The following is a 255,451-nucleotide window of genomic DNA, read 5'->3' on the forward strand; positions in this document are numbered from 1 at the left end:
CAGGAATTTAAGATGGTGGGTTATATGGGAGGCAGGGTTTGAGGGTCGGCACAACATTGTGGGCCGAAGGGCCTGTAATGTGCTGTACTATTCTATGTTCTAAGCTGGAATTCATTGCCACAGATGGCTGTGGAAGCCTAGTCTTTGGATATATTTAAAATAGAGGTTGATAGGTTCTTGATTAGTCAAAGGTGATGGGGTAATGTATTGTGTAATTTTATTCCCTATCCCCTTTTCTCTCTCTCACCTTATCTCCTTACCTGCCCATCACCTCCCTCTGATACTTCCTTCCCTCCCCCCTTTTCTTTCTTCCGTGGCCTTCTGTCCTCTCCTATCAGACTCCCCCTTCTCCAGCCCTGTATCTCTTTCACCAATCAACTTCCCAGCTCTTTATTTCATCTCTCCCTCTCCCAGTTTCACCTATCACCTTGTGTTTCTCCCTCCCCTCGCTCCACCTTTTAACTCTACTCATCTTTACTTTTCCAGTCCTGCCGAAGGGTTTCGGGCCAAAACGTCCACTATACTCTTTTCCATAGACACTGGCTGGCCTGCTGAGTTCCTCCAGCATTTTGTGTGTGTTACTTCACAACACAATTCAGTTCTAACCCACACCATCTACCTTTTGCAACGTTTACACCAACAACAAAGCGCCAGGCTAGCGGCTGAGTCGCGTCGCGGAAAAATTCCTTTAGAATGAAAATTACCCTCCAATTTCTATGGGACTTTGTTCGCTCCCTTAAGTCAGTCAGCGGTCTGTGGGAGGAGTTGGAGGGATAATTCAGGTAGGAGACGCTGCCGTCAAAGCCCAAGTTGGGCAGATCCATTCAATGCTCGGAAAATGCACTTCGCGCTCCTCATCAGCCTACTGTCCTCCCCTCCATGAGATATAGTGCTCACCAGTTATCAGACTACCCTCTCTCCGTGCAGTATAGTGCTCACCAGTTATCAGACTATCGTCCTCCCCTTTGTGCAATACAGCGCTAACCATCACCCTACCCTCTTCCCCTCCGTGCAATATAGCGCCCACCAATTATCAGCCTACTGACCTCCCCTCCCCGAGAGACGGCGCTCACCAATTACCAGCCTACCGTCCTCGCCGTGCAATACAGCGCTCACCATCAGTCTACCGTACTCCCCTGTCTCACGTTAAAAGCTGAGAATGGGCTCAAGCAAATAAACACGGTCCTACTGTGCACGGCCATACTGACCTCTAACAAGATTGCTCACGGGGCAGCTCAGTCGCTGCTGCCACTACGAGAGCTAGCATCGCGTGTCGGTCGGGCCAAGTTCAAAAAACGATGTGTGTTTTTTAAAGTCATGACCCCAGTTGAGAACTAGATTATTGGCTTAAATCCTTAAAGTCAGGTTTTCATTCCACATCCTTTTGCCGCGGAGGTGAGAATGCTGCTGGGTTATCACTTACACCTATTACTACATCTGGCTTTAGTAGTAAAATATTCTCAAATTGTACTCTGAGGAGACTAGATTTACCATATAGTGAAACAGACTATATCTTCCTCCTCTGTTGAAGATAGGCTGTGTTGTGTTAGGCTATACAATGTCATACTAAATCTCCCGTCCCATTTCAGATTCAGACCGTGGATCTCATGAGCAATTTGGTAGGAAGACCCATTACGAACAATTCTTCATTTACGTATTTAAGTTGATTTCTGAAACCTGACTCTAGGTAAAGGTACTTATATTGACGATCTGCTCAAGCACGATTAGGATCTGGCCTGATCTGAACGCAAGATGCTGGAAATCGGAAGCAACACGGGGGAGTTCAGCAGGTCAAGCAGCACCTCTGGTGAGAAGTAAACAGGCAACGTGTCAGGCTGAGAACCTTTCTCAGGACTGCAGAGGAAGGGGGAAGAAGCCAGAATAAGGTGGGAGAGAGGGGAAGGAGTAGAGCTGGCAGGTGATGGGTGAGACCAGATGAGAGGGAAGAGGGGGTGGAGTAAGAAGCTGGGAGGTGAGAGGTGGATGAAATAAAGGGCTGAAGAAGAAGGGATCTGATAGGAAAGGAGAGTGGGCTGTGAGAGAAAGGGAAGGAGGAAGGGCACCAGAGGGAGGTGATGAGGAATGGAAAAAAGAAGGTGGATGGGCCAGAGGAGAAATTACCAGAAATGGGAAAAACTGATGTTCATGCCATCAGAATATGAGCTGTTGCTCCTCTTTGTGTGGTAGTAGAGGAGGCCATAGACCAACGTGTTTGACTGAATTTGAAAATTTGAATTGGGCAATCGGGCAATCCCTCATTTGTGTCAGATGGATCAAAGGCCCTCAAAGGGCTTTTTGAGCAAAGGATCTGATCTGTTTCCATTTAGATCATTACTCAAATCTAGCCATTTAGTTTAGATTAGATTATGAGGACACGCAGTCCTTTTTTATTGTCATTTAGTAATGCATGCATTAAGAAATGATACAATATTCCTCCAGTATGATATCACAGAAACACAAGACAGACCAGGACTAAAAAACTGACATAAACCACATAATTATAACATATAGTTACGACAGTGCAAAGCAATACCGTATTTGATAAAGAGCAGACCATGGGCATGGTTATAAAAAGTCTCAAAGTCTCGACAGTCCCATCATCTCACGCAGACGGTAGAAGGAAGAAAACTCTGTCTGCCATGAACCTCCAGTGCCGCAAACTTGACAATGCAGCACCCTGGAAGCACCCAACCACAGCTGACTCCTGAGTCTGTCCGAAAACTTCGAGCCTCCGACCAGTCCTCTGACACTGAGCACCGAGCACCATCTCTGCCAAGCGCTTTGACCCCGGCCCCGGCCGCTAAGCAACAGGCAAAGCTGAGGATTCGGGGCCTTCCCCTCCGGAGATTTTCGATTTTAGGATGTATTTTAAATTTTTGTAGAGTTTGAAGAAATTTTCCAGGGAAGAGGAACTTGTGTGGGAAAACTAGGGAAGCAGGAATTGTTCAAAAGTGAAAAGGGTGAATGGTGAAAGTAAATTTAGTAGAAATCTTCAGAATCATGAATGGTTTGTGTAGAGAAGAAACTGCCTTCACTGGCAGGAAGGTGAACACCTTAAACACACTGACTTAAGGAGCTGGAGAGGAGATAAAAAAAACAACTTTTCTTCATGCACAGCAGATCCACAGGACTGGAATGTGCTGCCTGAAGTGATGGTGGAAGCAAATAGAGAAAAACCGGTAAGGGCTGAAAGTTATAGGTGAGAGGGAGCAGGTGTTCTGTTGAACCAAGATCACTAGTAAATGGGTGATATTTCCCCTTCTCTTTATTCAATATGGTCAAAGCCAGTCTATCCCAGGCCTTAAACCCCCTCCCTCCACTTCTGTGACAGACTCGAGATGATCTCAATTCTCAGATCACAGGCATGAGGATCTGAACTGCCCCCATCAGTGCTGTAATATTCTGTCATCTAAGGTTTTTCAGAAAACATAGAGATCCTACAGACACTGTCTGCTGTGTACACACAAAATGCTGGAGGAGCTCAGCAGGTCATAGAACAGTGCAGCACAGGAACACACCCTTGGGCCCACAATGTTGTATCAAACCAATTATATTAGTAATTTATTGGCCAACTAAACTAATCCCTCCTGCCTGCACAGAATCTATATCCTTCCATTTCCCTCACATTCATGTACCTATCTAAAGGTCTCTTAAAAGTCTCTAATGTATCTGCCTCTACCACTCCCCAGTTAGTGTGTTCCAGGCCTCCAAAACACTCTCTGTGTAAAAACTTGTTCCTCACATCTCCTTGAAATTACCCCCTCTCATCTTAAATGCATGCCCTCTAATATGAGTCATTTTAATGTGCCCTCTAATCCAGGAAGCATCCTGGTAAATCTTTTCTGCACTCCTTCCAAAGACGCAACATCCTTTCTCTAATAGATGCAATACTCCAGATGTAGTCTAACTTGAGTTTTATAAAGTTTCATAAAGTTACGAATTTACATCTTGAGTTTCTTTCTGGTTTTTTTATAATCTCAAGGGTTCTTTTTGATTCTAGCTCCCAAGAGGTCTATAATAATCCTTATCTATAGTTATCTTAAAACTTAAGGAGTTGTGGTCACTGTTCCATAACTGTTCACCCACTGAAAAGTCAGTCAACTGGCCAAACTCATTACCCTCCTCTTGTTGGACTATTTACATATTGATTTTAAAAACCCACCCAGATGCACCTAACAAATTCTGCCTTAGCTAAGTCTCTTGTACTAAGAAGGTCCCAGTTTATATTTGGGAAGTTGAAGTCCCCCATGACAACAAGCATATTGTTTTCACACCTTTCCCTAATCTGCCTGGATATCTGCTCCTCAATGCCCCGGTGGGAATTGGGGCATCCCATCAGAGTAAATGTGCCCTTCCTATTTTGGTGTTCTACCCATATAGACTCTGTGGACCAGCCCTCCAATATATCCCCTCTGAATGCAGTTGTGATATTGTCCCTGATTAGTAGTGCAACTCCCCCCTCACCTCTTCTAACTCCCTCCCCCTCTATCTTTTCTAAAACTTCCGAACCCTGGGGCATTAATCACCCACTCCTGTCCCTCTCTCAATCAAGTCTCTGCAATGGCCACGACATCATAGTTCCATGTACTGATTCATGCTCTAAGTTCATCACATTTACCCATGATACCCCTAGTATTAACATATACACTCTTCAAACTATCTGTCCCATCGTGTCTATTAGATTTAGATTTAGATTCAACTTTTATTGTCATAGTGCCAAGTACAGATACAAAGCCAATGAAATGCAGTTAGCATCTGACCAGAAATGCAAAGAATAGTGTTATTTATAAAATAACTGTGAATAAAAAGTAAATGCTACAGCACACAAATATAAAAGTACTGAGACAGTACAATATGGGTGCAATACTGCTTAGTGCTGTGATGTGAGGTTCAGCAGGGTCACAGTCTCAGGGAAGAAGCTCTTCCTGTGCCTGCTAGTGCGAGAGCGGAGGTTCCTGTAGCGCCTACCGGTTGGGAGGAAAGTAAAAAGTCCCACGGTCAGGGTGAGATGCATCCTTGATAATGCTTTTCGCCCTGCCCAGGCAGCGTTTAGATTAGATTAGATTATGAGGACACGCAGTCCTCTTTTATTGTCATTTAGTAATGCATGCATTAAGAAATGATACAATGTTCCTCCAGAAAGATTTCACAGAAACACAAGACAAACCAAGACTTAAAAAAACTGACAAAAACCACATAATTATAACATATAGTTACAACAGTGTAAAGCAATACCGTAATTTGATGAAGAACAGACCATGGGCACGGTAAAAAAAAGTCTCGAAGTCTCTCGAAAGTCCCATCATCTCACGTAGACAGTAGAAGGGAGAAACTCTCCCTGCCATGAGCTTCCAGCGCCGCAAACTTGCTGATGCAGCACCCTGGAAGCACCCAACCACAGTCTGACTCTTGAATCTGTCCGAAAACTTTGAGCCTCCGACCAGCACTCTGACACCGAGCACCAAGTTTATAGTAGATGTTCTCAATGGTGGGCAATTGGGTGCTGATAATCCGCTGGGAAGTTTTCACCACACGCTGGAGTGCTTTGCGGTCCGATATAGGACAATTGCCATACCACACTGAGATGCAGTTGGTGAATATGCTCTCAATGATACAGCGGTAAAAGTCCGTCAGTATTCTGGGACAGAGGTGAGGTTCTTGATGCTCCGCAGGAAATAAAGGCACTGTTGCGCCTTTTTGATCAGGATGGAGGAGTTGAGGGACCAGGTGAGATCCTCGGAAATGTGGACACCAAGGAATTTGAAGCTTGATACACGCTCCACTACAGCTCCGTTGATGTAGATGGGGATGTGAGTGTGGCTCCTAGCATGCCTGAAGTCCACAATGATCTCCTTGGTCTTCTGGGTGTTAAGGGCCAGGTTGTTGTCGGCACACCACACGGCTAGGTGCTGGACCTCGTCCCTGTAGGCCGTCTCGTCATCCCCCCTGATTAGGCCAACCACCGTGGTGTCGTCTGCGAACTTGATTATGGAGTTAGAACCATGTACAGGTCATCGGTGAAAAGGGAGTACAGAAGAGGGCTCAGCACACAGCCTTGAGACACGACGGTGTACAGGGTGAGAGTGGAGGAGGAGAAGTTGTCTAACTTAACTGATTGGGGTCTGTTAGTCAAGAAAGTCCAAGGTCCAATTGCAGAGGGATGAGCTGATACCAAGCAGGCGAAGTTTGGCGATCAGCTTGGAGGGGATCACAGTATTGAATGCCGAACTAAAGTCAATGAACAGCATTCTGACGTAAGAGTAGGGGCTGTCCAGGTGGGTCAGGGCAGAGTGAAGTGCTGTGGAGATAGCATCCTCTGTTGACCTGTTGGTGCGATAGGCAAATTGATGGGGGTCCAGGGTAGTGGGCAGACAGGATTTCAGATGTGATAGAACCAGTCTCTCAAAGCACTTTGCAATGATGGGGGTGAGTGCAACTGGACGGAAGTCATTCAGGCCCATGGCAGTGGGCCTTTGCTCCTACCTGTTTTTACTGGCCCTGGCATCTACCTTCCTCTCCAACCCTCTATTTTATGACCTGATGCTCTAGGTTCCAGCCCTCTGCAGAATCAGTTTAAACTCTCCCAAGTAGCACTAGCAAAATTCCTGGCCAGGAAATTGGTTCCCGTCTAGTGCAGGTGAAACCTGCCCCTCTTGTATGGGTCACCATAGCCTAGAAGAAGTTCCAATGTTCCAAAAACCTGAAACCATGCCCCTGTGCCAGTTCCTCAACCATTCATTCATTTGTACTATCATCCTATTCCTGCCGTGACTAGCACGTGGAACCAGGAGATCACGCTCTTTAGCCCCTTTCCTAACTCCCTATAATCACTGTGTGGGACTGCTCTGGCAGGCAGCATCTATGGAAGGGATATACAATTGATGTTTTGGGCAGAGACCCTCTGCCAGAACTGGAAAGGAAGGGGCCAGAAGCCAGAATAAGAAAATAGGGGGAGGTGGAGGAGTACAGGCTGGCAGGTGATAGGCGAGGGGAAGGTAGGCTGGTGGGGAGTACAAGTTGGCAGGTGATAGGTGAGGGGGACGGTAGGTGATAGGGGAGGAGGATGGTAGGTTGATGGAGAGTACAAGTTGGCAGGTGATGGGGAGGGGAAGGTAGGTTGGTGGAGAGCACAAGTTGGCAGGTGAAGAAAAAGGGATCTGATAGAGGAAGCAGACTCTGGAATAAACGGGAGCCAGAAGGAGGCAGGTGAAGGGTATGTGCAGGGGAGGGGAAGAGAAATGGTGAGAGTGCCACCAGAAAGTGAAAACAAAGGTGGGTAGGTAGGGGAGGGAAAAGAAACAGAGGGTAGTAGTTATTGGAAGTTGGAGAAATTAATGTTCATGCTATCAGGTTGGAGGCTACTTGGACAGAAAATGAGCTGTTGCTCCTTCAACCTGCGTTTGAGCTCATCTTGACAGTAGAGGAGGTTGTAGATGGACATGGGAAGTGGATTTGATTACACTGTTGTGTAACTGGGCTGGACATGACCCAAAACACTTCCACTTAAATGGAAGTTAGTACAGTCTCAACACCCCAGAGCCTTTGCAACTATTGACACATCCTGCAGCGTGTAACCAGTGTGGAAGGAAGGGGGAAGAAGCCAGGGAGAAGTTGGGGAGAGGGGTAGAGTGTAGTCTGACAGGTGATAGGTGAGACCAAGTGAGGGGAAGGTGGTGGCTGGGCGAGGGGGAGGGGGAGATGAAGTGATAGGTGGAAAAGATAATGGGCTAAAGAAGGATTATGATAGGAGAGGAGAGTGGACCATGGGAGAACGGGTCATTCTGGCTTCTTCACTTTTCATTTCCGGTACTAATGAGTCTCAAACCAAAACATCAACTGTTTATTCCTCTCCATAGATTTTGCCTGACTTGCTGAGTTCCTCTGGCATTTTGTGTGCGTTGCTCTGAATTTCCAGCATTTGCAGAACCTTTTGTGTTTATGATTGATTAGTCTGCATGTGTTTCTGAGTGAAGAGAAACAAGGTAACAACAGCTGATTGCTGTCTGCAGTACAACGTCCCAGACTATATTGCTAGTCTTCATTGCTAGAGGGATTGAATTCAAGAGCAGGGAGGTCATGCTGCAACTATACAGGGTACTGGTGAGGCTGCACCTGGAGTACTGTGTGCAGTTCTGGATACTTAAGGAAGGATATACTGGCTTTGGAGATGGTGCAGAAGAAGTTCACCAGGTTGATTCCAGAGATGAAGGGGTTAACCTATGAGGAGAGATTGAGTTGCCTGGGACCGTACTCTCTGGAATTCAGAAGAATGAGAGGGGATCTTATAGAAACATACAAAATTTTTGAAAGAGATAGATAAGATAGAAGTAGGAAAGTTGTTTCCATTGGTAGTTGAGACTAGAACTAGGGGACATTGCCTCAAGATTCAGGGGAGAAAATTTAGGATGGAGATAAGGAGAAACTGTTTTTCCCAGAGAGTGGTGAATCTGAGGAATTCTCTGTCCAGGGAAGCAGTTGAGGCTTCCTCACTAAATATATTTAAGATACAGTTAGATAGATTTTTATATATTAGGGGAATTAAGGGTTATGAGGAAAAGGCAGGTAGATGGAGCTGAATTTACGGACAAATCAGTCATGATCTTATTGAATGGTGGGGCAGGCTTGATGGGCTGGATGGCCTACTCCTGCTCTTATTTCTTATGTTCTTATAACATCGCTTCCGAGATAATTTTAAATATAGAGCAGAACAGTACAGGCCCTTTGGCCCTCAATGTGCAGATCTTTTAATCTACTCCAAGATCAATCTAACCCTTCCCTACCACATAGCCCTTCATTTTTATTTCATCCATCTATCTAAGAACTTCTTAAAGGTCCCTAATGTATCTGCATTTACCACCACCCCTGGCAGTATGTTTCACATACTTAGTATTCATTGCCACAGAACAGACAGCAACGGAGGCCAAGACCTTGAGATTTTTAAAGCAGGGGCTGATAAGTTCTTGATGAGTAAGGTTACTGGGAGAAGGCTGGAGAATGGGGTTGAGAGGGATAATAAATCAGCTATGATGGAATGGCAGAGCATATACGCGATGGGCCAAATGGCCTAATTCTTACTGTCTCATAATGTAATTTGAAGGGGTTGGAAAAGCAGCAAACAACTTTCTTTTTTGTGAACTTACCACTCAGCCAGTGGAGGTGATCATCTACTCAAGGATCTTTATTCCGGGGATCAGATCCCATTTTTCCATGAAAGCAAACTCACCAAAAACTTGCAAACAAACATAAAGAAGATACAGATTTTGTTTTGAGAATTGCTTTTATTTAATCATTATTAAGATCCACAATAATACACTATACACACCTCATCATTGTTTTGCTCGCATTTTTCATAAAGATCCCCCTCTGGCAATGGTATAAAAATTATGGAGAAAAAATAAATTACAAAATTAAAACACAGTTCACAGGTTAGTTTCTCATGAGCTTGAGGTTTCAGGATTAAAAGTCTACAGTGCATCACTGCGAACAACAGCCCAAATCTCTGCTTTTGACTTGATAGGCAATGTTATTCCATCTGTTTGCGCATGACTCAGATATCAGAGTCTGATGAGACTAGACATACAAGAAGCTGCCATATGCACTTTGAGGCCACTTTATTATGTACCTAATAAAGTGGCCACTGATTGTATGTTTGTGGAATTCTGCTACTGTCGCCCAACTACTTTGAGGTCTGACATGTTGTGCATTCAGAGATGCTCTTCTGCACACCATTGTTGTAACATGTGGATATTTGAGTTACTTCGCCTTCCCATCATGAACCAGTCTGGCCATTCTCCTCTGATGTCTCTCTTTAACCAGGCATTTTAGCCCACAGAACTGCCACTCACTGCATGTTTTTTTTTGTTTTTTTGCACCATTCCCTGTAAAATTCCCAGGGTATCAGCAGTTTCTGAGATACTCAAACCACCCTGTCTGGCACCAACAATCATTCCATGGTCAAAGTCATTTAGATAACATTTCTTCCCCATTCTGAGGTTTGGACTGAACAAGTGAACCTCTTGACCATGCCTGCATTCTTTTGTGCATTGAGTTACTGCCACAAGATTAACTGACTAGATATTTGCATTAATGAGCAGGTGTACCTAATAAAGTGGCCATTGACCAAAATGTGGTCTTTCTTTAAACAACAATCACTTGTAGCATGCGTACTGAGTTGCAATATGTACAAGTTAATAAGAAAAGTATGTAAGGGATGGAAACTAATTGGTCACAGGTCACAGAAACAAGGCAGGTAGATGAAGTCACGATCTAACAGGACAGCACCATGGCCCTGACCTGCTCCTTAAGGCACGGAGAAAGAAATTTGTGATTTGGAGATGTTTTTAGTCATTTTTGACTATACTGAACATATGAGGTAAAAATACTAGACATTATCTTATTGAATGGAGGGGTAAGTGTAAGGGGTTAAATAGTCTATCATGCTTCCCTGTTTCGCTTAGCAAATCACCTCACTCAAGGCACAATAAATATTGGTCTTGATGTAAATACCCACATTTCACAGTCAAAATGGAAATATAATTAGGATTTTTATCTATTTAGTTACAGCGTATTGATGTCACTGTCAATGCCAGTATTTATTTTCCATCCAGTAGCATTTTCCACACACTAATATCACCCTAACCTGACATAATTGTTTATCTCACTGGGTCTGAAGCCAGTGCTTCCAAATGCCTTCGGCAGAGGAGTGGCAATGGTTCAAGAAAAGATAAAGATTAGTGTATGCACATCAAAATATACAGTGAAATGCATTGTTTGTGTCAATGGTCCAAGGCTGTGCAAGGGTCACCACAATTTCAGCCTGCCCACAACTCACTAACCCTAACTAAGAAGGAAGTTCACCAACATCTTCTCAGAGACAATCAGAGATGGACAACGAATATCAACAACACTCAACAGTTAAACTCATTATGAAGAATGGTTGAGATAGTACAGCTGGAAACCACGAGAACTTGGTAGAACAGTGAAAGAATTTTCAACTGATTTGTAAACCATTTGATTTATTGATTATACGATCAATATGCTCATCAATAAATGTTTTAGTAACTGAATATTTACATAGTATTTGAAAAAATTAATTTTGGGCTGAAATGTGTAAATGGAGTTTGGTCTCCACTTCAATTTATAGTTTCCTTATAAATTCCTAGCTCCACCTATATAAAGCATAAAGGAGTTTTTTGACTACACTAAAGTTTGTATTTAAATTCAAGTCCTTGCTGAAGCAATACAGAGAGGTATTTAGAATGAAGGTAGTGTGGGAGTGCAGTGAACATATTTCTATAGCAGCACCCAGAACCATGGACAACTGAGCCAAAGAAATTAATGCTACTGGATATCTGGGGAGTTAACATTTGATTTGTGTACATTTTGAAGTTACGAATGAAAATCTAGAATGCAAAAAAAAGTTATATAAAAACCCCTCTGATGTTCTTCAGGGAAGGATATCTGGCACCCTCATCTACACTGCTCTAGATATACCTGTAAACCCCGTCCCCCTTCCAACTCTTTAGCTCAGGGCTAGTTGTGGATGGAATTAAATGCTGGCTTTGGCAGTGACATCAATGCACTGTGAATTGATAAAAATCCAAATTGTATTTCCTTTTTGATGGTGAAATGTGGGTATATTGAACATTAAGATCTAGGAGCAGGAGTTGGTTACCTGGCCCATAAGATTATGTTGAGTATTTTACCTCAGTGATGCTTTAGCCCCCTAGCCCAATTGCTCTTGAATCTTTTAATATTCAAAAATCTCCAGCCTGTGTCTTACATATACGCAATAAACCTCCATAGAGATCTTGGGCAGAGAATTCCAAAGACTCATTATCCTCCGAGTGAGGAACTATATTCACGTTTATGTACTCAGCAGGTGACCTTTTATTTTGAAGCTATAACCCCCGGTGCCAGACTTCTCTTGAATTTTGCAATCAAACTCACATCCACCAACTTTGCTATTTATTTACTAACGTGACACAGGCCATTCAGTCCCTACTGGCTTGCAGCAGGACAATCCCACCGGCCAATTTTCCCTCCTGTTCCCTTTCTTGCATGCCTGCCAAATCCCCTTTGGTTCTTTTGCCATTTACATACACTAAGAGATAATACTCCACCTATGTGGATGATCTCTCATCTTTCCAAAATTAGTTCTGTTTTCCTCATCCTTGCCCATTCACTTAGTCTCTCCCCATATCCCATTGAAGCATCTCTGCAAATGCTCATATCAAATCAATGTTTTAGTGGCACTCCCTAGCGAAGGACAAAGTTTCTTTAGTGGCACTCCCTAGCCAGTGGCGTAGTGGCATCAGCGCTGGACTTCGGGGCGAGAGGTCCCGAGTTCGAATCCGGCCGGTTCCCTTGCACACTCTCCATCTGTGCCAGGGTTCAGTATTGAGCTAACAACTCGACCTTGTAAAAAAAAAACCTGGAGAGGGATGTTCTCCGCCAGGTTTCAGATGCCCAAGACACGCCGTACGATGAGCATAAAAGCTTGTCATGACGGCGCCCCAACGACTCCACCAGGAGTTAAGGGCGCGCACGCACACACACACTCCCTAGCTAAGGGCAAGATTTGAACAGCACTAGTGAATCAGATAGGTATTTATTGCAGTCTGTTATATATTTGATGCCACATTTATTTAACTGCTTGAACCTGCAGCTACCGTCGAACTTATTTTTCAAGGTAAATAATCCAGGCACTAGAGAATGGTCCAAAACTTCAAGCGTTACACTACTGCACACACATTTTAAGAGAACCATCCCACTTTAATTAGAGAAATCTATGTAAATAGTTTATGTGGTGTTGAATTCTCCCATAAAACGCTGGACAAACTCAGCAGGTCAGGCAGCATCAAGGCTATGAATAAACAGTTGACATTACAGGGTGAAGCCCTTCATCAGGACAGGAGTTTCAGCACTAAATGTTGCCTGTTTATTCCTCTCCATAGATGCTGCCTGACTCTCTGAGCTCCTCCAGCATTTTGTGTGTGCTGCTCTGGATTTCCAGCATTTGTGTTGAATTCTCCCACCAAGACCCTAGGAATTTATAGCAGCAATCTGAAGTACATCTAGACAAGGAATATAGTAAAGAGAGTGTGAAAGTTTATAACTATCTTATAAACGTCTTTGTGCTCATTGAATATTACTGTTGAGGAGGACGACTACAACATCCGTATATCTTACATTCAATACCAAAACAGCCACCCAGTCAACACAGATTTAAACCCACAGCATCACCAATTTCCTCCCATTTGTGGCCCAGCTGGTGAGATGGTAACCATTTATATTGCTCAGATATTTGGAGTTATTTATCACATGTACACACAGTGAAATGCATCATTTGTGATAACAACCAACACAGCCCAGGGGCGTGCTGGGGGAAGCCTGCAAGTGTTGCCACATATTCTGGCGCTAAGATAGTATGCCCTCAATGCTCAGTAGAACAACAGAGATAACACTTACATAGAAGATATTTAAAGGTAAGACTGGCCAATTCCCTGTAGCTGCCCTTTGTGCCAGCTCAAGTCTGGAGCACGAATATAACTGGAAAACATTTCTGGACAGGGATGTGCCACTGATCACCGTTCTAAATGGGTAAATACCAAGCACTCATACACAGATTGATGGCATTCAGAGGCCAGTTGTAAAATATATACTCAGTGGCCATTTCATTAGCTACCTCCTGTACCTGATGAGTGCATGTTCATGGACTTCTGCTGCCCAAGCCCATCCATTTCAAAGTTCGACATGTTGCGCGTTCAGAAATGTTCTTCTGCACACCACTTTGTAATGCGCAGTTATTTAAGTTACTGTCACTTTCCTATCAGCTTGAAGCACTCCAGCCATTCTCCTGACTCTCTCATCAACAAGGCATTTTCGCCCACAGAACTGTCACTCATTGGACCTGTTTTGCTTTCCGCACCATTCTCTGTAAACACTGGAGACTGTTGTGTGTGAAAATCCCAGGAGATCAGCAGTTTCTGAGATACTCAAACCACCCTGTCTGGCACCAACAATCATTCCATGGTCAAAGCCACTTAGATCACATTTCTTCCCCATTGGTCTGAACAACTGAACTGACCATTGAGTTGCTGCCATATGATTGGCTGATTAGATATTCGCATTACTGAGCAGGTGTGCAGATGTACCTAATAAAGTGGCCACTGAATGCGTAAATCAAATAATTTAACAAGGCAAGGTGAATAAATAAACACGTGAGTCAAGCCACAATTACTTGTGCTTTCAGAGACTGGCTGTGGTAAGATGGGATAGTACTGTGAGTCAAACACTGAAACTGCAACCACATGAATGCAAGCAGTTAAAATTAACCATGTGAGGTTCCAACGATGCTCCTGGAGAGAGGCAAACAGAAAGTGCTTCATAGGTTAAATAAATGAACAGGGAATGATTTTATAATCAACCACTATTGAGCAAAGTTCCAAACTCCATGGGCAGTATGGTTCAATGTGTGTTGTTACATTGCCAGTGCAAAGTTTACATCCACCTGCAAGTTCAGGATGCAAAATTCCATTTTTTCCTTAAATGTATAGAAGTTTATCTCCCAGCCTACTTCCTCAAACCTGTCGTCCATCCCCTCATTTGACATTCCCAACCCAGCAGGTCTCTGGAGTCTCAAGGAAATGAAGATTAATCTTTGGTCACCACTGCAAGCTAAATCCGGAGAGGAATGATTACAATATGTAAAAAATTCTTCTTCCATTATTCCCGAACATGTTTGTTTAAGTAGTACCTTTCTCATGTCTTCCTTCGTCATTGTCATAGACCATACCACACAGAAACAGGCCCTTCGGCTCAACTAGTCCATGCTGACCAAAATGCCTCATCCAAGCTAGTCCCATTTGGCCCTTTCCAATTCATGAACCTGTACAAATGTCTCTTACAAGTTCTTATTGTACCTGCCTCAATCACTTCCTCTGGCAGCTGATTCCATGGAATCACCCTGTGTGTCAAAAAAAGGTTGCCCCTTAAGTTCCTATTAAATCTCTCCTGCCTTTCAAAATGTCCCAAAGTCAGTGAAATGGTTTTGAAGTGTAGTCACTGTTGTCATGAAGGAAATGGGAGCAGCCAATTGTGCACAGGAAACTCCCACAAACTGGAATGGACAAAGACTCTATATGAAGCTTTAGAGAGGGTGCAGAGAGATTTACCAGGATGCTGCCTGGATTGGAGAGCATGTGTTGAGGATAGGTTGGGTGAGTTAGGGTTTTTCACTTTGGAGCGATGGAGGATGCGTGGTGATTTGATGTAGGTAAGATGATAAGAGGCATTGATAGGGTGGACTGCCAGCACCATTTTACCAGGGTGAAAATGGCTAATATCTAAGGGCATAACTTTAATGTGATTAGAGGAAGATAAAAGGGGATGGTAGAGGTAGTTTTTCACACAGAGAGTGGCAGGTGCATGCAATGTGCTGCCAGGACTGGTGGTTGAGGCAGATATATTAGGGACATTTATGAGATGGCCACATGGGTGAAAGAAAGATAGAGGGCTATGTGGAAGGGAAGGGTTAGATTGATCTGAGAGTTTGTTAAAAGATGGCACAACATTGTGGGCCAAAGTGCCTGTACTGTGCTGTGTGGTATATGTTCTATCTATACCACCATATGAAGGTGTTAATCTGAAACGCTGACTGTCCATTTCCCTCCACAGGTGCAGCCTGACCCACTGAGTTCCCCCACCATCTAGTGTGTTGCTCTTTGTCTGATGGGGTGACAGTGAATCACAAACCTTCTCTGATAATGTTACAACTTCAAAGCAGAAGTTTTCTTTAATTGTATTCCCCAGCCCTGAGTTTTACTTGCAAGATTAAATCTTAGCTCCTGGGGACTCCTGGACAACCCAACAGTTGTGGACAGTGGTTCAGATGGAGAAACCTCCGACCAAACTTCCCCCCTGACCCCCACCCCCCATAAGACTCCTCCTTCCTGCACACTGCCCTCCTTTCAGTAAGCAATGACCTATGTTCAAAGAGATCGACCCCCAGAGACTCAGGCCCGGCTGCAGGAGGTGTTGATCATGATGTTGGGAAGCGCGTTGCGCCTCTTGCGCCAGGAGCCCAGATCCTGCGAGTAGCCTTTAACCAGCCGGAACCAGTGCTGGGTCCTTGGCCGATCTGCGGCGCGGAAGACAAACACCTCCTTGGGTATCTCCAGCAGCTCGAAGGTGTCGTCGCAGTCAGGGTCTGAAGACACCACGCAGTTGCCCAGGTGGAGGGGCCGCCGGAAGAGGGAGAACTTGCCACCGCTCTTGTCCCGGATCAGCACCAGCGCGACGTCCCGTGGTGCCTCCTGCCTGCCCCCGCTGGGCGACGAGCCTCTCTGGCCAGCTACGGGCTCAGGGTCTGCCCTGTTGACCAGCAGCAGAGCATGGAGGCTCTGGAACTTGAGGGACCTGCTCCCTTTCTTGGGCCACTGGCAGTCACCAGGCTGTGAGGACTGAAGTGTTCCCTCCATAGCAAAGCGTGTCTCCTCTCGCAGCCACCCTACTGCACGCACCGCCACCTCCCTCAGCTCCAGGTCGGCGGCTTCTCGGTGCCGCCGGCTCCCGCGCCGGAGCGAGCGGAAGTTCCAGAGCGGTGCGCCCTCCTGCCGGCTTTTCATGTTGATGTGCTCCAGGTGCGATTCCACCCGACTCTTGGCCTCCCGCAGGCCCCGGTGGTCCGGGTGCAACTCCGGAGTCGAGCTGCCGATCCGGCTCAGCAGCAGCGGGTACTTGGTGACTCGCTGCAGCGGTGCCATCAGGAAGGAGCGCAGGTTCATGCGACGCAGGGCGGTATTGTCATTCTGCGACACGTCCAAGAAGATCCTGAGAGCAATCAACAGAACGTTGGGTTAGTGCACGACAAACAGCACCGACTAGTCACTTCATTTTATCTATTTAAAGAGACAGCATGACAGCAAACCCTTCTGGCCAACCACACCTACAAAAAAAATAACCTATTTACCCGTATGTCTTTGGAAAGTGCGAGGAAACCAGATTATCCAATTCAACCTGAATTACTCAGTAATACCAACAGAGGGCGCCACGGTAGTGTAACTCTATTACAGCATCAGTGACTGGGGTTCAAATCCTGCCATTGCCTGTAAGGAGTTTTTATGTTCTCCCTGTGACCGTGTGGGTTTCCTCCAGTGGCTCCAGTTGTAATATGGGCTTCCCACATTCCGGACTCATACGGGTTGGTAGGTTAATTGGGTGTAACTGGGTGGCGCAGGCTTGCTGGGCCAGAAGAGACTGTAAGAGAGCTGTATGTCTAAGTAAAAATAAAACTTTGACTACTAGCATTATGTAACAAGTACTGAGGTACGGTGATAAACTTGGCTTTGCATATCATTTCCATGCAGATCATTTTGTTGCAACGTTGCATTGAGATAGTACAAGCAAAAACAATAACAAAATGCAGAATAAAGTGTTACAGTTACAGAGGAAGTGAAGTGCGGCTGTGAGATCATAAGGAGCTACGTTCTGAGATCAAAAACACATCCTTATTCTACTAGGGGACAATTCATTGAACATAAATCATTCTTGCACAGTACAGATCCTTCAGCCATGACATTTCAATCTCCTCCAAGATCAATCTAACGCTTTCCTCCCGCATAGCCCTCCGACTCCTTTCATCCATGTGCCAATTCAATAGTCATAACAGCAGGGTAATAGCTGCCTTGAGACTGATGGTATGTGCTTACAGGCTTTTGTATCTTCTGCCCAAGGGAAGAGAGTGGAGAGAGTAACACCTACAAAATAACTATCAGTTTTGTGTCAGATGTTAGATTAGATTAGATTAGATTATGAGGACACGCAGTCCTTGTTTATTGTCATTTAGAAATGCATGCATTAAAAAATGATACAATGTTCCTCCAGAAAGGTATCACAGAAACACAGGACAAACCAAGACTAAAAACTGACAAAACCACATAATTCTAACTTATAGTTACAACAGTGCAAAGCAATATCATAATTTGATAAAGAGCAGACCATGGGCACGGTAAAATAAAGTCTCAAGTCCTGATAGCCCCATCATTCCATGCAGACGGAAGCACCGCAAACTTGCCGATGCATCGGAAGCACCCGACCGCAGCCGACTGAGTCCGTCTGAAAACTTCGAGCCTCTGACCAGCCCTCCAGCACCGAGCACCATCTCTGCCAAGCACTTCGACCCCACCCCGGCCGCCGAGCAACAAGCAAAGCCGAGGACTCGGGGCCTTCCCCTCCGGAGATTCTGGATCACGCAGTAGCAGCGGCAACGAAGCAGGCATTTCAGAAGTTTCACCAGATGTTCCTCCGTGCTCTCAAGTCTGTCTCCATCAAATCAGGATTGTGCACAGCACCTCACTTGACAGGTAATAGACATCATCACCGGAGTGGCCGTGCAAGCTGCGTCACACTGCCCTCTTCTCTTCCCTCCTGTTAAAGATTGGTGTAGAAGATTGTCAAAGGATACACCAGGATATACACTAGTGGCCACTTCACTTGGTACCTCCTAACTGTATAATCTTGGTCTTCTGCTGTTCTAGCCCATCCACTCCCGCACACCACTGTTGTAACATGTAGGTATTTGAATTACTGTTGCCTTTCTGTCAGCTTGAAGCAGTCTGGCCATTTTTCTCTAAGCTCTCTCATTCATAAGGCATTTTTTCCTACAGAACTGTTGTACACTGGATGTTTTGTTTCTTGCACTGTTCTCTGTAAACACTAGTCTGTTGTGTGTGAAAATCCCAGGAGAACAGCAGTTTCTGAGATACTCAAATCACTATGTCTGGCACCAACAATCGTTTCACGGTCAAAGTCACATTTCTTCCCCATTCTGATGTTTGGTCTGAACAACAACTGAACTTCTTGACCATGTCTATATGCATTTATGCATTGAGTTGCTGCCACATGATTGGCTGATTAATTATTTGCAGTAATGAGGTGGACAGGTGTACCTGATAAAGTGGCCGGTCAGTGTAGAATCTCATTGCTCCCTAAACTGTATCTAGAATTCTTCACTGTTCCCTAAGGAATCCTTAACCACAACAGTTTTTACTAATCCTACCTTAGTAATATGACCAATCTATAATGGTCCACTCCCAGGGACGTTCCTGAAGGAACAACCCTAGAGACAGTCACAAGCTCTTCCTCCACAGTACTCTTCTCAATTTGATTATTCCAATCATTATGCAGATTATAATTACTTATAATGATTGCATTTCCCTTTTTCCATGGCAGATTCTACTGCCACGATGGTCTGGGTAGCCTCCAACCTGACAGGCATGACATTGATTTCTCTAACTGCTGACAATTTCTCCCATATTCCCTTCACTCTTTTTGCATTCCTCTTTCTGGCTTCCCTCTTTCTCTTATCTTCACCTGCCAATCATCTCCCTCTGGTGCTCCTCCTCCTTCCCTTTCTCCCATGGACCACTGTCCTGTCCATTCAGATTCCTTCTTCTTCCAGCCTTCATCTCTTCCACCTAGCCACTCCCAGCTTCTCCCTTCATCTCCCCTCCCCTACCCACCCACCTTCCCCCCTCCCCACCTGCTTTCACCTATCACTTCACAGCTTGTGCTTCTTCCCCACCCCAATATTCTTATTTTGACTTCTTTCCCCTTTCTTTTCAGCCCTGTGAAAGTTCTCAGTCTGAAATTCCTCTCCATAGATGCTGCCTAACCTTCCAAGTTCTTCTGGCTCTTCCCTTACCCCATAATCTTGGTAGATCGCCATTTCTGCTTTGTCTGATTGAGAAGCAACACATTGTGGGTCTATGGATTCCTGCCTATGCTTCTCATATACTGTTGAAAGTGGATGGTTTAAAGTTGTATTAGATAGATTTCTCTTCTGCTTGTCTAGCTCTCCCTTGCTACTGAGTTCAAGAGCCGCAAGATAATGTTGCAGCTCTATACGCCAGCATATAGGCGGGAGGTTGAAAATCTGGCTGAGAAGTGCCACAACACAACCTCTCACTCTGTGTTAGCAAGACCAAGGAGCTGATTATTGAGTTCAGGAGTAGTGAAACTGGAGGTCCATGAGCCAGTCCTCATCGGGGGATCAGGGTGGAGAGGGTCAGCAACTTTAAATTCCTGGGTGTTATCATTTCAGAGGACTTGTCCTGAGCCCAACATGTAACTGCAATTATGAAGGAAGCACAGCACTGCCTCTACTTCCTTAAGAGTTTATAAAAATTCAGCATAACATCTAATAGTTTGAAAAACTTCTATAAATGTGTGGTGAGAGTATATTGACTGGTTGCATCACAGCCCTGTATGGAAACACCGATGCCCTTGAATGAGAAATGTTATAAAAAGTTGTGGCCCAATGCATCATGGTTAAGCCCTCCCCACCATTGAACACATCTACATGGAGCGCTGTTGCAAGAAAACTGCATCCATCATCAGGGAACCCCATCACCCAGGACATGCTCTCTTCTCACTGCTGTCATCAAGAAGGAGGTACTGGAGCCTCAGGGCTCACACCACCATGTTTAGGAACAGTTATAACCCCTCAACTATCAGGCTCTTGAACCAGTAGGAATAACCTCATTCAAAAAGGATCCAGTGCTTTCCTGGCGTATATGATGAATAAATTCTTCTTGGATTTCCAGCCAGGTAGAAGTATCAATTAAACAAAGCCAAAGGTCGCACTCTAAGTAAGAACTGGAACTTGATTGTAAACAAGGTAGGAGAGCAGAAACCTGATTGGGTAAGGACTAACCAATCAGGAAGGGCACTCTACAGGGGTATAAATACCACTGGACTAGACACACCCGTGCATTATCCCTGATGAAGATGGCAGATTTTGTCATCGAAACTTTGGTTATAATTGACAATTTACCCAACTGAAAGCCCAAGAAAAACTTAAACTTCATTCAACTTCATTTGCCCCATCACTGAACTTTTCTCACAATCTAAGGACTCTCTTTCAAGGACTCAGGTTGTTTGTCTGTCCTGTTGGTGCGGTGTTTCATTGGGCTCTTGGATTTACTGAATATGCCCACAAAAAAACGAATCTCAGGATTGTATATGGTAACATATGTGTTCGGTTCTGGTTTCCTCATTGTATCTCAGTGCATATGACAATAATCAGTTTCAGAGTAGTACAGGAATTAAGAAATATGGGGATTGTGCAGAAGAGTGGAGTTTGAGTTAGAAAATAAGGCAGAGTAACATTGAATGGGACAGCAGGACAGAGGGACCAAATAACTTACCCCAATGTTATTTCTTAAGTTCTAATGCTGGCCTTGTGACCATTTACAATCTTCACGGCTCCTCCATTGGCAGCCATGCCTTTATTCTTTGTAAAAGTAGAAGTATCTTAGGATGGTGCAATAACAAAGCTTCTTCCTCTCCCTTTCCTCTCGCTCTCCCGGGATCTCTCTCCATTGAAACTGTTGGATTGGGGTCTACAACTTACCCCTCATAATTTTGTATAACTATCAAATCTCCCCTCATTCTCCTACACTCCAGGGAATAAAATCCTAACCTGTTCAACCTTTCCCTGTAACTCCGGTCCTCAAACCCTGCTAACATCCAGGTAAATTCTCTCTGTGCTCTTTCAAGCTTATTGCTATCTTTACTGTAAGAAGGTGACCATAACTCTACACAATACTCCAAATTCGCCCTCGTCAACATCTTATAAAACTTCAGCATAACATCCCAATTCCTGTAGTCAATGCTCTCCAAGACCTCCAGCACCCAGGGCATGCCCTTTTCTCACTGTTACCATCAGGTACGAGGTACAGAAGCCCGAAGGCACACACTCAGCGATTCAGGAACAGCTTCTTCCCCTCTGCCATCCGATTCCTAAATGGTTATTGAAGCTATGGACACTACCTTTTTTTTAATATTTCTGTTTTTGCACAATTTTAAAAAATCTATTCAACATACGTAATTGATTTACTTGTTTATTTATTATTGTTTTATTTTATTTATTATTTTTATTATTATTTTTCTCTCTGCTAGATTATGTATTGCATTGAACTGCTGCTGCTAAGTGAACAAATTTTACGTCACATGCCAGTGATAATAAGCCTGATTCTGAGAACTCCCATCAACTCTTGCCAGATTCTCCCACTCACCCACAAACTTGGGGCAATTTGCAGTGGCCCAGAGACCCACCGACTGCACAATCTTGGAATGTGGGAGGAAACCAGAGCACCCTAGGGAAACCCACACAGTCACAGGGTGAAACCTGTAAACTCCACATAGGTCAAGATCGAAAGTCCTCATCGTTCCACTAGCTGCCCCACTCTGCTACAATTATTATGCTCACTTGGATTTTAAGTAAGTTCCCTTTCCTTGGATAGTGACACAATGGATAGTATTTTCTGCATGGTTAGGAAGTCTGAATTCAAATGTGAATTTCCAGAATAATAATACAAATTCAAATTCTGCCCTTCATACCACCAGCGATCACAGGTAGGTATTTAGCTCTTGCTGCTGTCTGTGAGGTCTGTACAGTTTCCTCATGACTGTGTGGGTGGGTTTTCTGCTACATTCCAAATATGTACGGTTAGTTTAGGGTTAGATAGTTGTGAGCATGCTATGCTGGCACTGGAAACATGGTGACACTTGTGGGCTGCCCCCAGCACATCCTTAGACTAGGCATTGACACAAACGAGACATTTCACTCAAACAACAGGAATTCTGCAGATGCTGGAAATTCAAGCAACACACATCAAAGTTGCTGGTGAACGCAGCAGGCCAGGCAGCATCTCTAGGAAGAGGTACAGTCGACGTTTCAGGCCGAGACCCTTCGTCAGGACTAACTGAAGGAAGAGTGAGTAAGGGATTTGAAAGTTGGAGGGAGAGGGGGAGATCCAAAATGATAGGAGAAGACAGGAGGGGGAGGGGTGGAGCCAAGAGCTGGACAGGTGATAGGCAAAAGGGGATACGAGAGGATCATGGGACAGGAGGTCCGGGAAGAAAGACAAGGGGGGGGGACTCAGAGGATGGGCGAGAGGTATATTCAGAGGGACAGAGGGAGAAAAAGGAGAGTGAAAGAAAGAATGTGTGCATAAAAATAAGTAACAGATGGGGTACGAGGGGGAGGTGGGGCCTAGCAGAAGTTAGAGAAGTCGATGTTCATGCCATCGGGCTGGAGGCTACCCAGACGGAATATAAGGTGTTGATCCTCCAACCTGAGTGTGGCTTCATCTTTACAGTAGAGGAGGCCGTGGATAGACATGTCAGAATGGGAATGGGATGTGGAATTAAAATGTATGGCCACTGGGAGATCCTGCTTTTCTCTGGCAGATGCGGCGGAGACGGAGGAATTGCGAGAAGGGGATGGCGTTTTTGCAAGAGACAGGGTGAGAAGAGGAATAGTCCAGATAGCTGTGAGGATAGTGGAGGAAGGGAAGCCCCTTGGACTATTCCTCTTCTCACCCTGTCTCTTGCAAAAACGCCATCCCCTTCTCGCAATTCCTCCGTCTCCGCCGCATCTGCTCTCAGGATGAGGCTTTTCATTCTAGGACGAGGGAGATGTCTTCATTTTTTAAAGAAAGGGGCTTCCCTTCCTCCACTATCAACTCTGCTCTTAAATGCATCTCCCCTATTTCACGTACATCTGCTCTCACTCCATCCTCCCGCCACCCCACTAGGAATAGGGTTCCCCTGGTCCTCACCTACCACCCCACCAGCCCCCGGGTCCAACATATTATTCTCCATAACTTCCGCCACCTCCAACGGGATCCCACCACTAAGCACATCTTTCCCTTCCCCCCTCTCTGCATTCCGCAGGGATCGCTCCCTACACAACTCCCTTGTCCATTCGTCCCCCCCATCCCTCCCCACTGATCTCCCGCCTGGCACTTATCCGTGTAAGTGGAACAAGTGCTACACATGCCCTTACACTTCCTCCCTTACCACCATTCAGGGCCCCAAACAGTCCTTCCAGGTGAGGCAACACTTCACCTGTGAGTCGACTGGGGTGATATACTGCGTCCAGTGCTCCCGACGTGGCCCTTTATATATTGGCGAGACCCGACGCAGACTGGGAGACCGCTTTGCTGAACATCTACGCTCTGTCTGCCAGAGAAAGCAGGATCTCCCAGTGGCCACACATTTTAATTCCACATCCCATTCCCATTCTGACATGTCTATCCACGGCCTCCTCTACTGTAAAGATGAAGCCACACTCAGGTTGGAGGACCAACACCTTATATTCCGTCTGGGTAGCCTCCAGCCTGATGGCATGAACATCGACTTCTATAACTTCCGCTAATGCCCCACCTCCCCCTCGTACCCCATCTGTTATTTATTTTTATACACACATTCTTTCTCTCACTCTCCTTTTTCTCCCTCTGTCCCTCTGAATATACCCCTTGCCCATCCTCTGGGTTCCCCCCGCCCCCCCCGTCTTTTTTCCCGGACCTCCTGTCCCATGATCCTCTCGTATCCCTTTTGCCAATCACCTGTCCAGCTCTTGGCTCCATCCCTCCCCCTCCTGTCTTCTCCTATCTTTTGGATCTTCCCCTCCCCCTCCAACTTTCAAATCCCTTACTCACTCTTCCTTCAGTTAGTCCTGACGAAGGGTCTCGGCCTGAAACGTCGACTGCACCTCTTCCTAGAGATGCTGCCTGGCCTGCTGCGTTCACCAGCAACTTTGATGTGTGTTGCTTGAGACATTTCACTGTATGTTTCGATATATGTGTAACAAATAAAGCTAATCTTTATTGATTATTCTGTCTGCACTGGCTTGGTGGTGGTCTGCTAAGGTGGACCAGTGGTTGCTGTGGAGCAGTTGGTGCTGGAGATGTCCCACAAGACACAGCTGTTCAGCAATGGCAATTGACTCCATGGTCTGTTTACCAAGAAGCCATCTCAAAATTTGAAGGTGTTGTCACTGTTACATACCTCGTGGGTATCTTGTGACTGTCTTATGACCATGATGTAGTTGAGTATCTTGTGAGCATGATGTAACTGTCTTGTGATGGGGGGGGTGATGTAATCTTCCCGCCAGTGTGAGGTCACATGATGGCATGTTCCAACAATTATATAAGGGGAAACCCCTGTTGTCACGCAGTTTTCGTTAGATGGTTAGTTAGTTTTGCTGCGTATTCGTCTCATAACACAGTTTCGTTTTAAAGTGGAGTTTTTTACTTTCTATTGTAAGGTGCCAAAAGCACTGTGCCGGCAGTTCGCCAATCGCTGCCAGTTCTTGTTTGTTGCACCTTTGTTTTACCTTTACAGTCTAGTATTGGAGAGTGAAGACCTTACCAAAGTACGGGAACCTGAAGGATTGAGTAAAGTTGGTGTTGTTCGGCGGTTTTATAAAGGATCGATCTCATTGAATCTTCATTCAGGAATAGTGGCCTGCATCTGAGATAACTCCTGCAAGATCAGGAAGATTTGTGCAGTGTTCACCCCCCAGGAAAAGGTCAGTTCCTTTAAGCCGTTTTATTTCCTTCGTCGTGAATCCTTTGGACAAGGCATCTTTCAGCTGGGATCAGCAGTATGGTCACGTCTTCGAAAAAATCAGTTTTCAGGGAAGTCTCCTTACCGACCAGTACCGGGCCACATAGCATGTGCTACCGGGCTGCGAGGAAACGATAGGATTTGGCGATACGAGTCAGCTGCACCTTTCCTCATTCCCTGTCATGCCCACTGTTGAGCTTGAACGCATGTGAGGTCATTATGCACACGTTATCCATGTCAGCGCGGGAAGAAGATCAACTCCTGGAGCTTGCAAGTGACGGCGGGCTGAAAAGTATGTTTGACATAACATCACTGCTGGCATTCTGGATCAAAGTCAAGGGTGAATATCCTGAGATAGCCACGAAAGCACTGAAAACTTTGCTTCCATTTCCAATATATCTCTGTGAAGCGGGGTTTTCTGCAATGAATGCAACAAAAACTAAATTGTGGAATAGACTGGACATAAGGAACCCCCTTCGAGTATCGCTGTCTCCCATCACCCCTCAATAGGACCGTCTTGTTGCAGGGAAACAAGCCCAGGGCTCCCACCGATTCAGCGATATTGGTGTGTTGCAATGATTTTATATGTTCATACAGGGAAAATATGTGCTGTGTGTTTAATATCCAAACGTTACTTAAAATGTTATGATGCTATTGACTTATAAGTGACTTATAATTGCCTTATCACTATATTCGCGCAAGGAAAATATGCGCTATGTGTTTGATATTAAATTCGTTCGATAAACCCTTTTAGAAACAAGATTGAGTGTATTAGCCACTTATAAGTGACTTATAGTTGACTTATCACCTATATTCCGGTAGTGATACACCCCCCCCCCCCAGGGTTGCCAACTGTCCTGTATTTGCCGGGACATCCCATATATTGGGCTAAATTGGTTTGTCCCATATGGGACCGCCCTTGTCCCGCATTTTCCCCGCTAGGGTAGAGCGTTCCTATGAAACCTTCCGTGCCGAAATGGCGTGAAGTGAAGAAGCGATTACCATTCATTTATATGGGAAAAATTTTTGAGCGTTCCCAGACCCGAAAAATAACCTACCAAATCATACCAAATAACACATAAAACCTAAGATAACACTAACATATAGTAAAAGCAGGAATGATGTGATAAATACACAGCCTATATAAAGTACAAATAATGTATGTACAGTGTAGTTTCACTGAACAGAATCACCAAAAACGATTTGTAGAAAAAAACCGGCACGTACACATCACGCATGCGCACACAGGTGCCCGCGCAAGGCTTCATGGTCATGGTAGTCTTTCTCGGGGTAAACACAACGTATCTGACTGCTACTCTCGTCGGTTGGCAACCCTACCCGCCCCCACCCCCTGTCGGCCGGTCCGCAAGAATATTGTCAATATTCAACCGGGCCACGGTGCAAAAAAGGTTGGGGACCCCTGGTATAAATCACTTGGACCTTCGAGTTTACCACTTTAAGACTGTATTCAAATTTACCGCTTTAAGAACTATTCCAGAGTTTGGCTGTTGGTTAAATTGCCGTATAGCGGTTAACTTCCGGTTCAGTTAGTCGTTTGTTTACTTTTCACTATGTTTGAACAGAGTTTAATAAATGTTTCTGTTTGTTTATAAAACCTGACTCAATTCTATATTCATTGTTGCCGACCATGTAACATCACAATCCACCATGTTCACTGTAACCCTTCAAATTGTTAGTCTTCCAGAACTAGTTTCACTGAAATTAAAATGAGAGATATTCTTACAGAAATATCTGCATGATGCTAAACTAGGGCACATCATCAGTGATGTTACCTGGGGTTGTCAGGTGTTTCAGGTCTTTCAACACCCTTGCCCAGGCAACCCGAACGGGGTTGATCAGACCCCAGCCTGTGCCCTAGCAGCAACCCATGGATCTGTCCTCTTTATCCAGAGCCATCTTGGCACTTTCACTGCTGCATCTGTGGTGATAGAAATGACTGTTCTTCTTCTTCGCTCCTCCGTGACTCCAAGTGCAGTTTATACTTTGCAGAGCGACTAGCCTGCATAGCCACGACACCCAACCTCCACGGGCCAACACTTTGCTAAATATTTATTTAAACAGAAAGTTCTAGAAATATTCAGCAGGTCAGGCGGGCTTCAGTGGGGAACGAAGCAGTAACTGTTTCCAGTCTAGGATCAGGACCAAGGGATTTTTAACATTAAGTGTTTCCCTCCCACAGATGCTGCCTGACCTGATGAGTGTTTCCAGCATTTTCTGTTTTTATTTCAGATTTCCAGCAACTGCTCATTTTGTTTTGTTCGGAGAGGTGTTGAGGAATAAATGGACAAAGATTGGTCCAGATCAACACGCAGAAATTCAGCAGGTCAGGCAGCATATATGGAGGGAAGTAAATGGTCAACATCAATTTCTCTAACTTCCAGTAGCCACTCCCTCTGCTTCCTGCCCCCCCAACCCCATTTCCCTTATCCCTCAGGCCCCATTACCCTTATCCATTAGACCCCATTTCCCTTATCCATTAGACCCCATTTCCCTTATCCCTCAGGCCCCATTTCCCTTATCCCTCAGGCCCCATTTCCCTTATCCCTCAGGACCCATTTGACCCGCCCAGCTCCTTTATCCTCTTCCTTTCCTTTATTCCATGGTCAATTATCCTTTCCTATCATATTCCTTTGCCTTCTGCACCTATCACCTGTCAGCTTCTTATATTCCTCTTTTTCCTGTTTTCCATTTTCCTACCTTTTCCCTCACCTGATTTCACCTATCACCTGTCAGCTTGAACTCCTTCCCCTCCCCCCACTTTCTTCTGCCCCCTTCCTTTCCCATCCTGATGAGGGGTCTTGGTCCGAAAGTCTGCCACAGATGCTGTTTGTCAGTGATGGAAGACATCCAGCTTTCTTCAGTGTTCCATTCCATCATAACCAGGTTCTACAAGTGAGGGCACTGGTACCTGAGCAGTTCCTTCTCCTTCTCCAGAGTGTTGAGCAGGTTGATAGAGGCAGACTGGTGGATGCAGTACGTCTGAAAAGCCGGCAACATATTAACGAATTCCAGGAACATCTCACCAATGCACACAGTCAAAAAGTCCTCATCGTTCTGACAACATATCAGAAAGAAGAAGATTAGAAGGCAATATCAAAACCTTTATTTGTTTAGTACCTGTTGTGAAATATGAAGTGAGACAGAATTTGAGTCTTACAGGTGAAGGAGGCAGTCGGCAATGTTGACATTCATTTTGAGAGGGCTAGAGTTTAAAAGCAAGGCTGTAAATCCTGGGCCCCTTATCTTAGAAAGGATGTGCTGCCATTGGAGAGGGTCCAGAGGATGTTCACGAGGATGATCCCGAGAAAGACAGGGTTAACACAGGAGGAGCATTTGATGGCTCTGGGGCTGTACTTGCTGATGTTTAGAAGATTGAAATCTACCAAATACTGAAAGGCCTAGTCAGAGTGGACTTTCCCTATATTGGAGAAGTCTTGGACCCGAGGGCACTGCCTCAGAATACAAGGAATCTGTGGAATTCACTAACATCTGTGCCACAGATGTTGTGGAGGCAAGACATTGGATAAATTTAAAGTGGAGGTTGATTAGTATGGGATTAAAGGCTCTGGGATGAAGGCAGGAGAATGGGAAAGTAAATCAGCCATGCTCGAATGGCAAAACAGACTCAATGGGCAAATGGCCGAATTCTGCTCCTATGCCTTATGCAGACATCCCTCCCTGCAAAAACTCACTTCAGGGAGGTAGCACCATCAATTTGTGGGAGAGTCCTGGAACTTCTGGGAGAAGTGGGATGTCTGCAATAGAGTAGCTCCTTAGCATTTAGCCAGCTAATTTAAATAACGTTAGCTATGCTAATGAACGAATGACACCTGTTAAACTCACCTTTTACATTTTAACCCACCATGGGCAATAGAAAAGTCACTGTTGCAAACAGTGCAGCGAGCAACACTGTCATTATTTCTGACCTCTATTAGGCAGGGGTACACTTTAGTGGGGTGACGTACGTTTTATATTTTCTTTTTTTGGAACACTCTACCATGGCGCTGTCTCTCACTCTCGTGGTTGCTCTTGTGCTTGCTCACGCTCTCTCGCTCGCTCTCTCGCTCTCTCTTGCTTTCTCTCTCTCGCATTTGCTCGCTCTCAAAAAATTGATTTCCGAGATATTATATGTAATTTGCGGGCATCAGGGAGCCACTATTAATATGCCAGAGACTCCCGGAACTTCCGGGAGAGGTGGGATGTCTGCCTTATGGGTCATCGAGTACTACAGCACAGAAACAGGCTCTTCAGCCCATCTAGTATATGCTGGCCTGATCTTCTGCCAAGTCCCATCTACCTACAACTCGGACCTTATCTCCCCAAATCTCTCCCATCCAGCTACCTATGCAAACTTCTCTTAAATGTTATAATCAAATCTGCATCCAGACCACTTCCACAGGCACCTCATTCCGCATTTACATCACCTTTTGAGTGAAGAAGTTCCCCCTCAGGTTCCCCTTAAATTTTTCACCTTTTATCTTAAATCTATGACCTTTATAGTCTCACTCAAACATAGAGGAAAAAGGCTGCATGCATTCAGCCTATCTAGTAGAGTGTTGGCAGCCATGGGCAAAGTGCCCATGAAACAGATAGAATATGGAATTGTAGCAGAGGAGGTAGCTGATGCCATTGAATTGACACAATAAAGGTGAAGCTCACAAAATGCTGAAGGAACTCAGCAGGCCAGGCAGCATCAATGGAAAAGAGTACAGTCGACGTTTCGGGCCGAGACCCTTCAGCAGGACTGGAAAAATAAAGATGAGGAGTCAGAGTTAGAAGTGGGGGGGAGACAAGGGAGAAACACAAGGTGATAGGTGAAACCGGAAAGGAGGGGTGAAGTAAAGAGCTCGGAAGTTGATTAGTGAAAAAGATACAGGGCTGGAGAAGGGGAAAGCTAATAGGAGAGGACAGAAAGCCATGGAAGAAAGAAAAGGGGGAGGAGCACCAGAAGGAGGTGATGGGTAGGCAAGAAGACAACTTGAGAGAGGGAAAAGGGGTTGGGAAATAGAGAAGTGGGGGGGGCATAACTGGAAGGTTGAGAAATGAAAGGGACCCCAGGGACCTCCTCATGGCAGATTTTCTCATTTGTGATGACAAACTAAAGGTGAAGATGGATTTAATATGCATATGCGTGGGGGGAAGACTACTGGGGTTCTCTAAGAGAATGGGATGGAGAAAATTGGGAATAAACAGGGAGCTTAACTTCTAGCTATAATATTAGGGGTCAGTTAAAAAAATATATCAGATCTGGAAGCAATCTTGGAGGCTCAGTTAAGTCTGTCTTAGGGGGCAACACGGTAGCGTAGTGTTAGTGTAACACTATTAGAGTGCTAGTGACCTGGGTTCAATCCTGCCACTCTGTAAGGAATGTGTACGTTCTCCCCGTGATCGCGTAGGTTTCCCACATTCCAAAGGCATGTGGGCAGTGCGGATAAATTGGCCAGATGGGTGTGATTGGGTGGCATGGGCTTGCTGGGCTGGAAGGGCCAGTCACTGTGCTGTCTCTCTAAATGAATAAAGACACCCCTGCCCCTTAAGTAGACAAGATCTTTCTGAGCAAGGGAGGGAGTGAAAGGTTACTGGGGATAGAAAGGGATGCAGAGCTGAGGTTACTTGTGATTTTGTTGAATGACCAAGCACATCTCAGCATTGTAATCTGTATCCTTGCAGGAGATAGTGTATAGATAGTGGAGTGTGGGGTGGTGGGGGAGTGGAACTTGGTTCTGAACAGGCAGCAGAGCTTTAGACGAACTCAGACACTACGGTGTCTAAGTGACAGACAGACTGGAGCAACTCCGTGAGCCAGGCAGCATCTGTGGAGGGAAAGGAAGTTGACATTTTGGGTGGAGACCCTTCATCAGGCATCTAGGTTCAGTACCTGCAGACTCTTCAGCTTCCACAATAGGAGCAGCTTTTCCAATTCCTCCTCTTGTGTGGAATTGTGATCCAATCCAGGAATTCCTTGAAAGTGATTGACTTTGGGTGGGTTCCCAGGAGAGGAATAGATGGATATGTGCCAAATGGCACTAGCTTAGATGGGAATCTTGGTTGGCATGAATAAGGTGGATGCTCAGGACCTTTTCCCCAGCATTGGAGAGTTCAAAACTAGAGGCCACAGATACAAGGTAAGAGGGGAGAGATTTAAAAAGAGACCCGAAAGATAATTTCTTTACAGAGAAGGTAGTGAGTACCTGGAATGAGCTGCCAGAGGAAGTGGTTGAGGCAGGTTCAGCTGCAACATTTCGGAGACATTTGGATAGGTATATGGAGGACAGAGGCTTGAAAGGTGTAGACAGAGTGGATGTGGAGTGGATGTTTCCTATAGCAGGATAGTCTAGGACCAGAGGACACAGCCTCCGAATAGAAAAATGTCCCTTTAGAACAGAGGTGAGCAGCAATTTCTTAAACCAGAGACTGGTGAATCTATGGGATTTATTGCCGCAGAAGACCATGGGTAGATTTAAAGGTTCATAGGTTCTTGGTTAGTAATGGTGTCAAAGGTTATGGGGAGAAGGCAGGAGAACGGGGCTGAGAGAGAAAATAAATCAGCCATGTTGCAATGGTGGAGCAGACTTGATGGGCTGAATAGCCTAGTTCTGCTCCTATGGTATTGGCTTGGAGGGTTATGGGCTGAATGCAGGCAACTGGGACCAGCAGGGAGGATGCCATGGATGGGCCGAAGGGCCTGTTTCTATGCTGTATGACTCTATAAGAATTTACAAGATGGACAGACACTGCCTCTGCATACCTGATCGAAGGCTTGCTCTGTGGAATCCTGAAGCCTCTCCAGGAACTTCTCATTGACCTCGATGAGCTCCTGGATGTTACTGAAGACCACGGCCAGCTGCTCTGGGGTGAGAAGGCCGGCGGCCTGCATAGGCAGGTGGAACTCCTCGCGGATGATACGCAGGTCCTCGCCGTAGCTGGACTCGGTATTGACAAACTCTAGGATGGCCTCCTTACGCTCCCGTCTGCACTTGGCGCATTTGCTGCACAGGTGGTCCCGCCGTCGCCCGGCAGGTGTTGGGTCGGGCTCAGAGACGTCCCTCTCACCACAGTCCACACAAGGCTGGTGCGTCACCCAGGCCTGCACAGAGCGTGCCGTCTCCTCTACCCGGATCCTCCACTTCTTGGCTGTGGCAGGCCCGATCCCACTGTCTGTCCGCTCCACTTCCCCCGGCCGGCTCTTCCTCCCCCTGTCCTCCTCCTCCTCATCCTCCTCTTCCTCCTCCTCCTCCCTCTCCTCGCCCCTGTCGTTCAGTCCCACAACACCGCTGTCGGTGCTGAGGTTGCTCCAGCGGTGTTTCGGCCTGCGGGATGACCCAGGGTGAAGGTGGTGATCTTGGGCCCCAGAGTTGGGAGATGTGTCATCCATCTTGGCGGCCATGTTTGACGGGGAACCTGAGCATCAGAGATAGCAGAATTACAAACAGCATTAGATTCCATATAGGCGACAGAGACAGGAACGTAAAATCTGCAGACTGTAAACGAACGATGGTACATAGAAACATAGAAAACCTACAGCATAATACAGGCCCTTTGGCCCACAAAGCTGTGCCAAACATGTACTTACCTTAGAAATTACCTAGGTTTACCCATAGCCCTCTGTTTTTCTAAGCTCCATGTACCTATCTAGGAGTCTCTTAAAAGACTCTATCGTATCTGCCTCCACCAGCATCGCCGGCAGCCCATTCCACGCACTCACCACTCTCTGCATAAAAAACTTAACCCCTGGCATCTCCTCTGTACCTACTTTCAAGCACCTTAAACCTGTGCCCTTTTGTGCTAGCCATTCCAGCCCTGGGAAAAAGCCTCTGACTGTCCACATGATCAATGCCTCTCATTATATTGTACACCTCTATCAGGTGACCTCTCATCCTCTATTGCTCCAAGGAGAAAAGGCCGGGTTCACTCAATCTATTCTCATAAAGCATACTCCCCAGTGCAGGCAGTGTCCTTGTAAATCTCCTCTGCACCCTTTCTATGGTTTCCATATCCTTCCTATAGTGAGGTGACCAGAAATGAGCACAGTACTCCAAGTGGGGTCTGACCAGGGCTCTATATACCTGCAACATTACCTCTCAGCTCCTAAATTCAATCCCACAATTGATGAAGGCCAATGCATCTTATGCTTTCTTAACCACAGAGTCAACCTGCGCAGCAGCTTTGAGTGTCCTATGGACTTGGACCCCAAGATCCCTCTGATCCTCCACACTGCCAAGAGTCTTACCATTAATACTATGTTCTTCCATCATATTTGACCTACCAAAATGAATCACCTCACTCACACTTATCTGGGTTGAACTCCATCTGCCACTTCTCAGCCCAGTGTTGCATCCTATTGATGTCTAGCTGCAATCTCTTGACAGCCCTCCACACTACCCACAACACCTTCAACCTTTGTGTCCTCAACACATTGGATTAAACTTCTCAGTTAATGGCACACGGGCCCTCATAAATCAAAGTACTGAGTACAGGAGTTGTGATGTTATGTTGAAGTTGTATAAGATATTTGTGACATCTCATTTGGAGTATTGTCTGTAAGTCTGGTCACCTACTGTACTGACAGGAAAGATATCAATAAGATTGAAAGAGTGCATAGAAAATTGACAAGGATGTTGCCAGGACTTGAGGACCTGAGTTATAGGAACAGGCTGAATAGGCGAGGACTTCATTCCCTGGAGCACAGCAGAATGAGGGAATAGAGGTATACAAAGTCATTCCCTGGAGCGTAAGAGAATGAGGGAATAGAGGTACTGTATACAAAGTTATTCCCTGGAGCACAGGAGAATGAGGGAATAGAGGTATACAAAATTATTCCCTGGAGCACAGGAGAATGAGGGAATAGAGGTATACAAAGTTATGAGGGGTGTAGGTAGTGTGAGTGCGAGCAGGCTTTTTTCTATCAGGTTAGTGAGACTAGAACCAGAGGTCATTGGTTTAGGGTGAAAGATGAAATATTTAAGGGAAATGTGAGGAGGGAACTTCTTCACTCAGAAGGTAATGTGAGTGTGGAATGAGCAAGCGATAGATGCATGTTCAGTTGTAATATTTAACTCTTTTCTCTGCCTGAGATATTGGGTGTCACCATCTCAGAGCATCTATACTGGACCCAACACCTTGATGGAATCGTGAAGGCGGCAAACTAGCAGCTGTACTTCATCAGGAGTTTGAGGAGATTTGGTATGTCACCAAAGACACTTGCAAGTTTCTACAGATGTATCATGGAGAGCTTATTGTCCTGTTGCATCATCGTTTGGTATGGAGGCTCCAAAGTACAGGATCACAAGAGGCTACAGAGGGTTGCTATCTCAGCCAGCTCTATCATGGGAACAACCTTCCCTGCCATCCAGGACATCTTCAAGAGGTGGTGTCTCAGGAAGGTGGCAACGCATCATTAAGCAACCTCACCATTCGGTATATGTCTTCTTCTCATTACTACCATGGGGGGGGAGGGGGTACAAGAGCCCATAGACCCACAGTCAATGTCTTCAGAACAACTTTCTTCCTCTCCGCCATCAGATTTCTGAACAGTTCATCAACTCATGAATGCTACCTAATAGTTCGTCTTTAACATTAGTTAGTTTTGTAGCTTAACGTAATCTTTATGTCTTGCAGTACTGCTGCGGGAAAAGAATAAATTTCATGACCCTTCATCAGGACACCTCAGCCCAAAGTGTCAACACTTTATTCCTTTCCACAGACACTACTTGACAGGCTGGGACAGAAGCTGTCCTTGATCCTCTGGAATCTGGAGCAATGCAAGAGATGCTGGGAGAACTCAGCAGGTCAGTCAGCATCTATAGAGGAAAATGACCTTGCATCAGGACTCTGCACTGACACAGGGTCTTGACCTGAAACCTCAACTGTCCGTTTCCCTCCACAGATGCAACCTGAGCTGCTGAGTTCCTTCAGCATCTTCAATTGACTGCTTTTCTCTCCATCTATGCTGTTTGACCTGCTGAGATTTTCCAGAATTTTTTCTTTTTGTTTCAGATCTTCCTGCGTCTGCAGTATGTTGATACTCATTTAAGTTTATCTGATTAAACATTGTTGCTTAAAAGAACTGTTCCCACAGAAGAATCATACTGACGTTCAGCTGTAACTGTTTCATACTTGCCTTCCTTACTTCAATGTTATTAGACTCTTGACTGGACGTCTTGTACACTAACTTCTTATGCTAGGCTAACCTTCCCTCACGACCTCCCAATTTACTGTACCTCATTGTGATCCTTATACCTTGTAATCTGCCTACACTTTCTCTGTAAGTTTGATACTATATTCTGCATTCAGTTGTTGATTTCCTTTTAGAAAACAGAACACCACAGCACAGTACAGGCCCTTTGGCCCATGACGTTGTAGCAACCACTTAACGTACTCTAAATTCAAACAAACTCTTCCCTTCTATATCCCTCTATTTTTCTATCATCCATGTGCCTATCAAAGAGTTTAGTAAATACCCTAATATATCTGCCTCTACCACCACCCCTGGCAGAGCGTTCCACATACCCACCACTCTGATAAAGAACTTCCCTATACTTTGCTGCAATCACCTTAAAATACTGGCTATCCCCACCTTGGGAAGGGGTCTGTGACTGTCCACTCGATCTGTGCCTCATCTTGTACACCTCTATCAAGTGATTTCTCTTGAGTACAACCTCAATGTAATTATGTGTGGTATGGCAGTTAAAACTGTATTTCATTACATGTGACAATAATAAACCAGTTACCAGCTATGGAATGTGTAGACTCCAAGGAAAATAAGGATGGGCAATAATTACAGGACTTACCACATATCATGAGAAAGATGCTGGTGGGAAGTATCACTACTCAGTAACCTGGAGCCTTATAATTTGTGTCTGAAGCAGAGACTCTCTGGCAGTGCTGAAGCGGAGGCTCTCTGAGAGTGCTGAAGCATACTGTCCCAGGATACGAAAGCTCACCAAGACACAAGCATCTTGAAATAATATCCTGCACCAACGTGAAGTACCAGTGAGGGGCTTCACCGAATAAAGATTAATCTTTATCTTAAAGATTAGTTTTTTTTGTCACCACATACAGTGCAATGCATCAAATGAAATCAGCGAGGATTGTGCAGGAGGTAGCTCAAAAGTGCTTGTGTCCAGCACCTATGTAGCATGCTCACAGCTTACTAACGCTAGCCCTAACCGTACCTCTTTGGGAGGTGGGAGGAAGCAGAGCACACAGAGGAAACCCACGCGGTCACAGGGATCGCTGGCATTGTAAAGCGATCGTGTAAACCGTGCTGATAGGTAGCAACTGGGAATCCTTTAGATAAGAATGCAGGTTATGTTACAATCAAATACCCAGGAGATATATCCAGCTGTAATCACTCACTAAGCAAAGTAATTAGTCATGAAAATTACTCCCTGGGCTTTCTCCAACCCTCTATTTTACATATTTCTATTGAGGTTCCCATTCACTAATCAGATAATTTCTTCCCCCTATCTGCTGGGAGCATAGAGTTGTACAGCATGGACACGGGTCCTTTGGCCCAACTTGTCCATCCCGATCAAAGTGCCTATCTGAGCTAGTCTCAGGTACCTGTATTTGGCTCATATCCCTCTAAACCGTTGCTATCCATGTACCTGTCTAAATGGCTTTTAAACCTTGTAATTGTATCAGCCACCACTATGTGCTCTGGCAGCTCATCCCCTTTACATTTTCCCTCTCTCACTTCGGGCCAGATGGTGTCAGGGTAGGGTAGTGGCAAGTGTAATGCATTACAGCACCAGCAATCTGTGTTCAATTCCCACTGATGCCTGTAAGGAGTTTGTACATTCTCCTCGTGACCACGTGGGGCTTCTCCGGGTGCTCTAGTTTCCTCCCACATTCCAAAGACATACGGTTACTAAGTTGTGTGCACACTATACTGGCACTGCAAGCATAGCAACGCTTGTGGGCTGCCCCCAGTACACACTCAGACTGTGTTGGTTATTAACACAAAACAATGCAAAATGTGACAAATAATGTTAATCTTTATATGATCTGTTTTACCTCCCTATGCTAGCAGAATGACTGAGGTTTTATCTATGCTCCTCATAATTTTATAAACCTCAGTCCCTCCTCTACCAACCTCAAGAACACAGCAACACATATGGGAATCAACCATTCACACCGGAGACACTTCACATAATCACAGTTTATTCTCCACAGATTTTCCTGCCCATTTTTCACTTGATTCTCCTTGTGTCAAAATTGTACTGAAAGAATTGAAATCCACAGCACTCTAGGGCAAAGAACTCCAAAGATTCACCATGCACTGAGTGAAGAAATCTCAGTTAAGTAGCCACTTACATTTATCCATCAGTTATCGACTTTTTAAGTGGATTCCTCCAGAGACTAGAACTAAAGATCACAGGTTAAAGGTGAAAAGTGAAATATTTAAGGGGAACCTGAGGGGGTATTTCTTCACTCAGAGGGTAAAATGAGTTGCCAGTGGATACAGGTTTGATTGCAGCATTTAGGAGAAGTTTGGATAAGTACACTGATAGGACGCATATTGAGGTCGTGGTCCAGGTGTGGGGCAATGGGACAATTTGGCACTGACTAGATGACTGAAGGGCCTATTTCTACACTATAGTGCTCTATGACTCTGACTCTTGGAATTTACCCTGCCAATCCCTTTGATGATAACGGTGTAGTGTGTACTGGATGAATTACTGACGAATGGACAAGTGTATACTGGATGAATTACTGACAATAGACAATAGTTGCAGGAGTAGGCCATTCGGCCCTTCGAGCCGGCACCGCCATTCACTGTGATCATGGCTGATCATCCACAATCAGTATCCAGTTCCTGCCTTATCCCCATAACTTTTGATTCTGCTATCTTTAAGAGCTTTATCCATCTCTTTCTTGAAAGCATCCAGAGACTTGGCCTCCACAGCCTTCTGGGGCAGAGCATTCCACATATCCACCACACTCTGGGTGAAAAAGTTTTTCCTCAACTCTGTTCTAAATGGCCTACCCTTTATTCTTAAACTGTGGCCTCTGGTTCTGGACTCACCCATCAGCGGGAACATGCTTCCTGCCTCTAGCGTGTCCAATCCCTTAATAATCTTATATGTTTCAATCGGATCCCCTCTCATCCTCTCAAATTCCAGTGTATACAAGCCCAGTCGCTCCAGTCGTTCAATATATTACAGTCCCGCCATCTCGGGAATTAACCTTGTGAACCTATGCTGCACTCCCTCAATAGCAAGAATGTCCTTCCTCAAATTTGGAGACCAAAACTGCATACAATACTCCAGGTGTGGTCTCACCAGAGCCCTGTACAGCTGCAGAAGGACCTCTTTGCTCCTATATTCAACTCCCCTTGTTATGAAGGCCAGTATGCCATTAACTTTCTTCACTGCCTGCTTGCTTTCAGTGACTGATGTACAAGAACACCTAGATCTCGTTGTACTTCCCCTTTTCCTAACTTTCCATTTAGATAATAATCTACCTTCCTGTTCTTCCACCCAAGTGGATAACCTCACATTTATCCACATTAAACTGCATCTGCCATGCATCTGCCCACTCACCCAGCCTGTCCAAGTCACTCTGCATTCTCATAACATCCTCCTCACATTTCACACTGTCACTCAGCTTTGTGTCATCTGCAAATTTGCTAATGTTACTTTTAATCCCTTCATCTAAATCATTAATATATATTGTAAACAGCTGCGATCCCAGCACTGAACCCTGCGGTACCGCACCGGTCACCACCTGCCATTCTGAAAGAGACCCGTTAATCCCTACTCTTTGTTTCCTATCAGCCAGCCAATTTTCAATCCATGTCAGTACTCTGCCCCCAATACCATGTGCCCTAATTTTGCCCACTAATCTCCTATGTAGGACTTTATCAAAGGCTTTCTGGAAGTCCAGGTACACTACATCCACTGGCTCTCCCTTGTCCATTTTCATAGTTACATCCTCAAAAATTCCAGAAGATTAGTCAAGTACGATTTCCCCTTCATAAATCCATGCTGACTCGGACCTATCCTGTTACTGCTATCCAAATGTGTCATAATTTCATCTTTTATAATTGACTCCAGCATCTTTCCCACCACTTGACGTCAGGCTAACCAGTCTATAGTTCCCTGTTTTCTCTCTCCCTCCTTTCTTGAAAAGTGGGACAACATTAGCCACCCTCCAATCCACAGGAACTGATCCTGAATCTATAGAACACTGGAAAATGATTACCAATGCGTCCATGATTTCTAAAGCCACCTCCTTAAGTACCCTGGGATGCAGACCATCAGGTCCCGGGGACTTATCAGCCTTCAGACCCAACAGTCTATCCAACACAATTTCCTGCCTAATATAAATTTCCTTCAATTCATCCATTACCCTAGGTCCTCTGGCCACTATTATATCTGGCAGATTGTTTGTGTCTTCCCTAGTGAAGACAGATCCAAAGTACCTGTTCAACTCGTCTGCCATTTCCTTGTTCCCCATAATAAATTCACCCGTTTCTGTCTTCAAGGACCTGATTTTGGTCTTAACTATTTTTTTTCCTTTTCACATACCTAAAGAAGCTTTTACTATCCTCCTTCATATTCTGGCTAGTTTACCTTCGTACCTCATTTTTTCTCCGCGTATTGCCTTTTTAGTTATCTTCTGTTGCTTTCTAAAAGTTTCCCACTCATCTTTGCTATGTTATACTTCTTCTCTTTTAATTTATACTGTCCTTTACTTCCCTTGTCAGCCACAGCCTCCCCTTGGGATCTTTCTTCCTCTTTGGAATGAACTGATCCTGCAACTTCTGCATTTTTCCCAGAAATACCTGCCATTGTTATTCCACTGTCGTCCCTGCTAGGGTATTGTTCCATTGAACTTTGGCCAGCTCCTCCCTCATAGCTCCATAGTTCCCTTTGTTCAACTGTAATACTGACACTTCCGATTTTCCCTTCTCCCTCTCAATTTGTAGATTAAAATTTATCATATTATGGTCACTACCTCCTAATAGGTCCTTTACCTCGAGGTCCCTGATCAAATCCGGTTCATTGCACAACACTAAATCTAGAATTGCCTTCTCTCTGGTAGGCTCCAGTACAAGCTGTTCTAAGAATCCATCTCGGAGGGACTCCACAAACTCCCTTTCTTGGGGTCCAGTACCAACCTGATTCTTCCAGTCTAACTGCATGTTGAAATCCCCCATAACAACTGTATGGATGAATGGACAAGTGTGAACTGGATGAATTACTGACAAATGGACAAGTATGAACTGGATGAATTACTGACACGAATGGACAAGTGTGTACTGGATGAATTACTGACAAATGGACAAGTGTAAACTGGATGAATTACTGACTTGAATGGACAACTGTGTACTGGATGAATTACTGACACGAATGAACAAGTGTGCACTGGATGAATTACTGACACAAATGGACAAGTGTGAACTGGATGAATTACTGACACGAATGAACAAGTGTGCACTGGATGAATTACTGACACGAATGGACAAATGTGAACTGAATGAATTACTGACACAAATGGACAAGTGTGAACTGGATGAATTACTGACACGAATGGACAAATGTGAACTGGATGAATTACTGACACAAATGGACAAGTGTGAACTGGATGAATTACTGACATGAATGGACGTGTGAACTGGATGAATTACTGACAAATGGACAAGTGTGAACTGGATGAATTACTGATACAAATGGACAAGTGTGTACTGGATGAATTACTGACAAATGGACAAGTGTGTACTGGATGAATTACTAACGAATGGACAAGTGTGAACTGGATGAATTACTGACAAATGGACAAGTATGAACTGGATGAATTACTGACATAAATGGGTAAATTTGTACTGGATGAATTACTGACGAATGGACAAGTGTGAACTGGATGAATTACTGACACGAATGGACAAGTGTGAACTGGATGAATTACTGACACGAATGGGCAACTGTGTACTGGATGAATTACTGACGAATGGACAAGTGTGAACTGGATGAATTACTAACGAATGGACGTGTGAACTGGATGAATTACTGACACGAATGGACAAGTGTGAACTGGATGAAAGACTGACGCAAATGGATAAGTGTGTACTGGATGAATTACTGACACGAATGGACAAGCGTAAACTGGATGAATTACTGATGAATGGACAAGTGTGAACTGGATGAATTACTGACAGAAATGGACAAGTGTAAACTGGATGAATTACTGACTTGAATGGACAACTGTGTACTGGATGAATTACTGACACGAATGAACAAGTGTGCACTGGATGAATTACTGACACAAATGGACAAGTGTGAACTGGATGAATTACTGACACGAATGAACAAGTGTGCACTGGATGAATTACTGACACGAATGGACAAATGTGAACTGGATGAATTACTGACACAAATGGACAAGTGTGAACTGGATGAATTACTGACATGAATGAACGTGTGAACTGGATGAATTACTGACAAATGGACAAGTGTGAACTGGATGAATTACTGACGCAAATGGATAAGTGTGTACTGGATGAATTACTGACACGAATGGACAAGCGTAAACTGGATGAATTACTGATGAATGGACAAGTGTGAACTGGATGAATTACTGACAGAAATGGACAAGTGTAAACTGGATGAATTACCGACGAATGGACAAGTGTGAACTGGATGAAATACTGACGCAAATGGATAAGTGTGAACTGGATGAATTACTGACACGAATGAACAAGTGTGAACTGGATGAATTACTGACAGAAATGGACAAGTGTAAACTGGATGAATTACCGACGAATGGACAAGTGTGAACTGGATGAATCACTGACATGAATGGACAAGTGTGTACTGGATGAATTACTGACGATTGGACAAATTTGTACTGGATGAATCACTGATGAATGGACACGTGTGAAGTGGATGAATTACTGACACAAATGGGTAAATTTGTACTGGATGAATTACTGACGAATGGACAAGTGTGAACTGGATGAATTACTGACACAATGGACAAGTGTGAACTGGATGAATTACTGACAAATGGACAAGTGTGAACTGGATGAATTACTAACGAATGGACGTGTGAACTGGATGAATTACTGACACGAATGGACAAGTGTGAACTGGATGAATTACTGACGAAGGGACAAGTGTGAACTGGATGAATTACTGACGATTGGACAAGTGTGAACTGGATAAATTACTGACACGAATAGACAAGTGTGAACTGGATGAATTACTGACGAATGGACAAGTGTGAACTGGATGAATTACTGACGAATGGACAAGTGTGAACTGGATGAATCACTGACACGAATGGACAAGTGTGAATTGGATGAATTACTGACGATTGGACAAGTGTGAACTGGATGAATTACTGACGAATGGACAAGTGTGAACTGGATGAATCACTGACACGAATGGACAAGTGTGAATTGGATGAATTACTAACGATTGGACAAGTGTGAACTGGATGAATTACTGACACGAATGGACAAGTGTGTACTGGATGAATCACTGATGAATGGACACGTGTGAAGTGGATGAATTACTGACACAAATGGACAAGCGTAAACTGGATGAATTACTGACGAATGGACAAGTGTGTACTGGATGAATTACTGACAGAAATGGACAAGTGTGAACTGGATGAATTACCGACGAATGGACAAGTGTGAACTGGATGAATCACTGACATGAATGGACAAGTGTGTACTGGATGAATTACTGACGATTGGACAAATTTGTACTGGATGAATCACTGATGAATGGACACGTGTGAAGTGGATGAATTACTGACACAAATGGGTAAATTTGTACTGGATGAATTACTGACGAATGGACAAGTGTGAACTGGATGAATTACTAACGAATGGACGTGTGAACTGGATGAATTACTGACACGAATGGACAAGTGTGAACTGGATGAATTACTGACGAATGGACAAGTGTGAACTGGATGAATCACTGACACGAATGGACAAGTGTGAATTGGATGAATTACTGACGATTGGACAAGTGTGAACTGGATGAATTACTGACGAATGGACAAGTGTGAACTGGATGAATCACTGACACGATTGGACAAGTGTGAACTGGATGAATTACTGACGAATGGACAAGTGTGAACTGGATGAATCACTGACACGAATGGACAAGTGTGAATTGGATGAATTACTGACGATTGGACAAGTGTGAACTGGATGAATTACTGACGAATGGACAAGTGTGAACTGGATGAATCACTGACACGAATGGACAAGTGTGAATTGGATGAATTACTGACGATTGGACAAGTGTGAACTGGATGAATTACTGACACGAATGGACAAGTGTGTACTGGATGAATCACTGACATGAATGGACAGTGTGAACTGGATGAATTACTGACACGAATGGACAAGTGTGAACTGGATGAATTACTGACGAATGGACAAGTGTGAACTGGATGAATTACTGACGATTGGACAAGTTTGTACTGGATGAATCACTGATGAATGGACACGTGTGAAGTGGATGAATTACTGACACGAATGAACAAGTATGAACTGGATGAATTACTGTCATGAATGGACAACTGTGTACTGGATGAATTACTGACACGAATGGACAAGTGTGTACTGGATGAATTACTGACATGAATGGACAAGTGTGCACTGGATGAATTACTGACACAAATGGACAAGTGTGTACTGGATGAATTACTGACACGAATGGACAAGTGTGAACTGGATGAATTACTGACACAAATGGACAAGTGTGTACTGGATGAATTACTGACACGAATGGACAAGTGTGTACTGGATGAATCACTGACATGAATGGACAGTGTGAACTGGATGAATTACTGACACGAATGGACAAGTGTGAACTGGATGAATTACTGACGAATGGACAAGTGTGAACTGGATGAATTACTGACGATTGGACAAGTTTGTACTGGATGAATCACTGATGAATGGACACGTGTGAAGTGGATGAATTACTGACACGAATGAACAAGTATGAACTGGATGAATTACTGTCATGAATGGACAACTGTGTACTGGATGAATTACTGACACGAATGGACAAGTGTGTACTGGATGAATTACTGACATGAATGGACAAGTGTGCACTGGATGAATTACTGACACAAATGGACAAGTGTGTACTGGATGAATTACTGACACGAATGGACAAGTGTGAACTGGATGAATTACTGACACAAATGGACAAGTGTGTACTGGATGAATTACTGACACGAATGGACAAGTGTGTACTGGATGAATCACTGACATGAATGGACAGTGTGAACTGGATGAATTACTGACACGAATGGACAAGTGTGAACTGGATGAATTACTGACGAATGGACAAGTGTGAACTGGATGAATTACTGACGATTGGACAAGTTTGTACTGGATGAATCACTGATGAATGGACACGTGTGAAGTGGATGAATTACTGACACGAATGAACAAGTATGAACTGGATGAATTACTGTCATGAATGGACAACTGTGTACTGGATGAATTACTGACACGAATGGACAAGTGTGTACTGGATGAATTACTGACATGAATGGACAAGTGTGCACTGGATGAATTACTGACACAAATGGACAAGTGTGAACTGGATGAATTACTGACACAAATGGACAAGTGTGTACTGGATGAATTACTGACATGAATGGACAAGTGTGAACTGGATGAATTACTGACAAATGGACAAGTGTGAACTGGATGAATTACTGACACAAATGGACAAGTGTGTACTGGATGAATTACTGACGAATGGACAAATGTGTACTGGGTGAATTACTGACATGAATGGACAAGTGTGAACTGCGTGAATTATTGACACTAATGGACAAGTGTGCACTGGATGAATTACTGACATGAATGGACAAGTGTGAACTGGATGAATTACTGACACGAATGGACAAGTGTGAACTGGGATGAATTACTGACAATTGGACAAGTGTGAACTGGATGAATTACTGATGAATGGACACGTGTGAACTGGATGAATTACTGACATGAATGGATGTGTGAACTGGATGAATTACTGACACAAATGGACAAGTGTGAACTGGATGAATTACTGACACGAATGAACAAGTGTGAACTGCATGAATTATTGACACGAATGGACAAGTGTGAACTGGATGAGTTACCGATGAATGGGCAAGTGTGAACTGGATGAATTACTAACGAATGGCCAAGTGTGAACTGGATGAATTACTGACAAATGGACAAGTGTGAACTGGATGAATTACTGACGATTGGATAAATTTGTACTGGATGAATCACTGACACAAATGGACAAGTGTGAACTGGATGAATTACTGACATGAATGGACAAGGCATGTTAACTAATTTTGCAAATGATATTAAAATAGTTGTTATAGAACTGTTGTGAAGAAGATTATGAAAAACCACAGGGGAATCTTGGTCAGCTAGGTGTATGAGAGTAGAATTAGCAAATGGTTTTCAATCCAGGTAAATGTGAGGTTTTGCATTTTGGGAGATCAAAACAGGGTAGGATTTATACAAAGAATGGTAGGGCCCTGATGAGTGTTACAAAATAGAAGGGCCGAAGAGTGCAAGTGCATAGTTCGCTGAAAGTGGCATCATGTGGATAAGGTATTGAAGAAGGTGTTTAGCACCTTGGTCTTCATCTGTCAGGGCACTGAGTATAGGGATTGGACAGTTCTGTTGCAGTTATGAGATATTGACAAGGCTGCACTTAGGTATTGGTTACCCTGTTATTGGAAAGATATTGTTAAACTAGAATGGTTGGGGGGGTGGGAATCAAATTGAAGAGACTAGGAGAGAGGAGGTTAGTCCACAAATAGAGAAAGCTAGTAGACAGTGTGTGAGGGAGGATAGGCTGGAGACAGAGATTTGGAGCACTCAGACCGAAGATGTAGGGGAGAAGGAAGAAAAAAATAACAAAGTTGTTTGCTCCATTAAGGACAAACAGAGAATAAGAGGTGGAGAGTTTCTTAAATGCATCTATTTTAATGCTAGGAGCATTGTAAGAAAGGTGGATGAGCTTAGAGCATGGATTGATACCTGGAAATATGATATTGTAGCTATTAGTGAAACATGGTTGCAGGAGGGGTGTGAGTGGCAACTAAATATTCCTGGATTTCGTTGCTTCAGGTGTGATAGAATAGGAGGGGCAAGAGGGGGAGGTGTTGCATTACTTGTCAGAGAAAATATAACAGCGGTGCTCTGGCAGGATAGATTAGTGGACTTGTCTAGGGAGGCTATTTGGGTGGAATTGAGGAATGGGAAAGGTGTAGTGACGCTTATAGGGATGTATTACAGACCACCTAATGGGGAGCAAGAATTGGAAGAGCAAATTTGTAAGGAGATAGCAGATATTTGTAGTAAGCACAAGGTTGTGATTGTGGGAGATTTTAATTTTCCACACATTGACTGGGAAGCCCATTCTGTAAAAGGGCTGGATGGTTTGGAGTTTGTCAAATGTGTGCAAGATAGTTTTTTGCAGCAATACATAGAGGTACCAACTAGAGAAGGGGCAGTGTTGGATCTCCTGTTAGTGAATGAGATAGGGTAGGTGACGGAGGTATGTGTTGGAGAGCACTTCGGGTCCAGTGATCACAATACCATTAGCTTCAAAATAATTATGGAGAAGGATAGGATTGAACCCAGGGTTGAGATTTTTGATTAGACAAAGGCTAACTTTGAGGAGATGAGAAGAAGTTCAGAAGGAGTGGATTCAGACAATTTATTTTATTTTGAAGGTACAGGATCTTTATGTTCCTGTTAGGTTGAAAGGAAAGGTTAAAAGTTTGAGAGAGCCACGGTTTTCAAGGGATTCTGGAAACTTGGTTCGGAAAAAGAGAGGGATCTACAATAAATATAAGCAGCTTGGAGTAAACGAGGTGCTCGTGAATATAAAGAATGTAAAAAGAATCTTTAAGGAAGAGATTAGAAAAGCTAAAAGAAGATACGAGGCTGCTTTGGCAAGTAGGGTGAAAATAAATCCAAAGGGTTTCTACAGTTATATTAATAGCAAAAGGATAGTGAGGGATAAAATTGATCCCTTAGAGAATCAGAGTGGATGGATATGTGCGGAGCCAAAAGAGATGGGGGAGATTTTGAACAATTCCTTTTCTTCAGTATTCACTAAGGAGGATATTGAATTGTGTAAGGTAAAGGAAACAAGAAGGGTAGTTAAGGAAAGTATGACGATTAAAGAAGAGGAAGTACTGGCGCTTTTAAGGAATATAAAAGTGGATAAGCCTCTGGGTCTGGACAAGATATTCCCTAGGATCTTGAGGGAAGTTAGTGTGGAAATAGCAGGGGTTCTGACAGAAATATTTCAAATGTTATTAGAAACGGGGATGGTGCCAGAGGATTGGTGTATTGCTCATGTTGTTCCATTGTTTAAAAAGGGTTCTAAGAGTAAACCTAGCAATTATCGGCCTGTGAGTTTGACGTCAGTGGTGGGTAAATTGATGGAAAGTATTCTTAGGGATGGTATATATAATTATCTGGATAGACAGGGTCTGATTAGGAACAGTCAACATGGATTTGTGCGTGGAAGGTCATGTTTGACGAATCTTATTGAATTTTTTGATGAGGTTACTAGGAAAGTTGACGAGGGTAAAGTAGTGGATGTTGTCTATATGGACTTTAGTAAGGTCTTTGACAAGGATCCACACGGAAGGTTAGTTAGGAAGGTTCAATCGTTAGGCATTAATATCGAAGTAGTAAAATGGATTCAGCAGTGGCTGGATGGGAGACGCCAAAGAGTAGTGGTGGATAACTGTGTGTTAGATTGGAGGACGGTGTCTAACAGTGTGCCTCACGGATGTGTACTGGGTCCAATGTTGTTTGTCATATATATTAATGATCTGGATGATGGGGTAGTAAATTGGATTAGTAAGTATGCAGAAGATAGGTGGCATTGTGGATAATGAAGTAGGTTTTCAAAGCTTGCAGAGAGATTTAGGCCAGTTAGAAGAGTGGGCTGAAAGATGGCAGATGGAGTTTAATGCTGATAAATATGAGGTGCTACATTTTGGTAGGACTAATCAAAATAGGACATACATGGTAAATGGAAGGGCATTGAAGAATTCAGTAGAACAGAGGGATCTAGGAATAACGGTGCATAGTTCCCTGAAGGTGGAATCTCATCTGGATAGGGTGGTGAAGAAAGCTTTTGGTATGCCGGCCTTTCAGAGAATTGAGTTTAGGAGTTGGGATGTAATGTTGAAATTGTATAAGGCATTGGTGAGGCCAAATTTGGAGTATTGTGTACAATTCTGGTCACCGAATTATAGGAAAGATGTCAATAAAATTGAGAGAGTACAGAGATTTACTAAAATGTTGCCTGGGTTTCATCTAAGTTACAGAGAAAGGTTGAACAAGCTAGGTCTTTATTTTTTCGAACGTAGAAGGTTGAGGGGGGACTTGATAGAGGTACTTAAAATTATGAGGGGGATAGATAGAATTGACGTGGATAGGCTTTTTCCATTGAGAGTGGGGAAGATTCAAACAAGAGGACATGAGTTGAGAGTTAAAGGGCAAAAGTTTAGGGGTAACATGAGAGGGAACTTCTTTACTCAGAGAGTGGTAGCTGTGTGGAACGAGCTTCCAGTAGAAGTGGTTGAGGCAGGTTCGATGTTGTCGTTTAAAGTTAAACTGGATAGAGATATGGACAGGAAAGCAATGGAGGGTTATGGGCTGAGTGCAGGTCAGTGGGACTAGGTGAGAGTAAGAGTTCGGCATGGACTAGAAGGGCCGAGATGGCCTGTTTCTGTGCTGTGATTGTTATATGGTTATAAACCAGAAAGAATGTAGAAAAGATTTACCAGGATGTTGACTGAACTTGGGAGCCTGAGTTACAATGAATGTTGTGTAGTCTAGGTCTTCATCCCCAGGAGAATGATGAATGACCTGATAGAGGTACTATGTAAGATCACGAGGGCATAGAGCGAATGAAACAGTCCTTTTCACGGGGAGGGGCCTCTAAAGAAAAAAAAGAGGGCAGAAGTGTACAAGATGTTAGGAGGCAAAGATCAAATGGATAGCCAAAGACTTTTAACCAGGGCAGAAATGGCTAACACAAGGGGGCTTCATTTTAAAGTATGGGGGGTGGGGTTTCAGAGGTAAGTGTTTTTACATGGAGTGTGGTAGGTGTGTGGAATGCTTTTGTCAGTTTCTTAATTAAGAAATTCCTAGTTAGGCACATGGATGATAGAAAGATAGAGGGTTATGTGGGAGGGAAGGTTTAGATTTATCTTAGAGTGGGTTAAACGGCCAGCGCAACGTTGTGGACCAAAAGGCCTGTACTGTGCTGTAAGAAGCAAGAAATTTAAAAGGGACATCAGGGACAGCTTCTTCACAAAAAAAGCTGGTGTGTATTTGGGATGAGCTACTGGAAATAGTGGTTGAGGGGGGCACATTAGTAATATTTAAAAGCCATCTAGATATATTAATGAAAAAGAGAGATTGAGAGGGCTTGGCTTGCTGGGCAACACAGTCAGCATGGACCAGTTGGATTGTTTCATGCTGAATACCTCTGTGATGCTCAGTTGTTGCAAATTACCAATTCCCCTCATCTGTACTGTGAGGAGACTTTCACACATAAATTTTATTGGTTGAACCACGTAACTCAAGGACAATTAGGCACTAGCTCTAATTCTGAGCCAAAAAAAGAGGCTCACATTGAGTGAGTCTGTGCCAACCACCAACCATCCATTTTAATCCTACACTTAATTCCATTTTCTCTTCCCCATCGATAGTAGTACGATCACTCAGGTCCAGTAACATATTCTTCTTCTTCAACCCATTGCCCCTACTGGGGCATAGGCCACTGACAGTAGCTCAGAGTCCTCTTTCCTGGGCCAGTCTTTCAGTTGTCCCCAGGTGTATCTTGTCTTCTAGGCGAAGATCCTTCCTCTCCCAGGGATGAGGTTTTTTGGGGCTTCTGTTGACTTTTCTGTAGCTTTGGGTTTTTAGAGGATGGGGCTGCCAGCCCCCCATGCTGAATCCTCCCCCTTTCACACTCAGGCTTGGGACTGTCCGTGGCGGGGTTGTGATGTTCTCCCAAAGGATTATTCCCTTAATGGAGAATGCCTGTGTGTGACTTTGTTTAATCTGGAGAGGCAGATGCACAGGCAGCCACCACAGTCATTGACAGTTTGGGATCAGGGTCCGGTGGCACGGAGTGCAAGACAACTGGGGACTCTTCACCGCTGTAGCCTTCCTCACCTTCACTGCCATTGTGATGTGTCTTCATCTTCTGCCAGCTCCACCACTGAGGTTTTGGTTGGATCGCTCTTTGGAGCCTCCCACCTGACCTTACCTCCATGGGTGACCTTACCAGGAGCCAAGCTCCAAACGGAATCAATCTCAGGAACTCAAGAGTCTCTCCACCATGACAAGGTGACAACCATCAACTGCCTCAAGATTCTACCCCTCACCTACACACTATGGGAAATTTACAGTGGCCAGCTAAACTACTAGAGTCCATCGGTCAAGCCATTGGTCTTAACACTGCAGCATGAGTTTAGAATTATAGGGTCAGAGAGTTAGACAGCATGGAAACAGGTATGAGTGGGGCAAAATGCTCCAGCTGTACACGATATTGGTACGGCCACATCGTGGAGTACACGATATTGGTACGGCCACATCGTGGAGTACACGATATTGGTAAGGCCACATTTGGAGTACTGGGTCTAGTTCTGGTTGCCCTTCTGTAGGAAGAACATTACTAAAATGGAAAAGGTGCAAAGAAACATTCATGAGGATATTACTGTCACGGAAAAGTAAGGAAAGATCGGATAGGCTAGGACTTTTCTCCGTAGAGCATAGGAGGCTGAAGTATAAGCTTATAAAGGCAGGGAGAATGGACAGAGTATTTTCCCCAGGGTAGGGGAGACTAAAACTACAGGTTTAATGTGAGAGGGTAAGGATTTAAAAAGGTCCTGAAAGGCAACTTCTTCCATGCAGAAGGTAGTGGGCACATGGAATGAGCTGCTAGAGGAAGTGGCGGAGGTGGGTATAATTACAATGTCCAGAGACATTTGGACAGTTACAAGGATAGGAAAGGTTTGAAGGGATATGGGCCAAACAGCAAAAAACGGGATGACCTCAGGTAGACCTTATTGTCTACCCGCACTGCACTTTCTTTTTAACCGTAACATTACACTCAGAGGCCACTTTATTAGGTACACCTGTTCGTTAATGTAAATATCAAATCAGCCAATCATATGGCAGCAACAATGCGTAACGGCATGGTCGAGAACTTCAGTTGTTATTCAGACCAAACATCAGAATGGGTAAGAAATGCCTTTGAGTGTGGAATGATTGTTGATGCCAGAGTATCAGAAGCTGCTATCTCCTAGGATTTTTACACACAGCAGTCTCTAGAATTTACAAAGAATGACACAAAAAACAATAAATATCCAGTGAGTGGCAGTTCTGTGGGTGAAAACGCCTTATTAATGAGAGAGGTCAGTGGAGAATGGCAGACTGGTTCAAGCTGACAGTGACTCAAATAACCACGGTGGTGTGCAGAGGGGCATCTCTGAACGCACACTTTTAAGATTCGATGTGGGTGGGCTACAGCAGCAGAAGGCCATGAACATACACTCTGTCACCACTTTAGTAGGTACTGGAAGTAACTAATAAAGTGGCCACTGAGTCAACATTCTGCATTGTTTCCCTTTGAAATGCCTCAAGGTATTTATGTATGGAATGATTTGCCTGGATGGCACATAACCATGTCTTGGTACATATTTTGGAATTGGTCTATCATGCGCCAAGATACAGGCAAAAGCATGTCTTGAAAACTGATCATACCAATCAGATCATTACACAGTGTATTTAGTGGAACACGTAAAATTATGTCATGGGGCTGCACATTAGTGTAGCGATTAACATAATGCTATTATAGCGCCCGCAACTCGGGTTCAATTCCTATCCAGTCTGTAAGGAGTTTGTACATTCTCCCTGTGACTGCGTGGGAGTTAACGTAACTATTACAGCACCAGCGACTCAGGTTCAATTCCTGCCACTGTCTGTAAGGAGTTTGTACATTCTCCCTGTGATCAAGTGGGTTTCCTCCCACATTCCAATGTTGTACGGGTTAGTAGGTTAATTGGTCACATGGGTGTAAATGGGCAGCACAGGCTCGTTGGGCCGAAGGGCCTGTTACCCTGCTTTATCTCCAAACTAAAGTAACAACACAGCATAAAGTGGAAAAGCTACAGGGAAAGTGCTGAGCACCATGCAAAAACATAACGAGGTGGATTGTGAGGTCAGAAGTCCATCTATCGTACAAGAGGTCCATTCTACTGGTGGTACGTGCTTTCAGGTTTTTGTGTCTTCTGCCTGCTGGGAGGGGGAGAAGAGTGAATGTGCAGGGTGGGTGGGGTCTTTGATATGCTAGCAATAATCCAATATTGACTATAGTGACAATAGTAATTACTAATACCAACACCAGCTAGGTGTGCATGGATGGGTTGCAATGAAGAATGCTGTATGACTGGGGTGGATTTCCTTATCCAAAGGACGTACGGCTCCCCCTTGTATTGCACCAGAGGGCCAGAGGGTTGTCCTGGATTCCTGAGTTCCTCCTTCCCCCCTGTGTGAGGGCTGGCCGCGATCTGGAGTACCCAATATGACACTCACACCCACCACCTTCCTTGTCCTGCCCTCGTTTCTGCCCCAGGCCCCAGGCCGCCGCCGCAATCCTCATCTCCAGTTGCTTCCGCTTCGCCGCGTCGGCAGGCATCGGGTCACTGAAGTGGGGGCGCAGCCGGCACTCCCGCTGGGCTTTAGCTGTCTCTGTGGTCCCATAGGCCGCGTCTGAACTGGATCTCCGACAGCTAGGCAGGGAACGCTGGGGGGGGCGGGCAGGGGAGGGAAAAATAAATCCGGGGCAAAAATAAAAATTAGCTACATTTTTAAAGATTAGCTTTATTTGTTACCAGTACATCAAAACATGCAGTGAAACATGTTGTTTGTGTCAATGATCAAAACCAGTCTGAAAATGTGCTGGGGGCATCCCCTTGCTTCCTGCACCAACATCGCATGCCCACACATTGGAATGTGGGAGGAAACCAGAGCACCCGGTGGAAACCCTCTTATGCCAGTTTAGTCATTCAGTCTCTCTCTGCCTCCAACTCATTCCAGACCTGGCTGCTCACTTTATTCTGTCGGATTCACTGCTAAGAATCTGCCACCTGATAATTCAGATTCTGGGAAGTCATTCATCCTGAAAGGTGGAATGCAGGGCAGTGCAGTACAAGGACAGGCCTTTCAGCCCATTGCACTCGTGAGATACAAGACAAAGATGCAAAAATAAGCCATTTGGCCCATCTAAACTGTGTGCATTCCATCATGGCTGATTTATTATCCCTCTCAACTCCATTCTCCCCGAAACCTTTGACGTCCTCACTGCTCAAGAACTTGGCCCCCGTCTGTGGCAATGAATTCCACAGACTCACCACACCCTGGCTAAAGGAATTCCTTGTTAGTTCTGTTCTCAGGAGGCATCCTTTACTCTGAGGCTGTGCCCTCTGGTTGTAGATCCTCTCCATACCCACTCTATCTAGGCCTTTCAATATTTGAAAGGTTTCAAGGAGACCCCTCCTCATTTTCTGAACTCCAGTGAGTACAGGCCAAGAAACATCAAATGCTCATCATACATTAACCCTTTCATTCCTAAGATCATTCTCATGAGCCTTCTCTGGACTCTGCCCAATGCCACATATCCCTTCTGAGATAAGGGACCCAAAACTGCTCACAATACTCCAAACGTGGTCTGACCAATGCCTTATAAAGCCTCAGCATTACACCCTTGATTTATATTCTAGAGCTCTCAATATGAATGTCTGTGCCAACGATGATGCTAATTTAAACCAATCCCATCTGCCTACACATGATCCATATCTCTCATGTCTCTGTCTAAATGCCGCTTAATCATATCATATCTGCTTCCATCAGCAGCACTGGCAGGGTGGGCCAGAAACCCACCACTCTGTGTAAAATAAACCTTGTCTCACAAAGCAACATGCACAGCATGTCAGGCACCAGCAATGGAAGGGAATAAACAGTCAACGATTCAGACTGAGACCCTTCATCAGGCCCTCCTATAGATGCCAAAACCTTTCTTAATGACCTGTGACACCACTTTCAATAAATTATGGATCTGTATTCCCAGATCCCTTTGTTTGACAGCACTCCTCAGTGCCCTGCAGTTCACTGTGTCAGACCTACCCTGGTTGGTCCACCAAAGAGCAACACCTTAATCTTGCCTGCATGAAATCCCATATGCCAATTTTTCCAGCTGGTCCAGATCCCGCTGCAAGCTTTGATGATCTTCCTCACTGTCCACTACACCCCCAATCCTGGTGTCATTCACTTATTTGCTGAATGAGATCACATACATTGACATCATCTAGATCGTTGATATACATGACAAACAACAACAGACCCAGCACCACTGCACTAGTCCCAGGCCTCCAGTCAGAGAGGCAACCATCTACTCCCACTCTCTGGCTTCTCCATCAAAGCCAATGTCTAATCAAATTTACTACCTCACCTTCAATGCCAAGTGATTGAATCTTCTTCATCAGCCTCCCATGCGGGACTTTGTTAGCTGCCTTGCTTAAGTCCATGTAGGCAACATCCATTGCCTTGCCTTCATCACCGTTCCTGGTAATTTCCTCAAAAAAACTCTCTTAGACCTACTACACATGAAGCCATGCTAACTATCCCTGAGCAATCCCTGTCTATCCAAATACTCACATATCTGGTCCCTCAAACAACTTCCAATAACTTGTCCTCTACAGATCTCAGGTTCACCAGAATATAATTTCCTGGTTTATTCTTAGAGCCTTCCTTCAAAAGAGAAACAACATTAGCTATTCTCCAATCCTCTGCTACCTCACCTGTCACTAAGGATGATTTAATTATCTCTGTTTAGGCCATGACAATTTCTGGACTTGCCTCCCGCTGGGTCCAAGAGAACAACTTCTCAGGCTCTGGGGATTTGCCTCAGGGCAGTAAACACCTCCTCCTCTGTAATCTGTAGAGGGTCTATGACCTCCCTGCTGCTTTGCCTCACTTCTATAGACTCTGCGTCCATCTCCCGAGTAAATACAGATGCAAAAAAAATCACTTTAAGATCTTCCCATGTCTTTTGATGCCACACATGGATTAACATTCTGATCTTCCAGAGGGCCAATTGGGATTCTCCTTCATCTTGTCTGTTAGGGAAACCTCATGTCTTCTTTTAGCCCTCCTGATTTCTTTTTTACGTGTTCTCTACAAATTGTTTCCTCTAAATCCACTGGACAGTTGGGTAGTCTGTAATATAGCCCTATTAATGTGGTCATACCTTTCTTATACCTCAGTTCCACCCATAAAGCCTCACTAGACAAGTTTTCCAGTCTGCTCTGACTGAGCACTGCCACGACATTTTTCCTGACGAGTAAGGCCACCGCTCCCCTTTTAATCCCTCCTGCTCTATCGCGTCTTAAACAATGCAGCCCTGGATACTGAGCTGCCAGTCCTGCTTCTCCTGCAACCAAGTCTCACTAACGGCTACGATATCATAATTCCATGTGTTGATCCATATCCTGAGCTCATCTGCCTTTCCTATGATACTTCTTGCATTGAAATATATGAAACTCAGAACATTAGTCACACCATTCTCGACCTTTTGATTCCTGACTTTCTCTGAGGCCTTACCAACATCTGCCTCCACACTTTGCTCCGGCACTCTGGTCCTGCCAACCCCCAACCAACACCCCCACCCCCCCACGCCCCTGTGCAGTACTAGCAAACCATCCCACCAGGATATTTGTCCAGCTCCAGTTTAGGTGCCAGCCATCTCTTCTGGATCAGTCCCACCTTCTCTGAAAGAGAACCTAATGGTTCAAAAATCTGAAGCTCTCCCTCCTACACCAACTCCTAGCGAAGTTAAACTGTATGATCTTCCTTTTTCTGCCCTCACTGACACCTGGCACGGTTCAGGACATGAAGGGATCTGGGGAGACAGCAGGAGATGGGGGCTGAGAGGAAAATTGGATCAGCCGTGATGAAATGGTGGTGCCATAGCGGCCCAGTTCTGCTCCTATACCTTTTGGTCTTACGGGCAGCAATCCCGAGATCACAACCCTGGAGGTCCTGTCCTTTAACTTAGCACCGAACTCTCTGACTCACTTTGCCGAACCTCAACCCTCTTCTGACCTGTGACCATATGGACCACAACATCTGGCTGATCACCCTCCCACTTTAGATTGCTGAGAATTTGATCCAAGAAGCCCCAGAACCTGGCACCCGGGAGGCAACATATACCATCTGGGTATCTCCTTGTCCACAGAACCTCCTTTCTGTTCCCTTATCAGCACAGCTCATTTCTTCTTCCCCTTTCCTTTCTGAGCCACAGAGGCAGACTCAGTGCCAGAGACCTGACCGCTGTGACACGTTCCTCCAGCATTTTGTGTGTGCTGCTCGGATTTCCAGCATCTGCAGATTTTCTCTTGTTTGTGTGTATAAGTTCCTCTGCTAGGTCATCCCTCCCAACAGTACCCAAAGTAATACGTATACGTACTGTTGAGGGGGATGGCCACAGAGGTTCTCTGCACTGGCTTTCACACTCCTGACTGACACCCAGTTTCTTGTGTCCTGCATCTTTATTGAAATACTTTTACTATCGCACCCTGAGAAAATATCGGTAACCTCAGCATTGGCCAGAGTGGTAGAGACATTTATACTCACTCCTACAGAATTCACCACCTAAAAATCAGAGGCTTGGAATAAAATTCACTGTCATGGGATTTAAATAGAAAATAAACACGTTTTTTTTTAGTGTAACTACCTCCCTGTACGTCCTGTCTATCACCGCCTCAGCCTCCCAAATGATCCAGAGCTCATCCAGTCCCAGCTCCAACTCCTTCACACGGTCTGTTAGAAGCTGGATGTACTAATTGTATTTGAAGTCATCGGCTCTGTCTCTCATGATTTTATATACTCCTATCAGGTCCAGTAACGTCAGTTCTCTCTCCAACACATGTTGCCCAACCAGCTGAGAGTTTCCAACATTCCTGTTTTTTTAAAATTTTAAATGTTATTTTGTTTTTATTCTTCAAACAGATCACCAGAGCCTCCCAGACTCTGCTACTGTATACATAGAACATAGAACACCTACAGCACAATACAGGCCCTTCGGCCCACAGTGCTCTGCCAAACACGTCCTTACTTAGAAATTACCAAGGGTTACCCATAGCCCTCTATTTTTTTGAGTTCCATGTACCTATCCAGCAGTCTCTTAAATAGACTCTATCGTTTCCGCCTCCATCACCATTGCTGGCAGCCCATTCCACACACTCACCACTCTCTGTGTAAAAAACTTACCCCTGACATCTCCTCTGTACCTTCTTCCAAGCACCTTAAAACTGTGCCCTCTCATGCTAGCCATTTCAGCCCTGGGAAAAAGCCTCTGATTATCCACATGATCAATGCGTCTCATCATCTTGTACACCTCTATCAGGTCACCTCTCATCCCCCGCCGCTGCAAGGAGAAAAGGCCGAGTTCACTCAACTTATTCTCATAAGGCATGCTCCCCAATCCAGGCAACATCCTTGTAAATCTCCTCTGCACCATTTCTATGGTTTTCACGTCCTTCCTGTAGTGAGGCAACCAGAACTGAGCACAGTACTCCAAGTGGGGTCTGACAAGGGTCCTATATAGCTGCAACATTACCTCTCGGCTCTTAAACTCAATCCCACAGTTGATGAAGACCAATGCACTGTATGCCTTCATAACCACAGAGTCAACCTGCGTAGCAGCTTTGAGTGTCCTATGGACTCGGACCCCAAGATCCCTCTGATCCTCCACATTGCCAAGAGCCTTACCATTAATACTATATTCTGCCATCATATTTGACCTACCAAAATGAACCACTTCACACTTATCTGGCACTTCTCAGCCCAGTTTTGCATCCTATCAATGTCCCGCTGTAACCTCTGACAGCCCTCCACACTATCCACAGCACCCCCAACCTTTGTGTCACCAGCAAACTTACTAACCCATCACTCCGCTTCGTCATCCAGGCCATTTATAAAAATAACAAAGAGAAGGGGTTCCAGAACAGATCCCTGAGGCACACCACTGGTGATCGACCTCTATGCAAAATATGACCCGTCTACAACCACTCTTTGCCTTCTGTGGGCAAGCCAATTCTGGATCCACAAAGCAATGTCCCCTTGGATCCCATGCCTCCTTACTTTCTCAATAGTCCTTGCATGGGGTACCTTATCAAATGCCTTGCTCAAATCCATATATACTACATCAACTGATCTGTTTCATCAATGTGTTTAGTCACATCCTCAAAAAATTCAATCAGGCTCGTAAGGCACGACCTGCCTTTGACAAAGCAATGCTGACTATTCCTAATCATATTATGCCTCTCCAAATGTTCATAAATCCTGCCTCTCAGGATCTTCTCCATCAACTTACCAACCACTGAAGTAAGACTCACTAGTCTATAACTTCCTGAGCTATCTCTACTCCCTTTCTTGAATAAAGGAACAACATCTGCAACCCTCCGATCCTCTAGAACCTCTCCCGTTCCCATTGATGATGCAAAGATCATCGCCAGAGGCTCAGCAATCTCCTCCCTCACCTCCTGCAGTAGCCTGGGGTCCAGTCCCGGCGACTTATCCAACTTGATGCTTTCCAAAAGCTCCAGCACATCCTCTTTCTTAATATCTATATGCTCAAGCTTTTCAGTCTGCTACAAGTCATTTCTACAATCACCAAGATCCTTTTCAGTAGTGAATACTGAAGCAAAGTATTCATTAAGTACCTCTGCTATCTTCTCCGGTTCCATACACACTTTTCCATTGCCACACTTGATTGGTCCTATTCTCTCAAGTCTTATCCTCTTGCTCTTCACTTACTTGTAGATTATCTTGGGGTTTTCCTTCATCCTTCCGCCAAAGCCTTCTCATGGCCCCTTCTGGCTCTCCTAATTTCAATCTTAAACTCCTTCCTGTTAGCCTTATAATCTTCTAGATCTCTATCATTACCTAGCTTTTTGAACCTTTCGTAAGCTCTTCTTTTCTTCTTGACTAGATTTTCAACAGCCTTTGTACACCATGGTTCTGTACCCTATCATCCTTTCCTTGTCTCATTGGAACATACCTATGCAGAACTCCACACAAATATCCCCTGAACATTTACCACATTTCTTCTGTACATTTCCTGGAGAACATCTATTCCCAATTTATGCTTCCAATTTCCTGCCTGATAGCCTCACACAGCAGGTTGTGATGAAATTCCTTGCCTAGAGTAAAACCATTCCCCTCCTCTGTCTGTCTATCACACTCCTCAGCTGGATCCACCTGACTTGCCAGCTTTTGTTCCACACCTTCGGCTCACCCTTTATACTCTCCTCTTTCAGTCCAGGTGAACCCAAGATGATCACTGTGCATTCCCCTTCTCCAATGCTGCCTGGCCTGTTGAGTTCCTCCAGGAGTTTGGAGGCATTAAATAACTGCAGATGCCGCAATCTGGAGTAACAAAAAACCTGCTGGAGGAATAATTCAGCGTGTCACCTCACAGATGCTGCTGAGTTTGCTCCAGACCACTCAATTATGCCAACTGCTCTCTTCCATTAGATTGCAGCCCGCAATTCAGTCCCAGAATCCTTCACTTCATACATAAAACACTCAAACCTCGATTAGATTGCAGCTTCTAAATCCTGCTCACCCATTATAATTTAAGCTCTCAACACTGTTTCCCTTGCCTCCTGCCTGGTTCGTTGGTTGACTTACTGATAGCAGTTTGATCATTCACGTTGCTCTCTGAAACAGCTATCAGGTGGTGGAAGGAACTGCACGAAAACCTTGGTCCTTTTCACCTGCCACATTGCTAAGCTCCTTGAACCACAGAGCGCTAACAGCACAGAAACAGACCCTTCAGCCCATCTAATCAATGCCCGACTGTTATTCGGCCTAGTCCTATTAACCCGCCTTCCACACCCCTCCCATCCACGTACCTATTCAAACTTCTCTTAACTGTTGCAATCGAACCCACATCCACCGCTTCCACTGGCAGCTCCTACCACACTCTCACCACTCTCTGAGTGAGGAAGTTCCTCTCATGTTCCCCTTAAATATTCACCTTTCACCCTTAACCCATGACCTCTAATTCTAGTCTCGCCCAACCTCAGCGGAAACAAACTGGTTTTCACTAATCCCATATAAAACCCTTAAATCAGTGTACCCATTAAATTTCCCCTCGTTCTCCGATGCCCCAGGGAACAATATCCTAACCTATTCAACCTTTCCATATACAGTAAGTCATATGGCTGTCTCTCTCGAATGGTCATCAATAAGCCCCAGCTTCCACACAGCTAACAACCAGGAGAATGATTTCGCTTCAGTCTGCAACGATGCAAGAATGAGGCACAAACAGCCCTGTCCTATCCCCTGCCCGTGAGCTAATTCAGATCACAGCAAAGAGCGATAAAGAATTGGCTTATTTACACGGTCGGCCTGGCGAGGTCGAGCAGAAGCCGCCGCCTTCAGAGCGCTTCGGTCGCGGGTTGCCGTGGAAACCGGGCCTGGTTGGCGGCGCTTGTCATTGACGGTGATGTCATCCAGCGGCCGGCGGATGGCTGCGGGCTCTGCAGTGCAGCTGTGAGAGGAAGCGGATCAAGTCAAAATCTGGTCGCCAGGTTCAACGGCAGCCTTTGTGGTCGGAGCCCCAGTCACAGTTGTGACTCCCACACTCACGCGCGCAGATTTAAGCTTCTGTTAAATGACGGAATTAAATATCTTTGCCCTATAAGGTGGATGGCGAGGCCCCTCTCTCACACACGACATGATTCAATATAACGTGGAACTGAGGGACTTACAGTGTGTTGCATACATTTTGTGATTTTCCTTGCGCCCAGAGAAGTCGAGAACAGATGCACCTTTCTGGCTACCTCCAGGATTTTCATCCCTGTGCCATCTGCAGGTCTGCTCTGGTCACACTTAAAAGGGACTTGTCTAAGCAGGTCACCAGCTGTGAAGTCTGGTGCTGGGAAGCTACTTCTCATCCACCAGAGCTCCTCAACAGGTACCCACCGAGGACCATAGTGAATCCACAACTTAGGGCAAAAACAAACAAGCTGCTGGAGGGAAATGGCTTCAACATTATGGTTGGAGATCTGGATTGAAAGAACAAGAGGGGAGGTAGCTGGTGAGAGGGAGGGGTTGGATTGGGGTGATTGTCAAATGGATTCAGTTGGAAGGGGTGGTTGGAAAAGTCCATCTCTCTGCACAGATGCTGCCTGACACCCCCCCCCCCCTTCCTCCAGCATGTTTCATACTCCAGATTCCAGCATCTCATGTCTCCATTATGCAAACTCGGATTGTGCATCTTTAGAATTTTTTTTACCAAGTTATGTGGTGATATGACTGAAGTTTTCAACATATTCTGGTGAACTACTAGGATATGCAGAGAGAAACTACATCTACAAACGAGATTTTGCAAATTCTGGAAATCTTGAGCAACACACATGAAGTTCAAAATGAATTTATAATCAAAGTACATATATTCACCATATACAGCTCTGGGATTCATTTTCTTGTCGGCATTCACTGTAGGATAAAGAAATACACTAGAATGAATGAAAAACTGCACACAAAGACCGACAATGACCAATGTGCAAAGAAAGAAAAACCGTGAAAATACAAATATAAATAAATAACAGTGAGAATGTGAGTTGTAGAGTCCTAGAAGGTGAGCTGGAGCAACACACAAAAGACTGCGACTCCTCCAGCATCTAGTGCGAGAAACTACTTCTGCTAGTTGGCAAAGCGAGAACTGTGGATCAAGAACTCATACATAAAATCTGATAACCTTTTATATACAAGCATTTAAGACATATCTTGACCTGTACATGAATGAGCAGGGCATAGAGTATATTCAGTTAAAGCAGGCAAGTGGAATCGATAAAGATAGGCATGATGGTTAGCACAGAACAATGGGCCAAAGGGCTTGTTTCTATGCTGAAGGTCTCACTGGGGCCCATTTCCCATATTCCCTCTTCTTTGTAAATTGGCTTGCACCCTGTTTCCCACACATCTTGTAAACTCAGTGTAGGGACCTATTTTCCATGATCCTGTTAAACTCACTGGTGCTTGGCTCCCTTTAATCTAACCAGAGTACTGCTTGCCATGCTGTATGAAATGTGAGCTGGAATTTTAAATTATATTGGAATTGAAAACAATAGAAAAACCTACAGAATTTGGTGGATACAACCCAGTCCATCACAGGAAAAGCCCTCCCCACCATTGAACACATCTACAAGGAACATTGCCGTAAGAAAGCAGCATCCATCATTAAGGGTCCCCACCATCCAAGCCGTGCCCCCTCTTCCTGTTGCTGCCATCGGGAAAGAGATGCAGGGGCCTTAGGTCCCACATCACTAGGTTCAGAAACAGCTATTATCTTACAACCATCAGTAACTTCACTCACCACAACTGATGCCATAACCTACAGACTCGTTTTCAAGGACTCTACAAATCATGTTCTCAGAATTACTCATTTTCTATTTGCACAATTTGTCTTCTTTTGCACATTGGCCACTTTTCAATTTTTGTCTGTGTGTAGTTTTTAATTGTTTCTATTGTATTTCTTTGTTCTACTGTGAATGCCTGCAAGAAAATGAGTCTTAGGATAGTATACGTTGACATACATTTACTTCGATAAAAAATTTACAAATTTTGAAATTTCAGCAGCCATAGTCCATTCGATAACCTGGAAAATTTGCCAGACCAGCTTTATCAAACTCTTGAAAGTTTCTGGATTGTTGGAATTTAAGTGATATCTACAGGAATGATATCAATAAGACTGAAAAAGTACGGAGAAAATCTATAAGGATTTTGCCAAGACTTCAGAACATGAGTTACAGGGAATGGACATGAACCAGCCAGGACTTCTTTTCCTGGAGCATGGGAGAATGAGAGGAGAATTGATAGAAATGGACAAAATTATGAGGGGTATAGATAGGGTAAATGCAAGTAGGCATTGAGTTTGGGAGAGACTAGAACAGGAGGTCATTGGTGGTGGTGGTGGTGGTGGTGTGTGTGTGTGTGTGTGTGTGTGTGTGTGTGTGTATGTATGTGTGTGTTTGTGAACATGTGTATATACACATGCCTATTTAAAGTTAGTTGCTCAATTAGTACTGCTACCACCTCGGGCACCAATAGTTGTCAATTTGATACACAAGAGCCAGACCTCAAGCATGTAATCTAAGCCGACATCTTAATGTGGCATTTGAAAGCATAGCGATATCTCTGTATCCCTGGGGCACAGGTTGCAGTCACTTCAGCTGCTGACGTCCAGGTCTCTGTGTTAATGGGGAAGCAGGAACAGTGCAAGGGTGGGGGGGGGGGGCTTGGAAATATGGTCAGGGAATGGCCCTGCGATTGACTATAATGACTAGGCGTCAGGAACTATCAGTGCCTCAACCTCCAATGAGTTAGTCAGGGGACCGAGTTCAAGAGCCACGAGGAAATGTTGCAGGATGCAATGCGATATGTAGGAGAGAAGCGGTAGACTGCTTTTATAGTAGGTTAAAAGTTGGCACAACATCACGGTCCGAAGGGCCTGTACTGTGCTGTAATGTTTTAAGTTCTCTATAAAATTCTGGTCAGATCACATTTGGAGTATTGTGTTTGGGTCTGGTCGCCAGAGGAACATAAGACCATAAGCCATAGGAGCAGAATTAGGCCATTCAGCCCATCGATTCTGCTCCACCATTCCATCATGGTTGACCACAAAACCCACTCAACCCCATACACCTGCCTTCTCGCCATATCCTTTGATGCCCCGACTGATCAGGAAACTATCAACTTCTGCCTTAAATATACCCACGGACTTGGCCTTCACAGCAGTCTGTGGCAGAGAATGTCACAGATTCACTACACTTTGGCTAAACAAATTCCTCTTTACCTCTGTTCTAAAAGATAGTTCCTCAATTTTGAGGCTGTGCCCTCTGGTTCTGGATACCCCACCATAAGAAACATCCTCTCCACATCTGCCTTATCTAGTCCTTTCAACATTTGGTAGGTTTCGACGAGATCCCCATGTATTCTTCTAAATTCCAGTGAGTACAGGCCCAAAGCTATCAAACGTTCCTCATATGTTAACCCCTTCATTCCTGGAATTATCCTTGTGAACCTCCTCTGGACTCTCTCCAATGACAACACATCCTTTCTGAGATATGGGTCCCAAAACTATTGACAAAACTCCAAGTGCATCCTGACTAGTGTCTTATAAAGCCTCAACATTATCTCCTTGCTTTTATATTCTATTCGGCTTGAAATAAATGCTTTCTTTACCACAGACTCAACCTGTAAATTAACCTTCTGGGAGTCTTTCACAAGGACTCCTAAATTCCTCTGCATTTCTGATGTTTGAACCTTCTCCCCATTTAGATAATAGTCTGCACTATTGTTCCTTTTACCAAAATGCATTATCATACATTTCCCAACACTGTATTCCATTTCCCACTTTTTTGCCCATTTTTTCGCCCATTTTTTCAATTTGTCTAAGTCCTACTGCAATCACATTGCTTCCTCAGCACTACCTACCCCTCCACCTATCATACACAAACTTTGCCACAAAGCCATCAATTCCACTATCTAAATCATTAACAGACAATGTGAAAAGCACAGTCTCAATACTGACCCCTGAGGAACACCAGCAGCCAACCAGAAAAGGCCCCTTTTATTCCCATTCACTGCCTCCTGCCTGTCAGCCATTCCTCTATCCATGCCAGTATCTTTCCTGTAATGCCATAGGATTGTATCTTGTTAAGCAGCCTCATGTGTGGCACCTTATCAAATGCTTTCTGAAAATCCAAGTAAATGACATCCACTGCCTCTCCTTTGTCCACCCTGCTTGTTACTTCTTCAAAGAACTCTAACAGGTTTGTCAAGAAAGTTTTCCCTTCACAGAAACCATGCTGACTTTGGCTTATTTTATCATTAGTCTCCAAGTAACCCCAAAATCTTGTCCTTGATAAGCATTTTCCCAAGCACTGAAGATAGACTAACTGGCCTATAATTTCTTTTGTTTTGCCTTCCTCACTTCTTAAAGATTGGGGTGACATTTGCAATCTTCCAGTCCCCCCACCGGACCATGCCAGAATCAAGTGATTCTTGAAAGATCATGACCAATGCATCCGTTATCTCTTCAGCAACTTCTTTCATGACTCTGGGATGTAGTCTATTTGGTCCAGGTGTCTTATCCACCCTAAAGGCCTTTCAATTTGCCTAGCACTTTTTCTTTTGTAATAGCAATGGCACTCATTCCTGCTCCCTGACACTCACGGACCTCTTTCACAGTGATGACAGATGCAAAGTACCCATTAACTTCATCTGCCATTTCTTTGCCCTCATTCCTACCTCACCAGCATCATTTTCCAGTGGTCCAATATCAACTCTTGCCTCCCTTTTACTCTTTATATAACTGAAAAAAATCTCTTAGTAACCTGCTTTATATTATTGGCTAGTTTGCCCTCATATTTCTTCTTTTCCCTTCGTATAGCTTTTTTAGTCGCCTTTTGCTGGATTTTAAAAGATCCCCAATCATCCAATTTCCCACTCACTTTTGCTACCTTATATGTCCTTTCCTTGGCTTTTATGCAGTCCTTAACTTCCCTTGTGAGCCACAGTTGCCTACCCCTGCCATTTGAGAACTTCTTCCTCTGTGGGACTTATCTATCCTGTGCCTTGTGAGCTTTTCCCACAAACTTCAGCCACGTCTGCTCTGTTGTCATTCCTGCCAGTATTCTCCTCCAATCCACCTGGGCAAGCTCCTGTCTCATGCCTCTGTAATTCCCTTATTGTCGGAAGGATGTGGAAAATTTTAGAGGGGGTGCAGAGGAGATTTACCAGGATGCTGCCTGGATGAGAGAGCATGTCTTATATGCTGAGTGAACTAGGGCTTTTCTCTTTGTAGCCAAGACGGATGAGACATGACTTGATAGAGGCCAATAAGATGATAAGCAGCATTGATAGAGTGAACAGCCAGCACCTTTTTCCCAGAATGGAATTGACTAATATGAGGGCATAATTTTAAGGTGATTTGTGGGAAGTATAGGGGGAGGTCAGAGGTACATTTTTCAAGCAGGGAGTTGGCGGGGGGGGGGTGGGGGGCTTGAAATGTGCTGCCATGGGTGGTGGTAGAGGCAGATGCATTAGGAACACAATAGACTTTCAGATAGGCACATGGATGAAAGGAAAAGGGAGCCCTTTTTCCCTGGATGAAAGGAAAGGGGAGCCCTTTTTCCCTGGATTTTCCCTGGAGAGACTGATAGATTTATAATGTCATAGAATAGTGTGAGAAATGGGTCATTTGGCCCAACACATCCAGCAGAAATTTGTGCTGAATTTAACTGATATTATCTGCGTGCAACTGGAGCCTGCATTCACTGGAACTTTGAAGAATGAGGGAAGATCTGACTGAAACCTATTGAATTTGAATTTCCAAGCTAATATCTTTTCTGTAATACCATGGGCTCTTACCTTGTTAAGCAGTCTCATGTGTGGCACCTTGTCACAGGCCTTCTGAAAATCCAAGATTCTCCCTTGTCATCCTACTTGTAATTTCCTCAAAGAATTCTAACAGATTTGTCAGGTAGGATTTTCCGATCCACTGATTCTCCTTTGTCTATCCTACTTGTAATTTCCTTAAAGAATTCTAACAGATTTGTCAGGTAAGATTTTCCGATCCACTGATTCTCCTTTGTCTATCCTACTTGTAATTTCCTTAAAGAATTCTAACTGATTTGTCAGGCAAGATTTTCTCTTCAGGAAACCATGCTGACTTTGGCCTATTTTGCCATGTGTCTCCAAACACCCAAAAGAACATCCTTAATGATCAACTCCAAGATCTTCCCAACTACTGAGGTCAGGCTAACTGGCTTATCATTTTCTTTATTCTGCCTTTCTCACTTCTTGAAGAGTGGAGTGACATTTGCAAATTTCCAGTTCTCCAGAACTGGAAAATCAAGTGATTCTTGAAAGATCATTACTGATGCCTCCACAATCTCTTCAGCTACCTCCTTCAGAACCCTTGGGTGTAGTCTATCTAGTCCAGGTGACGTGTCTACCTTCAGATCTTTCTGTTTCCCAAGCATCTTCCCCCTATTAATAGCAACTACATTCCCTCTGTTCCCTGACTCTCTTGAACAGCCAGCATTCTACTTGTGTGTTCCACAGTGAAGACTGATGCAAAATACTCATTTTGTTTGACCGCCGTTTTTTTGTCCTCATTACTACCTCTCCTGTGTCATTTTCCAGTGGTCCAATATCTATTCTTACCTCTCTTTTACTCTTTATATATCTGAAAAAAACTTTTGGTATCTTTTTTTTAATTATTGACTAGCTTACCTTTATATTTCATCTTTTCCCCCCTTATGGCTTTTTAGTTGCCTTCTGTTGGATTTTAAAATTTTCCCACTAATTTTTGCTCTATTATATGCCCTTTCTTTTGTTTTTATGTTAGCCTTGACTTCCCTTGTCAGCCACGCTTGCATCATCCTGCCTTTAAAATACTTTGTCTTCTTTGGGATGTATCTATTCTGTGCCTTCCAAATTGCTCCCAGAAGCTCCAGCCACTGCTACTCTGCTGTCAGCCCTGCTGGTGTTCAATGCAAGTCAACTTCTGCCTCTGTAATTCCCTGTTTTCCACTGTTATACTGATACATCTGACTTGAGCTCCTCCCTCTCAAATTGCAGGGTGAATTCTATCACATTATGATCACAGGCTCCTAAGGGTTCATTAAGATCCCTAATCCAATCTGGTTCGTTACACAACACTCAATCAAGAATAGCTGAACCCCTGGTCGGCTCAACTGTAAACTGCTCTAAAAAGCCAATTTATATTCTACAAATTCTCTCTCTTGGAATTCAGCACCAACCTGATTTTCCTAATCTACCTGCATAATGAAATCCCCCATGACTATTGTAACATTGTGCTTTTGACAAGGTTTTTCTATCTCCCATTGTCATTTGTAGCCCACATCCTGGCTACTGTTCGGATGTTTGGAGGCCTGTATAAAACTTCCATCAGGGTCTTGGCAGTTCCCCTTGCAGTTTCTTAACTCTACTCACAAGAAATTTTTAGAGGTGAAAATGATGGGGAATTTTTTCACTCAAGAGGCTGGTGAGTGTGTGGGAAGTGATGCCAGCAGAGGTGGTGGATGCAGGCTCTATTTCAACATTTGAGAGCTCACATGCAGCTCGTTCTATGCTCTTATGACACTGAGTGAAGGTTTCCCCTCATATTCTCCTTAAACTTTTCAACTTTCACCCTTAACCCATGACCTCTAGTTGTAGACCCACCCAACCTCAGTGGAAAAAGCCTCCTTGCATTTACCCTATCTATACCCCCTCATAATTTTGTATACCTCTATCAAAAATCCCCCTCAATCTTCTACATTCTGAGAAATAAAGTCATAATCTAGACAATCTTTCCTTATAACACCAGTCCTCCAGTCCCAGCAACACCATTGTAAATTTCCTCTGGATTCTTTCAACCTTAATTACATCTTTCCTATAGGTCAGTGACCAAAACTGCACACAATACTCCAAATTAGGCCTTACCAACATCTTATACAACTTCAACATAACTTCTCATCTCCTGAACTCAGAACTTTGATTTATGAAAGCCAATGTGCCAAAAGCTTTCTTTATAACCTTATAAGTCTAAGTCTACCTGTAAGTCTATAAGTTTATAAGTCTACCTGTGCGGCGACTTTCAGTGAACTATGGACCTGTATTCCCAGATCCCTTGGTTCTGCCACACTCCTCAGTGCCCTAACCATTCACTATGTAAATCCGACCCTGGTTGGTCCTACCGAAGTGCAAAATCGGCATTAAATTCATCTGCCATTTCTCAGACCATTTTTCCAGCTGCTCCAGATCCCGATGCAAGCCATGATAGTCTTCCTTGCTGTCCACTACAACCCCAGTTTTGGTGTCATTCACAAATTTGCTGATTCAATTAACCACATTATCATCTATATCACATTGTGTCATTCACAAATTTGCTGATCCACATTATCATCTATATCACATTTGTGTCATTCACAAATTTGCTGATCCAGTTAACCACATTATCATCTATATCACATTGATATAGATGACAAACAATAAGAGAACCAGAACCGATCCCTGAGGCACTCCAGTAGTCATAGGCCTCCAGTCAGTGAGGCAACCATTTATTACCACACTCTGGCTTCTCCCACAAAGCCAATGTCTGATCCAATTTACTACCTCATCTTGAATGCCAAATGACTGAACCTTCTTGGCCAACCTCCCATGTGGGATCTCATCAAATACCCTACTAATGCTGATGTGGACAACATTTGCTGCCTTGCCTTCATCCACTTTCTTTGTAGCTTCCTCGAAAAACTCTATAAGATTGGTTAGAAATTACCTACCATGCACAAATCCATGCTGACTATCTCTAATCAGTCCCTATCTATCCGAATACTCATATATCTGGTCTCTTTGAATTTTTTCCAAAAACTTTCTCACTTCTGATGTCAGGCTCACCGGCCTATAATTTCCTGGTTTATTCTTAGAACCTTTCTTGAACAACAGAACAATATTACCTATACTCCAATCCTCTAGTACTTCATCTGTTGCTAAGGATGACTTAAATATCTCTGCTAGGGACCCTGCAGTTTCTGCACTTGTCTCCCACAGGGTCCACAGGAATACCTTGTCAGGCCCTGACAAATTCCTTAATTTTCCTCGAGATAGCCAACACCTCCTCCTCTGTTATCTGTAAAGGGTCCATGCCTCGCTGCTGCTTTGCCTCACTTCTATAGATTCTCTGTCTGTCTTCAAGTATGTACAGATGCACAAGATTCATTTAAGATCTCTCCCGTCTCTTTTGGCTCAATGCATAGATTACCACTCTAGTCTTCCAGAGGACCAGTTGCCCCTTGTAATCATTTTGTTTTTAACGTATCTGTAGAATCCCTTAAGACTATCCTTCACCTTGTCTGCTAGGGCAACCTCATGCCTTCTTTTAGTCTTGCTGATTTCTTTCTGAAAAAAGGAGGGAGAGAGAAACCAGGGAATTATAGACCGGTTAGCCTAACATCAGTGGTGGGGAAACTGCTAGAGTCAGTTATCAAAGATGTGATAACAGCACATTTGGAAAGCGGTGAAATCATCGGACAAAGTCAGCATGGATTTGTGAAAGGAAAATCATGTCTGACGAATCTCATAGAATTTTTTGAGGATGTAACTAGTAGAGTGGATAGGGGAGAACCAGTGGATGTGGTATATTTGGATTTTCTAAAGGGTTTTGACAAGGTCCCACACAGGAGATTAGTGTGCAAACTTAAAGCACACGGTATTGGGGGTAAGGTATTGATGTGGATAGAGAATTGGTTGGCAGACAGGAAGCAAAGAGTGGGAGTAAATGGGACCTTTTCAGAATGGCAGGCAGTGACTAGTGGGATACCGCAAGGCTCAGTGCTGGGACCCCAGTTGTTTACAATATATATTAATGACTTGGATGAGGGAATTAAATGCAGCATCTCCAAGTTTGCGGATGACACGAAGCTGGGCGGCAGTGTTAGCGTGAGGAGGATGCTAAGAGGATGCAGGGTGACTTGGATAGGTTAGGTGAGTGGGCAAATTCATGGCAGATGCAATTTAATGTGGATAAATGTGAAGTTATCCACTTTGGTGGCAAAAACAGGAAAACAGATTATTATCTGAATGGTGGCCGATTAGGAAAAGGGGAGGTGCAACGAGACCTGGGTGTCATTATACACCAGTCATTGAAAGTGGGCATGCAGGTACAGCAGGCGGTGAAAAAGGCGAATGGTATGCTGGCATTTATAGCAAGAGGATTCGAGTACAGGAGCAGGGAGGTTCTACTGCAGTTGTACAAGGCCTTGGTGAGACCACACCTGGAGTATTGTGTGCAGTTTTGGTCCCCTAATCTGAGGAAAGACATCCTTGCCATAGAGGGTGTACAAAGAAGGTTCACCAGATTGATTCCTGGGATGGCAGGACTTTCATATGATGAAAGACTGGATGAACTAGGCTTATACTTGTTGGAATTTAGAAGATTGAGGGGGGATCTGATTGAAACGTATAAAATCCTAAAGGGATTGGACAGGCTAGATGCAGGAAGATTGTTCCCGATGTTGGGGAAGTCCAGAACGAGGGGTCACAGTTTGAGGATAAAGGGGAAGCCTTTTAGGACCGAGATTAGGAAAAACTTCTTCACACAGAGAGTGGTGAATCTGTGGAATTCTCTGCCACAGGAAACAGTTGAGGCCAGTTCATTGGCTATATTTAAGAGGGAGTTAGATATGGCCCTTGTGGCTAAAGGGATCGGGGGGTATGGAGGGAAGGCTGGTACAGGGTTCTGAGTTAGACGATCAGCCATGATCATACTGAATGGTGGTGCAGGCTCGAAGGGCCAAACGGCCTACTCCTGCACCTATTTTCTATTTCTATGTTTCTAAAGTGTTCTCTCACATTTTTTACACTCCTCAAGTACCTCAATTGATCCCACCTGCCTATTCCTGCTATGAACCTCCTTTTTTTTCTTAGTCAGGACCTCAATATCTTTTGAAAACCAAGGTTCCCTAAACCTGTTATCTTTACCTTTTATTTTGACAGGCACGTACAAGCTTTGTACACTCAAAATTTCACTTTTGAAGGCCTCCCATTTACCAAGTACACCTTTGCCAGAAAACAGCCTGTCCCAATCCACACTTGCCTAACCCTTTCTGATGCCATTAAAATTGTCTTATCTCCAATTTAGAATCTCAACCCCAGGACCAGACCTATCTTTTTCCATATTTACTTTGAAACTAATGGCATTGTGATCACTAAATGCAGAGTGTTCCCCAACACAAACCTTTATCACCTGCCCTGTCTTATTCCCCAGTAACAGATCAAGTATTGCGCTTTTACGTACCAATTAAGGAAACTTTCCCGAACACATGTGTCAAACTCTATCCCATCTAGTTCTTTTACAGTATGGGAGCCCCAGTCAATATGTGGAAAGTTAAAATCACCTACTATAACAACCTTATGTTTCTTGCAACAGTCTGCGATCTGTCTACAAAGCGTTCCTCTACATCCGGCAGACAGTTGGGTGGTCCATAGTATAATCCCATTAACGTGGTCGTACCTTTCTTATTTCTCAATTGCACCCATTATGCCTCACTAGACGAGTTCTCCAGTTTGTTCTAACTGGACACTACCATGACATATCTAGAAGTTTCTTAAATGCCCTTAATACATATGCCTCCACCATCACCCATGCACCCACTGTACCCTGTGTAAAGAATTTATATCTGACATCTCCTCTATACTTTCCTCCAATCATCTTATAATTACGCCCCCTCGTATTAGCCATTTTCACTTGGGAAAAAGGTTTCTGGCAATCTATGCCTCCTTTAAATGATCCCCCTCTTCCTTAAACCTATGCCTTCCAGTCTTCAGCACTTAAAAGTCAATGAGCCAAATAGAAGGTTAAAAGATTATGAGCAGCATAGATAGACAACATTTTTCTCTGAGGGTTGAAAGTCTAATACCAGAGGGCATGCATCTAAGGTAAGAGGGGGTCATTTCAAAGGAGATGAGTGAGGCAAGTTTTCTCACATATAGAGTGCTTGGTACCTGGAATGCGCTGTCAGGGGTTATGGAGGTTAGTACAATCGAGGCACATAACAGGTTCTTAAATAGGCACTTGGATATGCCGAGAATGGAGGAATATAAACAATGTATAGGGCAGAAGGGATTAGTTTAGTTAGTTATTTAATTACCAGTTTAATTAGTACGGCACAACACCATGGGATGAAGGGCCACTGTTCTGTTCAACTATATCCTGTCAGTAGATAGTCTTGTATCAGTGGACTCAGCCAGCTTCATCGTGGGCACACGTGTCACCACCATCAAAGACTCTTCTCAAGGTGGTACCTCAAGAAGATGGCATCCATCGTTAAGGGGTGGCAAGACTTTTCGAGCGCATGTGCCAAAATTGACAATAATCTTCTAAAAAAAAGGTCTTCTCACATGCAATGGTAATTTTGAGTAGAGATTATAATTAATGAATTAGTAACAATGATTATGGACTTTTATAGGAAAAAAGATGAGTCACGTTGCTTATTTACATGTCTGCATTGCTTACATTTTTAATAACAAATGACAAACAGAGACAGATTGAAATAAATGAACCATTTTAGAAAACCTGTACAATAATTATTAATATTAATCTTTTAAAAAGACAAATGTGAACATGAAATTATAAGCTTTAAACACAAGAGCTTCTGCAGGTGCTGGAAATCCAGAACAACACACACAAAAAGCTGAGGGAACTCAAAGGGTTAGGCAGCATATGCGGCAAGGAATAAACAGTTGACCTTTTGGGCTGAGACTCTTTGTCAGGACTGGAAATGAAGGGAGAAGAAGCCAAAATACGAAGATGTGGGAAAGGGAAGGAGTACAAGCTGGCAAGTGATAGGTGAGACCAGGTGAGGGGGAAGATGGGTGGGTGGTGGAGGGGGTTGAAGTGAGAGGCTGGAAGGTGATAGTTGGAAGACGTAAAGGACTGAAGAAGGAGGAATTTGATAGGAGAGGACTGTGGACCATGGGAGAAAGGGAGGGAGGAGGGGAACCAGAGAGAGGTGATGGGCAGATGAGGAGAACAGGGATAAGAAGGAAGCCAGAATGGTGAATGGAAAAAGCAAAAGCAAGGGGAGGATGAGAAAAAGTCAGAAAAATCGATGATCATGCCATCAGGTTGGAGGCTACCCAGATGGAATATGAGGTGTTGCTCCACCAACCTGAGTGTCACTTCATCATGACTATAGAGGAGGCCATGGACCAACATGACAGAATGGGAATGGGAACTCTAATTAAAGAGGGTAGCCAACAAATTATAAGTTTTAGTGCATATTTGTGAAAGGTCACGAAAAGGACAATAAACACTCTTCACACTCTGGTCTTCACCCTCTCCGCACTAATCCTAACCTCACCATCAAACCCAAAGATGCGGGGTGGGGGCTCTAGTAGTCCAGCAGACTGACTTCTACTTTGCTGAGGCCCAGCATCAACTCTCAGACACCTCCTCTTACCCCTCAAACAGGACCCCAGTAAGGAGCACCAGGCCATTGTCTTCCACACAATCACTGATCCTATTGACTCTGGGGATCTCCCATCCACTGCCTCCAACCTCATAGTTGCCACACCTCCCGTTTCAACCTCCTACCCAAGATCCACAAACCTGCTTGTCCAGGTAGACCCACTGTTTCTGCTTGTTCCTGCCCCAGAGAACTTGTATCTGTATACCTCGACTCAGCTTTACACCCCCTAGTTCAGTCCCTTCCTAAGTACGTCCATGACACATCACACGCTCTTGAACTTCTCAATGATTTCAAGGTCCTAGATCCCGATCATCTTATTTTCACCAGTCCCTATACACTTCCATCTCCCATCAGGATGGCCTCAAAGCTCTCCATTTCTTTCTGGACACCAGACCAAACCAGTTACCCTCCACCATCACTCTCCTCCATCTGGCAGACTGGCCTTCACTCTCAATAATCTCTCCTTCGGCTCCTCCACTTCCTTCAAACAAAAGGTGTCGCCGTGGGCACTTGCATGGGTCCCAGCTATGCCTGCCTTTCTGTTGGCTATGTGGAACAGTCTATGTTCCAAGCCTACACTGGTGACTGTTCCACACTTTTCCTACGCTATATCGACGACTGCGTTGGTGCTGCTTCCTGCACCCATGCAGAGCTTGTCGACGTCATCAACTTTGCCTCCAACTTCCACCCTGCTCTCAAATTTACTTGTCCATTTCTAACACCTCCCTCCCCTTTCTTGATCTCTCTGTCTCTCTTCTGGAGACAGCTTATCTACTGATGTGTATTGAAAATCCATGGACTCTCAGAGCTACCTGAACCATAGCTCCTCTCACCCTGTTACCTGCAAAACACCATCCCCTTCTCTCAATTCCTCAGTCCCTGCTGCATTTGCTGTCAGGATGAGGCTTTTCATTTTAGCACAAAGGAAATGTCCTCCTTCTTCAAAGAAAGGGGCTTCCCTTCCTCCACCATCAATGCTGCCCTCACCCCCATCTCTCATTTTACGCATGTCTGTCCTCACCCCGTCCTCCTGCCAACCCATATGGGATAGAGTTCTTCTTGTCCCCACCTATCACCATACCAGCCTCCTTCCAGCACATAATTCTCCATAATTTCCACCAACTCCAATGGGATCCCACCACAAAGCACATCATTCCCTTCCCCTGCCCCGCCCTCTCACCTTCTGCTTTCCGCAGGGACTCCGTTGTCCATTCCTCCCTCCCCACTGATCTCCCTCCTGGCACTTATCCTTGCAAGTGGAACAAGTGCTAAACCTGCCCCTAAACCAACTCCCTCACTACCATTCAGAGCCCCAAACAGTCCTTCCAGGTGAGGTGACACTTCACCTGTGAGTCTGTTGGGGTCATTTATTGTGTCCGGTGCTCCTGGTGTGGCCTACTGTGTATCAGTGAGACCCGATGTAGATTGGGAGACCATTTCGATAAGTACCTATGCTCTGTCCACCAGAAAAATTAGCTTCTCCTAGTGGCCACCATTTTAATTCCACTTCCCATTTCCATTCCGACATATCAGTCCATGACCTCCTCTACTGTTGCAATAAGGCCACACTCACGTTGGAGAATCAACACCTTATGTTCCAGCTGGGTAGCCTCCAAGCTGATGGCATGAACATTGATTTCTCGAACTTTCAGTAATGCCCCCCTTCGCCATTCTCTATCCCCTTTTCCCTCTCTCACCTATCTCCTTGCCTGCCCCTCACCTCCCTCTGGTGCTCCTTTCCCTTCTCTTTCTTCCATGGCCTTCTGTCCTCTCCTATCAGATTCCCCCTTCTCCAGCCCTGTATCTCTTTCACTAATCAATTTCCCAGCTCTACTTCACCCCTTCCCCTCCCAGTTTCACCCATCACCTTGTGTTTCTCCCTCCCCTCCCCACACCTTCTTACTCTGACTCCTCATCTTTTTTTCTAGTCCTGCTGAAGGGTCTCGGCCCAAAACATCAGTTATACTCTTTTCCATAGATGCTGCCTGGCCTGCTGAGTTCCTCCAGCATTTTGTATGTTGCTTGAATTTCCAGCATCTGCAGATTTTCCCTTGTTTGTTCTTTATTATTATTCACTTTATTATGGACAGGGTTTATGGAATCGAGGGTCACACATGCCATAGGTTCACCATCTCTGCTCTGGAACTTGCCCAATTCTCATTACTATCTCCAGGGGTCTGAAGACACACACTAAACGTTTTAGGAAGAGCATTCTCCCCTCTACATTCGATTTGTGAATGGTCTGTGAAGCCATGAACACTATTTCCCTTTTGCATTATTTACTTATACTGTAACTTATAGTAATTTTTATGTATTGCACTGTTCAGCTGCCATAAAACAACAAATTTCAGGTCACCCGTCGGTGATAATAAACCTGATTGTGATCTACCTTGTCATCATTCCTTTGCGCTGATTAAGTTTTCCAATCAGAACACCCAGACCACCCCCAGTAACCGAGTTACCTTTTCTTGATGAGGTCAATAGCTGATCCGATCAGACCGTCCTTCATTTGCTGAAGGGTCACACCGTAGGCAGACAGGTCGGCGGCTGCTTCAAGCAGGAGGGTGGGGCAGCAGGTCGACTGGGTTTCGGTGGCTGAGCTCCTCCCTGGGAGACTGGCATCCCCTTTGCTGACTTCCTCATGCTTGCTGCTGGCCTCTGAGCCGCCAAGGGGGACGGCCACTGTGTGCAGGGGAGAGCTGGGAGCTGGACCTGTGCAGACGGGTAGGGCGTGGCAGTCTGTACTGGGGCTCGCAGGAGGAGGAAGAGAGGAGTGGTGGTGAGGGGGGTCCCCACTGTGTGATGGCCCAACTGGGGGATTCCCCCCCTTGGTGAGACAGGGGCCTGAGAGAGACCTGGGGGTCCCGTTGGAGCCCCTCAGTATCCCCTGACTCTTCCCTCTCATCCTTTTGAACTCCTCGAAGGAGGGGATGTGGGTGCGGGTGGGCCGACGGCTCCCGCTGGGAGCTTGCAGAGTTGGCGGCCCCCTTCCCATCCCCTGAGAACCGGATGCTTCAATCCTGGCCCCCTCTTCTTCAGGGAAGAGAGCCCGTGCCAGGTCAGGGCTACTGTTCTGCCGCCGTAGCCGCAGCCTTCTCGAGGCCTCCTCCATTACCTGAATGGGGCTGGTCGGCTCCAAAACCGTGTCTGGTGAGGGTGCTCCCCCTAGAGGCTTTGCTGGTGGGGGCCGGGGACAGAGAGGCCTACTGGCCTCTTCGGCAGGCCTGCTGTTCTGTAGCCGGAGCCTCTCCCTCAGGACACGGATGGTCTCACCACCCCCAGTCCCCTCCGCCACTGCGAGGAGGGGCTGCAGCGAGGCGCTGGGGAGACGGGGCATCTCCCTTCCCTCTGCAGGCACTCCTTTGACACCCACCCCCTGCCAGAAGCCTGGGCCCAGGGGATCTGCCTTGTGGTGGGAGGCTGAAGCCTGGTGGAGCTCCTCCAGACTCCTGGAGGACCTGACATCTGGCAAAGATGGCTGTCCGGCTCCCAGACTGCGCTGGGACCCCTCGACTGGGCCGTTCAGAGAGGATCCTTGGCTCTCACCCTCACCAGTTCTAGCGATCCCCTCTGATTTGGCTGGGCCTGGCTCCAGGAGGTCAGAGTGGCCGGGTTGGTCGTCCCTGCGGCAGCTGATGTCCATGCCGCTGGCCGCAGCAGAGGCTCCCAGCAGGTTACATAATTCGGCATTCAGGTCCGGCATGGGGAGCTGATGTGTCTCATCTCAGCTGTGGAGTGGTGGCCAAGTGTACTGTCAGAGAGAGAGAGAGAGATTGGGGGAGAGGGAGATTGGGAGGGGGGAGAGAGTGGGGGGAGAGGGAGGGAGGGAGAGAGAGAGAGAGAGCGAGAGGAGAGAGATCAGGGAGAGAGTGTGGGGAGAGATTGGGAGAGAGAGAGTGGGGAAGAGAGAGAGAGGGGAGAGAGTGGGGGAGAGAGTGGGGGGAGAGAGATGGGGAGAGAGAGAGGGTGGGACAGACAGAGAGTGGGAGAAAGAGAGAGCGGGAGAGAGAGGAAGAAAGAGCGAGAGAGAGAGTGAGGTATCAGGAGAAAGAGTGCAGCAGAGAGTTAGTGAGTGAGACAGAGAGAGAATGACAACGTGAGGCAGAGAGAGACAGAGAGTGAGTAACAGAGCAGGAGAGAGCAGGCAATGCAGAACCAGAGAACAAGGCACAGAGAGAGGGAGAGAGAGAGAGAGAGAGAGAGAGGCAAACAGGCAAACAGAGAGGGGGAGAGAGAGAGAGAGGGAAAGAGAGGGAGGGAGACAGGGGGAGAGAGAGGGAGAGTGGGAAGAGAAGAAAAGGGAGAGAGAGTCAGGGAGAAAGTGAGAGAGAGAGAGAGAGAGAGAGAGAGAGAGAGAGACCTGTTACTCCTGTCATCATTCAGTGGTACCACAGAAAGAGTATAAACCGTAATGACATTATAGCAATATACACAAAATCTTGGAGAACTCAGCAGTTCCCTCGTTCCCTATGGAGGGAAATAAACAGTCAGCTTTTTGGGCTGAGACTCTTCATCAGGACTGGAAAGTAAGGGGCATAAGATTGTGATTCTGACCCACCCACCTACCTGCTCACCTGGTCTCACCCATCACGTACTGCCCTGCTCCCCCCCCCCCCCCCACCATCTTCTTATTCTGGCTTTTTCCCCTTTCTTTTCCAGTCTAATGAAGGGTTTCAGCCCGTAATGTCCACTATTTATTCCCTGACCTGCTGAGTTTTGTGTGTGTTGCTCTGAGTTCCCAGTATCTGTTGAACCTCTTGTGACTTGCTACTCCAGAGGTATGCCTACCCTGACGGAATTTGAATCTTCTCCTCATCAGGAGCTTGGTGAGGGGTCCTCTCTCACTGCTCCCTCTCTCTGATCTTGCCCTCCTTCCCCTCCTCTCAACTCATTCTGACACTTCACCCTTCCTTTCCCATCCCGATTAAGAGACTCGCCTGAAACGTTGACTGTTTATCTCTCATTGTTGCTGCCTGACCTGCTGAGCTCCTTCAGAATTTTGTGCAGGCTGTCTGTATTTCCACAATCTTGAGGATCTGCAATATCCTATCTACAATAAGTTTAGGTTGGCAGTTGGTTTATAATTGTCACATGTACAGTGAGAGAACATAATCGTGCATGCCAGCCACATAGATCATTTGCAAACATCAGTACATCCAGTGAAACCCAGAACAATGGAGCCAGACTGCAGTGTGGGCAGACCAGGTAGATTGAGAGATCAAAGGTCCATCTTTAATGTACATGAGATCCGTTCTAGAGTCTGATTGAAGCTGTCTTTGAGCCTGTTGGTGCATGTTTTCAAGCTAGAGGGAAGAGGGGAGAAGAAGGAATGGCCAGGTATGAAGGATCTTCGATGATGGCACACGAACTGTCTGGCAGAAGGCTGCAAGCAAGCAGTTCTGCTGTCTGGATCATTGAATTCTTATGTGGTTTAAATCACTTGAATCTGCTGGCTAGATTTCTGCCTATAACCCACTCCTGTTTACTCTAAAACATTGGAGGAAATTAAATTGCAAATGAAGTGAAGTACGGGAAACCAAAGATGTCTTACAAAGACGCAAATCGACAGCAGAGGAATGAGTCAGACCTGTCGGAAGCCCAAGACACAATGCATGTGTGGAGGTGGTTGATAATGATTACGTTGCGTTTGCTACACAAAGGAAGAGGATGATACACATATTGCAGTTAAGTATGAGGTACATGATGTACTGGAAGGATAAACACACTGAGAGTCAGAATAATAAGGGGTTTGCGATCACTGTAAGGAGATAAACTGCCAGGACTGTTAGCTTATCTCTTTCGATTAAGTGAATTTATGAAGGAAGTAATTGAAGCTCTAAAAAAATCATTAGACCATAAAAGATACTGTAGGTGCCGGCTGGTGGTGTAGTGGTATCAGCACCGGACTTCGAGACAGGTGGTCCCGGGTTCAAATCCGGGCGGCTCCTTGCACGCTTTCCATCCATTCTGGGTTTAGCAACTCAGCCTTATAATGGCAAAATGCTAAAGGAACAGCAAGGTTGCAGCCCGATGCGCCACAGGGCACGGAGAGGTATAACGACAACATACCGTAGGAGCAGAATTAAGCCACAGCTGTCTGTGGCAAGGAGTTTCATAGATTCACCACCCTTTGGCTAAAGAAATTCTTCTTCATCTCTTTTCTAAACAGACACCCCTCTTTTGTGAAGCTCTGCTCTCTGGACCTCAACTCCCCCACTATCAGAAACATCCTCTCCATATCCACTCTAGCTAGGCCTTTCAATATTTGATAGGTTCTAATGAGATCCCCCCCTGCCCCATTCTTCTAAACTCCAGTGATTAAAAACCCACAGCCATCAAATCTTCCTCATACATTAACCCCGTCATTCCCGGAATCATTCTCGTGAGCCTTCTCTGAACCCTCTCCAATGTTAGCGCATCCTTTTTTAGATAAGGGGCACAAAACAGCTGATAATAGTCCAAATGCGGTCTGACCCATTATCCTATCAAAACCTCAGCATTACATCCTTGCTTTTATATTCTAGTCCCCACACTGGCTGTAGATGCTAAATGCTGGAAGATCACTGGTACATAATGAAGGTCGATTGGATAGACAGATGATGTAACTATAGATGAACCAACCTGACATAGGTGAAGGGCAAATTCACAGGATCATTGCACAGAAATAGGCCATTCGTCTCACTGAGTCTGTGTTGACCCTCAGCTTACCGGAAATTAGAGTCACAGAGCACAGGGCACAAATCAAGCTCTTCAGCCCATCTAGCCTCTGTCAAACTGTTGTTCTACCTAGTCCTGTCATCCCACACCTGGGCCATAGCCCTCCATACCCTTCCTTTCTTTTCCAATCTTTTTATTCATATCAAAATGTTAAACATAACATAATATTAATACAAAGCTATTGGGATTACATTATTAATAATTAGCATATAAAAATATAAACTCGTTAACACACGGATAGTAACCTCCCAAAGTCTTGCAAATACGAATACAAATATAAGTTTAAAAAATATAAAAATAGCATAGAAAAAGAAAAGAAAAAAAGAACTAAACTAAACAATAGTAAACAACCAAACCAATAAAAGAAAAAGACATGGGCTGCTATGTTATGTCAGATAGGACCATAAGTGTCATTAACTCCACTTCTCTCTCTCCGTATGTTTGAAATTAATAGAATAGATTTGGAAAAGGTCAAATTACATCATATGGAAGTGTTGAATAAATGGCCTCTAAGTCTTTTTGAATTTAATAGAAGGATCATAAATGACACTTCTAATTTTTTCTAAATTTAAGCACAACATAGTTTGAAAGAACCAATGAAATATAGTGGGAGGATTACTCCCATAATAATCCTGTATGTGAAAGATGTCACTCTGAGGTAGCTTCTTTAACTCATATGTTTTGTCATGTCCTTTTGAAAAAAAAAATTGGAAAGATATCTTTGATATTATTTCGCAAACAACAGGAATTCTGCAGATGCTGGAAATTCAAGCAACACACATAAGAGTTGCTGGTGAACGCAGCAGGCCAGGCAGCATCTGTAGGATTAGCAATGAACAAACAATACGATCCTGAACTAATGAAACTAAAACTGGTGATATTAAATGAACTTCAGCAGACTTAAAGCAAAGTAGAGCAGAGTTAAGTGAATTCTAATGTAACTAAGTGAAGTAAAGGGTCAACAAAAGATATCACACCCGGCAGTCTGCAGCTTTAAAACTAATCAGAATAAAGCAAGAATACGTAACTTATTCCCTTCACTTTTACCACGCACCCACAAACATGACTGATGACCATAGTAAACATTATAAATGCGGAACAGAGAATACAATGCAGACTGAAAACAGATGCATAACTCCTACATCCCAGTCACCAGATATTAAACTATACTAATTACAACTACATACTACCAAAACACGGGAGGCATGAAATGTTAAGGTTCACACGTCTCATTTTTTCTTCTTCTGCCAGACAAGTCATTTAACACTCATGTCGGCCAGACGTTACCGGCTCAACTACATCACAGTACAGAAGGTTTGCTCCACCCTTTTAAACCGATGTGATATCAGCAGTCTTTAAACCATTTTGTACCACTCCTGCAGCCATGAAAACTGCAATATGACGGTCAGAGCCATCACAATGTTCTCCTCTGCTTTCATTAGCAGCCCAGGATGTTCTTTATCCAAGACTTATCATTTATATGTATTGAATACCTTCTCTCACCCTTTAAGCATGCACTCTGACATCAGATATTTCATCCCAGCAAAAAAAATGACATCAGCTCTCTACCCTGTCCATGCCTCTCATAAACTTATAAACGCTTGCCTGCTTCCCCTCAGCACCTGGTGCACCGGGAAAGCCATCCCCAGTCTGGACATCCCCAGTCTGATTATTCCCAGACTGACCATCCCCAGTGTGACCATCCACAGTCTGAGAATCACGGTCTGACCATCAACAGTCTGACCATCCCCAGTCTGACCATCCCCAGTCCGACCATCCCCAGTCTGACCAACAACAGTCTGACCATCAACAGTTTGACCATCCCCAGTCTGACCATCAACAGTCTGACCGTTCCAGTCTAACCGTCACCAGTCTGATCATCTCCAGTTTGACTGTCCCCAGTCAGATCATCCACAGTCTGACCATCCCAAGTCTGACCATCAACAGTCTGACCATCCCCAGTCTAATCATCCCCATCTGTTCATCCCCAGTCTGACCATCCCCAGTCTGACCGTCCCCAGTCTGATCCTTCGCAGTCTGAATATCCCCAACTGACCATCCCTAGTCTGACCATCCCCTGTCTGATCATCTCCAGTCTGATCATCCCGTCTGATCATCCCCAATCTGACCGTCCCGAGTCTGTTCATCCCCAGACTGAACGTCCCCAGTCTGACCATCCGCAGTCTGATCATCCCCAGTCTGATCATCCCATGTCTGATCATCCCCAGTCTGACAATGCCCAGTCTGACCATACACAGTCTGATCGTCCCCAGTCAGACCATCAACAGTCTGACCATCCCCAGTCTGATCATCCCCTGACTGATCATCCCCTGTCTGACGATCCCCAGTCTGACCATCCCCAGTCTGACTGTCCCTAATCTGACCATCCCCAGTCTGATCATCCACAGTCTGGCAATCCCCAGTCTGACCATCCCCAGTCCGACCATCCCCAGTCTGACCAACAACAGTCAACAGTCTGACCGTTCCAGTCTGACCGTCACCAGTCTGATCATCTCCAGTTTGACTGTCCCCAGTCTGATCTTCCCCTCTCTGACGATCCCCAGTCTGACCATCCCCAGTCTGATTATCCCCAGTCTGACTGTCCCCAGTCTGACCGTCCCCAGTCTGACCATCCTCAGTCAGAACATCCACAGTCAGACCATCAACAGTCTGACCAGCCCAAGTCTGACCGTCCCCAGTCTGACCATCCCCAGTCAGACCATCAACAGTCTGACAATCCCCAGTCTGATCGACCCCAGTCTGATCATCCCCTGTCTGATCATCCCCAGTCTGACCATCCCCAGTCTGATAATCCACAGTCTGATTGTAACCTGTCTGTCCGTCCCCAGTCTGACCGTCCCCAGTCAGACCATCAACTGTCTGACAATCCCCAGTCTGATCATCCCCTGTCTGATCATCCCCAGTCTGACCTTCCCCAGTCTGACCATCCCCAGTGTGACCATCCGCAGTCTGAGCTTCCCCAGTCTGACCATCCCCAGTATGTCCTTTGGCAGTCTGACCGTCCCCAGTCTGATCGTCCCCAGTCTGACCATCTCCAGTCTGACCATCCCCAGTTTGATCATCCCCCGCCTGATCATCCCCTGTCTGATCAGCCACAGTTTGATCAACCCCAATCTGAACATTACCAGTCTGACCATCCCCAGTCTGACCATCCCCAGTCTGACCGTCCCCAGTCTGTCCGTCCCCAGCCTGACCATCCTCAGTCTGATCATCCCCAGTCTGATCATCCCCTGTCTGACAATCCCCAGTCTGATCATCCCCAGTCTGACCATCCCTGGACTGATCGTCCCCAGTCTGATCATCCCCTTTCTGATCATCCCCTGTCTGACAATCCCCAGTCTGACCATCCCCAGTCTGATTGTCCCCAGTCAGACCGTCCCCAGTCTGACTGTTCCCAGTCTGATATTCCCCAGTCTGACCATCCCCAGTCAGAACATCCCCAGTAAGACCATCAACATTATGACCAGCCCCAGTCTGAACGTCCCCAGTCTGACCATCCCCAATCTGACCGTCCCCAGTCAGACCATCAACAGTCTGACAATCCCCAGTCTGATCATCCCCTGTCTGATCATCCCCAGTCTGACCTTCCCCAGTGTGACCATCCGCAGTCTGACTACCCCCATTCTGACTATCCCCAGTCTGACCATCCCCAGTATGTCCTTCGGCAGTCTGACCGTCCCCAGTCTGACAATCCCCAGTCTTGACAACCCCCAGCCTGACCATCTGCAGTCTGACTGTCCCCAGTCTGACAATCCCCAGTCTGATCATCCCCTGACTGATCATCCCCTGTCTGACGATCCCCAGTCTGACCATCCCCAGTCTGACCATCCCCAGTCTGACCAACAACAGTCTGACCATCCCCAGTCTGACCATCCCCAGTCTGATTATCCCCAGTCTGACCATCCCCAGTCTGACCAACAGTCTGACCATCAACAGTTTGACCATCCCCAGTCTGACCATCAACAGTCTGACCGTTCCAGTCTGACCGTCACCAGTCTGATCATCTCCAGTTTGACTGTCCCCAGTCTGATCATCCCCTGCCCGATCATCCCGTCTCATCAGCCACAGTTTGATCAACCCCAATCTGAACATTACCAGTCTGACCATCCCCAGTCTGACCATTCCTAGTCTGACCGTCCCCAGTCTGTCCGTCTCCAGCCTGACCATCCTCAGTCTGATCATCCCCAGTCTGATCACGCCTAGTCTGATCATCCCCAGTCTGATCATCCCCTGTCTGACAATCCCCAGTCTGATCATCCCCAGTCTGATCGTCCCCAGTCAGACCATCAACGGTCTGACCATCCCCAGTCTGACCATCCCAAGTCTGACCATCCTCAGTCAGACCATCAACAGTCTGACCATCCCCAGACTGATCATCCCCAGTCTGATCATCCCCTGACTGATCATCCCCTGTCTGACGATCCCCAGTCTGATTATCCCCAGTCTGACCATCCCCAGTCTGACCAACAACAGTCTGACCATCAACAGTTTGACCATCCCCAGTCTGACCATCAACAGTCTGACTGTTCCAGTCTGACCGTCACCAGTCTGATCATCTCCAGTTTGACTGTCCCCAGTCTGATCATCCCCTGCCCGATCATCCCCTGTCTCATCAGCCACAGTTTGATCAACCCCAATCTGAACATTACCAGTCTGACCATCCCCAGTCTGACCATTCCTAGTCTGACCGTCCCCAGTCTGTCCGTCTCCAGCCTGACCATCCTCAGTCTGATCATCCCCAGTCTGATCACGCCTAGTCTGATCATCCCCAGTCTGATCATCCCCCGTCTGACAATCCCCAGTCTGATCATCCCCAGTCTGATCGTCCCCAGTCAGACCATCAACGGTCTGACCATCCCCAGTCTGACCATCCCAAGTCTGACCATCCTCAGTCAGACCATCAACAGTCTGACCATCCCCAGACTGATCATCCCCAGTCTGACCATCCCAAGTCTGACCATCCTCAGTCAGACCATCAACAGTCTGACCATCCCCAGACTGATCATCCCCAGTCTGATCATCCCCTGCCTGATCATCCCCTGTCTGATCAGCAACAGTTTGATCAACCTCAATCTGAATATTACCAGTCTGACAATCCCCAGTCTGACCGTCCCCAGTCTGTCCGTCCCCAGCCTGACCATCCTCAGTCTGATCATCCCCAGTCTGATCACGCCTAGTCTGATCATCCCCAGTCTGATCAACCCGTGTCTGACAATCCCCAGTCTGATCATCCCCAGTCTGATTGTCCCCAGTCTGACCATCAACAGTTTGACCATCCCCAGTCTGACCATCAACAGTCTGACCGTTCCAGTCTGACCGTCACCAGTCTGATCATCTCCAGTTTGACTGTCCCCAGTCTGATCATCTCCAGTTTGACTGTCCCCAGTCTGATCATCCCCAGTCTGACCATCCCCAGTCTGACCATTCCCTGTCTTATCATCTCCAGTCTGATCATCCCCTGTCTGATCATCCCCTGTCTGACAATGCTCAGTCTGACCATACACAGTCTGATCATCCCCAGTCAGACCATCAACAGTCTGACCATCGCTAGACTGATCATCCCCAGTCTGATCCTCCCCTGACTGATCATCCCTTGTCTGACGATCCCCAGTCTCACCATCCCCAGTCCGATTATCCCCAGTTTGATTATCACCTGTCTGTCCGTCCCCAGACTGAACATCCCCAGTCTGACCTTCCCCAGTCTGACCATCCCCAGTGTGACCATCCGCAGTCTGAGCTTCCCCAGTCTGACTATCCCCAGTCTGACCATCCCCAGTCTGACCGTCCCTAGTCTGTCCGTCCCCAGCCTGACCATCCTCAGTCTGATCATCCCCAGTCTGAGCACGCCTAGTCTGATCATCCCCAGTCTGATCAACCCGTCTGACAATCCCCAGTCTGATCAACCCCTGTCTGACAATCCCCAGTCTGATCATCCCCAGTGTGATCGTCCCCTGTCAGACCATCAACCGTCTGATCATCCCCAGTCTGACCATCTCCAGTCTGTTCGTCCCCAGTCTGACCATCCTCACTCTGATCATCCCCAGTCTGACAATCCCCAGCCTGACCGTCTCCAGTATGTCCTTTGGCAGTCTGACTGTCCCCAGTCTGATCATTCCCAGTCTGACCATCTCCAGTCTGACCATCCCCAGTTTGATCATCCCCCGCCTGATCATCCCCTGTCTGATCAGCCACAGTTTGATCAACCCCAATCTGAACATTACCAGTCTGACTATCCCCAGTCTGACCATCCCCAGTCTGACCGTCCCCAGTCTGTCCGTCCCCAGCCTGACTATCCTCAGTCTGATCATCCCCAGTCTGATCATCCCCTTTCTGATCATCCCCTGTCTGACAATCCCCAGTCTGACCATCCCCAGTCTGATTGTCCCCAGTCAGACCATCAACAGTCGACCATCCCCAGTCAGACCGTCCCCAGTCTGACCGTCCCCAGTCTGACTGTTCCCAGTCTGATATTCCCCAGTCTGACCATCCTTTGTCTGACCATCCCCAGTCTGAACATCCCCAGTCTGACCGTTCCCAGTCTGATCATCCCCAGTCTGACCATTCCCAGTCTGACCATCCGCAGTCTGACCGTCCCCAGTTTGACCATCCCCAGTCTGACCATCCCCAGTCTGATCATCCCCAGTCTGACCATCCCCAGTCAGACAGTCCACAGTCTGACTGTCCCCAGTTTTGATCTTCTCCAGTCTGACCATCCTTTGTCTGATCATCCCCTGTCTGATAATCCCCAGTCTGACCATTCCCAGTCTATCTATACCCAGTTTCACCATCCCCAGTCTGACCGTCCCCAGTCTGACTGTGTCCAGTCTGATATTCTTCAGTCTGACCATCCTTTGTCTGACCATCCCCAGTCTGATCATCCCCAGTCTGAACATCCCCAGTCTGACCGTGCCCAGTCTGATCATCCCCAGTCTGACCATTCCCAGTCTGACCGTCCGCAGTCTGACCGTCCCCAGTTTGACCAGCCCCAGTCTGACCATACTTTGTCTGACCATCTCATGTCTGATCATCCCCAGTCTGATTATCCCCAGACTGACCATCCACAGTCTGAGAATCACGGTCTGACCATCCCAGGTCTGTCCATCCCAGGTCTGACCATCCCCAGTCTGATCATCCCCAGTCTGAACATCCCCAGTCTGAACATCCCCAGTCTGACCGTGCCCAGTCTGATCATCCCCAGTCTGACCATTCCCAGTCTGACCATCCACAGTCTGACCGTCCCCAGTTTGACCAGCTCTAGTCTGACCATCCTTTGTCTGACCATCTCCTGTCTGATCATCTCCAGTCTGATTATCCCCAGACTGACCATCCCCAGTCTGACCATCCACAGTCTGAGAATCACGGTCTGACCATCCCAGGTCTGACCATCAACAGTCTGACCTTCCCATTCTGACCATCAACAGTCAGACCATCCCCAGTCTGACCATCCCCTGTCTGATCATCCCCAGTCTGATTGTCCTCAGTCTGACCGTCCCCAGTCTGACCATCCCCAGGCTGATCGTCCCAGTCTGACTGTCCCAAGACTGATCGTCCCCAGTCTGACCATCCCCAGTTTGACCATCCCCAGTCTGACCATCCCCAGTCTGATCATCCCCAGTCTGACCATCCCCAGTCAGACAGTCCCCAGTCTGACTGTCCCCAGTTTTGATCTTCTCCAGTCTGACCATCCTTTGTCTGATCATCCCCTGTCTGATAATCCCCAGTCTGACCATTCCCAGTCTATCTATACCCAGTTTCACCATCCCCAGTCTGACCATCCACAGTCTGATTATCCCCAGTCTGACTATTCCCAGTCTGATCGTCCCCAGTCTGATCATCAACAGTTGACTATCCCCAGTCAGACCATCCCCAGTCAGACCGTTCCCAGTCTGATCTTCCCCAGTCTGACCATCCTTTGTCTGACCATCCCCAGTCTGACCATCCCCAGTCTGACCATCCACAGTCTGAGAATCACTGTCTGAACATCCCCAGTCTGACCATCCCCATTCTGACCATCCCAGGTCTGTCCATCAACAGTCTGACCTTCCCAGGTCTGACCATCAACAGTCTGACCATCCCATTCTGACCATCAACAGTCAGACCATCCCCAGTCTGAACATCCCCAGTCTGACCATCCCCAGTCTGATTTTCCCCAGTCTGACCATCCCCAGTCAGACAATCCCCAGTCAGACCATCAACAGTCTGACCAGCCCCAGTCTGACCATCCCCAGTCTGACCATCTCCAGTCTGACTGTCCCCACCAGACCATCAACAGTCTGATAAACCCCAGTCTGATCGACCCCAGTCAGATCATCCCCTGTCTGATCATCCCCTGTCTGATCATCCCCAGTCTGACCATCCCGTCTGACTATCGCCCGTCTGACCAACAACAGTCTGACCATCAACAGTTTGACCATCCCCAGTCTGACCATCAACAGTCTGACCGTTCCAGTCTGACCGTCACCAGTCTGACCGTCACCAGTCTGATCATCTCCAGTTTGACTGTCCCCAGTCTGATCATCTCCAGTTTGACTGTCCCCAGTCTGATCATCCCCAGTCTGACCATCCCAAGTCTGACCATCAACAGTCTGACTGTCCCCAGTCTGAATATCCCCAGTCTGATCATCCCCCATCTGATCATCCCCAGTCTGACCATCCCCAGACTGACTAGCCCATTCTGATCATCCCCACTCTGACCAACCCCAGTCTGACTGTCCCCAGCCTGATCTTCCACAGTCAGAATATCCTCAACTGACCATCCCCAGTCTGACCATCCCCAGTCTGACCATTCCCTGTCTTATCATCTCCAGTCTGATCATCCCCTGTCTGATCATCCCCTGTCTGACAATGCCCAGTCTGACCATACACAGTCTGATCATCCCCAGTCAGACCATCAGCAGTCTGACCATCCCTAGACTGATCATCCCCAGTCTGATCATCCCCTGACTGATCATCCCTTGTCTGACGATCCCCAGTCTCACCATCCCCAGTCCGATTATCCCCAGTCTGACCATCCCCAGAGTGACCATCCGCAGTCTGAGCTTCCCCAGTCTGACTATCCCCAGTCTGACTATCCCCAGTATGTCCTTTGGCAGTCTGAGCTTCCCCAGTCTGACTATCCCCAGTCTGACCATCCCCAGTATGTCCTTTGGCAGTCTGACCGTCCCTAGTCTGTCCGTCCCCAGCCTGACCATCCTCAGTCTGATCATCCCCAGTCTGATCACGCCTAGTCTGATCATCCCCAGTCTGATCAACCCGTCTGACAATCCCCAGTCTGATCAACCCCTGTCTGACAATCCCCAGTCTGATCATCCCCAGTGTGATCGTCCCCTGTCAGACCATCAACCGTCTGATCATCCCCAGTCTGACCATCCCCAGTCTGTTCGTCCCTAGTCTGACCATCCTCACTCTGATCATCCCCAGTCTGACAATCCCCAGCCTGACCGTCCCCAGTATGTCCTTTGGCAGTCTGACTGTCCCCAGTCTGATCGTCCCCAGTCTGACCATCTCCAGTCTGACCATCCCCAGTTTGATCATCTCCCGCCTGATCATCCCGTCTGATCAGCCAGTTTGATCAACCCCAATCTGAACATTGCCAGTCTGACCATCCCCAGTCTGACCATCCCCAGTCTGACCATCCCCAGTCTGTCCGTCCCCAGACTGACCATCCTCAGTCTGATCATCCCCAGTCTGATCACGCCTAGTCTGATCATCCCCAGTCTGATCATCCCCTGTCTGACAATACCCAGTCTGATCATCCCCAGTCTGATCGTCCCCAGTCAGACCATCAACAGTCTGACCATCCCCAGTCAGACCGTCCCCAGTCTGACCGTCCCCAGTCTGACCATGCGCAGTCAGACCGTCCCCAGTTTGACCATCCCCAGTCTGACCATCCGCAGTCTGATCATCCCCAGTCTGACCATCCCCAGTCAGACAGTCCCCAGTCTGACTGTCCCCAGTTTTGATCTTCCCCAGTCTGACCATTCCCAGTCTATCTATACCCAGTTTCACCATCCCCAGTCTGATCATCCCCAGTCTGACCATCCCCAGTCTGACCGTGCCCAGTCTGATCATCCCCAGTCTGACCATTCCCAGTCTGACCATCCACAGTCTGACCGTCCCCAGTTTGACCAGCTCTAGTCTGACCATCCTTTGTCTGACCATCTCCTGTCTGATCATCTCCAGTCTGATTATCCCTAGACTGACCATCCCCAGTCTGACCATCCACAGTCTGAGAATCACGGTCTGACCATCCCAGGTCTGACCATCAACAGTCTGACCTTCCCATTCTGACCATCAACAGTCAGACCATCCCCAGTCTGACCATCCCCTGTCTGATCATCCCCAGTCTGATTGTCCTCAGTCTGACCGTCCCCAGTCTGACCATCCCCAGTTTGACCATCCCCAGTCTGACCATCCCCAGTCTGATCATCCCCAGTCTGACCATCCCCAGTCAGACAGTCTCCAGTCTGACTGTCCCCAGTTTTGATCTTCTCCAGTCTGACCATCCTTTGTCTGATCATCCCCTGTCTGATAATCCCCAGTCTGACCATTCCCAGTCTATCTATACCCAGTTTCACCATCCCCAGTCTGACCATCCATAGTCTGATTATCCCCAGTCTGACTATTCCCAGTCTGATCGTCCCCAGTCTGATCATCAACAGTTGACTATCCCCAGTCAGACCATCCCCAGTCAGACCGTTCCCAGTCTGATCTTCCCCAGTCTGACCATCCTTTGTCTGACCATCTCCTGTCTGACCATCCCCAGTCTGACCATCCACAGTCTGAGAATCACTGTCTGAACATCCCCAGTCTGACCATCCCCATTCTGACCATCCCAGGTCTGTCCATCAACAGTCTGACCTTCCCAGGTCTGACCATCAACAGTCTGACCATCCCATTCTGACCATCAACAGTCAGACCATCCCCAGTCTGAACATCCCCAGTCTGACCATCCCCAGTCTGATTTTCCCCAGTCTGACCATCCCCAGTCAGACAATCCCCAGTCAGACCATCAACAGTCTGACCAGCCCCAGTCTGACCATCCCCAGTCTGACCATCTCCAGTCTGACTGTCCCCACCAGACCATCAACAGTCTGATAAACCCCAGTCTGATCGACCCCAGTCAGATCATCCCCTGTCTGATCATCCCCTGTCTGATCATCCCCAGTCTGACCATCCCGTCTGACTATCGCCCGTCTGACCAACAACAGTCTGACCATCAACAGTTTGACCATCCCCAGTCTGACCATCAACAGTCTGACCGTTCCAGTCTGACCGTCACCAGTCTGACCGTCACCAGTCTGATCATCTCCAGTTTGACTGTCCCCAGTCTGATCATCTCCAGTTTGACTGTCCCCAGTCTGATCATCCCCAGTCTGACCATCCCAAGTCTGACCATCAACAGTCTGACTGTCCCCAGTCTGAATATCCCCAGTCTGATCATCCCCCGTCTGATCATCCCCAGTCTGACCATCCCCAGACTGACTAGCCCATTCTGATCATCCCCACTCTGACCAACCCCAGTCTGACTGTCCCCAGCCTGATCTTCCACAGTCAGAATATCCTCAACTGACCATCCCCAGTCTGACCATCCCCAGTCTGACCATTCCCTGTCTTATCATCTCCAGTCTGATCATCCCCTGTCTGATCATCCCCTGTCTGACAATGCCCAGTCTGACCATACACAGTCTGATCATCCCCAGTCAGACCATCAGCAGTCTGACCATCCCTGGACTGATCATCCCCAGTCTGATCATCCCCTGACTGATCATCCCTTGTCTGACGATCCCCAGTCTCACCATCCCCAGTCCGATTATCCCCAGTCTGACCATCCCCAGAGTGACCATCCGCAGTCTGAGCTTCCCCAGTCTGACTATCCCCAGTCTGACTATCCCCAGTATGTCCTTTGGCAGTCTGAGCTTCCCCAGTCTGACTATCCCCAGTCTGACCATCCCCAGTATGTCCTTTGGCAGTCTGACCGTCCCTAGTCTGTCCGTCCCCAGCCTGACCATCCTCAGTCTGATCATCCCCAGTCTGATCACGCCTAGTCTGATCATCCCCAGTCTGATCAACCCGTCTGACAATCCCCAGTCTGATCAACCCCTGTCTGACAATCCCCAGTCTGATCATCCCCAGTGTGATCGTCCCCTGTCAGACCATCAACCGTCTGATCATCCCCAGTCTGACCATCCCCAGTCTGTTCGTCCCCAGTCTGACCATCCTCACTCTGATCATCCCCAGTCTGACAATCCCCAGCCTGAACGTCCCCAGTATGTCCTTTGGCAGTCTGACTGTCCCCAGTCTGATCGTCCCCAGTCTGACCATCTCCAGTCTGACCATCCCCAGTTTGATCATCTCCCGCCTGATCATCCCGTCTGATCAGCCACAGTTTGATCAACCCCAATCTGAACATTGCCAGTCTGACCATCCCCAGTCTGACCATCCCCAGTCTGACCATCCCCAGTCTGTCCGTCCCCAGACTGACCATCCTCAGTCTGATCATTCCCAGTCTGATCACGCCTAGTCTGATCATCCCCAGTCTGATCATCCCCTGTCTGACAATACCCAGTCTGATCATCCCCAGTCTGATCGTCCCCAGTCAGACCATCAACAGTCTGACCATCCCCAGTCAGACCGTCCCCAGTCAGACCGTCCCCAGTCTGACCGTCCCCAGTCTGACCATGCGCAGTCAGACCGTCCCCAGTTTGACCATCCCCAGTCTGACCATCCGCAGTCTGATCATCCCCAGTCTGACCATCCCCAGTCAGACAGTCCCCAGTCTGACTGTCCCCAGTTTTGATCTTCCCCAGTCTGACCATTCCCAGTCTATCTATACCCAGTTTCACCATCCCCAGTCTGATCATCCCCAGTCTGACCATCCCCAGTCAGACCGTCCCCAGTCTGACTGTGTCCAGTCTGATATTCTTCAGTCTGACCATCCTTTGTCTGATCATCCCCAGTCTGATCATCCCCGGTCTGAACATCCCCAGTCTGACCGTGCCCAGTCTGATCATCCCCAGTCTGACCATTCCCAGTCTGACCATCCGCAGTCTGACCGTCCCCAGTTTGACCAGCCCCAGTCCGACCATCCTTTGTCTGACCATCTCCTGTCTGATCATCCCCAGTCTGATTATCCCCAGACTGACCATCCCCAGTCTGACCATCCACAGTCTGAGAATCACGGTCTGACCATCCCAGGTCTGACCATCAACAGTCTGACCTTCCCATTCTGACCATCAACAGTCAGACCATCCCCAGTCTGAACATCCCCAGTCTGAACGTGCCCAGTCTGACCATCCCCAATCAGATCATCCCCAGTCAGACCATCCTTTGTCTGACCATCTCCTGTCTGATCATCCCCAGTCTGATTGTCCGCAGTCTGACCGTCCCCAGTCTGACCATCCCCAGGCTGATTGTCCCAGCCTGACTGTCCCAAGACTGATCGTCCGCAGTCTGACCATCCCCAATCTGACCATCCCCAGTCTGACCGTCCCTAATCTGACCATCCCCAGTCTGATCGACCCAGTCTGATGATCCCCAATCTGATCATCCCCAGTCTTATGATCCCCTGTCTGCTCATCCCCAGTCTGACCATCCCCAGTCTGACCATCCTCACTCTGATCATCCCCAGTCTGACAATCCCCAGCCTGACCGTCCCCAGTATGTCCTTTGGCAGTCTGACTGTCCCCAGTCTGATCATCCCCAGTCTGACCATCTCCAGTCTGACCATCCCCAGTTTGATCATCCCCCGCCTGATCATCCCCTGTCTGATCAGCCACAGTTTGATCAACCCCAATCTGAACATTACCAGTCTGACTATCCCCAGTCTGACCATCCCCAGTCTGACCGTCCCCAGTCTGTCCGTCCCCAGCCTGACTATCCTCAGTCTGATCATCCCCAGTCTGATCATCCCCTTTCTGATCATCCCCTGTCTGACAATCCCCAGTCTGACCATCCCCAGTCTGATTGTCCCCAGTCAGACCATCAACAGTCGACCATCCCCAGTCAGACCGTCCCCAGTCTGACCGTCCCCAGTCTGACTGTTCCCAGTCTGATATTCCCCAGTCTGACCATCCTTTGTCTGACCATCCCCAGTCTGAACATCCCCAGTCTGACCGTTCCCAGTCTGATCATCCCCAGTCTGACCATTCCCAGTCTGACCATCCGCAGTCTGACCGTCCCCAGTTTGACCATCCCCAGTCTGACCATCCCCAGTCTGATCATCCCCAGTCTGACCATCCCCAGTCAGACAGTCCCCAGTCTGACTGTCCCCAGTTTTGATCTTCTCCAGTCTGACCATCCTTTGTCTGATCATCCCCTGTCTGATAATCCCCAGTCTGACCATTCCCAGTCTATCTATACCCAGTTTCACCATCCCCAGTCTGACCGTCCCCAGTCTGACTGTGTCCAGTCTGATATTCTTCAGTCTGACCATCCTTTGTCTGACCATCCCCAGTCTGATCATCCCCAGTCTGAACATCCCCAGTCTGACCGTGCCCAGTCTGATCATCCCCAGTCTGACCATTCCCAGTCTGACCGTCCCCAGTTTGACCAGCCCCAGTCTGACCATACTTTGTCTGACCATCTCATGTCTGATCATCCCCAGTCTGATTATCCCCAGACTGACCATCCCCAGTCTGACCATCCACAGTCTGAGAATCACGGTCTGACCATCCCAGGTCTGACCATCCCCAGTCTGATCATCCCCAGTCTGAACATCCCCAGTCTGAACATCCCCAGTCTGACCGTGCCCAGTCTGATCATCCCCAGTCTGACCATTCCCAGTCTGACCATCCACAGTCTGACCGTCCCCAGTTTGACCAGCTCTAGTCTGACCATCTCCAGTCTGATTATCCCCAGACTGACCATCCCCAGTCTGACCATCCACAGTCTGAGAATCACGGTCTGACCATCCCAGGTCTGTCCATCCCAGGTCTGACCATCAACAGTCTGACCTTCCCATTCTGACCATCAGCAGTCAGACCATCCCCAGTCTGACCATCCCCTGTCTGATCATCCCCAGTCTGATTGTCCTCAGTCTGACCGTCCCCAGTCTGACCATCCCCAGGCTGATCGTCCCAGTCTGACTGTCCCAAGACTGATCGTCCCCAGTCTGACCATCCCCAGTCTGACCATCCCCAGTCTGACCGTCCCTAATCTGACCATCCCCAGTCTGATCGACCCAGTCTGATGATCCCCAATTTGATCATCCCCAGTCTTATGATCCCCTGTCGGCTCATCCCCAGTCTGACCATCCCCAGCCTCATCAACACCTGTTTGATCATCCCCAGTCTGTTCGTCCCCAGTCTGATCATCAACAGTCTGACAATCCCCAGCCTGACCATCCCCAGTCTGACCAACAACAGTCTGACCATCAACAGTTTGACCATCCCCAGTCTGACCATCTCCAGTCTGATCATCCCCTGTCTGACCATTCCCAGTCTGACCATCCTTTATCTGTTCATCTGCTGTCTGATCATACCCAGTGTGAACGTTCCAGTCTGACCTTCACCAGTCTGACCTTCACCAGTCTGATCATCCCCAGTCTGACCATCCCCGGTCTGACCGTCTCCAGTTTGATCATCCCCTGTCTGACCATTCCCAGTCTGACCATCCTTTGTCTGTTCATCTGCTGTCTGATCATCCCCAGTCTGACCATTCCCAGTCTGACTATACCCAGTTTGACCATCCCCAGTCTGACCATCCCCAGTCTGATCATCCCCAGTCTGACCATCCCCAGTCAGACCATCTCCAGTGAGACCGTCTCCAGTCTGACTGTCCCCAGTCTGATCTTCCCGAGTCTGATCTTCCCCAGTCTGTCCATCCTTTGTCTGATCATTCCTTGTCTGATCATCCCCAGTCTTACCATTCCCTGTTTGACTATCCCCAGTTTGACCATCCCCAGTCTGACCATCCACAGTCTGATTATCCCCAGTCTGACTATTCCCAGTCTGATCGTCCCCAGTCTGATCATCAACAGTTGACTATCACCAGTCAGACCATCCCCAGTCAGACCGTCCCCAGTCTGATCTTCCCCAGTCTGACCATCCTTTGTCTGACCATCCCCAGTCTGAGCTTCCCTAGTCTGACTATCCCCAGTCTGACCATCCCCAGTCTGACCGTCCCTAGTCTGTCCGTCCCCAGCCTGACCATCCTCAGTCTGATCATCCCCAGTCTGATCACGCCTAGTCTGATCATCCCCAGTCTGATCAACCCGTCTGACAATCCCCAGTCTGATCAACCCCTGTCTGACAATCCCCAGTCTGATCATCCCCAGTGTGATCGTCCCCTGTCAGACCATCAACCGTCTGATCATCCCCAGTCTGACCATCTCCAGTCTGTTCGTCCCCAGTCTGACCATCCTCACTCTGATCATCCCCGGTCTGACAATCCCCAGCCTGACCGTCCCCAGTATGTCCTTTGGCAGTCTGACTGTCCCCAGTCTGACCATCCCCAGTCTGACCATCCCCAGTTTGATCATCCCCCGCCTGATCATCCCCTGTCTGATCAGCCACAGTTTGATCAACCCCAATCTGGACATTACCAGTCTGACTATCCCCAGTCTGACCATCCCCAGTCTGTCCGTCCCCAGCCTGACTATCCTCAGTCTGATCATCCCCAGTCTGATCATCCCCTTTCTGATCATCCCCTGTCTGACAATCCCCAGTCTGACCATCCCCAGTCTGATTGTCCCCAGTCAGACCATCAACAGTCGACCATCCCCAGTCAGACCGTCCCCAGTCTGACCGTCCCCAGTCTGACTGTTCCCCGTCTGATATTCCCCAGTCTGACCATCCTTTGTCTGACCATCCCCAGTCTGAACATCCCCAGTCTGACCGTTCCCAGTCTGATCATCCCCAGTCTGACCATTCCCAGTCTGACCATCCGCAGTCTGACCGTCCCCAGTTTGACCATCCCCAGTCTGACCATCCCCAGTCTGATCATCCCCAGTCTGACCATCCCCAGTCAGACAGTCCCCAGTCTGACTGTCCCCAGTTTTGATCTTCTCCAGTCTGACCATCCTTTGTCTGATCATCCCCTGTCTCATAATCCCCAGTCTGACCATTCCCAGTCTATCTATACCCAGTTTCACCATCCCCAGTCTGACCATCCCCAGTCAGACCGTCCCCAGTCTGACTGTGTCCAGTCTGATATTCTTCAGTCTGACCATCCTTTGTCTGACCATCCCCAGTCTGATCATCCCCAGTCTGAACACCCCCAGTCTGACCGTGCCCAGTCTGATCATCCCCAGTCTGACCATTCCCAGTCTGACCGTCCGCAGTCTGACCGTCCCCAGTTTGACCAGCCCCAGTCTGACCATCCTTTGTCTGACCATCCCCAGTCTGAACATCCCCAGTCTGACCGTTCCCAGTCTGATCAACCCCAGTCTGACCATTCCCAGTCTGACCATCCGCAGTCTGACCGTCCCCAGTTTGACCATCCCCAGTCTGACCATCCCCAGTCTGATCATCCCCAGTCTGACCATCCCCAGTCAGACAGTCCCCAGTCTGACTGTCCCCAGTTTTGATCTTCTCCAGTCTGACCATCCTTTGTCTGATCATCCCCTGTCTCATAATCCCCAGTCTGACCATTCCCAGTCTATCTATACCCAGTTTCACCATCCCCAGTCTGACCATCCCCAGTCAGACCGTCCCCAGTCTGACTGTGTCCAGTCTGATATTCTTCAGTCTGACCATCCTTTGTCTGACCATCCCCAGTCTGATCATCCCCAGTCTGAACACCCCCAGTCTGACCGTGCCCAGTCTGATCATCCCCAGTCTGACCATTCCCAGTCTGACCGTCCGCAGTCTGACCGTCCCCAGTTTGACCAGCCCCAGTCTGACCATCCTTTGTCTGACCATCCCCAGTCTGACCGTCCCCAGTCTGATCAACCCCAGTCTGACCATTCCCAGTCTGACCATCCGCAGTCTGACCGTCCCCAGTTTGACCATCCCCAGTCTGACCATCCCCAGTCTGATCATCCCCAGTCTGACCATCCCCAGTCAGACAGTCCCCAGTCTGACTGTCCCCAGTTTTGATCTTCTCCAGTCTGACCATCCTTTGTCTGATCATCCCCTGTCTCATAATCCCCAGTCTGACCATTCCCAGTCTATCTATACCCAGTTTCACCATCTCCAGTCTGACCATCCCCAGTCAGACCGTCCCCAGTCTGACTGTGTCCAGTCTGATATTCTTCAGTCTGACCATCCTTTGTCTGACCATCCCCAGTCTGAACATCCCCAGTCTGACCGTGCCCAGTCTGATCATCCCCAGTCTGACCATTCCCAGTCTGACCATCCACAGTCTGACCGTCCCCAGTTTGACCAGCTCTAGTCTGACCATCCTTTGTCTGACCATCTCCTGTCTGATCATCTCCAGTCTGATTATCCCCAGACTGATCATCAACAGTTGACTATCACCAGTCAGACCATCCCCAGTCAGACCGTCCCCAGTCTGATCTTCCCCAGTCTGACCATCCTTTGTCTGACCATCCCCAGTCTGAACATCCCCAGTCTGACCGTTCCCAGTCTGATCATCCCCAGTCTGACCATTCCCAGTCTGACCATCCGCAGTCTGACCGTCCCCAGTTTGACCATCCCCAGTCTGACCATCCCCAGTCTGATCATCCCCAGTCTGACCATCCCCAGTCAGACAGTCCCCAGTCTGACTGTCCCCAGTTTTGATCTTCTCCATCCTGACCATCCTTTGTCTGATCATCCCCTGTCTGATAATCCCCAGTCTGACCATTCCCAGTCTATCTATACCCAGTTTCACCATCCCCAGTCTGACCATCCCCAGTCAGACCATCCCCAGTCTGACTGTGTCCAGTCTGATATTCTTCAGTCTGACCATCCTTTGTCTGACCATCCCCAGTCTGATCATCCCCAGTCTGAACATCCCCAGTCTGACCGTGCCCAGTCTGATCATCCCCAGTCTGACCATTCCCAGTCTGACCGTCCGCAGTCTGACCGTCCCCAGTTTGACCAGCCCCAGTCTGACCATACTTTGTCTGACCATCTCATGTCTGATCATCCCCAGTCTGATTATCCCCAGACTGACCATCCCCAGTCTGACCATCCACAGTCTGAGAATCACGGTCTGACCATCCCAGGTCTGTCCATCCCAGGTCTGACCATCCCCAGTCTGATCATCCCCAGTCTGAACATCCCCAGTCTGAACATCCCCAGTCTGACCGTGCCCAGTCTGATCATCCCCAGTCTGACCATTCCCAGTCTGACCATCCACAGTCTGACCGTCCCCAGTTTGACCAGCTCTAGTCTGACCATCCTTTGTCTGACCATCTCCTGTCTCACCATCCCCAGTCCGATTATCCCCAGTTTGATTATCACCTGTCTGTCCGTCCCCAGACTGAACATCCCCAGTCTGACCTTCCCCAGTCTGACCATCCCCAGTGTGACCATCCGCAGTCTGAGCTTCCCTAGTCTGACTATCCCCAGTCTGACCATCCCCAGTCTGACCGTCCCTAGTCTGTCCGTCCCCAGCCTGACCATCCTCAGTCTGATCATCCCCAGTCTGATCACGCCTAGTCTGATCATCCCCAGTCTGATCAACCTGTCTGACAATCCCCAGTCTGATCAACCCCTGTCTGACAATCCCCAGTCTGATCATCCCCAGTGTGATCGTCCCCTGTCAGACCATCAACCGTCTGATCATCCCCAGTCTGACCATCTCCAGTCTGTTCGTCCCCAGTCTGACCATCCTCACTCTGATCATCCCCGGTCTGACAATCCCCAGCCTGACCGTCCCCAGTATGTCCTTTGGCAGTCTGACTGTCCCCAGTCTGATCATCCCCAGTCTGACCATCCCCAGTTTGATCATCCCCCGCCTGATCATCCCCTGTCTGATCAGCCACAGTTTGATCAACCCCAATCTGGACATTACCAGTCTGACTATCCCCAGTCTGACCATCCCCAGTCTGACCATCCCCAGTCTGTCCGTCCCCAGCCTGACTATCCTCAGTCTGATCATCCCCAGTCTGATCATCCCCTTTCTGATCATCCCCTGTCTGACAATCCCCAGTCTGACCATCCCCAGTCTGATTGTCCCCAGTCAGACCATCAACAGTCGACCATCCCCAGTCAGACCGTCCCCAGTCTGACCGTCCCCAGTCTGACTGTTCCCCGTCTGATATTCCCCAGTCTGACCATCCTTTGTCTGACCATCCCCAGTCTGAACATCCCCAGTCTGACCGTTCCCAGTCTGATCATCCCCAGTCTGACCATTCCCAGTCTGACCATCCGCAGTCTGACCGTCCCCAGTTTGACCATCCCCAGTCTGACCATCCCCAGTCTGATCATCCCCAGTCTGACCATCCCCAGTCAGACAGTCCCCAGTCTGACTGTCCCCAGTTTTGATCTTCTCCAGTCTGACCATCCTTTGTCTGATCATCCCCTGTCTCATAATCCCCAGTCTGACCATTCCCAGTCTATCTATACCCAGTTTCACCATCCCCAGTCTGACCATCCCCAGTCAGACCGTCCCCAGTCTGACTGTGTCCAGTCTGATATTCTTCAGTCTGACCATCCTTTGTCTGACCATCCCCAGTCTGATCATCCCCAGTCTGAACACCCCCAGTCTGACCGTGCCCAGTCTGATCATCCCCAGTCTGACCATTCCCAGTCTGACCGTCCGCAGTCTGACCGTCCCCAGTTTGACCAGCCCCAGTCTGACCATCCTTTGTCTGACCATCCCCAGTCTGAACATCCCCAGTCTGACCGTTCCCAGTCTGATCAACCCCAGTCTGACCATTCCCAGTCTGACCATCCGCAGTCTGACCGTCCCCAGTTTGACCATCCCCAGTCTGACCATCCCCAGTCTGATCATCCCCAGTCTGACCATCCCCAGTCAGACAGTCCCCAGTCTGACTGTCCCCAGTTTTGATCTTCTCCAGTCTGACCATCCTTTGTCTGATCATCCCCTGTCTCATAATCCCCAGTCTGACCATTCCCAGTCTATCTATACCCAGTTTCACCATCCCCAGTCTGACCATCCCCAGTCAGACCGTCCCCAGTCTGACTGTGTCCAGTCTGATATTCTTCAGTCTGACCATCCTTTGTCTGACCATCCCCAGTCTGATCATCCCCAGTCTGAACACCCCCAGTCTGACCGTGCCCAGTCTGATCATCCCCAGTCTGACCATTCCCAGTCTGACCGTCCGCAGTCTGACCGTCCCCAGTTTGACCAGCCCCAGTCTGACCATCCTTTGTCTGACCATCCCCAGTCTGACCGTCCCCAGTCTGATCAACCCCAGTCTGACCATTCCCAGTCTGACCATCCGCAGTCTGACCGTCCCCAGTTTGACCATCCCCAGTCTGACCATCCCCAGTCTGATCATCCCCAGTCTGACCATCCCCAGTCAGACAGTCCCCAGTCTGACTGTCCCCAGTTTTGATCTTCTCCAGTCTGACCATCCTTTGTCTGATCATCCCCTGTCTCATAATCCCCAGTCTGACCATTCCCAGTCTATCTATACCCAGTTTCACCATCTCCAGTCTGACCATCCCCAGTCAGACCGTCCCCAGTCTGACTGTGTCCAGTCTGATATTCTTCAGTCTGACCATCCTTTGTCTGACCATCCCCAGTCTGATCATCCCCAGTCTGAACACCCCCAGTCTGACCGTGCCCAGTCTGATCATCCCCAGTCTGACCATTCCCAGTCTGACCGTCCCCAGTTTGACCAGCCCCAGTCTGACCATACTTTGTCTGACCATCTCATGTCTGATCATCCCCAGTCTGATTATCCCCAGACTGACCATCCCCAGTCTGACCATCCACAGTCTGAGAATCACGGTCTGACCATCCCAGGTCTGTCCATCCCAGGTCTGACCATCCCCAGTCTGATCATCCCCAGTCTGAACATCCCCAGTCTGAACATCCCCAGTCTGACCGTGCCCAGTCTGATCATCCCCAGTCTGACCATTCCCAGTCTGACCATCCACAGTCTGACCGTCCCCAGTTTGACCAGCTCTAGTCTGACCATCCTTTGTCTGACCATCTCCTGTCTGATCATCTCCAGTCTGATTATCCCCAGACTGACCAGCCCCAGTCTGACCATCCTTTGTCTGACCATCCCCAGTCTGAACATCCCCAGTCTGACCGTTCCCAGTCTGATCAACCCCAGTCTGACCATTCCCAGTCTGACCATCCGCAGTCTGACCGTCCCCAGTTTGACCATCCCCAGTCTGACCATCCCCAGTCTGATCATCCCCAGTCTGACCATCCCCAGTCAGACAGTCCCCAGTCTGACTGTCCCCAGTTTTGATCTTCTCCAGTCTGACCATCCTTTGTCTGATCATCCCCTGTCTCATAATCCCCAGTCTGACCATTCCCAGTCTATCTATACCCAGTTTCACCATCCCCAGTCTGACCATCCCCAGTCAGACCGTCCCCAGTCTGACTGTGTCCAGTCTGATATTCTTCAGTCTGACCATCCTTTGTCTGACCATCCCCAGTCTGATCATCCCCAGTCTGAACACCCCCAGTCTGACCGTGCCCAGTCTGATCATCCCCAGTCTGACCATTCCCAGTCTGACCGTCCGCAGTCTGACCGTCCCCAGTTTGACCAGCCCCAGTCTGACCATCCTTTGTCTGACCATCCCCAGTCTGACCGTCCCCAGTCTGATCAACCCCAGTCTGACCATTCCCAGTCTGACCATCCGCAGTCTGACCGTCCCCAGTTTGACCATCCCCAGTCTGACCATCCCCAGTCTGATCATCCCCAGTCTGACCATCCCCAGTCAGACAGTCCCCAGTCTGACTGTCCCCAGTTTTGATCTTCTCCAGTCTGACCATCCTTTGTCTGATCATCCCCTGTCTCATAATCCCCAGTCTGACCATTCCCAGTCTATCTATACCCAGTTTCACCATCTCCAGTCTGACCATCCCCAGTCAGACCGTCCCCAGTCTGACTGTGTCCAGTCTGATATTCTTCAGTCTGACCATCCTTTGTCTGACCATCCCCAGTGTGATCATCCCCAGTCTGATCACGCCTAGTCTGATCATCCCCAGTCTGATCAACCTGTCTGACAATCCCCAGTCTGATCAACCCCTGTCTGACAATCCCCAGTCTGATCATCACCAGTGTGATCGTCCCCTGTCAGACCATCAACCGTCTGATCATCCCCAGTCTGACCATCTCCAGTCTGTTCGTCCCCAGTCTGACCATCCTCACTCTGATCATCCCCGGTCTGACAATCCCCAGCCTGACCGTCCCCAGTATGTCCTTTGGCAGTCTGACTGTCCCCAGTCTGATCATCCCCAGTCTGACCATCCCCAGTTTGATCATCCCCCGCCTGATCATCCCCTGTCTGATCAGCCACAGTTTGATCAACCCCAATCTGGACATTACCAGTCTGACTATCCCCAGTCTGACCATCCCCAGTCTGACCATCCCCAGTCTGTCCGTCCCCAGCCTGACTATCCTCAGTCTGATCATCCCCAGTCTGATCATCCCCTTTCTGATCATCCCCTGTCTGACAATCCCCAGTCTGACCATCCCCAGTCTGATTGTCCCCAGTCAGACCATCAACAGTCGACCATCCCCAGTCAGACCGTCCCCAGTCTGACCGTCCCCAGTCTGACTGTTCCCCGTCTGATATTCCCCAGTCTGACCATCCTTTGTCTGACCATCCCCAGTCTGAACATCCCCAGTCTGACCGTTCCCAGTCTGATCATCCCCAGTCTGACCATTCCCAGTCTGACCATCCGCAGTCTGACCGTCCCCAGTTTGACCATCCCCAGTCTGACCATCCCCAGTCTGATCATCCCCAGTCTGACCATCCCCAGTCAGACAGTCCCCAGTCTGACTGTCCCCAGTTTTGATCTTCTCCAGTCTGACCATCCTTTGTCTGATCATCCCCTGTCTCATAATCCCCAGTCTGACCATTCCCAGTCTATCTATACCCAGTTTCACCATCCCCAGTCTGACCATCCCCAGTCAGACCGTCCCCAGTCTGACTGTGTCCAGTCTGATATTCTTCAGTCTGACCATCCTTTGTCTGACCATCCCCAGTCTGATCATCCCCAGTCTGAACACCCCCAGTCTGACCGTGCCCAGTCTGATCATCCCCAGTCTGACCATTCCCAGTCTGACCGTCCGCAGTCTGACCGTCCCCAGTTTGACCAGCCCCAGTCTGACCATCCTTTGTCTGACCATCCCCAGTCTGAACATCCCCAGTCTGACCGTTCCCAGTCTGATCAACCCCAGTCTGACCATTCCCAGTCTGACCATCCGCAGTCTGACCGTCCCCAGTTTGACCATCCCCAGTCTGACCATCCCCAGTCTGATCATCCCCAGTCTGACCATCCCCAGTCAGACAGTCCCCAGTCTGACTGTCCCCAGTTTTGATCTTCTCCAGTCTGACCATCCTTTGTCTGATCATCCCCTGTCTCATAATCCCCAGTCTGACCATTCCCAGTCTATCTATACCCAGTTTCACCATCCCCAGTCTGACCATCCCCAGTCAGACCGTCCCCAGTCTGACTGTGTCCAGTCTGATATTCTTCAGTCTGACCATCCTTTGTCTGACCATCCCCAGTCTGATCATCCCCAGTCTGAACACCCCCAGTCTGACCGTGCCCAGTCTGATCATCCCCAGTCTGACCATTCCCAGTCTGACCGTCCGCAGTCTGACCGTCCCCAGTTTGACCAGCCCCAGTCTGACCATCCTTTGTCTGACCATCCCCAGTCTGACCGTCCCCAGTCTGATCAACCCCAGTCTGACCATTCCCAGTCTGACCATCCGCAGTCTGACCGTCCCCAGTTTGACCATCCCCAGTCTGACCATCCCCAGTCTGATCATCCCCAGTCTGACCATCCCCAGTCAGACAGTCCCCAGTCTGACTGTCCCCAGTTTTGATCTTCTCCAGTCTGACCATCCTTTGTCTGATCATCCCCTGTCTCATAATCCCCAGTCTGACCATTCCCAGTCTATCTATACCCAGTTTCACCATCTCCAGTCTGACCATCCCCAGTCAGACCGTCCCCAGTCTGACTGTGTCCAGTCTGATATTCTTCAGTCTGACCATCCTTTGTCTGACCATCCCCAGTCTGATCATCCCCAGTCTGAACACCCCCAGTCTGACCGTGCCCAGTCTGATCATCCCCAGTCTGACCATTCCCAGTCTGACCGTCCCCAGTTTGACCAGCCCCAGTCTGACCATACTTTGTCTGACCATCTCATGTCTGATCATCCCCAGTCTGATTATCCCCAGACTGACCATCCCCAGTCTGACCATCCACAGTCTGAGAATCACGGTCTGACCATCCCAGGTCTGTCCATCCCAGGTCTGACCATCCCCAGTCTGATCATCCCCAGTCTGAACATCCCCAGTCTGAACATCCCCAGTCTGACCGTGCCCAGTCTGATCATCCCCAGTCTGACCATTCCCAGTCTGACCATCCACAGTCTGACCGTCCCCAGTTTGACCAGCTCTAGTCTGACCATCCTTTGTCTGACCATCTCCTGTCTGATCATCTCCAGTCTGATTATCCCCAGACTGACCATCCCCAGTCTGACCATCCACAGTCTGAGAATCACGGTCTGACCATCCCAGGTCTGTCCATCCCAGGTCTGACCATCAACAGTCTGACCTTCCCATTCTGACCATCAACAGTCAGACCATCCCCAGTATGACCGTCCCCAGTCTGACCATCCCCAGGCTGATCGTCCCAGTCTGACTGTCCCAAGACTGATCGTCCCCAGTCTGACCATCCCCAGTCTGACCGTCCCTAATCTGACCATCCCCAGTCTGATCGACCCAGTCTGATGATCCCCAATTTGATCATCCCCAGTCTTATGATCCCCTGTCGGCTCATCCCCAGTCTGACCATCCCCAGCCTCTTCAACACCTGTTTGATCATCCCCAGTCTGTTCGTCCCCAGTCTGATCATCAACAGTCTGACAATCCCCAGCCTGACCATCCCCAGTCTGACCAACAACAGTCTGACCATCAACAGTTTGACCATCCCCAGTCTGACCATCTCCAGTCTGATCATCCCCTGTCTGACCATCCTTTATCTGTTCATCTGCTGTCTGATCATCCCCAGTGTGAACGTTCCAGTCTGACCTTCACCAGTCTGATCATCCCCAGTCTGACCATCCCCGGTCTGACCGTCTCCAGTTTGATCATCCCCTGTCTGACCATTCCCAGTCTGACCATCCTTTGTCTGTTCATCTGCTGTCTGATCATCCCCAGTCTGACCATTCCCAGTCTGACTATACCCAGTTTGACCATCCCCAGTCTGACCATCCACAGTCTGAGAATCACCAGTCTGACCATCCCCAGTCAGACCATCTCCAGTGAGACCGTCTCCAGTCTGACTGTCCCCAGTCTGATCTTCCCGAGTCTGATCTTCCCCAGTCTGTCCATCCTTTGTCTGATCATTCCTTGTCTGATCATCCCCAGTCTTACCATTCCCTGTTTGACTATCCCCAGTTTGACCATCCCCAGTCTGACCATCCACAGTCTGATTATCCCCAGTCTGACTATTCCCAGTCTGATCGTCCCCAGTCTGATCATCAACAGTTGACTATCACCAGTCAGACCATCCCCAGTCAGACCGTCCCCAGTCTGATCTTCCCCAGTCTGACCATCCTTTGTCTGACCATCCCCAGTCTGAACATCCCCAGTCTGACCGTTCCCAGTCTGATCATCCCCAGTCTGACCATTCCCAGTCTGACCATCCGCAGTCTGACCGTCCCCAGTTTGACCATCCCCAGTCTGACCATCCCCAGTCTGATCATCCCCAGTCTGACCATCCCCAGTCAGACAGTCCCCAGTCTGACTGTCCCCAGTTTTGATCTTCTCCAGTCTGACCATCCTTTGTCTGATCATCCCCTGTCTGATAATCCCCAGTCTGACCATTCCCAGTCTATCTATACCCAGTTTCACCATCCCCAGTCTGACCATCCCCAGTCAGACCATCCCCAGTCTGACTGTGTCCAGTCTGATATTCTTCAGTCTGACCATCCTTTGTCTGACCATCCCCAGTCTGATCATCCCCAGTCTGAACATCCCCAGTCTGACCGTGCCCAGTCTGATCATCCCCAGTCTGACCATTCCCAGTCTGACCGTCCGCAGTCTGACCGTCCCCAGTTTGACCAGCCCCAGTCTGACCATACTTTGTCTGACCATCTCATGTCTGATCATCCCCAGTCTGATTATCCCCAGACTGACCATCCCCAGTCTGACCATCCACAGTCTGAGAATCACGGTCTGACCATCCCAGGTCTGTCCATCCCAGGTCTGACCATCCCCAGTCTGATCATCCCCAGTCTGAACATCCCCAGTCTGAACATCCCCAGTCTGACCGTGCCCAGTCTGATCATCCCCAGTCTGACCATTCCCAGTCTGACCATCCACAGTCTGACCGTCCCCAGTTTGACCAGCTCTAGTCTGACCATCCTTTGTCTGACCATCTCCTGTCTCACCATCCCCAGTCCGATTATCCCCAGTTTGATTATCACCTGTCTGTCCGTCCCCAGACTGAACATCCCCAGTCTGACCTTCCCCAGTCTGACCATCCCCAGTGTGACCATCCGCAGTCTGAGCTTCCCTAGTCTGACTATCCCCAGTCTGACCATCCCCAGTCTGACCGTCCCTAGTCTGTCCGTCCCCAGCCTGACCATCCTCAGTCTGATCATCCCCAGTCTGATCACGCCTACTCTGATCATCCCCAGTCTGATCAACCCGTCTGACAATCCCCAGTCTGATCAACCCCTGTCTGACAATCCCCAGTCTGATCATCCCCAGTGTGATCGTCCCCTGTCAGACCATCAACCGTCTGATCATCCCCAGTCTGACCATCTCCAGTCTGTTCGTCCCCAGTCTGACCATCCTCACTCTGATCATCCCCGGTCTGACAATCCCCAGCCTGACCGTCCCCAGTATGTCCTTTGGCAGTCTGACTGTCCCCAGTCTGATCATCCCCAGTCTGACCATCTCCAGTCTGACCATCCCCAGTTTGATCATCCCCCGCCTGATCATCCCCTGTCTGATCAGCCACAGTTTGATCAACCCCAATCTGGACATTACCAGTCTGACTATCCCCAGTCTGACCATCCCCAGTCTGACCATCCCCAGTCTGTCCGTCCCCAGCCTGACTATCCTCAGTCTGATCATCCCCAGTCTGATCATCCCCTTTCTGATCATCCCCTGTCTGACAATCCCCAGTCTGACCATCCCCAGTCTGATTGTCCCCAGTCAGACCATCAGCAGTCGACCATCCCCAGTCAGACCGTCCCCAGTCTGACCGTCCCCAGTCTGACTGTTCCCCGTCTGATATTCCCCAGTCTGACCATCCTTTGTCTGACCATCCCCAGTCTGAACATCCCCAGTCTGACCGTTCCCAGTCTGATCAACCCCAGTCTGACCATTCCCAGTCTGACCATCCGCAGTCTGACCGTCCCCAGTTTGACCATCCCCAGTCTGACCATCCCCAGTCTGATCATCCCCAGTCTGACCATCCCCAGTCAGACAGTCCCCAGTCTGACTGTCCCCAGTTTTGATCTTCTCCAGTCTGACCATCCTTTGTCTGATCATCCCCTGTCTCATAATCCCCAGTCTGACCATTCCCAGTCTATCTATACCCAGTTTCACCATCCCCAGTCTGACCATCCCCAGTCAGACCGTCCCCAGTCTGACTGTGTCCAGTCTGATATTCTTCAGTCTGACCATCCTTTGTCTGACCATCCCCAGTCTGATCATCCCCAGTCTGAACACCCCCAGTCTGACCGTGCCCAGTCTGATCATCCCCAGTCTGACCATTCCCAGTCTGACCGTCCGCAGTCTGACCGTCCCCAGTTTGACCAGCCCCAGTCTGACCATCCTTTGTCTGACCATCCCCAGTCTGACCGTTCCCAGTCTGATCAACCCCAGTCTGACCATTCCCAGTCTGACCATCCGCAGTCTGACCGTCCCCAGTTTGACCATCCCCAGTCTGACCATCCCCAGTCTGATCATCCCCAGTCTGACCATCCCCAGTCAGACAGTCCCCAGTCTGACTGTCCCCAGTTTTGATCTTCTCCAGTCTGACCATCCTTTGTCTGATCATCCCCTGTCTCATAATCCCCAGTCTGACCATTCCCAGTCTATCTATACCCAGTTTCACCATCCCCAGTCTGACCATCCCCAGTCAGACCGTCCCCAGTCTGACTGTGTCCAGTCTGATATTCTTCAGTCTGACCATCCTTTGTCTGACCATCCCCAGTCTGATCATCCCCAGTCTGAACACCCCCAGTCTGACCGTGCCCAGTCTGATCATCCCCAGTCTGACCATTCCCAGTCTGACCGTCCGCAGTCTGACCGTCCCCAGTTTGACCAGCCCCAGTCTGACCATCCTTTGTCTGACCATCCCCAGTCTGAACATCCCCAGTCTGACCGTTCCCAGTCTGATCAACCCCAGTCTGACCATTCCCAGTCTGACCATCCGCAGTCTGACCGTCCCCAGTTTGACCATCCCCAGTCTGACCATCCCCAGTCTGATCATCCCCAGTCTGACCATCCCCAGTCAGACAGTCCCCAGTCTGACTGTCCCCAGTTTTGATCTTCTCCAGTCTGACCATCCTTTGTCTGATCATCCCCTGTCTGATAATCCCCAGTCTGACCATTCCCAGTCTATCTATACCCAGTTTCACCATCTCCAGTCTGACCATCCCCAGTCAGACCGTCCCCAGTCTGACTGTGTCCAGTCTGATATTCTTCAGTCTGACCATCCTTTGTCTGACCATCCCCAGTCTGATCATCCCCAGTCTGAACACCCCCAGTCTGACCGTGCCCAGTCTGATCATCCCCAGTCTGACCATTCCCAGTCTGACCGTCCCCAGTTTGACCAGCCCCAGTCTGACCATACTTTGTCTGACCATCTCATGTCTGATCATCCCCAGTCTGATTATCCCCAGACTGACCATCCCCAGTCTGACCATCCACAGTCTGAGAATCACGGTCTGACCATCCCAGGTCTGTCCATCCCAGGTCTGACCATCCCCAGTCTGATCATCCCCAGTCTGAACATCCCCAGTCTGAACATCCCCAGTCTGAACATCCCCAGTCTGACCGTGCCCAGTCTGATCATCCCCAGTCTGACCATTCCCAGTCTGACCATCCACAGTCTGACCGTCCCCAGTTTGACCAGCTCTAGTCTGACCATCCTTTGTCTGACCATCTCCTGTCTGATCATCTCCAGTCTGATTATCCCCAGACTGACCATCCCCAGTCTGACCATCCACAGTCTGAGAATCACGGTCTGACCATCCCAGGTCTGTCCATCCCAGGTCTGACCATCAACAGTCTGACCTTCCCATTCTGACCATCAACAGTCAGACCATCCCCAGTCTGACCGTCCCCAGTCTGACCATCCCCAGGCTGATCGTCCCAGTCTGACTGTCCCAAGACTGATCGTCCCCAGTCTGACCATCCCCAGTCTGACCGTCCCTAATCTGACCATCCCCAGTCTGATCGACCCAGTCTGATGATCCCCAATTTGATCATCCCCAGTCTTATGATCCCCTGTCGGCTCATCCCCAGTCTGACCATCCCCAGCCTCTTCAACACCTGTTTGATCATCCCCAGTCTGTTCGTCCCCAGTCTGATCATCAACAGTCTGACAATCCCCAGCCTGACCATCCCCAGTCTGACCATCCCCAGTCTGACCAACAACAGTTTGACCATCCCCAGTCTGACCATCTCCAGTCTGATCATCCCCTGTCTGACCATCCTTTATCTGTTCATCTGCTGTCTGATCATCCCCAGTGTGAACGTTCCAGTCTGACCTTCACCAGTCTGATCATCCCCAGTCTGACCATCCACGGTCTGACCGTTTCCAGTTTGATCATCCCCTGTCTGACCATTCCCAGTCTGACCATCCTTTGTCTGTTCATCTGCTGTCTGATCATCCCCAGTCTGACCATTCCCAGTCTGACTATACCCAGTTTGACCATCCCCAGTCTGACCATCCCCAGTCTGATCATCCCCAGTCTGACCATCCCCAGTCAGACCATCTCCAGTGAGACCGTCTCCAGTCTGACTGTCCCCAGTCTGATCTTCCCGAGTCTGATCTTCCGCAGTCTGTCCATCCTTTGTCTGATCATCCCTTGTCTGATCATCCCCAGTCTTACCATTCCCTGTCTGACTATCCCCAGTTTGACCATCCCCAGTCTGACCATCCACAGTCTGATTATCCCCAGTCTGACTATTCCCAGTCTGATCGTCCCCAGCCTGATCATCAACAGTTGACTATCCCCAGTCAGACCATCCCCAGTCAGACCGTCCCCAGTCTGATCTTCCCCAGTCTGACCATCCTTTGTCTGACCATCTCCTGTCTGACCATCCCCAGTCTGACCATCCACAGTCTGAGAATCACTGTCTGAACATCCCCAGTCTGACCATCAACAGTCTGATCAACCCCAGTCTGACCATCCCCATTCTGACCATTCCAGGTCTGTCCATCAACAGTCTGACCTTCCCAGGTCTGACCATCAACAGTCTGACCATCCCATTCTGACCATCAACAGTCAGACCATCCCCAGTCTGAACATCCCCAGTCTGACCATCCCCAGTCTGATTTTCCCCAGTCTGACCATCCCCAGTCAGACAATCCCCAGTCAGACCATCAACAGTCTGACCAGCCCCAGTCTGACCATCCCCAGTCTGACCATCTCCATTCTGACTGTCCCCACCAGACCATCAACAGTCTGATAAACCCCAGTCTGATCGACCCCAGTCAGATCATCCCCTGTCTGATCATCCCCTGTCTGATCATCCCCAGTCTGACCATCCCGTCTGACTATCGCCCGTCTGACCAACAACAGTCTGACCATCAACAGTTTGACCATCCCCAGTCTGACCATCAACAGTCTGACCGTTCCAGTCTGACCGTCACCAGTCTGACCATCACCAGTCTGATCATCTCCAGTTTGACTGTCCCCAGTCTGATCATCTCCAGTTTGACTGTCCCCAGTCTGATCATCCCCAGTCTGACCATCCCAAGTCTGACCATCCCAAGTCTGACCATCCCAAGTCTGACCATCAACAGTCTGACTGTCCCCAATCTGAATATCCCCAGTCTGATCATCCCCCGTCTGATCATCCCCAGTCTGACCATCCCCAGACTGACTAGCCCATTCTGATCATCCCCACTCTGACCAACCCCAGTCTGACTGTCCCCAGCCTGATCTTCCACAGTCAGAATATCCTCAACTGACCATCCCCAGTCTGACCATCCCCAGTCTGACCATTCCCTGTCTTATCATCTCCAGTCTGATCATCCCCTGTCTGATCATCCCCTGTCTGACAATGCCCAGTCTGACCATACACAGTCTGATCATCCCCAGTCAGACCATCAGCAGTCTGACCATCCCTAGACTGATCATCCCCAGTCTGATCATCCCCTGACTGATCATCCCTTGTCTGACGATCCCCAGTCTCACCATCCCCAGTCCGATTATCCCCAGTCTGACCATCCCCAGAGTGACCATCCGCAGTCTGAGCTTCCCCAGTCTGACTATCCCCAGTCTGACCATCCCCAGTATGTCCTTTGGCAGTCTGAGCTTCCCCAGTCTGACTATCCCCAGTCTGACCATCCCCAGTATGTCCTTTGGCAGTCTGACCGTCCCTAGTCTGTCCGTCCCCAGCCTGACCATCCTCAGTCTGATCATCCCCAGTCTGATCACGCCTAGTCTGATCATCCCCAGTCTGATCAACCCGTCTGACAATCCCCAGTCTGATCAACCCCTGTCTGACAATCCCCAGTCTGATCATCCCCAGTGTGATCGTCCCCTGTCAGACCATCAACCGTCTGATCATCCCCAGTCTGACCATCCCCAGTCTGTTCGTCCCCAGTCTGACCATCCTCACTCTGATCATCCCCAGTCTGACAATCCCCAGCCTGACCGTCCCCAGTATGTCCTTTGGCAGTCTGACTGTCCCCAGTCTGATCGTCCCCAGTCTGACCATCTCCAGTCTGACCATCCCCAGTTTGATCATCTCCCGCCTGATCATCCCGTCTGATCAGCCACAGTTTGATCAACCCCAATCTGAACATTGCCAGTCTGACCATCCCCAGTCTGACCATCCCCAGTCTGACCATCCCCAGTCTGTCCGTTCCCAGCCTGACCATCCTCAGTCTGATCATCCCCAGTCTGATCACGCCTAGTCTGATCATCCCCAATCTGATCATCCCCTGTCTGACAATACCCAGTCTGATCATCCCCAGTCTGATCGTCCCCAGTCAGAACATCAACAGTCTGACCATCCCCAGTCAGACCGTCGCCAGTCTGACCGTCCCCAGTCTGACTGTTCCCAGTCTGATATTCCCCAGTCTGACCATCCTTTGTCTGACCATCCCCAGTCTGAACATCCCCAGTCTGACCGTCCCCAGTCTGATCATCCCCAGCCTGACCATTCCCAGTCTGACCATGCGCAGTGTGATCATCCCCAGTCTGACCATCCTCTGCATGAGCGTCCCCAGACTGATCAATCCCAGGCTGACCATCCCCACTCTGACCATCCCCAGTCTGATCATACCCCGGCTGACTGTCCTCAGTCTGACCGTCCACAATCTGAACGTCCCCAGTCTGATTATCACCTGTCAGATCATCTCCAGTCTGATTATCTCCAGTCTGACCATCCCCTGTCTGACCATCCTCAGTCTGGTTATCACCTGCCTGAACGTCCCGAGTCTGACCATCCCCAGGTTGACCTTCCCCAGTCTGACTATTCCCAGTCTGACCATCCTCTGTCTGACCGTCCCCAGTCTGTCTATCCCTAGTCTGATCATCCCCAGTCTGATAGTCCCCCGGTTGAACGTCCCCAGTCTGATCAACCCCAGTCTGACCATCCCCAGTCTGAACATACGCAGGCTGACCGTCCCCACTCTGACCATCCCTAGTCTGACCATCACTTGTCTGATCACCGCTTCTCTGATCATCCCCAGTCTGACCATCCTCAGTGTGATCGTCGCCAGTCTGATCATCCCCAGACTGACCATCCCCAGTCAGGTCATCCCCAGTCTGATCATCCACAGATTGACCAGCCCCAGTCTAACCATCCCCAGTCTGACCATCCCCAGTTTGATCGTCCCCAGTCCGACCGTCCCCAGTCTGTCCATCCCCAGTCTGATCATCCCCAGTCTGATCATCCTCTGTCTGATCTTCCGCAGTCTGTCGATCCCCTGTCTCACCATCCCCAGTCTGATCGTCCCCAGGTTGAACGTCCCTAGTCTGATCAGTCCCAGTCTGACCATCCCCACTCTGATCATACCGAGACTGACCGTCCCCAGGCTGACTGTCCCCATTCTGACCGTCCACAATCAGAACGTCCCCAGTCTGATTGTCGCCTGTCAGACATCTCCAGTCTGATTATCTCCAGTCTGACCATCCCAAGTCTGACCATCCTCAGTCTGATCATCCTCTGTCTGACCGTACCCAGTCTGTCCATCCCCAGTCTGATCATCCTCAATCTGATCGTCCCCCGGTTGAACGTCCCCAGTCAGATCAACTCCAGTTTGACCATCTGCAGTCTGACCATCCCCAGTCTGACCATACCCAGGCTGACCGTCCCACGTCTGACCGTCTCTAGTCTGACCATCACCTGTCTGATCATCCCCTGTCTGATCACCGCTTCTCTGATCATCCCCAGTCTGACCATCCTCAGTCTGATCATCCCCAGTCCGATCATCCCCAGACTGACCATCCCCAGTCTGGTCATCCCCAGTCCGATCATCCCCAGACTGACCATCCCCTGTCTGGCTATCCACAGTTTGATCGTCCCCGTCCGAATGTCCCCAATCTTTCCGTCCCGAGTCTCATCATCCCTGTCTGATCCTACCCAGTCTGAATATATCCCCAGCCCGACTATTCCCAGTCTGACCATCCTCTATCTGACCCTCCCCAGTCTGTCCATCCTCTATCTGACCCTCCTCAGTCTGTCCATCAACTGGGCAGTCTGATCGCCCCCAGTTTGAACGTCCCCAGTCTGATCAATCCCAGTCTGAGCATCCCCAGACTGACCATCCCCAGTCTGATAACACCCAGGCTGACCGTCCACAGTCTGACCCTCCCTCGTCTGACCATCATCTGTCTGATCATCCCCTGTCTGATCACGGCTTCTCTGATCATCCCGACTGATTACCCCAGTCTGACCATCCTCAGTCTGATCATCCCCAGTCTGATCATCCCCAGACTGACCATTCCCAGTCTGATCATCCTCAGACTGACCATCCTCAATCTGACCGTCCCCAGTCTGATCATCCCCAGTCTGATCCTACCCAGTCTGATCATCCCTAGTCTGACCTTCCCCAGTCAGATCATCCCCAGTCTGACCATCCCCAGTCTGATCATCCCCTCCCTGATCGTCCCCAGTCTGACCATCCCCAGGCTGACCTTCCCCAGTCTGACCATCCCCAGTCTGACCATCCTCTGTCTGACTGTCCCCAGCCTGTCCATCCCCAGTCTGATCATCCCCAGTCTGACCATCCTCAGACTGATCATCCCCAATCTGATCATCCCCAGACTGACAATCCCCTGTCTGGTCATTCCCAGTCTGATCATCCCCAGACAGACCATCCCTGTTTGACCATCCCCAGTTTGATCGTCCCTGTCTGACCGTCCCCAATCTGTCCGTCGCTAGTCTCATCATCCTCTGTCTGATCCTACCCAGTCTGAATATCCCCAGTCTGAATATCCACAGTCTGACTATCCCCAGTCTGACCGTCCCCAGTCTGTCCATCCCCAGTCTGTCCATCCTCAGTGTGACGATCCCCAGTCTGATCGTCCCCAGTTTGAACGTCCCCAGTCTGATCAATCCCAGTCTGAGCATCCCCTGTCTGACCATCCCCAATCTGATCACACCCAGGCTGACCGTCCCCAGTCTGACCGTCCCTAGTCTGACCATCATCTGCCTGATCATCCCCTGTGTGATCACAGCTTCTCTGATCATCCCGTCTGATAACCCCAGTCTGACCATCCCCAGTCTGATCATCCCCAGACTGACCATCCCCAGTCTGATCATCCTCAGACTGACCATCCCCAGACTAACCATCACCAGTCTGATTGTCCCCAGTCCGACCATCCCCAATCTGACTATCCCCAGTCTGACCATCCTCTATCTGACCCTCCCCAGTCTGTCCATCCTCTATCTGACCCTCCCCAGTCTGTCCATCAACTGGGCAGTCTGATCGCCCCCAGTTTGAACGTCCCCAGTCTGATCAATCCCAGTCTGAGCATCCCCAGACTGACCATCCCCAGTCTGATAACACCCAGGCTGACCGTCCACAGTCTGACCGTCCCTCGTCTGACCATCATCTGTCTGATCATCCCCTGTCTGATCATCCCCTGTCTGATCACGGCTTCTCTGATCATCCCGACTGATTACCCCAGTCTGACCATCCTCAGTCTGATCATCCCCAGTCTGATCATCCCCAGACTGACCATTCCCAGTCTGATCATCCTCAGACTGACCATCCTCAATCTGACCGTCCCCAGTCTGATCATCCCCAGTCTGATCCTACCCAGTCTGATCATCCCTAGTCTGACCTTCCCCAGTCAGATCATCCCCAGTCTGACCATCCCCAGTCTGATCATCCCCTCCCTGATCGTCCCCAGTCTGACCATCCCCAGGCTGACCTTCCCCAGTCTGACCATCCCCAGTCTGACCATCCTCTGTCTGACTGTCCCCAGTCTGTCCATCCCCAGTCTGTCCATCCCCAGTCTGATCATCCCCAGTCTGACCATCCTCAGACTGATCATCCCCAATCTGATCATCCCCAGACTGACAATCCCCTGTCTGGTCATTCCCAGTCTGATCATCCCCAGACAGACCATCCCTGTTTGACCATCCCCAGTTTGATCGTCCCTGTCTGACCGTCCCCAATTTGTCCGTCGCTAGTCTCATCATCCCCTGTCTGATCCTACCCAGTCTGAATATCCCCAGTCTGAATATCCACAGTCTGACTATCCCCAGTCTGTCCATCCTCAGTGTGACGATCCCCAGTCTGATCGTCCCCAGTTTGAACGTCCCAGTCTGATCAATCCCAGTCTGAGCATCCCCTGTCTGACCATCCCCAATCTGATCACACCCAGGCTGACCGTCCCCAGTCTGTTTATCTCCTGTCTGACCATCCACAGTATGACCATCCCCAGTCTGACCGTCCTCTGTCTGACCGTCCCCAGTCTGATCATCCCCAGTCTGATCATACCCAGTCTGAGCATCCTCAGTCTGACCATCCACCGTCTGATCATCCCCTGTCTGATCATCCCCAGTCTGTTCAACCCCAGTCTGACCATCCCCTGTCTGATCATCCCCAGTCTGCTCATCTGCTGTCTGACCATCCCCAGTCTGTCCATCCCCAGTCTGATCATCCCCAGTCTGATCGTCCCCAGGTTGAACGTCCCCAGTCTGATCAACCCCAGTCTGACCATCCCCAGTCTGACCATCCCCAGTCTGATCATACCCAGGCTGACCGTCCCAAGTCTGACCATCACCTGTCTGATCATCCCTGTATGATCACCGCTTCTCTGATCATCCCCAGTCTGACCATCCTCAGTCTGATCATCCCCAGTCTGATCATCCCCAGACTGACAATCCCCTGTCTGGTCATCCCCAGTCTGATAATCCCCAGACTGACCATCCCCTGTCTGACCATCCCCAGTCTGACCATCCCAAGTTTGATCGTCCCCGTCCGACCGTCCCCAATCTGTCTGTCGCTAGTCTGATCATCCCCTGTCTGATCCTACCCAGTCTGAATATCCCAAGTCTGAATATTCCCAGTCTGACTATCCCCAGTCTGACTGTCCCCAGTCTGTCCATCCCCAGTCTGTCCATCCTCAGTCTGACGATCCCCAGTCTGATCGTCCCCAGTTGGACCCTGATGGAATTAACAACGAGGTCCGTTCATTCTATCGGTCCTTATTCTCGCCTGATCCGTCAAATGCGGAGGCGTGTAATGAGGTCTGGGAGGATTTGCCGAAGGTCAGCCCAGAGGACGCAGTGCGTCTGGATGCCCCCCTGACTCGGGAGGAGCTGTCCACTGCCCTTCGGCAACTCCGGAGGGGCAAGTCCCCTGGTTTGGATGGACTGAGTGTTGAGTTTTATCAGGCTTTTTGGGATGTCCTGGGGGATGATTACAGCCTTGTCCAAGGGGAGAGCCTAGCCACCAGAGAAATGCCCCTCTCATGGCGGAGAGCTGTTGTGGTCCTACTGCCCAAGAAGGGAGACCTCCGCCTGCTAAAGAACTGGCGGCCGGTCTCCCTCTTGTGCGTGGACTACAAGATCTTCGCCCGGGCAATGGCCAACCGTCTGGGTTCGGTAATTGGACAGGTGGTCCATCCTGACCAATCTTATACAGTCCCGGGCCGCTCCATCCAGGACAATGTCCACCTAGTACGGGACCTGATCCACCTACTCCAGGAGACTGGGACCCCGGCAGCGTTTCTTTCTCTTGACCAGGAGAAGGCTTTTGACCGGGTGGACCACAGTTTCCTGGTGGGCACCCTGCAGGCTTTTGGGCTCGGACCACACTTTGTGGCCCGAGTTCGGCTCCTGTACTCTGCCGCAGAGTGCCTAGTTAAAATTAATGGATCATTGACAGGACCTATCCACTTCCGAAGAGGAGTGCGTCAAGGGTGCCCCATGTCCGGTCAACTGTATGCGATCTGTGTCGAGCCATTCCTCGGCCTTCTTCGGCGAAGGCTGACAGGTCTGGTTCTGCACGAACCGGACATGGGGGTCGTCCTCTCGGCCTACGCCGATGACGTACTCCTCATGATGACAGACCCCTGTGACCTGCGGAGGATGCGCGAGTGCCAAGATGTTTTCTCGGCGGCATCCTCCGCCAGGATCAACTGGGCGAAATGTTCCGGACTCTTAGTAGGCCAGTGGCAGGTGGACTCCCTGCCGGAGGAGATGAGAGCTTTTGAGTGGAGCACCAGACGTCTTCTCTATCTGGGAGTCTACCTGAGTCCTTCTGGGGAGACCTGGCTGGCGAACTGGCAGGACCTGGAGACAAAGGTCATGGCCCGGCTAGGGCGCTGGTCAGGCCTTCTCAGGGTGCTTTCCTATCGAGGCAGGGTGGTGGTCATAAACCAGCTGGTGGCCTCCATGTTGTGGTACCGGATGGTCACCTTGGCCCCCCCTGCCCCTTTTGTCGCAAGAATGCAGAGGAAGCTAGTGGACTTCTTCTGGGGAAACAGGAAGCACTGGGTCTCTGCAGCGGTTCTGAGTCTCCCAGAAGGAGAGGGCGGACAGTCGCTGGTGTGTGTACGCACACGACTGGCGGCTCTCCGCCTCAGGACGCTGCAGAGATTCCTGTACGCCGAGCACCCTCCCAGGTGGCACGTGTTGGCGACTTTCTTCCTCCGGAGGGGCTGCTGTCTTGCCGAAGATATGCAGCTACCACCGGCGGGCGTCAGCCGTGCTGCTTTGCAGAGGCTGCCCGGCTTCTATCAGGACCTACTGAGAGTCTGGAACATGGTTGCCTCAGGCCGGGAATCCCCTCCTCTGGCAGAGGGCGGGGTCCTGGCCGACCCTTGCCCTGTCTCAACGGATGTCAGTGCGGCTCAGGTGTGTGGAACGACTCGGGCTGAGCTGCTCGTCGGGCCCAGGCCCCGCAGCCTTACCCGAGAGACGAATCCACACAACTTGAGCCGTCTTTCATCAACACCCACAATCCCATTTAGGGATGCAGGCAGGAGGTACCTTTATGGGCTGCTGCTCCACACCCTCCACTTCCTAGCATTTGTCCACCGTCCCGACACGCCATGGCGGTCGGTCTTTCCACCTGGAGGTGAGGGGGGTCCCCAGTGGAAGTCCCTCTACAAGGGAGTCCTTCCCATGCACCTTGGGGATCTCGGCTGGAGGGTGCTGCATAAAGCGGTGCCCTGCAATAAGTTCTTTAGTTTGTACACGGATCTCCCAGCCGCGTGTCACTTCTGCGGGCTGGAGGAGACCGTGTACCATATGTACGTGGAGTGTGTGAGGCTGCAGCCCCTTTTCGCGTATTTGCGTGGGCTGCTTCTCGCCTTCTGGTTGCATTTCAGTCCCACCCTATTCATATATGGTCATCCAGTAAGGAGGGGGGCACAGAGGGATGAGGATGTCCTTGTCAACTTGCTCCTGGGGCTGGCGAAAATTGCCATCCGTGGCTCCTGGAAAAGGGTGGCAGGAGGTTCTCCCCGGGCGGACTGCCTGGCTATGTTTAGGGGGTATGTTCGAGCCCGGGTGAACATTGAAAAGGAATACGCACAGTCCACGGCGACCGTCGAGATGTTCCGGGACCGTTGGGCTCCGCGGGGTGTAAATGCCATCATTGACGAGGATGGCAATATATTGGTTTAACATGTATTGTCTGTTTGTAGTGTAGTAAATGTGTTATTCACTGGGTTTGTAAATATTGTATGGCACCGACATTTGTAATAAAGAATTTTGTTTAAATTAAAAAAAAAAAAAAAAGTCTCACAATCAACAGTCTGACTGTCCCCAGTCTGATCATCTCCAGTCCGATTATCCCCAGTCTGATCATCCCATGTCTTATAATCCCCAGTCTGATCAACCCCTGTCTGATCATCCCCAGTCTGAACAACCCTGTCTGACCTTCCCCAGTCTGACCATCCCCAGTCTGACCATCCCCAGTCTGACCATCCCGTCTGAGCATCCCCTGTCTGATCATCCCCAGTCTGATCATCCCCAGCCTGACCTTCCCCAGTCCGACCTTCCCCAGTCTTACCATTCCCAGTCTGACCGTCCCCAGTCTGATCATCTAAAGTCTGACCATCCCCAGTCTGACCATCCCCTGTCTGATCATTCCCAGTCTGATCATCCCCTCTCTGACCATCCCCAGTCTGATCATCCCCAGTCTGTCCATCCCCTGTCTGATCAACCCCTGTCTGATCATCGCCAGTCTGATCATCCCCAGTCTGATCATCCCCAGTCTGATCATCCCCTGTCTGATTGTCCCCAGTCTGATCATCCCCTCTCTGACCATCCCCAGTCTGACCATCCCCAGTCTGTCTATCCCCAGTCTGATCAACCCCTGTCTGATCATCCTTTGCACACAAAAATGCTAGAGGAAATCAGCACGTCAAACAGCATCTATACAAAAGAGTGCAGTCGATATTTCGTGCTGAGTCCTTTCAGCAGGACTTGGGGAAAAAAGATGAAAAGTCAGAATGAGAAACTTGGTGGAGGGGAGGCAGGAATACAAGGTAGTATTTGATCGGTGAAACCCGGGGTGTAGGGCGAAGTTCAGTAATGAGCTGAGTAGTTGATGGGTGAAAGAGATGCAGGGCTGGAGAAGTGAGTATCTGATAGGGGAGGACAGAAGGCCATGGACGAAAAGGAAGGGAAAACAGCATCAGAGGGAGGTGATGGCCAGGCAAGGAGATAAGGTGAGAGAGGGAAAAGGGGATTGAGAATGGTGAAGGGGGGTTATTACTGGAAGATTTTGAAACCGATGTTCATGCTGTCAGGTTGGATGCTACCCATACAGCATATAAGGTGTTTCTCCTCCAATCTGAGTGTGGCCTTGTCGCAACAGTAGACGAGGCCATGGATTGACATCTTGGAATGGTAATGGGAAGTGGAATTGAAATGGGTGACCAGTGAGAGATCACAGTTTTTCTGACGGATGAAGTGTAGGTGCTTGGCGAAGTGGTCTCCCAATCTACGTCAGGTCTCTCCAATATACAGGAGGTCACACTGAGAGCACCAGATACAGTAGCTGACTCCAACGGACTCACAGGTGAAGTGTTGCTTCACCCAGATGGACTGTTTAGGGCCCTAGATGATAGTGAGGGAGGAGGTGTAGGGACAAGTGTAGCACTTGTTCCGCTTGCAAGGATAAGTGTTAGGAGGGAGATCAGGGGGAGGAACAAACGGACAAGGGAGTCGCAAAGGGAGTGATCCCTGTGGAGAGCAGAAAGCGGGGAATGGGGGGATCCTGTTGGAGATGGCGGAAGTTACAGAGAATTATGTGCTGGACGTGGAGGGTGATGGGGTGGTAGGTGAGGATGAGGAACCCTATCCCTGGTGGGGTGGCAGGAGGATGGGGTGAGGGCAGACATGCTTGAAATGGAAGAGATATGGTTGAGGGCAGCAATGATGGTGGAGGAAGGGAAGCCCCTTTCTTTGAAGAAAGAGGACACCTTCTTCATTCTGGAGTGAAAAGCCCCATCCTGAGAGCAGATGCAGTGGAGACGGAGGAATTGAGAGAAGGGGATGGCATTTTTACAAGTGACAGGGTGGGAAGAGGTATAGTCCAGGAAGCTGTGAGAGTCCATGGGTTTATAATAGACATCAGTAGATAAGCTGTCTCCAAAGACAGCCTATCTACTGGGCTATGTGCTAGGGAAATTCTAGGCAGTCTCTAGAGTAGGTTACAGGGTCGGCACAACATTGTGGGCCGAGGGGCCTGTAATGTGCTGTAAACTTCAACGTCCTATGTTCAGGGATAGAGACAGTGAGGGGGAGGGTGGTACCAGAAATGAACCAGGTAGATTTAGGGGCAGGGTGGAAGTGGAGGCAATGTTGTTGAAGTTGAGCTCTGCATGGGTGCAGGAAGCAGCACCAACGCAGTCGTCGATATAGCGTAGGAAAAGTGTGGAACAGTCACCAGTGTAGGCTTGGAACATAGACTGTTCCACATAGCCAACAGAAAGGCAGGCATAGCTGGGACCCATGCAAGTGCCCACGGCGACACCTTTTGTTTGAAGGAAGTGGAGGAGCCGAAGGAGAGATTATTGAGAGTGAAGACCAGTCTGCCAGATGGAGGAGAGCGATGGTGGAGGGAAACTGGTTTGGTCTGGTGTCCAGAAAGAAACGGAGAGCTTTGAGGCCTTCCTGATGGGGGATGGAGGTGTATAGGGACTGGACATCCATAGTCAAAATAAGATGATCGGAACCAGGGAACTTGAAATTATTGAGAAGATAAAGAGCGTGTGAAGTGTCAAGGATGTAGGAGGGAAGGGGCTAATTCCACTTCCCATTCTCATTCCAACATGTCAGTCCTTTACTGCAGCGATGAGTCCATTCTCTTTACTTCACCCCTCCACCCCCTCCCAGTTTCACCTGTCACCTTGTGCTTCTTCATCCCCTCCATCACCTTCTTACTCTGACTCTTCATCTTTTTTTCTCCAGTCCTGATGAAGCATCTCAGCCTAAAACATCGACTGTTTACTTTTTTCCATAGATGCTGCTCAGCCTGCTGAGTTCCTCCAGTAGTTTGTGTGTGTTGCTTGGATGTCCAGCATCTGCAGATTTTGTCACATGCCCTCTAATCCAGGCAACATCCTAGTGAATCTCTTTTGCTCTTTCTCCAAAGTCTCCTTCCTTTCTGTGATGAAGGGTCTCAACTCAAAATGTCAACAGTTTCATTCTCCTCCATAGATGCTGCCTGACTTGCTGAGTTCCTCCAGCATTTTGTGTGTATTGCTCACTACACTTTAGCAGCACTATGACCACTTGTATCACTCACACTAAAATGGACATTTTTTGTTCCAATTGTATTATTTCTTGTATAAGTTGTATTAATTTATTTTCAATTTACACTCACTTTATTAGGTACACCTGTACACCTGCTCATTAATACAAATATCTGATCAGCCAATCACGTGGCAGCAATTCAGTGCATAAAAGCATGCAGACATAGTCAAGAGGTTCAGCTATTGTTCAGACTAAATGGGGAAGAAATGTGATCTAAATGACCTTGATTGTTGGTACCAGACGGGATGGTTGGTGCATCTCAGAAACTGCTGATCTCCTGGGAGTTTACACAGAATGGTGCGAAAAACAAAACAAAAATCCAATGAGTGGCAGTTCTGTAGGCAAAAATGCCTTCTTAATTAGAGATCAAGGGAGAATGGCCAGGCTGGTTCAAGCTAATAGGAAGGCGACAGTAACTCAGTTAAACACACATTACAACAGCGGCGTGCAGAGGAACATCCCTGAATACACAATATGTTGAACCTTGAAATGGCTGGTCTACAGCAGTGGAAGACCATGAACAGACACTCCGTGGCAACTTCACTAGGTGCAGTAATGCTGCTGCAAGTACATTTTTCATTGAATCAGTGCCTGCACGTACTTGGAATATGACAATAAACTTGACTTTATGAAGTAATTTCAATATCTAGTAAAATTGCCTTTCTCCTTGTCCTTTTCTATAAATATGCTAAGTATAATTGAAGAGATTCTTATATGGGCACATGGATGAAAGACAAATGTAGGGTTATGTAGAAGGGAAGGGTGATAATGATCTTAGAATAGGTTCACATACTGGCAAACATCATGGGCTGTGCTGTCACAGACACCTTCTATATTTCCTACCAAATTCAAACCATGAATGGTCAAATACATCAAGATGCAGAAAAGCAAAGCAGTTAGCAAAAATGGATATTTGTAAAACTGATTTTGCCATCTCAAGTCAGTTATGCTCCTTTTGTTTCTCATCTTAAACTAGAAGGCAACATGAAATTCAACACCATTTGTTGCAGCTACACATGTCGGAATATTTCTCCCCCCTTCCTTCACTCCATGCGATTATTAGGCACACTCAGTGCCTGCAAACAAAGACCCTGGTGGGGTAAGTCCACACTAGAGGCTATGACTGTTGCCGTGGAGATATTGACAAGCTGCCGAAGTTAATGTCACTTTGGGAGGCAAGGGAGAAAGGGGGAGTTGACAAGAAATTGCTGTGAAAGCCAAAGGCTGATTGCCAAGCGTCACAGCCCAGCTGGGGATAGCACCCTGGACTTTGATGGAGGTACTTCAGCTATAATTGTTCAGTACCTTCTTTTTGCTGCTTCTGGTAAAAGGCTGCTGTGAATGGTGATTAAATGTTAACTATAATAAGCTTTGTGAGCTGAGATGAGCTTATGTTATGTTAAGCAGGCCTTTACACTGGGCGAGAGCATTAGCTGAGAGGGAAGCGTTTGCCCAGCACGGACAGTTTAGACGACTTCAATTAACATGGTAACAAGCCTTGAAATAAACTGCAATAACCGAAAGGTAATAATCCCGGGAATTCTCAAACAATGGTTGGGGCAAAGAATGGATTTCCAGTGAGAATCCTAAAAGCAATTAGCTTCCATGATGGTTTATTTTTTCTGGAGCGATGGACTGATAGAGAGATGGTTTCACATCCATCACTTTCCTGAGGCTTTGAGGCCACGTGATTACAGGAAAGAGGGTGATTTGGGATTTATGTGATCTCGTAGTTTGAGGGAAAGGAAAGTTTCATTAAGTTTCTTTTCTCCCAGAGTAGCTGCAGTTTTGAAGGTTCTAAAAGGTGGTTAATGAAGATAAGGAGGCAAATCACAAACACAGAAGATTCTGCAGATGCTGGAATTCCAGAGTAACACACACTAAATGTTGGAGGATCTCAGCAGGTTCTATGGTGACACTTACTATTGGTCAGTTACTTCACTAATTCTGAAGTATTATTGGCGTTTATAGATTCTATTGGCCATTAATACCAGTATTACTGTAGTGTGATTGGTGACTGATCATCCATTAAGGAAGGTGACCAATTGGGCAGTACCTGTATCCAACTAGTCAGTTCTGTGTAAAACTTAAGAATAGTGTAGTGACAAGGCCTGTGCAGTTCTCCTGCAAAATATGTTGGATACAGTCCAGTCCATCATTGGCAAAGCCCTCCCCACATCTACAAGGAGCATTGTCACAAGAGAGCAGTATCCATCATCACCATCCAGGCCACGGTCTCATCTCACTGTGCTTTTGGGCAGGAGATACAGGAGCCTTAAATCCCCAGCACCAGGTTCAGGAGCAGTTATTACCCTTCAACCATCAAACTCTTCCTCCACCGTGGATAACTTCACTCACCGCAACACTGAACTGATTCACGCAAACATGAGGAAATCTGCAGATGCTGGAAATTCAAGCAACACACACAAAAAATGCTGGTGAACGCAGCAGGCCAGGCAGCTACTCTAGGAAGAGGTACAGTCAACGTTTTGGGCCAAGACACTTTGTCAGGACTAACTGAAAGAAGAGCTAGTAAGAGATTTGAAAGTGGGAGGGGGAGGGGGAGATCCAAAATGATAGGAGAAGACAGGAGGGGGAGGGATGGAGCCAAGAGCTGGACAGGTGATTGGCAAAAGGGATATGAGAGGATCATGGGACAGGAGGCCCAGGGAGAAAGACAAGGGGGAGGGGAGCCCAGAGAATAGAGAGCAGGCGAGGAGTTATAGTGAGAGGGACAGAGGGAGAAAAAAGAGAGAGAGAGAAAAAAGGGGGGGGGGGGAAGAGGATAAATAAATAAATAAATAAATAAGGGATGGGGTATGAAGAGGAGGAGGGGCATTAACAGAACCCTTTTGCCAATCACCTGTCCAGCTCTTGGCTCCATCCCTCCCCCTCCTGTCTTCTCCTATCATTTTGGATCTCTCCCTCCCCCTCCCACTTTCAAATCTCTTACTCACTCTTCCTTCAGTTAGTCCTGACGAAGGGTCTCGGCCCGAAACGTCGACTGTACCTCTTCCTAGAGATGCTGCCTGGCCTGCTGCATTCACTGAACTGATTCCATGAGTTTCAAGTAAATATTATTTATTTACTTATTAATATATTTGTATTTGCAGCTTGTCTTCTTTTTCACACTGGTTGTTTGTCAGTCTTTGTGTGTAGCTTGTCATTGATTCCATTGTTTTCCTGTAAATGCCTGCAGGAAAATGAATCTCTGTGTAGTATACAGTTACGTAAGTGTATTTTGATATATAAATTTACTTTGAACTTTCCTTGTGCATAAGTAAATAAAATGTGATTGAGGAGCGAGTGTGAGGTTTCAGAGCCCGGTTCATCGTTGGCAACACGAGGAATTAGTGGACATGTTGACGCTGTGGTTAAGAAGGCGTACAGTGTATTGGCCTTCATCAATCGTGGAATTGAATTTAGGAGTCGAGAGGCAATGACCCTGGTCAGACCCCACTTGGAGTACTATGCTCAGGTCTGGTCGCCTCACTACAGGAAGGATGTGGAAGCCATAGAAAGGGTGCAGAGGAGATTTACAAGGATGTTGCCTGGATTGGGGAGCATGCCTTATGAAAACAGGTTGAGTGAACTTGGCCTTTTCTCCTTGCAGCGACGGAGGATGAGAGGTGACCTGATAGAGGTGTATAAGATGATAAGAAGCATTGATCGTGTGGATAGTCAGAGGCTTTTTCCCAGGGCTGAAATGGTTGCCACAAGAGGACACAGGTTTAAGGTGCTGGGGAGTAGATACAGACGAAATGTCAGGGGTAAATTTTTTACTCAGGGAGTGATGAGTGCATGGAATGGGCTACCGGCAATGTTGGTGGAGGCAGATACGATAGGGTCTTTTAAGAGACTTTTAGATAGGTGCATGGAGCTTAGAAAAATAGAGGGCTATGGGGAAGTCTAGTAATTTCTAAGGTAGGGACATGTTCGGCACAACTTTGTGGGCCGAAGGGCCTGTATTGTGCTGTAGGTTTTCTATCTTTCTATGTTTCTATGTTCCAGTGCCTTGAGGTGCCTGGCCTGCAGTAAGGAATCAAGGATCATATGGAAAGGCAGGAATATCCGGTGCCAGGTCCTGGTGTTCTGGGGGTAAACCCATGCCCTCAAGGAAAATGTGTACACTCACACAGACAGCACCTAGGGCCAGGATTGAATTCCGAGTCACAGGCTCTGCGATTTTTAAAGTTTTTTTTATTTCGAGGTACAACACGGTAACAGGTCCTTCCAGCCCAACAAGACTGCACCGCACAGGTAAGCCCATGTCATCCATTAGCCTAATAACCCGTACGTCTGGAATGTGGGAGGATTTCCTCTTTGGAGCGAAGGAGGATGAGAGGTGTACAAAATGGTACAAGGCATAGATAGAGTAAGCAGCCAGAGACCTTTCCCAGGGTGGAAAAGGCTAATATAAGGTGGCTTAACTTTAAGGTGATTCGAGGGAAGTATGGAGGGGATGGCAGAGGTAAGTTTTTTACACTGGGAGTGTGGGAGCATGGTGGCTGAAGCAGACATATTTGGGACATTTGAGGGAATCTTGAATAGGCAAATGGAGGGCTGTGTAGGAGGGAAACATTAGATTGTTCTTAGAGTAGGCACAACATTGTAGGCCGAATGGCCTGCACTGGACTGTAATGTTGTATGTTTTATGTAAGCTGGAGCACCAGGAGGTCATGGGGAGAATGTACAAACTCTTCAGAGAGCAGCAGAGCTGATCCCATGTCACTAGTGCTGTAATAGCGTTACACTAACCACTATACTCTGTGACCCCAAGTTGTGATGACATTGCCAAAATGAGAGAGTTACAACAATGAGGGAAGATTGCTAAAAGAGCTATTCAACAGTTTGGTCAGTACCTGTGAAGAGAAAAGTCAAAGTCAAAGTAAATTTATTATCTTGAACCTGTATGTCACCATCTACTGCCTTGTCACCATATATGTCACCATATACTACCTTGTCACTACATATATCACTATCTGCACCCTGTCACCATATACTACTTTGTCACCATATGTATCACCATCTGCTAACTTGTCACCATATACTACCTGGTCACTATATTTGTCACCATATACAGTGGCATGCAAAAGTTTGGGCACCCCGGTCAAAATTTCTGTTACTGTGAACAGTTAAGTGAGTAGAAGATGAACTGATCTCCAAAAGTCATAAAGTTAAAGACGAAACATTCTTTTTAACATTTAAAGCAAGATTAGTGTATTTTTTTTTTGTACAATTTTAGAGTGGGGAAAAAAAGGAAAGGAGCACCATGCAAAAGTTTGGGCACCCCAAGAGATTTGAGCTCTCAGAAAACTTTTACCAAGGTCTCAGACCTTAATTAGCTTGTTCGGGCTATTGCTTGTTCACAATCATCGTTAGGAAAGGCCAGGTGATGCAAATTTCAAAGCTTTATAAATACCCTGGCTCCTCAAACCTTGTCCCAACTATCAGCAGCCATGGGCTCCTCTAAGCAGCTGCCTAGCACTCTGAAAATTAAAATAAATGATACCCACAAAGCAGGAGAAGGCTATAAGAAGATAGCAAAGCGTTTTCAGGTAGCCATTTCCTCAGTTCGTAATGTAAATAAGAAATGGCAGTTAACAGGAATGGTGGAGGTCAAGTTGAGGTCTGGAAGACCAAGAAAACTTTCTGAGAGAACTGCTCGTAGGATTGCTAGAAAGGCAAATCAAAACCCCCATTTGACTGCAAAAGACCTTCAGGAAGATTTAGCAGACTCTGGAGTGGTGGTGCACTGTTCTACTGTGCAGGGACACCTGCACAAATATGACCTTCATGGAAGAGTCATCAGAAGAAAACTTTTCCTGTGTCCTCAACACAAAATTCAGAAGTGTGCAAAGGAACATCTAAACAAGCCTGATGCATTTTGGAAACAAGTCCTGTGGACTGATGAAGTTAAAATAGAACTTTTTGGCTGCAATGTGCAAAGCTTTGTTTGGAGAAAAAAAGGGTGCAGACTTTCATGAAAAGAACACCTCTCCAACTGTTAAGCATGGGGATGGATCGATCATGCTTTGGGCTTGTGTTGCAGTCAGTGGCATCGGGAACATTTCACTGGTAGAGGGAAGAGTGAATTCAATTAAATACCAGCAAATTCTGGAAGCAAACATCACACCGTCTGTAAAAAAGCTGAAGATGAAAAGAGGATGGCTTCTACAACAGGATAATGATCATAAACACACCTCAAAATCCACAATGGACTACCTCAAGATGAGCAAGCTGAAGGTTTTGCCATGGCCCTCACAGTCCCCCAACCTAAACATCATCGAAAATCTGTGGATAGACCTCAAAAGAGCAGTGCATGCAAGACGGCCCAAGAATCTCACAGAACTAGAAGCCTTTTGCAAGGAACAATGGGTGAAAATCCCCCAAACAAGAACTGAAAGACTCTTAGCTGGCTACAGAAAGTGTTTACAAGCTGTGATACTTACCAAAGGGAGTGTTACTAAGTACTGACCATGCAGGGTGCCCAAACTTTTGCTTTGGGCCCTTTTCCTTTTTTATTATTTTGTAACTGTAAAAGATGGAAATAAAAAAGTAATCTTGCTTAAAATATTAAAGAAATGTGTCATCTTTAACATTATGCCTTTTGGAAATCAGGTCATCTTTTACTCGCTTAGCTATTCACAGTAACAGAAATTTTGACCTGGGTGCCCAAACTTTTGCATGCTACTGTATATCACCATCTGCTACTTTGTCATCGCATGCATCACCATTTGCTACCTTGTCACCATATATGTCACTGTATACTACCTTGTCACTATATGTATCACCATTTGTTACCTTGTCACCATATATATCACTGTCTGCACCTTGCCACCATATATATCACCATCTGCTACTTTGTCACCATATGTATCACCATGTGCTACCTTGTCACCATATATTTCACTATCTGCACCTTGTCACCATATATATCACCATCTGCTACTTTGCCACCATATTCCACCTTGAGGTTCATTTTCTTGTAGGCATTTAGATGAAAATAAACCAATACAATATAATTTATGAAAACTCTACATAAACAAACACTGATAAACAGCCAATATACAAAAGAAGACAAATGAAAATACTGACAACATAAAGTGTAGAGTCCTTGGAAGTGGTGAAAGGGGGTCAGGGATGGACACTGAGGCCCGTTTAAAGAGACAAGTCCCTGACAGGAGCTATCTCCCTGGCCCTATATTCATTGCTGAAGCTTCTGGGCAACAAAGTCACCCATGTTATACTCAGCTTTCAATACTCCAATTCCATGCAAACTTTTTTCTAAAGGGAAGTAAGCACCTCCCATTGCAACTGGATTCTTGACTTGGTGACCAACAGACTGCAATCAAGTAAGGATTGTCCTCAGCACTGGTGCCCCACAAGGCTGTGTTCTCAGCCTCCTACTTTAAATGTAAAGTTCAACCTTCAATAAATTTATTATCAAAGTATGCATGTACATAAAAAAAACAACGCAGGAACAGACCCTTTGGATAGGTCCACAATGTTGGACCTATCCAATTAAGTGAGTAATCAAGTGACCAACCTAACTAATCCCCTCTGCTTACACAATGTCCATATCCTTCCATTCTTCTCACCTTCATGTGCCTATCTAAAAGTCTCTAATGTATCTGCCTCTAGCACTCACCACTCTCTGTGTAAAAAATGTGCCCCTCACATTTGCTTTGAAATTACCCCCTTTCACCTTAAATGCATGCCACCATATATACGTATCTCGAAATACTGTTTACTAGCTTGAGACTTAAGATTCATTTTCCGGATTTGTGACTAGATGCTTGACTTCCTGACCAACAGACCACAATCAGTGAGGGTGGGCAGCAATACCCCTACCAAAACTATCCTCCCTACAGGGCTGTGTCCTCGGCCCTCTACTCCCTGTACTCTCACAGCTGTGTGACCAGATTCTGCTTTATCATCATCTACAAGTTTGAAGATGACACCATCACAGTGGGCTGTATCTCATATAATGATGGGTGAGAGTACAGGAAGAAACTGGAGAACCTAGTGACATCGTGTCATGACAATAAACTGTCCTCAACGTCACCAAAACGAAAGAGATAGTCACTTACTTCATGAGGAAGTTGGTGCACATGTTCCTATTAACCTCAATGGTGCTGAGGTCAAGGGGTTGGAATCTTCAAGTTCCTAGAGGCAAAAATCACCAATAACTTGTTCTGGACCAACCATATAGACAACACAACAAAGGAAGCTGACCAATGCCTCTGTCTACTAAGAACCAGACAGAAATTTGGCATGTCATTTGTAAGCCTCATGAATTTTTAGACACACAATTGAAAGCGTTCTATACAGGTACGTCACAGCCTGGTACGGCAACTGTTCTGCCCAGAATCATAAGAAACTACGGAGAGTTGTGGACACTGCTCAGTACATGACGGAAACTACACTTCTTATGCCCTAGTTAAGTAGCCAGCATAATCAAAGACCTCACAACCCCAAACATTATCGCTTTGCCCCCTTGCAGGAGACACGAAAGCTTGAAAACACGCAATACCATGCCCAAGGACAGCTTCTATCCCACTGTGTGTGTGTGTTTCCTCCAGGTGCCCTGCTTTCCTCCCACACTCCAAACATGTACGGATTTGTAAAGGTTGGTAAGTTCTGTGTGCCTGACATCGGGCGACATTTGTGGGTTGTCCCAGCACAGATTCAGACAGTGTTGGGCATTGATGCAAATGATGCACTTCACTGTATGGTTCCATGTACATGTGACAAATCTACACTAATAATAATAATAATAATGATAACACGCAGATAAAACTTCTAAGGATATATTTTCATGAATGAAAACAGGATTCAGCACTCTACATGAGCATATGCTATCCTGATAAGAAGTACACACCACTAAACTTAAATGAAAGCACAACCCAGAAAAATGAAGTAATTATCGCTATAGGTAACCAATGGAAGAGAATGACTTTCCATGGAAGATGTCCCCACTAGCTGATCAGACTAGACCTTGACAAGGAAGCGCCGTACACCTGGCTCAGAGTTGGAGACCTCTTCCCAGAAACAGAAGGGTTCCTTGTGCTAACACAGGACCAGGTGGTTAACACAAAAGATATAAAAGATACATAATAAAAGACCAACAAATTCAAGATGATAAAGACAGAGAATGTCAAAGAGAAACCAGAAACAATCCAACACATTAAAGGATCCTGTAGTAGTTTAACTCAATTTGATTACTTACACAGGCACAATAAAAAAGCAAAACTCATTCATCAAAATCTTACTTTAAAGTTCAAACTCATAAAAGAAACTATATCTTACTATAAATACAAGCCTAGTTCAGTTTTAGAGTCAGAGTCCGACGAATTATATCATTTCCAATCCATTATTACGGATAGGACAATCTATAATAACTGTCAGGATATAATAATACAAGATAAGTGAGCAAGAACAACCTTTCCAAACACACATAACATACAGAAATCAATAAGTGAAAAACGCCAAAATATGTGAAGTAATAGAGGAAATTGAAAGACTATAACGTGAACTGGGTATACACTGTCCCAATAGTAATATCTACAACTGGTATCATCCCAAAATCACTACACAATAGCATTAAACAATGAGGGCTACACATCAATATCCATGTAAATCTTCAGAAAGTCACAACACCACTAGAGTAGTCCTAAAGTTCCTAGAAATTGAGGAATGATTCTGCTTCGGCATGCCTGTACCTCAGGCTTTACCAACTTGAGCTGAGAAAAAAATAAAAATATGATAGCAGTAATAATAACTTTGTTTTTAAAGCACTTTTCTGACAGATGAAAATACTAATGCTCTTGTATGAACCACTTGTACGTTGAAGATGAGCTCTTGACCTTGCAGTCTATCTTGCCTTGACCCTTGACCTTAGTCTATCTTACCTTGACCCTTGACCTTAGTCTATCTTACCTTGACTCTTGCACCTTTCTGTCCCCTACACTGCATCTTCTCTGTAAGTTTACCACTGTATTCTCCATTCTGCTAATACTTGTACTACCTTGATGTACTTACATTTTAGAACATGGAACTCTACAGCACAGTACAGCAGCCCACTAAGATCAATCTACTTCTTTTATCCTTCATAGCCCTTCTATCGTCCATGTACCTACCTAAGAGTTTCTTAAATGTACTTAACATATCTGCCTCCAGTACCATTCCTGGCAAGGCGTTCCAAACACCCAAGGTGTGAAAAACCTTCTTCTGACATCTCCCCTATACTCTCCTCCCACCTCCTTAAAATTATGTTCTCTCATATCGGTCTTTTCCACCTTTGGAAAAAGCCTCTGGCTATCCACACTATCTATGCCTTTTATCATCTTATACACTTCTATCAAGTCACTTCTCAGAGAAAAGTCCTAGCTCACTCAAACTGTCCTCATAAGACATGTTCTCCAGTCCAGGCAGCATCCCGGTAAGTCTCTTCTGCACCCTCTCTAAAACTTCCACTCACTTTCCACAATGAGGCAACCAGAACTGAACATGCTAGTCCAACTCCGGTCATACTGGGGTTTCACAGGGCTGCAATGTTACCTCTGGCTCCTGAACTGAATACCCCTACTAATGAAGTCCAACTCATTTTGAAATGATCTGTATGGATGGCTTGTAAAACTAAGTTTCTCAGTATACACCTGACAATAATAAACCATTTCCAATAACAACACCAATCCATTTGGTGCCAATGACAACTTTCCTTTTGAAAGAGATGCCCGGTGTTTGAAATGTAGAACATAGAACATAGAATAATACAGCACAGTACAGGCCCTTCGGCCCACAATGTTGTGCTGACCCTCAAACCCTTCCTCCCATGTAAGCCCCTCACCTTAAATTCCTCCATATACCTGTCTAGTATATCTGCACTCGTAAACTTCACTAGTGTATCTGCCTCCACTATTGACTCAGGCAGTGCATTCCATGCACCAACCACTCTCTGAGTAAAAAACCTTCCTCTAATATCCCCCTTGAACTTCCCACCCCTTACCTTAAAGCCATGTCCTCTTGTATTGAGCAGTGGTGCCCTGGGGAAGATGTGCTGGCTGTCCACTCTATCTATTATCTTGTATACCTCTATCATGTCTCCTCTCATCCTCCTTCTCTCCAAAGAGTAAAGCCCTAGCTCCCTTAATCTCTGATCATAATGCATACTCTCTAAACCAGGCAGCACCCTGGTAAATCTCCTCTGTACCCTTTCCAATGCTTCCACATCATTCCTCTAGTGAGGCGACCAGAACTGGACACAGTGCTCCAAGTGTGGCCTAACCAGTTTTATAGAGCTGCATCATTACATCGCGACTCTTAAACTCTACCCCTCGACTTATGAAAGCTAACACCCCATAAGCTTTCTTAACTATCCTATCCACCTGTGAGGCAACTTTCAGGGATCTGTGGACATGTACCCTGAGATCCCTCTGCTCCTCCACACTACCAAGTATCCTGCCATTTACTTTGTACTCTGCCTTGGAGTTTGTCCTTCCAAAGTGTAAGTAAATAGATTTCCCATAAACTTTTCTCAACCCTGGATGAAAAGATTGAGTCCTGGCTGGATCGGAGCTGAAACACCCAGGAAATGTTATTTCACCACCCACAAAGTACAAGTCAGCATTGTGGCCACCACTTGCCCGGATGCCATAGTAACAGTTCAGATGGCAGTTTTGAAAGAAAAAGCCCGCAGAGATTCTATGACAGATTTTTAGGGCTGTTTCTTACAATTTTTCCAAAATGTTCCAACAGCTCAACACCACTCAGGACAAAGCAGCCCATGTGACAGACATCACACACACTATCTTTAATACTTACTCCCTCCAGACATCACACGCACTACCATTAACACTTACTCCCTCCAGCACCAGTGTGCATCTACAGTGATTACAGTGTGTATCATATACAGTGGCTCCAGCGTGTATCATATACAGTGTGTATCATCTACAGTGATTACAGTGTGTATCATATACAGTGGCTCCAGTGTGTATCATATACAGTGTGTATCATCTACAGCGATTACAGTGTGTATCATCCACAGTGGCTCCAGTGTGTATCATCTACAGTTGTTCCAGTGTGTATCATATACAGTGGCTCCAGGGTGTATCATCTACACTTGTTCTAGTGTGTATAAGCTGCAGTGAATTACAGTGTGTATCATCTACAGTGGCTACAGTGTGTATAAGCAGCAGTGATTACAGTGTGTATCATCTACAGTGATTACAGTGTGTATAAACTGCAGTGATTACAGTGTGTATCATCTACAGTGATTACAGTGTGTATAAGCTGCAGTGATTACAGTGTGTATCATCTACAGTGATTACAGTGTGTATAAGTTGCAGTGATTACAGTGTGTATCATCTACAGTGATTACAGTGTGTATAAGCTGCAGTGATTACAGTGTGTATCATCTACAGTGATTACAGTGTGTATAAGCTGCAGTGATTACAGTGTGTATCATCTACAGTGGCTACAGTGTGTATCATCTACAGTGATTACAGTGTGTATAAGCTGCAGTGATTACAGTGTGTATCATCTACAGTGGCTACAGTGTGTATCATCTACGAAATATACAGCAGACAGCCTCCAAACAGTAACTCTCAAAACCACATCCTTCACCTCAAAGAAGGACAAAGTAAGAGGTGATAAACAGAACAGATTCTGCAAACACTGGAAATGTTAAAAACACACACCCAAAATGCCCAATAAACCCAGTTGGTAAATGGAGGGAAGTATGTTTCAGACCTCGACCCTTCATCCGGACTGGAAAGGAAGAAGGCAGAAGCCAGAATCAGAAAGTGTGGAGTGGGGGACAGTACAAGCTGGCAGGTGATAGGTGAGACCAGGAGAGGGGAATTTGGGTGGGTGGGGGAGAGGGGATGAAGTGAGAAGCTGGCAGGTGATAGGCGAGACCAGCTGAGGGGGATTTGGGTGGGTGGGGGAGAGGGGATGAAGTGAGAAGCTGGCAGGTGATAGGTGAGACCAGGAGAGGGGGGAGTTTGAGTGGGTGGGGAAAGGGGATGAAGTGAGAAGCTGACAGGTGATAGGTGAGACCAGGAGAGGGGGAGTTTGAGTGGGTGGGGGAGAGGGGATGAAGTGAGAAGCTGGCAGGTGATAGGTGAGACCAGGAGAGGGGGGAGTTTGAGTGGGTGGGGGAGAGGGGATGAAGTGAGAAGCTGACAGGTGATAGGTGAGACCAGGAGAGGGGGGAGTTTGAGTGGGTGGGGGAGAGGGGATGAAGTGAGAAGCTGACAGGTGATAGGTGAGACCAGGAGAGGGGGGAGTTTGAGTGAGTGGGGGAGAGGGGATGAGGTGAGAAGCTGGCAGGTGATAGGTGAGACCAGGAGAGGGGGGAGTTTGAGTGGGTGGGGGAGAGGGGATGAAGTGAGAAGCTGGCAGGTGATAGGTGAGACCAGGAGAGAGGCTAGAGAAGTATTTTGCTAGGAAAGGAGAGTGGAACATGGGAGCAAGGGAAGGAAGAGGGACACCAGAGGGAAGTGATGGGCAGATGAGGAGAGGGGTAAGAGGGGAACTGGTATAGTGAATGAAAAAAGAGTGGAAGGGGAGGAGGGGGAGAAATGGCTGGAAGTTGGAGAAATTGATTTCCATGCTGTTAGGTTGGAAGCCACCCAGACAGAATAGGAGATGTTGTTCCTCTTCCGGAGTGTGGCAGTAGAAGAGGACATGGACCAACATGTCGGAATGGGATTAGGGAGTTGAACTGATTGATGACCACCAGGAAATCCTGCCTTTTGCTTGATGAAGTGGTCCCCCAATCCACAGAGGGAGATGCATGGAATCAGCAAGTTCCCCTCCAGGTCACACTAGGAAACCTGTAGCTGTTCCTTTGTCATCACTGGGTCTAAGCCAGGGAACTGTCTCCTGACAAGCAACTGGGAGATCTTCAACAGAAGTGCACAGCAGTAGTTCAAGAAGGCAACTCACCACCACCATCACTTGGCCAGTACAGAACGGGCTTGTAATAATGACTGGACCTCAGTACAGAATGGCAATACAGAATAGGCTTGTATTAGTGATCAGACCTCAGTACAGAATGGGCTTGCAATAATGACCAGACCTCAAGCCACCAATTAAAAAGAACACATTGGATATTTTCAGTCACTCATGCACGATTCTCTAAAGGTCAGCTTGCCGGTTGAGTCTGTGGTAAGGAAGGTAAATGCAATGTCAGTCACCATTTTGAGAAGATTAGAATGTACAATGAAGGGTGTAATGTTGAGGCTTTATAAGGCATTGGTCAGACAACACTTGGAATATTGTGAGCAGTTTTGGTCCTTATTTAAGAAAAGATGCAGAGAGGGCCACAATAATGATACTGGGACTGAAAGTGTTACTGGAGGAGGCGTGTTTGATAGCTCCAGGCCTGTACTTGCTAGAGTTTAGAAAAATGAGGGGGGGATCTCATTGAAATAGCATGAATGATACTTCTCTCTCCCTTATTAGGGAGAGAGAATGTTGAGATTAGTGTCGAGGTGTCGAAGTGTTAGGAGGGACACTGGTTTGTGTTGGACTCTAGATCGTGGTCTCTTTGGAGCTTTGCTGTGCTTGCTCGGTGGGAGCTGGAGCTGACGCTGAGATAAGTGGGGGGAGCGTTGATGCTTTTACTGCTGCGTGGGGGGAGGGGAGGGGGCTTTGGTTCTTACGTTGTTTCTGTCATTTGTTCTTTGGGGTTTTTCTTCTGTTTCGAGGATGTCTGCAGAGAGTAAAAATTTGAGGTAGTATATTGGATACATTCTCTGTTATTAAATGGAACCATTGAACTATTGAATCCTATCAAATATTGAAGGCTCAGGTAGAGTGGACATGGAGAAGATGTTTCCTATTGTGGGAGAGTCCAGGACCAGAGGGCACAGCCTCAGAATAGAGGGACGTCCACTTAGAACTGAGATCAGGAGGAATTTCTTTAGCCAGAGGGTAGTGCATCTGTGGAATTCATTGTCTCAGACTGCTGTGAAGTTCAAGCCGTTGGGTACATTTGAAGTGAAAGTTGATGGATTCTTGAGCATTCAGGGCCTCAAAGATTAGAGGAAGAAGGGAGGAGAGTGGTGGTGATACGGATAATGGTGTAGTAGACTCGATGGGCCAAATGGCCGAATTCTGCTCCTACGTCTTATGGTCACTGTGTATTGTCAACTCACTGCTGACTACAAATGCTAATTCAGACTCATTGCAGAATCACACTCACCTTGGGAGGAATCCTGCCCATTGAAACACTCCACTGAAAACCGCCAAAAATCCTCTGCTGGCTAAACCTCTCCAAACTACCCTCTGAACTGCTCCTATAGCAGGAGGGCAGAGATTGGAGGGAGGGGTAGAAAGAGGTTGGAGGAAGTAGGAGGAATGGAGGGATAGGAAGAATGTAATAGACATAAGAAAGAGGGTGAGGAGGAAGTTGAAGAGAGAGGGATGAGTGGGAGGGAAGAAGGTACAGAAGGGGTGTGGTAGGAGCGAGGAGGTGTGGAGGAATGAAGGAGGAGGTAGGAAGTACAGTGTGGTAGGAGAGAGGAGTGGAAGGGAGGGAGGGGTAGGAGGGAAAGAGTAGGTACATGGGAGGAAAGGTAGTTGGGAGGGATGGATAGTAGGTAGAAGGAGGAAGGGAGATTTAGGAAAGATGGAGGAGTAGGTGTCGAAGGAAGGGAGGAAGAAAAGGGAGGGGTAGGAGAGGGAGGAAGAAAAGGGAGCAGTAGGAGTAGGGAAGAGAGAGGTAGAAATGGGAGGGGTAGGAGTAGGGGAGAGGGAGGTAGAAAAAGGAGGGGTAGGAGTAGGGGAGTGGGAGGTAGAAAAGGCAGTGGTAGATGAAAGGGAGAGGGAGGAAGAAAAGAGGGGAGTAGGAGAGGTAGGACCAGGGGAGAGGGAAAGATATAAGAGAGAGATGGGTTTTAAGGAAGGGAGGCATGGGAGAGATGGAGGGGTAGGAGGGAGGGAGTGTGCAAGGGAGGAGGAGGAGGGATGGTGGGACTGGAGGGAGGGAGGGTGGGAGTAGAAGAATGGGAGGGGTAGGAGGGAGAGAGGGATTGAAGAAAGGGAAGTGCAAGAGGGAGGAAGTTGGTGGCAGGGAAGAATGAGTAGAAGAGCTAGGAGTAGGAGGGGTGGAGGGATGAGGGAGGAAGGGGAGAAGTGAGGGAAAAGATAGCAGTTGAGAGGGGTAGGTATAGAAGGGAAGGGAGGTAGGAAGGATCAACTACGTAGGTGATAAGGAGGGGAGGTAGTGGGGGCAGGAGAGGTAGAAATAGGGAAATGGGAGGGACAGGAGGGAATAGCTGGAGGAAGGGAGGGGTAGGATCAGAGGTTAAAGAAGCAGGGATGTTGACATATGACAAACCATGTCTGATGTTTGGAATGTGCTGAGTGAAACCTCCTGTACAGTGTCAGCCCTGCACCTCCCTCTGCCAAATTACGCAGACAGCATCACAAAGGCTCCCTTTACGTGGCCATCGGCGATACTTATAGATCAACTTGTCCTACCTGAAATCAAAGAAGCTGCTCCAACAGGTGATGGGTATTGTGTTCCACATTCTCACTACAGCATTGCATCGAAACGCTGCGGATGCTGTCGAGCTGACCTGAAGGGGATCAGAAACCAAAGACTGTTGCTATTCCGCTTCGTGTCTGTGAATGGCTTATAACTTGAGCTGGGGCACTGAAAGCAGAGGACAGAGTGGAAGGCAAAGCTGAGGGTGCTGTTTCTGGTTCTGAGATGCAGGGAAGGTGACAGCTTCGACATTGGACAAGAGAAGGTAATAGTTTCAGGAGTGGACAAGTCCCACACCTCGCAGAGAGGTACAGCATGAAAACAAGGTAATAGTTTCAGGAGCTATGATGTTGTGGTCATCACAGAGACTCAGATGGCTCATGAGCAGGAATGGTGACTTAGAGTACCAGGCTATAGATATTTCACAAAGGGTAAGGAGGGAGGCAAAAGTGGTGGGGCGTGGCACTGTTGATCAGAGATAGTGTCATGGCTGCAGAAAAGGAGGAAGTTATGGAGGGATTGTCTACGGAGTCTCTGTGGGTGGAAGTTAGGAACAGGAAGGGGTCAATAACTCTACTGCGTGCTTTTTATAGACCACCCAATAGTAACAGGGACATTGAGGAGCGGATAGGGAGACAGATTCTGGAAAAGTTTAATAATAACAGAGTTGTCATGGTGGGAGATTATAATTTCCCAAATATTGATTGGCATCTCCCTAGAGTGAGGGGTTTAGATTGGGTGAAGTTTATTAGGTGTGTTCAGGAAGGTTTCTTGACACAATATGTAAATAAGCCTACAAGAGGAGAGGCTGTACTTGATCTGGTATTGGGAAATGAACCTGGTCAGCTGTCAAATCTCTCAGTGGAAGATCATTTTGGAGATAGTGATCACAATTCTATCTCCTTTACCATAGCATTGGAGAGGGATAGGAACAGACAAGTTAAGAAAGCATTTAATTAGAGTAAGGGGAAATATGCGGCTATCAGACAGGAACTTCGAAGCATAAATTGGGAACAGATATTCTCAGGGAAATATGGCAGAAGTTCAGGGGATACTTGTGTGGAGTTCTGCATAGGTAAGTTCCTATGAGACAGGGAAAAGATGGTAGAGTACAGAACCGTGGTGTACAAAGGCTGTTGTAAACCTAGTCAAGAAGAAAAGAAAAGCTTACGAAACTTTCAAAAAAACTAGGTAATGATAGAGATCTAGAAGATTCTATGGCTAGCATGAAGGAGCTTAAGGATGAAATTAGGAGAGCCAGAAGGGGCCATGAGAACGACTTGGCGGGCAGGATTAAGGAAAACCCCAAGGCATGCTATAAGTATGTGAAGAGCAAGAGGGTAAGAAGTGAGAGAATAGGACCAATCAAGTGTGATAGTGGAAAAGTATGTATGGAACCAGAGGAGACAGCAAAGGTACTTAATGAGTACTTTGCTTCAGTATTCACTACAAAAAAGGATCTTGGTGATTGTAGGGATGACTTTCAGCGGACTGAAAAGCTTGAGCATATAGATATAAAGAAAGAGGAGTGCTGGAGCTTTTGGAAAGCATCAAGTTGGATAAGTCACCAGGAACGGATGAGATGTACCCCAGGCTACTGTGGGAGGCAAGGGAGGAGATTGCTGAGCCTCTGGTGATGATCTTTGCATCATCAATGGGGACAGGAGAGGTACTGGAGGATCGGAGGGTTGCGGATGTTTAATTATTCAAGAAAGGGAGTAGAGATAGCCCAGGAAATTATAGACAAGTGAGCCTTACTTCAGTGGTTGGTAAGCTGACGGAAAAGATCCTGAGAGGCAGGACTTACGAACATTTGGAGAGGCATAATATGATTAGGAATAGTCAGCATGGCTTTGTCAAAGGCAGGTCATGCCTTACGAGCCTGATTGAATTCTTTGAGGATGTGACTAAACATATTGATGGAGGTAAAGCAGTAGATGTAGTGTATATGGATTTCAGCAAGACATTTGAAAAGGTACCCCACGCAAGGCTTATTGAGAAAGTAAGGAGGCATGGGATCCAAGGGGACATTGCTTTGTGGATCCAGAACTGGCTTGCCCACAGAAGGCAAGGAGTGGTTGTAGTGGTTGTATTCTGTATGGAGGTCAGTGACCAGTGGTGTGCCTCAGGGATCTGTTTTGGGACCCCTACTCTTCATGTTTTTTTTTATAAATGACCTGGATGAGGAAGTGGAGGGATGGGTTAGTAAATATGCTGATGACACAGAGGTTGGGGGTCTTGTGGATAGTGTGGAGGGCTGTCAGAGGTTAACGCGGGACTTTGATAGAATGCAAACTGGGCTGAGAAATGGCAGATGGAGTTCAACCCGGGTAAGTGTGAGATGGTTCATTTTGGTTGGTCAAATATGATGGCAGAATATAGTACTAATGGTAAGACTCTTGGCAGTGTGGAGGATCAGAGGGATCTTGGGGTCTGAGTCCATAGGACACTCAAAGCAGCTGTGCAGGTTGACTCTGTGGTTCAGAAAGCATATGGTGCATTGGCCTTCATCAATTGTGGGATTGAGTTTAGGAGCCGGGAGGTAATTTTGCAGCTATATAGGACCCTGGTCAGACCCCACTTGGAGTACAGTGCTCAGTTCTGGTCGCCTCACTGCAGGAAGGATGTGGAAACCATAGAAAGGGTGCAGAGGAAATTTACAAGGATGTTGCTGGATTGGGGAGCATGCCTTATGAGAATAGGTTGAGTGAACTCAGCCTTTTCTCCTTGCAGCGGCGGAGGATGAGAGGTGACCTGATAGAGGTGTACAAGATGATGAGAGGCATTGATCGTGTGGATAGTCAGAGGCTTTTTCCCAGGGCTGAAATGGCTAGCACGAGAGGGCACAGTTTTAAGGTGCTTGGAAGCAGGTACAGAGGAGATGTCAGGGGTAAGTTTTTTACGCAGAGAGTGGTGAGTGTGTGGAATGGGCTGCTGGCGACTGTGGTGGAGGTGGATATGATAGAGTCTTTTAAGAGACTCCTGGACAGGTACATGGAGCTTAGAAAAATAGGGGGCTATGGGTAACTGTAGGTAATTTCTAAGGCAAGGACATGTTCGGTACAGTTTTATGGGCTGAAGGGCCTGTATTGTGCTGTAGGTTTTCTATGTTTCTATGTTTCTATGAGTGGAACAAATCCCACCCCTTGTAGAGCGGTACAGCATGAAAACAGGCGCCGGCCCACTGAGTCCGTGCCAACACTTACCCTCTTTGTTACTTACCCCACATTACCCTCCCCCTACCACTTTGTTATCTACCCCACATTACCCTCCCCCTACCACTTTGTTATCTACCCCACATTACCCTCCCCCTACCACTTTGTTATCTACCCCACATTACCCTCCCCCTACCACTTTGTTACTTACCCCACATTACCCTCCCCCTACCACTTTGTTATCTACCCCACATTACCCTCCCCCTACCTCTTTGTTATTTACCCCACATTGCCCTCCCCCTAGATTCTACCACTCATTTGCACACCAGGGGCAATTTACAGTGGCCAGTTAGCCAATGAACCTGCATGTCTTTGAGAGGTGGAGGGAACCGTGGCACCCAGAGGTTCTTGCTCTTGCAGAGAACATGTAGAAGGTATCTAAGGTCAGGACTGAGGCAGTGGCTCCGCTTGGTACACCAGTGTTCCGGCCGTTATTTTTCATCTCCTTCTTTCAGGATGGGGGCAACGTTGGAAAAGTCCAACATAAGATGCCTCACGTGAATTGTATCCTGGGACATTGTAAAGGAAGGGCAGTTAAGAGTCACAATAGGACAGAATGTGTAAGAGCAGACGACCTCAGGAAACAGAGAGTTTCAGCAAATAGAGCCAACTCCTCACAGTTCCAATGACCCTGTTCAATCCTGACCTGCAGTGTTGTCTGTGTGGAGTTTGCACACTCTCCCTGTGACCACAGGACAGGCTGCAGATGCTGGAAATCCAGAGCAACACACACAAGTCTGGCCACACTTCTCCACCCTGAGTACAGGCAGAGACTGAAAACAGCAGGACCTAAGAAGGTATGGCCAAGGGAAGCACAGGAGCACCTACAGGACTGCTCTGAATTGGTGGACTGGACTGTATTCGGGGATTCGTCTTCGAATCTGGATCAGTACGCTGCAGTTGTCACTGTCTTCATTAACACCTGTGTGGACGAGTGTGTGCCTATGAAAACTTGCTGTACACTCCCAAACCAAAAGCCATGGATGAACCAAGAGGTACATTGTCTGCTGAGGGCTAGATCTGTGGCATTCAAGTCTGGTGACCCAGGTCTGCAGAAAAAAACAGATACGATTTGCAACACACACGAAATGCTGGAGGAACTCAGCAGGCCAGGCTATGGAAAAGAATAAACAGTTGCAGGTGTGTGTTTCTTGGATTTCCAGCATCTGCAGATTTTCTCTTGTCAGGTATGACTTGTGGAGGGATATTTCAAGAACTAAGAAACAATTCCAAAAGAGACTGGATGCACGACAACTCTGGTAGGGTTTGCAGGACATTACTTCCTACAAAGTGAAACCCAGTAGCATGAATGGCAGCGATGCTTCACTACCAGATGAGCTCAACGCCTCTTATGCTGGCTTTGAAAAGGAGAATAAAACTACAGCTGTGAGGATCCCTGCAGCATCTGAAGACCTTGTGACCTCTGTCTTGGAAATGGATGACAAGCTGCCTTCCAGCAGGGTGAACCCTTGCAAGGTGGCAGGCCCCAGTGGAGTCCCTGGTAAGGCTCTGAAAGTTTGTGCCAACCAACAGGTGGGAGTGTTCAAAGACATTTTCAACCTCTCACTGCTACAGTCGGAAGTTCCCACCTGCTTCAAAAAGGCAGCAATTACACCAGTGCCTTAGAAGAGCAGCGTGATCTGCCTTAATGACTATCACCCAGTAGCACTCACATCTATGGTGAAGAAATGCTTTGAGAGAATTGGTCATGGCTAGAATCAACGTCTGCCTCACTGCAATTTGCCTTTTGCAACAATAGGTCAGCGGCAGATGCAATCTCAACGGCTCTTCACACGGCCTTAGAACATCTGGACAACGCAAACACCTACGTCAGGATGCTGTTCATTGACCATAGCTCAGCATTTAATACCATCATTCCCACAGTCCTGATTGAGAAGTTACAGAACCTGGACCTCCGTACCACCCTCTGCAATTGGATCCTCGACTTCCCAACTGGAAGACCACAATCTATGCGGATTGGTGATAACATCTTCACCTCATTGACAATCAACACTGGTGCACCTCAAGGGTGTGTGCTTAGGACACTGCTCTACTCTCTCTCTATACCCATGACTGAGTGGCAAGGCACAGCTCAAATGCCATCTACAAATTTGCTGATGATACAACTGTTGTTGGCAGAATCTCAGAAGGAGAAGAGAGGGCATACAGGAGCGAGGTATACCAGCTAATTGAGTGGTGTCTCAGCAACAACCTTGCACACTACATCAGTAAGAGCAAAGAGCTGACTGTGAACTTCAGAAAGGGGAATACAAGGGAATGCAAACCAATCCTCAGAGGGATCAGAAGTGGAGAGAGTGAGCAATTTCAAGTTCCTAGGTGTCAAGATCTCTGAGGACCTAATCTGGTCCCAACATATTGATGCATCTATAAAGAAAGCAAGACAGTGGCTATATTTCATCAGGAGTTTGGGGAGTTTTGGAATTTCACTTAAAATATTTGAAAATTTCTACAGATGTACTGTGAAGAATATTCTGACCGGCTGCATCACCATTGGGTACGGGGGAGGGGGAGGATGCTACTGCACAGGATCGTAGTTGTAAAATTAGTCAGCTCCATCATGGGTACTAGCTTCCGCAGTACCCAAAAAGGCAGCGTCCATTATTAAGGACCCCCATCACCCAGGACATGCCCTCTTCCAATTTTTACCGTCAGGAAGGAGGTCCAGAAGCCTGAAGGCACACACTCAGTGGTTCAGGAACAGCTTCATTTCCTCTGCCATCTGATTTCTGAACGGACATTGAGCCTATGAACACCTCATTTCCTATTTTTCGCACTATTTATTTAACTATTTTGTATACCTATATGTACTTAGTGTAATTCATGTTTTTTTATATTACCATGTATTGCTTTGTAGAGCTGCTGCAAGGTTCACAAATTTCACAAGATAAGCCAATGATATTAAACCTGATTGTGTTCCTGAAAGTTCTGGAGTCGAGCAGCATCTCTGGAGAGGAATCAAGAGTCTCGACCCAAACCTTTGACTGTCCGTTTCCCTGTGTTGAAGCTGCTTGATCTGTTGAGTTCCTGCAGCATTTTACGTGGCTCTATCACCATGTGGGCCCCCACACTCCAAACAGGGTTCGGTTGGCAGGTTATTGAACTGAGTGCTAAAACCTAGGGGAGGACTCGGTAGTTGTATGGGGAGGTTATAGAAAGTGATTAGTGCATGATTGGTGCTTAATGATCTCATTGCCCATGTCTGTACTGTGTGATTCTATGAATCAATGTCTTCCTTTAATTTGTAATTCCTGTAGAGGCAGATAAGCATTCTCCGACACCTCCAACTCCACAGTAACATGATAATGCAAATTAGGACCAGGCCACTTGAGTCTGCTCTGCCATTTAATAGAAACATAGAAACATAGAAAATAGGTGCAGGAGTAGGCCATTCTGCCCTTCGAGCCTGCACCGCCATTTATTATGATCATGGCTGATCATCCAACTCAGAACCGTGTACCAGCCTTCCCTCCATACCCCCTGATCCCTTTAGCCACAAGGGCCATATCTAACTCCCTCTTAAATATAGCCAATGAACTGGCCTCAACTGTTTCCTGTGGCAGAGAATTCCACAGATTCACCACTCTCTGTGTGAAGAAGTTTTTCCTAATCTCGGTCCTAAAAGGCTTCCCCTTTATCCTCAAACCGTGACCCCTCGTTCTGGACTTCCCCAACATCGGGAACAATCTTCCTGCATCTAGCCTGTCCAATCCCTTTAGGATTTTATATGTTTCAATCAGATCCCTCCTCAATCTTCTAAATTCCAACGAGTACAAGCCTAGTTCATCCAGTCTTCCTTCATATGAAAGTCCTGCCATCCCAGGAATCAATCTGGTGAACCTTCTTTGTACTCCCTCTATGGCAAGGATGTCTTTCCTCAGATTAGGGGACCAAAACTGCACACAATACTCCAGGTGTGGTCTCACCAAGGCCTTGTACAACTGCAGTAGTACCTCCCTGCTCCTGTACTCGAATCCTCTTGCTATAAATGCCAGCATACCATTCGCCTTTTTCACCGCCTGCTGTACCTGCATGCCCACTTTCAATGACTGGTGTATAATGACACCCAGGTCTCGTTGCACCTCCCCTTTTCCTAATCGGCCACCATTCACTCCCTACGCAACTTCCTTGTCCGTTCGTCCCCCCCATCCCTCCCCACTGATCTCCCTCCTGGCACTTATCCTTGTAAGCAGAACAAGTGCTACACATGCCCTTACACTTCCTCCCCTACCACCATTCAGGGTTCCAGACAGTCCTTCCAGGTGAGGCAACACTTCACCTGTGAGTCGGCTGGGGTGATATACTGCGTCCGGTGCTCCCGATATGGCCTTCTATATATTGGCGAGACCCGACGCAGACTGGGAGATCGTTTTGCTGAACACCTATGCTCTGTCCACCAGAGAAAGCAGGATCTCCCAGTGGCCACACATTTTAATTCCACATCCCATTCCCATTCTGACATGTCTATCCACGGCCTCCTCTACTGTAAAGATGAAGCCACACTCAGGTAGGAGGAACAACACCTTATATTCCGTCTGGGTAGCCTCCAACCTGATGGCATGAACATCGACTTCTCTAACTTCCGCTAATGCCCCACCTCCCCCTTGTACCGCATCTGTAATTTATTTTTATACACATATTCTTTCTCTCTCTCTCTTTTTTCTCCCTCTGTCCCTCTGGCTATACCCCTTGCCCATCCTCTGGTTCCCCCCACCTTGTCTTTCTCCCCGGGCCTCCTGTCCCATGATCCTCTCATATCCCTTTTGCCAATCACCTGTCCAGCTCTTGGCTCCATCCCTCCCCCTCCTCTCTTCTCCTATCATTTTGGATCTCCCCCTCTCCCTCCAACTTTCAAATCCCTTACTCACTCTTCCTTCAGTTAGTCCTGACGAAGGGTCTCGGCCTGAAACGTCGACTGTACCTCTTCCTAGAGATGCTGCCTGGCCTGCTGCGTTCACCAGCAACTTTGATGTGTGTTGCTTGAATTTCCAGCATCTGCAGAATTTCTGTTGTTCCCAACTTGTTCAACCTTTCTCTGTAACTTAGCTGATGAAACCCAGGCAACATTTTAGTAAATCTTCTCTGTACTCACTCAATTTTGTTGACATCTTTCCTATAATTCGGTGACCAGAACTGTACACAATACTCCAAACTTGGCCTCACCAAAGCCTTGTACAATTTCAACATTACATCCCAACTCCTATACTCAATGCTCTGATTAATAAAGGCCAGCATACCAAAAGCTTTCTTCACCACCCTATCCACATGAGATTCCACCCTCAGGGAACTATGCACTTTGGTCCGACTGCGCATTGAGTTCAGATGCAGAAGGAGGAGGTTCTGAGCCCCTCCAGACTCTGATGTGGAAGAGTAGAGTTAAATTGTCCTTAAATATGCAGGATGAGACACTGAGACTCAGAAACGCTTCATCCTTAAATACTGAAGTCAAGGCCTATTGGAGAGGGTGCAAGGATGCGTCAGCACAGAACCAAGCATAATAGTTAAAAGATGGAAGTTCAAAGTAAGTTTATTATCAAAGTATGTATCTGTCACCATAGTCTACCCTGAGATTCATTTTCCTGCAGGATTTACAGTACAACAAAGAAATACAACAGCATTAATGAAAAGCTATTTACAAAGACTGACAGGCAACCAGTGTGCAAAAGAAGACAAACTGTGCAAATACAAAAAAAAGTCATAATATTAAATACAGCTAACATGAGTTATAGAATCCTTGAAAGTGAGTCCATAGGTTGTGGAATCAGTTCAGTGGTGAAGTGAGTGAAGTTATCCACTCTCGTCCAGGAGCCTGATGACAGAATGGTAATAACTGTTCCTGAACCTGGTGGTGTGGGACCTGAGGATTGTATCTCCTTCCTGATGGCAACAACGGTCTGGATGGTCTATCTATCTATCTGTCTATGTACTTACCTTTACAGGCACAGCAGGGTAACAGGCTCTTCTGCCCTAATGTGCCCGTGCTGCCCAATTACACCCATGTCACCAATTAACCTACCAAACCATACTTGTTTGGACCGTGGGAGGAAACCAGAGCTCCCAGAGGAAACCCACGCAGTCGTGGGGAGAACGTAGAAACTCCTCTCAGAGAGCAGTAGAATTCAGCTGGGGTTGCTGGCATATTAACCAGTACACCACCAGGATGTTTTGATTTTCCCATCTTTTATGTGTTCGGTATTTTGTTGCTGACAGATGTTTGTGTGCTTTCTGCTGCATATTTACTGCAGTAAATCAACCACCTTCATCTTGCTCAGTGTCTCTGCACTGACAGCTGATTTGCATCAGCACTGAGAGTCCCACGGCTGATCAGTCACCTCTACAACCTTGGTCTTTTTACCACGAGCAGTGCGAACAGGAATAGAACCGGGTAGTCACAGTCACAGTCATAGAGCACCAGAGTGTAAAACCAGGACCATCAGCCTAGTCTGTGCCAGCCTGTTCTTCTGCCGAGATAAGAGTGAGATGTGATTCCTCCTTGGTAATGCTAAAATGTGCAACACTAAATGGAAGTTTGTAAGACAAAATGGTGTGTTGAGTATTTAATATTCCAGTAATACTGTAAATATATTGTTTGATTAAATATTCTTCATTTGTTTAAATGATTCATTATGGTTTATATGTAAAAATGTGTGAATTGCATATGTCTTGACGCTACTATATGATATGAACGCGCCTCGCTTAAAATAAAGAATGAAGTTAGATTCTCATTTCAAACTCCCTTGTTTTTCTTTGATTAGTTTTACTTTTTGGAGTTACAAACCATAATGTGGTGTTTGTCTGGGAGATGAGAGTGTAGAAAGGAACCGGTCCTCAGCCATGTTTTGAGAACTTAGTGTGAGTACCAGTCAGAGTAGATAACAGTGAAAACATGGCTGTCTGGGAAAGTACTAGGGTAAAGGGTCATGACAGGTATAACAATATCTTTGTGCAAGTGAAAATCTTCTCTTAGGCTGGGCCGAGATTAGTGCTAAGAGTTGGAGGTAGAGATAGAGAGATAGAGATACAGACACACACACACACACACACACACACATACATACAGTCTGGTAGTATATTGTATGATGTGGTTAGTGATTGGTTGATAAGTATTATTTTGTCACTTTTTATATTTTATTAATCATTTTTTTCTAGTTTTTATTCTTTGTGTAACTCTAATAAAGTAATACTTTTTAACCACTAACCTCCTTTGTTTGTGGATACCTCTTGCTGCTGAATCAGAAAAGGAAAAGGAATGAATTTTAAAATATTTTTGTTACACTAATCCCATTGACCTGCACTAGAACTATAGACCTCCATACCTCTCCCATCCATGTACCTATCCAAACTTCTCTTAAATGTTACAATCATATCAGCATCTAACACTTCTGCTGGCTGCTCATTCCACACTCACACCATCCTCTGAGTGATGAAGATCACCCTCAGGTTACCCTTAAATATTTTACATTTCACTATAAAGCTACAGCTCCAGTCTTGTACAACCCAAGGGGAAAAGCCACTTGCATTCATCCTGTCCTTCAGGACTTTAAAGTAAAGGGAGCTTTGCAAAACAAGGGAACTAAGGGATACAAGTACAGTCCATGGTTTTTTGAAAAAGGCATCGCTGGCACTCAGGTTGGTGAAGAAGACATTTGGCACTGAGTGTAGGCATTAAGACATTATGTTGCAGTCGTACAAGGCTGCGCTTGGAGTGCTGTGTACAGTTTTAGTTATCCTGTTGTAGGAAAGACACCATCAAAGCGGAAAGAGCATGGAGAAGATTTACCAGGATGCAGCCCGGTTTTCAGGGCCCAAGTTATGGAGAAAGGTTTGGCAGGCACTGGAATTTGGGAGATTGAGGGGTGATGAAATAGAGCTGTATAAAATCATTTGGAGTATAGAAGGGGAAAGGGAACTAAAAATTAGAGAGCACAGATTTAAAGTGAGAGGTGAAAGATTTAAAAGGGTCCCAAGCGGCAACTTCTTTACACAGATGGAGGTATGTACACTCAGTGTATATTTGTGGTGTTTGTTGTATATTTACTATTTCAGTAATATTGTAAATATATCCTCATATTGTTTGATCAAGCATTCTTTGTTTATTTACAGAATTCATTATGGGTTATATGTAAAAGTATGTGAATGGCATACGTCATTATGCCACCATGTCACACGCACACACCTCAGTTAAAGTAGGAAAACAAAACTCGCATGCACATTCCTGCTCTGTGTCTTTCTTTTAATTAGTTCTATGTTTTGGGAGTTACAAAATATAACTGTCTTCTGCTGTTGTAGCCTATCCACTCCAAAATGTTACGTGTTGTGAGAACAGAGATACTCTTCTGCACACCACTGTTGTAATGTCTGGCCTCTCTGCCGGCTTGAACCAGTTTGGCCGTTCTCCCCTGACCTTATTAACAAAGCGTTTTGCCCACAGAACTGACACTCTCTGGATGTATTTTGTTCTTTGTGCCATTCTCTGTAAGCTGGAGACTGTGGTAGAACAAAGGACCCTATGGAAAATCCTGGAAATTCTGGACAATGTTTCTTACCCTCTGCACCTTGGCTGAACAGAGGAGCACTTTCAGTAATAGAGTAAGACAACTGTGCTGCTCCAAAGAATGCTATATGAGGTCATTCTTACCCTTAGTCATTAGGCTCTATAATGAATCAACCTGTACTTGGGGAAGTGGTGACCCCCTCCTGTTAGATGGTTTGAGGTAACTTTTTAAATTCTTTCTTACTTCTATTCTAATATTTGTGTATCTGTGCACTTGTAATGCTACTGTGACACTGTAATTTCCTTTGGGATCAATAAAGTATCTATCTATCTATCTATGTAATAACGTGGTCACTCAGTGTAGATGGAACAAGCTGTCAGAGGAAATGGTTGATGCAGATACAATAACAACATTAACAAACTTTTAGCTAAGTACATGGATAGGAGGGGTTTAGAGGGATATGGGCCAAACACAGGCAGATGGAACCAGCTTGGTGGGCACCTCAGTCAGCATGAATGAGTTGGGCCACACTGTGTTACTTCTAGATTTTATGCCTTCAGACCGATCAGTCCCTCAAGCCTGCTTGCCCGTTCAGAATCACTGACATACATCATGAAATTTGTTGTTTTGTGTCAGCAGCACAGTGCAAGACAAACAAACTGCTAGAAGTTACAAATAAATAAATAGTACAAAGAGGAATAGTGAGATAGTGTTCATGGAACATTCAGAAATCTGATGGTGGAGAGGAAAAAGCTATTCCAATCTGGAACCTGGAGCAACAAGCAAGTCGCTGAGGAAGCTCAACAAATCAGGCGCATCAATGGAGGGAAGTAGACTGTCAAACTCAAAACCACTGTCCTGCTCTTATGCATAATCATTGATTATGACCGATTTGAGATATACTTTGGCCTTAAATATACACATAGTCTCTGCCCTCACAAAGACCCACAGCCCTCTGAGAGAAGAGCTTATTTCACTCCTCAGTCTTAAATACATAGCCCCTTGTTCTGAGACCATGGAGCAGGTGAGCAATGTTTTCTACAGACCCAGGTGCTGCTCTAAAAACACAGCAGAACTTCCACATTCCAACCACAGAAGACAATGGTCCAGGAGGTAACATTTATGTTGATGAGGGGAAAAACACAGGTATGTTCTGAGCTCTGAAGAGGCATAAATCTCTAAAACAGCAGAAAATAGGCATATCAGGGACCCAGGGTGTAGAAAAAAGAAGCGCTAAGATAAATGATCAGCCTCTGAATGGTGGTAAGAAGGGCCAAATGGCCTACCTTTTGTACTGACTCCACAATTTGCTCTGTTGTCCAAGAAAGAGCATGTGAACACAAGAGGCAGGAGTAGGAGGAGACTGCCATGCCCTTCAAGCCTGTCCCACCATGGCTGGTCCATGCTGGCCCCTACACATTTTCTGTATGACTTCTCTCTACCCCTCTATTCCAAGGAAAATTTCTTCCCATCTCCACTTTAAATACTTCTAATGATCCAACTTCCACCGCCACTGGGACAAAGAATTCCAGAGATCCAACACTCTCTGTGAGCAGAAATTCCTGTCCCACAGTATTAGCTCCTTAACTTGTAGTTATGTCCCCTTGTTTGAGAGTCTCCCACTAGTGTCATCCTAACATCTGCCCCCTTAGGATCTTATATGCTTGCAAAAGGTCAGCCTTTCCTCCTTGTCAACTCTAAGGGAGATAGGTCCAAACTTTTTATTTGGTAGGGCAACCCTCTTGTCTCAGGAATTGGACTGGTGAATCATCTTTATAGTGTCTTCATTTTTACTACAATGCTTTTATATGTAAGGGACCACTACCAAGAGCATTATTACGGGTGAAGCTTCGAGCACTTTGTGTTTTGCTCTATATCCTGCAGCCTTTGGTGTCCCAGCCATTATTTATTGTTAATAATTCACCAGTCTCATTCTCCATGTTTACTCATGTTTATCTCAGCCATTTGCTTTCTCAATATATATAAAAAATTAACTTTATGCATAGGAGAATGAGGGGGAATTTGACAGAGATATACGAAATTATGAGGGGTATAGACAGGGTAAATTCAAGCAGGCATTTTCCATTGAAGTTGGATGAGTCTAGAACTGAGGTCATAGGTGTGTATTTAATATTTCAATAATATTTGAGTAATCCTGCATATATATTGTTTGATTAAGTATTCTCTGTTTAAATAATTAACTGTGGTTTATATATAAACACACATTAATTGCATACGTCATCATGCTACCACATGATACTTGCACATCTCACAAAGTAATCTTAAAGTTAACCTTGTATTTTTGGACTCCCATTTTCATTTGAATTAACTTAATATTTTGAAGTTACAAAATATAACATTAGTGATGAGGCATTTTTAAAACGAACCCAAAATGGCTACCAACCTGTTAAAACAAAGCAAGATTTTCGTACTAAACAAAAACACTTTGAGAAATGGCAAAACAGAGCAGCACATGTTCTTCAGAAAAGAAGACATGATAGAGTTTTTTTAAAGAAAAAAGGCTGGAAGTGGAAGAATTTAGGGTGAGTGAATATAAAGAGTGAGCACTGGATGAGAATAATCATTTTAAAAAACCAGAAATAGCTGGATACATTGGAAAGATGATCGAGTTTAATGACAAAACGGGCAATTGGCTCATGCATACTGAGCTATTGGAACCATACTTTGAAGCAAATCAAATAGCCAAAGAGAAACGAGTTCCAAGTTTGCTAAGTTAATTGACTTTAAAGGCATTCAGCTTGCTTTGATGTTTGATTGCTCCAACCAAACCAGCAGAAATGAGCTTTGCTACTATTGTAAAGGTGATGCAGGAACACTTGGAACCAAAGGCACTGTTGATTGCAGAACACTTTAGTTTTCATAAGGAAAATCAAAAAGAAATTTCAGTATTGGTGCTGATTTGAAGAGTTTGTCTGAGTATTGTCAGTTGGTATTGGGCTTAATGATACCATAAGAGATCACTTAGTTTGTGATCTAAGAAGGCATTCAAAAATAGCTCCTAACTGAAGCACAACTTACATTTAAAAGAGCAGTGGAAGTTGCTATTTCAATGGAAACTGCAGACAGAGATGCAATCAAGTTGCAGTCAGAAATGAAAGTGAGTGTGAACAAAGTTGCAATGTCTAAACAGAAACCAGCCTGGCCAAACAAATTATGTTACTGATGTGGCAGGGGCTTATGTACACCAAACAAATGCAGATTTAAAGGTGAAAATTACTGAAAAAGCAACAAAGTAGGACACAAACAAAGAGCAGACAAAAATAAATGGACTGCACAGGGAAGAGAAAACACTAAATAGTCAAGTTGCAATTTCAAAAAGAGCACTAATCTGCATATTATTGATGAAAAATCTGAAAACGATGAGAGTGACTCAGGATTATGTAGCTTAAGATTCACAGGGTGAAAATTTGCAATAGGCAAAAAATATGGTTTATGCCAGAAGTGAACAACAAATTAACTAAGATGGAATTGGACACTGGATCAGCTGTTTCAGTCATTCCATAAAATGAATTTGAACGGCATTTCAAAGATATCAAGCTGAAGCCTGCAGATATTCAACTAAAAATTTATACTAGGGAAAAAATAACTCCTGTGGGAGTGACATTATAACTGTGAAATTAAGCAGTATAATATTTGAGTAATCTTGTGTGTGTATATATACCAGTCAGAACCAATCAGAAGACCAGCCTGACATGGACTAGATGGGCTGAAGGGCCTGTGTCTGTGCTATCATGCTCTATGACTCTATGACTTGATCGGCTAGGCATAGAACGATATATTCCTAATGCTGCCAAATGGGATTAGCTGAAAGGTTGGCATGTACAGTATGTGCCAAAGACTTCTGCACATTACTGTACGTTGTGGGCTGAAGGGCCTGTTTCTGTGCTGTATGACTCCATCACTATGACACGTAGGTGGATGTAGCAGACAATCTGGAGGAGTTCTTCATTTGATCTGGGTCAGTGGAAGGAAAGCATGGGGAGAGGTGGTAAGATGGAAATCCAACTCACTGTTGTGAAATTGCACAAAGAGAAGCCTAACACAGCAAGTCTCACAAACTGAGTGATCACATGATCTGATTTAGGGCATGTTATTTGATGGGTAATTTCTAGCAGGGATGCGCAAAAGTTCAAAAGTTCAAAGTTCAAAGTGAATTTTAATCCAGTATGTACATGATACTGTATACAACCCAGGCATTCACAGCAGAATGCAGACATACAATAGAATCAATGAAAAAACACACACAAAGACTGACAAGCAACCAATGTGTAAAGATAAACAAACTTTGTAAATACAAAGATAAAATGAAATAATAACAACAATGATAAATAAATAAATAATATTGTGTTGCAGAGTTCTTGAAAGTGAGTCTGTAGGTTGTGGGAACAGTTCAGATTTGAGGTGAGTTTAGTTGCCCACACCGGTTCAGGAGCTTGATGGTTGAGTGGTAAGAACTGTTCCTGAACCTGGTGGTGTGGGACCTAGGGCTCCTGTACCTCCCTCACAATGGTAGCAGTGGCCTGCATGGTGTGGATCCTTGATGGTGGATGCTGCTTTCTTGTGCAAAGGCTCCTTGTAGATGTGCTCAGTGGCTGGGAGAGTTTTGCCTGTGATGAATTGGGCATATTCTCCACTTTATATTCCCTAACTCTTACATCCACTTTAAAAGGCAAACAGGTATTTTGTTTACTGCAAAATACAGCATCTCAAAAAATGCCACACTCCCTCAGCACTCTTTTGGAAGTTTACTCTAAATCATATGCATTAAAAATGATCCCTGTAAATATATTAAGAGCTCTCAATGTGATTAATAGTTTTCACAATTTGTAACGTGTGCCTCCACCAAGGAGTACACAAGAGTTGTTTCTTCCACACAGACTCTCTGAACATTGGTTTGCGATAGAATTAATGGTCTTCCCTGGCAGACCACTTCATTGGTCTGACCTTCCCTGCATTAGAATAACATCAGAACCCGCTAATCACAATTTAATGTGCTCTGTTGACTCAAACAGGCATAAATCTTTGCTACCCACAGCTGAGGTTGGTCTACGGGGAAGGTGCACAGTGAACGGAATGAGAGGACATACAGTACTTCCCCAGCCAGGGAAGGGGTAAGGCCCCTCAGTCTGTGTCAATTTCGTCATTGGCAGTACTGCAGGAAATAGAATTAGCATCAGAATTAGGTTTATTATCACTGACCTACGTATGAAATTTGTTGTTTTGTGGCAGCAGCACAGTGCAGGACAGAAAAACATTACCAACTACAATTTCAAAAAATAGTACGAAAGAGGAATAGTGAGGTGGTATTTCTGGGTTCATGGACCGTTCAGAAGTCTGATGGCAAAGTGGAAGAAGCTGCTCCTGAAATGTTGAACGTACGTCTTGAGGCCATATAAATGCTGAGGCTTTGATAATATTGAGTGACTCCAGGCCACAGTAATACATATGTTCTCACCACCACCTCCTCAAGGGCAGTTATGAATAGGCAGTAAACATGGCCTTTGCTAGTGGCAACCACTTATTGTGAATGAAAATAGTCAGAGGAACTGACATCTCCAGCCAGTGAGGTAAGTACTACAAAGCAGCAAACAATGAGCTTACTACAAAGCTCAAAGAAAAAGAAATCAATTCACAGTGTCTAAAGTAGACAAGAAACAAAGACTGGTGAGTAAACCATTCTGTTTATGGAATAGTAGGGTGAGACTCTACAGCAACTTCCATTGACAAAAACAGGATAATTTCTCCACAAGAGATGCTGGTAATCTCAAGCAACACACACAACGTGCTACAGGGAACTCAGCAAGTCAGACAGCATCTATGGAGGGGAATATACAGTCAATGTTTCCGTCTGAAACCTAATTTTCTTGATGAAGGGTGTCAGCCCGAACAGACACAGGCCCTTCAGCCCATCTATTCCATACCAAACTATTAATCTGCTTAGTCCCATCGACCCACACCCAGACCAGGGCTCTCCATACACCTCCCACCCATATACCTATCCAAATTCCTCCCAAGTGCTGAAATTTAACTTATGCTGGCAGCCCGATCCACACTCTCTCCACCTTCTGAGTGAAGATACTCCCCGCCAACATTCCCCTTCAACATTTCACCATTCATCCTTAACCCATGACCTCTAGATCTGGTCTCACCCAACCACACTGGCAAAAGCCTGTTTGCATTTACCCTCTCTATACCCCACATGATTTTGTATACCTCTATCAAATCTCTCATTCTCCTACACTCCAGCGAAAATGTTGATTGTTTATTAGTCCTGATGAAAGGTCTTGCTAAAACGCCAACTGCTTATTTCCTTTCCAGCCTGACCTGCTGAGTTCTTTCAGTATTTTATATATTTGTCTAGCAACTGCAATGTGTGAAGTATAGTCATTCATGGAATCAGTCCTAGCCACTAGTTACACTGTAGTCACAAAGTCTAATTTACAGCGCAATTTTCCAAACACTTTGATTCTGGCTGGGTGTAACATTGTCACTATTGAAGGTTCGAGGCATATCAAAGATCCGCAGTCCTAATATTGCTTTGAATAATTGTTGTTCGTCCATAATATCAATGACTTGGATGATAATGTGGTTAACCGGATCAGCAAATTTGCCATCACACCAAGACTGGGGGCACAGTTGGCAGTGAGGAAGACTATCAAAGCTTGCAGTGAGATCTGGACCATCTGGAAAAATGTGCTGAAAACTGACTGAATGGACTTAATGCAGACAAGTGTGAGGTGTTGGTGTTGCACTTTGTGAGGACATCCGGGGTAGATCTTACACGGTGAACGGTGGGGCATTGAGGAGTGCCGTACAACAAAGGGATCTGGGAATACAGATCCATAATTCCTTGAAAGTAGTGTCATGGATGGACAGGGTTGTAGGAATTATGAAGCATATTGGCCTTCATAATTCAGAGTATTGAGTGCAGGAGTTGGGATGTTATGTTGAAATTGTATAATTTGTTGGTAAGGACAAAGTCAGAGTATTGTATGCAGTTTTGGCCACCCACCTACAGGAAAGATATCAATAAGATTGAAAGAATGCAGAGAAAATTTACCAGGATGTTGCTGGGACCTGAGTTATGGGGAAGGGTTGAGCAGGTTCGGACCTTCATTCCCTGGAGTGCAGCAGAATGGGGGGAGATTTGACAGAGGTATACAAAATTATGTGGGGTAAATGCAAGCAGGCGTTTTGCACTTAAGTTGGATGAGTCTAGAACTAGAGTTCATATGTTAAGGTTGAAAGTTGAAGTATTTAAGGGAAACTTTATGGGAACTTCTTCATTCAGAAGGTGGGAGAGTGTAGGTCGAGTTGCCAGGAGAAGTGGTGGATGTGGGTCTGAGAATTTTGGATAAGTACATACATGGGAAGGTATGGAGAGCTATGGTCCAGGTGAGGGCCAATGAGACTAGGCAGAATAACAGTTTAGCATGGGCTAGATGGGCTGAAGGGCCTGTTTTGGTGTTGTAGTTTCTATGAGTGATTGGGCTGAATGGGGATGTTTGCTACATAGTTCCTGTTACACCCATAGTGACTTATTCAGCTGGTATGGTTGGACAGAACACTCCAATTACATTAGTGACTGTAGGTGAAGATCAAATATCAGGGCTCATTAAATATTTACATTACTTCTTGTCTGTAGTGGGTTTGGGGAGACTTGCACACAGTTCCGCGTTATGTGGCGTTGTCTCGTGGGAACCCTGCTTGACAGAACGTAATGTGCCTCATATTAACACAGCATGACAGCCTGTTAGCACAAATGGCGCTGGTGGGAAGGGGCACCACAGTTTGACATATGTCATGAATTATTCACGCCTTCATTTTTAATAGTTCGACAATTAGGTCCAGTGTATCAGCAGCTGTGTTTCTCAAAGTCCGGATTAATTCCAAATCCATTTGATGGAGAGAGCAAGAGGGAGAGAGAAAACACATGCATCAACACAATACACACAGACAAACTCGCACAGACATACACATGCACAAAAATCACACGCACAGAGACGCACATACATGCACACATACACAAATGCAAACACACACCCTCACACGCACACACGTCTGCACATATGGCCACACACAGGTGTATATCCCCCCCAAACAAACATGCATAAATTTGCACAGATGCACACATACACACACACGTACACAGATACACACACACACACACGCAAACTTGTGCATACATGCACACATCAGATATGCACATATGTACATACCTATGGTCACAACACATGCAGCAAAAACACATGCTTACACACATGCGGAACACTCTCATATATGATGCATGTACTCACTAAGCAGACACACTCAGTTCAAAGAAAGGGAAAGGTAGTGACAGACAGATGCAAACTGTAATCTAACCAGAGTAGAAACTGGGGGGAAAGAGAGAGAATCATGAGATTGCTCTTCAAAGTATTCATGAAATGATGAAGCTGATTTTTAATGCAGGGCTCAGAAGTTTTCATGGACAGCAGAAGGAGAGAAAGAGAATTCCACTGGGGGGGAAGGCAGATGCTGGAAATCTGAAAGAAGATCTGAGTGTGTCGAAAACTGCCTCCCTCAGCAATGATGGCAAAGAGAGCAGATATGGTCAGGCTATCCACAGATGATGACTTCCCGAGTGCACCTTCTACCATTAACCTGTGTGATCTTAGTCCAGCGAGGCACAGAAGGTGAACACCTTCACTACTTAGAAACTCAGCAGACAAACTTTCAGGTTAATCCCTGATGAAGGCCAAAAATGTCTACTGCTTATTCCCCTCACGGTAGTGTAGTGGTTAGCACGATGCTTTACAGTTCCAGCGACCCGGGTTCAATTCCTGCCACTGCCTGTAAGGAGTTTGTACCTTCTCCCCGTGAACGCGTGTGTTTCCTCTGGGTGCTCCGGTTTCCTCCCACAGTCCAAAGACGTACTTGTTGGTGTGTTAATTGGTCATTGTATATTGTCCCGTGATTAGGCAAGGATTAAATCAGGGGATTGCTAGGCAGTGCGGCTTGAAGGGCCGATTCCGCTGTATCTCAATAAATAAATGACTAGATAAAAGGCTGCCAGCCTGCTGAGTTCCTCCAGCATCTTGCGTACATTGCTTCAGATTAATCCCTTATTCCAATTGTTGCTGAGACCTTTCTTCCCCTAAAACCTCTATTATTATTCTCTTATTTGGAATGTTCTTAATGCCCCAATATCTGCTCCGAGGCCCGATATCAAACTCAGTTTGATCATCTGTCCTGTGAAGCATCTTGAGAAGTGTTACATGTTGGAGAACTGTATCTTCGGGATGGCATGGTAGCACAGCATTTAACGGAGCGCTACTACAGCACCAGAGACTCGATCCAATCCCTGCTGATGTCTGTATGTTCTCCTGGTGACTGCATAGGTTTGCTCCGGGTGCTCCCGTTTCCTCCCACAGTCCACAGTCCACGTGACCAATTAACGTACTAACCTGCACAGGTCACTAGGTTATTGGTCACATGGGTGGAACTGGGCGGCATTGGCTCAAAAAGCCAAAAGGGCCTGTTACTGTTCTGTATCTCTAAATTAAAAAAAAATTCAACAACTCATATCCATTGCTGTTGAAGAGTTAATTCACTTGATGAAAAACCAGTCAACCATGCCAAGGTGGACCCAGCGTGGGTTACTGATTTGCAGTACACAGATGACACTCGGATACATGTAAAGGCTATAATATGAAGGAGCAGAATTCGGCCATTCTGCCCTTCGAGCTATTCAACCATTTGTTTTCCTCAACCCTATTCTCCTGCCTCATCCCTGTAACCCAGGGGTTCCCAGTCCGGGGTCCAGAAACCCCTTGCTTAATGGCGTTGGTCCACAGCATAAAAAACCCTTAACCCCTTAATCAATCAAGGTCCTCTCAGTCTCTGCCTTAAATATACTCCATGACTTGGCCTTCACAGTCGACTATATCAATGAATTCTTCAGATTTACCACCCTCTGGCAGTAGAGGTTTCTCCCCACGTCTGTTCTAAATGGACGCCTGGGTGCAGGCAGATGGGAGTAGGCAGAAGTCCAGGCCAGAACAGACTAAATGGGCCGAAGGGCCTGTTTCTGTGCATTAGTGTACTCTGTACTAACAGTGGGCAGGAAGTCGGGTGCTTACTTTTTATTTAGAGGTACAGCACAGCAACTAGCCCTTCCGACCCAGTGAGACCTCATGGCTCAGTTACACCCATGTGAACAATTAAACTACTAACCGTACGTCTTTGGAATGTGGGAGGAAACTGGAGCACCCGAAGGAAACTTACGTGGTCACTGGGAGAACATGCAAACTCCTTACAGACAGTAACGGAATTGAACGTGGGGGGTGCAGCTTAGGATGATGGCGCCCAACAGCAATTCCTTTGCTTGCATCTTCGGAAACAGCTCTATTTCTATCTTTAATATCTCTATTTTTCCCTTTCAGGGTTCTTTTGGAGACCCTGACCTGGAGTTACAAGCTGACTTTGGTTCTTTGTGGAAATGGGACCTGCTCTCAGGGCCTCATGATTGGCTGCTTTTCGATACGCCAAGGACGTGGACTGGAAGACTAGCGCGCCTTCCGGGTGCCGGATTTTCATGGTTCTGTCACTGACTGGTGTGTCATGGGAGTACACAGAAGATCGAAAGCAGCAAGCTGGCTGCTGGCTGTGTGCCCGGAGACCCGAGTTCTTTGGGCACAGAGCTCGGAAAAAGCCATGCAACAGACTTCTAACACTGTAAGTCAATGAGTTGTTTGTTGTGTCTCCCCTCTCGCTGTGAAACAGGGACGCCTCCTTTTCCCTTATTAGGGAGAGAGAGAGCCATGTCTCTCCATGAGAGAGAGAGAGAGTATGTCGAATTACTGGGTGAACGAGTAGTCTTTGGGGTACTGCAAGTCTGTGTCTTTATTGATGCCTTTCTCACGCTTGAGTGCTTGGTGGGGGGCGCTGATGCTTTTTTGCTGGTGGTGGGGCCATTTCTTTGCTGCTGCAAAGGGGGAGCTGTAGGGGTTCTAGGGTTCTAACATTTAACTGTCATTCATTCTTTGGGGCACTTCTCTGTTTTTTTGGATGTTTGTGAAGAAAAAGAATTTCTCTGACCTTAAATGTACCTATTGAAAGCTATTGGTGCTGTAATAGTGTTTCCCTACTTACTGGAGAACAATCAAAATGAAGTTGGGAAGGGTGGTATTGAAAGGTTGATTAGCAAACCCACTTTTGTGTGTGTTTTAGGACTGGTTGTATCTATTCCTCAATCCCAACTTTCCAGAGAAATCGAAGTCAATACAGACATGGGGTTAGAAATTGGAATGTCCTTGGACTGAAATTTCTCAGTGCACAGGAAGTCATGGAGAAAGCCAATGGACTACCTCTTGTTTCTCTGGAACACCTGGAGAACTAATTGGTAATTGGTATTTTTGTGACATGCACTGAGATACAGTGAAAAGCTTTCTTCTGCATGTCATACAGATATATCATTCTGAACAAAGGGCATTGAGATCGTACAGGAAACAAAAACAGACTGCAGATTAAAGCTTCAGTTACAGAGAGTGCAGTGCAGGCAGGCAATACAGTGCAGGGGCCATCTACAGGTAGATTGTGACATCGAGTCCATCTTATCATAATGTAACACTTAACACCTCTGCCCCCAGGCTGTGAGACTTGTGAATACTCTGCTGCCACATTATTGATGACTGCACTAGTAGCAGTGCATGATTGTATATTTAACTATATGTTGTATGTGCACTTTATGTCAATTGTACATCTACATAATACATTTTTTATCTGTTAATATTATTGCTTCATATGCTGTATGTGATATATGTACTGTGTTTTGGACCTTGGTCCCAGACAAATGTTGTTTTGTTTAGCTGTATATATCTGTACGGTCAAATGACAATGAACTTGGAGTGGAAAGGATGAGCAGTTTCAACTTGCTGGGCACCATCACTGAAGATCTATCCTGGCCAATTGGTGCAATTACAAGGAAGCCGTGTCAATGGTTTCATTTCATTAGGAGTCTGAGATTCACCAAAAACTGGAGCGAAATGATCCAGATGTAGTGTGGAGAGCATCCTAACTGGCTGCATCACAGTCTGGTACAGAGGGGCCACGGCACAACATCAGAGAAAGCAGTGGGCTCAGCTGGCTCTGCCACCAGCATCAAGATCATCTTTAAAAGGTGATGCCTCGAAAAGGCGGTGTCCATCGTCAGGAAGCCCCATCTCCCAGGACGTGCCCATTCTCATTGTTACCATCAGGGACGAGGCACAGGAACATTAGGAACTAGCTTCTTCTCCTCTGCCTTCAGATTTCTGAATGTACCCATCCCACGAACACTACCTCGCTATTTTTGCACAACATATTTAATGTGATTTTTAATATATTTAATTTAATTATATATAAAATGTAATAATGTAAATGTAATATATCTATATTTATTATAATTTATAGTTTTTTAATGTATTGCACTGTATACCTGCTGCAAAACAACACATTTTATCACATATGCTGCAGTGGTGTAGTGATTAGTGCGACACCATCACCGTTTGGGGCGTCAGAGTTCGAAGTTCAATTCTGGCGTTCTCTGTAAGAAAGTTAGTACATGTGCCCGTGGATTTCCCCGGGACCTCTGAGTTCCTCCCACAGTCTGGTTAGGGTTAACTGGGTTTGTTGGGGGTTAGTGGGGCAACATGACTACAAGGGCTGGAATGGCCTCGTCTGCCCTGTGTGGCTAAATAAAAATTTAAAAAAGGAATCGGTGGGTTGCTGGGGGGCATGGCTATGTGGACTGGAAGGGTCTGCTCTGCCCTGAAACTCTCAATAAATATTAAACCTGATTTTGATTCTGGTTCTGAATTGAGGGTGATGGGGAACTGGCACATTAGAAATTGAGATCACATTGAATGGTGGGCCAGATTAGAGGGGCCGAGTGGCCTCTCCTGCTCCTATTAAACTGTGTTGTGTCCTTGTGTCTTTCAACGGAATGATAAAAAATAAACTATGCAAACATTCTCATTTACAGAAGCCTCAAGTCTCCTGGCAGTCACTGAGCAAGTAATTGAACTATTAATTATTAATGTGTTAATTAGTCTGGTCGCTGGAAGGATATTCCTCACTTATCAATTGTTCACATTTCTCATTACTCCTCTGATAGCTAATGTTTAGATTTGGAGAAAACATTGAAAAACCCACCACCACGTAAGGTCAGACAAAGTCAAAAAGGCAAGCATAAAGAGGTTCTACAAATGCTGGAAATCTTGAAGAACACACACAAAGCGCTGGAAGCACTCAGCCAGTCAGGCAGCCTCTCATCTATTGGGAGATCACCAGATGAAGTTTCCGGACAAGACTGGAAAGGTAGGGGGAATAAGCCAGGGTAAGATAGTGGAGGGAAGGAGGAGGAGCTGGTAATTATTCCAAGCCATGGTATCCAGTTGATTTATAGAGGCCTTTACAGCACAGAAACAGGCCTTTCGACCCATTGAGTTCACTCCTGCCATCTACACTAATCCTATAATGGTCATATTTTATTCTCCTCATAATCTCTCCAGAATCCACCATTCACCCACACACTGGGAGCAATTTACAATGATCAATCTACCAACACATACATCTCTGGGATGTGGGAGCACCTGGACGAAACCCATGTGTTCACAGGGTGAACGTGCAAACTGCACATTGACAGTACCCAGGGTTAGGATCGAACCTGAATCTTTGTAGCTGTGAGGCAGTGGCTCTGTTACCTGTGGCACTATGCCACTCATTTTATCACACTGCAGAACAGTGCAATTCAGTACATAGCCACCTTCCCCACCCTACACTTCAGACATACTTCATCTGAAGTGGTAAATGGCTTTGTGATAGAACACAGAACACAGAACAGGACAGGCCATTCATCCTACAGTGTTGTGCAAAACCAGCTAAAAAGCAAATCAAAAGCACTGATACACTAATCCCTCTGACCTACACCATGTCCATATCCCTCCATCTTCCTCATATCCATGTGCCTATCCAAACATCTCTTTAAAAGTCTCGAACGTACTTGCCTCTGTCACCATACGAGGCAGCGCATTCCAGGCATCCAAGACTCTGAGTAAAGAATGTACCCCTCACATCCCCCCCTGAACCTCCCCCCCTCTACCTTCAATGCATGCCCTCTGGTATTAGACATTTCAATCCTAGGAAACAGATACTCTCTGTCCACTCTATTTGTACCTTTGTCAGATCTCCCCTCAGCCTCTGACGCTCCGGAGAAAATAACCCAAGTTTATCCAATCTCTCGTGATAGCACATGTCCTCGAAACCAGGCAGCATCCTGGTAAACCTCTTCTGCACCCTCTCCAAAGCCTCAACATCCTTCCTGTAGTGGGATCACCAGAACTGTATGCAATACTTCAGATGTGGCCCAACCAGGTTTTTATTAAGTTGCAGCATAACCTCTTGACTTTTCAATTCAATGCCTCAATGTATAAAAGCTAGTATTCCATAAGCCTTCTTAACCACTTTATTGACCTGTGTAGCCACTTTCAAGGATTTATGAATCCCAAGATCTCTCTGCTCAGCAACACCGTTAAGGATCTTGCCCCTAAGGATTTTCTCCAGCAATTTCCCTACAGCTGGTGTGAGATTCACCGGTCTATAGTTTCCAGGAGTTTCCATTGTTCCCTTCTTAAATAGAGGTATAACATTAGCCATTTGCCAGTCCTCTGGGACCTCTGCTGTGGCTAGAGGAGACATGAAGATACTGGTCAAGGGCCCAACAATCTCAACTCTTGCCTCCTTCCATAACCTGGGGCAAATCCTATCAGGGTCTGGGGAAGTATCCACATTAATACTCATTAGGAGGCCCAACACTTCCTCCTCCTTGACCTCTAAACGTCCTAATGTATTAATACACTCAGCACTGACCTCCTGGTCTTCCCTGTCCTTTTTTTTTTGGTAAATACTGAAGCAAAGTACTCACTTAGTGCCTCACTCACATCCTCCGCATCCAAGTAAATGTTCCCCCATTTACCCTTGAGTGGTCCCACCTCTCCCTAGTTATCATCTTGCTCTTGATGGATGTATAGAATGCCTTGGGATTCACCCTAATCTTACTTCCAAAGGACTTTTCATGGCCCCTCCTGGCTTTCGTGTAGTACAATCCCATCAGTGTAATTGTACCCTTCCTGTTCCTGAGTTCCACCCAAATAGACTCAGTGTCTGACCCCACCATTATGTCTCCTGAGTGCAGCTGTGATATTGTTCCTGATTAGTAGTGCAACTCCACTCTCTCTTTTACCTCCTCCTCTACCTTTTCTAAAACCTGGTACACTAATCACCCATTCCTGCCCCTCTCTCAACCAAGTTTCAGTAATGGCTACAACATCACAGTTCCATGTACTGATCCGTGCTCTAAGTTCATCACCCTTACCCATAATACTCCTAGCATTAAAATCTACACACTTCAAACTATCCAACCCATCATACCTGTTTTTTGGATTTTGCCTTTCAATAGTTTCCCTGACATCTACCTTCCGGTTCGCTCCTTCCCGAACTGAGCTGGGGCTCCAGTTCCCAGTCCCCTGCAAAACCAGTTTAAACTCTCCTGAGTAGCAACAGCAAACTTCCCAGCCAGGATATTGGTTCCCCTCCAGTTCAGGTGCAATCCGTCCCACTTCTACAAGTCACCCCTTCCCCAGGAAAAGTTCCAATGATCCGTGAACTCGAAACCCTGTCGCCTGCACCATCTCCTCAGCCACTCATTCATCCGTGCTATCACCCCATTCCTACCTGCACAGGGAGTAATCAGGAGATTACCACCTTGGAAGTCCTTCTCTTCAGCCTCTTTCCTAATTCTCTGCACTCACAGCGTATGACCGCTTCCCGTTTCTGCTGATGTCATAGTGCCAATGTGCACCATGACCTCTGGCTGTTCCCCTCCCCTTGAGAACACCTAGCAGCTGTTCCGATACATCCTAGACCCTGGCAGCCAGGAGGCAACTCACCATCCTGGTATCTCCTTTGTGGCCACAGAATCTCCTTTCTGTCCCCCTAACTATCGTGTCCCTATAGCTACTGCATTGCCTGAATTTACCCTTCCCTATCAAGGCTCAAAGCTGACCACAGTGCCACCAGTCTGGCTGCTGCTGCTGTGCTCTGATGGGTCATTCCCGACAGTATCTGAAGGGCTGTTCTTGTTGCTGAGGGGAATGGGCACAAGGAAACCCTGCACTAACTGATTACCTCTCCTGGTGGTCACCCATCTACTGTCCGAAGCCTGTAGTCTGGGTGTGACCACCTCGTCAAAAGTCTTGTCTCCTGAAAGACCGTGAGTACATCCAACACCAGTTCCAACTTCCTGCCCTGGTCAGTCAGGCGCTGAAGTTGGGTTAGTCATCAGGGAAATCGTCAGGTATCCCAAATTCCCATATCTGGCAGGAGGAGCATTCCATCCTGACCAATCTATACCAAACAAAAAAGGCTTGCCTCTTTTTAACTGTGCCTTCACCTGTTCACACCAAAGTCTTCCCACTCTAGCCCTGGCACACTCTGACAATGGCCTGAGCCTACCCTTCATTTATTTGCAGCTGAGGTTAGGTCTTTGATGCTGACACTTCCGTCGCCCGTGCAGTCCAAAAAGACTGGCCTTGCCCAAATCTGCTCCTTTTATCCTCTCTCTCTCTCTCTTTCTCCTGACTTGCATAGGGCCCTGACCTGATACACACTTCTCTTGCCTGAGCCGCTGAAGAAAGACCAAGTTTACTTGAGTCTGCTCTTTTTGTACTCACACTCCTAGCTTCAGTAGGCCTCTGGCTGTCACAATGGGGGGGGCATAGGGAGCAAGGGTGGACCCAAATGCAAGACACATCTTGTGAGGTTAATTAAATTTAGTTTATTGCTCAAAACCAGGAGAGCAAGGCATGAGCAAGAATAGCCAATTGGACAAGGACTCAGGACTACTACTAGGCTGGGACAAGGGTCTGGGCTAGGACTTGGAATCGGATCCCAGAACTAGAGGTGACATGAAGAGGCTACGGTATGGACTCCGAGCCAGGGACTGGGCAAGGACCCAGTACCTGGGTCTTGCCTCGGGCTTGGACCCCAGAACCAGGCATGGACATGACATGGGATAGGGAGAGGAGGAACATGGAAAAACAGAGCCTCAGTCTCGGGAGAGCAGGTACATGGAACCATGGACACTTACACAGAACACAGAGTCGGGACCCCTCCTTGGGTCCAGGACATAGGGCTGGGACTCACACACAGAAAAGAGAGCCAGGACCCCTCCTTGGGAACAGGACATTGGGCCAGGACTCATGACTCATGATCCCCCCCAGGACAACGACAAGACGGCCTGACTTACCCCATGGAGACGAGGACAAGACACGACAAGACATGACCCCCCGTGGGGAAACAGCAAGACGGCCTAACTTACCCCATGGAGGCGAGAACAAGACAAGACCAACACGAAAGAACACCAGACAGTACCTACCTAGCTCCGGCGATAGAACTAGACTGAGGTGCAGGTGAGGGCTGCAGACGAGGGCTAGAGGTGAGAGGGGCACAGAAGGGATTCAGACAAGGGGGTAGGACAGGAATCACAGACAGCCAGGGCCAGGACTTGACTCGGTACTTGGAAGCCGCCAGGGCCGGGACTTGACTCAGCACTTGGAAGCCGCCAGGGCCGGGACTTGACTCGGTACTTGGAAGCCGCCAGGGACGGGACTTGACTCGGAACTTGGGTGCTGCCGGGTAGTGGCGAGCTCTCAACTCGGCCCGGGAACAGTAGACAGCGGTTCTTGATTCCCTTGGGCGGGTTAACTGACGGACCCACCTTGGTGAGGAAACTTTGCAGGCTCGCTTTGGCGAGGTAACTTGACAGGGTTGCTCCGGAGAGGAAAGGCAAATTACCGGCACTCGCTTTGGTCGGAGACTAGGCTGGCTCCGGCCAGATGACATTGGCACGCAGTACCTTGGTGACTTTGCAAATGCTCTCATGCTGAACAACTGAAAGCCGGAGACTACAAACTACCGGTTCAGCTGAGAGTAAATTGCCTCTAATCACCAAGGCCAAGGGACACGGGAAAACAGGGAACCAAAGGGAAACAGGGAGTCAATGTTCCAGATCGTAACATAAACAAAATAAATTTAAAGAGACCCCAATCCAGACCATGGCACTGGCACTGACACTTTCTGTGCCTGTGCATTCCAAAAAGACCGGCCTTGCCCGAATCTGCTCTTAAATTCATCATGCTTACATTTTTGTGCCAACAGTTTGAAGGGTTTATGAGTCCCACCTGTCAAAGGCTTAAAAGTAAGTTGTGGGCATGCTATGTTAGTGCTGAAAGCTTGTGAACTGCCCCCAGCACATCCTGGGCTACACTGGTTGTTAATGCATTTCACCCTGCACTTACTGGCCACTTTATTAGGTACCCCTGTCCACCTGCTTGTTAATGTAAATATCTGACCAGCCAATCACGTAGCAGCAACTTGAGGCACAAAAGCATGCCAACATGATCAAGAGATTCAGTTGTTGTTCAGACCAAACATCAGAATGGGGAAGAAATGTGACTTTGACCGTGAATAATTATTGGTACTAGATAGGATGGTTTGAGTATCTCAGAAACAGTTGATCTCCCGGGATTTTTATGCATAACGGTCTCTAGAGTTTACAGTGAATAGCACGAGAAACAAAACAAAATCCAGTTCTCTAGATGAAAGTGCCTTGTTAATGAGAGAGATCGGAGGAGAATGGTACAAATGTTCTTCCAGAAAGGTGACAGTACCTCAAATAACCACACGTTACAACAGTGGTGTGCAGAAGAGCATCTCTGAACGCACAACACGTCAAAACGTGAAGGGAATGGGTTACAGCAGGAAAAGAGCATAAAGTTACATTCAGGACCTCCTGTACCTAACAAAATAGCCACTGAGTGAATGTTTCAATATACATGAGACAAATAATGCGAACCTTTAAGTTTTGGAACAAGAGGACTAGGTTTAAGAATCAGTGCCCTGCTGTGTTAATAGTTTCTCACCGGTAATTAGGTGCTGCATTTATTTTTGCCATGAGAACACTGCATTTATTCCCCTCTCCCAAATGTTAAAAGGTGATAGATAATGTAAACTGCAGAAATTGTGTTAAGACTCTGAACATTGTAGGAATGAGATATATAAGTGAAAGACTGTGGTGTAAATACAGTTCCTGAAAAAGAGAGAGGCTATACAGCATGGAGACAGGCCTTCTTCCCAATTCATCCTTCTTCACCAAGATGTCCCATTTGCCCACATTTGCCCCATATCTGTCTAAATGACTTTTAAACATTGAAGTTGTTTATCTGGTTTACAGGCTCCAATGTACAGGATGAGAAAAAGTTGCAGAGACTTGTGGACCCAGGCATCTCCATCTCTATCACAGGTATAAGCCTCCCCACCAACGAGGACATCTTCGATAGGCGGTGCCTCACGAAGGTGGCATTCATCATCAAAAATACTTACCATCCAGGACATGGCCTCTCCTTGCTACTACCATTGGGCAGGAGGTACACGAGCCTTAGGTCCCACACCACCAAGTTCAGAAACAGTTATTACCCTTCAACCACCAGTCTCCTAAACCAGTGTGGATAGCTCCATTCACCTCAACACTGAAACTATCCTACCATCGACAGACTCACTTTCAAGGACTCTTTACAACTCGTTCTCAAGTGTTATTTTAGTTGAACAACATTGGTTTTGTCGGTCTTTGTTTGTGCAGAGTTGTTCATAAATTCTATTGTATTTTTTCATTTGCTTGCAAGAAAATGAATCTCAAGGTAATGTTGTAGTAACAAATGCACACTTTGACAGTAAATTTACTTTGAACTTTGAACTCAAGTCCTCCAACCCCAATACCACCCTTTCAATGAACCTTTCCTACTATGGGCAACCCGGAACTGAACACAATACATCATGTGGAGTCTCACTAACATCTTGTACAGGTGTGGCATCAAGGCCAGCTTGCTATATGCCTTCAAGCAACACACATAAAAATTGCTGGTGAACACAGCAGGCCAGGCAGCATCTATAGGAAGAAGCACAGTTGACGTTTCAGGCCGAGACCCTTCATCAGGACTAACTGAAAGAAGAGCTAGTAAGAGATTTGAAAGTGAGAGGGGAGGGGGAGATCCGAAATGATAGGAGAAGACAGGAGGGGGAGGGATGGAGCTAAGAACTGGAAAGTTGATTGGCAAAAGGGATATGAGAGGATCATGGGATGGACGGGAGGCCTAGGGAGAAAGAAAGGCGGAGGGGAGCCCAGAGGATGGGTAAGGCATTATAGTGAGAGGGACAGAGGGAGAGAAAAAAAAAAAGAGAGAAATAAATAAATAAATAAGGGATGGGGTACGAAGGGGAGGTGGGGCAGGAAAGGTGAAGAAAGAATAGGGGATCTCCCTGCCTCCCTTCCCCCACCCTTTTATCTTTCCCCTTACTGGTTCTTCACCTGGAACCTACCAGCCTTCTCCTTCCCACCCTCCCCCCACCTTCTTTATAGGGCCTCTGCCCCTTCCCCCTACAGTCCTGACGAAGGGTTCCGGCCCGAAACGTCGACCGATCTTTTCCGCGGATGCTGCCTGACCTGCTGAGTTCCTCTGGTGTGTTGTGAGTGTTGCTTTGACCCCAGCATCTGCAGATTATTTTGTGGAATTAAAATGTGTGGCCACTGGGAGATCCTGCTTTCTCTGGCGGACAGAGCGTAGGTGTTCAGTGAAATGGTCTCCCAGCCTGTGTCGGGTCTCGCCAATATATAGGAGGCCACATCGGGAGCACCGGACGCAGTATATCACCCCAGTCGACTCACAGGTGAAGTGTCGCCTCACCTGGAAGGACTGTCTGGGGCCCTGAATCGTAGCAAGGGAGGAAGTGTAAGGGCATGTGTAGCACTTGTTCTGTTTACAAGGATAAGTGCCAGGAGGGAGATCGGTGGGGAGGGATGGGGGGACGAATGGACAAGGGAGTCGCGTAGGGAGCGACTATATGCCTTCTTCACCACCATCTAGGCTAAACTCAGATTGGAGGAGCAACACCTCATATTCTGTCTGGGCAGTCTCCAACCTGATGGCATGAACATCGATTTCTCCAACTTCCAGCAACTTCTCCTCACTCTTTTTCAGTTCCCCATCCTGATGACCATCCCACTTCTTCTCTTCTCCTCACCTCCCTTTCTGGGAGCCCTCGTCCTTCCATTTCTCCCACGGCCCACATCATCTCCTCCCTCTTCGGCCCCTTTCCACTAGTTCTGCTCCTATGTCTTATAGTCCAAGTATTTTCCTTTCCACTCTGTACTTGTGACCTCTAATTCTCACCTCACACTTTGAGGCCCTCCATTGGTTGCGGCCAACCATGGATATTGTGTGCTGGTTGTCTATGGGCTATGTAAGCCAGGGCAGTGTGATATGGAGAGCAAGTTGCTGCCCATGTTGCAGGCTGCCCCTTTTCTTGCAGCTGATGAATCCAAAGGAACGGTAGAGACCAAAATAGTTTTGCACCAGCAGCGTTGTGGGAGTTGAACTCAATGTAAGACTGCCAGAAGAACTCCAGCTCTGGATCTCTTCCTCAGAATTTACTCCGAAGCCTTCCCTGCATATCCTCACGGAAGCGGAGGCTTGAGATAACAGTTTCCCTTCTCCTGGATGAGCTGCCAAGCACAGCAGATGAGCTCCATCTGCCTGCCTTTGTTTCTCCTCCTGACAGTAGAAATGGTTCTGCCGGGCTTAGTAGCAAAGGCACAGGCGAAGGCCATTTGAGACGCACAGCACTGGGAGCATTTGATAGGTAGTGGGAGCTTATCCCCGCTACCCACCCCAGCGATGACCATCTTAAAGAACCAGTGTCACCCAACCTCAGTAGAAAAAGTCTGCTCGCATTAACCCTATCTGTACCCTTCATAATTCTGTATGCCTCTATCAAATCTCCCCTCATTCTCCTACACTCCAGGAATTAAAGTCCCAACCTATTCAACCTTTCCTTATAACTTAGGTCCTCAAGACCTGGCATTGTGCTTGTAAATTTGACATTGAGTATTATTGAACCTAAAAATATCGCAATGAGTCTGACGAACGGTAGTGATGATTATGTTTCCTCTTGACAGCCTCAAAGGAAATAACTGATTGAAGTGTTAACAGGTCTCCAGTTCTGAAGCGTCATGTCTGAGGCACTAAGCCATCCTACAGTATACAATGTTGTTTGGGTCACCCTGCCTTTCATTTCCCATGCTCTCACAATGTGCCAGTGACAGATTAATGTACAAAATAAATGAGGAAGTACAGGGAATATCGAGATTAAGCAGGTATAGAAAGTAGATTAGCAGTTGATTTGAAAAGCGATTTAAATAAGCAAATGAAGGGAAAAAGGGTGAGGCAACTCCAGACTGGAGAATTGTTAATTGTAAATGAATTAGATTCAAATTCAGATTTTTTTTATCACATGAACCATAAGACATAGGAGCAGAATTAGGAATTTGTCTCATCAAATCTACTCCTGAGTCCCTCTCAATGCCATTCTCCTGCCTTCTCCCCGTAACCTTTGACGACCTTACTAATCAAGATTCTATCAACTTCCACTTTAAATATACCCAATGAGTTGGCCTCCACAGCCGTCTGTGGCAATGAATTCACCACCCTCTGGCTATAGAGGTTCCTTCTCATCTCTGTTCTAAAGGGATGTCTTTATCTTCTGAGGTTGTGCCCCCTGGTCCAAGACTACTCCTGTATGGAAGTCCTCTCTACATCCACTCTATCCGCCCTACAATATTCAGTCAGTTTCAGTGAGACCCACTCCCCATGTACTGAACATGGAAACACACAGTGAAATGCATCAGTTGCATTTACACCCATCACAACCCAAGGATCTGCTGAGGGCAGCCCACAAGCGGCACCACGCACTTCAGTGGCAGCGTAGCACTTACTAAATCATGGACTAGATCTTCAGCTGGGGTCCAGTCCGATTGCCCAGGAGATGTTCCCGAGCAGTTCCTGGGACATCGAATCCAGGCAGGAAATGTGAGTGTCCACAGATTTCCTGGGTCTCGGGGTGAGTGAAGCACTGGCTGAAGTTGCCTGGGGCAACAGAGCACTTGATGCAAGCCCAGTGAAATGACAAACTGCATTAACTGGTGCAGAGCCAACAACCTGTCTCTGAATGTGAACAAAACAAAAGAGATGGTTGTTGACTTCAGGAGGACACGGAGCGACCACTCTCCGCTGAACATTGATGACTCCTCCATAGAGATTGTTAAGAGCACCAAATTTCTTGGTGTTCACCTGGTGGAGAATCTCACCTGGTCCCTCAACACCAGCTCCATAGCAAAGAAAGCCCAGCAGCGTCTCTACTTTCTGTGAAGGCTGAGAGAAGTCCATCTCCCACCCCCCCATCCTCACCACATTCTACAGAGGTTGTATGGAGAGCATCCTGAGCAGCTGCATCACTGCCTGGTTCGGGAATTGCACCATCTCGGATCACAAGACCCTGCTGCGGATAGTGAGGTCAGTTGAGAAGATCATCAGGGTCTCTCTTCCCACCATTACAGACATTTACAGCACACGCTGCATCCATAAGCAATCAGCATTATGAAGGACCCCACACACCCCTCATACAAACTCTTCTCCCTCTTGCCATCTGGCAAAAGGCACCGAAGCATTCGGGCTCTCACAACCAGACTATGTAACAGTTTCTTCCCCCAAGCCATCAGACTCCTTAATACCCAGAGCCTGGACTGACACCAACCTACTGCCCTCTATTGTGCCTATTGTCTTGTTTATTATTTATTATTATTTATTGTAGTGTCTGCACTGTTTTGTGCACTTTATGCAGTCCTGGATAGGTCTGTAGTCTAGTGTAGTTCTTGTGTTTTTTTCTTACGTAGTTCAGTGTTGTTTTTGTATTGTTTCATGTAGCACCATGATCCTGGAAAATGCTGTCTCATTTTTACTATGTTCTGTACCAGCAGTAATGGTTGAAATGACAATTAAAAAGTGACTTGACTTGACTTGACTTGACTTGACTAGCTGACAGGGGAAAGTTAAGGCTGATTTATACTTGTGCGTAGCCGCGTACCCTATGCTATACTCTACACCAACCCTACACCGTAGCCTAACGCGCATCTCTCCCAAAATGTAACTATGTCACGCCGCGACACAGACCGCAACAACTGTGATTGGTCCGCTTGGTCGCATCGCATTTCCTCCTACGCCGCAATAACTTGCCATTGGGCGACTGAAGGGCAGGGAAGGAACTCTGGCTGCGATGCTTTCCATAAAGCTTTACAGACCTCCGAAATTATGGAGGACCCTGTGCTTGACGCCAGTTTGTAGCTAGCTGCTACAGCCTGTTGACTTCCACCTGAAGCTAAAACTCGAATGGTGATTGCCAGTCTCTGAGTATACTGTGCGTACACTGATGCGAAATAAATGGTCGGAGATGATGAACCAAATCGTCAAATCTACCTGCCCACATCTGAAAATATTTGAAATGTATTTCCTTTTCCATGTCTCTCAATGGCCGGACAAGCACAGAAAATTCACCCTCCTTCAGTTTCAGTCGCCATTGTTTGAAGTTTGAGTTTCTTCCTGTTGAGTTTCAACACGAAGAAACTCAACACAGTGGCATAGAAACCCCACCGCCAACTAGCGTTTTGGCGGTGAATTGCAGAGCGACGCAAACACACCAACGCACAAGTATAAATGCTCACAACGCTGTAGCCCACTTACGCAGGCTAGCCTTTAAATAGAGCTCTCTACTTCATTTAGTCAAATTGGTTTCAATATTTTCAACATAAAAGGCACTGGAAATCTGGAGCAACACACGCAAAATGCTTGGAGGAGCTCAGCAGATCAGGTAGCATCATCTCATATGGAGAGGAATAAACAGTCGACGTTTTAGGGCCAGATCCTTCATCTGGACTGGAAAGTAAGGGGGGAGAACCTGGAACCTGGGGTGGGGGTGAAGGAGAAGGAGTAATGACAGGTGATTTATGAAACCAGGTGAGGGGGGTGGGGGTGAAGGAGAAGGAGTACTGACAGATGATAGGTGAAACCAGGTGAGGGGAGTGGGGTTGAAGGAGAAGGGGTACTGACAGGTGATAGGTGAAACCAGGTGAGTGGGTGGGGGTGGGTGAAGGAGAAGGAGTACTGACAGGTGATAGGTGAAACCAGGTGAGGGATGGGGGTCGGTGAAGGAGTACTGACAGGTGATAGGTGAAACCAGGTGAGGGGATGAGGGTGAAGGAGTACTGACAGGTGATGGGTGAAACCAGGTGAGGGGGTGAGGGTGGGTTAAGGAGAAGGGGTACCGACAGGTGATAGGTGAAACCAGGTGAGGGGATGGGGGTTAAGGAGAAGGAGTACTGACAGGTGATAGGTGAAACTAGGTGAGTGGGTGGGGGTGGGTGAAGGAAAAGGAGTACTGACAGGTGATAGGTGAAACCAGGTGAGGGATGGGGGTGAAGAAGAAGGGGAACTGACAGGTGATGGGTGAAACCAGGTGAGGGATGGGGGTGGGTGAAGGAGTACTGACAGGTGATAGGTGAAACCAGGTGAGGGGAAGAGGGTGAAGGAGTACTGATAAGTGATAGGTGAAACCAGGTGAGGGGATGAGGATGAAAGAGTACTGACAGGTGATAAGTGAAACCAGGTGAGGGGATGAGGGTGAACGAGTACTGACAGGTGATAGGTGAAACCAGGTGAGGGGGTGGTGGGTGAAGGAGTACTGACAGGAGATAGGTGACACCAGGTGAGGGATGGGGGTGGGTGAAGGAGTACTGGCAGGTGATAGGTGAAACCAGGTGAGGGGGTGGGGGTGAAGGAGAAGGAGTACTGACAGGTGATGGGTGAAACCAGGTGAGGGAGGTGAGGGTGAAGGAGTACTGACAGGTGATAGGTGAAACAAAGGTGGGGATGGGGGTGAAGGAGAAGGAGTACTAACAGGTGATGGGGTGAGGGTGGGTTAAGGAGAAGGGGTACTGACAGGTGATAGGTGAAACCAGGTGAGGGGGGTGAGGGTGAAGGAGTACTGACAGGTGATAGGTGCAACCAGGTGAGGAGGGTGAAGGAGAAGGAGTACTGAGAGATGATTGGTGAAACAAGGTGAGGGGGTGGTGGGTGAAGGAGAAGGAGTACTGACAGGTGATAGGTGAAACCAGGTGAGGGGATGAGGGTGAAGGAGTACTGACAGGTGATGGGTGAAACCAGGTGAGGGGGTGAGGGTGGGTTAAGGAGAAGGGGTACCGACAGGTGATAGGTGAAACCAGGTGAGGGGATGGGGGTTAAGGAGAAGGAGTACTGACAGGTGATAGGTGAAACTAGGTGAGTGGGTGGGGGTGGGTGAAGGAAAAGGAGTACTGACAGGTGATAGGTGAAACCAGGTGAGGGATGGGGGTGAAGAAGAAGGGGAACTGACAGGTGATGGGTGAAACCAGGTGAGGGATGGGGTTGGGTGAAGGAGTACTGACAGGTGATAGGTGAAACCAGGTGAGGGGAAGAGGGTGAAGGAGTACTGATAGGTGATAGGTGAAACCAGGTGAGGGGATGAGGATGAAAGAGTACTGACAGGTGATAAGTGAAACCAGGTGAGGGGATGAGGGTGAAGGAGTACTGACAGGTGATAGGTGAAACCAGGTGAGGGATGGTGGGTGAAGGAGAAGGAGTACTGACAGGTGATAGGTGACACCAGGTGAGGGATGGGGGTGGGTGAAGGAGTACTGGCAGGTGATAGGTGAAACCAGGTGAGGGGGTGGGGATGAAGGAGAAGGAGTACTGACAGGTGATGGGTGAAACCAGGTGAGGGGGGTGAGGGTGAAGGAGCACTGACAGGTGGTAGGTGAAACAAAGGTGGGGATGGGGGTGAAGGAGAAGGAGTACTAACAGGTGATGGGGTGAGGGTGGGTTAAGGAGAAGGGGTACTGACAGGTGATAGGTGAAACCAGGTGAGGGGGTGGTGGGTGAAGGAGAAGGAGTTCTGACAGGTGATAGGTGAAACCAGGTGAGGGATGGTGGGTGAAGGAGTACTGACAGGTGATAGGTGAAACCCGGTGGGGATGGGGATGAAGGAGAAGGAGTACTGACAGGTGATAGGTGAAACCAGGTGAGGGGGTGGTGAGTGAAGGAGAAGGACTACTGACAGGTGATAGGTGAAACCAGGTGAGGGGGTGAGGGTGGGTTAAGGAGAAGGGGTACCGACAGGTGATAGGTGAAACCAGGTGAGGGATGGGGGTGGGTGAAGGAGTATTGACAGTTGATAGGTGAAACCAGGTGAGGGGATGGGTGTTAAGGAGAAGGAGTACTGACAGGTGATAGGTGAAACTAGGTGAGTGGGTGGGGGTGGGTGAAGGAGTACTGACAGGTGATAGGTGAAACCAGGTGAGGGGATGAGGGTGAAGGAGTACTGATGGGTGATAGGTGAAACCAGGTGAGGGGATAAGGGTGAAAGAGTACTGACAGGTGATAAGTGAAACCAGGTGAGGGGATGATGGTGAAGGAGTACTGACAGGTGATAGGTGAAACCAGGGGAGGGATGGGGGTGGGTGAAGGAGTATTGACAGTTGATAGGTGAAACCAGGTGAGGGGATGGGTGTTAAGGAGAAGGAGTACTGACAGGTGATAGGTGAAACTAGGTGAGTGGGTGGGGGTGGGTGAAGGAGTACTGACAGGTGATAGGTGAAACCAGGTGAGGGGATGAGGGTGAAGGAGTACTGATGGGTGATAGGTGAAACCAGGTGAGGGGATAAGGGTGAAAGAGTACTGACAGGTGATAAGTGAAACCAGGTGAGGGGATGATGGTGAAGGAGTACTGACAGGTGATAGGTGAAACCAGGTGAGGGGGTGGTGGGTGAAGGAGTACTGACAGGTGATAGGTGAAACCAGGTCGGGATGGGGGTGAAGGAGAAGGAGTAGTAACAGGTGATGGGGTGAGGGTGGGTTAAAGAGAAAGGGTACTGACAGGTGATAGGTGCAACCACGTGAGGAGGGTGAAGGAGAAGGAGTACTGAGAGGTGATTGGTGAAACCAGGTGAGAGGGTGGTGGGTGAAGGAGAAGGAGTACTGACAAGTGATAGGTGAAACCAGGTGAAGGATGGGGGTGGGTGAAGGAGAAGGAGTACTGAGAGGTGATAGGTGAACCCAGGTGAGGGGGTGGTGGGTGAAGGAGAAGGAGTACTGACAAGTGATAGGTGAAACCAGGTGAAGGATGGGGGTGGGTGAAGGGGAAGGAGTACTGACAGGTGATAGGTGAAACCAGTTGAGGGGGTGGTGGTGGGTGAAGGAGAAGGAGTACTGACAGGTGATGGGGTGAGGGTGGGTTAAGGAGAAGGGGTACTGACAGGTGATAGGTGAAACCAGGTGAGGAGGGTGAAGGAGAAGGAGTACTGAGAGGTGATTGGTGAAACCAGGTGAGGGGGTGGTGGGTGAAGGAGAAGGAGTACTGACAAGTGAAAGGTGAAACCAGGTGAAGGATGGGGGTGGGTGAAGGAGAAGGAGTACTGAGAGGTGATAGGTGAAACCAGGTGAGGGGGTGGTGGGTGAAGGAGAAGGAGTACTGACAAGTGATAGGTGAAACCAGGTGAAGGATGGGGGTGGGTGAAGGGGAAGGAGTACTGACAGGTGATAGGTGAAACCAGTTGAGGGGGTGGTGGTGGGTGAAGGAGAAGGAGTACTGACAGGTGATAGGTGACACTAGGTGAGTGGGTGGGGGTGGGTGAAGGAAAAGGAGTACTGACAGGTGATAGGTGAAACCAGGTGAGGGATGGGGGTGAAGAAGAAGGGGAACTGACAGGTGATGGGTGAAACCAGGTGAGGGATGGGGGTGGGTGAAGGAGTACTGACAGGTGATAGGTGAAACCAGGTGAGGGGAAGAGGGTGAAGGAGTACTGATAAGTGATAGGTGAAACCAGGTGAGGGGATGAGGATGAAAGAGTACTGACAGGTGATAGGTGAAACCAGGTGAGGGGGTGGTGGGTGAAGGAGTACTGACAGGTGATAGGTGACACCAGGTGAGGGATGGGGGTGGGTGAAGGAGTACTGGCAGGTGATAGGTGAAACAAGGTGAGGGGGTGGGGGTGAAGGAGAAGGAGTACTGACAGGTGATGGGTGAAACCAGGTGAGGGAGGTGAGGGTGAAGGAGTACTGACAGGTGATAGGTGAAACAAAGGTGGGGATGGGGGTGAAGGAGAAGGAGTACTAACAGGTGATGGGGTGAGGGTGGGTTAAGGAGAAGGGGTACTGACAGGTGATAGGTGAAACCAGGTGAGGGGGGTGAGGGTGAAGGAGTACTGACAGGTGATAGGTGCAACCAGGTGAGGAGGGTGAAGGAGAAGGAGTACTGAGAGATGATTGGTGAAACAAGGTGAGGGGGTGGTGGGTGAAGGAGAAGGAGTACTGACAGGTGATAGGTGAAACCAGGTGAGGGGATGAGGGTGAAGGAGTACTGACAGGTGATGGGTGAAACCAGGTGAGGGGGTGAGGGTGGGTTAAGGAGAAGGGGTACCGACAGGTGATAGGTGAAACCAGGTGAGGGGATGGGGGTTAAGGAGAAGGAGTACTGACAGGTGATAGGTGAAAATAGGTGAGTGGGTGGGGGTGGGTGAAGGAAAAGGAGTACTGACAGGTGATAGGTGAAACCAGGTGAGGGATGGGGGTGAAGAAGAAGGGGAACTGACAGGTGATGGGTGAAACCAGGTGAGGGATGGGGTTGGGTGAAGGAGTACTGACAGGTGATAGGTGAAACCAGGTGAGGGGAAGAGGGTGAAGGAGTACTGATAGGTGATAGGTGAAACCAGGTGAGGGGATGAGGATGAAAGAGTACTGACAGGTGATAAGTGAAACCAGGTGAGGGGATGAGGGTGAAGGAGTACTGACAGGTGATAGGTGAAACCAGGTGAGGGGGTGGTGGGTGAAGGAGTACTGACAGGTGATAGGTGACACCAGGTGAGGGATGGGGGTGGGTGAAGGAGTACTGGCAGGTGATAGGTGAAACCAGGTGAGGGGGTGGGGGTGAAGGAGAAGGAGTACTGACAGGTGATGGGTGAAACCAGGTGAGGAGGGTGAGGGTGAAGGAGTACTGACAGGTGATAGGTGAAACAAAGGTGGGGATGGGGGTGAAGGAGAAGGAGTACTAACAGGTGATGGGGTGAGGGTGGGTTAAGGAGAAGGGGTACTGACAGGTGATAGGTGAAACCAGGTGAGGGGGGTGAGGGTGAAGGAGTACTGACAGGTGATAGGTGCAACCAGGTGAGGAGGGTGAAGGAGAAGGAGTACTGACAGGTGATAGGTGAAACCAGGTGAGGAGGTGGGTGTGGGTGAAGGAGAAAGGGTACTGACAGGTGATAGGTGAAACCAGGTGAGGGGGTGGGGGTGAAGGAGTACTGACAGGTGATAGGTGAAACCAGGTGAGGGATGGTGGGTGAAGGAGAAGGAGTACTGACAGGTGATAGGTGACACCAGGTGAGGGATGGGGGTGGGTGAAGGAGTACTGGCAGGTGATAGGTGAAACCAGGTGAGGGGGTGGGGATGAAGGAGAAGGAGTACTGACAGGTGATGGGTGAAACCAGGTGAGGGGGATGAGGGTGAAGGAGTACTGACAGGTGGTAGGTGAAACAAAGGTGGGGATGGGGGTGAAGGAGAAGGAGTACTAACAGGTGATGGGGTGAGGGTGGGTTAAGGAGAAGGGGTACTGACAGGTGATAGGTGAAACCAGGTGAGGGGGTGGTGGGTGAAGGAGAAGGAGTTCTGACAGGTGATAGGTGAAACCAGGTGAGGGATGGTGGGTGAAGGAGTACTGACAGGTGATAGGTGAAACCCGGTGGGGATGGGGATGAAGGAGAAGGAGTACTAACAGGTGATGGGGTGAGGGTGGGTTAAGGAGAAGGGGTACTAACAGGTGATAGGTGAAACCAGGTGAGGGGGTGGTGGTGGGTGAAGGAGAAGGAGTACTGACAGGTGATAGGTGAAACCAGGTGAGGGGGTGGTGAGTGAAGGAGAAGGACTACTGACAGGTGATAGGTGAAACCAGGTGAGGGGGTGAGGGTGGGTTAAGGAGAAGGGGTACCGACAGGTGATAGGTGAAACCAGGTGAGGGATGGGGGTGGGTGAAGGAGTATTGACAGTTGATAGGTGAAACCAGGTGAGGGGATGGGTGTTAAGGAGAAGGAGTACTGACAGGTGATAGGTGAAACTAGGTGAGTGGGTGGGGGTGGGTGAAGGAGTACTGACAGGTGATAGGTGAAACCAGGTGAGGGGATGAGGGTGAAGGAGTACTGATGGGTGATAGGTGAAACCAGGTGAAGGGATAAGGGTGAAAGAGTACTGACAGGTGATAAGTGAAACCAGGTGAGGGGATGATGGTGAAGGAGTACTGACAGGTGATAGGTGAAACCAGGTGAGGGGGTGGTGGGTGAAGGAGTACTGACAGGTGATAGGTGAAACCAGGTCGGGATGGGGGTGAAGGAGAAGGAGTAGTAACAGGTGATGGGGTGAGGGTGGGTTAAAGAGAAAGGGTACTGACAGGTGATAGGTGCAACCACGTGAGGAGGGTGAAGGAGAAGGAGTACTGAGAGGTGATTGGTGAAACCAGGTGAGGGGGTGGTGGGTGAAGGAGAAGGAGTACTGACAGGTGATAGGTGAAATCAGCTGAGGGATGGGGGTGGGTGAAGGAGAAGGAGTACTGACAGGTGATAGGTGAAACCAGGTGAGGGGGTGGTGGTGGGTGAAGGAGAAGGAGTACTGACAGGTGATAGGTGAAACCAGGTGAGGGATGGTGGGTGAAGGAGAAGGACTACTGACAGGTGATAGGTGAAACCAGGTGGGAATGTGGGTGAAGGAGAAGGAGTACTAACAGGTGATGGGGTGAGGGTGGGTTAAGGAGAAGGGGTACTGACAGGTGATAGGTGAAACCAGGTGAGGAGGGTGAAGGAGAAGGAGTACTGAGAGGTGATTGGTGAAACCAGGTGAGGGGGTGGTGGGTGAAGGAGAAGGAGTACTGACAAGTGATAGGTGAAACCAGGTGAAGGATGGGGGTGGGTGAAGGAGAAGGAGTACTGAGAGGTGATAGGTGAAACCAGGTGAGGGGGTGGTGGGTGAAGGAGAAGGAGTACTGACAAGTGATAGGTGAAACCAGGTGAAGGATGGGGGTGGGTGAAGGGGAAGGAGTACTGACAGGTGATAGGTGAAACCAGTTGAGGGGGTGGTGGTGGGTGAAGGAGAAGGAGTACTGACAGGTGATGGGGTGAGGGTGGGTTAAGGAGAAGGGGTACTGACAGGTGATAGGTGAAACCAGGTGAGGAGGGTGAAGGAGAAGGAGTACTGAGAGGTGATTGGTGAAACCAGGTGAGGGGGTGGTGGGTGAAGGAGAAGGAGTACTGACAAGTGATAGGTGAAACCAGGTGAAGGATGGGGGTGGGTGAAGGAGAAGGAGTACTGAGAGGTGATAGGTGAAACCAGGTGAGGGGGTGGTGGGTGAAGGAGAAGGAGTACTGACAAGTGATAGGTGAAACCAGGTGAAGGATGGGGGTGGGTGAAGGGGAAGGAGTACTGACAGGTGTTAGGTGAAACCAGTTGAGGGGGTGGTGGTGGGTGAAGGAGAAGGAGTACTGACAGGTGATAGGTGAAACCAGGTGAGGTGGGTGAAGGAGAAGGACTACTGAGAGGTGATAGGTGAAACCAGGTGAGGGGGTGGTGGGTGAAGGAGAAGGAGTACTGACAGTTGATATGTGAACCAGGTGAGGGGTGGTGGTGGGTGAAGGAGAAGGAGTACTGACAGATGATAGGTGAAACCAGGTGAGGGATGGGGGTGAAGGAATACTGACAGGTGATAGGTGAAGCCAGGTGACAGGTGGTGGGTGAAGGAGAAGGACTACTGACAGGTGATAGGTGAAACCAGGTGAGGGGGTAGGGGTGAAGGAGAAGTAGTACTGACAGTTGATATGTGAACCAGGTGAGGGGTGGTGGTGGGTGAAGGAGAAGGAGTACTGACAGATGATAGGTGAAACCAGGTGAGGAGGGTGAAGGAGAAGGAGTACTGAGAGGTGATTGGTGAAACCAGGTGAGAGGGTGGTGGGTGAAGGAGAAGGAGTACTGACAGGTGATAGGTGAAACCAGGTGAGGGATGGGGGGTGAAGGAATACTGACAGGTGTTAGGTGAAGCCAGGTGACAGGTGGTGGGTGAAGGAGAAGGACTACTGACAGGTGATAGGTGAAACCAGGTGAGGGGGTAGGGGTGAAGGAGAAGTAGTACTGACAGTTGATATGTGAACCAGGTGAGGGGTGGTGGTGGGTGAAGGAGAAGGAGTACTGACAGATGATAGGTGAAACCAGGTGAGGAGGGTGAAGGAGAAGGAGTACTGAGAGGTGATAGGTGAAACCAGGTGAGGGGGTGGTGGTGGGTGAAGGAGAAGGAGTACTGACAGGTGATAGGTGAAACCAGGTGACGGGGTGGTGGGTGAAGGAGAAGGAGTACTGACAAGTGATAGGTGAAACCAGGTGAGGGATGGTGGGTGAAGGAGTACTGACAGGTGATAGGTGAAATCAGGTGAGGGGGTGGGGGTGAAGGAGAAGGAGTACTGACAGTTGATATGTGAACCAGGTGAGGGGTGGGGGGTGAAGGAATACTGACAAGTGATAGGTGAAGCCAGGTGACAGGTGGTGGGTGAAGGAGAAGGACAGGTGATAGGTGAAACCAGTTGAGGGATGGTGGGTGAAGGAGTGCTGACAGGTGATAGGTGAAACCAGGTGGGGATGGGGGTGAAGGAGAAGGAGTACTAACAGGTGATGGGGTGAGGGTGGGTTAAGGAGAAGGGGTACTGACAGGTGATAGGTGAAACCAGGTGAGGTGGGTGAAGGAGAAGGAGTACTGAGAGATGATTGGTGAAACCAGGTGAGGGGGTGGTGGGTGAAGGAGAAGGAGTACTGACAAGTGATAGGTGAAACCAGGTGAAGGATGGGGGCAGGTGAAGGGAAAGGGGTACTGACAGGTGATAGGTGAAACCAGTTGAGGGGGTGGTGGTGGGTGAAGGAGAAGGAGTACTGACAGGTGATAGATGAAACCAGGTGAGGGATGGTGGGTGAAGGAGTACTGACAGGTAATAGGTGAAGCCACGTGACGGGTGGTGGGTGAAGGAGAAGGACTACTGACAGTTGATATCTGAACCAGGTGAGGGGTGGTGGTGGGTGAAGGAGAAGGAGTACTGACAGGTGATAGGTGAAACCAGGTGAGGGATGGGGGGTGAAGGAGTACTGACAGGTGATAGGTGAAGCCAGGTGACAGGTGGTGGGTGAAGGAGAAGGACTACTGACAGGTGATAGGTGAAACCAGGTGAGGGGGTGGGGGTGAAGGAGAAGGAGTACTGACAGTTGATATGTGAACCAGGTGAGGGGTGGTGGTGGGTGAAGGAGAAGGAGTACTGACAGATGATAGGTGAAACCAGGTGAGGGATGGGGGGGTGAAGGAGTACTGACAGGTGATAGGTGAAGCCAGGTGACAGGTGGTGGGTGAAGGAGAAGGAGTACTGACAGTTGATATGTGAACCAGGTGAGGGGTGGTGGTGGGTGAAGGAGAAGGAGTACTGACAGATGATACGTGAAACCAGGTGAGGGATGGGGGGGTGAAGGAGTACTGACAGATGATAGGTGAAACCAGGTGAGGGATGGGGGGGGTGAAGGAGTACTGACAGGTGATAGGTGAAACCAGGTGAGGGATGGGGGGGGTGAAGGAGTACTGACAGGTGATAGGTGAAACCAGGTGGGGATGGGGGTGAAGGAGGAGTACTAACAGGTGATGGGGTGAGGGTGACTTAAGGAGAAGGGGTACTGACAGGTGATAGGTGAAACCAGGTGAGGGGGGTGAGGGTGAAGGAGTACTGACAGGTGATAGGTGCAACCAGGTGAGGAGGGTGAAGGAGAAGGAGTACTGAGAGATGATTGGTGAAACCAGGTGAAAGATGGGGGTGGGTGAAGGAGAAGGAGTACTGACAGGTGTTAGGTGAAGCCAGGTGACAGGTGGTGGGTGAAGGAGAAGGACTACTGACAGGTGATAGGTGAAACCAGGTGAGGGGGTAGGGGTGAAGGAGAAGTAGTACTGACAGTTGATATGTGAACCAGGTGAGGGGTGGTGGTGGGTGAAGGAGAAGGAGTACTGACAGATGATAGGTGAAACCAGGTGAGGAGGGTGAAGGAGAAGGAGTACTGAGAGGTGATAGGTGAAACCAGGTGAGGGGGTGGTGGTGGGTGAAGGAGAAGGAGTACTGACAGGTGATAGGTGAAACCAGGTGACGGGGTGGTGGGTGAAGGAGAAGGAGTACTGACAAGTGATAGGTGAAACCAGGTGAGGGATGGTGGGTGAAGGAGTACTGACAGGTGATAGGTGAAATCAGGTGAGGGGGTGGGGGTGAAGGAGAAGGAGTACTGACAGTTGATATGTGAACCAGGTGAGGGGTGGGGGGTGAAGGAATACTGACAAGTGATAGGTGAAGCCAGGTGACAGGTGGTGGGTGAAGGAGAAGGACAGGTGATAGGTGAAACCAGTTGAGGGATGGTGGGTGAAGGAGTGCTGACAGGTGATAGGTGAAACCAGGTGGGGATGGGGGTGAAGGAGAAGGAGTACTAACAGGTGATGGGGTGAGGGTGGGTTAAGGAGAAGGGGTACTGACAGGTGATAGGTGAAACCAGGTGAGGTGGGTGAAGGAGAAGGAGTACTGAGAGATGATTGGTGAAACCAGGTGAGGGGGTGGTGGGTGAAGGAGAAGGAGTACTGACAAGTGATAGGTGAAACCAGGTGAAGGATGGGGGCAGGTGAAGGGAAAGGGGTACTGACAGGTGATAGGTGAAACCAGTTGAGGGGGTGGTGGTGGGTGAAGGAGAAGGAGTACTGACAGGTGATAGATGAAACCAGGTGAGGGATGGTGGGTGAAGGAGTACTGACAGGTAATAGGTGAAGCCACGTGACGGGTGGTGGGTGAAGGAGAAGGACTACTGACAGTTGATATGTGAACCAGGTGAGGGGTGGTGGTGGGTGAAGGAGAAGGAGTACTGACAGGTGATAGGTGAAACCAGGTGAGGGATGGGGGGTGAAGGAGTACTGACAGGTGATAGGTGAAGCCAGGTGACAGGTGGTGGGTGAAGGAGAAGGACTACTGACAGGTGATAGGTGAAACCAGGTGAGGGGGTGGGGGTGAAGGAGAAGGAGTACTGACAGTTGATATGTGAACCAGGTGAGGGGTGGTGGTGGGTGAAGGAGAAGGAGTACTGACAGATGATAGGTGAAACCAGGTGAGGGATGGGGGGGTGAAGGAGTACTGACAGGTGATAGGTGAAGCCAGGTGACAGGTGGTGGGTGAAGGAGAAGGAGTACTGACAGTTGATATGTGAACCAGGTGAGGGGTGGTGGTGGGTGAAGGAGAAGGAGTACTGACAGATGATACGTGAAACCAGGTGAGGGATGGGGGGGTGAAGGAGTACTGACAGATGATAGGTGAAACCAGGTGAGGGATGGGGGGGGTGAAGGAGTACTGACAGGTGATAGGTGAAACCAGGTGAGGGATGGGGGGGGTGAAGGAGTACTGACAGGTGATAGGTGAAACCAGGTGGGGATGGGGGTGAAGGAGGAGTACTAACAGGTGATGGGGTGAGGGTGACTTAAGGAGAAGGGGTACTGACAGGTGATAGGTGAAACCAGGTGAGGGGGGTGAGGGTGAAGGAGTACTGACAGGTGATAGGTGCAACCAGGTGAGGAGGGTGAAGGAGAAGGAGTACTGAGAGATGATTGGTGAAACCAGGTGAAAGATGGGGGTGGGTGAAGGAGAAGGAGTACTGACAGGTGATAGGTGAAACCAGGTGAGGGGGTGGTGGTGGGTGAAGGAGAAGGAGTACTGACAGGTGATAGGTGAAACCAGGTGATGGGGTGGTGGGTGAAGGAGAAGGAGTACTGACAGGTGATAGGTGAAACCAGGTGAGGGATGGTGGGTGAAGGAGTACTGACAGGTGATAGGTGAAGCCAGGTGACGGGTGGTGGGTGAAGGAGAAGGACTACTGACAGGTGATAGGTGAAACCAGGTGAGGGGGTGGGGGTGAAGGAGAAGGAGTACTGACAGTTGATATGTGAACCAGGTGAGGGGTGGTGGTGGGTGAAGGAGAAGGAGTACTGACAGATGATAGGTGAAACCAGGTGAGGGATGGGGGGGTGAAGGAGTACTGACAGGTGATAGGTGAAGCCAGGTGACAGGTGGTGGGTGAAGGAGAAGGAGTACTGACAGTTGATATGTGAACCAGGTGAGGGGTGGTGGTGGGTGAAGGAGAAGGAGTACTGACAGATGATAGGTGAAACCAGGTGAGGGATGGGGGGGTGAAGGAGTACTGACAGATGATAGGTGAAACCAGGTGAGGGATGGGGGCGGTGAAGGAGTACTGACAGGTGATAGGTGAAACCAGGTGGGGATGGGGGTGAAGGAGGAGTACTAACAGGTGATGGGGTGAGGGTGGCTTAAGGAGAAGGGGTACTGACAGGTGATAGGTGAAACCAGGTGAGGGGGATGAGGGTGAAGGAGTACTGACAGGTGATAGGTGCAACCAGGTGAGGAGGGTGAAGGAGAAGGAGTACTGAGAGATGATTGGTGAAACCAGGTGAAAGATGGGGGTGGGTGAAGGAGAAGGAGTACTGACAGGTGATAGGTGAAACCAGGTGAGGGGGTGGTGGTGGGTGAAGGAGAAGGAGTACTGACAGGTGATAGGTGAAACCAGGTGATGGGGTGGTGGGTGAAGGAGAAGGAGTGCTGACAGGTGATAGGTGAAGCCAGGTGAGGGATGGTGGGTGAAGGAGAAGGACTACTGACAGGTGATAGGTGAAATCAGGTGAGGGGGTGGGGGTGAAGGAGAAGGAGTACTGACAGTTGATATGTGAACCAGGTGAGGGGTGGTGGTGGGTGAAGGAGAAGGAGTACTGACAGATGATAGGTGAAACCAGGTGAGGGATGGGGGGGTGAAGGAGTACTGACAGGTGATAGGTGAAGCCAGGTGACAGGTGGTGGGTGAAGGAGAAGGACTACTGACAGGTGATAGGTGAAACCAGGTGAGGGGGTGGGGGTGAAGGAGAAGGAGTACTGACAGTTGATATGTGAACCAGGTGAGGGGTGGTGGTGGGTGAAGGAGAAGGAGTACTGACAGATGATAGGTGAAACCAAGTGAGGGATGGGGGGGGTGAAGGAGTACTGACAGGATATAGGTGAAAGCAGGTGGGGATGGGGGTGAAGGAGGAGTACTAACAGGTGATGGGGTGAGGGTGGCTTAAGGAGAAGGGGTACTGACAGGTGATAGGTGAAACCAGGTGAGGGGGGTGAGGGTGAAGGAGTACTGACAGGTGATAGGTGCAACCAGGTGAGGAGGGTGAAGGAGAAGGAGTACTGAGAGATGATTGGTGAAACCAGGTGAGGGGGTGGTGGGTGAAGGAGAAGGAGTACTGACAGGTGATAGGTGAAACCAGGTGAAGGATGGGGGTGGGTGAAGGAGAAGGAGTACTGACAGGTGATAGGTGAAACCAGGTGATGGGGTGGTGGTGGGTGAAGGAGAAGGAGTACTGACAGGTGATAGGTGAAACCAGGTGAGGGATGGTGGGTGAAGGAGTACTGACAGGTGATAGGTGAAGCCAGGTGACGGGTGGTGGGTGAAGGAGAAGGACTACTGACAGGTGATAGGTGAAATCAGGTGAGGGGGTGGGGGTGAAGGAGAAGGAGTACTGACAGTTGATATGTGAACCAGGTGAGGGGTGGTGGTGGGTGAAGGAGAAGGAGTACTGACAGATGATAGGTGAAACCAGGTGAGGGATGGGGGGGGTGAAGGAATACTGACAGGTGATAGGTGAAGCCAGGTGACGGGTGGTGGGTGAAGGAGAAGGACTACTGACAGGTGATAGGTGAAACCAGGTGAAGGATGGGGGTGGGTGAAGGAGAAGGAGTACTGAGAGGTGATAGGTGAAACCAGGTGAGGGGGTGGTGGGTGAAGGAGAAGGAGTACTGACAAGTGATAGGTGAAACCAGGTGAAGGATGGGGGTGGGTGAAGGGGAAGGAGTACTGACAGGTGATAGGTGAAACCAGTTGAGGGGGTGGTGGTGGGTGAAGGAGAAGGAGTACTGACAGGTGATGGGGTGAGGGTGGGTTAAGGAGAAGGGGTACTGACAGGTGATAGGTGAAACCAGGTGAGGAGGGTGAAGGAGAAGGAGTACTGAGAGGTGATTGGTGAAACCAGGTGAGGGGGTGGTGGGTGAAGGAGAAGGAGTACTGACAAGTGATAGGTGAAACCAGGTGAAGGATGGGGGTGGGTGAAGGAGAAGGAGTACTGAGAGGTGATAGGTGAAACCAGGTGAGGGGGTGGTGGGTGAAGGAGAAGGAGTACTGACAAGTGATAGGTGAAACCAGGTGAAGGATGGGGGTGGGTGAAGGGGAAGGAGTACTGACAGGTGATAGGTGAAACCAGTTGAGGGGGTGGTGGTGGGTGAAGGAGAAGGAGTACTGACAGGTGATAGGTGAAACCAGGTGAGGTGGGTGAAGGAGAAGGACTACTGAGAGGTGATAGGTGAAACCAGGTGAGGGGGTGGTGGGTGAAGGAGAAGGAGTACTGACAGTTGATATGTGAACCAGGTGAGGGGTGGTGGTGGGTGAAGGAGAAGGAGTACTGACAGATGATAGGTGAAACCAGGTGAGGGATGGGGGTGAAGGAATACTGACAGGTGATAGGTGAAGCCAGGTGACAGGTGGTGGGTGAAGGAGAAGGACTACTGACAGGTGATAGGTGAAACCAGGTGAGGGGGTAGGGGTGAAGGAGAAGTAGTACTGACAGTTGATATGTGAACCAGGTGAGGGGTGGTGGTGGGTGAAGGAGAAGGAGTACTGACAGATGATAGGTGAAACCAGGTGAGGAGGGTGAAGGAGAAGGAGTACTGAGAGGTGATTGGTGAAACCAGGTGAGAGGGTGGTGGGTGAAGGAGAAGGAGTACTGACAGGTGATAGGTGAAACCAGGTGAGGGATGGGGGGTGAAGGAATACTGACAGGTGTTAGGTGAAGCCAGGTGACAGGTGGTGGGTGAAGGAGAAGGACTACTGACAGGTGATAGGTGAAACCAGGTGAGGGGGTAGGGGTGAAGGAGAAGTAGTACTGACAGTTGATATGTGAACCAGGTGAGGGGTGGTGGTGGGTGAAGGAGAAGGAGTACTGACAGATGATAGGTGAAACCAGGTGAGGAGGGTGAAGGAGAAGGAGTACTGAGAGGTGATAGGTGAAACCAGGTGAGGGGGTGGTGGTGGGTGAAGGAGAAGGAGTACTGACAGGTGATAGGTGAAACCAGGTGACGGGGTGGTGGGTGAAGGAGAAGGAGTACTGACAAGTGATAGGTGAAACCAGGTGAGGGATGGTGGGTGAAGGAGTACTGACAGGTGATAGGTGAAATCAGGTGAGGGGGTGGGGGTGAAGGAGAAGGAGTACTGACAGTTGATATGTGAACCAGGTGAGGGGTGGGGGGTGAAGGAATACTGACAAGTGATAGGTGAAGCCAGGTGACAGGTGGTGGGTGAAGGAGAAGGACAGGTGATAGGTGAAACCAGTTGAGGGATGGTGGGTGAAGGAGTGCTGACAGGTGATAGGTGAAACCAGGTGGGGATGGGGGTGAAGGAGAAGGAGTACTAACAGGTGATGGGGTGAGGGTGGGTTAAGGAGAAGGGGTACTGACAGGTGATAGGTGAAACCAGGTGAGGTGGGTGAAGGAGAAGGAGTACTGAGAGATGATTGGTGAAACCAGGTGAGGGGGTGGTGGGTGAAGGAGAAGGACTACTGACAGTTGATATGTGAACCAGGTGAGGGGTGGTGGTGGGTGAAGGAGAAGGAGTACTGACAAGTGATAGGTGAAACCAGGTGAAGGATGGGGGCAGGTGAAGGGAAAGGGGTACTGACAGGTGATAGGTGAAACCAGTTGAGGGGGTGGTGGTGGGTGAAGGAGAAGGAGTACTGACAGGTGATAGATGAAACCAGGTGAGGGATGGTGGGTGAAGGAGTACTGACAGGTAATAGGTGAAGCCACGTGACGGGTGGTGGGTGAAGGAGAAGGACTACTGACAGTTGATATGTGAACCAGGTGAGGGGTGGTGGTGGGTGAAGGAGAAGGAGTACTGACAGGTGATAGGTGAAACCAGGTGAGGGATGGGGGGTGAAGGAGTACTGACAGGTGATAGGTGAAGCCAGGTGACAGGTGGTGGGTGAAGGAGAAGGACTACTGACAGGTGATAGGTGAAACCAGGTGAGGGGGTGGGGGTGAAGGAGAAGGAGTACTGACAGTTGATATGTGAACCAGGTGAGGGGTGGTGGTGGGTGAAGGAGAAGGAGTACTGACAGATGATAGGTGAAACCAGGTGAGGGATGGGGGGGTGAAGGAGTACTGACAGGTGATAGGTGAAGCCAGGTGACAGGTGGTGGGTGAAGGAGAAGGAGTACTGACAGTTGATATGTGAACCAGGTGAGGGGTGGTGGTGGGTGAAGGAGAAGGAGTACTGACAGATGATAGGTGAAACCAGGTGAGGGATGGGGGGGTGAAGGAGTACTGACAGATGATAGGTGAAACCAGGTGAGGGATGGGGGGGGTGAAGGAGTACTGACAGGTGATAGGTGAAACCAGGTGAGGGATGGGGGGTTGAAGGAGTACTGACAGGTGATAGGTGAAACCAGGTGGGGATGGGGGTGAAGGAGGAGTACTAACAGGTGATGGGGTGAGGGTGGCTTAAGGAGAAGGGGTACTGACAGGTGATAGGTGAAACCAGGTGAGGGGGGTGAGGGTGAAGGAGTACTGACAGGTGATAGGTGCAACCAGGTGAGGAGGGTGAAGGAGAAGGAGTACTGAGAGATGATTGGTGAAACCAGGTGAAAGATGGGGGTGGGTGAAGGAGAAGGAGTACTGACAGGTGATAGGTGAAACCAGGTGAGGGGGATGGTGGTGGGTGAAGGAGAAGGAGTACTGACAGGTGATAGGTGAAACCAGGTGATGGGGTGGTGGGTGAAGGAGAAGGAGTACTGACAGGTGATAGGTGAAGCCAGGTGAGGGATGGTGGGTGAAGGAGTACTGACAGGTGATAGGTGAAGCCAGGTGACGGGTGGTGGGTGAAGGAGAAGGACTACTGACAGGTGATAGGTGAAATCAGGTGAGGGGGTGGGGGTGAAGGAGAAGGAGTACTGACAGTTGATATGTGAACCAGGTGAGGGGTGGTGGTGGGTGAAGGAGAAGGAGTACTGACAGATGATAGGTGAAACCAGGTGAGGGATGGGGGGGTGAAGGAGTACTGACAGGTGATAGGTGAAGCCAGGTGACAGGTGGTGGGTGAAGGAGAAGGACTACTGACAGGTGATAGGTGAAACCAGGTGAGGGGGTGGGGGTGAAGGAGAAGGAGTACTGACAGTTGATATGTGAACCAGGTGAGGGGTGGTGGTGGGTGAAGGAGAAGGAGTACTGACAGATGATAGGTGAAACCAGGTGAGGGATGGGGGGAGTGAAGGAGTACTGACAGGTGATAGGTGAAACCAGGTGGGGATGGGGGTGAAGGAGGAGTACTAACAGGTGATGGGGTGAGGGTGGCTTAAGGAGAAGGGGTACTGACAGGTGATAGGTGAAACCAGGTGAGGGGGGTGAGGGTGAAGGAGTACTGACAGGTGATAGGTGCAACCAGGTGAGGAGGGTGAAGGAGAAGGAGTACTGAGAGATGATTGGTGAAACCAGGTGAGGGGGTGGTGGGTGAAGGAGAAGGAGTACTGACAGGTGATAGGTGAAACCAGGTGAAGGATGGGGGTGGGTGAAGGAGAAGGAGTACTGACAGGTGATAGGTGAAACCAGGTGATGGGGTGGTGGTGGGTGAAGGAGAAGGAGTACTGACAGGTGATAGGTGAAACCAGGTGATGGGGTGGTGGGTGAAGGAGAAGGAGTACTGACAGGTGATAGGTGAAACCAGGTGAGGGATGGTGGGTGAAGGAGTACTGACAGGTGATAGGTGAAGCCAGGTGACGGGTGGTGGGTGAAGGAGAAGGACTACTGACAGGTGATAGGTGAAATCAGGTGAGGGGGTGGGGGTGAAGGAGAAGGAGTACTGACAGTTGATATGTGAACCAGGTGAGGGGTGGTGGTGGGTGAAGGAGAAGGAGTACTGACAGATGATAGGTGAAACCAGGTGAGGGATGGGGGGGGTGAAGGAATACTGACAGGTGATAGGTGAAGCCAGGTGACAGGTGGTGGGTGAAGGAGAAGGACTACTGACAGGTGATAGGTGAAACCAGGTGAGGGGGTGGTGGATGGGTGGGGCAGTAAGAAGCTGGGAGGTGATTGGTGGAAGAGGTAAAGGGCTGAAGAAGAAGGAATCTGACAGGAGAGGACAGTGGACCATGGAAGAAGGGAAGGAGGAGTGATATCGGAGGAAGGTGATGAGCAGATGAGGAAAAGAGAAGTGTTGAGAGGGGAGCCAGAATGGGGAATGAAAAACATGGAGGGGTAAATTACCAGCACCTGGAGAAATTGAAATTCCTGTCATTGGGTTGGAGGCACACCGATGTTGAGGTGTTGTTCCTGCAGCCTGAGTTTAGCAGTAGCGGAGCGACACGTCAGAATGTTCTGTACTGTTTTAAGTGTGCATGCTTCAAGGGCTACAGGGCAGAGCCGCTCCTGGAGTCCTACAGCACGTCAACGAGCCAGCTGCCCACCGTGTCCACAATGAGCTCATGCCCCATTCAGTTCGATGCCTAGTGCTCATCTAGAGATTTCTTAAATGGTGTCAGTGACTCTGCTTCCAGCACTCGCACAGACAATGCATTCCAGTCTCTGGGCGAAGAAATCCCCTCAGATCCTTCTGCACCCCTTATCTTTTTAACCTGTATCTATATCCTTGAGAGTGTCATAGTGGGAGAGGGGTGTGGTCTAGTGGGGATAAGCTTCCATTATCTGTTCAATGGTGTGCCTCATATAGCCTCTGACAACCAAGTCCGGCCCCTGGCCTTTGTGCGTGGCTTAGCTACCAAGCCCAGTGGGACTGTTTCTACTGACAGGAGAGGGGGAAGGTGGGTTGCTGGCGCCTTCAAACAGGTCACCTCAGGCTTGTTAGCTGTGGATGGCAGCTCACCTAGGAAAAGAAAAACACTGATCTCAATCCTCTGCTGCCTTGCGGCTATTCCCACTGATGGGGAAGGCTTCGGGAGTAAACCCTGAGGAAAGATCCGGAGCTGGAGTCCTTGAGTTCAATGCAGACTGGTGACTCCTGTGAAATCGCTGGTGCAAAACTGTACTGGTCCCTGCTCTCCATTTAGATTCATCAGTTGCGTGGCGGGGAGGAGCCTGCTGCATGGGCAACAGCTTGCTCTCCAACTTGTACTGCCCTGGCTTACATACAAAGACTGCTAGGTCACAACATCCATGGCTGACCCCGCCAAAGGAGGCCTCGCACATCTTCTACTTTTATCTATCACTGATACAGAATCACACAGCTCACAAACAGGCCATTTGGCCCACCGTCTTCATATCAACCATCTATATTTATCAGCACTTGGTCCATACCCTTGGTGGTTCAACTGTAGCCCAGATACTTAAATGTCCACCACCTCCTTCGGGCACTGCATCACCCCCTTAGTGAAGCAGACTCAATGGGCTAAACAGCCTAATTCTGCTGCTCTGTCTTATGGCAAAAGTTCTTCCTCAGAGGTTAGTGTGATGCTATTACAGCTTGAGTTGTTCTGGAGATTGGAGTTCAATTCCAACACCGTCTGTAAGGAGTTTGTACGTCCTCCCCGTGAACACGCCGGTTTCCTCCCACAATCGAAAGACGTATCAGTTAGTAGATTATTTGGTCATTGTAAATTGTCCTGTGATTAGGCTCGCGTTACATAGGTCGGTGGCTGGATAGTGTGGCTCACTGGGTCAGTGTTCCGCGCTGTATCTCTAAGTTAATTGATTAATCAATCTCCTACCCCTCACGTCTAGCTCTAGATCCCATTGCCATGGGAAAACGGTTCATCCTGTGACTGCTAATCAAACTGCAGTCAGGGCTCCTCTCAGCTTTCTTTGGTTCAATGAAATCTAACATAGCCTTTCCTGACCTTCATAATTGAAATATCCTGGTGAATATCCTCGGCACCTCTCCAGCACAATTGTCGGTTAACATAATTGGAGGAACTGTACATAATTCACAACCAGGTTTCACTTTAAGAGGCTGGTCTGACGTGATGACGTTGCTACATAAGGAATCTGAGCGCATTCTTGTGTGTGGGTTTTGAAGTTCAATAAAAATGTGTTACAGGTTTCATTAAACATAAAGTGCCTCACTTCGTTTTATTTGTGAAAACCTACATAATCACATCGTTCCTAAAGAGTGATAGGGAGACAGCCAGCATTAGATAGCCCAAGGAGTGTGAACGGTACAGTACAGGAATAATGCCTTCAGTTCACACAGTCTGTGCCATTAAACTGCACATCTACCTACACATACGTATTGCATATCCCTCCATTCCCTGCCTGAATGCATCCTGCAGTCTGTTCTGTCTAGACCCCTCACCATCTTGTGTGTCTCAATGATATCCCCTCTATTCCATGCAGAACAGACGTAATCTCATTTGGGTAAGTATATGGACAGGAAAGTTTCCAAGGGATATGGCCGAAATGCAGACAAAGGGCACATGGGTACATTGGTCAGAATGGGTGAGTTGGGCCAAAGGGCCTGTTTCTGTGCTGTTTTATTTATTTAGAGATATACCGCCAAACAGGCTCTTCAGACCCATCGAGCTGCTCCGACCAGCACCCCACCTATTTAATCCTAGCCTAATCACTGGTCGCTTTACAATGACCAGCTGACCTCCTGGCTGGTATGTGTATGGACAAGTGGGAAGTAACTGGAGCACCCGGAGAAAACCCACATGCTCACAGAGAGGAGGTACAATCTCCTTACAGGTGGCACTGGCATTGAACTCTGAACTCTGGGACACCCATGCTGTAGTGGCGTCATGCTAACCGCAACACTATTGCTGCACCCCATCTACTGGAGGACTGTCCGCGAATGACCAGTCTCTGCTCTCCTCACATTTGAATGCTTCTGTGTTAGGCAATGTCCTGGTGAAGAGATGGGATTGAGACAGAGATTAGGCCGCGCTTGGGTTGATTCAGATTCAGACTTACTTAACACATTTACATCAAAACATACAAATGAAATAAATCGTTTGTGTTACCAACCAACAAAACGTAAAGATGTGTTAAGGTCAGCCCGCAAGTGACGCCACAGATTCCAGCGCCAAGATAACATGCCCATAATGTTCGGCAGAACAACACAAGCAACAGCAACAACAATGAGAAAATAAAACAAGGCACTAACAGCGAAACACGTCCCTTTCCCACCCATCCCCCTCACACACACACACACACAGGCCTCAGCCCCAGGACAGACTACCAGTCCTTAGCCCTGATCGCTGAGACTTGCAGACATTGAGACTCCAACCTCCAATCCCTCTCCCAGACTCACAGACGCAGACATAGTCCTTCTCCAATGTTGCTACATTGTTCTGTTTCCATAGAAGCCTTTCATGTTTATCCCGCTGGTATATATGTAATTCCAGTCCCACCAATGTGATTGCCTTAAATAGCTCAGTAACTGGCTTACTCCAAAGGCGATTAGGCATAGGCTAGCATGCCCAGAACTCACTAATGCTATTTGGAATGTGGGAGGAAACCAGAGCACCCAGAGGAAACCCCGGCAGTCACGGAGAAAACATACAAACCTCTTGTAGATGGCGACAGAAATCGAACCCCAATTGGTGTTCACTGGTGCTGTAAAGCAGCTATGCTAACCACTATGCTACTATGATTACCTGATTTCTCGAAGCGTTAACTATGGGAGGCCTCAGCTGGAGCACTTTGTATCGTTCTGGATCATCAGTGTGGAAAGATATGATTACGTTGCAGAGAGTGCAGAGGAGATGCACCAGGGTCTTGGAGTCTTGGCATGGAGTCTCAGTGATAACTGTTTGGGGGTCTATACATAGAGGCAGAATTAGGCCATTCAGCCCATAGAGTGTGCTCTGCCATTCCATCATGGCTGACTTATTACCCCTCATAACCCCATTCTCCAGCTTTCTCCCCGTAACCTTTGACACCCTGACTAATCAAGAACCTATCAAACTCTTGTCTAAATATAACAAGAGACTCGATGGGCTGGTTTTCTTTTCCTTAGAGCAGAGGATACAAAGAAGAAACCTCATAGAGCTATGGAAATATTCTGAGGGGTATAGATAGGATAGAAAGTGAGAAAATCTTCTGCTTGGCAGAGAGAACTTTGACCACAGGACATAGGTTTAAGGCAGGGAGTAATAAACTTGGAATAGCGGGGAGCTGCTTTCACTCAGAGGGTGTTTAAAATCAGATATACACTGCCTGAGGGGCTGCTGGAAGCAGCTTGTCTCATAGAATTTAAGAAATATTTTGATGAGCAAAGTCAAAGTCTGGTTTATTACTACGTACTGTGCGCCTGCACAGGGTCACAGTGTGGCATGGTAGCTTAGTGGTTAGTGTAACGCTGTTGTAGCAGGGTTCAATTCTCGCCACAGTTTGTGTGTTCTCCCAGTATCTCCAACAGTTAGGATTAGTGATTTGTGGGCGTGTGAGGTTGGTGCTGGAAGCATGAAGACCCTTGCGGGCTGCCACCAGCACATCCTCAGACTGATGCAAAGCAATGCATTTCACTGTATGTTTCAATGTTAATCTAAGAATTAAAGCTAATTTTAATCTTTGAAAGTGTTAAGTTACAGCAGCATCACATAAACAACATTCTGCAGAAAAACATGAATTTTACAAAATTATATAAGAGAGAAGAAACAAAGTCCATTGTAGTGCAAAGTGGTCATAGTGTTGCTGTACCCAGGTAGTGAATGTGCGGGTCGTTCAAGAATCAAATAGCTAAAGGGAAGTCATGGTTCCTGAGCCTGGTGGTGTGCGTCTCAGGGTTCTGTACGTCCTGCCAGAAGTCAAGTCAAGTACTTTTTATTGTCATTTCGACCATTACTGCTGGTCTAGTGAGATGGAGGAACTGAGGGAAATACATGTTAGTAAGGAAGTGGTGTTAGGTAAATTGAAGCGATTGAAGGCAGATAAATCCCCAGGGCCAGATGGTCTGCATCCCAGAGTGCTTAAGGAAGTAGCACAAGAAATAGTGGATGCATTAGGGATAATTTTTCAAAACTCTTTAGATTCTAGATTAGTTCCTGAGGATTGGAGGGTGGCTAATGTAACCCCGCTTCTTAAAAAAGGAGGGAGAGAGAAACCGGGGAATTATAGACCGGTTAGCCTAACATCGGTGGTGCAGAAAATGCTAGAGTCAATTATCAAAGATGTGATAACAGCACATTTGGAAAGCAGTGAAATCATCAGATGAAGTCAGCATGGATTTGTGAAAGGAAAATCATGTCTGACGAATCTCATAGAATTTTTTGAGGATGTAACTAGTAGAGTGGATAGGGGAGAACCAGTGGATGTGGTATATTTGGATTTTCAAAAGGCTTTTGACAAGGTCCCACACAGGAGATTAGTGTGCAAACTTAAAGCACACGATATTGGGGGTAAGGTATTGATGTGGATAGAGAATTGGTTGGCAGACAGGAAGCAAAGAGTGGGAATAAACGGGACCTTTTCAGAATGGCAGGCAGTGACTAGTGGGGTACCGCAAGGCTCAGTGCTGGGACCCCAGTTGTTTACAATATATGTTAATGACTTAGACGAGGGAATTAAATGTAGCATCTCCAAGTTTGCGGATAACACGAAGCTGGGTGGCAGTGTTAGCTGTGAGGAGGATGCTAAGAGGATGCAGGGTGACTTGGATAGGTTGGGTGAGTGGGCAAATTCATGGCAGATGCAATTTAATGTGGATAAATGTGAGGTTATCCACTTTGGTGGCAAAAATGGGAAAACAGATTATTATCTGAATGGTGGCCGATTAGGAAAAGGGGAGGTGCAACGAGACCTGGCTGTCATTATACACCAGTCATTGAAAGTGGGCATGCAGGTACAGTAGGCGGTGAAAAAGGCGAATGGTATGCTGGCATTTATAGCAAGAGGATTTGAGTACAGGAGCAGGGAGGTACTACTGCAGTTGTACAAGGTCTTGGTGAGACCACACCTAGAGTATTGTGTGCAGTTTTGGTCCCCTAATCTGAGGAAAGACATTCTTGCCATAGAGGGAATACAAAGAAGGTTCACCAGATTGATTCCTGGGATGGAAGATGAAAGACTGGATCGGCTAGGCTTATACTCTCTGGAATTCAGAAGATTGAGGGGGGATCTTATTGAAACGTATAAAATCCTAAAGGGATTGGACAGGCTAGATGCAGGAAGATTGTTCCCGGTGTTGGGGTCGTCCAGAACGAGGGGTCACAGTTTGAGGATAAGGGGAAAGCCTTTTAGGACCGAGATGAGGAAAAACTTCTTCACACAGAGAGTGGTGAATCTGTGGAATTCTCTGCCACAGGAAACAGTTGAGGCCAGTTCATTGGCTATATTTAAGAGGGAGTTAGATATGGCTCTTGTGGCTAAAAGGATCAGGGGGTATAGAGGGAAGGCAGGTACAGGATTCTGAGTTGGATGATCAGCCATGATCGTACTGAATGGTGGTGCAGGCTCGAAGGGCCGAATGGCCTACTCCTGCACCTATTTTCTATGTTTCTATGTTTCTACAGTACACAGTAAAAATGAGACAATGTTTTTCAGGACCATGGTGCTACATGAAACAATACAAAAACTACACCGAACTACGTAAAAAACAACACAAAACTACACTAGACTACAGACCTACCCAGGACTGCATAAAGTGCACAAAACAGTGCAGACACTACAATAAACAAGACAATAGGCACAGTAGAGGGCAGTAGGTTGGTGTCAGTCCAGGCTCTGGGTATTGAGGAGTCTGATGGCTTGGGGGAAGAACCTGTTACACAGTCTGGTCATGAGAGCCCGAACGCTTCGGTGCCTTTTTCCAGATGGCAGGAGGGAGAAGAGTTTGTATGAGGGGTGTGTGGGGTCCTTCATAATACTGTTTGCTTTACAGATGCAGCATGTGGTGTAAATGTCTGTGATGGCGGGAACAGAGACCCCGATGATCTTCTCAGCTGACCTCACTATCCGCAGCAGGGTCTTGCAATCCGAGATGGTGCAATTCCCGAACCAGGCAGTAATGCGGCTGCTCAGGATGCTCTCAATACAACCTCTGTAGAATGTGGTGAGGATGGGGGGTAGGAGATGCACTTTTCTCAGCCTTCACAGAAAGTAGAGTGGTGGCATGGCCCAGATGGTGGGGATCTTGCCAAATGCCTTCTTCACCTAATTTCTAATTTAGAGATACAGCACAATAACAGGCTGTTCTAGCCCACCGAGCCCATGTGACCAATTAACCTACTACTCCGCATGTCTTTGGAATGTGGGAGGAAACTTGAGCACCCAGAGGAAACACACGCGGTCAAGGGGTAAACGTACAAAATCCTTACCCATGGTGGCAGGTATTGAAGCTAGGTCACTGGTGCTGTGAAGTATTTGCTAACCATTACACTACCTGCCTTCATCGTGGTGGTAGAGGAGCCCATGGGCCGACATGGGAATGGGAATGGGAAGTCAAAATGGCCATCAGGAGCTCCTGCCTTTTCACATCATACTGATCAGGATTAAGTTTCTTTTGCCAATGCTCTGCCCAGCTTCCATCTAATCTACATCCCGCTGAAGGCTTATTCTAATTCTGATGAAAGGTCATCAAACTGAAATGTTAAGTGTTCCTCTCTCCACAGGTGCTACCTGACCTGCTGAGAATTCCCAGTGTATTCTGCCTTCTTTTAGATTGCATCATCTCCTGTGTAGCAAGTATCCCTCTACTGTAGAGCCGTGTAAGAAGGTATTAACATTGACATTAACACTGAAAGAGTAAACAGCTTCACTGACAAGGAATGTACACATCTCTCCCTCAGACATCCTACCTCCAGAAATGAAAATGGAGACACCCAGAAGTTAGATGGGCCTTACGTGTTGTTCTAAATGCCCAATTACACTCAGTGACCACTTTGTTAGATACCTCCTGAACTTAAAAGAGTGTCCACTGAGCGTATGTTTGTGGTCTCCTGCACTGTAGTTGATACACTTCAAAATTCGAAGTGTTGTGCATTCGGAGATGCCCTTCTGCACACTACTGTTGTGACATGTGGTTATCTGAGTTGTTATCACCTTCCTGTCAGCTTGAATCAGTCTGGCCTCTCCTCTGACCTTGCTCTCAAAAACAAAACATTTTCGCCCACAGAACTTCCTCTCCCTGGATTTTTTTTTTGTTTTTTGCACCATTCTCTGTAAACTCGAGAGAGCGGTGTAAGTGAAACTCCCAGGAGATCAACAGTTTTGGCAATACTCAAACCACTCTGTCTGGCACCAACAATCATTCCACGGTCAAAGTCACTTAGATCACATTTCTTCCCCATTCTAATGTTTAGGCTGAACAACATCTGAACCTTCTGACCATATCTGCATGCTTTTATGCATTGAGTTGCTGCCACATGATTGGTTCATTCAATATTGGCATTAACGAGCTGGTGTCCAGGTGTACCTGATATAGTGACCATTGAGTGTTGGTGCCCTGGTAAGAACTGGGAAGGTGTTAAAGTATCAAGTTAATAAAATTGCATGCATGTTTTTCACTGATTCAGTAGTTGGACCTTTATTTGCACGGGTCCTAAGGGCAGCTGCCTACAACTGGTAATCGGTTTATTATAATGACATGTGTAAAAAGATTTGTTTGTGAGCCATCCAGACAATCATTCTATTTATAAGTACATTGAGGTAGCACAACAGAATGCAGAATAAAGAACACAAAACAGTACAGGGCCTTCGGCCCACAATGTTATGCCGACCCTTTAACCTACTCCAAGATCAACCTAACCCTTCCTCCCTACATAGGCCTCCATTTTTCCATGATCCATGTTGCCTGTACAAGTGGTCTGCTCACAAGTCTGATAACAAATGGGTAGAAGCTGTCCTTGCATATTCTTAAAGAGAAATGACAATGTTGGAAAATGACCACATCTGTTGTTTTTACTTCTGCACCACAGCTGAGGTTTAGGTAGGATGTGCTAGGCTAGTTAGAGATCGGAAGGTGCCTGGAATGGGCTGCCATGGTAGTGGCAGAAACAAATACAATCGTGACATTTAAGAATTTTTTAAATAGATACATGAATATGCAAGAGCTGAGTTGGACTCTTCACCTCACAATCTACCTCATTATGATCTTGCACCTTATCATTTACCTGCACTGCACTTTCTCTGTAGCTGATACACTTTACTCTGCATTCTGCTATTGTTTTAACTTGGCCTACCTCAATACACCGTGTAGTTAGACCATAAGACACAGGAGTAGAGTTAGGCCATTTGGCTCATCAAGTCTGCTCTGCCATTCCAACATGGCTGATATATTATCCCTCTCAACACCATTCTTCTGCCTTCTCCCTGAAACCTCTAACACTTTTACTAATCAAGAATCTATCAACTTCTGCTTTAAATATACTCAATCACTTGGCCTCAACAGCCATCTGTGGCACTGAATTCCACAGATTCACCAACCTCTGGCTAAAGAAATTCCTCCATATCTTTGTTCTAAAGGGATGCCCTTTCGTTCTTAGGCTGTGTCCTCTGTTCTTAGACTCCCCCACTTTAGGAAATGTATTCTCCACATCCACTCTATCTAGGTCTTTCAATATCTGATAGGCTTCAATGAGATACTCTCTCATTCTTCTAAACTCCAGCGAGTACAGGCCCAGAGCCAGCAATCACTCTTCATACGTTAACCCTTTCATTTCTTGTGAACATTCTCTGGACCCGCTCCAATGACAGCACATCCCTTCTTCGATAAGGGGCCCAAAGCTGCTCACAATACTCTGTGTGGTCTGACCAGTGCCTTATAGAGCCTCAACATTACATCCTTGCTTTTATATTCTAGTCCTCTCAAAATAAATGCTAACATTGCATTTGAGTTCCTTACCATTGACTCAACTTGCAAGTTAACCTTTAGGGAATTCTGCATGAGGACTCCCAAGTCCCTTGCACCTCTGATTTATGAATTTGTTCCCTGTTTAGAAAATAGACTGTGCCTTTATTCCTTCTACCAAAGTGCATGACTATGCACTTTCCTACACTCTATTCTATCTGCCACCTCATTGACCTTTGTACCAATCTGTCTACGACCTTCTGCAGACTCCCTGCTTCCTCAGCACTAACCACCCTTCCTCCTATCATTGTACAGTTTGCAAATTTGGCCACAAAGCCATCATCCAAAGCATCGACACACAGTGTGAAATCTAATAGGTAAACAGTTTGCAAGACCAGCTTTTCACTGTACCTTGGTACATGTGACAATAATGAAAGAATTCAAAGACCAATTCCATAGTGTGAGCAGAAAGGTTTGATTTAATTTTGCATTCTGTTCAACATTGACATTGTGTGCTGAAGGGGCTGTTCTTGTGCTACAGGACGAGGGTAATGAAAATAAACTATTGTGGGATGTGATTAGATACAGTAATGTCTCTTCCTGGTTATTCTTACACAGAGATCACCAGAGGCCAGCTCATAAGTTGCCATGAAGGCCAGTGGTCATTATAGCACTGTAACTAGAGCCCGAGTGACATTGTCTACATCTTTGGTTGCTTCAGCTGAGGAAGGACGCACTCACCATAAAGGAAGTGCAGTGAAGATTCACCAGACTCATCCCTGGGATGGCATGTTTGTTATAACAAGGGAGATCAAGTTGACTTGAATCAGAATCAGAATCAGGTTTAATATCACTGGCATACACCGTGGAATTTGTTCACTTTGTGGTAGCAGTATAATGCAGTATATGATAAATATAGAAAAAAACTGAATTACAGTAAATATTTAATTTTATATATATATATAATAGTTAAATAAGTAGAGAAAAATCTAAATAAAAAGCATTGAAGCAGTGTTCATGGTTTCAATGTGCATTTAGAAATCACATGGCAGAGGAAAAGAAGCTATTCCTAAGTCGCTAAGTCTCTGCAGTTTACTTCGATCCTGTGCAGAAGGCCCCGCATACCAGATGGTAATGCAGCCAGTCAGAATGCTCTCCACAGTATATCCGTAGAAATTTTTGAGTGTTTTACGTGACATTCCAAATCTCCTTAAACTCCCGATGAAATGCAGCTGCTGTCTTGCCTTCTTTATAGCTGCATCGATGTGTTGGGTCCAGGTTAGGTTCACAGAGGTATCAACACCCGGAACTTGAAACTGCTCACTTTCTCCACTTCTGCTCCCTCCTTCTACAAGGACTCTTAAGAGTTTAGAAGAATGAGAGATAAAACATACTTTACACTTTATTGTCGCCAGACAATTGATACTAGAACGTACAATCATCACAGCGATATTTGATTCTGCGCTTCCCGCTCCCTGGATTACAAATCGCTAGTAAATATTAAAATTTAAATTATAAATCATAAATAGAAAATAGAAAAATGGAAAGTAAGGTAGTGCAAAAAAACCAAGAGGCAGGTCTGGATATTTGGAGGGTACGACCCAGATCCGAGTCAGGATCCGTTCAGCAGTCTTATCACAGTTGGAAAAAAGCTGTTCCAAATCTGGTACAAGACCCGAGTCTTCAAGCTCCTGAGCCTTCTCCCGGAGGGAAGAGGGACGAAAAGTGTGTTGGCTGGGTGGGTCGTGTCCTTGATTATCCTGGCAGCACTGCTCCAACAGCGTGCGGTGTAAAGTGAGTCCAAGGACAGAAAATTGGTTTGTGTGATGCGCTGCGCCGTGTTCAGGGTCTTCTGCAGCTTCTTCCGGTCTTGGACAGGACAACTTCCATACCAGGTTGTGATGCACCCTAAAAGAATGCTTTCTATGATGCATCTATAACAATTAGTGAGGGTTTTAGGGGACAGGCCAAATTTCTTTAGTTTTCTCAGGAAGTAAAGGCGCTGGTGGGCCTTCTTGGCAGTGGACTCTGCTTGGTTGGACCAAGTCAGGTCATTTGTGATATTGACCCTGAGGAACTTAAAGCTTTTGACCTGTTCCACTTGTGCACCACCAATGTAAATTGGGTCGTGCACTCCGCTACTCCTTCTGAAGTCAACAACCAATTCCTTCGTCTTGCTGACGTTGAGGGATAGGTTATTGTCTTCACACCATGCCACCAGGTTCTTAATTTCCTCTCTGTACTCAAACTCATCATTACCCGAGATATGGCCTACAATTGTTGTGTCATCAGCAAACTTATATATTGAGTTCGATGGAAACATGGCTACACAATCATGGGTGTACAGTGAGTACAGCAGGGGGCTGAGTACACAGCCCTGTGGGGCACCGGTGCTCAGAGTGATTGTAGAGGAGAGCTTGTCCCCTATTTTTACAGCCTGGGTCCTGTCTGTGAGGAAGTTGAAGATCCAGCTGCAAATCTGAGTGCTAAGGCCCAGGTTCCAGAGCTTAGGAATCAGTTTATTTGGAATGATGGTATTAAAGGCAGAGCTGTAGTCAATGAAAAGGAGCCTTATGTATGTGTCTTTATTCTCCAGGTGTTCTAAGGAGGAATGTAGGGCCAGAGAGATGGCATCTGCCATTGACCTGTTGCTCCGGTAGGTGAATTGCAAAGCGTCGAGGTTGACCGGTAGGCTGTGGTTGATGTGTGCCATAACCAATCACTTGAAGCACTTCATAGCAATTGATGTCAGAGCCACAGGTCGATAATCATTCAGGCAAGCCACCTTGCTCTTCTTTGGCACTGGGATTATCGTTGCCTTCTTAAAACATGGGGGGATCTTAGACTGGAGCAAGGAGCAGTTGAAGATGTCAGCAAACACTCCTTCTAGCTGGCTTGCACAGGCCCGGAGAACCCGTCCTGGGACGCTATCTGGGCCCATCGCCTTCCTTGGATTTATCTTCAGGAAGGCCCTTCTAACGTCCTCCTCGGTGATGATGAATCTCGATGCCACCAGGTCCGGTTCATCCGGAGGGAGCGGGACGCTCCTCTTCTGTTTGAATCTTGCCTAGAATACGTTAAGTTCGTCAGGAAGAGAAGTGCCACAGTTATTGATATTCCCAGCCTTTTCTTTGTGCCCAGTGATCTCATTTAGACCCTGCCATAGTCTACTGGCATTCCTCTGGTTAGCCTGGGCTTCCAACTTGGCTCGATATTGCCTCTTGGCGCCCTTAACGGCTTTCTGGAGTTCACGTCTGGGTTCAGTGTAGCGACTGGTATCCCCGGACCTGAAAGCCACAGCTCTAGCCTTTAAAAAGGTCTTGACCTCATAATTCATCCAAGATTTCCGGTTAGGGAATACCCGGATTGTCTTGCGAGACACACAGTCCTCCATGCATTTCCAGATAAAGTCCGTGACAGCTGAGGCATACATCAAGGCTAGCTGCCAAGTCCTCAAATACTAACCAGTCTACCGATTCAAAGCGGTCACGGAGGACCTCATCCGTTTCCTCCGTCAACGCGACACTACTTTTGGCACCGTGACCTTCCGCTTCAGTTTCTGTTTGTAAGCCGGGAGGAGGAGTACGGCCTGATGGTCTGATTTTGCGAAGTGAGGTCGTGGGATGGAACGGTAGGCATCCTTGACTGCTGTGTAGCACTGGTCAAGTATATTCGGACCTCTAGTGGGGCAGGAGACATGTTGGTATAACTTTGTCAGCGCCTTTGAGGTTGGCCTGGGAAAGTCCCCGGCTGTAATGAGTAAAGCCTCCGGATACCTGATCTCAAGTTCACTGATGTTGGCATACAGTATGTTCAGAGCACACTCCACGTCTGCCTGGGGGGGGGAATGCAGACCGCTGTCAGTATGACCGAGGTGAATTCCCATGGCAGATTGTAGGGATGACACTTCACCGACAGGTGTTCCAGGTCCGGGCTGCAGGAGCTTGTCAGTGCCACTGTGTCCGAGCACCACACAGTGTTGATCAGTAGGCAGACACTGCCTCCCCTCATCTTGCCCGAAGACACCATGCGGTCTGTCCAATGGATTGAAAATCCCTCCGCTTGGATGGCACATTCTGGGGTGGCAGGGGAGAGCCAGGTTTCAGTGAAACTGAATACACAGCAGTTCTGCATCTCCCTGCAGTAGGTGAGTCTCCCTTTAAGATCATCCACCTTGTTCTCGATGGCTTGCACATTAGCTAGTAGGATGGTGGGCATATGGACTCTGAAGCCCCTCAGCTTCAATCTGACCAGGAGCCCAGCTCTTTTCCCACGCTTCCTCGGTAAATAGTGCATCTTTCCAGGTTTCCATTGATGCAGTGCGTTGTTGTCAGCTCTTTGAGTTTCGTGGACGCGTCCTGCGGAGATTGATTGGCGGGTTGCGTCATTGGGCGCTCCAGGTTGGGCCGAGTAACGGGGGAGGCTCCGCTGCCACTTCCAGCTGCCGGGGGCCCAGGCTGTCGATTGGGTCAGGCCCTGAAGCCGACACTTAATCCCAGAGGGCTGGGCTCCTGGCTGAAACAAGTCCTTAAGCGGAGTCACAGTTGTGGAGGTCTCTGCTCCAGCCGAGCCTCGGGCTCGATTTCCAAGGTCAGTGGCGGAGGCCTCTCTTCCAGCAACTGTGAATGGCCACCAATGGGGCTTTACGGTGGTCGCTCTGGGGAAGTGTCTGGGGCACCTTGAGGTCTCCGCCGTCACTTCTGTGTGGTCGTCTGCTCCGGAGAGGTGCTGGTCGGAATGGGCTGTGTCTCCAAGCTCTCTGGCACGGTAGCAGGCCGCGGGTCTCTGGGAACATGGTGGGCCTCGCTGGTCGGGTCCAGGTGCGGTCCGGAGTTTAAGAAGCATTTCTGGCGCGGTGGTCTCCAGCTGGGTCAGTAGCTTTGCCAGGGTGTTGTTGATCTTGCTAGATGTATCAGATTGGAGGTTTAAAAGGGTTTCCTCGGGTATTGGATAGAACACTACAGCACAGTACAGGACCTTCAGCCCACGATGTTCTGCCGACCTTTTAACCAAGATCGACCCAACACTTCCCTCCTGCATATCCCTTCAGCTTTCTATCATCCATGTACTTATCTACAGGTTTCTGTATCTGCCTTTACCACCACCCTTAGGAGGGTGTGACACACCCACCACTCTGCATAAAGAAAACTTCCCCCTGCCATCCCTCCCTAGATACTTCCTTCCAATCACCTTAAGATTATGCTGCCTTGTATTAGACTTACCCACCCTGGGAACATGGTCCTGACTATCCACTCGATGTACACCTTTGATCATCTTGTACACCTCTGTCAAGACACCTCTCACCCTCCTTTGCTCCTAAGATAAAATCCCTAGCTCACTTAAACTATCTTCATCAGACATACTCTCTATTCCAGGCAGCATCCTGGGCATATGAGGAGGGGTTGGCAGCCTTAGGCCTGTACTCATTGGAATTTAGAAGAATGCACAAAGGGGAATCTGTTTGAAACCTACTGAATGTTGAAAGGACAAGATAAAGTGGATGTGGAGAGGATGTTTCCTCAGGTGGGGGTATCCAGAACTAGAGGGCACAGCCTCTAAATTGAGGGGCGACCCTTTAGAAGAGAGGTAAAGAGGATTTTCTTTTAGCCAGAGAATAGTAAATCTGTGGAATGCTCTGCCACAGACTTCAGTGGAGGCCAAGCCTGTGGGTATATTTAAGGTTGAAGTTTCCTGATCGGTCAGGGCATCAAAGGGTATGACGAGAAGGCAGGTGTAAGGGGTTGAGTGGGATCCATGATCAGCCATGATGGAATGGTGTAGCAGACTGAATGGGCTGGATGGCCTAATTCTGCTCCTATGTCGTTTGGTATCATAAATCTCTTCCACACCCTCTCTAAAGCTTCCTCATCCTTTCTATAATGAGGCAAGCAGAACTGATGTCATTGAAACTCACAAAATTCCTCTTGGGATCAGCTGGGTGGAAACAGGGAATGGGGAGTCTAATCACGAGGAATACTGCAGATGCTGGAAATTCAAGCAACACACATTAAAGTTGCTGGTGAACGCAGCAGGCCAGGCAGCATCTCTAGGAAGAGGTACAGTTGATGTTTCGGGCCGAGACCCTTCGTCAGGACTAACTGAAGGAAGAGCTAGTAAGCGAGTCTGAGTCAAAATGTGGTCAAAAAGTTGAAGAGCTGAGGAAATTACAGATGGGGAGCAGTGAGAGGTGGTACTCCTGTCGAAGAGAAAATTTAAACTTCTTCAGTGTAGGCATCACCGGAAGAGGCTTTGCAGTAGTGAATTTAAAAACGTAAACACGAGGAGTCTAATGCCAGGAGCCAGGGTCTCAGAGAAGGGGCAAGGGCATTCCGTACCTTTCTTCATTCTGACATTGGGGAATTCTTGTTCTCTACCAGGGGTGGCATGATAGCATGGCAGTTACAGCAACACTTTCCAACAGCAGCGCTAAGAGCTGGGTTTGATTCCCTTCGCTGTCCGTAAGGAGTTTGTATGTTCTCCCTGTGACTGCAGGGGTTTCCTATGGGAGCACTCAGCTTCCTCTCATATTCCAAAGATGTACGGCTCGGGATAGTAATTTGCGGGCACACTACGTTGGTGCCAGAAGCATGGTGACACTTACGGGCTGCCCCCAGAACATCTTTCAACTGTGTTGGTCGTTGATGCAAATGATGCATTTCACAGTATATTTCGATGTACATGTGTGAAACATAAAGGTCAACTCAGAAGAATGTGGAGCTTTAATTATAGACATTAAAAGAATCTAAGTGTTGTGGAGATGCAGGTTGAAACTGTCTATTCCAATGTTCTGCGGAGGCAGCTCCACTGGTCCAGCAGATGTTGAATCTGGTGTCAGAAACCATAGAACATAGAACAGTACAGCCCAGGAGCAGTCCTTCCAGCCTGTTATGTTTTGTAACTCCTCAAATTAATCGAAAGAAAACCATGGCAACCGGAGAAAATGTGTCTAGTTCATTTTACTTTAGTGAGGCACTCACACATGGCTAACAGTTTCTCAAATGTCCCTAATGTATCTGCTTGTACCATTACCCAGGCAGGATATTCCACACCACCATCATTCTGGTTGTGTGCAGTGATAACAATTTGATGCTTAATGTCACCAAAACCAAGGAGATGATCATTGATTTCAGACAGCCTCAGCCTGAGCACACACTCCTCAGCATCAGCGGCTCCACAGTGGAGAGAGTGGAAAACATCAAGTTCCTTGGAGTGCAGATCTCGGACAATCTCACCTGGTCCAGGAACACCACTGGGAATGTGAAACGGGCCCAGCAGAGATTGCACTTTCTGAGGAAGCTTAAACAAGCATCACTCCCCACTAACATCTTAACTACATTCTACAGAGGCATGGTTGAGAGTGTGCTGACCTTTTGCATCACAACCTGGTACTCCAGCTGCAGTGCTGTCCACAAAAAAGCCTTGCAGAGGGTGGTTAGGGGAGCAGAGAAGGTTATTGGGGTCTCCCTACCTTCTGTCCAAGACCTCTTTCAAAGTCGATGCCTCCAGAAGACATGGTACATTATTAAAGACCCCTCACACCCTCTCCATGAACTGTTTGTTCTTCTGCCATCAGGCAAACATTACATCAAAACTAAAACCACAAGGCTACTAAACAGCTTCCTCCCACAGGCAGTCAGACTGCTAAATAGCTGCTCTACCTGACTCTGCTTTGGACACTTTTAACTTGCATTGGACACTTACAACTGATTTAACTCTGACATGTGACTGTTGTGTTTTACTATTTATTGTTATGTTTATTATTTAGTGTTGCATTTGTTATGTTATGATTGCACTGCCCCTGAGAAACACTGTCTCATTCTGCCCTGCAGAGCTGATGTACGGTTAGAATGACAATAAACTTTTTTGAATCTTGAGTCTTGAATCATTCTGTGTAAAAAAACCCAGTTCTGATACCCTCCTATACTTTCCCCTAATCACCACGAGACTGTACCTCTCACATTAGCTATTTCCGCCATGGGAAAAAGTCTCTGTCAGCCCACAAGGAAAAGCCCCAGCTCACTCAACTATCCTCACAACACATGCTCTTCAATTCATCCAGCATCCTGGCAAATCTCCTCTGCACCATCTTTAAAACGTCCACATCCTTCTTATAATGAAGTGATCAGAACAGAACAGAACAGAAGTATGAGAAAAGATCAAGACTGGATCAGATCTGCTGTGGGATCTACTACCCCACTGACTTCAGTGGGGATTGTAGGATCCAGGGGATGGTAAATTTCTTTTCTCCTAATTACCTCATCATCATGTTGTACAGCACAGAAACAAGCTCCTAAACCCACCACATCCATGCCAATGCTTTGCCCATCCACGCTCATCCCATTTGTCCGCATTAGCACCCTGTCCTTCCAAGCCTTAAGAGGTTCTGTAGATGCTGGAAATCCAGAGCAACACACACAAAATGCTGAAGGGCCTCAGCAGATCAGGCAGTGTTTATGGGGGGGGAATATAAACAGTTGACGTTTCAGGCTGAGACTTTTTGGGCCAAAGACCTGAGGAAGGATCTTGCCCCAAAATGTTGAGTTTATTCCCCTCCACAGATGTTGCCTGACCTACTGAGTCCCTCCAGCATTATACATGTGTCACTCCTATGTTTTGCCTATTTAAGTCTCTATCCAGAGGTAATGATTGGAACTAATTCCACCAACTCCTTTGATGCTGAGTAAGAATACAGAACAGTCAGTACATGAACAAGCTATTCACCCCACAATGTTCTGCCTAACTAATTAAACTCTCTACTAAACTAATCACTACTGCCTACACCACGTCCATATCCCTAATTTCTCTACACATTCATGTGCTTACCCAAGAGACTCTGAAAGGCCTCTCTCATACTTGCCTCCGCTACCACCCCAGGCAGCACAATCTAGGCACCCAACACACTCCGCGTAAAAAAAACTTGTCCTGCACGTCTCCTTTAAATGTATCTCTCTCGCCTTAATTGCATGCCCTCTGGTATTAGACATTTCAACCCTGGGAAAAGATACCAGGGATCTCTACCTCTCAGAATCAGCTCTCCCCTCAGCACCCACTGCTGCAGAGAACGCAACACAAGTTGGTCCAGTCTCTCCTTCTCCCGAATGCTCTCCAATCCAGGCAGCATCCTGATAAACCTTTTCTGTGCACTTTCTGCATTCCACACCCTTCCTGTAATGGGGTGACCAGAACTGGGTGCAATACTCTGGAAGTGGCCTACCTAGAGTTACAAAGCTGCAATATATCTTGTTTACAGTTTTACTCATCATAATTTCAAAGTTTTCAGAAATACCTAACCTTGGCAGTCAGCTAAGCTGTGGAAGACGAAAGACTTGCCCAGTTGTCGAAGATCAGATTTCTCCATTGTACCTTTGGAGACCAATCTGCTGATTAGTGCTCCTCACAGTCCACAAGTTTTATCACTTACACCCAGGTCAGGTATTCACATATTCACATGTCGTGACAACAGGTAGCTACAATACTAACCCCATTTACCAGAAGTGGATCTGTGGATGACTGTGCTTTGGTTATTTAAGTGCTTGTCCAGATACTTCAGCAAGTCTGGAGTTTGAGGCCCTATTATCAGGCAGAATAACAGTTTGCCATGGTCTAGATGGTCAGAAGGGTCTGGTTCTCTGTTGTAGTGCTCTATGACTCCATGAAATGTGAGTTCTTAGCTCACCCAAAATATTGCTCCTCCAACAATGAAACACTCCCCCAGCACTCAAACGTGCAACGTTAAATCTCCAGTATAATTTATCCTTCTCTGTGCCTCAAGGATTTGGTAATGTCTTGCCCTGGGACAGCCAGAGTATGGATTATCTCACCAATTGGCAGGCAGAAGAAAAGCTGACAAAATCCCATTGTTTTCAGTCAAATAAATCTGATTAACAGTAATTCAGCAGTGTTATTGAGTGGTGTTGACGCTGATTACCAATGTGTTTTAATTCTATCACATCGAAAAAAGATAACAAAATACTGGCAGTCCAGCTTAAAGAAGGCAAACGTAAAAGAGGCAGACAACAGAAGAGATTCAAAGACGTCTTAAAAGCCAACATGAAGAAATGTAACATCGACATCAACAATTGGGAAACCAATGCCAAGGACAGGAAACTCTGGCAAGCCATCATCCGAGAAGGAACAGCAACTTTCAAAGCCAACAGATGTGCAGAGTTAGAAGAAAATGGAAAGAGAGGCAGCAACAACCAAAGCCCGATCTGCCATCTGGAACTACCTGTCCTGAATGCGGAAGAACTTTCAAAGCCAAGATTGGACTCATAAGCCACTTGAGAGCCCATAAGTAGATCAACGGAACGAAGACCATCATCCTCGACCTCGAGGGTAGCCTCGACGATGATAGCACAGTGGTTAGGGTGACACTGTGGCAGCTTGGGGCATTCCCGAGTTTGGAGTTTAGAGTTCAATTTCTGTGAGGAGTTTGTTCCTTCCTCCCGGTGAATGTGTGGAGGTCCTCTGTGTGTTCCAGATTCCTCTCACAGTCCAAAGACATACTGGTTAGTAGGTCATTGTAAATTGTCCTGTGATTGGACTAGGGTTAAATAGGTGGGTTGCTGAGCAGAGTGTCCCGTTGAGCTGGAAGGGCCTGTTCAGTGCTTTACCTCTAAATAAATAAATAAACTCGTTTGTATTGATTACTTTCTCACCATTCTGGCCTTCTTTAAACACTGTCTTGAACCCAATGGCTTATAGAGTCATGGAGTCATACAGCCTGTAAACAATTCCTTCAGCCCATCTCTTTTGTGCTGACCAAGGTGTCTATCTGAGCTAATCTAATCAGCCTACATTTGGCCCATAACCTACCAAGCTGCAGGAGAATAAGAGGTAACCAGATAGAGGTGTACAAGATCATAAGAGGCACAGATCGAGTGGATAGCCAGAGACTTTTTCCCAGGGTGGAAAAAAGGGGTCATAACTTTAAGGAGATTGGAGGGATATCAGAGGTAAGTTTCTTTTACGCAGTGGTGAGCAGGTACTGGTGGTGTGAAAGGCAGATATATTAGGAACAAATAAGAAGCTCATAGACAAGCACATGGATGATAGACAAATGGAGGGTTATGTGGGAGGGAAGGTTAGATTGATCATAGAGCAGGTTAAAAGGTTGGCACAATATGGTGGGCTGCAGTGCCTGGACTGTGCTGTCACTCTCTATGTTTTCTATATTAAGATATGAAATAGGAAACAACCTGTTCAGTTCATGTGGGATTCATTTGCTCAATCCAAAAATTAATTTTTAAATTCAACATTATTTAATCAATCACATTTAAAATCCACAAATGCCCTCATGAGATTTGAATTTATTTCTGGTTTGTTACTTACTGTAAGCTGCTGTGGTTACTGGGTTGTTCATCTGATAACTAACCACTGCAACGACTGGTGATATCTATAATATTACTCACAGACTAGTTGCTGTGGATCTCATGCCTTAATGTCTTAGACAGGGACTTAATTAACTTGCTATTTAAAAGATGCACCTAACAACATAATTAACGAGACTGCAGTTTATTGGTGATGGCTCCTTAATCCCCACTGTTTGTCATAACTTGACTCATCTATTTCTTGGAATTTCCAGGAGAGATTTGTGAACAGTGCTAATTTTATTGATGTCGCTTTCTCCTAAAATCAATAACATCATTGAAATTCCATTCATACAACCTGGTGTGATCTTGCTGCAACCCACAGGCATTCTATATGTGCTGAGTGCAGCTTTGTGAAGACTGTTCCTACACCAGCAGAAATTTCTCTCTGTTCTTTGACCCAGTGAAGCACAATGCAAGTCCCAGACTCAACAAGTGGCCCTGGATTCCCATGATTACAGCCTGTCCCCTTCCCTGGAAACTTACTGTTTACACACCCTTGCATAGGGACGTAATGCTGAGGACTTATAAGGCTTTGGTCAGACAGCAATTGGAGTATTGTAGGGAGATTTGGGCCCTTTATCTAAGAAAGGATACGCTGGCATGGAAGAGGGTCTGGAGGAGGTTCACAAGAATTATCTCAGGAAGGAAAGGGTTAATTTTGAGGAGTATTTAATGGCTCTGGGCCTGTACTTGCTAGAGCTTAGAAGAATGGTGGGGGGTGATCTCGCTGGGGAACGGGGTTCAGAGGAATAATAAGTCAACCATGATGAAACGTTGGAATGACTCAATAGGCCAACAGGTCTAATTCTGTTCATGTGACTTATAGTCTCATGGACTTCCCCTTCTCCTTTCCCAGACCCTTGTCTAGTCCTTTCTCACCCCACACTCAACCTTTCCCTTCTCCTTTGCCTTCCTTGTTCCTCTTCCAGACCTTTCCCCAGACTCAGACAGCAAGGAAAACTATCAAAACTTGGAGTGGGACTGGGATCAGGCGTTTGACAAGGTGCCAGATCGTTGGTCAAGAATAGTTCAAAATAAGTTTATCATCAAGGGATATATGTGTCACCATATGAGATTAATTTTCTTATAGGCATTCACAGTAGAATATGGAAATACAACAGAATCAAGGAAAAACTACGCACAACCGAAGATTGAGAAACAGCCAATCTGCAGAAGAAGACAAACTGTGCGAGTAATAAACAAGTACTCCTTGGAAGCAATTCAGTGTGTCGTCGGTTCAGAGTTTGGGTGAGTGAAGTTATCCACACTGGTTCAGGAGCCTGATGGTGAGGGACCTAAGGCTCCTCTGCCTGCTTCCTGATGGCAGTGGCAAGAAGAAACATGCCCTGGGTGGTGGGGATCCCTGATGATGGATGCTGCTTTCCTGTAGCAGTGCTCCAGGTAGATGTGCTCGGATGGACTGGGCTCTGTCCAACAGTTTTTATAGGCTTTTCCGTTCTTGAAATTCAGTCGCTTGGCGTATAGGGTCACATAGTAAATTGGATTTGACATCGGTGCGGGGCCCTCTGTTGTTTGTCATCAATATCAGTGATCTGGATGATCGTGTGGTAAAGTCGATCAGCAAATTTGTGGATGATACCTACATTGGTGGCCTAGTGGGCAGTGAAAAAATGGGCGGAAAAATGGCTGGTGGAATTTAATGCAGACAAGTGTGAGGCAGGAAGGCAGGACTAACCAGGAAGGGTGGGACTTAGACAGTGAACGGTAGGGCACTGAGGAATGTGATTGAACAAAGGGATCTGGGAATATAGATACATAATTCCTTGAAAATGGTATCACAGGTAGTCAGGGTGGTCAAGAGAGCTTCTGGCACGCTGGCCTTCATAAATGAGAGTACTGAGACCAGGAGATGGGATGTTACATTGACGATGACGGGGCCTAATCTGGCGTATGTGTGCACTGCAGGTCACCCGCCTACAGAAATCAATAAGTTTGAAAGAATACAGAGAAAATTTACAAAGATTATACTGGGACTTGAAGACCTGAATTATAGGGAAAGGTTGACCTTTCTTCCCCTGGCGCATAAGGGAAATTTGATAGAGGTGCACAAAATTCTGAGCGGTATAAATAGGGTAAATGTAAGCAGGCTTTTTCCACCAAGGTTTGACAAGACAAGTAGCATAAAGATCATAGGTTAAGAGTAAAAGGTGAAATATTGAAGGGGAATTTCTTCACTCAAAGGATGGTGAGAATGTGAAATGAGCTACCAGCGAAGTGGTGGATGCAGGTTTGATTGCAACACTGAAGAGAAGTTTGGATAACTACATGCATGCGAGGGAGTATGGACCAGGTGCAGGTCAGTGGAACAAGGAAGAATAATAGTTCAGCATGGACTAAATGGGCTGAAGGGCCTGTTTTGGTGCTGTAGTGATCTATGACTCCACAATCCTCCTCCATAGCCATCAATGATCTTTACTGTCCCCTTTATTCATCACATTAGCAGCTTCTTTTCCTCACTGGCAAACCTGTTGTATTATGAGACGCTCTGAGTATCAGGTGTAAGTCTATGGTTACACTTTCAAATGTGAATCATGGGTTCAAGTTCAGACCCAGGAACTTCACAACATCACTGAAATTGATGGCACAGAAAGAGCCTGGTTTCTATGGAGATGTAAAAGCACTGTTATCTGTGAACCTAGAACCTATGCCTGATTTTAAATAGGGTCACAGAAGTTTAAGTATATCAGGGGACAGAGAAAATCTTTGTTTGCTTGCCATCCATACAGATCATTTCATCACATTGGTGGAATGTACAATGGAAAAGCAGTAACAGAATGCACAATATAGCGTTACATTTATAGACCCCAATGCACAGGAATAGAAAGGTCTACAGAAAGTGGTGGATACAACCCCTCCATCACAGTCAAAGCCCTCCCTCTACTGAGCACTTCCCTAAAAAAAGCAGCATCCATCATCAAGGACCCCCACCATCCAGGCCATGCTCTCTTCTCACTGCTACTATCAGGCGGGAGGTACAGAAGCCTTAGGCTGCATACCACCAGGTTCAGGCACAGCTCTTTCCCATTGACCATCAGGCTTCTGAACTTCACTCACCTCAATTCTGATCCCACAACCTACAGACTCAAGGACTCTACAACTCATGTTCTCAGAATGGTTTAAATATACTGTATATTTGCACAATTTGCCTTCTTTTGCACTTTCTATCTTTGTTTATATATAGTTTTTCATAAATTCTACTGTATTTCTTTATCTTCCTGTAAATGCCTGCAAGAAAGTGAATCACAAGGTAGTATATGGTGAAATATATGTACTTGGTTAGTAAATTTACTTTGATATTGAGAAAGTGCAGTGAAGGCAGACAATAACGTGCAAGACCACGATGAGTTAGATTGCGAGAACAAGAGACAACCTCTTTAAAGGTGAGTGAAGCAACCTGCCTCAATGACTATCGTGCATTAGCAATTACACTCGCTGTGATGAAGTGCTTTAAGAAGTTGGTGATGAAACATATCAACTTCTGCCTGAGAAAAGACTTGGATCTGCTCCGATTTGCCTACTATGACAACAAGTCAACAGCAGATGCCATTTCATTGGCTCTTCACTCGACCCTGGGACATCTAGAAAGCAAAGATGTATACATACAACCTAAGGACTCTTCATTGCATGTTCTCGATATTTATTTATCATTATTATTTCTTTTCTCTTTTATATTTGCACGATTTGTTCTCTTTTGCACACTGGTCGTTTATCTGCCATTTTGGGTGCGGTCTTTCATTGATTCTAATATGGTTCTTCGACTTACTGAGTATGTCCACAAGGAAATGAACCTCAATGTTGTATATGGTGACATAAATGCTCTTTCATAATAAATTTACTTTGGGGGAAAGTTTAGGGGAGATGTCAGAGACATATTTTTTTTAGAGTATGCTGGGTGCTGGGGTGATGGTAGAGGCAGATACATTAGGAATATTAAGGTTCTGAGGTAGGCAGATGTATGAAAGAAAAATTGAGGGATATGTGGGAAGGAAGGGCTAGATTTCTTAGAGTAGGTTAAAAGGTTGGCACAACATCATGGGCTGAACAGCATGTACTGTGCCAACCTTTTATTGTTCTATGCTCTAATTACTCTTAGCTAGGCACATGATGAAAGAAAAATGGTTTATTGGTGGTGTAGCAGAGATTGATCACAAAGGTCTCTGGTGCAATGAGGAATCAGTTATACTCGATACATCGTTATGCTACTCTGAGCTTCTGGTGCTGAGTGAGTTTCATCATTCACAGTATAGCGGTGAGTTATCCAAGGATCGCATTATATGGACAGAATTTTGGACAGATTTCCATCCTGAACATAAAGATCTTTTTCCTTCTGGGTTCGTATCACGTTTGGGAAAAGAGACAAATTGAAACCCTTCGTCAGCCGGGCTCGTAGCTGCCATTTATTTGCCGCATCAATCAGCTTGGTGCAGTAATGACTGTGATTAGGATTGTTAAATACTGCAGCTGATTCATGGTCTTGGCTGAATTGGGTTCACTTGCACAGCACCTACACCGGTGGCATCGGTGAAGCAGAAAAGGAATCCCTCATCCTATCTGTTCCACTCCCCCTGATCCTCTGTAGTTCTGATGATTGTCTACTCTTCTGCCTGCTTCGGGAAAACAGCCAACATAATCAGTGACCCACCCACTCAGGAGTCGCTCTCTTCTCCCTTCTTCCGTCAGGCAGAATCAGCACCAGAACCGGTGTTGTTATCAGTGACATACGGCATGAAATGTGTTGTTTTGTAGCAGCAGTACAGCGCAGGACAGAAAAAAATACTTTGTTACAAGAAACAAACAATTAAACATATAAATCAGTATTTAGATAGATAAAGAGTGCCAAAGCCTGAAAGCACATACCACCAGGCTTAAGAACAGCTTCTACCCCATGGTTATAAGATTATTGACAGCCCCCTAGTATGATAAGATAGACACTTGACCTCACAATCTACCTCATTATGGCTTTGCACCTTACTATTTATATCAACTGCACTTTCTTCTAATTGGAACATTATAGCGTTAGTAAGGTAGAATATGGTAACATATATGTTGAATTTACTTTGAACTTTCAATTATATTCTGCATTCTGTTATTGCTTTTCCCTTTCAACACACCATTGTGGTGGAGTGATTAGTACGGGTGGCACAATTGTTTCTTGTAGTGGGAGAGCCCAGAATAGAAGCCTGTCCCTTTAGAACAGAGAAGAAGAGCAATTTCTTTAGCCAGAGGGTGGCGAATCAGTGGAATTCATTGCCACAGATGGCTGTGGAGGCCAAGTCATTTGGTATATTTAAAGTGGAGGTTCATACGTTGTTGATCAGTCAGGGTGTCAAAGGTTACGGGGAGAAGGCAGGAGAAAGAGTTTGAGAGAGAAAACAAATCAGCTATGATTGAAGAGTAGAGCAGACTCAATGGTCTGAATGTCCTGATTCTGTTCCTGTCTCTTATGGTGTTACAGTGTTAAGGTCTTCACTGCACACTGCTCATGGTACTGTCTCACCAGTGTCATGTCAAGATTAGTCATGTTCCAGTCATGTTCCTGTGTCTTATGGTGTTAGAGTGTTATGGTCTTAACTGCACACGACTCAGGGTGCTGTCTTACCAGCGTCATGTTAAGATTAGCTGAAGAAAGGGTCTCGACCAGAAACGATGATCTATAGATGCTGCCTGGCCTGCTGCGTTCCACCAGCATTTTGTGTGTGTCGTTTAAGATTAGCTTTATTTTTTACATGTACATTGAAACATCGACGCACACAGTGAAACGTGTCATTTGCATCAATGACCAACACAGCCCGAGGATGTGCTGGGGGCAGCCCACAAGTGTCACCATTGTTCTGGTGCCAACATAGCTTGCCCACAGCTCACTAACGCTAACCTGTGTGTCTTCAGAGTGTGGGAGGAAACCGGAGCACCCAGGGGAAGCCCACACAGTCACAGGGGGAATGTACAAACTCCTTACAGACAGCGATGGGAATTGATCCCTAATCTCTGGATTGCTGGTGCTGTAAAGCAGTACTCTGACTGATACGCTCCCGTGGGGTCCTGCAATGTCTTCAACAACTGTTTCATGAGGTCCCAAGACTTGTCCTCAATGCCATGACCTATCAAAGTGAGCCTGCCACACACCTTCTTCACCATTCCTGTTTACCTGTGTTGCCACTTTCAGGAAACTATGTCCAAACTGTGGACTTGTTGATTGGTGAAGCAGACATCAGGGCTAAATGGCCTGTCACTGCTTCTTGTATTCTGCAAATGGGAGGAATGTGAAGGCACAGTCGATGATAGCAAACTTGCAGAGGAGTTGTCCAATGACACAAAGGGTGGTGTAGAAGGTTGTCAAAGGTAAGAATGGGACGTTGACAAGATGCAGAGTTGGGGGAGAGAGTGACAGATGGAGCATGAAGTGATACTCTTTGGACATTTGAACCTGAAAGCAGATTAGAAGGTCAACGGCAGGATTTTTAGCAGTGTGTTGGGACAGAGGGGTCTTGGAGCCCACATCTATGGAGTGTAGAACACCACAGGAGCAGATCTTTTGTCCTACGATGCCTCTTGTTGAAGATGTGTTTAAGCTGGAGAGGGTGCAGAAAGGATTCAGAAGGGTTTTGCCTGGAATGGAGGGCTTGAGTTATGAGGAGAGACTGGATAGACTGGAACTGCTTTCCCTAGGTTGGTGGAGGCTGAAGGTTGAGTTTGTGAGGAGCGTGGCAAGTGAGACGATCACAGTCTTTCCCAGGATAAGAGATTCTTAATCTAAAGGGCCATGACTAAGGTGAGAGGGGAAAGATTTAAACGTCAGGTTTATCACACGGGGGTGGTGCATATATCGCACAGAGGAGGTGGTAGAGGTTGGGTACAATTACAACATTGGAAAGGCAGCTGGACAGGTACATGGACAGGAGAGGTTTGTTTCTTTCTTTCATCCTTCCGGGATACAGCATGGTAACAGGCCCTCCCGGCCCATCCAGCACCCAATTCCACCCATGTGACCTATTACACCACTAACCAGTACGTCTTTGGAATGTGGAAGGAAACCAGAGCACCCAGAGGAAAACCGTGCAGCCATGGGAAAAATGTATAAACTCCTCACAGACGTCAGTGGAACTGCACCCGGGTTGTTAGAGTTGTAATAGGGTTATGCCAATAGGGTAACCAATTTCCCCGGGATCAATAAAGTATGACTATGACTATCACTATGACTATGCCAATCATGACACTATCGTGCCACCTCATTACAGGGATCTGGGCCAAACACAGGCAAATGGGATCATCTTAGTTTGGAATCGTGGCTGGCATCGATAAGTTCCCACACTGTGTAGTGAGGTTGATCAAAGATAAATATTGGCCAGGGCACACAGGAAGAGTGAGAGAGGAAATCCTACCCCTCTGCTCTCTCACCAGCCTCTCACTTAGCCAGAGAAAGGTCTTCACTTTCTAACCCTACACAGTACATTCTTCAAACAATGAATATGCAAAAGAAGACAAATAATGCAAATATTAACAGAAAAGTACGCAGATATTACTGAGATAGAGTCCTTGGAAGTGTGTATACAGATTGCGGACTCAGTTCAATGTTGAGCTGGTTCGGAAGACCAATTGTTGTAGTGTAGTGACTATTCCTGGACCATTTATAAGAGAAGTTGGGTTAAGTACGTGGATGGGAGGGTTATGGTCCAGGTGTAGGTCGGTGGGACTAGGCAGAATAATAATTATTGGGCTGAAGGCCTTGTTTCAGTGTTGTAATGCTCTATGACTCTATGGTGGTGTGGGACCTCAGGCTCCTGTACCTCTTGCCCGATGGCAGCAGTGAGAAGTGAGTGTGGCCCGGATGGTGTGGTCCTTGATGATGGGTGATGCTTTCTTGTGGCAACTCTTTGTAAATGTGCTCAGTGGTGGGGAGGGATACACCTGAGATGGACTGGGCTGTATCCACCACTTTTTGCGGAACAGGAAGGACCTTAATTTAAAACCTTATCTGATGGAGGGCAACTCTAGACAAGGAAGAATTCCCTCCCACACCACTGGAAGGGACAACCTGGGTCTTTGTTCTCAAGACTCCAGCCTCATCTCATTCTGGCCCAGAGCAGACCTCCCCAAAGAACCACAGCTGGCTACTTACAACAAGTGAGGAAAGGTGGCTGCCAGCTCTTGAGTGGTCTTGTTGTGTCCAATCTATCTAATTGACCAAGGGAAGAGAAATTTGAATAAGTACATGAATGCAATGAGTATGGAGAGATATGGCCTGTCGATAACGCTAAGCAGAATAACAATCAGGTATGGACTAGATGGGCCAATCGGCATGTCTCTGTGCTAGAATGTTCTGTGACTCTGACTCAGTGAGGGCAATTGCTCAGTACAAGTCAACTGCACTACTAACATTATACTGGAGGAGGATGTATGATGCCTAAATCTAACCAATCCTAAATTGTACTTGCTGCAGAGACTGAGCTGTGCAATGCTGGGTTGAGCCTGAGGTCATCAGTTGGTCTTTCCACCTGGTGCCTGTCCAGGATCTGTTGAGCTTTGCCCTGATGTTCACTGGCCCCCTCAGATACCTTGTGGGAGTGACTCCCCAGATGCAGGAGCAGGGTGAGTGGATGGAGAGATGAGAGACAAAACGTTTTGATGGTCATCAACACAAGATGCTGCAAATCTTGAGCAATACACACAAAGTGCTGGAAGAACTCAGCAGGTCAGACAGCATCTGTGGAAGGGAGAAGAAGCAGTCTACATTTCAGACTGAGACACTTCATCAGGACTGGAAAGGAAGGGGGAAGAAGCCAGAATAAGAGGTAGGTGGGTGGGGGGGGGGTGGGGAGTACAAGTTAGCAGGTGATAGGTAAAACAAGGTGAGGGGGAGGGTGGATGGGGAATAAAGTAAGAAGCCAGGAGGTGATAGGTGGAAGCAATGAAGCCCTGAAGAAGAAGGAATCTGATAGGAGAGAAGATTGGACCATGGGCCAAAGGGAGGGAGGAGGGGAACCAGAGAAAGGTGATGGGCAGGTGAAGAGAAGAGAAGGGGTGAGAGGGAACCAGAATGGGGACTGGAAAAAGAGAGGGGGGAGGGGGAGAAATTACGGAAGTTAGAGATACTAAGGTTCATGCCCTTCACCTTCTGATTGTCTTTTAAGAACAACAACACCTACTGCGGAGTGAACTTTCCTCCTTAATCAGTAGTCTGCGAGAACGTGCAGCCCCAGACAATAGACGCATAGTTTCGGCAGAGCAAAGTAACCAATGTTTCAACATCGCAGAGAGAAAAAACAGTGCACAGGTATATCTTCGCGTGGAAGCCACAATACCCTCGGAATTTCACATACACGATTTAGGCAAGATCTACGGAAATCCCCTGAGATTAGCATGCTGCTGACAGATATTAAATATAGAGAGGAGGCTCAAGATTATATACATAGACAGATTATATATAGAATACTCATTCACACACAGATATGGGTACACCGACGTTTACGTTCAGTGTATATCTACATACATATATATCTACATAAAACATGAACACATTAATAAATAAAATAAATATATAGTATATAAGACATGTATATATATGTAGGAGATATTCTGATCTAGTGTTTATGATACAATATTTACATACACATCTGTAGTGTATATATACAGTAACACAAACTAGGAGATGAGAAAATCAGTTTAGTAATGTTGGAATTGGACAAACGAATCTTCTCTCTTTCAACGCCGCATTTTCAGCGTCGGTGTCTTTATCTTTGTTTCCTGTACCTGCCAGATTTTTGTTAAGATTCGCCCTGAGAACGATATTTTTTGAGGGGGAGTGGGGGAATACCGTGCTACGGGTTTTGCCTCCGACTCTCGCCGCTCCTGAGCTCAGCGCTGCCGGCAGGAGGACGCGCGTCCCGGCACGGCCAGGGGAAGCGGGGCGCTGGGTCTTACCGCTAAGCGATAGGGTGTCCGCCCGTCAGTCCTCCTGAAGATCTGCGCAGCAAACCAAATCCAGTAGAATATGGGCTCCCTCCTCCCCGACTAGGAAGAAATGTGGAAGGTCCTCTGCTGCTCAAGGCGACAGCGCGGGTACCTCTCTCTCTCGCCTTTGTTGTCTGTTTCCAACAGCACCTCGCATTGCAAACACTCCCTCTTCCTCCAGAGCCACGGTGACAATCCGCAGTCACTAGGCAACAGCATCGAGCGGGATCAGATCCCCGGCAGATTTAAGAAGCATCACTCCTTGCTAAGGTGGGGGGGGGGGGGGGGGGTCCGAGACCAATCTGGGTGCTAATGAATTCGGGAATCCTTTGCCAGGGGCGGAGTTGCCGGTGCGGGCTGCTGTTTGTCCAGAGGGACCTACAAAGGCACCCAGCAGCGGGGACGTTCCCCTGAACACATTCATGCTGCATTTTCGCGGCGCATTTGTCAAGTGATTAACGACCTTACCTCCCGCAGAATTGGTGTCCACAGCTTGTAGAAGTGCTTCTGTTTAACGGCGGCGAGCTGAGTGCCTGTGACTTCTGGCCGGGTGTCGGGATGTTGAGGGGAAATGTTCTCCCCAGTGGGATGCTGAAGAATATCATTCAGTTATTAACATCTAAAGGTTATTCTAATTTGTGACGTGAATATTAATTACTTCATTTACCATCCATTACTTAAAACGGAAGTTGGTAGAAACACTGAACTGTTGAAGCACTGGAGAAGGCCATCCACCAATCAAGACTGTACTAGTCCATTGTGGAGCATTCTCCTCAGCCCCATTATCTTGCTCTTTCTCTGTGGTGCTACAAGTTATTTTCACTGGTTTGCAACCTATTTCCCTTCAGGAAGCCATAAACCATGGAGGCTGGCCTTTCAGCCCATCATGCGTAGATTGACTAGCGGGCACTCATTCTTTTTAATCCTATCCTCCAACACCTCAAGATCGAAGATTTAAGTTTATCTATCGCGTGTACATCGAAACATACAGTGAAATGCATCGTTTGCATTAACAACCAACACATGCAAGGGTGTGTTGGAGGCAGCCTGCAAGTTGCACCACTTATTCCAACGCCAATGCCGTATGCACACAATGCCTTGGCAGGATAACATAGAGCACAGCCATCAGAGCACAACAAGACACCTCCCATCCACGCACATACACAGTTCTCTAACCCCAAGACAGTCCATATTCTGCCTCCAGCGGACTCCAATTTGAACTTGGCTGGTTGCCTACGGCAGTCAGGCAATCTAAGCACTGGTCAAAGATCAAGGGTGAACTTTATTCGCCTGACACATTTACGTGTGTTAGGAATTTGCTGTGGTGTGTTGGTCACTGTGTAACATGCAACAAAGACAACATTCAGTAGTGATTAAGAATAAAAAGTTACATTTAAAAAGTGCAAACCCTGTGAACATGGGTCAGCTTCCTTTTATATCTGATGTCTAAGCCAGTCATGAATTTGGCCATTCCCAGAAGGTTCTGCTCCAAAGAGAAACCAACCTTCCCAGACGAACCTTGTGTCATTGTCATAGCAGGGAGAGGGGCCCTCAGCCTGATTAGCCCATGCCAAGCAAGCTGCATCATCCAAATGCCTGCATTTGGCCCTAAATCTTCCCTATCCATGTACCTGCCCAACTGTATTCTAAATATTGTTATCACACCTACTTCGCCCACATCCACTGGCAGCTTGTTCCATTCTCTCTGTAAAAATGTTGCCCCTCAAGTTCCTGTTCACTCTTTCCCATCTCACTTACAACCTTTGCCCTTTAGTTCCTGATCCCCCTGCACAGGGAAGATCCCCCTCTTCCCTGGCACCACCCCAGCAAATTTATAGGGCCTTCACATTCGTTCTGAGAATTAACCCAATACTCCATCTGAATCAGAATCTGGTTTATTAGACGCTGTGAAAATTGTTGTTTTGTGGCAGCAGTACACGGCAAGACATAAAAATTACTATAAGTTACAAAAAAAGTGAAAAAGGGAATAGTGAGGTAATGTTCATGGGTACTTGAACCATTTAGAAATCTGGTAACAGAGAAGAAGGAGCTGTTTCTGTAATGTGAGTGTGCATCTCCAGGCCCCTCTACCTCCTCCCTGGTGGTAGTAATGAGAAGAGGACATATCCCAGATGGGTGAATGCTACCTTAAGGCATTGCCTTTTGACGATCTCTTTGACGGTGGTGAGGGTTGTGCCCGTGATGCAGTGTCTTTCAATCCAGTAGACTGGAGCCTCCATGTACCGGTCATTGAGATGCAACCAAGTTAGAACGCTCTGCACGGTACATCTGTAGGAATGTGTAGAAATTCGGTCCTAATGAGCATGGCTACTCATGCCTTCTTTGTGATTGCATCAATGCATTGGACCCAGGACAGAACCTCAGAACATCCTTTCCACCACTGACCCCTCGGTGAGGACTGGTGCTTGTTCTGCTGACTTCCCTTCCTGAAGTGCACAATCCACAACACTATGACCATTTGCACAACGGTGGACTTCTTTTCTGTTCCAATTGTGTTCTTTGTTGTAAAAATTGTGCATTCTTTACGATTGGTTTGTGTTTTTCTTATGAACCTGCCGTTATGAATCTGGAAAAGTGATTCACCTTAGAAGGTCATAGTGCTTTATACTGAGGTGATAATTAATATTGTGCGGGTTGGAGCAAGAACCCAGCGCTAATGCGAAGGAGGCGCTCTGTGAACTGTACGGGGCTATATAGCGAACTGCAGAACGCACACCCTGATGGTCTATTTATTGTCGCCAAGGATTTTAACCACGCGAACCTGAAAGTCAGTGCTCCCCAAATTCCATCAGCATGTAGACTTTGCAACGAGAGGGGAGAACGCGTTGGACCTTGTTTATACAAACATCCCCGACGCGTACAGGGCGGAGCCCCACCCTCACCTCCGTTACTCAGACCACATCTCTGTTATGCTAATCCCAGCATACAGACCGCTCGTCAGGCGCTCCAGACCAGGTGAAAACCTGGCCAGCAGGAGCCATCTCTGCTCTGCAAGGCTGCTTTGAGCACACTGACTAGCACATGTTCAGGGAGGCTGCAACCGATGGCATGAGTACACGGCATCAGTGACTAGCCTCATCAGCAAGTGCATCGACGACGTCACTGCGGCCAAGACCATCACACACGCGCTGACACAGAAGACGTGCTCACGCTTCTTCCAAAAGGTGCACAGGGGGAGCTCTCTGATCCACAACCTTAGGGAAGAGGACGGCTCATTCACGTCCTCGCAGACGGACATACTGAGGATCTGCAGGTCCTTCTATGCAGGTCTGTACGACGAAAAGGCTACAGAATCCACAACCACCCGCAACTTCCTATCGTCCATCGGCTGACCGGCTGAGTTGTATTCGGCTCTGTGGAACTGGATGGGCCTGACCTGCTGCAAGTGTACAACGCTATGCTTCTGGCCGGCTGCATGTCAGAGTCCATGAGGAAGGGCATCATCACCCTCATCTACAAGCAGAAGGGGGGAAAGGAGGACATTAGGAATTGGAGGCCCATCTCTCTCCTGAATGTGGACTACAAGATCCTGTCCAAGGCTATCGCCAACAGGGTCAGGTGATCCACCCGGACCAAACCTGTGCTGTACCGGGCAGGAAGATCTCGGACAGCCTCGCGCTGCTGAGGGACACCATCGCCTACGTACAGGACAGGGGGGTGGACGCCTGCCTGGTCAGCTTGGACCAGGAGAAAGCCACACACACGTACATGGTGGACGTACTCTCCTAAATGGGATTTGGGGAGGGAATCCGGAATTGGATCAGACTGTTCTACACAGACATCCGCAGTACAGTCCAGGAAAACGGGTGGGAAACAGACAGCTGCCCCATCAGGTCTGGAGTCAGGCAGGGCTGTCCCCTCTCCCCTGTTTTGTTCGTGTGCTGTATAGAGCCCTTTGCCGAGGCCATCAGGAGGAATGAGGGCATAAGAGGGGTGACGCTGCCAGGCAGTGGAGGGACCCAAGTGAAAACCTCCCTGTACATGGACGATGTCACCATCTTCTGCTCTGATCTGAGGTCAATTCGCAGACTGATTAGCATCTGCGAACCGTTCGAGCTAGTGTCGGGGGCCAGGGTCAATCGCACGAAGAGCGAAGCCATGCTCTTCGGCAACTGGCCCGATCGATCCAGTGTCCCCTTCACCGTCAGATCTGACCACGTGAAGGTGTTGGGGATCTGGTTCGGAGGGGCTGAGGCGTGCAACAAGAACTGGCATGAGCGGACTGCCAAGGTAAAACAGAAACTGGGACTGTGGGGAGGTCAGTCCCTTCGATAACGGGCAAGAACCTGGTTATCAGATGTGAGGTGCTCTCAGGGCTTTTGTACTTGGCGCAGGTGTGGCCCGTCCCCCGCACCTACAGCTCGGAAATCACCCGAGCAGTCTTCAGATTCCGTCTTCAAGATGGAGCGGGTGAGACGGACCGTCATGCACAAGTCCCTGGAAAAATGGGGGCAAGAACGTCCCCAATGTCGCCCTCACTCTGCTGGCCAGCTTCGTGTGTGGCTGCATCAGGTTGTGTGTAGAACCCAGGTATGTGGGCACCAAGTACCGCTATGTGCCCAGGTTCTACCTGTCACCCTGGCTACGAAGGATGGGTTGGCCCCACTCCTGCGCAACGCCCCAGTCAGCTGGTCGTTGCTGGCATTCCTGTCCTACGTAGAAAAATTATTCCAGAAGAATGTCTTTGACCACAAGGCCACCAGACTGTAGTCGGCACGTAATGTCCTGCAGGCACTGCAGGAGAAGGACGTAATGGACACAGTGGGGTGGTTCCCTGAGCAGACCGTCCAGTTCATCTGGCAAAATGCCTCATCGCCAGACCTCACCAACAGGCACCAAGACCTCACCTGGCCGGCGGTGAGAGGGGCTCTCCCAGTCTGATCCCTCCTGTACGCTCGGAACATCGTCTCCGCACACCACTGCCCACGGGAGGACTGCAGTGAGGAGGAGTCTGTGACCCACCTCTTTGCACACTGCCAGTTCGCAGAGAGGGTGTGGAGGAGGATGAACGGGCTAGTGTCACGTTTCATGCCCAGCAGCTGCGTAACAGAGGACTCTCTGATCTACGGGCTGTTCCCGGGGATACACACGGAGACCAACATCCGGTGCTGCTGGCAGATCATCAACTCGGTGAAAGACGCTCTTTGGTCGGCCCGAAACTTGATGATCTTGCAGCACATGGAGATGTCGGTGGGAGAATGCTGCCGACTGGCACATTCTCGGCTGCAGGAGTACGTGCTGAGGGACGCACTGAAACTTGGTGCAGCCACCGCAAGGGCCCGGTGGGGAAGGACTACGGATTAGGGTTCTTCTCCCGCGGGAGTGGGAGGGGTCGGGTGGCGGGAGTATACCCCTCAACAATGGTGTGGAAAGGTGATACAACAGAGTGCCACGTGGGTGGCTAAACGTGTGGAAATGTATAGACCGTAATGGAAACATCTGTAAAGGATGGTTTATTGTACATAATTTTATTTTTAATAAAGTATATTTTGATTAGAAAAAACAGAAGCCATGGATGACCGCGGAGGTGCGTGCGCTGCTGAGGACCCGTGACTCCGCCTTCAGAGCAGGCGACAAGGCAGCCCTAACAACAGTGAGGGCCAAACTGTCCCGGACCATCAGAGAGGCAAAGCGTGCACATGCCCAGCGAATCCACAGCCACTTCCAGGACAGCGGCGACACGCGGCGCATGTGGAAGGACATTCTGGACATCACCAACTACAAGACAACATCATCTGATTGTGCTGGTGATGCCTCCCTTTCAGACGCGCTGAACAACTTCTAAGCTCGTTTTGAGGCGGAAAACGACGTGGCGGCGAGGAAGACCACCCCTCCTCCAAATGACCAGGTGCTGTGTCTTACCGTGGCTGATGTGAGGAGAACCCTGCGCAGGGTCAACCCACGGAAGGCTGCTGGACCAGACAATATTCCTGGCAGAATGCTCAGAGGATGTGCAGACCAGCTAGCAGATGTTGTCACTGACATCTTCAACATCTCCCTGAGCAGCGCCATCGTTCCAACGTGCTTCAAGGCCGCCACCATCGGCCCCGTGCCGAAGAAGTCTTCAGTGTCCTGCCTCAAAGACTACCATCCCGTTGCACTCACATCCATCATCATGAAGTGTTTCAAGAAGCTCGTCATGAGGCACATCAAGACCCTGCTGCCGCCCTCACTGGATCTCCTGCAGTTCATGTACCGTCCCAACCGTTCAACAGACGACGCCATCGCCACCACCCTCCACCTGGCCCTAACGCACCTGGACAAAAATGACACATACGTTCGAATGCTGTTCATAGATTTCAGTTCGGTATTCAACACAATCATTCCTCAGCACCTGATTGGAAAGCTGAAACTGCTGGGCCTGAACACCTCCCTCTGCAACTGGATCCTAGACTTCCTGACTGGGAGACCTCAGTCAGTCCGGATCGGGAGCAGCATCTCCAACACCATCACACTGAGGACGGGGGCCCCCCAGGGCTGTGTGCTCAGTCCACTGCTGTTCACTCTGCTGACCCACGACTGTGCTGCAACACACAGCTCGAACCACATCATCAAGTTCACCGATGACACAGCCGTGTGGGTCTCATCAGCAAGAACGACGAGTCAGCATACAGAGAGGAGGTGCTGTGGCTAACGGACTGGTGCAGAGCCAACAACCTGTCTCTGAATGTGAACAAAACAAAAGAGATGGTTGTTGACTTCAGGAGGACACGGAGTGACCACTCTCCGCTGAACGTTGACGGCTCCTCCCGTTAAGATCGTTAAGAGCACCAAATTTCTTGGTTTTCACCTGGTGGAGAATCTCACCTGGTCCCTCAACACCAGCTCCATAGCAAAGAAAGCCCAGCAGCGCCTCTACTTTCTGCGAAGGCTGAGAAAAGTGCATCTCCCACCCCCCATCCTCACCACATTCTACAGAGGTTGTATTGAGAGCATCCTGAGCAGCTGCATCACTGCCTGGTTCGGGAATTGCACCGTCTCGGATCGCAAGACCCTGCTGCGGATAGTGAGGTCAGTTGAGAAGATCATCGGGGTCTCTCTTCCCGCCAATACAGACATTTACACCACATGCTGCATCTGCAAAGCGAACAGCATTATGAAGGACCCCACGCACCCCTCATACAAACTCTTCTCCCTCCTGCCATCTGGCAAAAGGTACCGAAGCATTCGGGCTCTCACAACCAGACTGTGCGACAGTTTCTTCTCCCAGGCCATCAGACTCCTTAATACCCAGAGTCTAGACCGATACCTACATCATTTATTATTATATTGTAATTTGTCCTCTACTGTGCCTATTGTCTTGTTTATTAATTATTGTACTGCCCTGCACTGTCTTGTGCACTTTATGCAGTCCTGTGCAGGTCTGCAGTCTAGTGCAGTTTTTATGTTGTTTTATGTAGTCTCGTGTAGCCTTGTGCTGTCTCACATAGTCTAGTGTAGTTCTGTGTTGTTTCATGTAGCACTAGGAGGAACGTTGTTTCATTTTTACTGCGTACTGTACCAGCAGCTTATGGTGGAAATGACAATAAACTTGACTTGACTTGAACTGAGTGGTTAAAGGGAAGTAGCTGTTGTTGAACCTTGTGATATGGGAATGCAGGTTTCTGACCCCCCCCCCCCCCCCGCTGTGAGAAGATGACAAGGCGTGGATGCTGCTGACCTTTGATTGTTCTTGAGGAAACACCTCCTGTAGATACTGCAGATGGTGTGTAGGGGTGGGAGGAGTGCTCAGGATATATTGGGCAGTGGCTTCAAGAGTAATGCCTGAAGAAGGTGGCATTCATTACTAAGGACCCTCACCGTCCTGGTTACGCCCTCGTCTGATAACTACCATTGGACAGAAGGTATAGGAGCCTGAAGATCCCAACCCAACAATTCAGGAACAGCTTCTTCACTTCTGCATGGTTCATGAATCCATGAACTCTGCTTCATTATTTCTTTTTCTTAGCTTTATTTATTTATTTATTTATTTTTGTAATGTTGAAATTGAAGGCAGAATACATGGGTAATGGTAGGATCCTTAGCAATGTGGCACGGTAGCATAGTGGTTAGCACAAAGCTTTACAGTACAAGTGACCTGGGTTCAATTCCAGACACTCCCTGTAATGAGTTCGTACATTCTTCCCACGAGCGCATGGGTTTCTTCCAGGTGCTCCAGTTTTCTCCGCAGTCCAAAGAACTACCATTTGGTAGGGTAATTGGTCATTGTAAATCGTACCATGAATAGGTTCGGGTTAAATTGGGGGATTGCTGGGCAGAGTGGCTGGAAGGGCCTGTTCCACACTATATCTCAATAAATAAATAAACAAACAAATAAATAAAAATGTGCAGGAACAAGGGGATCTTGAGGTCCTTGTCTATAGATTCCTCAAAGTTGCGCAAATTGATAGGGTTGGCTGTTAAAAAGACAGATGGTGCGTTGGCCTTCAGTAGTTGGGGGACTGAGTTCAAGAGCCACGAAACAACGTGGCAGCTCTATAAGACCACGCTTGGAGTACTATGTTTAGTTCTGGTCACCTCATTGTAGGAAGGATTGCAGAGGGTGCAGAAGAGACATATGAGAATGATCCTGGGAGTCGAAGGGTTACATATGAGAATGATCCTGGGAGGGGAAGGGTTACATATGAGAATGATCCTGGGAGAGGAAGGGTTACATATGAGGTACGTTTGATGGCTTTGGACCTGTACCTCTGGACTTAGAAAAATGAGGGGTGACTTCATTAAAATCTAATGTATATTAAAAGGCTTTGAGAGACTGGACATGGAGAGGATGTTTCCTGTAGTGGGGGAGCCTAGGACCATAGGTCACAGCCTCAAAATAGTAGGATGTCCCTTTAGAGTTGAGGATGAATTTCTTTAGCTTGAGGGTGTTGAATTTGAAGAATTTATTGCCATAGGCGGCTGTGGAGGCCAAGTCATTGGGTATATTTAAAGCAGAGGTTGGTAGGTTCTTGATTAGTAAAGAAGTAAGGTAACATGGGGAAGGCAGGAGAATGGGGTTGGGGAAGATAATAAATCAGCCATGATCAAATGACAAAACAGACTTGATGGACCAAATGGCCTAAATCTGCTCCTATGTTTATGGTCTTATAATCTAATGTTACGTTTCATAATCTAATGTTACGTCTTATAATCTAATGTTACGTCTTTCAACTGTATGCTACATCTTTGAACTGTTACATCTTTGAACTATATGCTACACAACAACAAATTTTATGTCATGTAAATCAGTGATAATAAATTAGGTGGGAGTGGCTAATACAAGGGGGAATAATTTGAAGAAGATTGGAGGAAAGTATAGGGGGATATGTCTGAGGTATGTTTTCTACACGTGGATGCATGGAACACCCTGCCAAGGCAGATACATTCAGGACATTTAAGAAACCCTGAGACAGGCACATGAATGGTAGAAAAATGGAGAACTATGTAGGAGGGAAGGGTTAGATTGACCTTGGAGTAGGTTAAAAGGTCGGAGCAATATCATGGGCTGAAGGGCCTGTACTTTGCTGTAATGCTCTATGTTCTAGATTTTGAGTGCTGACTTTGTAGGGTTACATTTTTTAAAACAAGCATGTAGAAGCAGTGAAAGATTATTTCAGATATTTAAAGCCCCCACATTATTCTCTCAGCAGGTGAAGTTCAAACAATGCTCAAGCAGGCTTGGAGATCAGGCATCTCTTTGGAGGAGAGTTGCTAAGTGCTGCCCTCTGGTGCTCCCCTGCAGTACATGCCTGGCAGCTTTGCATACATGGTGAGGTAATGTGTTACCAGCTGGTCCTACTCATCTGGGAATTCAGGATGTACTGGAATGAATAACACCCTCAACAAGCCTCTCCCTGTTCATCCATCACACTCAGCACTGAGCCGAGAAGCTCCTCTTGTTACTCAGAGACACAGATGAATGATTGCTTCAGGATTTCTTCATCTTGTCAGTCTTAAAGATATTTTACAGTACAGTGTGCTGCACTGATAGAAAGGTTTGAAGTAAATTATGTCTTTTACCCTTCCCCCCCACCCCGACCATTTTTGAAATTCTTTCTTCAATTTGGTTCCTTCCCAATCCTCTTTAATTTTTTGATATCAAACACTCCTCATATGTGAACACTTTCATTCCTGGAATGATTCTCATGAATCTCCTCTGGACTCTCTCCAATGCCAGCACATCTTTTCTTAGATAAGGGCCCAAATTTACTCACATTACTCCAAGTGCGGTCTGACCAACACCTTATAAAGCTTCAGCATCTCATCCTTGCTCTTATATTCTAGTCCTCTCAAAATAAAATCTAACATTGCATTTGACTTCTTTCCACTGACTCAACCTGCAAGTTAACCTCTAGGAATTCCTGCATAAGGACTCCCAAGTCCCTTTGTACCACAGATTTTTGAATTTTCTGTTTGGAAAATAATCCATGCCTTTATTCCTTCCACCAAGGTTCATGACCATTCACTTCCCGACACTACATTCCATCTGCTACCTCTTTGCCCATTCTCTCAATCTGCCTACATCCTTCTGCAGACTCCCTGCTTCCTCAACATGACCTGGTCCTCCACCTATATTTGTATCATCTGCAAACTTGGTCACAAAGCCATCAAATCCAAATCGTTGACTTATAATGTGAAAGGAATCCGTCCCAAGACTGACCCCCAGCAGAACACCACTAGTCACCAGGCAGCCAACCAGAAAATAAAGCCAACCCCTTTATTCCCACTCTTTGCCTCCTGCAAGTCAGCCAATCTTCTATCCATGCGAGTATTTTTCTTGTAATACCATGGGCTTTATTTTGTTAAGCAGCCTCATGTAGGGCACCTTGTCAGCAGCCTTCTGAAAATCCAAGTAAAGAACATCCACTGACTCTCCTTTCTCTATACTGCCTGTTATTTCCTCAAAGAATTCTAACAGCTTTGTCAGGCAATATTGCTCCTTAAGGAATCCATGCTGACTACGGCCTATTTTATCATGTGCCTTCAAGTACCCTGAAACCTCATCCTTAAAAATCGAATCCAACATCGTTCCAACACTGAAGTCAGGCTAACCAGCCTATAATTTCCCTTTCTTCTATCTCCATCACTTCTTAAACAGTGGAGTGAAATTTACGATTTTCCAGTCCTGTGGAACCATTTCCAGAATCTAGTGATTCTTGAAAGATCATTACTAATGCCCCCACAATCTCTTCAGCCACCTCTTTCAGAACCCTGGGCTGTAGTCCATCTGGTCCAGAGAGAATCAGAATCAGGTTTATTATCACTGGCATGTGACGTGAAATTTGTTAACTTAGCAGCGGCAGTTCAAAGCAATACATAATCTAGTGGAGAGAGAGAAAATAATAATAATAATAAATAAAATAAAACATAATAATAAATAAACAAGTAAATCAATTATGTATATTGAATAGATTTTTAAGAACGTGCAAAAACAGAAATACTGTATATTAAAAATGTGAGGTAGTGTCCAAAGCTTCAATGTCCATTTAGGAATTGGATGGCGGAGGGGAAGAAGCTGTTCCTGAATCGCTGAGTGTGTGCCTTCAGGCTTCTGTATCTCCTACCTGATGGTAACAGTGAGAAAAGGGCATATTAAGGAGGTCCTTAATAATGGACGCTGCCTTTCTGAGACAGCGCTCTCTGAAGATGTCCTGGGTACTTTGTAGGCTAGTACCCAAGATGGAGCTGTCTAGATTTACAACCTTCTGCAGCTTCTTTCGGTCTTGTGCAGTAGCCCCTCCACACCAGACGGTGATGCAGCCTGTCGGAATGCTCTCCTTCAGACCTTTCAGCTTCCCAAGCATCTTCTCCTTAGTAATAGTAACTACACCCACTCCTACCCCTTGACACTCTCAAATTTCTGGTATATCGCTAGTGTCTTCCACAGTGAAGACTGACCCAAAATATAAGCTTGTTCATCATTTCTTTGTCCCTTATTACTAACTCACCAGCATCATTTTCCAGCAGTCTAATATCCACTCTCACCTCTTTTACTCTTTATATATCTGAAAAAAATGTTGGTATCCTCTTTTATATTATTGGCTAGTTTACCTTCATATTTCATCTTTTCTTCCTTATGTTTTGTCTTTAGTCGTCTTCTGCTGGTTTTTAAAAGCTTCCCAGTTCTCTAACGTCCCATTAATTTTAATTCTATTATTTGCCTTTGCTTTTGCTTTTATGTGCCTTTGACTTCTCTTGTCAACTACGGTTGCTTCATCCTCCCTTTAGAATACTTCTTCATCTTTGGGATGTATCTATCCTGCACTTTCCAAATTGCTCCCAGAAGCTGTTGTTTTGCCATCATCCCTGCTAGTGCCCCCTGTTGTAGCGTGGATGAAATTACCGGAGAGACAGAGTCACTGGTAGATACAAAGCAGCTTCTTTATTCGACGCAACAAGCAGGCATCTTACGGACGGAGACGCTTTCCGCAGAAAGGTTTGCTAGCTAAATGTGGGCTCGATATTTATATGCTAAACACAAAGGCAATCGCTACTTAAAAAGTTACAGACAATGCATAGACAATGTTTCCCTTTGAAGTTACATACAAAATATCACACTATCCTTTCCTTCCAACGCCAACATGTCTGGGTTGGTATCCACAGCCTTTAGTTCAATCCACAATACATTTATTTGGCATTTTACGTGCTAACATGGAAGACAACTCATATTTATAATGTATAGATAAGACTGTCTTCGAAACTACAGCATCAGGCACCAGAAGCATCTGGTATTCACACCTTTTAGGAAGCCCATTGTGGTGGACTCAATCCACAGTCCTTTGTCAAACAGTTAAAATAGCAGTCTGGTGGCCAAAGTCATTTAACTGTAAACAAATCATCTACCCCAAAAAAATTCACTCTAACACCCACTTCCAATCAACTTTGGCAAGCTCTTCTCTCATGCCTCTGTAATTCTCTTTACTCTACTGTAATACCAATACTTTATCTTCTCCCTCTCGAACTGCAGTCTGAATTCTATCATATTATGATAACTGTCTTCTATGGGTTCCTTTACCTTAAACTCCCTGATTAAATCTGGTTCATTACACAACACCCAGTCTAAAATTGCTTTTCCTCTTGTGGGCTCAACCACAAGCTGCTCTAAAAAGTTATTTGTAGACGTTTTACAAATTCCCTCTCTTCGGATCCAGAATCATCTTGATTTTTCCAATCTATCTGCATATTGAAATGCCCCATTACTATCATAACATTGCCCTTATTTATTTCCCATTGAAATTTATATTCCATATCCTGGCAACTGTTTGGGGGCCTGTATATAACTTCCATCATGGTCTTTTTACTCTTGCACTTTCTTAATTTCACTCATATAGGATTGAAAGATGTAGAATCCCTGTCACCTCTTTCTGAGTTTTTGCTTTCATTTTTTACCAACAGAGCCATGCCACCCCCTCTGCCTACCTGCCTGGGCTTTCAATACAATGTGTATCTTTGGATGTTGAGCTCCCAACTCTGATCGTCTTTCAGTCACGATTCATTGATGTCCACAACATCATACCTGCCAATCTCTACATTCGCTACAAGATCTTATTCTATACACTGCGTGCATTCAAATATTACACCTTCAGTCTTGTAATCATCACCCTTTTCAGTTTTGCCCCCATGTTACACTTCAACTTATCCCACTGACTGCAGTTTTGCCCCATCATCTGCCTGTTCTTCTTCACTTTCTCACTACACAGTCCATTTACTTGTATACCAACTGCCCCACCCTTAGCTGTATCATTCCAGTCCTAATCCCCTACCAAATTAGATTAAACCCTCCCCAACAGCATTAGCAAACCTACCCACAAGGATATTGGTCTCCCTTGGGTTCAGGTGTAACCCATCCTTTTTTCCACAGGTCATACCTTCCCCAGAAGAGATCCCAATGATCCAGAAATCTGAAATCCTGCCCCCTGCACGACTCCTTCACCCAATGATTCATCTGTACTACCATCCTATTCCTGCCTCGACTAGCATGTGGTGCTAGGAGTAATCCAGAGATTACTACCTGAGAGATCTTGCTCTTCAGCTTCTCCCCTAACTCCCTATACCCACTGCGGAGGACCTCTTCCCCCTTTCTACCCAATGTGCACTGTGACCTCTGACTGCTCGTCCACCCTCTTGAGAGTCTTCTGCAGCTGCTCTGAGACTGGGATTGAGGTGGCCTACTTCTGCTCCTATGTCTTATGGTCTTATGATTAGATGGTGCTTACATTTCAATAGGGAGCAGTTGGATTTAGGAAATGCAGCAACCAGTCTGTGCTCAGAAATATCTCAATGACAGCAGAGAGATAATGGAGAAGATAATCTATTTTAACGATTATTATCGCACAGGATACTGGGGATAAGTCCCCTACTGTAAATATATTTTAAATATCTTTATATATTTTAAATACAAGATCTTTACAATGTATTAGAGTCCACTCAATCTGGAGCGTGAACCTAGCATTTCATGCTATGCTCCTTGGAGTGGCACTGGAACTCACTCCGAGATGACAACCCACATCATTCATTCTTTCATGTCTCTCAGTTTTCCTTGGTTTCCTCTGGGTGCTCCAGCTTCCTCCCACATTCTAAGGACATAGGGTAGGGAGGTGTTGGCACCAGATAGGATGCAAATAATGTACTTCACTGCGTGTTTTGATGTACATGTGACAAATGAAGCTAATCTTTAATCTTCACACACAAAATGCTGGGGTTACTTAGCAGGTTGTGTAGTATCAATGGAGAGGAATAACAAGTCAATGTTTTGTGTTGAGATCCTTCATCAGGACTTCACCTCTCCATAGATGCTGCTAGACTTGCTGAGCTCCTCCGGCACTTTGTCTGTCTTAGTCTAGATTTCCTGCATCTGCAGAATCTCATGTTTAATTTAATCTTTAATCTTTTTAATCCTTTTGTTCCATTTCTATTGTGTTTCTGTTCTCTGTTTCACGCATGGGGCATCAGCCTTTGCCCTTACTGATGGTCTGTTATCTTATCTGATCCCACTCAACTCCTCTCCATATTCTATTCCTTTATAAACTGTCAGGGTAGGAACTACCTATATACGTTTGGATTTCTGATGAGAGAAAGAGTACTTCACCAGTTGGAAAGCACGTATGATGCCCTGAAGTGTTGAAAAATTCAAAGTTCAAAGTAAATCAATGTCACCATATTCTACCCTGAGATTCATTTCCTTGCAGGCATTACAGTAGGACAGAGGAAAACAATAGAGCCTATGAAAATCTACACACAGAGACTGACAAAATAAACGATGTGTGAAAGAAGACAAACTGCAAATACAAAGAATATAATAATAAATAAATAAATAAATAGTATTGAGAACATGAGTTGTAGAGTCTTTAGAAGTGAGTCCACGGGTTGTGGAATCAGGTGAGTGAAGTTATCCATACTGGTTCAGGAGCCTGGTGGTTGAAAGGTAATAACAGTTCCTGACTCTGGTGGTGTGGGACCTGAGGCTCCTGTACCTCTTGCCCGATGGCAGCAGTGAGAAGAGAGCATGGTCCAGATGGTGGAGGTCCTTGATGATGGATGCTGCTTCCTTGTGACTGTGCTCCTTGTAGATGTTCTACAAATTCTACATCATGCAAGTTGAGAGGGGAAGACTTAAAAAGGGCCTTGGAGGGGCCAACTTCTTCACTCAGAGGGTGGTGTGTATATGGAACGAGCTGCCTGGGGTGGGAGGGGTCTTTATTATGCTGGCTGCTTTTACTGAGTCAGTGAAAAGTATAGGCAGAGTTCATGGAGGGGAGTTGGGTTTCCATGATGGGCTGAGCTGTGTCCACAGCTTTCTGCAGTTTCTTGCAGCCACGAGTGGAGCAGTTACCATACCCAGCGTGATCTATGTTTTTGCTTGTGTATATTGCTACTTGTCTGTGATGTTGCTGCAAGTTGGGTCTTGACTTGAAATGTCAACTGTCCGGTTTTCTCCGCAGATGCTGCTTGCCCGGCTGAGTTCCTCCAGAACTTATTGTGTTGCTCCAGATTTCCAGTACCTGAAGTCTCATAGAACACTTCAGCATAGAAACATGCCCATTGTTCATCTAGTCTGTGCCAGCCTGGTCTTTTGCCTACTCCCATCGACCTGCACCTGAACCATAGCCCCCCATTCCCCTCTCATCCATGTACTCATCCAAACTTCTCTTAAATGTTATAAATGAACCTGCACCTATCACTTCTGCTGGCAGCTCTTTCCACGTTCGTACCCCCGAATGAAGAAGTTCCCCCTCAAATTCCCCTTAAGTATTTCACTTTTCACCATTAAATAACTTCTCTTGCCCCCAGCTTCTTCCCCAGGCTGTGAGAGACTGCTGAACTCCCGGCCACCACCCAGGTCTCACCACGTATGAGGCACCAGTAACGTTATACTGTTTACTTTTTGACTTGTGTCGTAAATGCACCTTTATTATTTGTCAGTTTATGTATAGGAATATCACCCTATGTGCTGTGTGTGAGTTATATGTACCATGTTGTGCATTTTATTCCAGAAGAATGTTGTTTTGCTTGGTGGTATGCGTGTATATGGTTGGGTGACAATAAGCTTGAATTTCTGTAGTAGTGTAGTGGTTAGTGGAGTGCTATTACAGCTCGGGGTCTCTGAGTCTGCAGTTCGGTTCCAGCATCCTCCATAGGAAGATTGTATATCCTTCCCATGAGTGCGTGGGTTTCCTCCGGGTGCTCCGGTTCCCTGCCACGTGCTGGTTAATTGGTCATTGTAAATTGTCCAGTGAAATGGTGGGTTGTTGGGTGGTGCAGCTCGTTGGACTGGAAGGGCCTGTTTCATGCTGTATCTCTAATTAATTAATTAATTCGTTACTATACTGTAGCTCTAGTCCTAAGAGGAAAGGTTCTTGGGGCACAAAGTATTCCATTTTGCGCTTATGACAATAAACTTGACTTTGGCTTTGAATTTTTTGGGTCTGGAACTCACTGTCTGAATGGGTTCTGAAGCAAAAAATTACAGATTGCACATGATCTGCACAGACCCGCTGCTGGAAGATTCAGCTGGAAAGGTCTTTTCCAATTGGTGGTCAAGTTAATGGAAAGACACAACATCTTTGGGGTTCTCAGGGGACTTCTGAGAGATAATGAGATAAAAATAGTTTGAGCTCCAGTAAAGCAAGAGTTAGATTAATATTCAACAGTTAATGGGAAAGGAGGGAGGGAGTGGGAGATGTGTGAAGAGAGTTGGTGGCAGTTTGTTCTCATGCAAGTATTGGTGTTGGGACCACATCTTTTCACATTATTTGTCAATGACTTGGATGATGAAGTTGATGGCTTTATGGATAGGTTTGCAAATGATATGAAGTTAGGTGGAGGGGCAGGTAGTGTTGAGAAAGTAGGGAGTCTGCAGAAAGACTTTGATCAATTAGGAGAACGGGCAAAGAAGTGGCATATGGAATATTTTGTAGGGAAGCGCATAGTCATGCTTTTTGGTAGTAGGCTTCGGCGAGCAGAGGCTGAGGACGAGCTTGCTCCCAGTGATGTAAGGCCGGGTAAGTTCCTTTAATTAATTTAACTAACTTAGGAGTAAGTAATGGAGGCAGCAGTTAGGGCAGTCGAGTGCTCCGTATGGAGTATGTGGGAAGTCAGGGACAGCACAATCGTCCCTGATGACTACACCTGTGAAAGGTGCATCCAGCTGCAGCTCCTGACAAACCGAGTTAGGGAACTGGAGCTGGAGCTGGATGAACTTCGGATCATTCGGGAGGCAGAGGCAGAAATAGACAGGAGTTTCAGGGAGATAGTCACCCTGAAAAGTCAGGAGGCAGGTAGCTGGGTGACTGTCAGGAAAGCGAAGAGGAGCAGACAGATAGAGCAGAGCACCCCTGTGGCCGTTCCCATCAATAATAAGTATACTGTTTTTGATATTGGTGGTGGGGACGACCTACCAGGGACAAGTTGCAGTGGTTGTGTCTCTGGCATCGAGACTGGACCCTCAGCTCAGAAGGGAAGGAGGGAAAAGAGGAGAGCAGTAGTGACAGGGGATTCGATAATTAGGAGGACAGATAAGAGGTTCTGTAGGAGAGATCGAGAATCCCGGATGGTCTGTTGCCTCCCTGGTGCCAGGGTCCGCGATATCTTGGATCGAGTTCTCAGTATTCTCAGGAGGGAGGGTGAGCAGCCAGATGTTGTGGTCTATGTAGGGAGCAATGACGCGGATAGGAAGGAGGAGGAAGTCCTGCAAAGAGTTTAGGGAGTTAGGTGCAAAGTTGAAGGGCAGAACCTCCAGGGTTGCAATCTCAGGATTGCTACCCGTGCCATGTGCCAGTGAGGCTAGAAATAGGAAGATAATGCAGCTAAATACGTGGCTAAGGAGATGGCGTAGGAGGGAGGGCTCATGTTTCTGGACAATTGGGCTTTGTTCCAGGGAAGTTGGGACCTGTTCAGATGGGACGGGTTGCACATTCTTGCGGGTAGATTTGCTAGTGCTGCTCTGGGGGGTTAAACTAGATTTGCAGTGGGAGGGGAAACAGTGTTAGAGCAGATAGTGAGGTGGAGGAGGATAAAGGTCATGCGAGGACTGCATGTATAGACAGAAATCAAAGGTTTGTACGTGATAGAAATGTTTTCAGGTGCATCTATTTCAATGCAAGAAGTATTGTAGGTAAGGCAAATGAATTTAGGGCATGGATTGGCACGTGGGATTACGACATTATTGCTTTTAGTGAGACTTGGTTGCAGGAGGGGCAGGACTGGCAGTTTAATGTTTCGGGGTTCAGTTGTTTCAGACGTGACAGAGGGGGAGGAGTGGCATTACTAGTCAGGGAGAATATCACAGCTGTGCATAGACAGGACAGCCCGGATGGCTCGTCTACAGAAGCCATACGGTGTAGCTGAGGAATGAGAAAGGTGTGACCACACTGATCGGATTGTATTATAGACTGCCCAATAGTCAGAGAGAATTGGAGGAGCAAATCTGTAGAGAGATAGCAGACAGATGTAAGAGACAGGAAGTTGTAACAGTAGGGGATTTTAACTTTCCACATATTGACTGTGACTCCCACACTGTGAAAGGGCTAGATGGCATGGAGTTTATCAAACGTGTTCAGGAAAGTTTTCTAAATCAATATATAGAGGTACCAACGAGAGAGGATGCAATACTTGATCTCCTATTAGGGAACCAAACAGGTCAGGTGACAGAAGTATGTGTAGGCGAACATTTTGGGTCCAGTGACCACAATGTCATTAGTTTCAAGTTAATTATGGATAAGGATAGGTCTGGTCCTTGAGTTGAGGTTCTAAATTGGAGAAGGGCCAATTTTGAGGAAATGAGAAAGGATCTAGGAAGAGTGGATTGGGATAAGTTGTTTTCTGGCAAGGATGTGTTCAGTATGTGGAAGGCCTTCAAAGGTGAAATTTTGAGAGTGCAGAGTTTGCATGTTCCTGGCAGCATTAAAGACAAAGTTAACAGGCATAGAGAAGCTTGGTTTTCAAGGGATATTGGCGATCTGGTTAAGAAAAAGAGAGAGGTGTATAGCAGGTATAGGCAACAAGGAACAAATGAGGTACTTGAAGAGTATAGAAAATGTAACAAAATACTGAAGCAGGAAATCAGGAAGGCAAAAAGAAGACATGAGATTGCTTTGGCAGATAATGTGAAGGTAAACCCGAAGGGTTTCTACAAGTATATTAAGAGTAAAAGTGTAGTAAGGGACAAAATTGGTTCCCTAGAAGATAAGAATGGTCGTCTATGTGTGGAGCCTCACGAGATGGTGGAGATCTTAAACAATTTTTTTGCATCAGTATTTACTGAGGAAACTGGCAGAGTGTATATATGGAAGGAAGGGAAATAAGCAGTGGTGTCATGGAACATATAGAGATTAAAGAGGAGGAGGTGCTTGCTGCCTTACAGCGAATAAAGATAGATAAATCCCCCGGGCCTGACATGATATTTCCTTGGACCTTGAGAGATACTAGTGTAGAAATTGCAGGGGCCCTGGCAGAAATATTTAAAATGTCCTTAGCCACGGGTATGGTGCCAGAGGATTGGAAGGTAGCTCATGCCATTCCGTTGTTTAAAAAAGGCTCCAAAAGTAAACCAGGTAATTACAGGCTGGTTAGCCTGACATCAGTAGTAGGTAAATTGGAAGGTGTTCTGAGAGATCGGATATACAAGTATTTGGACAGCCAAGGGCTGATTAAGAATAGTTAGCATGGCTTTGTGCGTGGTAGATCGTGTTTAACGAACCTTGTAGAGTTTTTCAAGGAGGTTACCAAGAAAGTAGACGAAGGAAAGGCTGTGGATGTTGTCTACATGGACGTTAGCAAGGCCTTTGACAAAGTTCCACATGGGAGGTCAGTTCAGAAGGTTCAGACACTAGGTATCCATGGAGAGGTTGTAAACTGGATTCGAAATTGGTTGTGTGGGAGAGTGGTAGTGGACAACAAGAGGAATTCTGCAGATGCTGGAAATTCAAGCAACACACATCAAAATTGCTGGTGAATGCAGCAGGCCAGGCAGCATCTCTAGGAAGAGGTACAGTCGACGTTTCAGGCCGAGACCCTTCGTCAGGACTAACTGAAGGAAGAGCTAGCAAGAGATTTGAAAGTGGGAGGGGGAGGGGAGATCCAAAATGATAGGAGAAGACAGGAGGGGGAGGGATGGAGCCAAGAGCTGGACAGGTGATTGGCAAAAGGGATATGAGAGGATCATGGGACAGGAGGCCCAGGGAGAAGGAAAAGGGGAGGGGGGAAAAAACCCAGAGGATGGGCAAGGGGTATAGTCAGAGGGACAGAGGGAGAAAAAGGAGAGAGAGAAAGAATGTGTGTATATAAATAAGTAACGGATGGGGTACGAGGGGGAGGTGGGACATTAGCGGAAGTTAGAGAAGTCAATGTTCATGCCATCAGGTTGGAGGCTACCCAGACGGAATATAAGGTGTTGTTCCTCCAACCTGAGTGTGGCTTCATCTTTACAGTAGAGGAGGCCGTGGATAGACACATCAGAATGGGAATGGTATGTGGAATTAAAATGTGTGGCCACTGGGAGATCCTGCTTTCTCTGGCGGACAGAGCGTAGGTGTTCAGCAAAGCGGTCTCCCAGTCTGCGTCAGGTCTCGCCAATATATAAAAGGCCACATCGGGAGCACCGGACGCAGTATATCACCCCAGTCGACTCACAGGTGAAGTGTCGCCTCACCTGGAAGGACTGTCTGGGGCCCTGAATGGTGGTAAGGGAGGAAGTGTAGGGGCATGTGTAGCACTTGTTCCACTTACAAGGATAAGTGCCTGGAGGGAGATCAGTGGGGAGGGATCGGGAGGACGAATGGACAAGGGAGTCGCGTAGGGAGTGATCCCTGCGGAAAGCGGGGGGGGCGGGAGGGAAAGAAGTGCTTAGTGGTGGGATCCTTAAGTATAATTTCTATTTTTTATACTATGCTGATCACAACGTGAAAATTGTCCGACCAGCTTCTCTGGGATTAAACAGCTTGTCATATGAAGAATGTTTGACGGCTCTGGGGCTGTATTCACTGGAATTCAGAAGAATAAGGTGTGACCTCATCGAAACCTATCGAATAAGACCTTGATAGTGTGGATGTGGAGAGGATGTTTCTATAGTGGGAGAGTATAAAACCAGAGGACACTGCCTCAGAATAGAAGGGTGACCGGATTATTATAATTTTTCCTTTGGCTCCTCCCACTTCCTCCAAACTATGGGCACCCGTATGGGTCCTAGCTATGCCTGCCTTTTTCTTGGCTTTGTGGAAAAATCTATGTTCCAAACCTATTCTGGTATCTGTCCCCCACTTTTCCTTCGCTACATCGACGACTGCATTGGCACTGCTCCCTGCACGCATGCTGAGCTCATTGACTTCACTAACTTTGCCTCCAACTTTCACCCTGCCCTCAAGTTCACCTGGTCCATTTCCGACACCTCCCTCCCCTTTCTAGATCTTTCTGTTTCTGTCTCTGTCTCTGGAGACAGCTTATCTACTGATGTCTACTATAAGCCTACTGACTCTCACAGCTATCTGGACTATTCCTCTTCTCACCCTGACTCTTGCAAAAATGCCATCCCCTTCTCGCAATTCCTCCGTCTCCGCCGCATCTGCTCTCAGGATAAGGCTTTTCATTCTAGGATGAGGAAGATGTCTTCATTTTTTAAAGAAAGGAGCTTCCCTTCCTCCACCATCAACTCTGCTCTCAAATGCATCTCCCCCATTTCACGCACATCTGCTCTCACTCCACCCTCCCACCACCCCACTAGGAATAGGGTTCCCCTGGTCCTCACCTACCACCCCACCAGCCTCCAGGTCCAACATATTATTCTCCGTAACTTCCGCCACCTCCAACGGGATCCCACCACTAAGCACATCTATCCCTCCCCCCCCCCCTGCTTTCCGCAGGGATCACTCCCTACGCGACTCCCTTGTCCATTCGTCCTCCCGATCCCTCCCCACTGATCTCCCTCCTGGCACTTATACTTGTAAGCGGAACAGGTGCTACACATGCCCTTACACTTCCTCCCTCACCACCATTCAGGGCCCCAAACAGTCCTTCCAGGTGAGGCAACACTTCACCTGTGAGTCGGCTGGGGTGATATACCGCGTCCGGTGCTCCCGATGCAGCCTTCTATATATTGGCGAGACCTGACGCAGACTGGGAGATCGTTTTGCTGAACACCTACGCTCTGTCCGCCCAAGAAAGCAGGATCTCCCAGTGGCCACACATTTTAATTCCACATCCCATTTCCATTCTGACATGTCTATCCATGGCCTCCTCTACTGTAAAGATGAAGCCACAATCTGGTTGGAGGAACAACACCTTGTATTCCGTCTGGGTAGCCTCCAACCTGATGGCACGACATTGACTTCTCTAGCTTCCGCTAATGGCCCACCTCCCCCTCGTACCCCATCCGTTATTTATTTATATACACACATTCTTTCTCTCTCTCTCCTTTTTCTCCCTCTATCCCTCTGACTATACCCTTTGCCCATCCTCTGGGTCTTTCCCACCCTCCTCCTTTTCCTTCTCCCTGGGCCTCCTGTCCCATGATCCTCTCATATCCCTTTTGCCAATCACCTGTCCAGCTCTTGTCTCCATCCCTCCCCCTCCTGTCTTCTCCTATCATTTTGGATCTCCCCCTCCCTCTCCCACTTTCAAACCTCTTACTAGCTCTTCCGTCAGTTAGTCCTGACGAAGGGTCTCAACTGTACCTCTTCCTAGAGATGCTACCTGGCCTGCTGCGTTCACCAGCAACTTTGATGTGTGTTGAGTGGTAGTGGATGATTGCTTCTCAGACTGGAGGCTTGTGACTAGTGGTGTGCCTCAGGGATCCGTGCTGGGACCATTGTTGTTTGTGTCTGTATCAATGATCTAGATTCAAAGATTCAAGATTCAAAAAACTTTATTGTCATTCTAACCATACATCAGCTCTGCAGGGTAGAATGAGACAGCATTTCTCAGGGGCAGTGCAATCATAACATAACAAATGCAACACTAAATAATAAACATAACAATAAATAGTAAACACAACAGCCACATGTCAGTTAAAATCAGTTATAAGTGTCCAGTGCAAGTTAAAAGTGTCCAAAGCAGAGACAGGTAGAGCAGCTATTTAGCAGTCTGACTGCCTGTGGGAGGAAGCTGTTTAGTAGCCTTGTGGTTTTAGTTTTGATGCTCCTGTAACGTTTGCCTGATGGCAGAAGAATAAACAGTTCATGGAGAGGGTGTGAGGGGTCTTTAATGAGTCTTCTGGAGGCATCAACTCTGAAAGAGGTCTTGGACAGAAGGTAGGGAGATCCCAACAACCTTCTCTGCTCCCCTAACCACCCTCTGCAAGGCTTTTTTGTCGACAGCACTGCAGCTGGAGTACCAGGTTGTGATGCAAAAGGTCAGCACACTCTCAACCACGCCTCTGTAGAATGTAGTTAAGATGTTAGTGGGGAGTGATGCTTGCTTAAGCTTCCTCAGAAAGTGCAATCTCTGCTGGGCCTGTTTCACAATCCCAGTGGTGTTCCTGGACCAGGTGAGATTGCCCGAGATCTGCACCCCAAGGAACTTGATGTTTTCCACTCTCTCCACTGTGGAGCCGCTGATGCTGAGGGGTGTGTGCTCAGGCTGAGACCGTCTGAAATCGACAATCATCTCCTTGGTTTTGGTGACATTAAGTATCAAGTTGTTATCCCTGCACCAGCTCTCTAGGTGCCTGACCTCCTCCCTGTACATAGTTTCATCATTTTTGCTGATGAGCCCCACCACTGTGGTATCGTCTGCAAATTTAATGATCAGGTTCTCCTTGAATCTGGCTGCACAGTCATGTGTTCATATCTCGATGATAATGTGGTAAATTGGATCAGCAAGTTTGCTGATGACACTAAGATTGGAGGCGTTGTGGACAATGAGGAAGGCTTTCAAAGCTTGCAGAGGGATCTGGACCAACTGGAAAAATGGGCCAGAAAATGGCAGTTGGAATTTAATGCAGACAAGTGTGAGGTGTTGCATTTTGGAAGGACAAATCAAGGTAGGACATACACAGTAAATGGTAGGGCACTGAGGAGTGCGGAGGAATAAAAGGATCTGGGAGTTCAGATACATAATTCCCTGAAAGTGGCGTCACAGGTAGACAGGGTTGTAAAGAAGGTTTTTGGCATCCTGGCATTCATAAATCAAAGTACCGCATTGAGTATAGGAGTTGGAATGTTATGGGGAGGTTGTATAAGACATTGGTGAGGCCAAATTTGGAGTATTGTGTGCAGTTCTGGTCACCTAACTATAGGAAGGATATCAGTAAGATTGAAAGAATGCAGAGAAGATTTACTAGGATGTTACCGGGTCTTTGGGAGTTGAGTTACAGGGAAAGATTGAACAGGTTAGGACTTTATTCCTTGGAGCATAGAAGAATGAGGGGGGACTTGATAGAGGTTTACAAAATTATGAGGGGTATAGACAGAGTAAATGCGAGTAGGCTTTTTCCATTTAGATTAGGAGAGATAAATATGAGAGGATATGGCTTTAGGGTGAAAGGGGAAAGGTTTAGGGAGAACATTAGGGGGAACTTATTCACTAAGAGAGTGGTGGGAGTGTGGAACGAGCTGCCATTTGATGTGGTAAATGCGGACTCACTCTTAAGTTAAGAATAAATTGGATAGATACATTGATGGGAGAGGTCTAAAGGGTTATGGACTGGGTGCAGGTCAATGGGACTAGCAGAATAAAGTTTCAGCACAGACTAGAAGGGCCGAATAGCCTGTTTTCTGTGCTGTAGTGTTCTATGGTTCTATGCTTCTAAGGAATAAACGGGGAGAAAATTCAGAAATCAGAACTACGAAGGGACTTGGGGAGTCCTTGTGCAGGATTCCCTAAAGGTTGACTTGTAGGTTGAGTCAGTGGTGAGTAAGGCAGATGCAATGTTGGCATTCATTTCAAGAGAACTAGAATACAAAGGCAAGGATGTAATGCTAAGACATTGGCCAGACTGCACTACAGTATTGTCAGCAGGTTTGGGTCACTTATCTAAGAAAGGATATGCTGACATTGGAGAGGGTGCAGAGGAAGTTCACGAAAATGATTCTGGGAATGAAAGTTTAACATATAAGGAGCATTTGATGGCTCTAGGCCTGTACTCACTACAGAAGTTCCTCCTCATCTCTGCTCTGAAAGCTCACCCTTCTATTCTGAGGCAGTGTCCTCTGGTTTTATACTCTCCCACTATAGAAACATCCTCTCCACATCCACACTATCAAGGTCTTATTCGATAGGTTTCGATGAGGTCACGCCTTATTCTTCTGAATTCCAGTGAATACAGCCCCAGAGCCGTCAAACATTCTTCATATGACAAGCTGTTTAATCCCAGAGAAGCTGGTCGGACAATTTTCACATTGTGATCAGCATAGTATAAAAAACAGAAATTATACTTAAGGGATGACCGGCATTTGAAGTAAACCATAAACTCAAGAGATTTTGCAGATGTTGGAAATCTTGAGCAACACACACAAAATCCTTGAGGTATTCAGCAAGCCAAGCAGCATTTATGGAGGAGAGTCCTGATGAAGAGTCTTGGCTCAAAAGTTGACTGTTTATTCCTTTCCATAGCTGCTGCTTGGCTTGCTGAGTTCCTCCTGCATTTTGTGTGTGTTACTTGAAGTAAATCTTTTCCTCAGCACACTTAAAAACACCCAGCGATCAGGAGTTAGCACTGTTGTTTCTGTGGTTGACTGTAGACTACAGCTGGCAAGATGCTTGAATGTTAACACAGCACAGTGTGTCATTTCCTGTAGCTGTAAGGAGTTTGTGCGTTCTCCCCATGATTACGTGTTCTCCTCTGGGTGCTCCAATTTCCTCCCACATTCTAAAGACATGCAGGTTGGTTGGTTAATTGGCCACCAGCAGTGGTGCAGGCTCATTGGCCAGAAGTGCCTGCTACTGTGCTGTATCTCTAAATAACTAAGTGAGTTCTAGACCCCCATCACTCATTGATTGAAATACTACTTCCTCCAAATTTTATTTATTTATTTATTGAGAGACAGCACAGAATAAGCCCTTCTGGCCCTTCGAGTCACACCACCCAGTGATCCTCCAATTTAGTTCTAGCCTAATGACAGACAATGACGAATTAACCTACCAACCAGTATGCCTTTGGAATGTGGGAGGAAACCCACATGGACACAGAGAACATACAAACTCCAGTGGTGAGAATTGAACCCAGGTCACTGGTACTGTAAATCGTCGTGCTGACCACTACACTACCATGCGATGGGAATTGAATCCGGGTCACTGGTACTGTAAAACATACTAACCACGACACTACCGTGCGATGGGAATTGAACCCGGGTCACTGGTACTGTAAATCGTTGTGCTGACCACTACACTACCGAGCCACCCTCTCTTCTTTTGATCTACGTCTCCTAGTTACAGAGCTTTCTGCTCAGGGAAATAGGTCCTTTCTGTTTACTTGGTCTCATAGATTTATACACCTCAATAAAATCTCCTGAGAAGATGCAATAACAAACAACACATTTACTTTTGATCTTGATTTATTTCCTCTCTCCTTATACCGTGAAGCATCTTGGGACACTTTTCAGAGTTATCAGTGTAATCTAATCACCATCTATTGTTTACCATTTCATTTACTTTAGACACACAAAAAAACAAGTGTTTGAGGAACTCAGCAGGTCAGGCACATCTATGGAGGAGAATGAACAGTCGACGTTTTGGGCCGAGAACATTCATCAGGACTGGATTTACTTGCTTTTATTTATTTTAATTAATTTATTTAGAGATACAGCGCAGATCAGGCCTTTCCAGCCCAACGAGGCACCCAGCCCAGACATTCACCTATTTAACCATGGTCTAATCACAGGGCAATTTACAATGTCCAATTAGCCTACCAACCGGCGTGCCTTTGGTCTGTGGAAGGATACACATTCAGACATGGGAAGAACGTACACACTCCTTAGAGACGGCCCCGAGCTGGAATAATGTTGCGCTTACTGCTAAACTACCGAGGGTCTACAAAGTCCCAGTTCTGATGGAGGGTCTCAGCCCAAAAATATTTACTGTTTATTCTCCACCGTAGATACTGCCTGAACTGTTGAGTTTCTTCAGCATTTCTTTTTGTGCATGGCTCAAGATTTCCAGTATCTGTAGAATGCCCTGTGTTTATGATCTACTTTATACATAAGCCATCTTAAAAACAAATGTATTGTTTTCATGGGTCATCTGGCAGAGGTGTTGCCTCACTGTGCTGCAGAGCTGGGTTCAGTCCTGACCTTGGAGTGTGCTGTTCTTGTCACCCTATCAGTTTCCCTCAGATGCCCTGGTTTCCTTTCAGCTCCATGAGGTTGCTGTGCTAATTGGCCACTGTACATTGTCCCTGTTGTGTAGGTCAGTGATAGAATCTGGGGGAAGTTGATGGGAATGTGGTTAGAATAAAAGTGGAATTGTGTCAGAATGGATGGTTGATGGTTAGCATGGATGCAATGGGCCAAAGGGCCTGTTTCCATACTGTATTGCTTTAATGGTGTGTTTGGTGCAGCCGCAGGTGAGAGCTAAGTAGTAGTAATGCAATCACTCGAGTTCAGTACAGCTCTTCTAAGAGGTTGTCAATCTGTGGGTCTTC

The 255,451-nt window shown here is 47.2% G+C and overlaps 1 protein-coding gene across 1 annotated transcript; it reads right to left on the minus strand.

Annotated features, from left to right (window-relative positions):
• Positions 1 to 15,939: 15,939 nt before the first annotated feature.
• Positions 15,940 to 227,498, minus strand: arhgef49 (Rho guanine nucleotide exchange factor 49). The gene is made up of 8 exons (XM_072259729.1): positions 227,350 to 227,498; positions 77,052 to 78,340; positions 60,944 to 61,094; positions 52,943 to 53,282; positions 32,689 to 32,841; positions 32,189 to 32,574; positions 28,349 to 28,494; positions 15,940 to 16,833 (listed from the first exon to the last, which is right to left on the minus strand). The coding sequence occupies exons 2-8, from the start codon at positions 78,290 to 78,292 to the stop codon at positions 16,017 to 16,019; spliced, it is 3,234 nt and encodes a 1,077-aa protein (XP_072115830.1). The 5' UTR covers positions 78,293 to 78,340; positions 227,350 to 227,498; the 3' UTR covers positions 15,940 to 16,016.
• Positions 227,499 to 255,451: the final 27,953 nt, after the last annotated feature.

Source organism: Mobula birostris, chromosome 6 (genome assembly GCF_030028105.1).
Source record: "Mobula birostris isolate sMobBir1 chromosome 6, sMobBir1.hap1, whole genome shotgun sequence".
Classification (NCBI taxonomy): domain Eukaryota; kingdom Metazoa; phylum Chordata; class Chondrichthyes; order Myliobatiformes; family Myliobatidae; genus Mobula; species Mobula birostris.

Excerpts from the sequence above, each read along its gene's own strand:
- arhgef49 (XM_072259729.1), bottom strand. The coding sequence starts at position 78,292 with ATGCCGGACCTGAATGCCGAATTATGTAACCTGCTGGGAGCCTCTGCT. Across the intron at positions 32,575-32,688 it reads TGTGGGACTGAACGACAGGG|CCAAGAAGTGGAGGATCCGG; the intron begins GCGAGGAGAGGG and ends GGCCTGCCACAG. Across the intron at positions 28,495-32,188 it reads CAGAGCAAGCCTTCGATCAG|AACGATGAGGACTTTTTGAC; the intron begins GTATGCAGAGGC and ends ATATGTTGTCAG.